General features: G+C 50.3%; 4 protein-coding genes across 8 annotated transcripts; 1 reads left to right on the forward strand and 3 right to left on the reverse strand.

Annotated features, from left to right (window-relative positions):
- Positions 1-12,363: 12,363 nt before the first annotated feature.
- Positions 12,364-150,958, forward strand: POU2F1 (POU class 2 homeobox 1). 5 transcript variants are annotated; one of them, XM_059673981.1, is made up of 18 exons: positions 12,364-12,466; positions 57,626-57,797; positions 58,609-58,766; positions 84,000-84,065; positions 108,978-109,078; positions 109,967-110,020; positions 113,647-113,766; positions 117,114-117,302; positions 118,745-118,871; positions 120,035-120,129; positions 125,245-125,418; positions 130,958-131,099; positions 132,500-132,645; positions 133,526-133,705; positions 134,856-134,961; positions 137,299-137,644; positions 138,303-138,391; positions 140,567-150,958. In XM_059673981.1, the coding sequence occupies exons 4-18, from the start codon at positions 84,008-84,010 to the stop codon at positions 140,875-140,877; spliced, it is 2,238 nt and encodes a 745-aa protein (XP_059529964.1). In that variant the 5' UTR covers positions 12,364-12,466; positions 57,626-57,797; positions 58,609-58,766; positions 84,000-84,007; the 3' UTR covers positions 140,878-150,958. The 5 variants fall into 5 exon arrangements, with proteins under 5 accessions (XP_059529964.1, XP_059529962.1, XP_059529963.1 ...); XM_059673979.1 differs by lacking the exons at positions 57,626-57,797; positions 58,609-58,766; XM_059673980.1 differs by lacking the exons at positions 12,364-12,466; positions 57,626-57,797; positions 58,609-58,766 and adding an exon at positions 55,958-55,988.
- A 2,330-nt stretch (positions 150,959-153,288) lies between these two features.
- Positions 153,289-223,704, reverse strand: CD247 (CD247 molecule). The gene is made up of 8 exons (XM_059673996.1): positions 223,486-223,704; positions 161,664-161,767; positions 160,654-160,710; positions 160,109-160,189; positions 156,244-156,276; positions 155,670-155,726; positions 154,992-155,033; positions 153,289-154,241 (listed from the first exon to the last, which is right to left on the reverse strand). The coding sequence occupies exons 1-8, from the start codon at positions 223,541-223,543 to the stop codon at positions 154,176-154,178; spliced, it is 498 nt and encodes a 165-aa protein (XP_059529979.1). The 5' UTR covers positions 223,544-223,704; the 3' UTR covers positions 153,289-154,175.
- A 3,984-nt stretch (positions 223,705-227,688) lies between these two features.
- LOC132221066 (uncharacterized) lies at positions 227,689-229,314 on the reverse strand. Its single transcript, XM_059674995.1, has one exon. It carries the CDS (start codon positions 229,312-229,314, stop codon positions 227,689-227,691), a length of 1,626 nt encoding a protein of 541 aa, XP_059530978.1.
- Positions 229,315-230,231: 917 nt separating this feature from the next.
- CREG1 (cellular repressor of E1A stimulated genes 1) lies at positions 230,232-239,782 on the reverse strand. Its single transcript, XM_059675177.1, has 4 exons — positions 239,378-239,782; positions 235,828-235,947; positions 233,953-234,141; positions 230,232-230,697 (listed from the first exon to the last, which is right to left on the reverse strand). The coding sequence occupies exons 1-3, from the start codon at positions 239,738-239,740 to the stop codon at positions 233,953-233,955; spliced, it is 672 nt and encodes a 223-aa protein (XP_059531160.1). The 5' UTR covers positions 239,741-239,782; the 3' UTR covers positions 230,232-230,697.
- Positions 239,783-256,433: the final 16,651 nt, after the last annotated feature.

A 256,433-nucleotide genomic window follows, 5' to 3' on the forward strand; every position in this document is an offset into this window, starting at 1 on the left:
TCCCCTTTTTTTTGCAGGACTCTTACACAAGAAGTGGGTGTCCCGGACCAAGAAGCTGTCAGTACAACAATGTTAATTTTGTGCCTCTCAAGTGTGCGAGGCACTGAGGACACGGGAATTGCCAGCTACAATCTGTCTCTGCACGTCATAGACTCTCAAAGGGTGGACTTGTGTGTAAGACCAACAACGTCGGAGAAACCAGCAGATGCTGAATGGAATACAGACTGAGTTAAGGCTGGATGGTCTGGCTGGGGTCATGGAGGATGGCAAGCTGGACAAAGAGGGGGTTTCAGGAAGGGTTAGCAGCGGTTCTCAACCTGTGGGTTGCGACCCCTTTGGCGGTCGAATGACCCTTTCACAGGGGTCACCTAAGACCATCCTGCATATCAGATATTTACATTACGATTCATAACAGTAGCAACATTATAGTTATGAAGTAGCAACGGAAATAATTTTATGGTTGGGTCACAACATGAGGAACTGTATTTAAAGGGCCAGAAGGTGGAGAACCACTGGGTTAAGGGGTGGCACAGGCACGGATGAGTGGAGAGGAGGGAATGAGAGTGCAGAGAGCAATGGTCAGACCAGTTCTGCTCTGGCCAACGGTGGCCTGAGGCCTGGTTCTGGGCTACAGAATATGAATTATTTGGACCGAATGTAGTTTGCTTATTGAAAAACTGGTAGAATTCACATAAAATCTAGATTCCCGATAGTCTCTTTAAAACATTGGAAAGGCTGGCAGCAATGGGCCTGCGTTCCTGCAGTGACCCCTCAGTGCTGAACTGCTACTGCCGCCAGGCCCTTCTGTCTGCCCAGGTCCTCTGGCCCGTGCCCACCTGTACTGAACCAGCCAGCTTTTGCTGGGGGAGGGGGTGCTGTGGTAACAACCACGCCCCAAGTCTCAGCGCTTACATACACCAAATCTTATTTCCCGCTCTTATTACACACCAGCGGTGACATGGCACACGGTGCTTCCCCTGGGAGCACATTTGGCCACAAGCAAGTCAAATGCCAGTGGTTTGGGGAAATACAGTCCTTCCTCAGGGAGGCCAAGTAACTAATAGGGAACATATAATGCAAATTTCAACAGCATTTGAATGTAGCCCTCTCCTGATGAGAAAACGTTTGGTGTAGAGTGAGAATCAGGGAGGCTTGAATGCCGACTCCTAGGCCATACGACTGACAGCAAAGTTCCATGTGCACCAAACACACAAACACCCCTCCTCTCCTCCCCCGCCCAAAGACAGCCTGCCTCCGGGAAACAGGGCTCTAGACCCACGTTCACACCAAGTGTGCAGCTGCACGGACAGAAGCTAATAGAGGAGGAGGAAAGGGTCCACCCTGTGCTCCTGCCTTTACAGCACAAGACAGAACACTCTGTCACCTTGGAAACAGCCCACAAAGCAGCGTGCAAAGCCGTAAGAAATCCCTGTCTGCTCTCTGAGAGGTGGCTGGGGCTAAGTGGTGGGGTGGGGTCCCCTGCTTCTGACCACCTGGGGTTGGGGAGTGTGTACTAGTAATGGGGCAGGCTGCTCTGGCTGGAAGAAAGCTGTGTGTTTTAGCAATGACTCTCACGGCTTATCAATCTCCTAAAATAGAAGGTGAGTCAAAAGTCAATTAGGAAATTATGATGGTCACAGCTGCCCACATAATATGTACCTCCTTGTCCTTTGTATTCAGAGATAACACTGTGGACAGAGGATGAGCCCAGTGTCCGAGCCTGTGACCCACACTGGGGACAGTCCCGCTGCCCTGTGTCCCTTTACAAGTCCCAGGGCAATTGGCGGTTGTATAGCCGGGGCCACTTTCCCTCTGAAGAAGCCACCACCACCTGGTAGGTTTTGCCATCGGTCCCAAAGGTCATCTCTGTGTCATGCTTGCATATGTGTAGTCACTAATTTTCTCTTTCCTTTTCATGCTAAGTTGTGTGAACACTGCACTAATAAAATTCCTCTTCTGTCCTAGGCCGAGGGACACTCGAAATTAACTCAGACACTGGTCACACTTATTGCCGTGTTAGCCTGGAGACCTGATATGGTGTCTAATGTTCTGTTGATGCTACCCCTGCATGTCCGAAACGTTCTTGACCTTTAAAATGGGGTTTTGAGCTTCTTGGACTTTCCAGATATTGTCAGGGAGACGGCGCACAGCTAAAGGTAGCCCAGCGCTATCTGTATTCACTGAGCACCTGAGGCCATCACTACGTGACTAGTCCTAAGTTGTAGCAAACTTTATTTGCATTTTGCTGGAGAAAGCATCTAATTCTGTTCTAGATTACACATCATTGAGCTCAAAACTTCATAATAAACCCCAGTCGGTTGGGTATTAAACTCCAGGGTATTTAGCTGTCTTTGCATACAACCTGGTCTAAGAGCAATGGTAGCAGATTGAAGGGAACCCAAGCTTTGGTTTCAGCTTAGCTACTTATTATGTGATCGGAGACAAGTTGTTCATTCATTTGTACAGAGCGGACCAGAACAGATAACAGACAGCAAGCAGCACTAATGACGCTGCTCCCAACTCCTTTGCCCGGGCAGACATGACTAATCAATCGCAGCCTGGTTATTACTGACCTAGAATGGTCCTCAGGATCCTTTTCAGTACAGCATTCCAGGCAGCTGCCACCGGTCATCGGAATTGACACTCAGGTTGGAATCTGTGTAAAAATTTAGGTCTAGATACTCTATAACATATGGAGATAATGTGAAAGTGCTCTGCAAAGTCTCCATGTTGTACAAGTGTAAGGTGCTACTATTGTAGTTGTTACTATCACATTCACTTGTTAAAGAGGTTTGCATGGGTTGTTCATTCTATACGGGGTGCCGATGGTGGTTTGTATCTAGTCAACACCACCTTCGTGTATTATCTTCATAACAAACTCTAAATGCTCCTGGCATGTTTACAGCAAGCACTCTACATGAAAGTAGTCCCCAGATACAGAGCAAGGCCCTGCTGACTGCCAGGGAGGCTGCCAGGGAAATGGACTTACACTTGGACCCTGGCTTCACCTTTTCATGTGCGGGTGCAGGGCTGACACCCTCTCTGGCCTCAGTTTCCTCCTCTATGAAGTGGGCTCTAGAACTTCCTCTTAGGGCTGTTGAACAATGTAAATGAGTCAACACGTAGAAAATAAACTGCAAAAGACAGGATTAAGAAGCTGTGCTCTCGAAGTGCCAGTTCCTGAGGCTGAGGTTTAAGAGCACTCTGGGACTTTTGACTCAGCTTCTATTTTAGCAGAAGATTGATAAACCGTGAGAGTCAGAAAAGACTTTCAGTCAGAAATAGTATTTTTTTAGTGCAAGACATAAGCACCTGGTGTGCCCAGGAGTTAGGACTGTGGCAGCCCCGGGGAGCCGCCTTCTCCTGGCGGCAGGGATGGCAGAGGGGTTCCATACAAAGGGAGCCCCGAGGGACAACACGGCTGGGGTGTGTGATATCCTGCAGGGATGGCCACTGGCACGGGGAAGAGGAACGCTGGGGTTACTGATGATAATTAGCTCTCATTTGTACCCACAGGTAGCAGGTCTTGAGACATCTAACCTGATATAGCAAGAAGTCGAATTTCTAAATGAATAAAACAGCCCTTTAAAATGTGTAACATTTTCATCTCTGTGATACAAAGTTCGCTGAAACACACATACACTTCGCTGCTTTCTTAGAGAAAACAGATGACATTGACCCATCCTCGGTGTCTCCAAGCCTCCGGAGCACTGACTACATTTGTACCTGCACCGTGAGGCCCCAGGGTCTGAGATAAGCTGCGCTCCGACGGCCATGCTTTCTGAATGCTCACACCCACATCTGGTAGGTTTTTCTCTCCCACTGTTACTGGGCTGTCGATAGACACTTCTTGCTTCTCTCAGGAAGACAGTTTCTAGGACTCTCCCCATCTTCCTTTTCACTTGATACGGAACCTGCTCTGGGTCTAGAAGTCACGGCTCTTGCGAAAATTCTGCCTAAAAGAAAAAAATTGGTTTCTAACTTCTGACAGAGAGAAGGTTTGCCTGAGAATGAAGCGCAAGCCTTTAAGAGGATTATTTGGTCCATTTGGAGGGATTTTAAATTAACTTCATCTTCGCTGTGTTCCCTTAAATTGGAGTTTCTGGATGAGGGGCTCTAGAGGACGAGACGTTAGTGTATAAACAACTGAGATGCTGGGGAGAGGGGACAAAGTGATCCCTCTCACCCCATCAACGTTATCCTATTCGCTTCATGGAAATTGTAGCTAATATTTTGAATTAATCAGATTGCACAATCACAGGCAAAAGCATAATGCAAAAAACTTGTTATGGAAATTAAAAATTTTGGGGCCTAGATCAGTGGTTCTCAACCTTCTGGCCCTTTAAATACAGTTCCTCATGTTGTGACCCAACCATAAAATTATTTTCGTTGCTACTTCATAACTGTAATGTTGCTACTGTTATGAATCATAATGTAAATATCTGATATGCAGGATGGTCTTAGGCGACCCCTGTGAAAGGGTCGTTCGACTGCCAAAGGGGTCGCGACCCACAGGTTGAGAACCGCTGGCCTAGATGAAATTCAAAGATGAATTTTGTATGAAGAAATAAAATAGTTTTGTTAGAGTAATTTGCTTTATTATAAGGAAGACCACCTACAATATCATTTAAATACTGTCCCATTCATCACAGGCAACGCTTCCCAGAAAACAAATTTAAGACAGACTCTAGGCTTGATAAATATCGAAAGGGTGCATCGCTGGCCTGCCTCTGCCTGTTTTCCTTTTGACGATCAGCAGGCTTAGTAACAAGACATTTCCTAACATAAGCATTATCATCCACAGAGAAGACTGGAAATCGTGAGTGATGCGAGCAATGTCCCTTGGTTATGACAGGAAGGCTGCATATGTAATCTTTGAAGCGAATAAACATCTTCAATTTCTAGTATTATATCATCCAATTCCAGGAAAACATTATCATAATATGAAATAGATGAGAAAGTAAATCGCAGTCAGAACTATCCGGCAATGAGAAAGGCTAGGTTTTTCTCTCTTCTGAGTTGGGCCACCCCCTTAGTGGGAGCAGCTGGTAGAAGGTGGTTCTGGGTTCAGATCTCAGTGTCTGTGTGACTTAGGGCAAGTTACTAAATGTATTTCGCTGAACCTCTGTCCTTCTGACGTCAAGGAGTGGAAGCGATCCTTCCTTTCCAAGGATGGCATAATATGCAAATGAGACAACGTACATTTACGTACCACCCTATATTTCCTCTATGGAGAAACTGCAGGGCTACCCCCACAGTGTGCTGTTCTCACGGCCAACCCCAGCTCCCCTTTTTATGTCTTACTGCGTACGGGCCCCCAGCCACCCAACCTGGAAGCCAGCGGCTGTCTACACCTTCTTCATCTCCTTCCTCCCACTGGCTCTGACTCTCCCCTCCCCCAATTCATGTCTGACTTGGGAGATCATCTAATCTATACCTATTTCAGAGTGTGTGCCTCACCCACAGTGGTGAAGGCTCAATAACCTAACATTTTGTCGAAGTAAGGAATTGTAGTTTTTATCTCTGGATACCTATGGAACTGGAGTGAAGTAACAGAGAAACAGCTCAATAAATCCCAGTTTGCTCTCTCCCTGTCCCTGCTTGGCTCAAATTGCTGACATGTGTGACTCTGGTGTCACTGGCTCTTGCTCTGACAACGCCTGCAGGACTGGGTCCTGCGGGTATTTCTGGTGGGTCCTTCTGGGTATGTCCCATGATCGACCACCACTGCAGTAACAGGGAGCCCCTAGGGAACACTGTGGTCCCCTTTTACAGGGGAGGGCCCTCAAGCTCTTGCTGGAGGTTAAACAACAGTGAGTGAACAGGATCCATCTCAGATTCAGCTGATGCCAGAACTCATCTAGCACCATCCTGTTCCCTCCTTAGTCTGAGGGTCACCCTGGCACCCCACACTTAATACTGAAATGAGATCATGCATTCCGTTCTGAACACTGCTGGTGTTCTGGGCTGGTGCTGTTGGTCCCTTTCCCAGAGTTGGTCAGAGTTCTCTCTCTCTCTCTCTCCCCTTTGTGCACTAAACTCTATCAGAGGTGCAGCAAAGCTCCTATGTCTCAATGTCCTGTACAAAGTTTCATGAAATGGTCTTTACAGACAGGGCTTAAGTCCATCAGGTTTGGTTCTGGTAATGGTTGGTTGTCTGTTCTGTTTGATGAATGCCTGTATTGCTTTGGGTGTTAAATACTTTGAATAGCACCTCTGCTCTCAGAGCTACGTCTCCACAGGAATCCACACATGCATGCTGATGGGAATCTGGGCCTGAAGTTTAACCTGAGTGATGGACACCATGCTCCAATCACAAATGCCTGTCCCCTTCAAAGACCAAGATGGGTTTGGATGAATGGTCAGTATCAGAGTGATTCAGGGTAGTTTTTCTCCCAGAAGCTGTAGACCAAGCATGTCAAACTCAAAGGCTAACACGGGCCAAATAAACAAGGTTTAAGTTTATGTGGGCCGCAAAAAAACAAAAGCTTCAATTTTCATGGAAACGTAGGTTTATTTTGATAGAGACATGCTGAATACAAAGAGCTGAAATAAGTAACAACATAAAATAATAGAACATTTTAACAAAAATTAATATTTTTTTTAAAAAATATATTTTATTGATTTTTTTACAGAGAGGAAGGGAGAGGGATAGAGCGTTAGAAACATTGATGAGAGAGAAACATCGATCAGCTGCCTCCTGCACATCTCCTCCTGGGGATGTGCCCGCAACCCAGGTACATGCCCTTGACTGGAATCAAACCTGGGACCTTTCGGTCCGCAGGCTGACGCTCTATCCACTGAGCCAAACCAGTCAGGGCAATATTTTTTTGAACATTAACTTACCAGACACTGAGTAACTGCACAAATTAATAAGCATGACGCAAATAAACCTATTTTTCTTCTTCTCTGAAAGCGAAATATTTCCTATTGCGCACAGCAAACAAGTCAAGTCAGTACAAGACTAACAACGGGGCAATCGGCTGCTAAAATATTCGCTGCTGGTATTAGTGGAGAGAAATGGTGTGCCTGCGCGTAAGGCGTGCAAGGGAAATGAATGCAACATGATTATAGTAATCAGTCATTAGCAAATGTTGTAGTTTGTTATTAATAATTATGTATAACAGGATATTGTAAAAATTAAGTTACAAAATTTTTATTAAAACATTTCTTACATATCATTATATTGGCTGGGCCGCGTGTGGCTCGTGGGCCGCAAGTTTGACATGCTTGTTGTAGACCTTCAAGCAGACAGACATTTGCTGATCTATGTCACTCTGCTAGGTATGGCCAGACACAGCTGAACATGAATGGGACAACATTACTTAACCTCTGCCCATCAGAGATATTAAGAATGAATCCTCAGAAAGAAAGCAGACACCCCCAAATACTCTCACAATAAATATGATACATTTCTCAGAGTTTTTTCCTCCTTTTGATTTTAATGTAGGCTGATGACATAAGTCCAAGACATAATTCTAGGAAAGAATCGTACAAGGGGACAAAATAATGTATTTCAAGTGCATGGCTTTCTGACAGTATGGCTTTTAAGAGTATGGGAATTACAAATGGATTTCATCTCGCATGCCAATGCTGATGAGATGCCAACACAACCTGAAGCGCTGGTGGGGAAGAATCAGGTTTGAGCAAGAAAGAGTCTAGGCTCAGCCTAAGGAGCTGTCCAGGGCTTGGATGGGACAGTAGGAAGCGTAGTCTCATGAATTTGCTGACCCGGAACCTGAGGGAAAAATGGACTATGTATCCATCAGATAGTTTTCTGATAATATTGAGCTTTTTGATAAGTAATGACTTGTAAAGATTTCAGTGTACATTCTCTGAGAAGTACAAATATTCTACATTGCACATTCAGGGTAAGCACATAAACCGCAGCAGCCAGCTACAGTCAGTAGGGATGGCATACTTTTATGAATGTTAAGAGATGTTAATTTAATGGAAGCCCTCTCCACCTGCTCAAGGAAGAAGACCATGGAAATATCTGAGGCAGGATCAGAAGCGTCCTTGGGAAAACTTCCGAGTGCACTAGAAGACATGGAGACAACTTGTTCCTCATCTGGGTGTCCGTCCAACCCATTCACCAAGTGACACGAGAAGCTGTTAGTGTTGCATGAGGCCCAGAACAAGAGAAGGCTGTGAAATAGGTCCAGAGTGCTGTGCAAACTGCTCCGCCCTCAGCCATCTGATCCAGCAGATCCCATGGTGCTTGAAGTGTCTGTGGCTGAAGGTGATGCTGCTAGGAGCCGGTGGCAGCCCTTGCAGGTGAATGGCGGCTCAAACCCTTAGGATTTAGAGCAAAGTCCTGCCATCCTTGAGGAATAACTACTGCTCATTCAAGAAAGCTCTTGGCCTGCTACTGACTGAATACTTAACCATGGGCCACTGAGTTACCATGAGACCTGAGCTGCCTAGCAGGACTCATGAGGAGGTAGACTACACTCAAAAAGAACTATTTGCGGTTTCTAACTTACACAGACAGGAATCTAGGGAATGTGTGTGGGAAGGCTCACGAAGGGTGTGGGATAATGGTGGAGGGAACATAAAGTTGGACCTGGCTTTTGGATTCTGACTGGAACTTAAACCACTCACTCTCCTTCTCAGGCCTTCAGACTGCAGATTCTGGGATTTCTCAGGCTCCATAATTATGTGAACCAATTCCTTATAACAAATCCTATCCTATATAATAAAAGCATAATATGCAAATCAACCAAACCAGGGGTCCTCAAACTTTTTAAACAGGGGGCCAGTTCACTGTCCCTCAGACCGTTGGGAGGGCCGCACTATAGTTTAAAAAAAAACTATGAACAAATTCCTATGCACACTACACATATCTTATTTTGAAGTAAAAAAACAGAATGGGAACAAATACAATATTTGTATTTGCATGTGGCCCGCGGGCTGTAGTTTGAGGACCCCTGAACCAAACGGCCAATTGCTATGATGCACACTGACCATCAGGGGGTAGACGCTCAATGCAGGAGCTGCCCTCAGCCTGCAGGCCCCAGGCCAGTCATGGCGGGTGCCAGCTGGGGCCCCCCCATTGCCCCACAGAGGGAGGTGACCAGCGGCGGTGGCGGGGGATGGGGCCGGCGAGTAGGCCGCGCTAGGCTGGCCAACATGGGTGCCAGCAGGGGACCCCCCCGCCCCGCAGATCGCCCCGCTGGTTGCCCCACAGATCAGCCCTGATCACCGGCCAGGCCTGGGGACCCTACCCATGCATGAATTTCATGCATTGGGCCTCTAGTTCACATATAAATAAATATAATGAAAATCATATATATCTCTATCTCCCATTGGTTTTTTTCCTTGGGAGAACCCTAATTCAGCCAAGTTTTGTAACATCTCTATGTCTTAAGTTCCCCATCTTAGAAAATTAGAATTAATGGATTTCCAACCCTGAGTTGTGAGGATTAAAAAAAGTTGATTCATATGAGTTAGCTGAGGTCAAATCAGCACCTTACACATTTTCATATCCTTAGCACCTAGTCAGGCTTCTGGCAGAAAGCAGATAGTCATAAATATCTGTTAAATGACCATCACTTTTTCAAAATACTCCTAATGCATATAACTGTATTATTATTTATTATTCAACAAATATTTATGGGTAACTACTATGCCTATGCATTGTGCTAGGCGGCCTGGAAACACATATAGAAAAATAAATATTTTCATTAAAAGGAAAATGAATCGACACAGATTATGTCAAACTATTTTTTTCCTCAGAGAGCTATTCTTAAACAATAATTCATTCCATGAAAACTTCCTTTTACTGAAATTAATAAAGAATATTAATTTACTTAAAAATTATCTTTATTGCTGAAAGTATTACAGATGTCCCCTTTTGAGCCAAAGAGCAAAACAAATATTAAACAGAAGATAGGAATTTAAATAAGGGTACTTGAGCTCTATTCCATAGTGGAGATGTTTCCAGATTCAGAGCAAAGGCATATACTTAACTTGGTTTCAGATAGGTTGATGATTCTGGCTTCCCCTATAGTAAGGCTAGTGAACATAATTTAGAGCCATTTCCTGAGTAATTGCAACATGATTAGATTTTGCATTTCCTCATATGTGTGTTGGCTGGCGTGGTTTGAAATAATTAGATTACAGGGTGGTCCAATTACTTGGTGTAAACAGTCATGCACACACCCTAATGCTTCATTACTGTGAGTAAATCAATCCCACCCCAAATTCACCGGCTGAAACTAACAATAGTTTTCTTTAACTATACTTTTGCAGTGTAAGGAACTCAAGGTGCTGGCTAAGACCCACGATTAAAACTTCAGCAGTTAAAACAAGAATCTGCAATTCTAACCTGATTTAAGCTTTACAGTCATTTCTCTCTCGGACAATCTTGGACAATTGTTGGGGTCCAGCCTCAGCAGGTCAAGGGGTTCCCAAAGGTGTAGATGGAGTCGGCGAAGAAGGATTGACACGGAGACAGCGTTCAGTTGATCAGCATAGCCAGGTTCTCTCTTTATTGTCCTGTTACATCTGTATTTATACCAGTTGATTTTAATCCTATCCACTCTATTCCAAAGGTTAGGGCATTTCTTATCTCCATTCCAAGGTTACTCTATTGTTCTACCAAGCTACAAGGAAGTAACTGAAGGAGATTATCCTAAGTAAAGATTATGTTGCTTAAGTGTGATTGTTCGTAGTTAAAGTGATTAACTACCGGCCTGGCACTTAGTTAAGGGGTTTTACGGATTTATTCCCTTCCTTAGTCCTGTTTAATCCCTAATTCCAGGGAAAAAATCCCCACCTGGAGAAACAACCTTTCTCTGGGAAGTGGTCCTGTTTAAAACACATAGCACTAAGAGGGGGAGCAAACATATGGCATATATACTAGGTCCCTTGAAACATAAGCTGTGCAGATGTTTCTTCCCTGGAGTGACTGTGTCAAGCAGCAAGGGTGGACTGGCTTCCGGCAAATTCCCCCATTTTTATTTTTTAAATGACAGTGCGTGTAAATCAGCGGTCACCTCTTGGATTGGGTTGTTTAAGACTCAGAAGACTTGTTTGTGACTCTGCCAACAGGTCAGTCCTAGGCTTAACCCTATATCAGCTCCCCACAGAAATTTTTAAAAATGTAACACTTTCAACAATAAAGAATTTAAATTAAAAAAATAATACTCAGAATAGAAAACAAAAAACCCTTTTCTTTGCTGATCATAAAATACTATGCTGAAGCTAATACAAAATAATATTGAATGTAAACTAATTGACAAATAAAATTTAAAAAACTGGAAAAAATCTTAGCTCTTTAGTAAGAAATTACACCTGGGTTTTGTCCAGGGAAATTTACCATTCAAGTTAAAGAAGTGTTAGGACATTATGGCTAGTTACAAAGAAATACTATCTGCAATGGAAAACGCCTATCCTATTTACGCTGAGATAGCAGCCAAGTAAAATCCATGAAGCTATTGCTGATTTCGCCGTTATTACTTATAGGCCATCAGTTCCACTTTCTTGCTGGGTTTTAACAGAAGTTCCTAGGCCAGGGAAGGGGAGGAAGCCTGTCCTCCCACGGCCAGGGGCCGCCGCTCCGTGCGATCCGCCCGAGGGCAGAGGCTGGGTCGGCGGGAAAAGCGAGGCTGCAGAGCGGAAGGGACGGGGGCTAATTAAGTTAACCCGGGGCGCGCCCCCGCTGGGCCCGCGGACGGCGGCTCCGGCAGAGCCAAGGGCGGGGACTCCTCCGATTCAAATTTCGAGCGGGCCGCCCGCGCGAGGCTCAGCAGGTGCCTCGGCCCGGCGGCGGCATTTCCGCCTTACCTGCCCGCAGGGCCGGAAGTCACCTAGCGGAGGCGCGGCCCCGCCCGGTGGCCGGCGTTTCAACCGCGCGGAAAGCCTCAAAGTGTGCGCCCACGTGTAGTCACGAGTCTCCACGCTCCGGGCCGCGGGCGCCCTGCCCTGCCTTTAGAATGCCCTGAGCCCGGGGAAACCGGGGCAAAGCTGGGGGGGAGCGAGGAGGAGGAGGGGGAGGGCTGTGCGAAGCCCGGGCGCTCCACGTACCCCCACTGCACTGGTTACGCGCTGGAGGGAGCCCCAGGAGGTCGCGCATGCGCCGACTGTCCTTCAGGCGCGTGGAAGAGATTTGATTCGCGCATGCGCAAAGCCCAGACAGGAAAGTGGAGCAAAGGGGTGACTGGCAGGTTGAGGGCGCTTCAGCGACTAAGGAGCCGCGGCGGCCAGGAGGCGCGTGCGCAGAGCGCCCGAAGGGGCGGGGCTCCTCCACGCGGGCGGCCTTGTGCGCCCCCTGTCGCGCGCCCGGGGACGGAAGGCGCGGAGGGGCGGGGAGGAGGGGGCGGTGTGGAGGGCGGGCGGGGGGAGGGGAGCCGGAGCGAGGGAGGGCTTATCGACCCGGCGATTTTGGTTAAAATATTCAAAATGGCGGACGGAGGAGCAGCGAGTCAAGATGAGAGTTCAGCCGCGGCGGCAGCAGCAGCAGGTAATCATTACGGCATTTTACATATTCATATTCATACTCGAGCCCGGCTCCCGCGGCCCCCCCGCGACTTAGCATAATTTATTAGTACTCAGGATTATTATAATTAACGGCGGGGCGCTGGGGGGCCGGGGAGCGCCGAGCCCCCGCCGGGCGCCGAGCAGAGGGGGAGAGGCTCTCAGCGGCCGGGCGGAGGGGGACCCGGGGCACCGGGGGCTGCGGCCCGGCCCGGCGGCTGCCCGACCCGGCCCGGCCTCCGCCTCCTCGCCACCCCGAGCCCGAGCGGGTCCGCGGCGGGGCCGGGGCCGAGCAGGACAATGAAGACGCTTTACATATTCATAGCGGCGGGCGGCCCGGCGGGCGGGCGGGCGGGGGGGCGTGGAGGCCGGGCGGCGGCGGCACAATGCCGGGAGGCGGCGTGCCCGGGCGGACCCGGCGGCCGGACCCGAGCACGCGTGCCCCCGGGAGTGGCGCGGCGGGGCGGGGCGGCGGGGGGCGTCCGCGGGGAGCTCCCGCCGCCGCTCGGGACCCGGGTCTGGCCGGGGTCACGGCCCCGCACCTCGCTGCGCCCGCTCGTTCCCCGGGGGGCGGCCCGACCCGAGCAGGCCCGCGCCCGGGGTGCGCAGGGCGACAGTGGGCTCCGCCTCGCGCCCTCGGGCGACCCTCGGGCAGCCCCCCTTGGAGGGCATGTCCTCGGGCCGGCGGTCAGCAGCTCCGTGGGTCCCCGTCGGGCGCAGTCCCCGAGGAGCCGGGTGGAAGCGCCGGCGTGCTGTGGCCCCCGCGCCCCTCCCTGACCCTCCGGGAGTCGGGGCACGCACCCCGGAGCGCCCCCGGGTCCCCGGAACGCGGCGGTGAGGCCGGCCGGCGCCGGGACCCCCGGCCTAACAAGTTCAGAACATCCCGGTCTCCCTCCCGTGGGAGGGGGGAGGCGGGGATCCCCGTCGGTCCGCGGCCGCGTCTGCCCGCCGGGGGCTGGGTCCTCCCTGCTCGCCGCTGCGCGGATCCTCTCTCATTTGAATAATGTCTAATTCGGGGAGGTTTATATTATTGAAATGGCCGCCTGGCTTTCCCCGCCTCTCATGTTTAGTAATTCAGACCTTTAATAACAGCCACTCACAGCCCAACGCCGTGTTTATATTTTACATTCGCCCCATGTGCTTTTGTGGTTCGATATGATTCTTTTTTTTTTTTCCTTGGCAATCCACAGGGCTCTGAGATCAAACCCAGGCTGTGCCGGGAAGAGAAGGGGGAGCGAGGCCTGGCTCCTCCTGCAGTTGCCTAGGCCTCATGTTCTCTGCCGCCTGATTTATTTACTAATAACCAAAATGCCTCCCCTCACCCAGTCCTCACGCACCCCCTCCTCCGCGGGCACAGCTGACCCTCCGAGGCCTCAGCAGCCTTCCCACAGCCCCGAGCTGAGCATTAACTCTGCCTTGTTCTGTTTTCTCTCAGAAGACTTTCCTACAGTGTGCAGTAATATGGGCCTAAGGGGGGCGGGGGGGGGGGGGAATGTCCTATTTTCAGAGGCTGAATGAAGCCTTTTTGGGTTTCACTTTGTTTTGGTGGAGCCCCTTGCCCTCTGCTTCCAACCCCCAAATTAAACACTTGCTAGCTTTGTAAAGGTGGGTCTGCAGGATTTTTGAAACCAATCTTTTTTTTTTTTTTTTTTAGTTGGGGAATAGCCAAGTATTTTATAAATCCTAATTTACAGCACTTTCAGAACTTCTCAGGGCTGCGCTCCCTTTTCAACCTCTTTATTGGAATTTAAAATGGGGCTGATACTAATTCTGTGCTGTCACTGTCACAGATTTGCTTATTTTCATTGGAGCACTCCCGAAAGCAGAAATGGGGTTCTGTTTTCTTTGAGTGTTTGTGTCATGATTAAATGAGTAAAATGGAGGAATAAACACTGTCATTTGTGTCCACCCTGATCTCTGAACTTACCACCCTCCCAGCACACCCGCCCCCTCTTCTTAAAATTGTCAGAATTGATTTTGTTCTATGTAGGTTTAGGACAGTTGGTCGGCGAAACGCAGATTAATTTCAACTATGTAGAAGAAACAGTAATTTTGAATTTTGGTCTTTGCCTTGATGAAGTTTTTCCTCCATTTTATTGTGTATAGTCGTAGTGTGTTTTTAAAATCATGGTGTTGCTTCTCATAGGGTTTTTTCCCAGGCTGGGAGAGGAAAGTATCAGAATTGTTGTTAAACACTGATGTGTTAAACCTCTGAAATTATGTTAAGGCCCTTTAGGGTCAGTTGCTAGCTACAGATTTGGTGAGACTTTGATTTTCAGTTTAATTTGTAACAAATATCTAGATTTAATGGGTTAAAGCCATTTTCAAATAACTAGTTCTTACCGTTTTTCATAACCTCCAGTAGGCAGGCCCTGAAATGCAGCAGGGGGAAAAAAATCTGCGGCTTCCACCAGACTGTTCAGGTGAATGACTGTTTCAGAGATCTGAAGCTTGAGGTCAGGTGGACAAAAAGCAGGAATATGATTTCCTGCCTTAAGTAGCATATGTTTTTGCACCAGATTCCCAAGATGTGGTCAAACTGATGATGTCATTGGACAGAGGACAAGGTGCAGTTAATTTGATTTATTGTCCTGAGGTGAAGTGTAGCAGCAAAACCTTCTCATAGGGAAACCATTTATCTCGGGACAATTTCCTTTATAGCTGCAATTTAACCACCACCGAGGCTGTAGGTATTTTATCCAAGAGGAGAAAATGGACATTGCATTTTACAAACAAAATTTCACTGGTACAATTTCTGTAATACAGAAAAGGATGAATATTATGAACTGGCCTTTTATATTCTGATTGGCTTTCCATGCTATTGTAAAAATTCATTTCCTCAAATTCTCAAATGGAGACTATAGGCCTTAAATAAGTGTCATCTTGGAAGTGGTCCAGGTGCATGCTCATTTTAGATGGCTTCTTCCTGACCCCCCACACTCTCGGAAGCTGTTTCTTGACTTAATCAGAGCACAGCCCAGGCTAAAGGAGAGACTATGTGTGTTCCTTGTATCTATTTCCACGAATAAAGTGAAGTTAAAGAGAATGAGGGCTAGCTGTTCTTTTAGGTTGAGATTATAGTGTTTAAAATGAAGTAGAATACTTAACAGGAAAGCTTGTGCTTTGCAAACAGTTTTTAAAAATATAATTCATAATTCTTTTTGGGTTCGTTTTAGTCTGGACAAGTTTGTGCATTTTATTTTGATTGATTAGTGATTTTTAAAATTGAGGTAGTGATTTCACTTATGATTTTTGACATCTGAGTAGATTTTCCTGTTAGACATTTTTTATCCAATTAGTTTATCTTAGTGAGGATTAAAATGCCTGGGAATGTGGTAGTATTGCTTTATTCCTAACTTTGACTTGTGAGCCAAGCTTGTTGGATGGAGTATTTTATGTTACTTTTGAGCCTCCAGAAGTTGTCCCGTGCCTGTCTGCTTTTGCATATGTCAGGTGGCTTCCACAAATTTTCAGAAAACCCATTGTCATTTCCTCCTTACCTTGCCCCACCGGTGCTTTTGAATTTATGTCCTGAAAATTCTTATCACTGCTGACCAAATGCTTTTAATTTTTAAAAGGACCAGTATGGCTGTAACTGGTTTGGCTCAGTAGGTAGAGTGTCAGCCTTCGGACTGAAAGGTCCCAGGTTCAATTCTGGTCAAGGGCGTGTGTACCTTGGTTGTGGGCACATCCCCAGTAGGAGGTGTGCAGGAGGCAGCTGATAGATGTTTCTAACTCTCTCTCTCTCTCCCTTCTTCTCTGTAAAAAAATCAATAAAATATATATTTTTTTAAAAAAAGAAGAAAAAAAAGAAAGGACCAGTCTGCTTGTAAGCTATTTTTGTACAAGTAATTTTTAACCTCTTTCCCAAACTAATTTCTAATTTCTTTCATTTTGTCATCAAAAATCCCAGTAGTCAGGGGAAATACAAACAACTACTGCTATTCAGGTTTAAATGGTGTGGCATTGTGCCGTATTTTTAATTTACCGATTTCTGAACCGATAGGCAGTATAAAGCAGCAGAAATGAAATGTCTCACTGCTGTCTGGGTTGAAGTCATTGTTAAGCTGTTATCCACCTGGTCAGTGGATTCTGAAATAAGTTAAATTGCTCTTATCAAGCCACCAAATGTGTTTAAAGGAGCCTTTAATATCTTAAGCAGATGATTCTATAATCCCAGAACTGAACATTTAAATGCTATCTTTCATAAGTGTTTTCCATTCAAAATGAAATATTTAAAGTTTCTTAAATCTGTATTACTGGATCTTGAATTTAGTTGTGTTTTTTCAATTGGTCACTCATCTTCATGAATATCTATTTCCTTTGTTGCAGAAAGACACTAATATTATGTAGTGATGACTGCCTTGTTACCAGTTATTTTTGTTTTGTATTTAATATTGAAAACCCACAGCCCCAGTCTTTACATGGCCACTATTAAAATTAATTTTCTTTTAAAACTCTGGTGTGTGACTGTCATTAATTTGCTTTTATGCAACAGTATTGGTTCAGTTACACAGTTTTTGTAATTCATAAAGACTGTGAAACCTCACTTTCAGCAGGGATGTGTTTTCCTAATGGAAGTGATTGCATTTAGAACTATTCAAATAATTACTGTTTACAGAACAGAACAAGTCACAGACAAAACATACCCCTTTTCGGTCACCCCTGTTCTTGTTGCTCTTGCCTCCTTTAATGTTAAATGCCTGAGCAAACATGCTTATTATGTATTTCTCCGGGGAAATCTAATATTGGGTGGTAGGTAGCGTGTGGATCAGCTAGTTCCACATCTGCCTTCTTCGGGTTTCTGCATCCCTCCTGGATGGAGTCTTTCCTCCTCTTCCTTTTAAGGACATTCTTTGGGCCAGAATTCTCCCTTATTATCTTTTTGTGTTGCTTAAATAAGATAAATATCTTTCAGAGTGGAATCAAGGTTGAACGAGGTAATAATTATGGTTCACAGAATAGCAGTTTCCTTCTCCATCTTCTTTTACTGGATGTTTTTGCACATTATTGACATTTTGTGAATAAGGATAATTGGGTAATTTTGTAGATTTATATTTCTTCTTTGGAACAAATCGGTTTTGTGTTGTACTGACATCTTTCTGACCGTGTCTATGCTGGCAATGAGCCCTTATAAACTCTTTCAGCAGTAATAGCACTGGGACCAAAAATAGCACGAGTGGAGCCAGGGCCTGACTTACTGGTCCATTTACGGGATATTTCAAGTTGGAAATGAGAATTGTCTTGAGCTTCAGAACCTCTGATGGAAGACGCTCTTTATGTACCGTGTGTAGTTTATAGAGCTGTGTGTTTTAACTACAGGAAGTTAACTTATTGAGTATTGATATGGTATCTTGTTTGTACTCAGTGACTGATATCACTTCTTTGTTTTTTCTTTTTAATTTATTTTTTCCAGTTAAACACTCAGGTTTTCACTGTTGCCTAGATTCTGCTGACAGGACTAGTAAAGAGCAAAAGAAGAATCAGCAACCTCTCGATGTATCAGATTATTTTTTAAGTACCGTCCAGGGCCCTGGGTATTCATCCAGAAAAGGAGCCATATTATTAATTTTTTCAAAAAGACAATGTGAAAAGCACAAAACTAAGCTCAATATGAGTATTGGTTGTAGTAGCTTTATGCAGCCTGCAATATTAAGTACAGTTTGTCACGTGATTTATTTCCTCATCCGCTGCGTCACTTTATCGGTTTTTATGTTGGAACTATAGCAATAATGTGTATGTAAAATTAGAAAATAATAAAAATTTTAGGTTGGTCTTATTTTTATTTTGCTGGTGGGCATTCACTTAGCAATCAAAGATAATAAACATTATGTTGTGTATGTTAACTCAGTTGTGTTTGGCAGGTGGTCACCTTAAATAATGGGGTTATACTGACTGGCTTTATAACCTACTAAGTGAATATACTTCTTAGAGAAAAGTGACTTAGCTGTTTTCTTGTCTTAGTCACTTATTTTAATGGTCTGTTTAATGGGGGAGGGGGAAAGCCCCCCGTTTTTGCTGATTCATACTACAGCAAGCAAGTATAGTATAATCAATCTTTTAAAAAATAGTTACTTAAACAGTTCTTTGCTTATGCAAAGTGTCTGTTATATGCCTGCTCTTGTGCTGGTTATCTTTGGGGACAGCAAGGGACTATAAGGCTCTGCTGTGGGACAGTTGATATGTTTACTTAGAGAAGATTGAAAGACAGTGCTTGTAATTACATATTAAAATATGTAACAGATAATAAGGATCAGAGTAGAGATGAGGGTGTGTCTGCGTTTGTAGGAGCCCACCCATCCTAGAACCCTATAGCTGGAAGGTAGTGTAGATAGATGCACTGGTCGTAAGCCATAACTGCTAGTAGATGCTGAGAGGGTCTCACAGTGGGTCAGCGGCTTGCCCACAGTCTCTGAACAGATGAGTAACGGATCAGAACACAAGACTTCTGACTCTCCAGTCTCCTCCTCTCCAGTCTCCCTACACCACGTTGCTGCCAGTCAGACTTTCAGTAGGAGGTGAAATTTTTAAGCTGAGCTCAAAAGGGCAAAAACATTAGAGGAGGGAGAAGATGGGAGGTCATGGTCTAGATTGTGCTGTGAAGGTGAAGAAGGAGGTATTTGTTCCGTGCGCAGAGAGGCTGGGGAGGTTTTTATAAAGTAAGGAATCTTGTGGTAAAAGTGATGTTTTAGGTTTGATATGGTAGTGTGCAAGAGAGTTGGAAATAGGAAGGGAGAGATTGGACCCATGGAAACCAGTATATAAAAATCGAGTTGTGTTGGCTGACTGGCGTAGCTCAGTGGTTGAGCATCCACCTATGAACCAGGAGGTCACAGTTCCTGGTCAGAGCACATTCCTGGGTTGTGGGGTCGATCCCCAGTGTGGGGTGTGCAGGAGACAGCTGGTCACTGATTCTCTCTCATCATTGATGTTTCTATCTCTCCCACTCCCTCTCTAAAATCAATAAAAAATTTCAAAAAAATTGAGGTGTGTTGTTTGTAGACTAATTGCTTTAAGTGCTGTTAGAGATACAGACGTAATAAGACAATTACCTGACCTCAAGAGGCTTTCGATCTGATATGACGTAATGAAATAGATCATCCAGGATGAAGACGACGAGCATGCTGTCCATTTACATCGCAGAATAAGAACCTGTAGGAGAAATTTTTGCCTGGTCTTATAGTAGGAACTAGTTTATTTCTGACTAGTGGTTTTGTTTTCAGTTTTTTGGACACTGTATGCTTGACTTAGTTTTCTTTCCAAGTCAAACTACAGTGTTCAGGCCAAATCATTAACCTGGAAGATTACATAGGCAATTGTGGTATGCATTTTTCTTAGCGGCATTCCGCATCCCATTTTGTTTGGTATTTTTTTTATTGCTTCTACTTTAAACTCCTGTTATTTTTGTTTTATGTGAGCTACTTTCTATCCTTTCTGGAGCAAGGCAGGTATAAAATTATCATAACTGTGACATAATGATAATGTCGGTGTTTTTATAGTACCTTAAAATTTATAGCAGCACTCTCATTCTTATTACTTCAGTTAGTCCTTTCAGGCAAGTATTATTATACCCATTTTATAGTTGAGTAAAATAAAGCCGAGATTAAGTGACTTTCCCAAGGTCACATGCTTAGTAAGCACTGAGTGTGCTTGGGGAATAGCCAACACTTGCAGGTTAGTGATAACCTGGGCTTGTTCTGGAGACTGGGGGAAACCAGGCTGTGACTGTTAGCAGGGCTCCCATGCTGTGGTGCTGGTGAAGGAGTTTGGATTTCATTTGCTGGGCAGTAGAGAGTCATTGAATTTTTTTGTTCTTTGAGCTATGATCAAAGCCCTTAATTTAAGTGTTTAGCAGCTAATTAGAGTCAAAGGGGAAACAAGGTTTTGAGTTTAGATGAACAGAAGTAGGGAAGTGGAAGATGGAGGCATTTGGGGAATAGGCAGTGAACTCAGTGATAGACATGTCATTTCAGACATGATTGGGTGGGTCCTATTAGATTATACATTCACTGTGTGATCAACATAGAAATGTGAGGATTGAGGTTTGTGCTCAAGCCACTGTGTGTGTGGACTGAGCATTGAGTCTGAACACTAAATTCTAGACATCTCAGTTGGCCTTGGCACTGACTTCTGTGGTTGTCTCTTTCAGCAGTGTGATGGTGATAATACCAGTGTCAGAGGATGCTGTGGGATTAACAGACGCAGAGCAAAAGCATTTCACAGTCCTGTAGTAGTTTTTCTTACATGGGCACAAGAGTTAGATGTGCTGCTGGAGAGGAGGAGCTTTGGCTCTCCAGTGATTTGGGGCATCTGACGGCAGGGTGTCCATTTCCAGGTGTGGCCAACACCTTGGGAGAGGGAGCAACTCCCCTATGGTCCTCTGAAATTATACAGCGGAGCTGCTGCATTGTGGCAAATGTAAACTGGCCCTGGATCTCAGGCCCTTCTGCTGAATGCCCCACTCCCACGTCTGCCTCTGCATTCTTACCTTTTACTACTTCCTTGAAGAGCATGACCGAACGATTCCACCAGGAAGTCCCCTTACAGGCCCATCACAAACATGGCGTTTCTTTGATCAGGTTTTAATTTTTAAAAAAATCTCCCTAAAATTGTGTTTAAGACCTGCCTTGCGAGGGTTGTGTTTTATTCTGCTGCTTGCTCAGTCTCCTCTCACTTCTCCTCCCCCTCCACAGTCCCATCCAGGTTTGAGACACAGGACCTGAAACAGACCATGGGTTCTGGTCAGGCTGGTGTTTCGGGTGCTCTGAGAAGCTCACATGGTCCCTCTCTTGGGATGTCGTGGTGGGTGCAGTGTGTGTGCCGAGGGTTGAGAGCTGAGGACCTGGGTTCTAGACCAGCGGTCGCCAACGGATGGTTGTCCGTGAGGTCCGAAAGGTTGGTGACCGCTGTTCTAGACCATTGGTTAGTTTTGTGACTTTGGGATAAGTTACTTCACCACTGATTTTTTTCTTTTTGCATTTGTAAATAAGAGAGTTTTCAAACTCTTAAAAGCCATCAGAATTCTTTTTTAAATGAATTTGAGGCTGAAGCTTCCTGCATGAAAGGTAAGCATGCAGCTATTGCGATTGAAGTGGGTGCAGGGCCAGGGTGGGAAAGTGCACTCTGCTTCTTTGTTCCTGGATCCTTAGGACTCAACGCTGCACTACATGAAAACTTCGCCTGTTTATCATTCGGGACCTATCTGTCCATTATTCTTGCTCCACAAATAGCTCATCCAAGCCTGTGCTCTTGTGCTACTTTCTCTGAATTTAGCAAATTCAGCACTTCATTATACTCAGTCTTATTTTTTCTCTTATTTAGTTTATATAAGTAATTCTTGTCTCAGAAACACTTTGCTGGGGAGAGAGTAGATATTTAGCAAGCGATGCTGATTGATTAAACTATGGGTTCTTGACCTTTGCTGGGATAAGAATCACCCGTGGCACTTTTTAAAAAAATTGTTTTTTGGAGAAAGGAATGGAGGTAGGAAGGGAGAGAGAGAGGTCAATTTGTTCCACTTATTTATGCATTCATTGGTAGATTCTTATATGTGCCCTGACTGGGGATCAAACCCCAAACCTTGGCATATCGGGACAACTCTAAACCAACTGAGCTACCCAGCCAGGGCACCCATACAACTTTTTCAACATGCAAAGGGCCAAGCCTTCCCTCTTGAGCTTCTTCTACCGTAGAGGACACCCATAGTTTAAAAAGCTTTGCAAGTTGTTCCGTAGCATTGAATGAGTACTTGTTGCATTTTAAGATTATTGCTTATATTCTCTTGAATGGTTCTCAGTGCTCAAAAATGGCTCTATAGTGGAAGGAAACAGAACCGGAACCTTGGCTCCTTATTGCATTTATAACTCTGTCTAGCTTTCTGTGCTGAACAAAATCATTTCACTTTTCTGCCCCGAGGTTCTTATCGATAAGTTGGGGATTATTTTCATCCTTTTTGCTTTTTAAGCTGTGGAATTCTTCAAAAACATCTCTTGGGTGAAAACCAGTAAACAGCAGATCCCTTGAATAGGTTGGCTTTCATCTGATACCGTTTTAACAGACATATCCTATCTAATAAAAGAGAAAAATGGTAATTGGCGTACGACGATACCCTTTTCATTGGCTAATCAGGGCTATATGCAAATTAACTGCCAACTAAGATTGGCAGTTAACTGCCAACAAGATGGCGGCTAATTTGCATATGTAGGCACAATGCAGGGAGGCGAAAGGGAAAGCAGGAAGAAGCCCCCTGCCACTGACAGTGATCGGAAACCCAGGGGGGAGCTAAGAGCTGGGGGACAGGGCAAAGGCGGCCCTGGGGCCGCCTTTGCCCTGCCCCCCAGCCATGATTGGAGAATCAGGTGCCTTTGCTGCCCTGGCCAGAGATAGCAAGAAGTAGGGGTGGAGCCAGCGATGGGAGCTGGGCGCGGTCGAAGCTGGCAGTCCCGGGAGCTAGGGGTCCCTTGCCTGGGCCTAAAGCGAAGCCCACGATCGCGGGGCTGCTGCAGCTGTGGGTCCCCGCTGCCCAGGCCGGACGCCTAGGCCAGAGGTGTTAGGCCTGGGCAGGGGCGGAGCTTGCAACCACGGGGAGCTGGGGGTCCCCTGCCCAGGCCTGACACCTCTGCCAGAGGCCTCAGGCCTGGTCAAGGGGCCGATCCGGTGATTGGTGATCGGAGGGTGATGAGGGTCAACTCCTCTGGCCGAGGCATCAGGCCTGGGTGGGGGGCGGAGCCTGGGGTTGGGAGGATATGATGGTCCCCTTGCCCAGGCCTGAAGCCTGGGTCAGAGGCGTCAGGCTTGGGCGGGGGGTGGAGCAAGCGATCAGAGGGAGATGGGGGTCCCCTGCCCAGGCATGATTCCTGGGCCAGAGGCCTCAGGCCTGGGCGGGGGCCAGAGCCAGTGATCGGCGGGAGATGGGGGTCCCCTGTCCAAGCCTGACACCTCTGGCGGAGGCGTCAGGCCTGGGCAAGGGGCCGATCAGGCGATCGGAGGGTGATGGGGGTCTACGCCTCTGGCCGAGGCATCAGGCCTGGGCTGGGGGCAGAACCAGTGATGGGGGGAAATGAGGGTCCCCTGCCCAGGCCTGACGCCTCTGTTAGAGGCGTCAGGCCTGGGCAAGGGGCTGATCCTGCGATTGGAGGGTGATGGGGGTCAACGCCTGAGGGCTCCCAGTATGTGAGAGGGGGCAGGCTGGGCTGAAGGACACTCCCCCCCCCACACACACACCCAGTGCACGAATTTCGTGCACCGGGCCCCTAGTTAAGAATATAAAGCACAATAGGCTTGATCCTATCTTAGCAACAGAGCTGACTTTCTGGAAAGGTGGTATTTAGATTTTAAACTGGAAACATCTTATTAGAATGTGAATGAACAAGGACAGTAAGCTTATCAGAAACTAGTCGTTCTCAATGGGAACATGAACTGGATTGCAATTAACCATCCAGACTGGTCCTTCCGAATTCACAGGAGGGTTTGGGAAGGGCTCCGGAGGAAGTGGTGTGTACAGAGATGTGAAGGATGCTGCAAGTCAGTTGCCCGTGCTAGGAGTAGGGAGTGGGGCTGAAAGTGTTCTTGGCAAGGTACGATACATACATAATTCTGGAAACCAGTGAAAACAGCACTTTCAAGGAACTGAAGCTTGGCTTGCTGGTCCTGGAAGAGCCGGATTCAGCTGAAGAGTTGAAGATGATTTTCAAGACCTTGTCCTTCTCAGTGGCCAGATACACAGGCAAATTTTGGAGGAGATTCCACACCTTGCCACCAATGTATTTCTAATGCGAATAAGCAGCATTTACTAAGTCTTTATCGAGTTAATGTACTAAACACGTTACAGCATTTTCATGCTAATCCTCACAGTGACCTCATGAGGTGTGTACAGTTGTCACCCTCACCTTTCAGGTGAGAACACTGCCCTGTAAAGAGGCTGAGTGCAGACCCAAGTCTCCTACCTGTTTTGGTCATGGAGCCACTAACTGCTACTTCAAGTCAGTTGAATGATCAAGTATTTAGCAACAGTTGTTTCTGAGTTTGTCCTTAGTGCTCTACATGGTTTCCAGGTCCAGACCATGTGGTCCAGAGGAGTTCCGCACTCCTTTCTGTCTGCAGTGTGGAGAGATGGACACTGGCTTACAGATCTAACGCTTAGCCTTGCTTTCAGCCATCTCCAGGCATTGATTACGAACATATTTTGAAGCTGTTAGTATGAAGATTGTACAGTTGGTATGCTGATCCTGGTACCCTTAAATCCTGAGCCTTTTGCATTTCTCTGAAGAATTGTATTTTAAACTGAAGCTATTTGCAGATGTTAACATCCAGATCATTTTCATTTGGGACATCTTATTTTTTCGTGACCCAGTTAGCTAGATAGAAAATTAGGCCTTACTGTGGTTACATATTATTTTGATTAACGTGTTTAAAATATTTTAATGTTTCTCAAATGAGTTGTGACTTAAAATTAGTGTACAGACAGATACCATGGCTTTGTTTACATGCCTTCCCCTTACCAAGCTGTTACTAAATGGGGGTGTAGCTTTCAGTTGAGGCCACATGACAGTTGATTCAGTTCTGATGAGAAGTCAGTCATTCATGGTACTGGTGCTCCCAGCCCTAACAGCCTGTTTAATCATGCCCCAAATCATCTTAAGTTGCTAGGTGATCTGTGCCTAAAATGGTTTTCTTTACACTACCTTGCTGAACACCCTCCACCCCCATCCTTCCTTAAGCAGTCAGCAAGAATGCTGTTCTGGTGGACTGTAATGTAGGTACACTCGCGTGCCAATCACTGTTAGTTAGGAAGAACTGGTGAAAAGTCTGATAATGGGGGAGGTATGGTAAACTTTAGCTGAGAAGATGAACGAACCATTTCGAGTATTGCTGGAAGAAACGGTGTGATTTCAGGGGATTAGACTAGTGTCGAAGCCATTCCAGCCCCTGCTGCTGCAGCCACATCTTCATCATGTAACTGCACAGTGCTGTGAGGAGCAGTGTGCTGCTGGCTGTTTCCCAGCCCTTTCCTGGAACGCGCTCCTGCATGTGCAGACACACACCTGCGTGCACCGCACACATGTCCAGGTCACACGCCTCTGAATGTGCACACCATTTAGAGGGATTCCTAGTATACAGCCTGTTCTATAACTCGCCCCTACCCCCCTTTGTGTGTGTTTGCATGGCTCCTCATTCTTTAGAATTTACCCAAGTGATTAAACAATCCTTTTATTTGCTGGGTATAATCTCTGGGTAATTTTAAGGCTGGCTTTCTGAAAGATCTCGGATCTTTATTTAGTTGAATAACAACTGGCATAAATAACAAACGGTAAAGTACTTGTGGGATTATTAGGGTGGCCATAGCTGATCAGCGGCGATTCTCAGGTTAATCAGAGCGGCCAGTGAAGGCAGCAGAGGGGCACTGCCACCTTGTCTTGTCCTGTAAGATTGGAATATATCGACGTGTCTGCAGTTTCAGTTCTTCAAAAATTAGCCTAACCTGCCTTTTTACCAGTTTTTCCCAACCTTCCACACCTTACCTCACCCTTTATAATGGTTGCACAGTATTTTATTGTATCGATGGGCCAACCTAATTACTTAATTTCTTTTGATGTATGTTGGATTTTTCCCCCATAGTTATAAGTATCCATCAACATTTGAATTTTGTGTATATGGCCAGATTGCCCTTGAGAGAGGTACCATCCTATATTTTTATCTACGGTACAGATTTTATCTGTGATATTTAATAGTGTTGGTTTAAATTTTTGCCATGTTGATAGATAAGAAATATCTCATTGTTTTCATTTTCATATTTGCACTGTAAGTTGGGCATCTTATGAATTTTTTATTTCTTTTTCGGTATATATTTCCAGTGTAATATGATTACTTTCTCTTGTTCTTTCACTAGTTCTGGCCCTTTCAGAATACTGTGGTTTTTTTGAAAATTTATAACTTATTAAACACTATTCTCTTTCCATGAGTAACTTCCCCTCAGCTCCCCCATATTATTAATTCCTGTATCGTTTTCAAGAAGTAGCTCAGGGATGAGAGTAGCGCCTGGGTCACTCCCTGGGAATTCTTCAACATTCCCCACAGGCCCCTCTGTTTCTATGGACCCTCTGCAGGCATCTGTCTTAGCACTCTTAATTATTGGTTAACTTGTTTCTCTTTTTTAGAATAGCTTAAGGTCTTTGAGGTCAGGGACTACATTGTATTGCTGGCACTTAACACATGCCTGCTAGCGGTGCTCAACAAGTATTTATGGAGCCACGTTTTGAGTCTCAGATTTTCTTCTATCCATGGACCTGTAGGAGGAGAGTGCACTGTGTCCTTAAGAGTCTGGGGCTGTTGCAGACTGCAAAAGATGATGGCCCAGGTAATTGAAAATGGCTATGAAGTCTGTATTCTCTTTCATAATAGATTGGTATTTGTTACCAAATATTTAAAAATTGGTAACCAAGTTTTTATAACACATATTTAAAATTATCCAACTTTGAGTAAAATTGACTTTCCAGGGAGATGGAGCATGTTTTTCTTGTGATTTGGGGTCCTCTACGTGAGACCTCAGCGAACCTCTCTCCCGATGAGAAGGGGAAGAGCACCGACGCCGGAGCCAGGCAGGCCTGGCCTTGCCACCTCCTGGCAGGGGGCTTGTTCTTTAGCTCTTTTTAGTCCTTTACAGAATAATCTATTTCAGTTAGTACGTTTATTCATAGCAAATACTTATTGATTGCTTGCAGTTTGCAGGGCCCTGCTATGGTGTGTTCTGATTGTGTGATTGGAGCGGGCACAGTGCTTGTCTTTACGGCGTGACCCAGGTGCCAAGGTTCTCTGTCCTGGGACTGTACACATTTGCCCTCCTTTCCCGGGATCTGAACCTTCCTTCCCGTTCACTTAGCAGAACCTCAACCACAGCCAAGTCTTGCTTATCTTTAACCAACTGGTATGCAGACTAACCACAGTCTAAAAGAAATGGTACGCTTTGAAGGAATAAAATATGATCAGAAAAACATCACTTATTCTGAATGGCCTCTCGTTGACCCTGCATGGTAACCATAGTTGCGACATGTACCTACTTCTTTGGGAGTTAGATACTTTACTTATAGCCATCTGTTGGCTGCTCATTCATAGTGAGGGGATTGCAGAGTTGAGGTGGGAACAGGTGAGCTGTGGCACTGTGGTCCTGGAGAGTGGAACCAAACCTCATCCTTGCACAAAAATGTTGCTTTTAGCAGAGGAGAACTAAGTGCACTTAATTTTTTACTCTGCTTGCTCTTAAGACATTTTACTTTTATTTTTTTTGTGTGTGTTAATCTTCACCTGAGGATGTTTTTCCATTGATTTTTAGAGAGAGTGGAAGGGGAGGGGGAGAGACAGACAGAGAGAAACATTGATGTGAGAGAGACACATCGATTGTTTGCCTCCCACACATGCCCTGAGCAGGACCAGGGATTGAGCCTGCAACCTAGGGACATGCTCTTGACCAGAATGGAACCTGGGTCTGTTTAGTTCCACAGGCTGACGTTCTGTCTACTGAGCCAAACTGGCTATGGCAAGACATTTTAATTTTTTAATTCAATATGTGGGAGGAAAGGGATGGGAAGGTGTGTTGGGTGATCTGGAGTGTATTTCTTTCTTCTTTTTTTTTTTAAATCCTCACCTGAGGATTTTTTTCCATTGATTATAGAGTGGAAGAGAGAGGGAAAGACAGAAACATCGATGTGAGAGAAACATGTGAGAGAGACACAGCGATTGGTTGCTTCCTGCACACACCCTGACCAGAGCCCAGGCCAGGGAGGAGCCTGCAACCAAGGTATGTGCCCTCGACTGGAATTGAACCCAGGGACCCTTCGGTCCATAGGCTGGCACTCTATCCACTGAGTCAAACGGCTAGGGCTGGAGTATATTTTCCACCTATAGACTTGGAATTGACAGGACTCAACCCAAATCTCCTCAGTGCTGCCTGGAACTGGGTCTAAGCTCCCAGCAAGCTTGGGGCTCTCTGGGGCACGGGGAGCAAGACATTTGGAAGCTGATAATTCTGAGTGGAGGTGGCTCAACCGTGTGAACCAGAGTGGACATACAACAGTGACATCACTGCAAGTCCTTGGTGTCTAGGAAAGATGACAACGACTTTGAAGGTGAGAGGCTGTCTAGCAAGAACACGATTTGGCTGTGCTGGTTGTGGGATTGAAACACCACCTAGACCACGCTGGTCATCCAGAAAGCTAGAGGGCAGTGGACTCATGCTGCCATGTGTAGGGTTTTCCTTAATATGGGGGCTGGGGGAGCTCAGATAAGAAACAGGTTAATAACAACCTGTTTGTTTTTCCATTTTTATGAAGTAATTTTTGTTTTCTTGATTAACTGTGACTTATTTTTATCATTTTGAGTGGAATCATAAATATTTCTAAATATTTTATATGACTTAAACCAGCGGTTGCCAACCTTTTGGATCTTGTCCGCGGACCACCGGTTGGCGACCACTGACTTAAACCATATAATAAGTTTGTTTACCCAAAGTCATTTTTCTGCTACCATTTGTCTAATTTCTGTAAATAAATACAGATTGCTTGGGAAATTCCCTGCTCTTGCCTCTTCATTTCCCTTCCGTTTCCCCAGTCCATTGAGAGTTGAGTTTTTATATTTTAAATCCATACATCATATTCTTGAAATCCTTTCTCTCCCTTGACTTCTCACTCTGACTTTTTTTCTGACTCCTTAAATTTAAAAAGAAAATTTTTCTTATGATGCATTAAGGCAAACTTTACTCATTTGTTTCATTTTCTCCCAAATTTAATGTGGTTTATAGAGATTCATATACTATAGCAAGAAATGCAAAACAAATATGTAAAACAAAATAAAAGCCTGATACAGATCTCTAATATTTGTTCTCAGTGGGGCACAAATATGTCTCTAAGCTTCATAGTAGATGTTGCAAAAGAGAAGCCTCGTCAATTTATGGCATAACATTTGAAAACAAGCAAACTTTTATTTGAAGATTGGAGGCCTGGGAAATGGCCCCATGTGAGGGAATGAACAGTGGCTGCCTCACAGCAGTGATGCTGTGGACGCATCAGCCAACACCACAGTGCCCCTCCTAGGCCAACACGTGCCCAGCTCCCTTCCTAACGGCCGGGCCTCACGGGGTGAGGAGGTGAGCGTCATTCGAAACAGTCTGCCTTCAAAGGGGAAGAGATTTTGGAGACGTTTGAAGGATGGAGATAGTGCATATCCTTTAAGTGTGCTTCCATAAACATTCTTTCTCAACTTTTTATGAATTGTAAGCTCCACGAGGACAGGAAGTACATCTGCTGTGTCCACACTAGTGGACAGGGCTTGCTGGCTCAGTGTAGGCTATTAAGTTTTTTCATAATAATAAAATTGGGCTGCACTGGCTTTGAAATTATGTTTGTTGGTTGTTGTCATTGAAGGTAGAGAAGATGGTTTTGTTGTTCAGAGAGATTGGTGGCGACTCAGGTGGCACCTGAAAAGTACCATTACCTTGGCACCTCAGGGCAGGCTTGGTTCTCAGAAACTTGATTTCGTTGCCATCCGTACTAAGAACAGGACATAGAAACAATGCCTGCTTGCATTAACCCGTATACCTGCTATGGAAAATATAAGTGCAAAGTGGGTAGAGTTCTTGCCATTCGGCAGTACTTACCTTGCTTTAGGGAAAGCCAAACTAGAATTAGAGTTGTTGCTTCAGATCCTCCTTGGTCAAGGCCAAGGAAATTAATTAGTTATGCTAATGGCCAGACATACCTCCTCTGCCGCTAGGGTGTTTTTTGCCCTGAGCAGTCCTGGGCACATCTTGAACATTTTCTTCTCTGGACTTCCCTTTCCTATCCTCAGCCCAGGTGCTGTCCTCTAAAAGCGTTGTTTGCCACTGACAGAAGGACAACACAGGATAAATAGCCCACTTAAATGGCGTTTTAAGTAAGGGGCAAGGTTGAAATTTATCCTTTGGACTGTTGGTGACTCTCAGCTCCCATCGCCACGTTTGAGTCTGCCATGTTGTTAGGCAGTGTCAGCTCCCAACGTAAACATGAATGGTTTTCCAGAGCTTTGCCGTAGTCAAGCACACACTGGACAGTGCTGTCCCTCGGCAGCAGCTCAGGCGGTCATCGCAGCACATACCTCAGGCGTACGGGTGTGTGTACACACAGCAAGCTGCTCGGTGGCCACCGGTTGTATTTTGGCATTGTAGTCAAATTTGATACTCTCACCCTCCCCTCCCCATTATTGTCATTCTAGCAGGTGTTGAGGGAGATTGGTGGCTACTCAGGTGGCACCTGAAAGCAGAATACTAGAAGCAGAATACTGAGCCCTTGAACAACAATGTGCTTTGAAAAGTGATCACTTTAATGCAGACATGAAAGTTCCCTGTCAGCATTAAGCAGTTTAGGAGCCTACAGTGGTTTAAGTTGCTTTAGGTAGAGGGTACAGGTGGTGGTAGGAAGTTGGCTGTTCATTTGGGGGGGAAAATGTGTGTCTGGGTTAGACTTTATACAATATACAGAAATGAATTCCAGATAGATTAAAGATTTGAATGTTTAAAGAAACACTCAGAAGAGTACTTGGACACAAGGGGAATAATTTTTATTTAGTTTTAGGGATGGAAAGGCTTTGACACAATACACAACTCCATAAAAGGAAAAGATGGGTACATTTAACTATGTAAAATATTTAAGGTTCTACCTACCAAAGATGCTACGAATAAAGTTATATAATATATGGGAGAAAATATATGAATAATAGAGTTAAGTTTATTCTTAATATATCAAAAATCCTTAAACATCAATAATAAATGACAAATGCCCCAATAGAAAGATGGTCAAAGTGGATGAAGAGGCAATTCACTTTGGGAATATAAAGATGAACCCTGGTAAAAGCCTCACCTGTAAAGACAGAAACCTCTTCAAGTCTGAAAGGTTAACAAACACACAAAAGGATGAAGAAATTGGGAAATGTGTGCTTTTGGTGGGATAGTGGGGCAGTTAGCATGTTAAGGACCTTGGCTGAGACCTTGGCATAGAGACCGTCAGTGCATCTGGAAGCCTGTTTTTAATCAACACAGTAGATCAAACCAACTCTAAAAAATGGTTTTTAACAATCTCATAAACAGAAGACATCTGAGGACCCGGAATATATTACACAAGTCAGTCTTCTGGTGTCCTGGGCATTATTTTAAAAATATATTTTAATAACACCCTTTTTCTTTATTGTGAATTATTTTATTTCTTCAAATTTTGTTACCTTTCCTAATTAGGTTCAGTTTAGGCTAGATTAAAACTGAATATGCTTGCCTAGCTAGTGTTACTCAGTGGTTAAACGTCGACCTATGCACCAAGGTGCTGCTGGTTTGATTTCCTGGTCAGGCCACATGCCTGGGTTGTGGGCTCCATACCCGATAAGTGGTGTGCAGGAGGCAGCCAAGCGATCTTCTCTCTCATTGGTGTTTCTATCCCTTACTTTCCCTTCCTCTCTCTTAAAAAAAATCAATAAAAATCTGTTTTTAAAAAATAATACGTTTATACAGACTTCAGTTTATTTGGCTAGGGTTCTAAAAGCAAATTCATATGTTATATTAGTCATTTCAAAATGTGTTTCTCAAGAGATTGGTCAAGATTTAACAACAGTTTCAGCTAGGAATAGTGAGATTGTGAGTGTGAGTGTGAATGTGTGTGTGTGTGTGTGTGTGTGTGTGTGTGAGAGAGAGAGAGAGAGAGAGAGAGAGAGAGAGAGAGATATGAGAAGAAAACCCCGAGAGAGAGAGAGAGAGAGAGAGAGAGAGAGAGAGAGAGAGAGAGAGAGATATGAGAAGAAAACCCCATGATTGGATGATGAGGCTTTTAGCTTAAGGACTAATCTTGGATTCACTTGTACTTTAGTAAATTCAGTTCAGTATTTATCAATATTTATCAATATTTTGCTGAGTGTAGAGAGAAATAGTTAGGGGGATAGTTTCAGTATATTAGTGGGAAAGTTTTTATTTGATTTTCTTTTATGTCTCCTTGTATTGGGTACTAGGAAAATATATTTTTCCATTAAAAAGGTTATACTTCTTGGAAATTCTCCTGGTTTGACAGCCTGAGGTTGTTGGTCTAATTAAGGGTATGTTTCTTGCTTGACATAGTAGGTTTTGCAAAGTAGGTGGAAGCACCATATTATTTTTGTCATTACTGAGTATACGGTGCTACGGGCTTGACAGTGCATAATGTAAGATAATTAAATTAACCTGTATTCTGTTAAGAAGAGAAAACAGATATGGTATAAGATAATATTTTTCCTGTTTTTACTTTATATATCAATTATTTAAATTAGATATATTTCTTTTCTAAGTGTGGGCGGTTTTCCCCATGTTTTTAAATATGTTTTCTTATTGTTTATCTTGTAACAGGCTTCTTTAGAAGCTTCTTGCAAATGAAGGCCATCCTGTTTGGTGTTAGGGCTCTCTGACCAGACTCTGGCGAGTATATTTAGCACCAGCAGTCCAGGTTTCGTGTGTTCTGTCTTTGCAAATGAGGAGAAGCACAGATGTTTTTTTTTTCTAGAATGTGCCTACCAAACAGCCGTCCCCGCTGCCTCCTCCCGGAGACTTGCAGTGTGCTTTTCCAAAGTGCTATCCAAACTTATTCCTGCAGTTTTCCATGTGGAAGAAGCCCCTGCGGGAAGCACTAATACGAACTTTTGAGTGGGTCTAAGATCCCCAGATCTGTTGTCAGTGATCATTTTTTCTCACTGAAGAGGAACCAGCACCATAATAAACTCCATTGTTGATTATTTAAAAGCACAAATCAGATTGTTGTCTATATACTGTAAAATTGTGTAGTTAAGTTACAGCTTTTATTAGATCTGGTTTTCTACTTTTTTGCAAACTCCAAACCAAAGAATGTTCATAGCTGAGCACAAATGCAAAATGAACCAAGAGTGTTTCTGGCCAATAGAAAAGCTTAACACACTATTTCAGAAGGTAGCTGAGTTGATAGTTTCTTGCTCACAGAAGAGTCCCCTTTCCAGGGATGATTTGTTCACACTTTCAGTCTGATGTGGGGGGCCTGTGCCTTTCGCATGGCATTCTCCTGTTCTCTGCCTAAGACAGTGCCGGCAGGCATGCTAACAGGAGCTTTGGGTATTGACTGATTTCTGTATACACTTAATTCACATAATCTAATTGGGCCTTTGGGTTTTTAAGAAATGGCCAGGCTTTATTGCATTATAGCGCATGTGTCCCAAAGAGCATGTTCGGATGAATTTGCTCATGAAATACTAATGAAACTTAGATATGTGTGACTATCAAGGCACAAGTTCACTTATGAGGCTAAAAGAGTTTCACTTCAGAGAAAGGCCTGCAGTATTTACTTTTAATGCTTTGAATTATGTTTGTATCTCTCATTAGCCCAAGAGTTTGTACTTGAGGGTCAGAAACAGACTTTCGCCTCTGACTTGCATATTGACTTACTGACTCTCTTGAACAAGAAGGTGTCATTCTTTTCTACTGTCATGTTCCATCCTGTATTTTTCTAGGTTGTGGGTTTTTTCCAGAGTAAAACTTGGAGCTGTGTTTAGTTAAGGATTTTTTAATTAAAAACAAACAAACAATAAAGTTCCTCTTAGCTTTTTTTTTCTTTTTAACTTGGTGCTAGGTTTGCCTGTCTCAATGAGGAAAAGAATAGAAAAGTTGGCTGGGTGTCTTTGCTGCATTATTTTCCCTCTTTGCTCCTTGCTTTTATGCTGCAACTGGAAGAACAGGTGCCTCAGTGACACAGACTCCAGCTGCATCTCGGAAGTTTTGTCAGTTTGATTTCTGACTAGAATGTAGAATGGATTCTCTTCTGCCTTCGTTACGTCCTTGGGCAAAATATTTCAGACACCTGTGTAATAGGTGAGTGGCACTGGGTTTTTTAAACCTGTTCACACATTATTTAGTTTTTGAAGAAAAAAACTTTCTATAATGTTGCTTCAAACCAGGAATTGCCTTAGTATTCTTTTTAAAAAATATATATATTTTTATTGATTTCAGAGAGGAAGGGAGAGGGAGAGAGAGAAACATCAGTGATGAGAGAGAATCATTGATCGGCTGCCTCCTGCACGCCCCCTACTGGAGGTCAAGCTCACAACCTGGGCATGTGCCCTGACCAGGAATCAAACCCTGCATCCTTCAGTACACAGGTCAACACTCTATCCACTGAGCCAAACCAGCTAGAGCTTTAGTATTCTTTTAAAACTGTTTAATAAGCTTATTAACCTGACTTAGAGGTTCTGGTGGAATACAGGTAAAAACATTGGGCAGCTTCAGTTGTTTTTTTGTTTTTGTGTGTGTGTGTTTTTTTTTACAGAGAGGAAGGGAGAGGGATAGAGAGTTTAGAAACATCGATCAACTGCCTTCTGAACACCCCTGACTGGGATTGTGCCCGCAACCGAGGTACATGCCCTTGACTGGAATTGAACCCGGGACCCTTCGGTCTGCAGGCCGACGCTCTATCCACTGAGCCAAACTGGTCAGGCGGCAGCTTCAGTTTTATTGACTGTAAATTCAAGCAACATTACTAATGTGCTTTTGCTGCAGTGAGTGTGTTTCTCAGCCCCATGAGGGCAGCCACTGTGCCTCTCGCCACCTTCCTCCTACACAGAGCTGGTGTCTGGCCCTGAAGGTAGCAGAGAGTATTTACTAAATTAGATTTGATGTAGCGGTAATTCCGTTTCTTTGTGCACTGCCCAAGCTTCAGCCATACCAGAGCTGCTCCACAGGTGGCTCGGGTCTGCCACACAGAAGCCTACACAGATGGTGGTGTGAGTTTCACTCCACTGTTCAAAGCAGCAAGTGCTATGTAGAGTCTGACTAATAACCATAGAGAACCTTGTAGCTGAAATCAGAAACATTTATCCTTGGTTTCAGCGATGGAACATATAGGATGATGCTTTATTCTCAATTATCAGAGAAAATGGTGGCTCAGGCCATTTCTTTATCTATCTCCCCCCCCCCCCCCACCCCCCTGACAAGTATAAGAATTTTAAATTGGAATGCACAGAGATGGTCTTATGGTTCACTTTCTTCCATTGGGTGATTTTTGGTAAAAGTCACAGTAATTTGTAAGACTTACTTACATTCCATAACATTTATTGTTTCCCTACTGGCCAGGAACAATTTGAAGAACTGGAGATATTTAATAGGAATTTCTTTCCCTAAATAGGTCTGTTGGTGGTTTTTGCCTACAGATGGGGCAGGTGATCTAACTGCCTGGGAGCTTTTTTGAGGTATATGTGCCTGGGCCCTGGTCTGGTTGGTATGTTTAGTGTGGTTAGGTTCAGGCCTCTGCATTTTGACACAGCTCTTTAATGATGCTCAAGTGTGTTTGCTCTTGAGAACCATTGCTCTTGAAGGTGAGAGATACCGGGTGGGCTCTAGTGGGGCACAGAGAAGTCCCAGTGGCACTCAGGAAGGTTTCATAGAAGTAGGGACACCTCAGCTGGCTCTTGTCCTCACAGGTGTTGGGAGTAGAGGGCACAGGTGAATAGAACGATAGGTGAAGACAGCTTACTGAATTTTGGAAATTGCATGTAGTTGGCATGATTAAACTCAAGGTGAACATGGTCAGAAATGAGATAGTTTTTATGCTACAGGAAACAAAGAGACATTAAAAAGTATTAAGAAAGGAGGAGAAGACTAGACTTGAACTTTAGGTCAGAGGTGGGTGGTGTGAGACGAGGCAGGGCGGTCAGCTGGAGTCACAGTAACCGGGTAAGGGCGACGAGGAGGCCTGAGCTGAGAGTTGGTGACTGTTTGGATTGAGACGATGAGGAGCCAGTGATTTCTCACTTGTCCAGAGAGTGTGTATGGATGATGTACCCGGCGTCAAGTGAAGATGTGAGGGGGTGATTAGGTTTTGGAAGAAGATAAGTGGCGGGGATAGAGCTGATGAGGGAGAGGGCCTCCGTGGAGGGAATGGCTTTGAGTAGGGGAAGGTGTAAAGGACATCCTGGATTTGCTTGGAGGCACTGCTCCTCCCCACTCTCAGTCCATGCCTGATGGGTGGTGCGCTCTCCCCTGGCACCTTCAGGAACCTGTTCCCAGTCGGTGGTGGGCTCAGGTGGTGGGCGTTTTCTCAGGGGAAGCCATCACAGCTTTTGCTTCTGTTTGAGCTATGGGGGCAGGCATCCTTGCTGGAAGGGAGAGTGGTTGCAGTTATCTGGCTTCCTGTGAAGCCTGAGAATAAAGTCAGAATAAAAGAGGGAGGATGGAGGTGGAGGGAGGGGAGAGAGAAAGACAGGGGAAGAGGGGAGAGAGGTAAGGGGAGAGGAAATACCAGGTCCTGAAGATACTGCTTGAGTGTCTGTAATGAGCTCTGCTTCTGGCTATTCCAGTTACTTGAGCCAATAAATCCCCTCCCTTTGTTTAAAAACTTAACTCAATTTGTGTTAAGGTTTTTTCTCCTTTGAAATGGATAGGGTTCTCACCGAGAAAGAAATGATCATGATTTTTATTGTTGTTGAGGCAGGAGATACATGGTGAAGAGAACCTGGGTTTTAGGTGAAGAATTGATGAGGATGTTCACTCTGAGTCCCTAAGTAAAGTGAATATATCTGAGGCTAAGTGACTTGCTGAAGGTCCAGTGTCTGATAAGTGATGGCTGAGACTAGACTTCAGATGTTGGACTTCCAGCTCAGTGATGTTTATACCTTATTGCCTCACGTAGGCTTCCAGAAAAGTAAAAAAATAATGGTCTGTGGATGAGCTGCCTGTGGATGAAAGGAAAGATGATTTGGTTGTTGTTGTATTTGAAAAACTCTTTGGATCTAGCAGTACAGCGACTGCTGCTCAGAAGAGCCTCAGTGCAGGTTTTTGATGCACGAGGAATGGGTACACTGGTTAGAGCTGCCCAGGCCTTGACTTGGAGGCAGGCTTTTTGAGTGGCTTCAGGGAGAGAGCTCCTTAGAAGGCGGTGCAGCCCTGTGTGAATGTGGCGTCCCTTTCCACTGTCTGATGTGCTTGTGGAAATGTCTCCCGAGGACCTTTATTTTGTTCCTGAATTTATAACGGAGCGGCTTCTTGAGGCCGTCTGTTGCTCAGGATGCTCTTGGTGATAAGATTGTTATTAAGTTGGGAAGGTGAGCGGAAGACTGCCCTGCGGGGAACCATTTGCTGCTCTGTACAAGAGAGGCAGTGCGGCAAATCAGCTCACATCAGGAGCATCAGACGGTCTCTCACATTACAATCTGACATTGGCACTGCTTTTTCTTTGATTTAAACAGAAAAGCCAGCCAATGCTCATATGAGCATGAGAAAGATAACTTAAAAACAACTTCTTGAGGCATGGGCTCTATTTTATTTGTTCTGTGGAGACTAACAGGGAAGAGCCCTGTAGTAGCATTATATACCTGTGTCCAGTCCAGATGATGAGAAGTGGATAGCATTTTGGCCTAATGTCAGTTACTATAATACTTTTCCTGAGAAAAATACCTTTCTTTTGAGTCCACTATTGATTTTCAGTTGAAAATGTTAGAAATATATGGGGCTAAGAATATACAGTAGCTTCAAATCTAAAGAAATTTGCTGAGGAGTAAAATAAAAGCTTTGTTAAACACAATTTGAGGCAGAGAGTATTGGAGACAATGGAAAGCATAGACTATGAATGATTGGCTTTGTAGGAAACATTAAGGGACCTACTTAGACAAGACTTAGCAACTAGTGGTGATTATAATGACCCCACTTAGGGAGTCCAATGACATGCCTGTGGCCACACCATGGTTAGCTGTTACCTCATTTAGTATTCAGGGTCTTAGGAGGCAGACAGTGTTTTTAACCCCCATTTTACAGAAGAGGAATGTTGAGATAAGTTAAATAACTTGCCCAGGTTTTCAAGCTGTGCTGTGAGTGCCAGAGCTGAGGTATTTCTCATAGTTTGGGTGCCTCTTCATCTTTTTTGTGAGATGACTTAAGGGTCAGGAATCAGCAACTCCCCTTTATATTTCCTTCATATTTCTTCTTTTTCTGAATGTGCCACACTGTGATTGTTGGACATTTTTTGACACCCTGGTTATTACCTATCTCAATCCTTTTTTCTATAGCTCTTAGGAGAAATTGCAAAGATTGTATAATTATATTAATTTTTGTTTATATTTTGTTTTCTTCCACTAATAATAATATCTAGTATTTGTTGAACTCTTCCTATTGGCCAGCTGTGTTCTCTGTATATTACTTCTCTTTCTAACCACAACTCTTTCAGGTAGATATAGATGAGGAAACAGACACAGAGTTTAACGATTTACCTAAATTTACACAAGATTTAACTTCGAGAGCTGTTTGTTTAAAAAACATTTTTATTTATCAATTTGAGAGAGAGAGAGAGAGAGAGAGAGAAACATCATATGTTGTTCCATCTATTGATGCACTCATTGGTTGATTCTTTAAAAAAAAAAATATATATATATATATAAATTTATATATATATATGTTTGTTTATTTCAGAGAGGAAGGGAGAGGGAGAGAGAGATAGAAACATCAATGATAGAAATTCATTGATTCACTGCCTCCAGCACACCCCACACCAGGGATCCAGCCTGCAACCTGGAAGTATGCCCTAGCCGGGAATCGAACTATGACCTCCTGGTTCAGAGGTTGACACTCAACCACTGAGCTACACTAGCTGGGCCATTGGTTGATTCTTGTATGTGCCCTGACCAGGGATTGAACCCACAATCTTGGCATAATGGGATGACACTCTAATCACTGAGCCACTTGACTAGGGCTAGAACTGTTGTTCTGTTTTTTTTTTTTTAAATCCTCACCCAAGGATATTTTTTGCATTAATCTTTAGAGGGAATGGAGGGGAGGGAGGAGGGGGAGAGAGAGAGAGAGAGAGAGAGAGAGAGAGAGAGAGAGAGAGATATCAACATGAGAGAGACACATTGATTGGTTGCTTCCCACACATGCCCAGACTGGGCCTGGACCAAACTTGCAACCAAGGTACGTATGTGCCCTTGACTGGGAATCGAACCTGTGACCCTTTGATCCGAGAGCAGACTTAGAGCTGTTGTTCTTAATTAGAGGCTGGTAGACCTTTCCAGTAAAGGGCCAGGTGGTAAATATTTTAGGCTTTGTAGACAAGAGGTAAAAATCAAAGATATGATGTAGATACTTATATAACAAGAGAGAAAATAAATTTGATGATTTTCAAAATCTATATATATAAAAGCCTAAGCAACCGAATGACCGGTTGACCAGTCACTATGGTGTGCACTGACCACCAGAGGGCAGACGCTCAACGTAGGAGCTGCCCCCTGGTGGTCAGTGTGCTCTGAGAGCCAACCCTCCCCCCGCTCCCTTCCCCCAGCTGGCCAGCCCAAATCGGCCCTGATCAGAACTGGGCGAGACAGCCCTGATCAGCCCTGATCTCTGGCCAGGCTGAGGGAGCCCAACCATGCACGAATTTGTGCACCGGGCATCTAGTGTTATAATAATTAAGTAAATATTTTTGTAATCAGGTCTACTAATGAGAAGAATAGAATTTTTTTTTGGGGGGGGGGTAGCTTAATTGGGGTTCAAAGTTAGTGTTCCGTATCATCAAATTAATTGTGCTTCTGTGTATAAATAATGTCTGGCTTGTGGACATACAGCAGCAGGCAGCAGGCCAGATGTTGCCTGTGGCCTGCAGTTTGCCAGTTGCCGCCTTAACTGCTACCACGCCACTTATTCCCTTAGGGCCGTGACTCTCAGTCCAGGGTGCGCCTGAGTTTCCTGGCGAGCTTTAATGAGAATTTATGCCAGTGGTCATTCTAGGAGCTGGGGAAGCAGTGACAAACATAGTACAAATCCTGCTTTTGTAGAATCAGCCCAGGTGAAATGTTAAAGCAGGGAAGGAGTTACAGGCAGGATTAGGTAGGGGGCTGTGGGAGGTTGCACTGGACAGCTCCAGGCCCTGGACACCTCTTGTGATGGCACCTCCTCCCTCTGACCCTGGAGAGAGCCACCCTGCATACATATGCAGGGTGCTTTTTTGTCCTTTTAAAGCGTATATATAGTATGGTAATGTTTATGTTTTGTGTAGCTTACTTTTTACACGTCATTTGTCAAATTTATTCATATTAATATGGGTAGCTTTAATCCATTCCCATATCAGTAATCTGTTGCTTTGTGACGACCCCCAAAACTTACTGACTTAAATAACAACATTTATTATTGCTCCTCAGACTGTGGGTCAGCTTGATGGCTCTGCTGACCCTGGCCAGGCTCGCTCATGTCTCTTTGACCAGCTCTGGGTTGGCTGAGGTAGAGGATGGTTGAGATGCTGTGGTAGAGACAGCTTGTTCCCACTCCCGCATTTCAGCCTGTGGGAGGTGAGTGCATCTTGTTCCCCAGGCCGCTGGGCAGGGGTATAAGAGAGCAAGAGGAAACTGCAAGGCAGAGGCTTCAGCTCAGCTTGGAGGAGGCCAACATGACCCTGCTGCACCCTGTTCACAGCCGTCCCGATGGGAGGGATGCAGCTCTGGATGGAGGAGCAGCAGAGACCAGGTGCAGTGTCCCGCAGGCAGGGAAGGGAATTGTGGCCAGTTCAGCACACGCTCTAGACCAGTGATGGCGAACCTATGACACGCGTGTCAGGGGTGACACGCGAACTCATTGTTTTGGTTGATTTTTCTTTGTTAAATGGCATTTAAATATATAAAATAAATATCAAAATTATACATCTTTGTTTTACTATGGTTGCAAATATCAAAAAATTTCTATATGTGACACGGCACCAGAGTTAAGTTAGGATTTTTCAAAATGCTGACACGCCGAGCTCAAAAGGTTCGCCATCACTGCTCTATACAGTTCATTATCACTGCTGTAGAGTGTTTTGCTGTATGCACATGCTGATGCGTTCCTTCCTCCACTGTCACCAGTTCTTGGCACTGTACCCAGTGCTGCTATGGGTGATCTCATTTGTACGTCCTTGTGCAGGTGTGCTGCAGTTCCGTGAAGGTGTGAGTGAGGGAGACAGTGCATGAGCAAGATGTGCGTGCACGTCCATGAACTAGAAGTGGTGTCGCATCAGAGGCTGTACTAGGAATGGCCAGAGTGGCTGCATCAATCTACGTGCTCACTGGGAGTGTGGTTCTCACTATGCCACATCCTTGCCAGTCTCACGGGTGCTATATCCTAGAGCAGCGGTCGCCAACCTTTCAGACCTTCACGGACCACCGGTTGGCAACTGCTGCTCCGAAGGTTTCCTTAAACCAGCGGTTGCCAACCTTTCAAACCTCACGGACCACCGGTTGGCGACCGCTGCCCTAGAGGTTTTAATTTGTATTTTCTTTATTAGTAGTGAGATAAACACCTTTTCATATGCTTATTGGCCATGTATTTCTTCTATGAATTGCCAGTTAATAGATCTTGCCCATTTTTTATTGGATTATTTTTCTTTCAGTGATTTGTAGGACTTCTTTGGATTCTAATTCTTTGTTATATATGTTCTAATATCATTTCCTAGTCTGTGGTTTGTCATTGCATTTTTAAATGGACTCTTGATGAACAAACATTTTTAATTTTAATATTGTTAGATTTATCAGCCTTTTAAAAATGTTTTGTACTTCTTATTAAATAAATTTTCTCTTCTCCATGTTCAAATTCTCTTATATTTTCTTCAAGTTTTAAAGTTTTTGTTTTTTCACATTTTGATCATTAATCTTTTGGAATTGATTTTTGTGCATGGTGTGAGGTCAGGACCTCTTTTTGTGTGTGTATGGATTTCCATAAACAGTTTTTGAAATTCTTTCTTCTTTTTTCTGCTTTCAGGCAAGGCCAGCTCTGTCCCATGTTTAATTTCCATGTGTACATAGGTTTTACTTAATATTAGTTTCATATATAGAAATGGTGTCCAGTTTTCACTTTGCAGCTGACACCTTTTGTTTACTGTTGTATTATTGCTGAATTAGTGCCCTGAATTTTCTGGATGATGATAGTAAATAGCAGGTCTTTGGTTGCTTACTCTGTGCTAGGTTACTATACCTAGGGCTTTAATGCATTGATTCATTTGGTTCTCATAACAGTATATGAGTTAGCTGTTTTTGTTTTCAGTTTAGAGATGAGTAAACTGAGGCACAGAGGAAGCCCACTGAGGGTTGGGATTACGAACCCTGTCCAGGTGGCTTCAGGGTCTAAATTTAAAGCCATTATGCTTTCATTTGCATGAGTTCCTAAATAACTTCTCTAACTTGAAACATTTGAACGGGAATGAGACTGGCTTCTAGTCAACTGTTACCTGTTGAAAATTTGTCCAGTTACTTATGCTTAAGGACACAGTTGTTAGAATGAGTCAGGCAGGACAGTATGGATTTTTGGTTTGTTTTTAGAATTGGATTTGGCTTCTGAACCAGTCATCTTTGCACCCGCCTTCCCCGTCACACTGCACGTGAGGAAATAGAGAAAATGACTGTTTACGGATTTCTGGATTAATGTATGGGAACTAGTAGAGACTGCTGTGTGCAGGAGTGAGCACAGACATGTAGGGCAGAGATGGGTGCTCTGCAGGGGTTCTTCTTTTTAAAACCAGGATGTGTGGGTTTTACTAAGGGCAGATAAGGCTGTTGGAGCAACCTGGGAGCACGCTGCTTTGGGTAATCTTGCCTCTTCTTGCCCTCTAGCCACCCTCAGAAAAGCACCCTTCATCCAGGCCAGCCACTTGGGTCTCGGCGCTCTGGACCTCCCATGGCATGTGTTAGCTGTCCCAGCTCTGCTAACATTCATTTAGAGTTTGATTGTGTTTGATAGCACTTTGATTACTTTTTGATTGCCTTTAAAATATGTCTTCTGTTCCTAACAGTATTGTAAGCTTCTTAGGATAGGGATGGTATTTTATAGTTACTTTTATCATCCCCTCTGTCTCTCAGCATAGTAGCTAACTGCAGTTCAGGTGCCTGAAGATTTCTTTCTTTTAATGTAGCTCAATGAGTAAGACCTGAGCAAGGGCAAATTTTATATTCAACTTAAATTTTTGGCTGTTTTATTCAACACGGTTGTTTACGTGTTTTGTTCAAAGAATTGCAGGAACAAACTATCAGAAACAGTTCCTGCCCTCAAAAGAAATAGGCTCTTAAATCAATTTACAAATTATAAATACAGTGTTTGTTTTCACTGCATCTTAGTTTCATAAAAGGAGGGGGGCTAAAGTTGTTTATAATTGATTTTAATTGGGGAGATCCATGATATTATTATAATTATATCATTAGGAAAAAGTCACTCAAGGTAAACTGTAGTGAGGTTGAGAGCTGGAGTGGGCAGCTGCAGGAGAGGGAGCAGGCATTGTGTCCATGTGGAGCGGCTGGACAAAGACGAGAGCAGAAGGAATCGGGGAGCTGGTTCTGAATGTGGAAGGTAGGATTTTGACAGGTGGATTAGGAGTGGAGGGATTGCATTCCAGGAAGACGGGAACGATGTGTACCCGGCCTGGTAGAGGCAGAAAAATCTGGCTGGGTTTGAAGCAAAAGTAGTTGAATTTGGCTAGGATATAGGGGAGTAAAGTAGGTAAGTTGGGGCCAGTTTGTGTAGGGTCTTAAATATCAGGCTAAGGTGTTTGGACTTGGTTCAGTAGACAGTGGGGAGCCACTAAAGTTTTTTGAGTAATATGATCTGAGCCATGCTTTTGGAAGATTAACCTGGTTGAATTGTGAGTAATGAATGAATGGGAAAATGGAAGTATTTTCCATTGTTGGATCACATTTTTGTTTTCTGTATAAACATAACTAAAACAAATAAAGGCTTAATTTAGTTATTAAATAATGCTAAGAATCATCATTAATTAATATGTAATAAAAATATGTATGTGTATATTTCTCATATCCAACTACCTTTTAAAACTAGTCGAGGCCCTGTTCACCTGTTAGATTCTAATTAAATTTTTGCATTCAGATTCTTTAATTAGTTATACTTTACAGATAGATTAATCTTTCAGGTACATGGTTCTGATGATGGCGTTGTACCACTCAAAAAGCCTTCAGCACTGCTCTGTGGCTGCTGAATAAAGTCCGAATTTCACAGCCCAGCAATCAAGGCCTTCTCTCATGTCTCTCTCCACCACTTCCGACTGCCTCAGAGAAACGGCCCTGAGACTCCTGGCGATGTCCTCTTTCCTTGTCTCCTTTACTCTGGTTTCTGTACCCTTTCTCAGAGTCAGGAGATTCAAAGTATGTTGCCGTCCTGAGAACTTCAGTGACCCGCTCGTATCTGGCAGAGCTGGGAGGAAAACTCTCATTCGACCAAAAAGTATTTTTTGTACTTGGTTGGGACTTGTATTGTGCCATCCCCTGCGGATGTGATGGTGAGTAAAACAGAAGTGGTCCCTATGCTTTATAGCCTATAGTCTTGAGAGATAGACATTGCTCACTCAGTAGAATTAAGTTACAATTACGAACTGGGGTGGGTCCTATCAAGGAAAAGTACTTTGGGGTACTTGAGAGAATTAATGGGGGAAGGAAGTGAGGTCAAGTCAGAGTGGCATGTCAGCAAGGTCTCTTTAAGGAAGTGAATTTCAAGCTGAGAACTGAGATGTGCCAGCCGGGGTGGATAGGCAAGGTGACCAGTGAGAAGGCCCTACCAGACAGAGACCAGTGTGCTGAAGCCCGAGGGGAAAAGTGTTTGGTAGTAGCCTGGCTGGTATGGCTCAGCGGTTGAGCATCAACCTATGAACCATGAGGTCATGGTTCGATTCCTGGTCAGGGTACATGCCCAAGTTGTGGGCTTGATCCCCAGTAGGGGGTATACAGGAGGCAACTGATTGATGATTCTTGCTAACTGTTGATGTTTCTATCTCTTTCTCCCTCTCCCTGAAATCAATCCTATATAATAAAAGCATAATATGCAAATTGACCAAACTGCAGAACGACCAGTCGCTATGACATGCACAGGAGCTGCCCTCTGGTGGTCAGTGGGGGAGCGCCGCTCAGCCAGAAGCCGGGCTTACTGCTGGCAAGTCCAGCGGCAGTGGCGGGAGCCTCTCCCACCTCTGCTGCAGGCGGGTGGTAAGGAGCAAGGAGTCCCAAACTGCTAGAGGGCTCAGGCCAGGCTGAGGGATCCCCCCCACCCACTAGTGCATGAATCTCGTGCACCGGGCCTCTTGTAAAGACATATTTAAGAAGAGAATATATCCCAAATCCAAGCACTCTTATCCCCACTACCCACTCTGGTCTAAATCTCACTTGAATGAACTGGTCTCTGCTTCCAACCTTGCAGCCCTGCAGTCTGTTCTTAACATAGTGTCCAGTGATTTCTGTTTCACAGAGGAAAAGGCAGAGGCATGCTCCCACCTCAGGGCCTTATGCTAAATACTGCAATGCATAGGTCAGCCCTCCTACCCAGCAAAGTGCTCCAGTCCAGAATGCCAGTGGGCAGAATATGAGAAACCCTGCCTCAGGATCAAAACTCAGACTCAGTTATGCTGTTAACATCCACGGACCTTTACAACTTCTTGTCTATACAGGTGATTAGAATGATTGCACGTACTTCTAAACAAATATACTGTAACTGACATACACATGCATGCTCATGTTCCTACATCTAACTGAGCATTCTGTGTTCAAAATAGTTCCTTTGAAAAGGTTATTCATTTGTTTATGTGACCTGCTGTTTTTACAGTTGCTTTTGAGACCTGCAGCAAATTCTTTAAATCTCCTTATTGGTATCACATGTTATTCTAAGGGTAGATTTGGAGATATTCCGTGCTTTTGAATACATTGTGATGAGTAATGAGGCTGGGTAGTAATTCTTTTGTAAGATGAAATGAAATATGACTATAATTGGTTGTAAAGCCAGTTTAAAAATATACTGCTTCTATAAAATATTTTCATCAGTAAATATTGGGAATAAATGTTTTATATTCTCAATTTGAAGGAGAGTATTTATGAGGGAAAGTTCTAAAAAGCAGTGTTCATCTGAGTCACATGTTGAAATGTTATCTAGGATTAGGGACACAGGCACTCATGTAGTATTGGGAACGTAACTTGGCACACTTTGGGAGAGCAATTTGATAATATTATTAGATTGAAAAATGTTTGTACCCTATCATTTAGGAATCTGACCTGCAGCTATTAATTTTTTTCCCTTATTTATTTATTTATTTATTTATTTATTTATTTATTTATTTTTTATTGCTTAAAGTATTACAAAGGGTATTACATATGTGTCCATTTTTCCCCCCGCCCTAGACAGTCCCCTAGCCTCCCCTATCCCCCAGTGTCTTATGTCCATTGGTTATGCTTATATGCATGCATACAAGTCCTTTGGTTGATCTCGTACCCCCCTACCTCCTGCACCCACCCTCCCCGGCCTTCCCGCTGCAGTTTGACAATCTGTTTGAGGCAGCTCTGCCTCTGTATCTATTATTGTTCAAAAGTTTATAATGGTCTCTATTATCCATGAATGAGTGAGAACATGTGGTATTTTTCCTTCATTGACTGGCTTAGCTATTCGGGGTCTTTTTTTATTCCAGATGAATTTTTGGAGAGTTCGTTCTAGATCTCTGAAGTATGCTGTTGGTATTTTAATGGGAAGTGCGTTGAATTTATAGATTGCTTTGGGTAGTATGGACATTTTAATGATGTTGATTCTACCAATCCATGAACACGGTATGTTCTTCCATCTGTTTATGTCTTCCTCTATATCTTTTTTCAACATCCTGTAGTTTTCTGAGTAGAGGTCTTTTACCTCTTTAGTTAAGTTTATTCCTAGGTAGCTTAATTTTTTTGGTGCGATGGTAAACAGGATTGTTTTTATAATCTCTCTTTCTGAAAGTTCACTATTGGTGTATAGAAATGCCTCAGATTTCTTGGGGTTAATTTTGTATCCTGCTACATTGCCAAATTCATGTATTAAGTCTAGTAGCTTTTTGATGGAGTCTCTAGGGTTTTGTATGTATAATATCATGTCATCTGCAAATAAGGACAGTTTTACTTCCTCTTTTCCAATTTGGATGCCTTTTATTTCTTCTTCTTGCCGAATTGCAATGGCTAACACTTCCAGTACTATGTTGAACAGGAGTGGTGAGAGTGGGCATCCCTGTCTTGTTCCTGTTCTTAGGGGAAATGGTGTTAGTTTTTGTCCGTTGAGTATGATGCTGGCTGTGGGCCTGTCATATATGGCTTTTATTATGTTGAGGTATGATCCTTCTACTCCCACCTTACTGAGAGTTTTTATCAAAAATGGGTGTTGAATTTTGTCAAATGCTTTCTCTGCATCAATTGATATGACCATGTGGTTTTTTTCTTTCAATTTGTTTATGTGATGTATCACGTTTATTGATTTGCGGATATTGTACCATCCTTGCATCCCTGGGATAAATCCTACTTGGTCATGGTGTATGATCTTTCTGATGTACTGCTGGATCCGGTTTGCTAAGATTTTGTTGAGGATTTTGGCATCTATGTTCATGAGGGATATTGGCCTGTAATTCTCTTTCGTTGTGTTGTCTTTACCTGGTTTTGGTATTAGGGTGATGCTGGCTTCATAGAATGAGCTTGGAAGCGTTCCTTCCTCTTGAATTTTTTGTAGTAGTCTGAGGAGGATAGGTTTTAGTTCTTCCTTGAATGTTTGGTAAAACTCCCCTGTGAAGCCATCTGGTCCTGGGCTTTTGTTTGATGGAAGCTTTTTGATGACTGCTTCAATTTCTTCCATAGTTATTGGCCTGTCCCATGAACAGGATTCGGTGAGAACAAACAAACAAATGCCGGCCGCGGAAACGGGGAAGGCTTAGGTTCTGTAAGCTCCTCTCTTACTGGCACTGCATGGTCAGGTCAGCTCTTCAGGCTGCCCCCTTTAGGCTCAGTCATCCGTGGTCACAGAACCCAGTTCTCAAATCCCCTGGCAGCGCCAGGAATCCCGCAGATCTCCTTTCCCCCGTCAGGGTCTGTGCCTGTCCCAGGGGACGCAGCTGTCTGGGCTCAGAGGTCTGGCAAACTTTCCTGCCCAAATCCCTGTGTTTTTTTTTACCTTTCCAGGGGAGTTCTGCCCTTCCGGGCTGCATACGGTCTCACCAGCTGAGCAATTTCACCAATTCGGGGTGGGTGTTACTAGTTTCAGCTGCTCACTCCATTTGCTCCGGGACACAACCTGGGACGCATCTGCCTATATCGCCGCCATCTTCTTTTTCCAATTTTCAGAAACATTTATGCCAGTAAGCAGAGATGCATATACATAGAGCTATTTCTTAAAGCGTTGTTTATAAAGTGGAAAAAGAAACAATCCAAATGCCTATCAACAGCATATTGGTCACCAATCATTAGTACATCCTTCCAGTAGAATACTATACACTACCAACAATATATGTGGACTGGCATGAAAGGAGGTAGAAAATATATTAAATTAGGGGAGGTGGGTGTTAAAAAACACTCACCAAAAACTAGTATGTATGGTATCCAGCACAAAATTATATATGTCAGATATGCGTAGAAGAAAGACCTAGAAAAATACTAAGCTAACCATGGGAGTAGGGTACATTCCTACATTTCAGACATGTTTGATTGTTTTAAATGAATCTATGTTTTACATCAGAAAAAGAGAAATTATTTTGAAGCCATGGGACAGTCATCTTGCTTTATAGCCAGATCTTTCATTGTTTTGAGGTAGCCTTTTTTGTATTAATAGGTAACATAGCAAAAGATCTTCCAGAAGTTCTGTATTTGTAGTCAGGAATATCTGACATTGTCCACAGGGCTTTGTTCTTCACTGCCTTAAAAGTTTGTAATTCTTCACTTTAGAGTGAGAATGCCAAAGGTTAGTTGTGACTGTTTCTTTTTTAAAGTCTTGGGCTTGCAATATGTTGTGGCGTGCTCATCTGCGTTGCTCCTGCAGGTGGTGCTGGTGGGTTTGCAGTGTTCTTGGTGTTTATTAAGTCAAGTTCCCCTGAACTGGGAAATCATTTCATTACTGGCCCTTCCTGGTATATTGCTGTTTTCATGTAATTGTGGAGAATCAGCTGTTATTCAAGAAATACAGTGTAGCAGAAAAATATGTACCAAGTTCTTATTTATCTGCTTTGTTACTTGTTGCAGTCTTTGGGAAACTTGAATTTATGTCAACACAGAATGATCCTCTCTAACTCCTTTAAAGTTCCAAAACTTCATCAAAACTGTCAGGAGAACTAATTTTTTTGAAATGAATTTTCTTTGAAGTCCTCCCTTCCCTTTCTCTTTGTGTGTCCAACTCCCCCTCTCCTCTCTCTTTCTTTCTCCCAGTCTGTCAAGTTCAAGAGCAGCTCAGATGCCATGAATTAAGTGAAACACAAAAGGGGAAAGGAGACCCTTTGGAAGAACAAAGGCCTCCCATTAGGCTGCCATGTTCTCTTTTGAGCAAATGCGCACCCTGCCCAGTTTCTCTTGCCGTCCCCATGCCCTGCACAGAAGGTAAATAGGCAGATCCTCATTACCCGGCGTTTCCCCCTCTCCTCCAGGCCACACACAGGCTGCAGGGCTTTGATGTCTTCAGGCGTTCTCTGAGAGTTGCTTTACTCCTTTTAAAGAGCAACAGGGGAGAGATGGAAGTGAGAGCCATGCACACTGAGTAAAACTCCACAAGGAGAGAAAATGAGCTGCCAGGGGGCCGCAGCCCGAGAATCCGGGGCAGGTGGGAGGAACCCAGCGTTGCTGCCATTCTTCTGCTCCATGCCTTTTAAAGCCTGTATTTTAAAAATAATAACTTCGATTTACATTCGCTATAGGTTGGTGAGTTAGTTTCTCCTTTCTGACAAAATAGGCAAATGGGAGTAAGTTTAATTGCTGAGCACAATTCTTATAATACTGAGAAATTTGCTGATCTTCCTGCATTCCATTGGATGTTGGCTCTGTGGTATCATGTGGATGGCTTAGCATAGGTTTGTGGTCTTTTTTTTTTTTAAAATATATTTTTTTGATTTTTTACAGAGAGGAAGGGAGAGAGATAGAGAGTTAGAAACATCGATGAGAGAGAAACATCGATCAGCTGCCTCCTGCACACCCCCTACTGGGGATGTGCCTGCAATCCAGGTACATGCCCTTGACCGGAATCGAACCTGGGACCTTTCAGTCCGCAGACCGACGCTGTATCCACTGAGCCAAACCGGTTTTGGCTAGGTTTGTGGTCTTACGTGTCTTTTCGTTGGGCTGGAACTGAGAAATGACAGGAGAAAAAGCTTTGAATGGCAAATAAGAAAAGGGATAACCTATGTGGAACCAAACTTAAAATTTGGGAGATAAACTATTGAAGTTCATATTCTGCACACTTGCAATGAGCCTGCTTATGGTAATGTTTTAATGTTGCTGACAAACAGCAGTTGCATTTGCAAAGGAATGTATGATTCGAGCTGTTTGCTTCAGTTAATCACTTAAACATTATCAGGGTAGCAAGTTTGTGGAAATAGTCAGAAACCTTAATTCATTGCAGAGTGGAACTATCTGATAATTGGAGGTTTGGACTATATGTATTTATTTTTATTCCTTCAAAGAAATTGGATAGTCAGTAAGTGGTTCACATTGAAACCTGGCTTATACACTTGAAGTAAAAACCAAACAAACAAATAATAATAAATATGTTGACTTCATGAGGAAATGTTTTGACTTGAATGGACTCTGGATGTTGCTTTTCAGGAACCACGCCCTTGGTTTCTGGTTTTCTGGGTGTAGTAGTTTGCAAGAAATCCTTTGATTTATATACTTGGCAGCCAAATAAAAGGCAAAGGGCTCCTTGCTTTGTACTGTGTAGGGAATCACATTTTCTGTTGTCTGGGCAGGAGGTTCCTAAAGGTGCAGCCGGAGCCTCAGGAGAGAGTGGGGTTCTCATTTGATCTCGCTGTGCCTCTCTGGTCATAGGTGGGATTGTTTGTCAGCTTCTGTTCTTTGAGGAGGCATCAAATCTTCAGGAGAAATTGCTTCACAGTCCAACACACACTGCTCAACTGTGGCATCCTTGCTGCTACAGCTATGCTGATGTCATGGGGAGCAGTGATTGACAGTTTGATGGGGGGAGAGGAGAGTGAATGCAGGACTTACTGAATGCACATCTCCTGCCATCACCTTTCTGAACACAGCTCTGACCCCATTTAATGGCTTTGCACCAGCCTCAGTATTTCTCTGCTAATCTGAGAGGCCCTGCACCAGAGACCAGGCAGTTACAGTACCACATATGGACACACTTTCCTGAAGGAAATGACTTCTTGACACTTCCCAGGTTTCTGATCGCACCTTCTAAGTCAATACTGATTTGAACAGTTTTCAAATACTATACTCGGATGAGATGAAGACTTACACAGTTTTAATTATTTAAATAATTTAACATTTTAGGACCCCGTGGCTTTAAATTTAGAGATCTATTTTTTTAATTTTGAAACATTATGTTAATAATATTGTTATAAGAATAATAATACTAATTAGGAAAATAATAAAGTAAGTAGTAAGTTTTAAAGATAAGAATAAAGAAATTCATTACTGGGAAAGTGATGAGAGAGGCCTTGAGAGTAATAGCCCAGCTCTTTTTCTGAGTTTCCTGTGAAGCCATTTGAACAGTTACTGGAAAGATTTTAAACATGAAATGTATTTGTGACTAAAACCGGCCTTTGCAATAGGCAGCCTCACTGCTGCGCCCTCACGGACCTCACTGTAGAATTAGACTCAAATGACAGCTGCGAGGGAACAGCGCAGTGCGATGGCCAGACCTGAGTTTACTGAAAGATTGAGCGTGCACACATTTAGAGCTTCACACCAGTTCGGGGAAGTAGGATTTGTAAAAAAATGCCAATGGGCAGCTTTTTTTTCCTGGCACGGGTAGATTTTGATTAAAAATCATCCAGGGGACTGCAAGCTGTACTCTGGGGAGGGGGATGGGTAAGGAGGGGAGGGGTCTGATAAGCCAGACTTCAGAAAGTGCCTGTGGAAGGCTTGGAACTGGGGATGGAGAAGAGAAATGAATGAAACATCAAGATATTTGAAACAAACTTTAATAGATTGTTGCGGCTTGTTTCTATAGACATTGTTGGGAATAATGCAGGGAGGATAGTGCATGGTGGTCCTCCAGCCAACTCCGCGTGCTTTCTGGTTTCGTATGGCCCAGGAGTCAAGACTGAGTTTTACATTTTTAATGGGAAGAAATAAAAAGAAGTATAGTATTTCATGACACATGAAAATGGTATGAAATACAACTTTCTGTGTCTATCAGTAAAATTTTATTGGGATACACCTACACCCACTTGTTTCTGCGTTCTCTAAGTATGTTTCTGTGCTGCCCTGGTATGTTTCCATGTGATCTAGGTACTGGCTGTAGCTGCTCTTGTGCTGCTGGGCAGAGTGGAGCAGTTGTGATGAGATTCATGAAGACTAACGTGGTTATTTCTGCCCTCTACAGCAGCGGTCGCCAACCGGTGGTCCGCGGACCGCTGGTGGTCCGTGAGGTCTGAAAGGTTGGTGACCGCTGCTCTACAGAACAAGTTTGCTGTCGTAGAGGATTGCCTGCAGTACATTAGAGTGAGCAGTATAGCTTTTCCTAAGACTAGGAATGTTTGCCATTAACAAGTTTGTTTTCTGTGCTCTTGTGTTTGTTCATCAGGAATCAGTGCTTTTTCTAGTCAATGGTGTCATTAATTCTGCTCTCAACAGAACATTGTACAGTCGGTTGTTCTGTGCCTGTGTCTGCCAGAGATAGAATTTCTTAGGGGCCTTGAAAAGATAGTTGACATTGGGCTTTTACATGACCCTTAGTGTTTTTTAAGGTGAGGGTCAGGGTGTGTTACAAATCACTTTTGCTTTGCTTTGTTTGAACTTATTTTAATGTAGGCTTTTATGAACGCTTGATCTTCATGTGTCATTGGGATGGTTTCCTTTGTGTATTCTTTCCATAGCCTCAATCTTTAAGTTCTAACTTAGCCTAAAGGGGAAGGTCATTCTTCTTTCTGACCCTTCCCTGAAATTAATTGTGCTAAATCGTCAGTCTCCTAGGTTTTAAGCTGTCCTCCTGCAGAGGACTCTTGTTATAAAATGTCCATGTGCACTGGCTCCTGTGCACAGTGTCGTAGCAATAGAGCAGGGACACTTGGGACTCAGCGCTATTAAGTGCTTCTAAAGTGCCAGGTAACATTAATGCAATCATCTGATCCACAGCATTCATGTAGTGTCCCCCATCCCCATCCACCAAGCTAAGTGCTGTAAATGTGTTAAGATCACATCCCTGTAGGACAAGCATGTCAAACACAAAGGCTAACATGGGCCAAATAAACAAGGTTTAAGTTTATATGGGCTGCAAAAAAACAAAAGCTTCAATTTTCATAGAAATGTAGGTTTAATTTCAATAGAGACATGCTGAATACAAAGGGCTGAAATAAATGAGTAATTAACAAAATAATAGAACATTTTAATAAAAATTAATTTTTTTCTTAAACATTAACTTACCAGACACTGAATAACTGCACAAATAATAAGCGTAACACAAATAAACCTATTTTTCTTGTTCTCCGAAAGCGAAATATTTCCTGTTGCGCACACCAAACAAGTCGGTACAACACTAATGATGTGGCAGTCGGCTGCTAAAATATTCGATGCTAGTATTAGTGGAGAGAAATGGTACACCTGCACGTAAGGCGCATAAGGGAAATGAATGCAATACGATTATAGTAATTAGTCATTAGCGAACGTTGTAGCTTGTTATTAATCACTAGACGCCCAGTGCATGGGGCCCCTCAGCCTGGCCTGTTCCCTCTCGCAATCCAGGACCCAGAGAGCCGGTTTCGGCCTGATCCCTGCAGGCCAGGCCAAGGGACCCCACTGGTGCACATGCACTGGGCCTCTAGTATGCATAAGATCTTGGGTTAACCTCTTCCTTCCATCTCCCCCCCTTCCCTCTGATATTCATTAGTCTGTTTCATGTTTCCATGCCTGTGGTTCCGCTCCTGCATTGAGTGTCTGTAACCTGGTGGTCAGTGCACATCATAGCTACTGGCCGGTCGGCTGGTTGCTTAGGCTTTTATATATATAGATTATGCATTACAGGATATTGTAAAAATTAAGTTATGAAATATGTATTAAAGCGTTTCTTACATACTGTTATATTGGCTGGGCCACAAAAATATTTGTTGTGGGCCACATGCAGCCTGTGGGCTACGAGTTTGGCATGTTTGCTGTAGGAGGAGGGTGGAGTTGTCAGTCTGCATTGGGGTTTGGTCTAGATGAAGAAACATCCTATATAATAAAGAGGTAATATGCAAGTTGACCATCACTCCAACAGAAGATGGCCACTCCTATGTGGTCAAAGATGGCCACCACAAGATGGCAGGCAGGGGAGGGCAGTTAGGGGTGACCAGGCCTGCAGGGGAGGGCAGTTGGGGGCAACCAGGCCGGCAAGGAAGGGCAGTTAAGGGCAATTGGGTTGGCAGGGGAACAGCTTGGCATCGATCAGGCTGTCAGGGGAGTGGTTAGCAGGCAGTCAGGCAGGCAGGCAGGTGAGTGGTTGGGAGCCAGCAGTCCTGGATTGTGAGAGGGATGTCCGACTGTCCGTGGACATGAAGAGCAGATAGTCGGATATCCCTTGAGGGGTCCCAGATTGGAGAGGGTGCAGGCTGGGCTGAGGGACACAATCTCATCCCCCCATGCACAAATTTCATGCACAGGGGCTCTAGTAAGTGATATATAGTTCTCCAGAGGTCCATTTCTAGACCTGTCTTACTTAGAATTTATATAAAGCATTGGGGAGTGCTGCCCTAGTAGCATAGCATCTGTGACTGCAATTGTCTGAATAAGGAGAAATGGACAAAGCTATAATGTACAAGTTTAAAATAATGGGCTTGGGGAAAATATTCCAGTCTACACTTGTAGGATTATGGTTTTCAAGCAATTAGTAGGGAAGAGAATTTAAAAGTTGTTTATTATTTGAAAAGGACAGATTGGTATACTGTGGCCAAAAGACTAGTTCTGGATTTTAAATGAAAGTTTATTGGAAACATCAAAAGAAAGTTCCCACTCTTGTACATAATGATCTCTATTTTCTTGAAAATATGTTTTTATTGGTTTTAGAGAGAGAGGAAGGGAGAAGGATAGAGAGATAGAAACAACGATTGGCTGCCTCCTGCACACTCCTACTGGGGATCAGCCCACAACCTGAGCATGTGCCTTGACCAGGAATTGAACTGGAGACCTCCTGGTTCCATGCTCAACCACTGGGCCACACATCTGTCTTGTTTTTAGTCTGTTGATTTGGACACAGTGCTTCAGTAAAGGATGGTCCAGAAGAGGGATGGCCAAGGATTGGAAAACAAAGGAACGGAAACACTTCCGTCTGCATCATTACAAAAATTCAGCTGTGTTAGGCATTCATTAACCTAGTTACTTGTTGAGAAACTATGTTGTAGGCCCTGTGTTGGCCTCACAAAATGTCCTCTGTCACCTCTGCCAGACAGGAAACTGCTGGTCCGTGCAAAATGTACGTCTCACTAGTTTGTTTTTGGTATGCTCTTATAGGAAAAACAAAAGGACAAGAAATACAAAACAGATAAAGCTTTGCAATTGCCTATGATCCCAGGTGATGGAATCCCGAGTAGGTGGCGGAGCTGCAGTTATTTATCAGCATTTGGGAGGCAGGTAGTCTGGGGGTTGAGAGTGAGTTCTAGAGCCAGACGCCTGTGTTTCATTCCTGGGCTCCCTGCCACTCTGCATCTTGGTTGCCTCATCTGTGAATTGGCTGTTTTGAGGATAATGCATGCAAAGTGCTGAGGACAGTGATTGGACCACAGTAAGGAAGGGCCCACGAAATGCTAGCTGTGAAGTGGGAGAATGCTAGGACTCGGAAAGACTTAGAGAACCAGACCCTGGACTCGAAGAGCAGAGAGCCCCTGCAGTGCACCCAGTGAGAACACCTCCGAGCAGCATGGGAACATCCATGCGTCACGAATCCTGGGACAGGACTATGGTGCAGAGATCTATAGAACAGGGGTAAGAGTTGCTTGGATAATAGAGGATGGGTCCGCCGAGTGTCAAAGAGCCTTCCAGGAGCCAGGATTAGTTGAAGAGGAGAGTTCAGAGCTGGAAAGGGAAGCTCAGAAAAGAGGGTGTTAGAGAAGCGTCCTCAAATAACACAACTTGTCCCTCAGGAGATATTTGATGGCTGGAGACATTTTTGATCATCATGATTGGGGGGAGATGAGTGCTACTGACATCTGGTTGTCAGAGGTTCGGGTCACTGCTAGACATCTGACAGTGCACAGGACAGTCCCCATAACAAACCCTGAACGTCAGCAGCGCAGAGGTTCAGAAACAGTGGCCTAGCACCAGGGGAAACAAAGGCCCCTGGGAAATAGAAGCCTGCATTTATAATGTCATCTCCACCCACCGCCCGGTGAACACGTGTGTGCACACTTAGCTCAAGTGAGTCTAGCTCCAGCATCTCCTCTCACTGTGCAGTCCGGAACCCCAGATGGCACTGGCCTGCTGCATGCTTTGTGTCTCCCTCCCAGCCTAGAGGCAGCAAGGAGAAATGGACGTTTGCTTGGATTAGAACAGTGGTTCTCAACCTTCTGGCCTTTAAATACAGTTCCGCATGTTGTGACCCAACCATAAAATTATTTTTGTTGCTACTTCATAACTGTAATGTTGCTGCTGTTATGAATCGTAATGTAAATATCTGATATGCAGGAATGGTCTTAGGCGACCCCTGTGAAAGGGTCATTCGACCGCCAAAAGGGTCGCGACCCACAGGTTGAGAACCGCTGGATTAGATGTTGCAATAAAACTGTTTGCAAGGCTCTTCTTTTCTAGGTATCTTGCATCTTTTTTCACTGTATTTCTCTCTTATAGGCACTCTTTTGCACACTAGGCAAGGTGATTGATTAATAAAAAAGTGAGTAAGGAAGATTTAGTTCATGACTTGAATAAAGAAAAGTCCAAGTTTGAAGACATAGAGATCCTTGGCATTTTGTCTGTAGGACAGTTTTTGAAGTCACTATGGTTTGGGTGGGGAGAGAGGTGACAGTCTATGCGTGAAGTGGAGGGTGGCCTGGTGTGTGGGATCATTTTGGAGTGAGGCAGTGTGTGCTGGGATACTTTGATCAGGGAGAAGTATCCCAGACCTGTAAATTCGGCTATTTGCAGAACTCTCCCATAGGCACATTGACTTCAACGCATCCAGACTTATCCTTGTCCCTTCACCTCACATTTTCCCTTCTTGTACTTTCCTCTGTAGCCCCACAACTTACTCAGTGGCTCAGGCTGAAGTTCGCGGTCATTCTGGTCATCTACTTCATTTAGTGATAGATAAATAAATAAAAGCCATCCTGGGCCAGAAGTGCTCTGGTGGGGCCAAGGCAGACGTGTGACCCGCCTGAAGGAATGTACCTGCAACCCAGGCTCCTCAGGTTAGTTTTCCAAATATGAGTTGAATCCCAAATTATAGAACCTAGGAGGGAACCAGCCAGCATCAGACTTGCAGCAAAACAACCAACAATAGAAGTAGACCCTCTCTCCCGGCAAGGACTTCAGAGTATTCGAATCAATCAGGTTTAGTATTAAAGTTATAAAGACTTTAATAATAAAAGAGGGTGTTGAAATGAAAACATGGGCAAAGAACAAAGCATAACAATGAGGAGGCAGATTTGTCAAAGAAGCAATTTGTAGAAAGGAAGGAAATAGTCACTGAATTATAGAAACTCAGTGAACAAGTGAAGTAGTAGGTTGGACTCTTTTTGAAGAATGGATTGATGAGAAGGCTCAGAAAATGAACTAGATGTAGCAGCAGTTATAAATTAGTTATAGGTTATAGATGAAAGACAAAATGTGTAAGAAAAGTTGGGAGATATCAAGGATAGAATGAGAAGGTTTAAAATGAATCTAATTGGATTTCCAGTGAGAATACAGTTCTTAGCTATTATCAATTCAAATACATACTGGCTGAGAATTTTCTAGAATTGACAAAAGGCTGGAGTTCTCAGCTTCAGGAAACACAATGAAACCCCACGCTGGATAGATAAAAATTCTACCCCTAGATGTATTATATGACACTTCAGAAAATAAAATATGAAGGATGTCTTAATAAGGAAACAGAAGGAATAGACAATTGCTCATAATGAGGCCCCATTTCCCTGTACTCAGTAACAATGGAAGCCTACAGATAGCAAGCTTATTAAATGCTGAGAAATAATAATGATCAGCTTAAACATTTTTTCCCAGATAAACTTTTATTCAAGAATAAAGATGAAGTGCATTTTTTCCACAAATAAAAAACGGAATTGGCTCCCAACATACCTAAGCTAAAGAAAATTTTAGAGGCTGTCCTTATGAAAGGATCTTGAACTCAAGAGGAAAGACTGAGGATGGAAGAGAGAATGGTGAGCAAAGGGATTGGTAACGTGGGTAAATCTAAGTAAACTCTACACGCCCGTTTTAACACCTTGGCACATAGTAAACGCTTGACTAACACATAGATGATTCATCAGTTTCCTGAAATAATGTGCTTTCTTGTTCAACCACGGCAAATAGAGGAATTGACTTCCTACTCAGGATTTTTCAAAGAGAAGCTGGAATCTCAGAAGGACTCTCAGCAGGATTCGTCTTACTTCGCAGAGTTCAGAGGCACAGTCAGTACCTGGGATGTGATTTGGAATGGCTGAGTTTCTTAAAAGATTTGTGTCTATTTATAGGCTGCTGAGCAAGTTTTAACTTAGTTATTAACTGAGTTTACCGCCATTTACCAAGATCCTAAATATCAGTCTGGATTTATAGTGGGAATCTGGAATTTCTGCTCATAATGTTCTCAGATTTCACATCAATTAACTAGATGACAGTTCTAAATTTATCATTTCTGAGAACCCATGCTAATCTAGGAGAAACATAAAGAGAATGAATAAAATGGAGATTAGTATTAATTAAATGGCCAAGAACACCACAAATCAGAAGCAACTCTTTCTCTCTTATGTCCCTGACTTTATAAAAGAAGTATCTACACTAATAAAAGAGAAAAATGGTAATTGGCGTACGACGATACCCTTTTCATTGGCTAATCGGGGCTATATGCAAATTAACTGCCAACTAAGATTGGCAGTTAACTGCCAACAAGATGGCGGTTAATTTGCATATGTAGGCACAATGCAGGGAGGCGAAAGGGAAAGCAGGAAGAAGCCCCCTGCCACTGACAGTGATCAGAAACCCAGGGGGGAGCTAAGAGCTGGTGGGGCAGGGCAAAGGCGGCCCTGGGGCCGCCTTTGCCCTGCCCCCCAGCCATGATCGGAGAATCAGGCGCCTTTTCCACGCTGGCCAGTGATAGCAGGAAGTAGGGGTGGAGCCAGCGATGGGAGCTGGGCACGGTCGAAGCTGGCAGTCCCGGGAGCTAGGGGTCCCTTGCCTGGGCCTAAAGCGAAGCCCAGGATCGCGGGGCCGGACGCCTAGGCCAGAGGCGTTAGGCCTGGGCAGGGGCGGAGCCTGCAACCGTGGGGAGCTGGGGGTCCCCTGCCCAGGCCTGACACCTCTGCCGGAGGCCTCAGGCCTGGTCAAGGGGCCGATCCAGTGATTGGTGATCGGAGGGTGATGAGGGTCAACTCCTCTGGCCGAGGCATCACGCCTGGGCGGGGGGCAGAGCCGGGGATTAGGCGGATATGATGGTCCCCTTGCCCAGGCCTGAAGCCTGGGTCAAAGGCGTCAGGCTTGGGCCGGGGGTGGAGCAAGTGATCAAAGGGAGATGGGGGTCCCCTGCCCAGGCATGATTCCTGGGCCAGAGGCCTCAGGCCTGGGCAGGGGCCAGAGCCAGTAATCGGGGGGAGATAGGGGCCCCCTGTCCAAGCCTGACACCTCTGGCAGAGGCGTCAGGCCTGGGCAAGGGGCCGATCAGGCGATCGGAGGGTGATGGGGGTCTACGCCTCTGGCCGAGGCATCAGGCCTGGGCAAGGGGCCGATCCTGCAATCGGAGGGGTCTGGGGGTCCCCTGCCCAGGCCTGATGCCTGGGCCAGAGGCATCAGTCCTGGGCTGGGGGCAGAACCAGTGATGGGGGAAAATGAGGGTCCCCTGCCCAGGCCTGACGCCAAAAAAGGGAGGCGTCTGTCAGAGGCGTCAGGCCTGGGCAAGGGGCCGATCCTGCGATTGGAGGGTGATGGGGGTCAACGCCTAAGGGCTCCCAGTATGTGAGAGGGGGGAGGCTGGGCTGAGGGACACTCTCCCCCCCCCCCCCCACACACACCCAGTGCACGAATTTCGTGCACCGGGCCCCTAGTTTGCTAATAAAAAAACATATTTTAACTGCTGAAATTTAAATATGCTATCAGAAGTATAGTAGGATTTTGTTAGGGGGGCTGCCTTTATTCAAAATCAATAGATGTGCGCTCTCAGTACATATTTCTCTTTTGGAAATAGTTTCTTTCGACGAGTTTTATTGTAGCCTTAACACCGATGTCCCTGATCTAATATTTATTGACTCTTTAGCCATCATTCATTCATTCAACACATAGTTTTGAGCACTTGTCAGGTTCTGCAAGTACTAAGGTTGCCGTAATGAGTAGGACTGATAGGTGGGGCAAGTAAACACGTTTTAAAATGAGAAGAATGCCGAGACCGGTTTGGCTCAGTGGATAGAGCGTCGGCCTGCGGACTGAGAGGTCCCGGGTTCGATTCCGGTCAAGGGCATGTACCTGGGTTGCGGGCATATCCCCAGTGGGAGGTGTGCAGGAGGCAGCTGGTCGATGATTCTCTCTCATCGATGTTTCTAACTCTCTATCTCTCTCCCTTCCTCTCTGTAAAAAATCAATAAAAATATATATTTAAAAAAAAAAAAAAAAAAAAATAAAATGAGAAGAACAGAGAGAACCAAGTAGGGTGACATGATCATAACTTGAGAAGGGAGATGCTTTTTAGACCAATAGTTGGGGAAGGTCTTGCTGAGGAGATGACATTCAGACAGAGACTTAAACAGCCAGAAGAAGCCACCTGGGCAGAAGCATCTTGGGTTGAAGGAGCAGAAACTGCCAAGACTGAAAGGCCCATAGGAGCATGATGGGGGTTCCCATGGTGTGTTTGGTGCCAAGGGTGTATTAACGCTGTGGCTTAGCTGGCCTGACATCTTGTGGAATCATTTTGGTTTTATGATGGTGTAGAAAATTATAAGAGCTAAATAGATGTGCAGAAAGAATAGAATTGAGACTGAAATCCGTAACTTAACACCATCATGTACAAATCAAAAGACCACATTTTGTCCAAGATGTGCACATATAATAGGAGTTTTGCAAAGTTGCCAAACATTATGTGGCAGCCACACTTTTTAGCAGAAAACAAATCCTTAGTGTAGTCTGAAAATTCTAATTTTACTTTACACATCAAATTAGTAACTCTTAGTAATTTGCATATTTGTTATTGGTGGGTTGCTTTCAGCTTCAGGTAGTAGAAACTGAGACTGGCTGAAACACAAGGGAATCAACGTGGCTTACGTGATTGAGAGGCCGGAGCGTCAGAGACAGGACTGAGCTCCATATGTTGCTTTGCCCTCAGATTCTTTTCCTCATGGTTGGAAAACAGCTGCCAGCAACCAGGGAAATATGCTTCCTGTTCATGTCCAGAGAAAGGAGAGTAACCACTCACCGTTCTTTATGCAACGTGAGAACAACTACCCAGAAAAGCCCAGGAGCTCTGTCCTTAGTGTTAGTGGCAGAATTGAGTAAAACTGCTGAATTCAGAACATTGAGTCTTTCCCCTGAGCTGAGGTCATTGGCTAAATGGCATTGCCCTTCTCCAAGTGGGAAGAGTGGGAACGGCAGCCAGCATGCACTGTGAGTTTGTAGTGCAGTCAAGCATGAGGGTCAAGAATTAGCATTTTGGATCAGCCAGGCCCAGGAGTGACACAAAGACAGTGCTCTGAAATCAGTGTTACAGTGAGAAGTGGATTGAGGATGGTCCCGAAGGGCCACCAACATTTAACAGAAAGAGAGGAGCCTGTGAGTCAGAATTTCCGACTTCAGTTTATCCAGCATTGCTGCTCTGATGTAGAATGAGACAGGAGTGATGACTGTGGGATTTGTTTCTCAAGTATTTCTTTTTCCAGAAGAATAATTACTGGAAATATATTAAGCTTAGAAATTGAGATTTGAATTTACTCTAAGCAAAAACATCCCTTAACATTTAAGTAAAAACATCTCTAAATTTCACACATCTATAATAATAAAAGTGTAATATGCAAATCAACTGAACAACTGAACAGCAGAACGACCGTCCCAATGACCACACTATGACACACACACTGGCTCCAGGCCAGCCAAGGCGGGTGTCATGTGGGTTTGGGGGGGGAGGTGTCCTCCATCACCCCATGATCACCCCGCAGAGGGAGGCCCAGGCTACCCAGCCAGTGGTGCTGCAGCAGGTGGGTGGAGCCTCCCTCTGCAGGGCGGTCGATCTGGGGACCCTGCGATTGATTGTCCCACAGAGGGAGGCCCAGGCCACTGGCCAGCGACTCTGTGGTGGGTGTGCGGGGCCGGCCAGCGATCACCCCACAGAGGGAGGCCCAGGCCAGCCAAGCGATTGCACCCCATGCCTCTCACCCACAGAAAGAGGCCACTGGTGGTGGGGGAAGGGTGGCAGCTCCACACAGATGGCAAGCAGTGGCAGCAGCAGGGGCAGGGCCAGCTGCCAGCAGCCAGGGGAAGGAAAGCCCCGATAGGCCCTGATCCCTGGCCAGGCCTAGGGACCCTACCCAAGGGGTCCCGGATTGCAAGAGGGTGCAGGCCGGGTCTCTAGTATTTTAAGAAAAGAAAATGACAAGCAGAAGAAAATTCAAATGTATGTTATTTTCTGTATTCTGCCTTGTATATAAGGTCAAGAATCTGGCCTTTGAGTAAAGTTTTATCATGTATCCTATCTAATAAAAGGGTAATATGCAAATTAACAGTCACTCCATCACAAATGTGGTGCCCATAGCCACAAGATGGCGTCACCCAGTTCTCTCAGCTCCGCTGGAGTCCCCCAGTCCTGGGGGAGCAGCCGCTGAGAGCGGGCAGCGTGAGCATTCCACCCCAGCCATGGAGGGCCTCTAGGCAGCAGAGGGAAATGCTTGCGTCGTTGCCCCGGCGATGAGGCAAGTGTCATTGCAGGCCAGGCTGAGGGGACGCCCCCTTCTTCCCCCCGCACAAATTTTGCACACTGGGCCTCTAGTTTTGTTGTTTTGTTTTTTTAATATAGTTTATTGATTTTTTAGAGAGAAAGGGAGAGGGATAGAGTTAGAAACATCGATGAGAAAGAAACATCGATCAGCTGCCTCCTGCACACTCCCCACAGGGGATGTGCCCGCAACCAAGGTACATGCCCTTGACCGGAATCGAACCTGGGACCCTTGAGTCCGCAGGCAGATGCTCTATCCTCTGAGCCAAACCGGTTAGGGCCCTCTAGTTTTACCATAAAACAGATTTTGAAATATTCCTGGGAATAAGTAAACAAACACTTCCTTTGAATTTAATGGATTTTTTAAAAAAATTGTGACGTCTTTGATTAACTTACAATATAGTTTTAAAAGTACATTTTGCAAGTGTAATACTCAAGGTATTTAGCAATTCATTTTTTAATTTTGAGCTGCAGAAAACTACTCAGTGGCCTTGAATTCATGAATTGTAATAGCATATAGTATATTTGATTTACCCAGTGTTTTTTTCCCATTAGATCTCTGCTTGTCTCTGGTCACTTAAATGTCACTAGTTTAGCTATTCTTTGAATTGCTACCCATGTCTTAAAGGAAATAGGGAAGCAATTGTGACAGGGTGTACTGAAGTTACAGGGAAATGAAAAGTGTGTCTTGTAATATGAAGGCAGCATTGAAGGGTTGGATACTGAGGAAGAACTGAATACTTGTAGTTTTTTTAGTTCTTATTAGTAGTTCTTAGTAAGGAATGTTAAAATTTATGACTCACACTACAGATTATCCCTCATATACCTAGTACATCTTGGAAAATTATTATTTTCTCATTATAAAGGAATAGATGGTTCGGTTTGCTGCCTCCTGTCTGAAGGCCTCGGTGATTGGAAGTGGGTTATGAGTGGTAGTGGATTGAGTGTCTTATGTGCAGGGACTCTGCTCTCCTTAAGTTGTCATGAAGGGACAGGGATGCTCTCTGTGCTTGTTGTGTGTGGGAAAGACATGACGAATTGCTGACCTCTGGTGTCTTGTAGACCATGAGATACTGGCCAGCAGACTCCATTCGGAGACCATTGAGTTCTTTACACGTTGTTTTGTTCCTATGCCTCACATAGTTCCGAGGAGTGAGAGAAAGCATTGCGTTTTCTCTTTCACATTTCAGACACTGTAAATCTTGGTTCAGCATGTGACAGCATCTTCTGCAGGGTTGGTGCAAACACAGATTTTGGGGCCTCCCATGCAGTTTCTGATCCCGTTGGTCTGGGGTGGAGCCTGAGAATGTGATAAATTCCCAGGTGATGTTGCTGATGCGGATTCAGGTACTGCCCCTTGAGAATCACTGCTGCAAAAAAATTAACTTTCAGTAACACCAACCAGCGGTCCTATTCAGTTTATATAAGGAAAAGATGCACCATATTAACTACTATTTAAATTAGATTTTATATTGCTTCCATCTCTCTTTCTCTGGACGGTGGTTATAACATTAAAGGACTGACAGGGAGTACACTCTGAAAGTATTATATTGCTTTAGTAAAATAATGGTTATTGTTTGGTAATTGGTATCTTGTAACTTTCCACAGACACATTATTACTGTCACTCAACAAAGGCATGTGTGGGTAGGGGAAAATACTTTGCATTATTTTGCTTGATGATTCCAGTAAAGATGGGATTTTTTTTTATTTGTTCTTTATAAGAATAATTATTATTTCACTCAATGAGTACTGAAGCTATTTCAGTCACTCTGAGGCCGGCACAACCTCTTTGCTGTTGCTGGCCAAGCGCGTTTTTGTGCATAATCAGTAGGTCTAGCAGGATTACTGTTATAAGGACCACACTTGGCTTATTTAAATTGGGGAGATTTCAAAAGAATGAAAGGCCTGTAGATGAGCCAATGGATAGCCAGGAAGGGTTTGTCAGTTTGTAACCATCATGTTGTTGTAAAGGGGAAAGAAAGGGAGGGCGGGTTTTCCTTGTTACAGTTTCTGCTCTGGAGAGTTTGGGGTGGGGAGTGCTGAAGTTTCTATTTGTTTTGTGTATTTATTTGTCTCAGGGTGTTTTTCATTTTGTTTTAGGGAAATCCTCTTAAAATTTAATGCTTAAAAAAAATTCCTTAAAGAACTTAAAGTGCGTACAAATCAGACTTTTTTTTTTTCCAAGAGAAAGAATTCTGTTTCTTTGTTTTCAGTAGTATACTGCAGTAAAGTGTCTTAGTAAGTTTTGGACCATTGTTGGAGAATTGTGGCAGAATTTTATGTTAAACTTTACTTTCATTATAAGCTAGTATGAGCCCCTTCTCTCACAAAAATAACTCTTTTTTTAAGAAGGCAGTTTGAGGTATTTACATTTTTTATTTTTGTTTGCACTATTGAATCTAAGCTCTTGATTCAGAGTTTTATGAAATAGAAACATCACAAATATATAAGGAAAAATTATATGGGCTAGTTACACGAGCACTGAAGACAGTAATATAAAACATAGGTGGTTTTCATTAATTAGTTACACCACTCAGTCTGTTCATTAATTTATACCAGTTACACCAACTGTTACAGAAATTCAAACATAGCTGTGAAGTACCAGTATAGAGCAGGCCAGAGTCAGTGCAGGTACCAACTCCTCCTTGGTTAAGGCTGCTGAACTCTCTACTGGAGAACTCTCTACAGAATGTGGAGGCCTTGTGATAAAGAGGATGGTGGTCAACCAGTGATGGTGAACGAATTTCCACACCTGGGTGCCAAGTGTTGATCTTCCTCATTTTCTAAGACAAAAATGTGATCTTGTATCTTTTCTCAGAACACTTTACAATGATAGCAACCTATATTCATCTGTCTGTATCTATTATCTTTGTATGTACTCAAAGCTATTTACAAGTAGATACTTGTAAATTGGAGAGAAGTTCATGTTGGACGTGTGTGTGTGTGTGTGTGTGTGTGTGTGTGTGTGTGTGTGTGTTAGTTAAATGTACCCTTTAAAGAAAATAGTAAGTAGGCTGTTTTATCCAGCTTCATGAAAAAGTAACACCTTATGATGCATGTTCCAGGAACTTTCTAATTGGCCTGTGTGTTCCCACAGTGAGGACAGCTGCTGGTCCCTGTGTAGTAGACGAGGAAGTGGGCACAAGAGAGGGGCCTGCCCAGGGCAGCAAACCATACCTTGGTGGGCAGTCAGTCCGTGTTCCCCATGTGTGTGATCGTTCCCCGGAAAGTGCTATGTTTCTCATACAGCTTACTCAGTCTTGCCTTTTTCTTTTTTTGTATTCATAGATTGGGAAAGTAAGAACTCTCCTGCCTTCTTAGTTACTAAACTACTCTGTTTTTAATGAATCAGTTCAGAGAAAGAGTATAGTCTTTCTACACCTGGTAAATATTTTCTGCTAATTTCGTAGCCTCTGATAAATCCGGGTGTTATGTTGATTGCCTTTAATTCTGTGGGATGACTATAAAATGACTTTCCAAATATTTATCTATTTCATTTGTAACTCTGAAATTTGTTTGATTTTTTTTAAATTAAGTCTTTATTGTTCAGATTATTACAGTTGTTCCTCTTTTTTCCCCCATAGCTTCCCTCCACCCGGTTCCCACCCCACGCTCTGCCCTTCCCCCTGCCACCCACTGTTCTCATCCATAGGTGTACAATTTTTGTCCAGTTTTTTCCCACACCCCCCTCACCCCTGTCCCCCCCGAGAATAGTCCACTCCCTTTTTATGCCCCTGATTCTATTATATTCACCGGTTTATTCTGTTCATCAGAATATTTATTCACTTGATTTTTAGATTCACTTGTTGATAGATGTGTATTTGTTGTTCATAATTTGTATCTTTACCTTTTTCTTCTTCTTCCTCTTCTTAAAGGATACCTTTCAGCATTTCATATAATACTGGTTTGGTGGTGATGAACTCCTTTAGCTTTTTCTTAATCTGTGAAGCTCTTTATCTGACCTTCAATTCTGAATGATAGCTTTGCTGTGTAAAATAATCTAGGTTGTAGGTTCTTGCTATTCATCACTTTGAATATTTCTTGCCACTCCCTTCTGCTGCATAGTTTCTGTTGAGAAATCAGCTGACAGTCGTATGGGTATTCCCTTGTAGGTAACTGAGTTTCTTTCTCTTGCTGCTTTTAAGATTCTCTCTTTGTCTTTTGCTCTTGGCATTTTAATTATGATGTGTCTTGGTGTGGTCCTCTTTGGATTCCTTTTGTTTGGGGTTCTCTGCGCCTCCTGGACTTGTAAGTCTATTTCTTTCACCAGGTAGGGGAAGTTTTCTGTCATTATTTCTTCAAATGGGTTTTCAATATCTTGCTCTCTCTCTTCTTCTGGCACCCCCATAATTCAGATGTTGGTACGCTTGAAGTTGCCTCAGAGGCTCCTTACACTATCTTTGTTTTTTCGGATTCTTTTTTCATTTTGCTTTTCTGGTTGGGTGTTTTTTGCTTCTTTGTACTTCAAATCTTTGACTTGATTCTTGCGATCCTCTAGTCTGCTGTTTGAACTCTGCATAATATCCTTTATTTCAGTCAGTGTATGCTTAATTTCTAGTTGGTCCTTTTTCATAACCTCGAGGGTCTCACTAGATTTCTTGAGGGTCTCACTAAATTTATCGGCGCTCTCACTAGATTTCTTGAGGGTCTCACTAAATTTATCGGCGGTTTCTAGAAAATTCTTGAAAAACCTTAAAAGTGTGGTTTTGAACTCTATATCCAGTAGTTTGCTTTCCTCCATTTCTGTCATTTGTGACTTATTTCTTTGTCTCCACATTTTTTATGCTTCCCTGTGTTGGTAGAGTGGCTTTCTGTGCTAGGTGTCCTACAGGGCCCAGTGGCTCAGCTTCCCCAATTACCTGAGGTGGGCACTCTTGGTGCACCCCTTTGTGGGCTTTGTGCACAGTCTTGTAGTTAAGTCTTGATTGTTGTAGGTATCACTGGGAGGAATTGACCTCCAGGCCAATTGGCTGTGAGAATCAGCTGTGTCTGCAATGGAAGAACTTCTGAGCTGGAGACACTCTTCTGGGTAAGACTTGCTTCAATGGGGCTTTGGTGCTCACTGAGTCTGCCCCCTGAGTGTGTCACTTATGGATCTAAGGAGTTATAATTGGATGGTCCCACTCTCACCCCTGGGTACACTGGCTCTTGGATCTCTAAGGAGGTGCTAATTTAGCCTCTGCCTGAGGCTACCGAGAAGGAGCTATGGAGAGATTCCTCTTCTTTGTTTGGGGTTTGGAGGTGCCCAGATGAGGCCCATCTGTGAAGCAATGCAAGCTGCTGTGGGGCCTTGGACCTTCTTTTGGAAGTTCTGGGTCTCTCTGATTCAGCTGCAGTTTGTTAGGTAATTTTCAGGTTGCAAAGGGCCAGGCCTGTCATATGCAAAAGCCTCTGTGCACAGCTTCGGTGGGGCGGGGTCTCAGGGGACCAACAGGGTGGAGCAAGCAGCTATGGCTGCTCCCCAGTCCTACCCTAAGAGGCCCCATGTCTCAGTGTCCCAGTAATCGCTGCAGGCACCTCTGAGAGAAAGCCGCCCTCGAGTTTTGCCCAATGCCAGACAGTCCAGTTTCTCCCCGTATGAGTCTGGATCCCGAGAGACTCACCTGCAACTGGAGTTCAGAGCAGTCGGGAGCTTGAGACCACCTCCCGATTGAAAAAGACAACCTCGTCCTCAGCTGCCAGCCCTTTCGGTGTGAGCCTCCGTACCTCTGCACTTTACTTCCGCAGTTCCTCTGAGTCTCAGTGCTTTTCTCTTTCCTTCTAGTTGTAGAATTTCCACTCAGCCAGCCTTCCTGTGGTTCTGGATGATGTCGTTTTGTCATTTAGTTGTATTTTTGAAGTGGTTGTGCGAGTCAGCAATTTCCGGTGTTTACCTATACCGCCATCTTGGTTTCCTTGAAAATTGTTTGATTTGATATGAATTGCTGTGATGGTGTCATGCTTCAAATGCCTGTGCCCTAGCCAGCAATGGAGAACAGTTCGGATTGGCCCTTGTACTTAGATTAGGCTCTAACTTCTTTAGAACAAGTTGTGAAATTAATGCTAATAGGGTTTGTTCTGTGACAATATAACTTTAGCAATAATCTCTATATGGTAGTTAATTGAAGTGCTTTGTAAATAATAGTCTTATAAGATTAATCTAGTCATCATAATACAAATTAACCTAGGTGAAGATCAGAGAGGTCAAGTAACTTGCTTATGGAGGTTCAGCTAGCCAGAAATGAGATCAGCATCTAGATCAGAATCTACATATTTTGACTCCTAGAGTGCCTTTTAAAAATTCTTCTTTTAAAGTAACGCAACATGCCTAAGAGAATAAAACAGACCAAAGGATAGTTCATATGGATTTTCCTTTTGCTTAACTTAAAATATTAATGTGGGAACAGAGAAGACAAAGGTTTTATTTATTTTACATTCAGTATTTTTTCTATTAATATAGCAACCATGAATGAACTACTAAGTGCCATGGAAGTTTTCAGATACATTTTATTTAGGCCTGCGGAGAACCCTCAGGGGTATTATGGTACTTGATTTACAGAGAAGGAGACAGGCTTAGGGGCAGAATCCTAGAGTTTAGGATGTGAGAACCGGAGTTTAAACCTAGTTCCCTCTGGTTTCAAAGCCCATTACTAAATGAAACTGGATTATTTTTGGAATTAAAATTTAATTGTAAATTCAGCCCATTCCGTGCTAACCAATGAACTGATCCTGATGGTGGAATCATTTCCTCCCTGAGTTCACCCATCCAAGATGCTGTGAGCACGAGAGGCACACTGAGGAAGTGCAGCGAGACCGCATCTTCCTCTGGAATGATTTCACTGTGGGAATCCTGTTCACCATCTTTATAATGTAGTTTAAAGGTGTAGGTCATATCCCCTTTAAGAAGGTGTTTATAAAGTATTTGTAGCTTATAAACATGTTTAAACTATAGTAAACTATTTTGAGCAAGTTCAAAGGTATATTTCGTCTAACTGAACATTTGTCTCCATGTTTTTACTTTTATAGTTGACCAAGCAGTGATTAATTTCCCAAAATATTTTTAAAATAAACCTTTCAAAATTAGTTAAAACACCTTTAATGAAAAAAGATGTTACAGCAAAGAGTATTATTAAAAATTAATATAACATTTCACGTGTCTGATTGATTGGCTTGGGGAAAATAAAAGCTCATTATCTTAAATGAAATTGTAATGTTGAGAGTATAAAGGAAATTCCTTCTTCTTTTGTTAAATACCCAGAATTGCTCAAACCAGGAGATTCTTTGCCTTAAAACCTGACTCACCCACTGAAATTCATCTTTACCCAGGAATCTTGCATTAAATTAACACCTGGCTGGCCAAGAGCGGGCGATGCACAGAATATGAGCATGAGATATTAAAAATACATTTAGAGTAGCTCACATCCTATGTTTTGTTCCCAGCAGCATGGAGATCTAGCACAGAATTGTAATGTGTGTGCGTTTTAATCGATACTATTCAAAATGAGGAGTAATGTACATTAGAATGCCTGGCATCTTTCTGCTTGGGGGAGTCATGTTAGGGCTTCTAAAAGGCGAGCTATATTGATGGATTTTATTGTTTTTCCAGTTAAATTCTTTCTGACCAACTGGAGCTTGCAAGGATGAGATGAAACTTATCGATGCTGTTGACATTATGGAGAGATCACAAAGTTGCTTGACTACGCCCAGCATCCCTTGCAGTTGCTCATCATCTTCACTTAGCAGGGCTGGGGGGCTCATGGTTATTGAATTCCTCCCCTGTTGGGCACATGCTAGACTAGACACATCCTCGTACGGGCTGGCACTTTTAATACTCATGGAAGTCCAGGCAGTAGAGCATAGAGAGGAAAACATTCTGTCCAAAACTATGCCTTGCTTTTTGTTCAGTCAGCTTGTCAACCCTCCCTATTGTTTGTCCTGTGCTGTGGGCAGTGCCAGTGCTGCAGACTGTCCCAGCGCCTGTATCCAGCTGGGGTTGCGTCCAGTGCTCATGTGGCCAGAGGGGCAGCCAGTTTTGGAGTTTTTTTGGTGGGGTCAAATTTTAGGTTTTCAGAAGACTATAGTTAACAATACTGTATTATATACCCCAAAATTTGTAAAGAAAGTAGATTTTATGTTAAAGTACTCTTACCACTCACAAAAGTATTTTATTTAATGTGTTGATTTTTGAGAGAAGGAGAGAGAGAGATCTGCAACCTTGGCTTATCTGCGTGATGCTCTCACCAACTGAGCTACCCGGCCAAGGCTGCAGAAGGTTCAGCCATGGCCTGATGGCTCAATTGGAGCATCGTCCTGAATACCAAAAGGTCTGATTTCCAATCAGGGCACTTAACCCAGATTGTGGGTTTGATCCCCAGTTGAGGCAGGGCATTGCGGGAAGCAAACTAATTGATGTTTCTTTGTTTCACTGATATGTGTGTCTCTCTTTCTCCCCTTCTTCTCTCTAATATCAATGAAAAAAATTAAAAATTAAAAAAAGACCAAAAAAACCCCCCAAAACAAACAAAAAAAAACAACCCAAAAATATTTTTTAATTCAAAAGGGAGGTTGACAAAAGGAGACTTGCAGGTGATGGATAATTTTATGCCTTAATTGTGGTCTCATGGGATGCACTCATCTCCAAACTTGTCAGGTTGTATGTATTAAATATATACAGCTTTTCATATGTCAGGCATAACTCGACACAGTGTTCTTTTTTAAAAGTTTTCAAAAGAATTTTTAAATTTCTTAAGAAATGTAATTTGAGGACTAAAATATTAATACTCTTCTTACCATTACAGTAAAGATGATTTTCTGGCCTATGAATTAAAAGTTAGTTAAAAAACATGGAAATATTTAAGATCATTACTTAAACATTTTTTATTATAACAGAAGAAAAATCTTATATTTGTTAAATATTTATCAAGCGATTATAATAACATCATTTTTATAATTCCTGATTATTATAAAAATAGCTTATAATCTCATCTTAATTTTAAAAACAACCTTAATTTTTAAAACAAATAATTTGTCAGTGAGGAACTTCGGGTTCAGGTGTTGTGTTAGCTTCCTAGGGCTGCTGTAACAAGTGCCACAAACTGGGCAGCTCAAAGAACAGAAATATATTGTCAGAGCTCAGGAGGCCAGAAATCCGAGATCACGGGGTCAGCAGGGTTGGGTCCGGCTCCAGGTGGTGTTGGGAAACTGTTTCCTGCCACCCCACTTCCCTCTGTATGTGTCTGTGTCCAAATTTCCCCTTCTTATAAGGACAGCAATAGCACTGGCCGGGGCCCATCCTCATGACCTCATTTCAACTTATTCATCTGAAAGACCATATTTCCAGTAAGATCACATGTGCAGATGCTGCAGGGTTTGCCTGTAACATTTTTGGGGAGATTCAGTTCATAACAGATGTTGAGTGCTTTGCTTGGGGTTTCTTAAGTAGTGCCATGAAAGTGGTATTTGTTGTTTTTTTAAAAAATATTTTTTATTGATTTTTTAAAGAGGAAGGGAGAAGGATAGCGAGAGAGACACATTTATCGGCTGCCTCCTGCATGCCCCCCATGGGGGATCGAAAACGGGGTATATGCCCTGATGGGGAATCGAACCGGGACCTCTTGGTTCATGGGTTGACACTCAACCACTAAGCCACATTAGCTGGGCCAAAAGTGGTAGTTTTAACAGAACATGACAACATACCTATAATACCACACTTAAAGTTCATTTTCTACGATTGTCTTATGTTGGGTAAATTTTACTTAAAATTAACTGAGTTTCCAACCTTAAGGAAAAATCTGGAAAAGAGTGAAAGAAATGACACCTTGCCTATGGGGAAAACAATTTCAGAGATAGATTTGTTATCAGAAACCATGGAGGCATTGCCCTGACATTTTTCAAGTGCAGAAAGAGCTCAAAATCCCCAATTCTATTTCCAGCAAAAATGTCCTTCAGGAATGAAGAGGAAATTAAGACATTCTGAGATGAAACAAAGAATTTTGTCACCAGCTGACCTACCCATAAAAAATGGCTGAAGAAATGAACTTAGTTTTAAATCCAACAAAACATGTTCAGGACTTGTATACTGAAAACGACAAAATGCTGATGGAAGAAATCAAGGAATACTGTATATAGAGAAGTGGAGAGACATACTGTATCTATGGATTAAAACACTCAACATAGGAAGTATCAATTCTCCCCAAATAGATATGCAGGTGTAAGGCAAATCCTATCAAAATCCCCATGAGCTTTTTAATAGATAAGGTTCTAAAATTTATATAGGAATTCAAAGGAACTAGAATAGCTAACACATTTTCGAAAAAGAATAAAATGGGAGGAATCTGTCTAATTTCAAAACTTAGAAATAGCTGCAGGAATCAAGCCTGGGAGTTTGGTGGTGTGATTGGCACTATGATCAGTAGAACCAAATAGAAGACCTAGAAATAGACCCAAACAAGTACAGCCCGCTGATTTGTGACAAAGGAATAAAAGACATTCAGCGGAGGAAGGGTAGTCTTTCCGACAGAAGATTTAAAAATAAAACCCTAACCTAGACCCCGCACATTAGGGAAAAGACAGAGAAGACATCTTCAGGATGTGAGGCTTGGTGAACGGATTTTAAACACGACAGTGAAACTGGGTTTATAAAATTGAAAATTGAGTAATTAGACTTTATCAAAATTCTGTGAAGTGAATCAAAACACAAGCTCACACTGGCAGAAATTATTCGCAAGGCACATACCTGATAAAGGACGTTTATCTACACAATATATAAAGAACTCTGAAAACTCAGCCCTAACAAGAAAACAAACAGCCCATTAGAAAATAGAGATTTTTAGAAAAATCCAAAAGGAAGAAATAGACACCCCACTGAAGAAGATTTATGGATGGCAAGTAGGTATATAAAAAACTGTTCAGTATTCCTAGCCACTGCTAAAACTTGAGTAGAGCTATGCGATAGTCATACTTTCCCCACTGAGAGGGTTGGATTCTGTAATGATGATGTGTTTACTGGATGCCAGTGTCAGATGGAGCAGTCAGTGAGCTGTGCACAGGCTGCAGAGATACAAGGTAGCACAGTCCACAGAAGGGATCCGAAGCACATGCCACTTAATACTAGCTGCCTCTTAGTGGGGTGGCTTTCCCTACAAACCTCCATTTAAATGACAGAGTAGAGCCACTGACTTTGCTCTGTGTTTGCCCCACAGCATGCTGAGTGCTCCTCTTTAGTGGTCTGTGCAGATCTGCCTCCACTAGTGGGTGGTATGGTGACGAAGAGTTGTTGACTTGTGCCCCAAGTCTGTTGTACTACTTACTTTAATTATACAATTTAAATAATTATTATATAAACCAAGGAAAAGAAAAATGATGCTTTTGTGAAAACTTTAACTTGAATGCATTGAAAAGATGTGATAAAGGGTCATTACTAAAAATGCTGTTGAATTAGACTTGAATAGGAGAGCTGTATGATATTAGGGATTGATTATTCTAAAAGAAAAGAATGGAAAATATTCTGCATTCAGAAAGCTTCACATGTCTTAAGTTCCTGTCTTATTTTTAAAGCAGTTTTTTAGTATGTGGGTCATGGGGTCAATTAAGTAGGTTGAAAACAGCAGTTAAAGAAAATAAATGTATCAGTACATTACATCCAAGAAGTAGCATTGTTTCCTGAGACTTTCCTTGAGTTCTTTATATTTATTCTATACATATTATGTACAGTGTAAAATGTGAGGATGGAAAAGCCTGAAAAACAAAGCTAAATAAATTGAAACTGGAAAGATTAGGGTATGTATTAGTGATATAATTGTCATCCAAGGAAGAAGAGGAAACTCAACTGAAAGCAAAGGTTTTGGTCTGACATAAAAAATTGGTGAATGAATGTATATTTATGAACTTTGCATTAAAAGTAAATAGTTATGATGTGCATAGTGTTTTTATGGCACTTATTTTAAGTTGACCTAAGAGGCATTATTTAGGCCTCAATTTACTTTTTATAAAATCTATAGTAATAAAAGCATAATATGCTAATTAGACTGGAAATCCTGTCCTTCCGGATGACCTTCCACATGAAGCCAGGGCTGCGAGGGAAGCCCCGGTCCCAGGTGCCTACCAGCGGCCTGAGGGAAGCCAGATCCCGGGTGCCAGAGGGAAGCTGGTGCCAACAGCTGGGGGAAGGAAGGCCTATTCTTGCACGAATTTCGTGCATCAGGCCTCTCGTAAGGTTATAAGAGTAGTTATTGCCCTCTTTCCCAATGGAAACAACTATCACATCACATATGGACTCCTAAACTAGATATAAAGTGAAAGCAATTGAGTTGGATTAATTCAGGCTAAAATGTGAAAGACTGACAATCCCACAAACCTCCCGGAAATCTGGAATTTTTTTTTAAGGTTGTCTTTTTTGGGTTACATTTTACTGTATTTCAGACAGAAGACCAAATGTAGTGGACATTTGAGTCTATGAGTAAAGCTCTCTGTTCCCTTGCTTTAGGTCTGACTGTGCCATGGTTGGGGGAGTGGAGGGGAGAGATGGTAGCCATCCTCCCTCAATCCATCTAGAGAGACCTGGACAGTCTTGTGGAATTGAAATCTGCCCTCTAGAATGTGCAGGTACCTAGATCAAGGGTGACAGAAAGGGAGTTTTATTCCCCTTCCCATTAAAACGGTGAGTCTTCTTGTCACCCTGGATAGCTGCATCTCAGGGCTGCCTCTTTCTCTTGCCCACTCCCTCTTCCTGGAGTGAAGATGGGAAGTTTTGCAGTAGAGGGGATGGGGTCCCTCTCTGAATACTGACCTTCAGTGAGCAGTAGGCCCCCTGCTGTGCAGAGACGGCCCCCTGCTGTGCAGAGACCCTCTCTCCTCCCCCCTTGTGGGACCCTAGGCTCATTACCCTACTGAGGTCCTGCCCTGCATGGTACCTTTCAGCAAACACTCCTTGGTTGGCAGTGATTGTATGGCTGTAGCTCCAAGACATGAGACGAGTAGTTTAGGAGTGTTACTACATATGGCCCAGAGAGGTAGGAGGTGAGTTGCAGAGTTATTTCGTAAGTACAGACAATAAATTTAAAATTTTATGAAAGTAGAAGAGGAGGGAAGGAAACATTTATGACATTTGCTATATTCTAGTCACATTCATCATTGCGACTCATCTTTAACTGCCAAGCAGAACTTATATAGTCCAATACATTCTGCCTTAAAACTCATTTGAATTTTATATTCTGTTTCATACTATAGTCTTGCTTATTTACTACAGTGTTATGAATTGTGATTGAATAAAATTTATGATCTTGAAAGCTGTCCCATATCTGCCTCATGCCTTGATGTCTCCCTGGCACAGCTGCCCTGACAGGCGTGAGCACACTTATCCTGACAGCCACCTCATGAGAGAAATGGCGTCATTTTACAGTTGGGAAAATTAAGGTTCAAAGAGGGAAGGCACTTAGGTCTCGCAGGTACTAAAGGGCAGTGTTCGATTTTTCCCCATACCCTCTCCTCATATGCACTTCGTGATTCTATAAAACAGAAAAACTAGCAATATAAATGGAGTGCTGATCTGAAAGTTGAGAGAGATTCTTGGTTTTGTTTCTAGCTATTACTGATTTGCAAGGAAATCTTTTTAAGATTTTTTTAATAAAAATCTTGTCTTTCATTTTCTCATATTCATGTTGAGTTCAATTTCACCCTTAGCATTGGTAAAAGTGAACTATTTTTAAAAGGCAGACACTTGGCGTGCTCCAAGACTGGTTCTAAATCAAAGCAGTTAGTAGCGGGATAATGCCCCCGGGAACTCTCCTCACCCAGTGCATGTGCCTGTGTGTCTGCGCACACTTGACTTTTAAACACAAATCCTTGCCACCAATTGTTGGTCTCCTGACCACACTGAAACATGCTGTTTTAGCCTGGCCTTACTTGAGCCTTCCCCCACGTCTGCCACATCCCTGAATATAGAGCTTGTCCATCATGGGTAAGAGCCAGGAGCTCAGATTTCATGTCAGGAAATCTGGTTAAATCCTGACTCCACGTTGCTAGTGTGATGTTGGGTAGAGTGCTCCAGCCCTCTGTGGCTCGGGGTCCTTGCTTTTAAAGGGGAAATAATGTCTGCTTCATGCGATTTTTTAAATAAATCTTCTGAACCATCTAGAATGATTCCAACACAATGTTGTCATTATAATACCTAGAAAGTTTGGATTGATGTTTTACCTTGTAAATTCATTTTAAATTTTATAGATGTATTATTTAGTAGGATTTTATACACACACACTCACACACACACAATCACACACACATATATATACACTGAGTGGCCAGATTATTATGACCACCTGACGTTTTAGGCATATTAGCCGTACACTGCATCGTATGGGATATGGAAGCCGAAGGCCTGTTCAAACACCTTTGCTGTCTGCAGTTACCAAGATAAAACGTCTCCAACTCACACAGGAACACAAGGATTGGACAGTCGAGCATTGGAGAAAATTCATGTGGTCCGATGAATCATGTTTCCAGTTGCATCATGCAGATGGCAGAGTGAGAATTTGGCGGAAACAGCATGAAAGCATGCACCCCACATGCATGAGTACAACCCTTCAAGCTGGTGGGGGCAGTGTTATGGTTTGGGGCATGTTTTCCTGGCATGATTTGGGCCCTTTAATTCATGTGGAACAACGTCTGAATAGCACAACATACCTAAGTACCGTTGCTGATCAAGTTCATCCTATCATGTTGATGGCGTATCCCAATGGAGAAGGCTTCTTCCAACAAGACAATGCGCCATGCCACGATGCTCGTATTGTGCAGGAGTGGTTTCAAGAACATGAGGGAGACTTTACCTTGCTTAGGTGGCCCCCACCATCACCAGATCTCAATCCAGTTGAGCATTTGTGGAACTAAGTTAAAAGAGCCATCAGGCAGCTGGTTCCACAGCCATCAAATCTCACAGAACTGGACAGTGCTATTCATCAGGCATGGTGTCAGATTCCTCGCATCACCTTTCAACATCTCGTGGAGTCAATGCCAAGAAGAATCGCCATAGTATTGAAGGCAAAAGGGGGCCCAACGAAATACTGATGGGGGTGGTCATAATAATCTGGCCACTCATTGCGTGTGTGTGTGTGTGTATGTATGTGTGTGTGTGTGCATATACATATATTTGTGTGTGTGTGTGTATATATATATGTGTGTGTGTGTGTGTGTATATGTGTGTATATATATATCCCACATTCAAAGGCTGTTAAATCACATTGTTTACCCATATCTTCAGGAAAAAAAATCACTTCTGTTGTGGTAAACAACCTGCTTCCCTTATTTATAATGGTCTGGCCCTCTAGCAACTTCAGCATGAAATTATAGCTAATTTGCCTACAAACATCAGGTGATCATAATAATCTGACCACTCAGTGTATATATATCCTATATAATAAGAGAGGGATATGCTAATTAGCCCAGATATGCTAGTCACGACTGGGTATGCTAATTAGTCATTACCAGTATGCAAATTGACCATCGCTCCAACAAATAATAAGAGAAGGATATGCTAATTAGCCCTGATATGCTAATTAGTCACAAGTATGCAAAATGACCATCACTCCAACACACAAGATGGCCTGCAGGGGAGAGCAGTTGGGGGGGGACTGGGCCAGCAGGGGAGGGCTATTGGGGGAGACCGGGCCTGCAGGGGAGGGCTATTGTGGGGGACCGGGCTTGCAGGGGAGGGCAGTTGGGGGCTATCGGGCTGGCAGGGGAGTGGTTAGGGGGTGACCAGGCTGGCAGGCAGAAGCAGTTAAGGGCAATCAGATAGGCAGGCAGGCAAGTGGTTGGGAGCCAGCAGTCCTGGATTGTGAGAGGGATGTCTGACTGCCCGTTTAGGCCCACAGGAATAGGGCCTAAACAGGCAGTCGGACATTCCTAGAGGGGTCCCAGATTAGAGAGGGTGCAGGCTTGGCTGAGGGACATACTCCTCCCCCCCTCCCCTGCAGTGCACAAATTTCATGCACCAGGCCTCTAGTGTGTATATATATAATTGATTTCAGAGAGGAAGGGAGAGGGAGAGAGGATAGAAACTTCAATGATGAGAGAGAACCATTGGTCAACTGCCTCCTGCACACCCCACACTGGGGAGTGAGTCGGCAACCAGGCCTGTGCCCTAACTGGGAATCAAACTGGTTGTTTGGTTCATGGGTTGAAGCTCAACCACTGAGCCATGCCAGCTGGGCTGTCTTCCACTTTTGATTGAGGTTGATGGGGAAGGCTACACATCATGTGGTGATCCACTAATCTAGCCTTTTAGCTCATAGTAGAAAAAGAATTGTGCATCAGGACTTCCAACTCTTAAGGTGGTTTTACCATCCTGCCCTGCTTCTGGGTTTTTACTGCTGCCTTTTATGAGCAGTACTTTCCCCTGAGGACGCATGTTAATAATCTGGAACCTTCCCTATCAGTGGGCTAGCACCATCTTGATGGTCCTGTGTTCTGCTTCTACCTTGCTAATTGTTTCCTTGGGATTATTTGGATTGTGTAGAAAGGTTTTTGCAAATCCTCTTATTACTGAAGTCATTGTTGCCAGCAGGAATAAGATTAAAGGTGCTTAAGTCTGTGGAGTTGTTTCTAATTTGTACGTGTCATTTCAGTGGCATTTTAACAGAACTCTGTCTCCTGTCCCTCCCTTCTCCCCTGGCACTATCTCAAGTTAGGTCCGAGAAGCCAGGCCATTGGAAGAAATCTCATTTTATCCTTCTAATTATTATGCTGGCACTCAGGAGATAATTTTTCCCTTCACGCACTGCCAATTAATATGCAAATGAACTGATAAATATTTATGCAATGATTTAAATTATGCAGGGAGGGCTCTCAGTGTATTCTGTAAATGAATTGTTCATGGACTTCAAAGTGCTGGCTGCTGTGCTAACGAGGAGAGATTTGCATAAGGCCCTAATCACCCGCATACTGATTAAGCTTCATTATGGAAACTGCCAGCTGCAATCTTTGTTTCTATTTTATTACAAAAAGGGGAACTTTTCATGCTTCAGTTGCCTTGACAATGTCAGTCCTAGCTGATAGGAGAGACTAAAACTCCTCTGAGCAACTGAAGTTTCCTTATTCAGTTGAAGATGGCTATGGTGTAACTGAAGTTGTAGTCTGCTTCTCCCCCAGCCCACTTTCCACCTCCCACTCTCGTTCCCTTAGTTTTGTCAGAAATAGTAATACCTTCTGACCCCCCCAATCCGTTACCTGTTTCTTTGCTGTGGACTGTGAACCTAGAAGATTTCACAGCAATGCTGGACTGCAGTGACTTTGTTCTAGGTGGGTACCAGCACGGCTCTTTCTTACAGCTTTACATGGAAATAGTGGGAGTGGGGTTGGCTATGCAGAAATGCTTCATCACTTATACAGCCGGCTGGGGGAGAGGAGAGACCAGGGGAACAGGGAAGGGGGGAAGCATTTGCAAAGCACCAGTACTTGAATTTGCTGTAGGTCCCTCCCTACTTCTAGCTCTTCTGGTTCAGAGACTTTCAGTAAATATTGTGGATTTAGAGTTCAACTTGAATGGAGGACATTTTTGCTTTTTAAAAAAATTTTCTATTGAGAGCATGTCATGTAGTTCTAAAAACACTCTGAATCAGAAACAAGGTCTGAAGTGTACCTAAATAATATGTATGTTAATAAAAATATTTTGCATACTTAGTTGAAATGTCTTGTAAAAAACAAAAGTACTTAGTGCAAACCAGGTGGAGCCACAGTGCAGAGTTGCTCCCAAGAGGACAGATTGGGTGACTGCCCTGGTTACTGCAGTTGGGCTGTGGGTTAATTTCCAGATTTTAGAAACTGAACTTTCCAAATTTTGACAATATTAGCCTTTTTATTTTAAAAAATTTAGCTTCTCTTCTTCACAAAACAGTCTTAAATACTGGAAAGCCTATTTTTAGAGGGTTTTTTTGTGTGTTTTTTTTTTAGATTTTTAGAGTTATCCCTATAGAGCTACAAGCCTTTGGAGAGGGGCTTTCTGGCTTGAATATATAAATTATGTCTTTGCTGACTGTGATTTATAAGAGATGGAGTCTCTTTGGTTTTTAGACATACAGTGGATGCTCATGGTGGCCATGCTTTGTGTTGAGCTTTGCCTGCTTGTGTGCAAAATTGTGGAAACCTCTTTGGGTTATTCTGGTCACCTGGAGAGTTCGATGACGGCAACTCCAGGACTCATATATCTTACAAATCTTTGCAAATGATTGCTTTTTCCTGTTTGCCATTTTTCCCATTTGAAAAAGCCATGCTGTCCCCATCACCTTCACAGTTGCCAGGGTTAGAATAAAATGATAATTCTGAAAAATGTTTGAACTCGTAGGTAGACAGAAGGCTTGGCCTAAACCCAGGGTAGTAGTGATGTCTGCACAGACCGTAAAAGCCACTGTTAACCATGTGAATGGCTGAACCAGCAAACCGATGTCAAGAATTCATCAAGAGCAACTTGCAGAGCGTGTATTAGACTCATTATACAGTCAGCTCAGGGTGCCCAGGGGGGAGCACTCCAAATATCAAAAAGGAAATTACTTATTTCAGTTTATATTTACTAAGTTGGGAACTCAAGAAAGGAAAGGAAAATATCTTTTTGAAATATTTTTAGCATTATATTTTAGAATAAGAAATTATATCTATTTTTAGTTAATAAATATTTAAACAGTCTTTCCATAGTTGTACCGTTAATCAGAATTTTTATTATTATTCTGTGCATGAAGTAATTTGTTAAATGTCCTTGAAGTTCCTGACAATTCAATAGAAAATCCTTAGAAAATTCACATAGAGTACCTGTGACATAAACTTTAATTTATGGATGGGAAAATTAGGATATGACTTGTATAAGGTTGAGCTCATGACTTGTTAAGAGTTATGCCTTCTTTGTTGTTATGATAGTTAGAAAATTATCTTTTTAAAATGAATGTTAACTGCTTCATTATTTTCCCCACTTTCTTTTAAAATATGGTCTAAAGGAAGCATTCAGCAGTGTGTATGCTTAATGGCATATTCTATTACATTTGTTGTGATCTTTGTTGGCTTTCATAAGATTTTTGTTAAGTCATTCAGAAAGTTGGTATTCACTGAGTTGTACACCTGTTTCTTTCAAACCTTAGCATGCTTTCGGATGACATTTACATTTTTCTGGGCAGTGGGGGAAAGGAAATTGTAGAACAACCCTTATTTATGACCAAAGACATAAGAATCTGAGCCCTTTGAACTTTGAAAAACAAACCAAAGACATGAAAGACCTGCATAAGCACATAAGACAGGCATGCGTTTTAAACACTGTGTTAGAATGGCTGGTGCCCAGCTTCTGGGTTGGAAGTGAAATGTATGAAGCTCTCTCATCCCTTGTGCATGTACATAATACCACTGTGGCAACGTGGTTGGGACTCTAGTGATCTGTTTGATTTCCTATTTAAATATTTAAGCATATGACAAAATGGACTCTCTGGTAAAAAAAAAAAATCAAATATAATATAGTTAAATTGTTTATTCTCTACTAACCAGTAGTTAATTGTCCTTAACCTGGTGGGGAAAAGGCAAAGCTTGCTTGATAGTAAACTTGTTGGATTTATAAATACCCTAAGTTTGAGTTTGTAGAAGTATAATAAGGTCTGTATTTAATTTAATGTATATTTAGTTTTCACACTTCTGAAGAAGTCGAAGAAAAGCAGACTTGGTCTTGTCCCATCTGTTGCATGTCTTCTGGGAAACCTAACATTGCTCGATGAAAACTTTTCACTGTGACATCTTCATTAAAAAGATAACCTGAAGACCTGAGGCACAGAAGTGGGTTCATTTGGGGGTATCAAGGCAGCATAATTCGTAAGTGGGTGTGGTTGTGTATGGTGGTGAGTCAGTCTTGACATTATTAGATGTATCTGTTTTGCCTGTGGTAACTCCTTGTACTGGTTTATGATTGAGGTGTGAACTCAGATATCACGTTGACATATGCTTAGTTTCTTGGGGGAGGGAGTAAATTTGGAGATATTTTTTAGATATGCCGTAGCCGTATACCATTCTTTTGAGTTACTGTCCAGTCTGTTGTCAAGATTATCAGTGGCTTGTTTGGTCATAATTAACAAATATCTCTGCTCATGGGAAAAGAAACTTTATTGGCCACTAACATGTTTTACTTGGTGAGGTGCTTCCCCAGCTTTGTTTCTTTAACATTTTATGCTTCATATTACAAAGCATTTACACCTTTTACATATCAGATCTATTGTTACTTTTTAGGTTAGATTTCTGCTCTCTTTCTTAGAAGAATCTTAAAGTTTATTAGAAAGACTCCTTATTTGTGGATCACTTCAAGGTTGATGGAATCTTGAATTTTTTCAGTTAAACTTTTATTGCAATTTCCAACATTTTAGCATTGACTCAGTCTCTTTGAACTACAGGGCTGTGACGTTAGTCAATATTCTTAACCTTTCCCTCTGCCACAATTTTGTCCCCCTAACTGCATCCCCAATTTTTTAAACTTCATTCACCTCTGATTTATTGCAGACTCGAGAATGAACAACCCGCCAGAAAACGGTAAATCGTCCGTGGAGAGTGGAGACAGCAGTACAGGTAAGAAACCCTCTGGGACTGAGCTTTTTCATTCAACTTAGTAGAGATAAAAGAGGAGGTTTTCCATTTAACTGGGACTCATCTGGGCAAATGAAGACGGATTTGAGTGTTGAGCCATCACATGTAATTTAGTACCTGCAGAAACAGGGGTGTGTTTGCTTCAGGTACCCGACTTCTCCTGCACTTGGCTTGTCTTTTTGCTGTCGTTTGTCTGCGAAGCTTCAGAGCAGCTCAGAGCGTTGTCCTTTGGGCCCTGTAGTTCTGGGTATGAATTATGGATGTGCCACTTACTAGCTTTGTGATGTGAGGCAGTTTCCCTCATCGTTTTGAGACCCAACCAAAAAGAGGGATAATATATTTCAGAGATCATTGTGAGCACTAAAGAGGAAGTGTTAAGACAGTGCAAGCCACACACTCAGTACAAAGTTGCTCTTGTTACAGGTGTTAACAACATAATAAATCTTACCCACCCACATTCAATAGAAACTATGTTAAAGTTATGATAGTGTCTGAACATAGTTAAAAACACACACCTGTTCTTAGTACATCCTTTTATTTGGTGATTTAAAAAAAAATTACACTTGGTTAAACCTGTCAGGAGAAAATCTACATATATATATAAAAGTCAAGTGATAGGAATGACTGGTCACTATGATGCACACTGCAGCTGGCCAACCTCCTGCAGGCCCCCCTCCCCCCCACCCCGATTGGCCCCGATCGGGCAGGCCTGCCGGACCCCACCCGTGCCCGAATTCATGCACCGGGCCTCTAGTGACTTTATAAATGAGAATACTGAGGCCCCAGAGAGGAAAGCTATCCATCCAGGGCAGATGGTCTCCACAGCCCACATTTAACTCTGCGTGGCTCAGAAGACATCAGACTGTGTCTATCTGCTGGTGATTGCCCCAGTTTTTGGTCAAGGCACAAATTCCACATAGGGAATTACAGGCTGGGAAGTACAGAAAGTGCCAGTTTCTGAGTGAGCCAGGTTTTTCACTAGCAAGGACTTGCCTCTGTGACCTGCTGTTTAAAAGTGCCTCGCTGCCCTAGCCGGTTTGGCTCAGTGGATAGAGCCTTGGCCTGTGGACTGAAGGGTTCTGGGTTTGATTCTGGTCAAGGGCACATGCCCAGGTTGCAGGCTCGATCCCCACTGGGGGCATGCAGGAGGCAGCCGGTCAATGATTCTTTCTCATAATTCTTTCTCATAATTGATCTTTCTATCTCTCTCTCCCTCTCACTTCCTCTCTGAAGTAAATAAAAATATTAAAAAATAATAAAATAAAAGTGCCTCGCTCTGGGAGACAGTAAGAATGTGAGTCACTCTTGGGAACTGTTTCCCACCCCCACTGACCACACAGCCTTTTCACTTGAAGCTGATGAGTTGAACCAATAAGGCAATGTCCTCCCTACACAGCTTTCATTTTAAACTGTCCTGAATCTGAGGGTCCTTGTTAATCTTCCAGTCTCTGAAGTATACCTGCCCCTCCAGGTGACACTGAGCTGTGGGCTCCCTGATGTGTTAACATATCTCTCCAGTGACTCCCTGAGGCCAGCTGTGCAGACTGCTGTGCACTCCTGAGAGTGGAAGGGCTGCATTCGACTGTCTGAACTGTTGGCAGTGGCCTCCTCTCTATCGTTTATCTGTCCCAGTTGGGCCCCATCTTTCATTATCTTGTAGCACTGGTATCTAGCAGTGCAGGTGGGTTGGCACCCAGCCTAGGTGTGGAGCTTGGTTACAGAGAAACAGGGCAGTGGGTCCCATTCAGATACTCGGGAAGAGAGCAGGGCACAGTGCCTGCAGAATATCTGCGCAAAGGAGGCATGTTCCAAGGGAAGGGAAACTCGCAGAATGACAAGAGCACTGGAGGCAGGCACTGCGCCCTGCACTGCGCCAGATCTGGGGGGACCCCAGCATGGTCAGGACCTACTGTGCCCTGAACACCTTTAACACACATAGGACTCCTGCTCCGGGGCACTGTGTGCATTATCTGACTGCAGTTTGAATTCTTTTTGTTTTGTTAATCCTCATCCAAGGATATTTTTCCATTGTGTTTTTAAGATAGTGGAAGGGAGGGAGAGAGACATAGAAACATCAATGTAAGAGAGAGACATCGATTGGTTGTCTCCCACATGTTCCACACCAGGGCCAGGGATCGAGCCTGCAACTGAGGTACGTGCCCTTGACCAGAATTGAACCTGGGGCCCTTTAGTCCACAGGCCGAGGCTCTATCCACTGAGCCAGACCAGCTAGGACCAGTTTGAGTTAATGCCAGCCCTGCAAGCTAGGTATTATTATTGTTTCAAGAAATCGGAAATTCAGGCACAAAGCCAGCCAGGAAATAAAGGCAGGATTACACCTGCTATGGTTTCTCTGCAATAAAATAAAACTGCAAATTCTAGTTGGAGCACCTACTGAAACTGGCTCATGAATCCCTCTCTCTGTTTTCACATGAAATGTGTGGCAGAGTCACTCCCCCATAAGAAATTTATCTTATGGAAAACATGTTTATGAAAATGAACTAGAAGATTCCTAAGAAGTATGCATGAGTTCAGTGTAGGGAGAAGTGGTTTCTAGCTGGGAGGTTTAGGGAAGGCTCTGGAGGTAGTGGAGGGTAAACTGACCCTTGGCAGCTGGATGCGATTTTAACTCAGTGGGGGGTAATGTATGTTCAGCATGAAGAAATAAGTCAGTGAAAGCTCAGGTGGGAGGAAGAAACCCACCCTGATGGTCTCCAGGTCCTCCAGGTTTCCCACCAGGTCCTGTGACGTCCTCTCCGGTGTCATTCACTCACCCTCAGAATGAGACCATCCCAGTCCTCCTCAGGGTGGCCATTACACTACCATCGACTTACTAGTGTTATTTTTGAAAACTTACCATTGGCTTATTATTATTACTAGAGGCCCGATGCACGAAATTCATGTACTGGTGGAGGTTGGGGGAGAGGGGAGAATCCCTCAGCCCGGCCTGTGCCCTCTCACAGTCCAGCAGCCCTCAGGGGATGTCTGACTGCCTGCAGGCCTAAGCAGGCAGTAGGACATCCTTAGTGCTGCTGCGGAGGCAGGAGAGGCTCCCGCCACTACCGCTGCTCTCTCCAGCCGTGAGCCGGCTTCTGGCTGAGTGGCGCTCCCCCATTGGGAGTGCACTGGCCATCAGGGGGCATCTTCTGTGTTGAGCGTCTGCCCCCTAGTGGTCAGTGTGCATCATAGTGACCAGTCCTTCTACCGTTTGGTCAATTTGCATGTTAGCCTTTTATTACATAGGATTATTATTATTAATGAAGGTAAAAATGACATTACATTTTAAATATAAAATGTTACTTTTCCTGATATTTAATTGTTTTGAAATATTAAAACTTATCCTATCTAATAAAAGACAAATAGGGTAATTAACCGTACCTCCGATACGCTTCCCATTGGCTAATCAGGGTGATATGCAAATTAACTGCCAACCAAGATGGCGGCCGGCAGCCACGCAGCTGAAGCAAACAGGAGGCTTGCTTGCTTCAGTGATGGAGGAAGCCAAGGTTCCCTGCCTGCTGCGGCCCGGCTCTGAGCTCCGAAAGCAACAACTCCGAAAGCAACTATGTTTCAATTATAGAAGCTAAACAAACCCCAGATAACTGCTTTCAGCTAGCCGAGGTTTCAGAGCTGGAGCTGCAACAGTGTTTCAATTATAGAAGCCAAACAAACCCCAGATACCTGCTTTCAGCAGCGGAAGCCTCAAGCTGGAGCCGGGCCTCAGAGCTGGAGCCGGCTCTCACCTCCAGTGACAGCCATCGAAGGTAAATAAATCCCAGAATAAAAAAAAAAGAAAGAAAAAAAGGAGAGGTTGGGAGCTTCAGTTGCCCACCAGCCTGAAAACGGCCCTCAGCCCCTCACCCAGACTGGCCAGGCACCCCAGTGGGGACCCCCACCCTGAATGGGGTGCAACCAGATGCAAACAGCCATCAGCCCCTCATCCAGGCTGGCCAGGCACCCAAGCGGGACCCCCACCCTGATCCAGCACACCCTTCAGGGCAAACTAGCCGGTCCCCACCCATGCACCAGGCCTCTATCCTATATAGTAAAAGGGTAATATGCAAACTGACCCTAATGCAGAAAAAATGGGAATGACTGGTCACTATGACACACACTGACCACCAGGGGGCAGACGCTCAATGCAGGAGCTGCCCTCTGGTGGTCAGGGCGCTCTCACATGGGGAGCTCTGCTCAGCCACAAGCCAGGCTGCCGGCTGCCATTATAGCGGTGGTGGTGGGAGGCTCTCCTGCCTCCTCAGTAGCGCTAAGGATGTCTTACTGCAGTTTAGGTCTGCTCCCCGCTGGCAAGTGGACATCCCCTGAGGGCTGCCGGACTGCCAGAGGGCTGTCTGATTGCCATCTTAGGCCCAATCTCCTGGGGAGCAGGCCTAAGCCAGCAAGTAGTCATCCCCCAAGGGGTCCCAGACTGCGAGAGGGCACAGGCTGGGCTGAGGGACCCCCCCCCCCCTGAGTGCACAAATTTTTAGGCACCGGGCCTCTAGTCCTATATAATAAAAGGCTAATATGCAAATCGACCAAACAGTGGAATGACTGGTAGCTATGATGCACGCTGACCACCAGGGGGCAGATGCTCAACGCAGGAGCTGCCCCCTGGGTGTCAGTGCACTCCCACAGGGGGAGCACCACTCAGCCAGAAGCCAGGCTCACAGATGGCGAGCACAGTAGTGGTGGCGGGAGCCTCTCTCGCCTCTGCAGCAGTGCTAAGGATGTCCAAATGCCATTAGTCAGACATCCCCCAAGGGCTCCCAGACTGCAAGAGGGCGCAGGCCAGACTGAGGGAATCCCCTGAGTGCATGAATTTCCTGCACCAGGCCTCTAGTTTTAAAGTAACTGACTCACCTTTTGATTCATTAAGTTTGTGGTGAATGAAATGTAAGCCTTTGTCCACCTGAATCATGATGGATAGAGTGAGGCTCTCCTATCCCATCCCTGGGCACTTTTCATTCAGATGATTTTCCCCCAGGATAACATTAGGATCTTTCTGGCAACTGAAATGACCAAAGAAATTTATTAAGTCAACCTAATATATATTTATGTCATACATTCCAAAATTATTATTGCCAGAAGTTCCTAGCAGCCAGTGATGTGCTGTCTGTGGAATTTATTAGTTCTGGTGTCAGACATCGTTTTCTCCAGGTGAGAGAAGGATCATGAAAGCCCAGGGCGCCTGTGAGCACTTCTGCTTTTCTTCCTGGGAACCAAGGACCTGAGGTCTCCACCGAGCCCTCCTTGTAGGACATTTCCACGTTTTCAGGAGATGCCTCAGAAATTCGCTGAGGAACTTCGCTGAAGCTCTCATCACAGCAGTGGAGCAGTTGAGATTTCAGGCTCAGAAGGACTGTTTACCCTCTGAACTTGTGTCTATCCAAGCACTATTTCTAATGTTCTCTTGCTTTTATTATGATCCTGATTTCTATGTTTATTGCACACTACTGTGTGGACTACATTCTGTGCTGGCCAAAGTGCTCTGATAAGCCTGAGGGGTGAAATACCAACACAGAGATTCCTTGGAGTTCCTCTGAGTGAAGTTAAACAGTGGGTGGTTCCAGAGCTCATGGAGCACTTGTGGGGAGAGCCCTGGGAGCATAGGGGACCACAGGTTACTCTGTTCCTGGTGGGCTGGCAGATGTCAGCACGGGGTGTGGCCTCTCTGAGATTCTCAGCACTGCCTGCCTGCCCATTGGTGTATGTGGGATTTTTTTTAGGTGTTTGGGGGCAGAAGCTATAATTATTAAATATACGAGAATACTGAGTGGCATTTGCATTGATATACTTTTGATAAATGAATGAGTGAGCATTTGATCCTTTCACCAAGAGATAACCCGAGCACACATTTAGAATTTTTAAGATAGTACCCACTTCATTTTTAAAGGCTGCCTTACACACAGAGTGAGATTGTCTGTACTCCCCCCGCTCCCCCGCCCCACCCCCTTAGGATGGCAGATTTGGCAGCTTTTTCTGTGATATTTTTCTGAAAAGTATAAAAGAATTTTCCAGCCATGTTCTGCTTTACCTCTTGCTTGACATACAAATACTGGACTTCATTAATCTCTCAGGTCCACTGTATAGATCCTGGCTTAGAACCGTGGCAGTGGATGCTAGAGGACATGTTTAAAGAGCATGGAGGGGTGATTGAGGGGGAGGGGGAGGAAAGAAAGAGGAAAGGGAGTGATGTAAAATGAATCCCTGCCTTTTCCTCTGGACCAAGCAGGAGGTAGCGCCTGCAGTCTGTTCTCTGAGTAGGGATTGCCTGAGTGGGAGGAGATTCGCCAAGGAAGTGGTGCTTGCAGGTGAAGAAATGATCAATTGGAGGTACAGGTGTTCCCGAGGAAAGACGTCTGGGCTGTGTCGGAGGTTGTGGTCGTCTTCTGTGGAGGTAGGCTGCTGGGAAGAGCAGAGTAAGCACCAAGGACAGAGCTCTTCTGCAAGGTTGCAGGGCCCAGCACAGGAGCCCTGCAGTGCCTGCAATGACCAGTAGGAGGCCACAAAATTCAGTCATGCTCACCAAACTGCTAGTGCTCAGTAGCCACCTGTGGTTAGTGGCTTCCATATTGGTTAGCACATCCATAAAACATTCCATCATCACAGAAATTTCCATTGGACAGTGCTGAGGTAGACCAAGAAAGGGTACCACAGAGATCAGGGTGAAGCCAGCAGTGAGTTCATGGCCTTAGTATTCAGGGTATTCAGGGCTGCAGAGAAGTCAGGGCACAGAAGCTTAAAATGTGACTGGTGGGTTTGGGAGTTAGTAGTTATGGGGACCTTTGAAAGGGTTAGGTAAGTGGTAGGGAAAGAAATTGCTGTGGATAGAGAAGTAAGTGGTGGAGGGAGGGGCATGACAAGCTCAGGTGACTCTTATAAGGGAGGCTGCATAGCATAGTGGCTGAGAACTGTTTTATATAGTTCTAGAATTTTTCACACACCAGACCACTTAAGTTCTGAGCCTGGTTCTTTCACTTGGCGGCTGTGTACTTTGGGCAGATTATTTCTTCCTGTGCCACAGTTTTCATAGTTGTAAGAGAGAAATAAATAATAATGATCCATTGCATAGAATTGATGTGTTCATGTAAACGAGTAGGTGCTCAGTCAATGCTCAGTCATAGCACTTATTAGTATTAGCATTAGGAAGTGGAGGATAAAATCCTATATAATAAAAGGCTAATATGCAAGTAGACCGAACAGCGGAACAACCGAACAACCAGTCCCTGTGACGTGCCCTGACCACCAGGGGACGCGCGTGGATCATGGTGGGTGTCAGCCATGGTGGGATGGTGGAGCAGGTGAGTGGGGATGCCAGACCAAGGCGGGGTGCCGGTCACTGTCATTGGGGTGAGCCTCTGATGGTTACTGAAAATTCTTTACTCCCATGTGCCACAGTCCCGCCCAGTGCTCACACCTGCTGCCGGCATCAGCCCTGCTTGCACCTGCTGTTGGCGCTGGAGCCACCGCTCGCACCTGCTACCGGTGCCCGGTGCCCAACACCGGCCCTGATCGCTTGGCACCGTCAGCAGGTCTGAGTGGCAGTTGCCAGCCCCAATTGTCCTTCAGGGGTTCTCCACCTCCCCCTGCTCCTGAGGGGCAATTGGGGCCAGCAGCTGCCGCATGCACCCTCTGCTGGCGCCAGCCCCAATTGCTCGACGCTGTCAGCGGGTGCAAGTGGGGCCAGCGCTGTCAGCACATGGGAGTGGCAGTGGTGGGAGCAGATATGCTGCCAGACGGGACCGGGGGCCACGGCGGGAGGGGCCAGGCGGGGGCACAGAGGATGGGTCAAGACCCGACCCTGTGCCCACTCAGCCTTGCGGCCCACAGTTCCTTTCAAGGTGCATGGATTTGTGCACTGGGTCCCTAGTATTAAATAAAGGGAAGGTGAGAGTGGGAGAGGAGTGGTAAAGGAAGGACTGATGATTCAGGAATCAGTTCCCAAGGAGAAAGGGGTGTTGCATTTCAGAGCACTGGTAGGTGAAAGGCAGAGGAATGGGAGAGTGAAGGGGCTAAAGATAGAGATAATGGATACAGATAAGTCAGCTTCCAGGTAGAAGAATGTACTCTAAGCAGGGTTAGGGACAAAGGCAATTAGGGGTGACCCTGTGGTGTTAGGAAAATGAAATCAGGAAATGCAGTGGGGACATCTGGGAGTAGAGAGTTCATCCAACCAATAAACATTACAAGCAGGATTGGTAGCAAAGGGTCATAGAGCAAGCTAGGAACCCTGACACCAGGGAAAATCAGAGGATTAGGAGTTTTACTGCAGCTTTTCAGGAACTTGTTTGTGTTTCTGAAGAAGGCAGGAAACGGCCACCATTTAACTGGCTCATATCCTAAAGGTAAACATGAGGAAGGAGCATTGGACTAGTTGAGAGGGGGGCAGAAGAAAGACCCAGCAGAGTAAATGTTTGGTAAAAAAATTTTTACCAAGAAAAATGTTCATATGAAAAAAAAAGAAAAAATGTTCATATGATGTTAGAAATTTTAGAATAAGGACTTTCTCTGCTTTTCTTGGTCCTCGAAATACTCCCTGTATGGGGCATGTTTAAGTGATTTGAAAAAGACTTGGTCACAATATTCATTTTTTCTACAGTTGAGAATCCTATCTAATAAAAGACAAACATGGTAATTAGCATACGACCACTACCCTTCCCATTGGCTAATCAGGGCAATATGCAAATTAACTGCCAGCCAAGATGGCGGCCGGCAGCCAGGCAGCTTGAAACTAACATGAGGCTTGCTTGCTTCAGTGACGGAGGACTCCAACGTTCCCTGCCTGCCTGCCACTGCAGGCCCCTGAGCTGCAACTTTAAGCAACTATGTAACAAATATAGAAGCTAAACAAAACCCCAGAAACCTGCTTTAGTCCGCCGGGCTTCAGCCAGCAGGATCGCAACATTGTAAGCAAAGGCCAGAAACCTACTTTCAGCAGCAGAGGCCTAAGAGCTGGAGCCAAGCCTCAAAGCTAAAGCTGGCCCAGAATAAAAGAAAAAAAAGAAAAAAAAGGAGCGGTTGGGAGCTTCAGTCACCCCCAGCCTGAAAACAGCCCTCAGCCCCTCCCCCAGACTGGCTAGGCACCCCAGTGGGGACCCCCACCCTGAAGGGTGTGTGATCAGCTGCAAACAGCCATCATCCCCTCACCCAGGCTGGCCAGGCACCCCAGTGGGGACCCACACCCTGATCCAGGACACCCTTCAGGACAAACCAGCCGGCACCCACCCATGCACCAGGCCTCTACCATATATAGTAAAAGGGTAATATGCCTCCCAGCACCAGGATCAGCGGAGCCGCGAGGCCTCCCGGCACTGGGATCAGCGTGACAGGGGGCAGCGACCAAACCCCCTGATCGCCCTGCGGCTCTGTGTGTGACAGGGGGCAGAGCCACAACCTCCCTATCCACCCTGCTCTGTGTGTGACAGGGGAATGCGCCCCAACCCCCTGATCAGCCCTGCTCTGTGCCTGATAGGGGGGAGCTCCCCAACCCCCTGATCGCCCTGCGGCTCTGTGTGTGAAAGGGTGCGGCGTCCCAACCCCCTGATTGACCCTGCTCTGTGCGTGACAGGGTACGGAGCCCCAACCCCCCTGATGGGCCCTGCTCTGTGCGTGACAGGGGGTGGCGCCGCAACCTCCCCATCGACCCTGCCTTGAGTGTGACAGGGGGCGGTGCCCCAACCCCCCAATCGGCCCTACCCTGAGCGTGACTGAGGGTGGCATTGCAACCTCCCAATCCGCCCTGCTCTGTGCATGACAGGGGCGGCGCCCCAACTCCCCAATCGGCCCTGCTCTGAGCCCAACCAGGGGCTGCACCTAGGGATTGGGCCTGCCCTCTGCCACCCGGGAGCAGGCCTAAGCCAGCAGGTCGTTATCTCCCGAGGGGTCCCAGACTGCGAGAGGGCACAGGCCGGGCTGAGGGATCCCCCCCTTCCCCCCCGAGTGCACAAATTTTTGTGCACTGGGCCTCTAGTCTACACTAATAAAAGAGAAAAATGGTAATTGGCGTACGACGATACCCTTTTCATTGGTTAATCAGGGCTATATGCAAATTAACTGCCAACTATGATTGGCAGTTAACTGCCAACTAAGATTGGCAGTTAACTGCCAACAAGATGGTGGTTAATTTGCATATGTAGGCACAATGCAGGGAGGCGAAAGGGAAAGCAGGAAGAAGCCCCCTGCCACTGACAGTGATCGGAAACCCACGTGGGGGGGGGCTAAGAGCTGGGGGGCAGGGCAAAGGCGGCCCTGGGGCCGCCTTTGCCCTGCCCCCCAGCCATGATCGGAGAATCAGGCGCCTTTGCCGCCCTGGCCAGTGATAGCAGGAAGTAGGGGTGGAGCCAGCAATGGGAGCTGGGCACGGTCAAAGCTGCCAGTCCCAGGAGCTAGGGGTCCCTTGCCTGGGCCTAAAGCGGAGCCCACGATCGCGGGGCCGCTGCAGCTGCGGGTCCCCGCTGCCGGGGCCGGACGCCTAGGCCAGAGGTGTTAGGCCTGGGCAGGGGCGGAGCCTGCAACCGCTGGGAGCTGGGGGTCCCCTGCTCAGGCCTGACACCTCTGCCGGAGGCCTCATGCCTGGTCAAGGGGCCGATCCGGTGATTGGTGATCGGAGGGTGATGAGGGTCAACTCCTCTGGCCGAGGCATCAGGCCTGGGTGGGGGGCTGAGCCGGGGATTGGGAGGATATGATGGTCCCCTTGCCCAGGCCTGAAGCCTGGGTCAGAGGCGTCAGGCTTGGGCGGGGGGTGGAGCAAGCGATCAGAGGGAGATGGGGGTCCCCTGCCCAGGCATGATTCCTGGGCCAGAGGCCTCAGGCCTGGGCGGGGGCCAGAGCCAGTGATCAGGGGGAGATGGGGGTCCCCTGTCCAAGCCTGACACCTCTGGCGGAGGCGTCAGGCCTGGGCAAGGGGCCGATCAGGCGATCAGAGGGTGATGGGGGTCTACGCCTCTGGCTGAGGCATCAGGCCTGGGCAAGGGGCCGATCCTGCGATTGGAGGGTGATGGGGGTCAATGCCTGAGGGCTCCCAGGATGTGAGAGGGGGCAGGCTGGGCTGAGGGACACTCTCCCCACACACACACCCAGTGCACGAATTTTGTGCACCGGGCCCCTAGTCTCTCTATAAAAGGCTAATATGCAAAGTGTTCCCACAGGAGTTCGACCGGGAGACCAAGAGTTCTGTTGCTTGCTATGATGTGCGCTGACCACCAGGGGGTGGCACAGAATGAAGGAAGGCCCCGGCCGGCAGCTGGGGAAGGGGGGCCCTGATTGCCGGCCAGGCCTAGGGACCCTACCTGTGCACAAATTTTGTGCACCGGGCCTCTAGTAAAGTTAATAAAAATCTGTTTTAATAGTAGCTCACATCCAGCTAGACTTAAATAATTCAGCAAGCATTAACCGCTCATAGGACATGTCATGCTCACTGATGGGGCAGTTGCCTACAGGTAGCTTACACCAACAGAAGCATCCCGTTACTGAGGAGTGAGGAGTGTGCAGTAGAACAGTGGTGGAAAGTGTTAGCAGATAGTAATAGTCATCCATCTTGCAGACGATCCATAGCATCACTTTGGTTACACTTCCTGCTTTTGTAGGAACATGGAACTTTTAAAGTGATTCTCCTTCTGGATCTCCATTATCCTAGACTTCTATTTTATGATGACTCGCTTACCGCACATGTGCATACATATGCACACACACACAAAATGAACAGAGGCCAAGTTTTCCTTAAACATATTTTTAGCTGTTATTTATTTTAGTTATGCTCCATGGTTGCTTGACTTTTTGTGAACTTCATGTAGAATTTGTGCTTGCTTATCAAGGTGACATAGTGACAGGCACAGGGATATTGTCATTATTTCCTTTACAGCATCTGAAATTTAGTCTGTTGGTGCCGGACACCAATTCCAGCATGACAGCAGGGCTGAATCTGGGAATGGCTGATGGCATTTCCCCAAACCTGAATAGGATACATTAAATTGATTGTTTGTTGCCAGACAGCTCAGGGCATCTTAATCTACATGTTATTGCCTCCTACTGGCCAAACACCTGAACAGCCGTAGGCTAATTCTCCCCAATCTGACAATGGACTCTGTATAGGAAACCCTGACCCTTTAAAGTGTATATCTCTGCCTCGCCTCAGGACAATTTGTGTTAATAAAAAACAGGGGGTCCTGAGATGAGGAGATCTTAGTTTCCTTTAAACTAGGCTCCTCTGACCCCCAAATGCCTTTCAAAATTATATTTTGTCTCTGGACTATTTAATCTACACACAGCCCCTTCTCCAGATTTCCTCAACCCTTCTTAATGCTGGAACAAGAACCCCAGCATATTGGTAAATTTTACTTTGACTGACTTAAATTTACTGACAAATAGGAATCTGTAAAAAAAAAAAATAGTGTATGTACTTTTCTTTATTAGGTTTAATTGAATTAGGAGTATATGATTTCTATTACTGACGAAAATGTAGTAAAGTATTATTCAAAATATACCTTCTGAATGATGAAAATTACCTTTCACAAACAACATGTTCAAGATTCTCTAGGGCTCTCATTCAGGAAGTGTGATTTTTATTTTCACACATGGTTCCCCCAGGGGTCATCGTGTGTGACTTGGCTAATAGCAGGGGATAAGTGGCCAGAGAGACTGGCAGGGCTGGCTGCTGCGGGCAAGAAAGTTATGCTGGCAGATTCGTCCTGGGCCTGCAGGTTCCTTGTATTTTTTTTTTTATGCACATAACATAAAATTAACCATTTAAAGTAAACATTTCAGTGGCATTTGGTACATTCATGGTGTTGTGAAATGTTTTATATAGTTCTAAAATTTTTCATCACCCCAAAGGAAACCTTGTAGCCAGTAGTCAGTTGCTGTCCATGTTCCCTTCCCAGCCCCTGGCAACCACCATCTGTGTTGTTCCCATGGATTTACCTGTGCTGGATATTTCAGAGCAGTGAAGCCATACATATGTGACATTTTGTGCCTGGCTTCCTTCACTTTAGTACCATGTTTTGGGTTTGTCCATGTTGTAGCATGTGTCAGTACTTTATTACTTTTTATGGCTGAATACTATTTCATAGTATGTATATACCACAATTTATTTACCCAGTCATCTGTCAATGGACATTTGGGTTGTTTCCACTTTTGGATTATTGTGACTATGAATAGAGCTGCTATGAACATTCATGGTCAAGGATTTGAGTACCTGCTTTCAGCTCTTTGGAGTGTATTCCTAGCAATGGGATTGATGGGTCTTGTAATAACTTGGAAGAGCCACCAAACTCCTTTTCACAGCAGCGGAACCATTTTTGTTTACAAACCCGTGCACGAGGGTTCCAGTTTCTCCATGCCTTTTCAGCACTTGTTATTTCCCTTGTTTTCTGGTGGCATCCTAATGGGTTGAATAATATCTACCTTTAAAGTAGCAACCCTGTCCTCATTTTCCCTCAGGAAGTAAGATCAGAACGGACCCTCCCTCTTCTCCAGCAGTGCTGTGGTGCTGCCCCCAGTCGTGATCGTGATCGGAATGCCTTGTAGTGAGATGAGCAGTGGGTGGTAAGAGCGTCCATCTGAACCATTAGGCTTCCATTTCCCTCGCCTGAGTGGCTCAGGCCTCCCTCTGCAACCCCTGCCACCTTTGTACTCTGTCTCCCTCCTCCTGGCCCTGTGGGCACTCTCAACACACTGCCCACCTTCCTCCTAGGACATGAATTTGGCCTTGCTGTGCTTGAGGTTGGTGATGGTGCCTTCCTTGTTCTTGTCTGTTCCACTTCCTCTGTCTTCCTAGATGAATTTTTCATAGACTTAATAAATCCATGTTATAGTGATTTATTTCTTGTCTGTCGTTCACACATAACTGAGTAGCTTGTGGTATGGGAACATGACTTGTTTATCTTTGTAACCCTAGGACCTGATATTACAGGTAGTTTGGAATCTGGTACAGATGCTTGACCCTCCCTCCCCCCATCTCTAGTTAATTCCATCTCATCCTCGTTAGATTCAAGTGAGAGGTCACCTTCAGGAAGTTTCCCCTGGTATTGCCTTCTCTTCCCCATAACGTCCCCTTTCTGTGTTGTGGTCATGCCCTACATGGGTCTGTTGTCCCACTTTCCATGTTGTGTGTATCTTTATAAGACCGTAACCAGCCATTGCTTGCATACCCCACCAGACTCCCTGTCCCCTTTCCTCATTGTCCATACATTTCTTTCCATCTAATGTTCAGTGTTTTCCATTTATTGGCTATTTCCCCTCACTAGGATGTAAGCTCTGTGGTTTCTGCCTCCTCTTCTCTGTCATGTCTCTTGCATGTAGAACAGAGCCTGCCACATAGTAGATGCTCAGTGAGTATTTCCTTAATGCGTGAATGGCCAGGTCCAGGTCGGAGGACACCTGAGAGCAAGGCCTGTGGGGCCCTACTCTTCACAGCCGTGGCACCACACGCCAGAGCTGCGCACACGTGTGAGTGTAATGCTTATTCCCACAGCAGAACCTTTTCCTACATTATATATGCTGATTCTCTTTTTGTTGTTTATACCCAAATAATTATATAAAAATAGAAAATGCACATAAGCAAAAAGAATTGTCTAACTGCAAATAATACATGCTTCAGTCATAAGTTTTGTGTCTAGGGAATAATGGGTTTATCAAAAGCTATTTCCTGTAAAGGTAAAAGCATCCATTTGAAAGGAGAAATTTCTTTTGAATTGTAAAGATGGCCAATCCTATTAAGAAGTTAATGAGCCTGGCTGGTATAGTTTAGTGGTTGAGCGTCAACCCATGAAGCAGGAGGTCACGGTTCGATTCCCAGTCAGGGCATCAGGGCACATGCCCAGGTTTCAGGCTCATTTCCCGGTAGGGGGCATGCAGGAGGCAGCCAATCAATGATTCTCATCATTGATGTTTCTATCTCTCTCTCCCTCTCCCTTCCTCTCTGAAATCAATAAAATATATATGTACTTTTTAAGTTAATGATTTAGGAAAGAGTTGAATAATCCTACAGCCATATATCGAATTTGTCATTGTTGGGGTAGATTGAAAATTACAAAGGTAGTATAGAGTTTCAGGTGTGCTGGATTCTTACAGAGGTTGGAGGTCACATGCTGCAAGTTCCCAGTTTAATTAGCAGGTGTTACTCAATGTCATTGAAAGCAAGATAGCCTCCGAAGCACCTTGCCCTTCTATATATTCAGGGTATAGGTCTCCATTCAGAATAAATCATCTTTGATCCTCTATTAAAACAGAATATTTACAGATATTTTTCGTTAAACCCAGTTCTCTGCAACCAGCTTCTTTGCTCTGAAATAACTCTGTTTGGTGGTGTGGGTGATTCTGATACTCAGTGTGAGACCCACTGTAACAAACAAGTTCATTTCCCTGCTTTTAGCAAGAGTCTGAGGCCACTTAGAAAATGATTGTTTTCCTTTTTTTTTTAAGATATAGCTAGATCCTAAAGAGATTACTAAAATATAATATCACTTTAAGTTTTCATTTCTGGCCTTTAATCTTCCTCAAATTTTCTATTTTTCTGATATGATATGAATTGATCTCATTTCACTTTCCCTCCAAATGAATGCCTTGTTTTCCATTGCTTCGCACGAGTCTGACCTGCAGGGCCTCCTCACCATGTTTTCCGTGTCCTGATGTGTGTGGCTGTGTCTGACTCTATCTGATCCATTTGTTTACCCTGTACTAGTCCCACATGGCCCTAACTGGCACTGCTCAGTGACCTGTCTTCCTGTCTTGATACACACCTCTCACCCTGAGAAAGAGAAGAAAAAACGAGAAAGAAAATAACTTGTTGAAATGAAATTGCTTTTGAGATGAAATAACTTGTTTGACATGAAATTGCTTTAAATCCATTGATAAATTTGGGAAGAACTTATATCTTTACCCTGTTGAGTCTTATAATAAACTAGGGGCCTGGTGCACGAAATTCGTGCACTGGGTGTGTGTGGGGAGGGGAGTGTCCCTCAGCCCAGCCTGCCCCCTCTCACATACTGGGAGCCCTCAGGCATTGACCCCCATCACCCTCCAATCGCAGGATCGGCCCCTTGCCCAGGCCTCATGCCTCGGCCAGAGGCGTAGACCCCCATCACCCTCCGATGATCGCCTGATCGGCCCCTTGCCCAGGCCTGACGCCTCCACCAGAGGTGTCAGGCTTGGACAGGGGACCCCCATCTCCCCCTGATCACTGGCTCTGGCCCCCGCTCAGGCCTGAGGCCTCTGGCCCAGGAATCATGCCTGGGCAGGGGACCCCCATCTCCCTCTGATCGCTTGCTCCACCCCCCGCCCAAGCCTGATGCCTCTGACCCAGGCTTCAGGCCTGGGCAAGGGGACCATCATATCCCTCCAATCCCTGGCTCAGCCCCCCTGCCCAGGCCTGATGCCTCGGCCAGAGGAGTTGACCCTCATCACCCTCCGATCACCAATCACTGGATCGGCCCCTTGACCAGGCCTGAGGCCTCCGGCAAAGGTGTCAGGCCTGGGCAGGGGACCCCCAACTCCCCGTGGTTGCAGGCTCCGCCCCTGCCCAGGCCTAACGCCTCTGGCCTAAGTGTCCGGCTCGGGCAGCGGGGACCCGCAGCTGCAGCGGCCCCGCGATCGTGGGCTTCGCTTTAGGCCCAGGCAAGGGACCCCTAGCTCCCGGGACTGCCAGCTTCGACCGTGTCCAGCTTCCATCGCTGGCTCCACCCCTACTTCCTGCTATCACTGGCCAGGGTGGAAAAGGCACCTGATTCTCTGATCATGGTTGGGGGGCAGGGCAAAGGCAGCCCCAAGGCCGCCTTGGCCCTGCCCCCCAGCTCTTAGCTCCCCCCTGGGTTTCCGATCACTGTCAGTGGCAGGGGGCTTCTTCCTGCTTTCCCTTTCACCTCCCCGCATTGTGCCTACATATGCAAATTAACCGCCATCTTGTTGGCAGTTAACTGCCAATCTTAGTTGGCAGTTAACTGCCAATCATAGTTGGCAGTTAACTGCCAATCATAGTTGGCAGTTAATTTGCATATAGCCCTGATTAGCCAATGAAAAGGGTATCGTCGTACGCCAATTACCATTTTTCTCTTTTATTAGATAGGACTAGAGGCCCAGTGCACGAATTCATGCACCAGTGGGGTCCCTCCGCCTACCCTGCGGGATCGGGCCGAAACCAGCTCTTTGACATCCCCCAAGGGGTCCTGGATTGCAAGAGGGCACAGGCCAGGCTGAGGGACTCCACTGGTGCAGGATCGAGGCTGGGGAGGGACACGGGAGAACTCTAGGGCATGTCTGGCCCATCTCGCTCAGTCCTGATCGGCCAGACCCCAGCAGCAAGCTAACCTGCCGGTCAGAGTGTCTGCTCCCTCGTGGTTAGTGCACATTATAGTGAGCAGTTGAGTGGCCTTAGCATATTACTCTTTGATTGGTTGAATGGATGACTGGACAACCAGACACTTAGCATATTAGACTTTTTAAAAAAATATATTTTATTGATCTTTTTACAGAGAGGAAGGGAGAGGGAGAGGGGGATAGCGAGTTAGAAACATCGATGAGAGAGAAACATTGATTTAGCTGCCTCTTGCATGCCCCCTACTGGGGATGTGCCCGCAACCCAGGCACATGCCCTTGACCGGAATTGAACCTGGGACCCCTGAGTCCACAGGCCGACGCTCCATCCGCTGAGTCAAACCAGCCAGGGCTAGACTTTTATTATGTAGGACTAGAGGCCTGGTACACCGGTGGAGTCTCTCAGCCTGGCCTGCGGGGATCAGTGGACCTCTGTGCTGCTGCAACGCGGCCTTAACTACCAGCTCATTGGGCTCCAGCCTGCTGTCTGCATCGATCCCGCACAGCATGAAGTAGTGTGTGAAGCGGCAGGCGGCCAGGGAGGAGCCTGAGCCCAGGCTGGGCACTGGTCCACTCCCGCTCATCCTGGCCCCGCTGTGCCTGCCGCCACTGCTCGGGCTTGCGCTGCTGCAGCTGTACTCTCCAGCGGTGAGTCCAGCATCTGGTGCCCATCTGTCAGCTGAGCGGTGCTCCTGCTGTGGGGGCGCACTGACCACTAGGGGGCAGCTCCTGCATTGAGTGTCTGCCCCCTGGTGGTCAGTGCGCATTATAGCTACTGGCCGATTGTCTAGTTGTCCGGTCACTTAGGCTTTTATATATATAGACTAGTAAGTCCTGTGCACGAATCCATGTGCCTGTAGGTTGCTGCCACCCTCCTGTAGCTCTCTGCCCACTGCCCCACCCTCCTGTAGCTCCCCCCACTCCCCTTCCCCCCCTCATAGTTTGCTGCCCTGCCCCCTCCTGTAGCTCTCCGCAGCCCACTTGTACCTCGCTGGCCCACCCTCCTGCTGATCCGTGATCTGGCTGTGATGCGCTTGGTCGTTACGCTTCAGGGCATAATGGCTAATTAGCATATTCCTCTCTTATTATATAGGATGAGCATTTATTTATGTCTTCTTATTTTTAAGTAAAATTTTACAATTTTTTGCTCATAGGACTTGCTATAGTTTGATTTTAAATAAATTTTGTGTGCTGTAACCTGTTAAACTCTCTTATTCTAATAATAGATCATTAGATTCCTTAGTATATTTATATACAAACATAATCAAATCATCTGAGAAGAGAGCTTTGTTTCTTTTTTCCAGCTTCTGTGTTTTCATGCCTTGCTTTACTGGCTAAGCTTTCCAGGAGTGGGTGCCCTTCTCTTAAAGGGAGTGCTTATTGCTCCTTATCCAATTAAGGGAGTTTCTTTCTATTCCTATGCCTAGAAGTTTTATCATAAGTGGGTATTGAATTTTATCTGAGGGTTTTCCTTTAAGATAATGGTAAATCATATTAATTGATTTTTTTTTTTAACTCCAAACCAATCGTACATTCCTGGAATAAGTCCATCTTAGTTATAATATTTTATCTTGCTAGATTATTTTTGCGATTGTTATTTAGGCTATTTCCATATATATTTATGAGTAAATCTGGCTTGTGTTTTTTGTTTTTTTTTTCATACTGTCTTTGTCAAATTTTGGTATCAAGATTTTCCTGTCCATATAAAATGAATTAGGAAGTGTTCCTCTACCCTCAACTCTGGAAAAGCTGTACAGATTGGAATTATTTTGCCTTAGATTTTTGGAAGCAAACAGAGGAAAAGTGTCTAGGCTTTTCATTTGGGGTGGGGGTTGGGGGATTTTACTTATTAATATAATTTCTTCAAAAATGTGGCCTCTATGGATTTTCTATTTGTGTTTTAGTCAGTCTTGATATGTTCTCTTTTCTAGAGTTATCTGTTTCTATATTTTTATGTTATTGGCATGGATTTTATTGGTTCATCTTGTTAGTATCTGTGGCATTTTTCAGTGATGCCCTTTGTGTTAGCCTTAAAATACTTGCTCCGCCTCTTACTTCCTTGTTCCATTGTAAGAGAAGTTTGTAAGTTATGTGATTTTTTTTGAAAGAACCGAGTTGGTGTTTCTATAGCAGGGTGGGCAAAAATAGGTTTAAGTTGTGTGTACATGAAACAGTTTATTCTTGTATTATTATTTATTGACTAGAGGCCTGGTGCACGAAATTCATGAATGGGTATGGTCTCTAGGCCTGGCCAGTGATCAGGGCCGATTGGAGCATTCTGGCTGCCAGCCGGAGCCTTCCTTCCCCCGGCTGCCAGCTGCCGGCCGGGGCCTTCCTTCGTCCTGTGCCGCTCCCGGTGGTCAGCGCATGTCATAGCGAGTAGTCGAACTCCTGTTCCATCGAACTCCCGAGGGGACAGTTTGCATGTTAGCCTTTTATTATATAGGACTAGGAGCCCAGTGCACGAAATTCCTGCACTGGGTGTGTGTTGGGGGTGGGGAGTGTCCCTCAGCCCAGCCTGCCCCCTCTCACATACTGGGAGCCCTCAGGCGTTGACCCCCATCACCCTCCAATCGCAGGATCGGCCCCTTGCCCAGGCCTGACGCCTCTGACAGAGGCGTCAGGCCTGGGCAGGGGACCCTCATTTCCCCCCATCACTGGTTCTGCCCCCAGCCCAGGCCTGATGCCTCTGGCCCAGGCGTCAGGCCTGGGCAGGGGACCCCCAGACCCCTCCAACTGCTGGCTCTGCCCCTTGCCCAGGCCTGATGCCTCGGCCAGAGGTGTCAGGCTTGGACAGGGGACCCCCATCTCCCCCCGATCACTGGCTCTGACCCCTGCCCAGGCCTGAGGCCTCTGGCCCAGGAATCATGCCTGGGCAGGGGACCCCCATCTCCCTCTGATCGCTTGCTCCACCCCCCGCCCAAGCCTGATGCCTCTGACCCAGGCTTCAGGCCTGGGCAAGGGGACCATCATATCCCTCCAATCCCTGGCTCCGCCCCAAGGCCACCTTTGCCCTGCCCCCCACCTCTTAGCTCCCCCCTGGGTTTCCGATCACTATCAGTGGCAGGGTGCTTCTTCCTGCTTTCCCTTTCGCCTCCCTGCATTGTGCCTACATATGCAAATTAGCCGCCATCTTTGTTGGCAGTTAACTGCCATCTTAGTTGGCAGTTAATTTGCATATAGCCCTGATTAGCCAATGAAAAGGGTAGCGCCGTACGCCAATTATCATTTTTCTCTTTTATTAGTGTAGATTGCTGTATTTTTTATTACAACCATAAACCTCCTTTTTTGTACCCCTGGATGTGTTTTTGTTGCTGTTTCACTGGTTTTTGGTTTTAACTTTATTATTGCTTCTCCTCTGTTCTCTTTGGATTAATTTCTCTCTTAGCACTTCCTTCTCTTTGCTGCACATCGGACAGTATTAAACTACCCCGTCCCGTAGCTCTCCCTTCACTGGCTTCTGAAGCACACTAGCCTTGAGGGGTCTTTCTACTTTCTTAGCTTCCCCCTTTCTGGCTCTCTTTGACTTTTCATCTCCTCTTGTTGGTACCCTCCTCTCTTCAACCCTCTTTTCTCTATATTCATTCTTCTCTGATAGACATTTTTACTCTCCTGATTTTAGCTATCACTTCTCTGTAAGTGATTAACAGAATCAGGGAACACATTCCATGTTCTGGCTCTTCCACACACTAGCGATGACGTGTTGAGCAATCCACTGAATATTTCTTATGCTGTTTCTTCACCAATAAGACAAAGAGGTTGGACACAAGATCTCTGCAGTTCACCTCGTAATGCCATTCCAGGAACAGCCTTACAGAAGTGTGAGCTCGCCTGTCATCTGAAACTGCCTTCTGGATCACTTTTCTTCCCTGTTTGGTCAGGATTTCTGAGTTCTCTCTCTCTGAGGTTAACCTTCCTTTCTGCAAATTCACCTTCTCCTCTGTCCATTCCCCTGGTTTTTTACTTGGATGTTCTCAGTTTTCCAGGCACATGTTTGGTGCTGGCTCCCAATACTCTGTCTCCCCATATTGTCCTCATACTCAAGACTGATTGTGTGTGTGTGTGTGTGTGTGTGTGTGTGCTGTGTTCCCTCTCCTCTCCTTTTAGCCGAGTTTAAGTCTCTATGTTTTATACGAATGATTTCTACATTATGTCTACTTTCTTCTGTCGCTCATCACCTTATTGAAAAGCATCTGCCTTTGCATCTTACATCTCAGTTTATTGGAATTGTGGAATGTTCTTTTTACCTTACTAGCTTTGGGTATCCTACCTTTATGCCATGTCCCAGTGGCAGAGCCAGAGCACCTAAATAGTATTAACCGTAGGTCCTTGTAGGAGGATCTATACCAGGGATACCAGAAATCAATCAGTCTTGTGTTAGTGCTGTCTGACTTATAAGGGGCTTGTTACCATTTTTGTGGGACCTTGGAAGTGGAACCAGTGTTCAGATCTCTTGTGGTCCCATGAGAGTGGAGCACTTGGTTCTGGCAGACTTCCAAAACTGGTGATGTGTCCATTCCTAGTTCTTGTCTCTGCTTGTCAAAATCTTACCTTCCTTCAGCCTTCTTGATTTATTCCTAGCATGTTTTCTGTAATTCTGTACACTCTTAAATTTTTTAAAATATGTTTTTATTAATTTTAGAGACAGAGGAAGATGGAGAGAAACATTGATGAGAAACATCAACATTAATCTGCTGCCTCCTGCACACTCCCTGCTGGGGATTGAGCCAGCAACTTGGCATATGCCCTGACCAGGAATTGAATGACCTCTTAGTGAATGGGTCAATCAATGCTCAACCACTGAGTCACACCGGACAGGCCTCTCTGAAAATCTTAACCTAGTAATGATTTTGTGCATAGAGATAGAAACAGCAGCGTTTCAACTTTAAGAGAGTGAAAATTCTATAGTGTGTGGCTTCCAGAAGTGACCCCAATCACTTTACATTTTACTTCATACTAGTCCATCATTATTTGACACAAGCAGGTATCTTGTATTCATTAACTTCATAGATCTAGATAGTTCTATAGTATCCTATGTATGGGAAAAAAACATAAAAGAACAATCACTGAGATTTTAAGGAAGTGCAATGTATATACACATCTATCTATCTATCTATAAAAGCCTAAGTGACCGTTACGATGGAACGACCAGAACAACCAGAATGACCGGTTGACCAGTTGCTATGATGTGCACTGACCACCAGGGGGGCAGAAGAAAAATGCAGGAGCTGCCACCTGGTTGTCAGTGCACTTCCACAGGGGGAGTGCCGCTCAGCCAGAAGCCGGGCTCACGGCTGGCAAGCACAGCTGCAGCAGTGGGAGCCTCTCCCAACTCTGCGGCAGCACTACCAAGCGGCAGCAACAGGTGCAATGGGCCAGGATGAGCGCAAGCGGCGCCCCACCCTGGTTCTGGCTCCTCCCTGGTTCTGGCTCTTCCTATATGGCACACTGCTATATCCCCAAGGGGTCCCAGATTGCATGAGGGCGCAGGCCAGGCTGAGGGACACACCCCCTTCCAGTGCACAAATTTCGTGCACTGGGCCTCTAGTTTCTTTTATAATTATCTCACGGAAAAGTGATACATTTCTTAGGAATTAGAACACATAATGGCAGAAATTGCACCTTTTAGAAATACTGCTTTACTCTCCTAACTGCTGTGCTCTATGTACACAGAGAGGTGAGGGCAAGGAGACGGATACTCCAGTGGTGGGAAGTGGAAGGGCAATACTCGATCATGTGTCTGTATGATTCTCACAGGTTCCTGCAGTCTGTTTTATTTTATTCAGTGTAAAGTATTCTGATGTTTTCTAACAGTTGGATATGGTAACTTGAAAATAATGTCTTAGATACCGTAGATGTATTTCTGGTTATTAGGGTGGTATGTCTTTCCACAAGTTAGTCCTATTCTAACATTTGTAAAATTATAATAATCACAGAGCCCTTGCTAATCTATCTAATAATAGGATAATATGCAAATTGGTTGGACGCTGTCACAAAATACCAATCAGCAGGCTTCATCCCCGCCACCTGTGCCAGCCCAGAGACATGAGGCTCGCGTCCCTGCCCCCTGCGCTGGCCGGGAGACATGAGACTCACGTCCCCGCCCCCAGCAACGGGCCCTGGGATGTGAGGCTTGTGTCCCTGCCCCGGGCAACGGGCCTGTGATGTGAGGCTTGCATCCCCAGCAACAGGCCTGTGACGTGAGGCTCACGTTCCTGGCCTCCCGGCCCGGCACAGGGGCAGGGTCGTGGTGGGGCCTCTGCCACCACATGGTGGGATCTGTAGGCCTCCCCTGGCTCTGGCCTACCTCTTTGGGGCAATCTATCGAGGAGCCCTGGATGGGTGGGTGGGGCCTACCTCCTTGGAGTGATTTATCGCGGGTCTCCCACACTGTAACAGGGCACAGGCCATGCTGGAAAAAGCACCTCCCCTCTCCCCCTCCCCCCCACGCCCGAGTGCACAAATTTCATGCACCAGACCACTAGTTACTTATAGGACTCAAGCAAAACTTTGGGATTGAATACAGTATTAAAACTATTTTGATTATCATGTAAATGGCTGTTTTAGCCATCAGGTTGTTATTTATTAACTAATGGCTCAGTGCATGGATTTGTCCACATTGAAAGGGAAATAATTAGAAGAAATATTTTAATATTGCTATTTGCCCTTTCTCCCTCAGTACCTGGGAGACAACGACCTCTTAGTGCATGGGTCAATGCTCAACCACTGAGTCACACCGGACAGGCCCCCTTGCCCCCACCGCCACTGCTGGTTGCCATTTGTGGGGCAATCAGCAAGGCGATCCCCTGCTGCCACCACTGGTCACCGTCTGCAGGGTGATTGGGCCCCTGCTCACACCCGCCTTGGTCTGGTGATGCCCACTCACTGGCTCCACCATCCCACCATGGTCCCGCTCTCATCGGAGCCCACTGGGGCCAGCAGTGTCTCCACTGCTGCCTGCTGCCAGTGCCGCATCGCCAATGCCTGCCATGTTCTGCGCTGCCGCCTGTTGGTCAATGCATGTCATAGTGAGCAGTCGAACTCCCAGTTGAGGGGACAATTTGCATATTGGGTTTTTATTGTATAGGATGTGTTTAAGTTAAGAATAAGTTTGTCTTGCTCTTGGGAAAGTCACCAGTGAATTTATTCTGTCGAAGCCAAATGCTGAGAAGGATGAGACCAGGGGAGAACCTTGGTACCTCCTTGCACCTCCGTCTCCACCATCTTAACAGCAGTGAGATGACAGTAATCTCTTCCTAAGTACCTCTCATTCATGCTTTTGTTGGGCCTGTTTCCCAGTCACCACATCCACTCCTGATTTCTCCAACACTGTCTTAGATTGTAATGATAATTTGTAGTTTTGTTCCTGTTTCCTATGCTCTCTCTGTGCTTTGGTACTTGTCCTGCCGTCCTGGCTTTAGAAATTATTGTAGTGCACTTTCTTTTGCATTTCTCCGCCTCCTTGGAGATACTTTGGAAAGTGCTTATACAAATAGATGCCTGGTAAATGTTGGTAACTGAAGTCTAGTGCTTAATTTCAGTTGAGTTTGTGTTTGTTATAATTATGTTCTTTTGCTTGCTTTCTAGGCACACAAACGAATGGTCTGGACTTTCAGAAGCAGCCTGTGCCTGTTGGAGGAGCAATCTCAACAGCCCAGGCCCAAGCTTTCTTCGGACATCTCCACCAGGTAGAATGTTCTGCTTGACTGTGAGCAAGGGAAGGATGGAGGCCTGGATGCTGGGGCCTGGGCAGGTCTTTCAGGATGTGGGACTTCTTAAGTTGATCGAGCCTGGTGCTAATCACATCTAATCGTGCCATTCTGAATGGCTAGTCCACATCTTATAGTTAGTTGACTATAGCTATTGACCTCACAGCTGATAATGTGTCAATATTATGTTAGTCCTCCATCGATTATGTTTGCCTGAGGCATTTATTATTATCATGGTCCCAGTGGTGATCCTTATTTTAATGTAACCGTGGTTTGAATTTCTGAACATATGACATGTGAGTATGAAATAGTATGACAGCATTCTGTGTGTTTTGTAGGACAGAATCCTTTCAGCTAGAGCTTGTCGTTAGGGCTATCATGTCTTAAAGACTTGACTATGTGGTGAGCACATATGTAAGATTTTTATTCTGCTGTGTACATGGAGATTTTGAAATTAGAGTGAGCAGATAATTCTGATAGATTATAATAACAATAATGCACGTAAGTCGCTTGTTCACATGTGTTCTTTCACACAATGTGGAAGATGAATTAAGTTTTTAGATCTAAGTGTCTATGAATACCAGCAGAATGTGATGTAAGGAAGGTCTGACTGACACAGAGTGGCATCCCAGTGATGCTGAGTGTGGGCAACACCCTCCAGAAAGCAGTGGGAGCAGCACTTTCTCCTGAGCGGTGGAGGGACCGCGAACTTGTCTGCACAGTTTTAACCCCAGCAGGCTAACTTCTTTCAGCCTCAGTTCTAGCTCAATGACACACTTGGTAGAGGCGCTTGAAGTCCTTGTTGAGGACAGCTCTAATGATGGTGTCAGCAAGTAGACCCTGATGCCCCTGGTTGCTTACCTGCAGGTCCAGCTCGCAGGAACAAGTTTACAGGCCGCTGCTCAGACTTTAAATGTACAGGTAAGCTGGCACATGGGCTTGTGGGCAATTTTTCCATTTTCCCCTAGTTTTCCAATTTCATGGAATGAGCAGGCAATCCTATCTAATAAAAGAGAAAGATGGTAATTAGCGTACGCCCGCTACCCTTCCCATTGGCTAATCAGGGAGATATGCAAATTAACTGCCAGCCAAGATGGTAGCCGGCAGCCAGGCAGCTGATGTGAACATGGAGGCTTGCTTGCTTAAGTGACGGAGGACTCCAACATTCCCCGCCTGACTTGCCGGCCTCTCAGCTGCAACTCTAAGCAACTATGTTGCAAATATAGAAGCTAAAAAAACCCAGAAACCTGCTTTACTCAGCCAGGCTTCAGCCAGCCGGACCGCAACATTGTATCAAATACAGATGGTAAACAAAGGCCAGAAAACAGGCGTGACAGGGGGAGCTCCTCAACCCCCTGATTGGCCCTGCTCTGTGAGTGACAGGGTACAGAGCCCCAACCCCCCTGATGGGCCCTGCTCTGTGAGTGACAGGGGGCAGTGCCCCTGTTTTCAGCAGCCGAGGCCTCAGAGCTAAAGCTGGCCCAGAATTAAAAAAAGAAAAGAAAAAAAGGAGCGGTTGGGAGTTCAGTCACCTGTCAGCCTGAAAACGGCCCTCAGCCCCTCAGCCAGACTGGCCAGGCACCCCAGTGGAGACCCCCACCCTGATCCAGGACACCCTTCAGGGCAAACCAGCCAGCCCCCACCCGTGCACCAGGCCTCTATTCTATATAGTAAAAGGGTAATATGCCTCCCGGCACCAGGATCATCGTGACGGGGCAGCACCCAAACCCTCTGATCGCCCTGCGGCTCTGTGTGTGACCAGGTGCAGCACCCTAACCCCCTGATCAGCCCTGCTCTGTGTGTGACAGGGTGCAGCGCCCCAACCCCCTGATCAGCGCTGCTCTGTGGGTGATAGAGGGCGGCGCCCCAACCACCCCCCACCCCCCACCCCCGGGCCCTGCTCTGTGTGTGACGGGGTAGAGCCATAACCTCCCCATTGGCCCTGTCCTGAGTGTGACAGTGGTGGCGCCCCAACCCCCTGATCGGCCCTGCTCTGTGGGTGATAGAGGGCAGCGCCCCAACCCCCTGATGGGCCCTGCTCTGTGAGTGACAGTGGGGAGCTCCTCAACCCCCTGATCAGCCCTGCTCTGTGTGTGACAGGGTACGGAGCCCCAACCCCCCTGATCCGCCCTGCTCTGTGTGTGACAGGGGGTGGTGCCCCAACTCCCCTATTGGCCCTACTCTGTGCGTGACAGGGGGGAGCTCCTCAACCCCCTGATCGGCCCTGCTCTGTGCGTGACAGGGGGAGCTCCTCAACCCCCTGATTGGCCCTGCTCTGTGCGTGACAGGGTACAGAGCCCCAACCCCCCTGATGGGCCCTGCTCTGTGAGTGACAGGGGGCAGTGCCCCAACCCCCTGATTGGCCCTGCTCTGTGCGTGACGGGGTGGCGCCGCAACCTCCCCATCGACCCTGCCTTGAGTGTGACAGGGGGCGGTGCCCCAACCCCCCAATCGGCCCTACCCTGAGCTTGACTGAGGGTGGCATTGCAACTTCCCAATCTGCCCTGCTCTGTGCATGACAGGGGCGGCACCCCAACTCCCCAATCGGCCCTGCTCTGAGCCCGACCAGGGGCTGCACCTAGGGATTGGGCCTGCCCTCTGCCACCCGGGAGCAGGCCTAAGCCAGCAGGTCGTTATCTCCCGAGGGGTCCCAGACTGCTAGAGGGCATAGGCCGGGCTGAGGGACCCCCTTCCCCCCCGAGTGCACAAATTTTTGTGCACCTGGCCTCTAGTAATTTTATAATATGAAATACTTTGGAGCAGTACCCTTTTTGTATTACTGATTCTCATGAAGATCCAAATAGACCAGGGGTCCTCAAACTTTTTAAACAGGGGGCCAGTTCACTGTCCCTCAGACCGTTGGAGGGCCGGACTATAGTTTAAAAAAAAACTATGAACACATTCCTATGCACACTGCACATATCTTATTTTGAAGTAAAAAAACAAAATGGGAACAAATACAATATTTGTATTTGCATGTGGCCCACGGGAACCCCTGAAATAGAGGTAATCATTGCCACTAATGAAGATGGATTTTACACGATGCTGCTACTGTGAATGACCAAAAGCGATCAAGAAAAGTCAGTTTTCAAAAGTTTTCTGTGTAAGTCCAGGAAAAACGTTTCCAAGTTATGCAGCTGTAGTGCATCCCTAAACACCAACCAAATAACGTCATAAATGTCCTTCTGTTTCCAACTGTCTTTCTGTTGCTCATCGTCATATCTTAGAGAAACACTCTAGTGCAGAGGAACTGTCCAGGACTGAGAGCCGTCTTGAGTCTCATTCTGTTCCTGCTAGCTGTGTGACCTTTAGCAAGTCACTTAACCTCTGGGGTTCATGTATTTTGATCTGCCGTTAAGTGGATAACTGAGAGGATTGCCAGGGTTCCTCTGTGCTCAGAAATGTTATGATTCTGAGGATTGTAAGGGAACCTGTTTATAGATATTGATGTGCTTCAGTCAGTCACAAGTTTAAAACAAAACTTAAATCTGGCTACATTGCTGCTGTGAATCATATGGCAAAGGCATGCCAAGTTCAAGTATTAGGCATGACGCCTTAATATTTCAATCAACCTGCTGTTTCTTTTCATTACCGTGTTTTGGTAACTAAGAGCCAAGAGGGGACACAGTTTCTGGAAGATTGGTTTCAGTGTTGCTAATGACTCAAGACCTCGGGTTGAGCATTCCATGCGACCCAGTGGAATATGGGCCTACATGGAAACAAGGAGGGAAAAGAGAGGGAGATAGTGCAACCTCCCTTTGTGAGGGAGAGGAGGTGGAAAATCGCCTGGGTTGCCATGGTAAACTTTCATCCCTTAGAGAGATGTTGGCAAACAGGCTGTGTCTCCAGTGCCATGTGTTTACAGTCCTGCACTGTAATTACCTCACTGACTGGCAGAATTAATCAGAGCCTCTATGTTAATTAGCCTTGCTGTAGTCCCCAAAACAGGTGGTGGGAAATATGCAAATCTATGCAACATTTCAATGCTCTATATAACCAGTGTTAATTTAACATAAAATATTTTCTCAGTGCCTCTCCAGGACTGAGTTCTCTCCCTCCTGAGGGCAGTGTTTCCGTCTAAGCTGCGGTGTGACTTGATGGGCGATGCTAGGTTAAAGTTCTCTAGATATTAAAGGAAGTTCTGTGGGCCAGGCAGTCACGCTCTGCGTGGGAGTAAGGCCAGACTGCCCAGCAAAGGCCCTTCGGAATGTGGGGCGGGAAGCCCTCCCATAGAGGGTGCAGAGTGCGCTCCCCATCCCTTCCCAGAGGGGAGGGTTACGGTGAATTTCGCCGGTTTGTGTTGGACCAAATTATTTTTTCTTCTTAAAAATTATAATACAACTTTGCTGGCAATGGAACAAAAAAAATCTATAAACTTAATATGCAAAATCAGGAAAATACACAGATTTATAAGAAAGGAAAAGAATGAAACCAGAAAACTCATGACTGAATAAGTTCATGTTTTAAATAATTCTTGAAATATGGAGTTATAAGTGCATTTCTTTTAATGAACAATTTGAAATCTCTTTACCCCCTCCCACCTTCAGTCTAAATCTAATGAAGAATCGGGGGATTCCCAGCAGCCAAGCCAGCCTTCCCAGCAGCCTTCCGTGCAGGCAGCCATCCCGCAGACCCAGCTCATGCTGGCTGGAGGGCAGATAACCGGGGTAAGTTTTCTGGGAGCATCGTAATAGACGCTCTGTGCCAGACTGCCATTGGCCAGCTGTTGATTAGGACTCTGCTGTAGCAGGCAGTAACGGGGCTGGGCCTAGCACCATTATGTATATTTTCTACAATTGCAGATGCTTGGGATAAACTGACAGCGTTTCTAAACCCATGTTTCCACTGTTGCTTCGTCATGCGGTGGAATCATTGTCCAGTGGGTGAGACCCTTGCATTGATGAATAGTAGTGACCATTTGCATTATGACATCATTGCAGAGCAGAAGTTAAAGAAGGGAATCCTATCTAATAAAGAGGGCATATGCATATTGACTGTCACACAGTAACAGTCAAAATGGCTGGGCCCACAGTGGAGGCAGGGATTCCATAACACAAGATTGCTGCACCCACAGTGGAGGCTGAGTTCCCTTAATGAACAATTAGCAGGAACCTGAGGCTGCGCCCCCACCTGGTGGGGCTTGACAGGGGACCTCAGGCCGCACCCCCCACCCCCCCCACCTGGTGGGGCTTGATGGGGGTGGGGCCAGCCGGGTCTGGGTCTCCCGCAATTTCGAGGCACGCATGGGTGGGTGAGGACTTGACTCTGGTTCCCATGGCATGCCCCAGACTCTGACAAGAGGAAGATTTTCATATACATTTTACTAATTTTCTTTCATCTCTGATACTTCTATTATAGAGAAAGGGCAAATAGCAATATTAAAATATTTCCTCTAATTGATTCCCTTTTAATGTGCACAAATTTTGTGCACCGGGTCACTAGTAATGCCTATAAAAGAACATTTAAGTTACAGTGTGATGTTCTAAAATTAAGCCTCTGGTCTCAAATTCTGGCTCTCAGTTTACTGTCTGGGCTAATTATGCCATCTCCCCGTGGCTCAGTGTTCCTTTGCTTAAATGCAGATGTTGATAATGCCCATGCCACAGTATTGCGATAAAGACTAAGGGTAATACTGTATGTAAAACTCATAGAACAGTGCTGGGCATGTAGTATTCAATAAATGTCATTTATTTTTATTGGCAACTAGAGGCCTGGTGCATGAAATTCATGCACAGGTAGGGTCCCTAGGCCTGGCCAGAGATCAGGGCCGATCTGTAGGGTGACTGGCGAGATGATCAGGGGCCCCCGCTGGCATCTGCCTTGGCTGGCTTGGGGCCTGCAGGTTTGGGGCAACTCCTTTATTGAGTGTCTGCCCCCTGGTCGTCAGTGCACGTCATAGCGACCAGTCATTCCGCTGGTTGTTCTGCCGTTCAGTCAATTTGCATTATAGGCTTTTGTTATATAGGATAAGTTGGCCTATGTGAATATATTGAGCTTTTAACTTTTCAGCTGTCTTTGCTCTAAGACACCATTTAAAATACAGTGGGGCCTTGACTTATGAGTTTAATTCGTTCTGTGACGGAGCTCGTAACTCAGATTACTCGTATGTCAAATCAAAAAGTGAACGAGTGAAACACGTGATGCTGGGCTGATGTTGTGGTGTTCACTGTGACGTTCGCTGCGCCATCTAGCGGTGGGGTATCTGAAGCTGGCTCGTAACCCGAATTTTAGCTCGCAACTCAAAGCAAAAAATCGGCCGAGAGAGGGCTCATATCTCAAAAAACTCGTTAGTCGGGACACTCGTAAGTCAAGGCCCCACTGTATTTTTCCAGCCTGGCAGGCATGGCTCAGTGATCAGCCTATGAACCAGGAGGTTACGGCTCAATTCTGGTCAGGGCACATGTCCGGGTTGCAGGTTCAATTACCATTTGGGGGTGTGCAGGAGGCAGCCGATCAATGATTCTCTCTCATCATTAATGTTTCTCTCTCTCCCTCTCCCTTTCTCTCTGAAATCAATAAAAATATTTAAAAATATTTTTCTAATGCTGAAAATTTCTCGTATTGTTTTTGGGGGAGGAGGTGGGGTATTAAGGAGTAGTAAGGAAGAGTTATTTATTAATTAATGTCACATCAACCCACAAAATTTTGTATGTCCTTCATTTCCTTTAAGTATGTTTTGGCAGTAGAAAGCTCTTTTAAGAATTATTGCAAAATTGTTTACAAAATCCCATTAGTAGAGATGAGTACATATTCATATATTATATGAAACCTCTATAAACATATCTGGAAGGGAATCTGACTTTTGAATCGTTTGATTCGGATTCTGTCTCTAAGGCACAGACAGGTTGTATCGGACCCTTTAGGACAGTGATGGCGAACTTATGACATGCGTGTCAGAGGTGACACGCGAACTCATTTTTTTGGTTGATTTTTCTTTGTTAAATGGCATTTAAATATATAAAATAAATATAAAAAATATAAGTCTTTGTTTTACTATGGTTGCAAATAGCAAAAAATTTCTATATGTGACATGGCACCAGAGTTAAGTTAGGGTTTTTCAAAATGCTAGCACGCCGAGCTCAAAAGGTTCGCCATCACTGCTTTAGGAGGAGGTGTGCGCCAAGTGGCAGTCCTTGCTCTTCAGAATATGATAGTATTCCTTTTCCTTTGATCAGCGCGTGGCATCAAAAGGAAGGAGGAGCTCACTGCTTTAATGCAGCCTGAAATAAGTTGCATTGTGAAAGCAAGTTTAAATCTGCTCTGAATATATTTCCTCTGCTACTGGTTGAGTTTTTGCTTTGGGTGAGGAGTTTCTATAATAGTGAGGGACATTTGGGATTCCAGGTTTATATGGCTGGAGCCTCTGTTAAACCTGCATCTGAAATTATTTGCATGTAGAGAGAGGGGCTGTCACCACCTGTTTCACAGAGATAACGTGTGGGAAAGGGGATGGAAAGTTGCAGACCCATTGCTTTCAATAACAGAAGAGACTGTTGGAGGGAGGGGGCTGCAGGGAGACTCAGAAAAGAAACAAATGGAGCTCATAATTCTTTAGTCATATCTTCAGCCATAATGGAAATGACAGACTAGGGCAGGATTCATGCTAGTGGGGAGCAGCTGGGCCTTATCAGCCCGTCCTATGTCAGATGCAGCTTACGTGGTCCTCATTCATCTGACTGCCCACTTGCTGCTCTGTTGGGTATACATTTCTTTTCATAGCCTGTGTTGATTCTTTTTCTTCTTGCTTACTAGTTTACTACTATTTTGCTTGAAACCTAGGGCCCTGGACAAGCTTGAATGATTTAAGTCCAGAGTGAGGTCCACCATTTTCATTTAAATGTTCTGCTGGTAATGGTAGCTTGATCACTGATGAACATTTTAGTCTCATGCTAACCACGTGAAGTTGGTAGCTAAGGTCTAATACCACTTGAGTTACCTCCTTCAGAGCAGTTGACTTGAATTAGGGGCCCTTCTTCTTTAATTCTTTCCAATTGTTTGTCCTAATTTTGTTTAGCTCACTTTGACGCCAGCCCAGCAGCAGTTGCTCCTGCAGCAGGCGCAGGCACAGGCACAGCTGCTGGCTGCTGCGGTACAGCAGCACTCCGCCAGCCAACAGCACAGTGCTGCCGGGGCCACCATCTCTGCCTCCGCCGCCACTCCCATGACGCAGATCCCGCTGTCTCAGCCCATACAGATCGCACAGGTGAGTGAGTAGCTCTCAGAGCCGGGGCAGGGAGAGGAACAATCTCACAGCCGGAGCAGGGAGAGGAGCAGTCTCAGAGCCGGGGCAGGAAGTGAGGGACAGTCTCGGAGCCGGGGCAGGGCATGAGGATCAGAAGGGCAGTTTTTCTTTAATCAGGAATTCACTTTCTGATTGTTAGTGGGGCTCTTGCAGGCTCAGGAGCTCTCAATCAGTGAGGTAAGTGGTAGCCTTCCTTACCACTACAAGTGATAATACATTTGTTTGCTTGAGTTGATATTATAAACACATAAGTGATTGTTTGAATAACAGACTGTATTAAGTGACAGGTCTTGAGTAGTTAGCTGGCATGTTTTTGAAGCAAGGGGTTGGTCACTGTGTCTCATTAGCCACTGGCTGCAGCCTGGTTCTGTCTGGTGCTGCAGTGGATGCTGCCCATGTGCGAGCCAGTGAGGCGCCTGCTGTAGTCAAGGAGCTTGGGCAGAACTGTGGTAGGACATTGTTTGGTTTCATTTTTCACATTTTGGAGCCAAGTATCAGAGATAATAAAAATGCATTTAAGAGGCATAGACAGTACCACCAAGGAGGGAAGGTGAATGAAATCCTTCATCTCAAGGAGAAGAAGAGAGAAGGGGTAGGCAGGGCAGTGAGGTCTATGAAGATTGTTATGAGCCTGGTCCTGGACAGCTGTGTTCATCCCCCAGAGAGGCCTTGGAAATGCACTGAAAGGGAGCGGGGGTGTGACTAGACAGCACAAAGAAACAACTACAAGAGTAGGGAATAGATGTCAGACTAACTTTTTTGGCTTTTATATACAATCTTTATCAAGATGACATTTTTATTTTGACCACTTCCTTGATCAACAAAAACATGTTGTTAGTGCCTGAGCTGTGACACCCTGTGTTGACATTATTTTAATAAGATAAGATATTATCGATCAGATTTTTGTATGGATAACGTAATGTTTCACAGTGATTTCTCAGTTGAGTTCAATGAGCTGGTGCCAAATTTCATAAATCCCTATAGATTTTTAAATTTGTTTATGCAAATTCAGATAGCACTCTCAATTTTTACTTCAGAGAAAAAATCAGTTAACTATTTAAAAACTCAAATTCTTTTCTCATTTGATTTTTAAAATCCACTTGATTTTTAAAACCCATGTTGGTCTCTACATGTTAAAGCACACCTTTAACCATTTATTGTGGGAATTGGAAATAACCATTGAAAATTAGGCTCATTGTAAGTCATAACACAACATCTGCCAACAAATATAGTCCTTGTAGGAGCTCCGTTTCTTCCGCATTGTGGACGCACTGGAGCATGCGTCATGCATGAGTGAGAAGTGTTGCCTGATTGGGTTGGGATAGAACGCCTCATCTGAGAATGTTACGAATAAGCAAACTTTTATCTCCCTCTCCAACCGTGTTTTCATTCGAATGCTTTAGGATCTGCAACAACTACAGCAACTTCAGCAGCAGAATCTCAACCTGCAGCAGTTTGTGCTGGTGCATCCAACCACCAACCTGCAGCCAGCACAGTTCATCATCTCACAGACGCCCCAGGGCCAGCAGGGTGAGCCCATCACAGCCGTCCACTTGCAGGGAAAGCAGCCCTGAAACTGCCCATTAGAACAGGGGTCCTCAAACTACGGCCCGCGGGCCACATGCGGCCCACCGAAAACATTTATCCAGCCCGCCGGGTGTTTTTGCCGCCGCTGCCTGTTGCTTAGCAGCCGACTAGTTTTTTTTTAAACTATAGTCCGGCCCTCCAACAGTCTGAGGGACAGTGAACTGGCCCCCTGTTTAAAAAGTTTGAGGATCCCTGCATTAGAACAATGTTCTCCTTAAATTTTATTGGCCTTTGAACTCAGTGTTCATGTTAAGAAGAATATTTTTTTCACGCGTACCACAATATTGAAGGTCATCCTTCCCTGCCATCATTTCTGTAATCACCAAGGAGGAACCAAGAGTTGGGCCAAAAGTCTAAATGAAATCTCTCAACGCTGAACATAAATTGGATAAATTGCTTCTGGTGTTTTGGTAGTTTTTCCTGGAAGTGTAGTCAAAGAATGTAGGCCAAGCATTCAAGTATATGCTTCTAACAATCATTTGGTTTCTTTTAAGGTTTGAGAAGGAGAGGGTGTTATATTAGAAGGTGTACACAATTTGTAAACGATAAAAACTGTCTTCACCGCTGCTTAGTGGTGAATATTGTATCAACAATCAAGTTCATCGTGTTTGTAAAGCTGGTTAATGGCATCAGTGCAGAGGGTGTCTGGGTGGGTGGTTCCTCATCATTGCTGTTGCTTAGCCTTTTTTCTTGACCATTCACTCCAAAAACTTTTGTTACGTAAATGCCTGTTACATTTAAAGGGTAGTCTGCTCCCTTCATGAACTAGACAATTCTCTGGTTGTTGGTGAAGGGTTCTGGGTGAGAGATTGAGCTCTTGGGAATGTCAGTCTGCTTCCATTTAGACTACTTCACTTTCATCCATTCCACCCGAAAGTAAAGAACTGGCCAATTAGAGGGTTATTCAGGTTACACTAAAGACAGGCCATCTTAGTCTGATGTTTCATATCTCCTTGCCCAAGTCACATTAGCAAGATTGAACTTTAGTAAGACCAGTAAGACTATCAGGAGATCAGTTGGAAATATCCATCTCACGGTCATATTCTTTTTGCTATGAGTTCTAAGTAGTCCTGATGTTCCTGGCATAATGTGTTGTGTTTTAACAGGTCTCCTGCAAGCGCAAAATCTTTTAACGCAACTACCTCAGCAAAGCCAAGCCAACCTCCTACAGTCGCAGCCAAGCATCACCCTCACCTCCCAGGTCAGCCTTCTCCCATGGGGGTTGCTTTTTCTTGTCCTGTTGTTTTAAGGGACTTTTGGACTTTGTTGAATTAAACACACACACACACACACACATCCTAATTTTAAAAATCCTAGTATTCAAAAACTGACCAAAAATTCAAAGCTGGGCTTATCAGCTCGATAAAGCACCACTACCAAATTGATGTAGTCTTTGAAAATCTTCAAGGAGTCCCTTTTTTCACGTATGTTCATAAAGAATGACAGTCTTAGTGGCAAGTGAGTAATGAGTTCTGGCTATTTGACCACCCTCCCCCAGCACTGCAGTAGAGCTTGCCTTGAACTAGAGGCCTGGTGCCTCACAAAGGCCTGAGCGCCCTCGGTTGGCCCTTTCGCGGGAGCTGCATAGAGGCCCTAACCCCTGTGTCTTCTCTCCTCTCAACTTTCAGGTGTTGCTTCAGCTCATTCCTACCAGAGTGTAGCTCTAAAACGCACCAGTCTAGACACTGAGAGGCGAGAGCATTAGACCAGGTCAGCTGTGACTGAGCGTGTCATTGGCGCATCTGTAAATTAAGTGATGCTCTGAACTGCTGCCCTGGGGCCCATTCTCCCTCTGACTCTGTACTCATGGAAGTTTTCACACATTACCAGATTTGACAAAATTCAACATCTGTTTATGATAAAAACTCTTGCAAATAAGGAATAGAGGGTAACTTTCTTAACCTGCAAAAAGTAGCCACCAAAAACGCAGCATCATAAAGACGAATACTTCCTGCTCAGCATTGAACTGAAGGCGCTAGCAGTACAAAACGACAAGAAAAAGAAATAAAGGACACAGATTAGAAAGAAGAAAGAAGACTGCCTTGATTGGTAGACGAATGGTTGCCTGTGCAGAAAATTCCAAGGGAGCCACAAAAATGCTGAAATTAATAGGTGATTTTAGCAAGTGTGTAGGATACAAAGTTGATACACAAAAAATGTGTACTCCCAATCACAATGATCATTTGGAAGTTGAAATTAAGAAAAAAAAGTATTTATAGTGCCTACAGATAAATTTAACAAACATTTGCAAGACCTTTACATTGAAAACTATAAAATATTGCTGAGTGAATTTAAAGCAGACCTAAATTGATGGTGAGACCTAACATGTTCATGAAGCAGAAGGCTTGGTTTGTTCAAATGTGAGTTCCCTCCAGATTGATCTATGGCTCCCACATGATGCCACCAGTACCCAGATGGCTTTCTTAGAAATTTACATGCCATTTCTAACTGACATATATGGAATTGTGGGGGACATAGAATAGCCAGGCAATTTTGAAAAGTAAGAAAGTTGAAAGGCTGCCTGATGTCAAGAATTACTGTAAGCTACAGTAATGACGACGGTATAAGACTGACACATGGATAGGAATGGGAAGAGCGAAGGTCCAGTGGGGCCACACATCTGTGGGCAGCTGACTGCCCACGAAGGTGCCAGAGGCTTCCAGGGAAAGAAAAGTCTCTCAACAAGTGGCACTGTCCAGTGGGCCGTGCTCAGTGAAGACAGAACCTTGGTCCTGTTCTCCCGCTGTGTGGAGGTGAATTTGAAGTGGGTTGTAGACATGAACTTCTAGAAGTAAACTCAGGGATAGTCTTTGTGTCCTTGGGCACAGTAATGATTCCTTAAATGGTATTAAAGAGTCCTAACCATCAAAGAAAAAAGTTGATGGATTTTGTAAAAAGTAAAAGCTTCTGGTAAAAGAATAAAACGAAAAGCCACAGGCTGGAAGAAAACATTATTAAAACTTATCCTATATTATAAAGATATTATATGCAAAATGTTGTTATATAACAACCAACAGCGTAATGACCGGATCACTGATCAACAGGAGGGTGGGACAGCGAGCTACAAGTGGGCTGCGAGCTACAAGTGGGCTGCGGAGAGCTACATACAGGAAGGGGCAGGGCAGCAAGCTATGGGGGGCAGGGGGAGCTACAGGAGGGCGGGGCAGCAGGTGGAGAGCTACAGGAGGGCGGCAGCGAGCTACTGGCGCATGGATTCATGCACAGGGCTACTAATATCTGATAAAAGACTTGTTCCCAGGATATATAAAGAGCTCATACATCTCAATCATGAGACAACCTGATGTTCCAAAAAGGGATTGCATGCAAAATATTTGAAGATCCTTCACTGAAGAAGGTATGTGAATGCCCAGGAAGCATATGAAGAGGTGCCCCAAATCATGAGTCCTGAGGGAATGCTGATATCACCACATACCCGCCAGAACGGGCAGGATGCAAAAGACTGACAGTAACGAGGGTGGCGAGAAGGTGAAGCAACTAGAGCTTGCATACAGCTAGTAGGGTTGCAAAACAGTACAGATGCTTTCGGAAACAGCTTGGTAATTTCTTATCAAGTTAACTGTCCATATGCCTTCTGACCTAGCAGTTCTTCCAAACGCTATATATGAATGTTCGAAGCACTTTTATTCATAGTCACTCTAAACTGGAAACAACCGAGATGCCCATCAGCTGGTGAATAGATAGGGTATCATTTGGCAGAGCCACGCGGCAGATGCTGCTCAGCAGTGGCAAGAGGTGTGCTGTGCTGCAGTGAAGCCCGTGTGTGAATTTCAAAAGCACTGCTCAGGTGCCAGAAGCCAGGCATGAAGGACGCCTGCTGAGCCATCCCATTTGTATAAGTCCTATCCGTGATCGCCAGGGCGGGGGCCCTGGGTGGGGTTGGACAGCACAGGGTGCACGGGAACTTTGAGGGTGATGAAAATATCCTGAATCACTTGTAGCAGTTATGTGATTGTCAAAACACTTCAAACTGCACACTAAACGGCACATTTTATTGTGAATATGCGGAATAGAAAAGTAAGGGTGGAGTTTTGAGAAGACCTTACCTAAGTGACTCCTTCCTGGCCCACCTGCTCTGCACATGGTGGCGTTGTGTTATCCTGCCCCTGCTCACTGGATTCCACTCTGTCCTTGAAGTCTGGGCTAGCCCGGCCTCAGGCTGCTGGGGCTGGAGCAACGCCTCTATAACCACTCCACCTAAGGTGACCCAAGTGATGCTTAGTTCTTCATTATTTGAGAGCAATGCTACTTCGAGCCTGGAGGTGAAGTAATAGTCTGACAGTTGAGACTGGGAAGTGTACAGCCGTGTAGGTGTCTGGTGTGGTTGGTGCTGTTTTGGGCACCTCCCCAATGGCCAGGTTAAAAATTACTAGTGTCACCATGTCAGAAATGGGTGTTGTCTTCACTGCACAGGACAGAGGTGCTTACCTAGCTGCAGGCCTGCGGAGTCCTATTGTCTAGTTTTCTGGGCTAGTGAGTTCAGTTGGAGAGAGTATATTACTAATGAGGTCTAAGTAAGGGTATATGACCCATTTCAACTACAAGAGCAAAACTCACAGCCACAAACGTGGTGTGTGATCTTGGCCTGCGATCTCTCAACCCAGGCACCATTCACAGGAAGGGTCAGCTGAGCGATGGAGGGGCACTCACGGCAGCACCTGTCTGTCACTAGTGATACTCAGAAGGGCGTCTCCTAGCGCTTGTGTTTTCATAATAAGGACATTTGTGTTTCTTCTACAAAAAGGAAAGATTATACCCTCATGTCCCCAAGTAAGCTTTAGATGGATTTTAGTAATTAAATATTTTAAAATACATAGAAGAAGCAGGTAGAATATTTAAAAAATTTATCGAAGTTAGAAATAAATGAAAGCTTTTTCAGGTTTGAAGCAACACAAGATATTAGAAAAGAAAAAAGTTTCCCCTCCTTTTTTTTTCTTTTGATAATTTAAAAGTTAGGTACGTTGAAAAATAAAAGGAAAAGCAGATAGGAAAAATTTGCATTAATGCAACACAATCTATAACATTTGATGAGTTCTTTAAGGATAAGAATGAGAAGATCATTAATACTTTATACAAATGGGTTCAGATATAAAACTAATTCACATCAAAGGAGATACAGATAATAGTTCACACATGGGGAAATTTTGACTTCATGTAATAAGAGAAATACGAATTAGGGCAACAGTGAATTAGCAAACATTTTGAAAACTGCTGACAGATTTTGGGGAGAAATCGGATGGTGAGAACCGACATGCTGCTGTGGATCAGAAGCGATGCCGTTGTCTCTGGCTGCCCTTTATCTGGTTACAGAAGTGCTTCATGAATTTATCTCCGAGAACTAATTCCAGAGGTGGGAAAAGAACTACATGCAGAACCATTTGTTGTGGTGTCACCTGTGCTAGTGAAAACAAAGAATTGTCCAGCAATGAAGAAATTGTTAAATAAATTATGATCGTATTGCTTCCGTCAGCCTTTGAAAACGATAATTAGGAAAACTGAAAAACCATAGGAATAAAAAAACATAATTGCCCTCACCACTGAGCAGTGATTGGAGCGTCTGTAGGCATTGGAGGGTTATGGGTTTGATTCCCGGACAAGGGCTCATACCTGGGTTGTGGGTTTGATCCCTGGTCCCGGAAGGGGCGCATGGGCAGGCATGAGGGGGCAACCAATCGATGTGTCTCTCTCATCAATGTTTCTCCCACTCACCCCCCCTTCCACTCTCTAAAAATCAATGGGGAAAAAACAGGATAATAAAGAAAAGAAATGTAGATCTGTGGAAATTGGAGGAAATACACACAAATGAAGCTATTAAGTTATTTAAACTGTAGGTGGTTTGCTTTTCTTAAAATACTTTTAATAATCTTATAGTAATATTTTTATAATTTGTGTCACAAGTTGAAGATATACAAGATAGTGATAAACAAGATAGAGTAGGCCCTGCTGTTTTAAGAGTTATAGTTTAAGTGGTATGTTTATTAAGTAGAGTCTAAAAAATGAGGACTAATCTATGAAAAGGCATAAAATACATGTATTCAGACTATTTGAAAACCCGAATATACTGGGTTTCATTTTTAGGTAGACAAGTTCTTTACTCGTGCTTACATTTTAACCGTATCTGTGACGCTGGGGTACATGATTTCACATCCTGCTTTTTCCCCAAAACTACCTGTTGCAGGGTCTCCATAATCCTCCCCCAATACAGCTGTTTCCTTAGGTTGTTTACTTGCTGCACAGTCCAGTTGCAGCCTAAACACCTTTTTGTATGTCTGTTCTTCTCCTTCTCCTTCTCTAACAGCCAGCAACCCCAACACGCACAATAGCTGCAACCCCAATTCAGACACTTCCACAGAGCCAGGCAACACCAAAGCGAATCGACACTCCCAGCTTGGAGGAGCCCAGTGACCTTGAGGAGCTTGAGCAGTTTGCCAAGACCTTCAAACAAAGACGAATCAAACTTGGATTCACTCAGGTAGATGAGCCCGCCCTGAACTTGGATTTCCCTACTCATCCTGCTTTACGTGTCCATTAGTTTTCCTGCATCTATAAGATTAGACTCTTGTATATATTTGGTTATAAACTTATGATTTAATGCTAGGTTAAAACCTGTAAGACTCTCTCAGAACACAGGCCTCTGAAATTATAATTATACTAATAGTGCTGAGAAATTAAGAGATTGTGTTAGGGGATAGTATGACTATACTGAGGGTTTTGTTATTTGAAGAACATCTGGTTCTAGACCTTAGTGCTATATATGTGAGGTAGAGAGAGTCAAGATTCCAAGTCTCTCAGAGTAGCTGACAGGGGAACTTTTGAAAGGCTTGTTTGAAATAGTTTTTTGTAGGGGGTGGAGACATGCACTTGCATGCACACACACATGAGTGTGCACACACGTACAAAATAAGCCCAAACTGAAACAAATTAAGTAAGAATCTGTCAAAGATGAAAAATCCAAATTAAGTTTTTTTAATGCCAGGTAGCAGAGCATTTAGAGTAGAATATGTCCAGTGGTTTGGCAGGAGGCTTGGCCTATAGGCACTGCTTTAATTCCTCTCATTCACTGCGTAAGTGACACTGTAGTGGAAGGAAATTGAATGGCATTTATGTAAAACTAGAGGCTCGGTGCACAGATTCGTGAACAATGAAAGGAAATTAATTAGAAGGTGGCTGGTGAGGCGGGACTGAACAAGATTGGCCGGATACACCCTGGAACCAGTCTCCCATGGTTCCTCCCCAGCAGGCCCCACCTGGGACGGTGCCGGGGTTCAAAGGGCATCTGCGGAGTGAGTGGGGTCCCTCCAGCAGGTGGGGTCCCTTGGCCTGGCCTGCAGGGATCAGGCTGAAACAGATAGTCCGACATCCTCTGAGGAGTCCCAGAGTGCGAGCGGGCACTCTGCAAAGTTGCTGTTGCTCAGCAGCTCCTGCTTTGAGCATCTGCCCCCTAGTGGTCAGTGTGCATCATAGCCTGGTCGGAGCATCTGTCCCCTGGTGGTCATTGCGTGTCATAGCTACCGGTCAAACGGTCACTTAGGCTTTTATAACCTCCTATATAATAAAAGCTTAATATGCTTAAGTGTCCAGTTGTCCATTCAACTGATCAAAGTGTAATATGCTAATGATATGTGAAGACTGCTCAACCACTCACAATGACATGCACTGACCACCAGGGGGTAGAAGCTCCAACCGGTAGGTTAGCTTGCTGCTGGGATCCTGCCAATTGGGACTGAGCGAGACTGGCTGAACATGCCCTGCCCTCCCATGGTCCTTACCTGGCTGGCCAACCTCGTGCGTCCCTTCCCAGCCCTGATTGTGCACCAGTGGGGTCCCTCGGCCTGGCCTGCGCCCTCTCACAATCTGGGACTGTTTGGGGGATGTTGGAGACCCAGTTTCTGCCCAATCCTGCAGGCCAGGCCTAGGGACCCCACTGGTGCACGAATTCGTGCACTGGGCTTCTAGTCCTGTATAATAAAAGCTAACTGTCCAGTCGTCGGGTTGACCATTCAACCAATCAAAGCATAATATGCTAAAGCATAAGGCTGCTCAACCACTCACTATGACGTGCACCGACCACCAGGGGGCAGTCGACCAGTCACTATGAGGTGCACTGACCACGAGGGGGCAGATGCTCCGACCAGTAGGTTAGCTTGCTGCTGGTGTCTGGCCAATTGTGACTGAGCGAGACGGGCTGGACACACCCTGGAGCCCTCCTGCGTCCCTCCCCGGCCCCAATCATGCACTGGTGGGATCCCTTGGCCTGGCCTGCACCCTCTCGCTGAGGGAGCCCCACCCCCCCAGTGCATGCATTTTGTGCAATGGGCCTCTAGTGTATAATAAAAGGCTAATATGCAAATTGTCCCTACGGGCAGGAGTTTGACTGACAGGGAGTTACACGTGCCCTGACGACCAGGGGGCGGTGCAGAACATGGTGAGATTTGGCGATGGGGCAGGCAGCTGGGGGAAGGGAGACCCTGGCCGGCTGCCGGCAACTGCTAGGGACCCTACCCATGCATGAATTTTGTGCACTGAGCCTCTAGTATATAGATAATAGAAGATCATTAGATAAAAAAAAATTACTGAAGTATAGATTGGATTGGGTGTTTTTATGGAATCAGGAAAAACCTAATGTTTTCTTTCCAGAGAATATAATTGCTATTTGAAATCTGAGCCACCATTTACGTACTGTCCCATTTCCTTTGTGTCGGAAGAACAGTAATGTACCACCTGCTCAGGCAGGTCGGACACCAGGGTTACGTCCCTGCATGTGTCCTGGTGTTTTATGAACAGACTTGTATCCTAATATCTTTGGTAGTTTATTTTTGCTCAAAGAAACTAATTATATATTAGGAACATAAAATGATTTTTTCAATAGCTATAATGTTAGAGATAATGCAGTTATGTATTTGTGAGGAGTTTCAATTGTGAAGAAACAAATTGCAATTAGGAAAGGTTGAAACATTGAATGATCTGGCTTATTCTTAAAAAGAAAGCAAAAGATACAGCTAGATTGAGCAGAGTACGTTACTATGCTTAAATATGTGTCCGTTTGGACTAGTCCTCAGAGTTTCAGCTTTAAGCTATTAGCACAGCATACTCTTAGGTTCCCTAGGAAACAGTTGCCGAAGCAATATGCCAAGGATGCTAAGGCTTTTTAAAATCTTTAACTTTTACCCAGATAGATAGTGGTTTGCCTTTCTGGGGCACTTGACCCAACATATTGCCAGTGTTGTGTGGGTGTGTGCCTCTCTCTCTCACATATCCAAGAGTTTACCTGTGGTCTGGTGTTCTGCTTATGGTTTTATCCTATTATTTGGCACAACTGTGCCTTATTTTTCAAAATGACTCTGATATAGCAGTGCCTATATTTCACAGACCTTGGCTGTTTAGATTAAAGCACATGTTACTGGTGCAGGATGGGGAAATCAGCCTTTGTGTTTAAGGCATGTACCTCAGTTGTAGTTATTCAAAGGTTGCTTTGTACCCAGTTTATTTATACACACACAGATTTCAAATAATTAGTTAAGACAAAAAAAAATCCCTCTTCTTTGAGAAATCTCCATGTTATTAGCTGTTTCTGACTACATCATTGGTTATGAAAGGGTTACTGTAGATGTCATTTCATTATTAGGAGGCCATGATGTCACACTTTTCTCACATGTGGCACATTCATTATTTCCTAATCCCAATCTTTGTTCCTTTTCCCTTTTGCTTTTTAAAAAATATCAAAGGGATATAATATAGATTATGTATGAGTCAGCTGCTTCAAACATTTACTTCTGTGCGGGATAACCCCAATGGTTTTGAGTTACAAAAGCAGCAAGCCACATTACCTCAAATTAATGAACATTAGTATATTAACTAAGGGAGAACCTATTGCTTTTATCCAATTAAATAATTTAAATGTGAAGTACGACTGTATCATACATCTCAATTAAGTCAATTTGTAATTTATTGCCATAGTTTTACTTAGTTGATGGCATAGCCACCAACTTAAGGCATTTATTCTTATTATGATGTCATTTTTGAATAGGTACTTTAGTTTTTGTTTACTTGTCAATATTGTTACTTTTCATAGATATTATAGAAGTTTGTGAAAAAACTTCTAGTGAGCTGTGAGTTACAATGTCAGAAACAGTTATTGCCATCTTAACTACTAGAGCAGGCCCCATATGCAAAGAATTGTAAGGTTGGGTTGGTCCAGCTCTCTAGCAGGCTGTAATTTAAACAAGTAAAGTGACCAAGACACACAGCCTAGTTTACTATCAGACATCTAGTAGGCACTTAGTGAATGTTTGTGATGGACTAATGTACAGAGATATCGATCCAGATAGACATCTGTCTAAGATAGATTTAGCATTTATGCCACTCGCACTATCCTGGTTCTCTGTTTGTTGTGACTGGACGGAAACCACTAAGCAGTCACTTCTGTCCTGGAGACAGATGTCCAGAGCAGTCGGTGGCACTGTCCGTGTAGGACAGCCACTATGCCTGTGTGGCTACTGCTGAGCAGCAGGCTGGCTGGGGGAGCTGAGGAACTGGAGTTTTAATTTACTTGTTTTGAATAATTTCCATTTAAATAGCCACCTGGGGCTGGAGGTTCTCCTGGGGAAGGCCAAGTGACAGCCCAGGGAAGGTCTGGCTCTCAGTGCCTCATGTTACCTTCCATTCCAGCTTTATCCTCTGTTACACGTTGTATCACAAGTTGCTTACCAGTGAGGAAATCGAGCTTAAAAAATATCCTTCCCCCAAAGACAGAGAAACAGCGATTAGACTATCACTCCCCAGAGAGAAAATAAGGGGAAGAGATCAATCAAAGGACTTGTATGCATGTATATAAGCCAAACCAATGGACATGGACAACAGGGGGATGAGAAAATGGGGGGTATAAGGACACATTTGTAATACCTTAACTAATAAAGAATTTAAATAAATAAATAAATAAATAAATAAATAAATAGGAAAAAAATATCCTTCCCTCTCCCTGACCATCACCTAGCACAGGTGCAAATAAACAGTGTAGTGTCCAAGGATGGAATGTAGGGGAATCAAAAAACTGGACTAATCCCCATTCACAGTCCCTGCTGGCGGTGGCTGGGCCTGAGCTATCCCTTGTGTCCCACGATGGATTGAGGTCTACAGCACTTCCCAGAAGGGTCTTTCTGCCCTGTTACTAAACTAATGGAACGAGAGGGCGAATCATTTAAACTCTAGGATCCTCTGTTACCTGAATAAAAACTGAAGATGTGGCTTTTTCCAGCTTTAAAGGCAATTCATTTGGCTGGAAGGAAAGCACTGTGCACATTCAGGGGTGATAGGCTTAGGAGAAAGACATCTGTGTAATATATTCAGGGGTCATTGTTCCATTGCTGTAAGAGGACCAAGTCTCAGTGCCCATGAAGGTTTGACTAAATGGGTCATACCTCTCCACTGTGAATTTCTTTCTCTCTAACAGTTATAAAAGTAGTCCTTTAGAATACCTGTTTTTTATAACCAACTTTGAAATCCAAACTAAGGGTGGAAAAGAGATTTTTTTCAATGCTTCCAGAAATAATTTACAGGGGGGAGAAGAAGTAAGGGAGCATTTCTAGATTTTAAAGTTATTTATGGAAACGGTTAGTTCATAAATCCTGAGGTTATCGAGGCAGTTACTTGTGTTAACTCTGTAGGATTACTGAAACCACTTTGGTTACATGAACTAAGGGGCTGGTTTAGAATATTAGCACCATCTTTTGAGACTTAGTAGAAATATTTGATAATCTTAACTATTATATAAGGTGGCAAGAAGAGATTCAAAATGGAGAGAATGTGGGACAGTTTTGATTGTTGTAAGATTGGGGCCTAACTCCTCACTGGAGCGCTGGTCCCAGCTTAGGGGTGGGTGTTTTGTGGCACTCTACGAAGGGGCTCATTGTTGAGCCTTCATCTACGGGGGCCTGTGGAGGGAAGGCTGTCACTGTTGGTGAGATGACTCTCTTCTTGCTCGTCCTCCCGCTCCTTTCTGTGTTTCTGCACAGGGCGATGTTGGGCTTGCAATGGGTAAACTGTATGGAAATGACTTCAGCCAAACTACCATCTCTCGCTTTGAAGCCTTGAACCTCAGCTTTAAGAACATGTGCAAGTTAAAGCCACTTTTGGAGAAGTGGCTCAATGATGCAGGTGGGTGAGAAATGGCCTCATTGCCTGTGGGGATCTTACAAGGGCTGTCGTATAGAAAGGGATTCAGATTTCTTACCGCATTATTGGCGCTACTGAGCCTTGAGGTGCGCCAGTCTTGGGAGGATCCAAGGGATACGTTATGGTTCCATAAATCAGAGATTCGTTTAAGTAGTAATTGCAATGCACACAGTCAGCAATCGTTTTTAGTTTTGGAACATTTCCAAAGGGTTAGGGGCAGTTGCAGGAAGAGGAAAAAAGGAAGTTGAAAAACCAAGTTTATTGGTTCTTCCTTGATGAATTATAGTAAATTTGTTCTTGATGATATTTCTGCTTTTGTTACTAAAAACGACTACATAGTTCATTCATGAGAAGTTGAGTGGCCAGTGTTAACTTGTGTGTTTTGTACTGAGGTTTCCTTTTGGGAAATTTGAATTTTGAGTCACAGAACCACAGACTGTGGGCTGCAAGGAAAGTGCAGATCCCCTATATGGCAGTTCCTGTTTAGATGGGAGCAAAACCAGGTCTTTGGAAAAGGTAGACTGTGACCCCCTCCCTCAGACAGTCTGATTCCATGGCCCTGTACCCTTTCTGAGCTCCACAGGTGCGAACCGCCTCTCTGCCCTCCCCTCCGTATGCATGGAGTGGAAAGAGTCCCAGAGCCGGTTCTGAGATGCCCGGGGTCATTCAACTACTAATGACAGAACCTTGCTTGTTTCAACTACCAAGAATTTAGAACTATTTCAGTCTTGTTTAGTTTGGGGGGAGGTGTTGCCCTAGATTATACTAGTAAAATGAGAGGTCATTTGCGAGATAAATATTAAATGTTCAATAATTTCCAACAAGCTTTCTTTTATCCCTAGAGCTAATCTATATATATAAAAGCCTAATATGCAAATTTTCCCCTTGGGAGTTCAACCGGGAGACTGGGAGTTCTATTGCACACTATGACATGTGCTGACCACCAGGGGATGGTGCAGAATGAAGGAAGGCCCTGGCTGGCAGCCGAGGAAGGGGGCTGGCCTTCATCGTTGGCCAGGCCTAGGGACTCTACTTGTGCACATATTTCGTGCACCGGGCCTCTAGTAAATAAATAAATAAGCAAGCAAAACCAAAACATAAGGACAGAACTCAGAAGAGGCAGAGCTGAGTCTCGGGGCAGAAAGAGTAACCCTGTGCTTTCTCAGAGACAAGTCAGAAGGCAGCGGGGACAGACAGCCGACTGTTCTCAGACCGCAGCTAAAGTAGTGAGGAGCGCTGTATGTCCATGTGGGTTATGGAAACCTTTTCATGCGCTTGCAGCATAAACTGTCTTGGTTGCCTTTGTTATGTTGTTAATACGCGTGCTACGTGTGTGAAGTATGTGCAATTCCTTCGACCTCCTGTTTTCTCCTTTCTTACAGAGAACCTCTCGTCAGATTCAGCTCTCTCCAGCCCAAGTGCCCTGAATTCTCCAGGGCAGGGAATCGAGGGCTTGAACCGTAGGAGGAAGAAACGCACCAGCATAGAGACCAACATCCGTGTGGCCTTAGAGAAGAGTTTCCTGGAGGTTAGTGGGGATTGTGGGGATTTTACTTTTCGTGGGCGTGGGATTGTTGGCATGGTGCTAACATTAGGTCTGTCAGCCACAGCCCTTATGGATGCTTATCCCATCGTGGAGAAAATAAGACAACCTAGACAGAGTGTGCGTGCCTGGGGCTCAGGCAGTAGGCTCACACCCACGGAGTCCTTCGTGTGACAGGCAGCAGCTGTCAAGGGGCACAGGGACCCCAGGCAGGGAGGCGCAGGGAAGAGAGCAAAGGCATCCAGGGAAACCAGGGGGTCAGCGCAGACACCGGTGGTTCGGTTTGGCTGAGTCCTAGTGTCTGCCTAGACCAGCAGTTTGGGACCAGGACACAGAGGGCCTTGAATGTCAGCCTATCGAGTTCAAGTTAATTCAACAGATACTTGGCTTTTGGGTGTGTGTTTTTGATTTTTGTTTTTATTTTTTTAACCAGAAAATATCTCAATCAAAGCTTCCAACAAAATTCTGACTCTGATTCAGAGAGGCTTGAGCACTATGAAAGGAGCACTGAGTCAGGAGTCCAGCGTCTGCCACTTTAGGACCCGAATCCTTGATCAGTCACTGAGTTCCTTTATCTGGGAGGTCCCTTTATCTGGGAAGCATTTCCTATCCTGCCCCACAAGCTTACAACAACAACCAAAGTAAACATTCAAGAATAACTTATTCTAAGTTACCAGGAATAAATGTAATAGACTTATGTTCACTGGAATGTTTGTCTGTAGACATTTTGTTAAGGTGGGCCTGTTGGTCATTGACATCCCAACTTTACTCCCTGGTCTGTCCCTCCATGTTTGTTGGTTTATATAAAGGCAGGGTTGTGCCAGTAGTTCTAAAGGTTATTCCACAAGATGATTTTCCCCTTCAGAATCAAAAGCCTACCTCGGAAGAGATCACCATGATTGCAGAGCAGCTCAACATGGAGAAGGAGGTGATTCGAGTTTGGTTTTGTAACCGCCGCCAGAAGGAGAAAAGGATCAACCCTCCCAGCAGTGGTGGGACCAGCAGCTCGCCTATCAAAGCAATTTTCCCCAGCCCGACCTCCCTGGTAAGGCAGGAACGGGAGCTCGGGCTCATTTCACAGTTTACAAGGGACCCGCTCATTGTGTTTCATAAGAGTTTACTGTGAGAGCACCCAGTGGTTTAGGGGAAGGCTGAAGGGAGGTGTAGGGGGGTCCAGTCCCCTGTGAGAGGCAGTCAGGGGATCTTTGTCCTGTGCCGCTGACTGTTTACTTGTGTTTGGATTTATTTGAACGAGAAAGAAGACAGTATTTTTTTTTTTTTTTACAAAACTGTAGACATATTTTGTGTTTTCAAAAAATTTGTTTTACATTCTTTGCATGACATAATTTCATTAAGAAAAAATTCAAGACACCCTTGCCCCCACAGAGTCAAAAATAAAACAAGCTGCGATTCACGGGTCCTCCGGAATAGTTTCCTTATTTAGGCTGAGGGAACAATTAGCATAATACTTCCCACTGACTTAGATTACATCTGACCCACCATTACTGAGATTGAGAAGTTTTTAAATTATTTCTGTGTGAAACCTGGGCAAAGCCATGCGTCAGGCCAGTGAAGAGCCGAGCCACCTTTGATGGCAGCCTTTCAGCAGGCGCACATTTCTCAGTTCCAGGGGAACCGGGGGTCAGCGCAGACCCAGGAGGAATGAAAAAACCTTCTCCTCTCAGGCCCGTTTACTTTATTCTATTTTTATTCTATAATATTTAAATTCTATCCTGGCATTGAAAATTTTTATAGGCAGAATAAGTCTATAAATGGAATTTTACGTTATTATTTTAAACTAGAGGCCCGGTGTACAAATTCGTGCACAGGTGGGGTCCCTCGGCCTGGCCGGTGATCAAGGCCTATCAGGGCTGGCCAGCTGGGGGGAGGGACCCCAAGAGGTTGGCCAGCCAGCCCCCTGATTGGGGCCGATGGGGGGGACCAGTGGGGGCGGGGAGAGGGGCCACAGGAGTTTGGTGGTGGGGGGTGTGGGGAAAGGAGGGGCTGCAGGAGGTTGGCTGTGGGAGCACACTGACCACCAGGGGGCAGCTTCTGCATTGAGTGTCTGCCCTCTGGTGGTCAGTGCACGTCATAATGACTGGTCGACCGGTCGCTCTGGTCATTCAGTCATAACGGTCGCTTAGGCTTTTATATATTTTTAAATGTTTTTGCATATTTTCATTTCTGACCTCTAGGTGGCAACCACGCCAAGCCTTGTGACCAGCAGTGCAGCAACTACCCTCACAGTCAACCCCGTCCTCCCTCTGACCAGCGCTGCAGTAACCAGCCTCTCTGTTACAGGTAACCACCTCTCTAGTACAGGTAACCACTTCTCTGGTACAGGTACCCACCTCTCTGATACAGGTAACCACTTCTCTGGTACAGGTACCCACCTCTCTGATACAAGTAACCACTTCTCTGGTACAGGTACCCACCTCTCTGATACAGGTAACCACTTCTCTGGTACAGGTACCCACCTCTCTAGTACAGGTAACCACTTGTCTGGTACAGGTACCCACCTCTCTGATACAGGTAACCACTTCTCTGGTACAGGTAACCACCTCTCTGTTAAAGGTAACTACTTCTCTGGCACAGGTACCCACCTCTCTGATACAGGTAATCACTTCCCTGGCACAGGTAACCACACCTCTCTAGTACAGGTAACCACTTCTCTGGTGCAGATTACTACCTCTCTAGTACAGGTAATCACCTCTCTGGTATAGGTAACCACCTCTCTGCTATAGGTATGTGGCAGCCAGACTGTGCAGCTGTGAGGCAGCTGGTAGCCATGAGAGGTTCCTGTGAAAATCTGCCATTAAGCTGTGAATTACACTCTAGGGAGGTATTGCTTTTTTAAAAGTTATATGTGAAAACCTGAACTCCAAGAAAAATCAGGCACAATTAATTTTGTCAGAAATAATACTTTCACACAAAGATTTCATCTTTTTTGTTCTTTTTCACCTTACTCTTTCTTCTCCATTACTCCCAGGATTATCTCTCAAAACACACACTTTTTTTTTCAAGTAGCTCTTCTTAAAAACCTTGACTATACAGCTTTTTGCATCAAGACATCAGATCAGATGCCCCTTCGCTTTGTAGAAGGCACTTTCCAGTGTGACCCTTGTCTCCACTGGTCGCCATCCCCTGTCCTTGGCCCACAGAGGCTGGCGGGCCTGTGAGCAGGTGCAGCCTCAGGTGTCGGCCACCTGCCTGCACGCTTTGATGGTGGCAGGGCTGCTCTGGGTCAGGTGTCCATTCCGCCTGGAAGTAGTGTTGAGCTCCCCTGCAGAACTTTCTGTCCCCTGCCTGTGTCACCAATGATTATAGTTTTATAATTTATTCTCTCTTTGCCAATAGCCTTTGTACTTCCCAAAAGGCCTGGATTTTTTTTTTTTTAATCTCTGCCTCGTTTAGTGCCTGACACATTCACTATAAAATGAATGACTAAATTTTTCCCTGTGCCACCTTTTGAGTAGTAGATTTCTCAAATACATTTAAAATGAACTCAGTGCTGTCATCAGCAGTTCTTAATGGCACGATGTATGAGGCATTCTGCGATTATTCGCCGGGTTGATGATGGGTATGAAGCTCTGGGCGGGCGGATTTCTGATGGTTCAGGGTGCAGTTTGGATTTAACCTCCAGGTGGGGAAATTGATTTTTCTGCACTCGTATTTAACTTCATCGTACCTCTTTGGCTCTGTGACCTAACCATGGCATGTAAAGTGAATAAATGTTTTTATTCACATTTATTAAATTAAGGATGAACTTTGCCTTTTCCCTCTTTATCTGTCTGTATCGGTATGAATTCAGACATTCTTTTGTATCCAAAAGGTTAGAATTGTACCCCTATTTCAGGGTTAAATTGTCCCAGATCGGCCAGTGGGAGTCCCTTCAGCTGGCTCCCCTGTCCTTCTTTAAGTGATTCCTTCCTTTTTGGCACAAGATGTTCAGGCTCATCTTCACGTTTCTCTGCCCAGGCCTGGAAGCAGCCATTTCTCCAAGGTTTCCGAGTTCCAGTTAGTGAGGAAAGGACTTTGGAACCAAGGTGGAGGCATTAGATACACTCACTGATATGCATTGTTGCTTCTAGGGCATCTCAACTGAAACAAGTGTGCACACACACGGGAATGTGTGTAAGATACACACGTGTGTGTACATTCACTCATCTGCACCATCCATCTTCACTAGCTGTCCCGTGTATTAAACCCATGCATCCATACTTAGTCTCCAATTCCAGCCCAACACCCTCTAGTTTAGCGGTTCTCAACCTGTGGGTCGCGACCATCAGAAAACACATATAGCATATCAGATATTTACATGACGATTCATAACAGTAGCAAAATTACAATTATGAAGTAGCAATGAAAATAATTTTATGGTTGGGGGTCACCACAACATGAGGAACTGTATTAAAGGGTCGCGGCATTAGGAAGGTTAGTTCATTATTTTCTAAGCTTAGGTTCTAAAGGGTTTGTTTTTGTGGTTCATGTGTATAGATGCACTAACGAGGTTAGTGAAAAGTACCCATTTTGAGGTGCTGGCTGGTAGAGTCATTGGTCAGTTGTTCCTGGAGTTGGCTGAACAGAGACCCGCCTCCAGGCTCCCACCGCTCCTTCCTAACACAGCCCTCTTTTCAGGCACTACAGACACCACCGCCAACAACACTGCGACCGTGATTTCCACCGCGCCTCCGGCCTCCTCCGCAGTCACTTCCCCCTCGCTGAGCCCCTCCCCTACTGCCTCAGCCTCCACCTCTGAGGCCTCGAGTGCTAGTGAGACCAGCACAACACAGACCACCTCCACTCCTCTGCCCTCTCCTCTCGGGACCAGCCAGGTGATGGTGACGGCGTCAGGGCTGCAAACAGCAGCCGCGGCCGCCCTCCAAGGAGCTGCGCAGTTGCCGGCGAACGCGAGTCTCGCTGCCATGGCTGCCGCTGCAGGACTGAGCCCAGGCCTGATGGCACCGTCTCAGTTCGCAGCTGGGTAAGGGCTTTCTCGTCTGTTCCCACCTGCGAGTCCACAAGGAGGTCATCCCGGGGCTTACTCTATGGGAGACTTTCCATCTTCATCTTCAACGCAAAATCCAAAATAAAACTCTTTAAGCCTTAATGTCTTTGAAATGGGTTGCTCTGTAGCAGCTCAAGGACCTTGCTGATTTCGGACTTAAGTGTCTGGACACCCTGGAAGGGCAGCAGTCAGACCTTCATTTCTAGGTGAGACCCGAGCAGCAGGCGCTGGCCGTGCCTCGGGGTTGGGCCGGGGGAGCCCACAGCTTCCGGCTCTCAATCTCACTCATTCCCTGCTGGCCTCTCAGCTGACCTCTTTCTGACTCTCAAACGTGCGGAGGGGCTGCAGCAGTAAGAATTACTCTATAGATATATTTATTCCTCTGGCATTTGCTTTTGTTTTGAGAAAAGAGAAGGAGATAATGCAGAGCAAGTTTGAATGACTATGAGTTGGACACTGTGTGTCATCGTCTTGTTTGGTTTGCACAGTGAGCTTCAGGGAAAGCAGAGACTCAGGCTGTCGACTGCAGAGAGGACAGGAGCTGCAGCTGCCTCCCTCCCTCCCCTCCGCGAGGCCTGCTTCCTCTCGGGCGTGACGTCACGCTGACTGCTGTGTCTGCTCTTTTCACTTGCAGAGGTGCCTTACTCAGTCTCAACCCAGGGACCCTGGGCGGTGCTCTCAGTCCAGCTCTGATGAGCAACAGTACACTGGCAACTATTCAAGGTCGGTACAGCTGCTTTCCTTACCTCTTTTTTTCTTTTTCTTTTTAATGGAGGAAATCTACTTTGCCAGAGGTCAGGGTGATGGGGAGACAGTTGAATTGATAATGTTGACTAACTTGAGGACCAAGAAAATGTCTCGTAAAAAAGCTTTGTGAAGAAGTGTAGGTGTGGTTTGGGCATTAGAACGGGAAGCCTACTAGTTTAGTGTAAGAAATCAGGACTTTTATGCTGATACTGACCTTGTTATGTGTATAGACTTGGGGACAGACTTTCTCCCTAACAAGTTTATTGACTTAGTCATCCAAGACCTATGCCTAGGCACCCTGACCAAGTAAACCCCCGTCCTCATCTCCACCCCAGGAGAGCACGGCTGAGCAGTCCCCTCGGAGCACATCGGGGACTCCGGGAGCACTTTGCATCCTTGCCGGGCCTGCCCTTTGTTCCTTTGGTGTCCCGTCCTTGCCTTTCCCAAGGCCAGTGGGTCCCTTTGACCTTCATGTGCTACCAGTCTGAAGTGCATCTGAATCCCAAAGGGTTTACTGAAGGGTGTGTCTTATGTGCCTCGGCTTGTGTCTGAGGATGCTTGAGAGACATCCCTGTATAATCAAAGAATGTGAATTGTTTTCTTACAATTAGAGTAGTGTGTGCTTAAGTGAGAGTTCTTGGGGCCAAAAATAAGCTGTTAGCCACTTGCGTAAAGGTGCTGTCAGGTGGGTGATATTCCTCCAGTGTACGTACCACAGAAAACACTGGTCACCGACAAGTCCCAGACATGGGCTGGACTGCCTGGCTTCACACTGACCTCCGTGCTGTGTAGAATCGGTGGTTAGCTCTGTGAAGCTTTTGTTAGCCAAGGACTCCTTTTTGGAATAAGACTGTGAGAAGCCACTTTTTTGGCAGTAGGTGTCTTTGGGTGGTAGTGATGCTCCAGACACTGCAGGCGGGAAAGACCTCTCTGGGGAGATCTAGAACTGGGCTATGGCCCTAAGCCTGGAATCTCAGAAAACTTAAAGCCACACCAAGTCTCCCCGTGTGTGCTCATTGTGTGATGCTGTCCAAGTCAGGGACGACCCCTCAGTCCCTCCAGCTGTCTTTACATGTTACATAAGAAATCAACCAAAGTCTTAAAGCCTAGAGAAACCTTCTAATCTGCATGTGGTTTTATGGGTCAGGGAGATACTGGGGGGTTGTCAGATAACGGAAATGTAGTAAAAGGGAATGCCCGCTTATTTTTTAAAATTGATTTCAGAGAGGGAGAGAGAGAGAAACATCAATGATGAGAGAGAATTACTGATCGGCTGCCTCCTGCATGCCCCACACTGGGGATCGAGCTGTAACCCAGGCATGTGCCCTGACCTCCTGGTTCATAGGTCGATGCTCAACCACTGAGCCATACCAGCCGGACGCCCACTTATTTTAAAGAAAATCTTGCTGATGCCTTCATCACAGAAAGTTCTCAGGTGCTAGAGCCAGTCCCAACCCACTATGGTCCACGTGGGCATCCCCACATCTCTGCTCCCTCCTGTAACGCCTACCATGCTCTGCACAAGTTAGAAGGGGCAAACTTGATCACACCTTACACTTTACTTGCTAACTTAATTTATTTTAGAACAAAAGCCTTTGGAAAGATGGCTTTTCATCTTGTGTATAAAGCCATAAAGTGCTCAGATTTTTCATAGTGCCAGTGGATTGATAAAAGCTGACTATATTTTAGTGCTATGATTGCTGGAGCTAGTTTGTCATTTGAAAGGAGTTTAACATTGGCAATCTTTATTAAAAACAGTCGCTGGATTTACCTAATGCTGTCGGTGGGCACTGAAGTCAGGGAAGCTCCAGTGCAGATGCAGCTTTAGCGGGTCAGACAGGCCTTACCTCCCCACCGCCCCCGCTCACGCTCACTAGATTGATCAGTCCTTTAGGCCAGCAGTCGCCAACCGGTGGTCCGCAGACCACCAGTGGCCTGTACAGGTCTGAAAGGTTGGTGACCGCTGCTTTAGGTCCTGCAAAATCATAACAAAACTTCAGGTGGGACAAGATGGCTCTCTGATTAAGAAAAACAGCGAAGGGCCGGGCTTTATAGCTGGTTGTGGGAGATTGAAGTCATTTGGTGGCCCTTGGCTTCTCCGGGATGGTATTAACGGTCTCCTTCCCACCTGTTTTGGGGGTTTGTTCATAGCTCTTGCTTCTGGTGGCTCTCTTCCAATAACATCATTGGACGCAACTGGGAACCTGGTCTTTGCCAATGCGGGAGGAGCCCCCAACATCGTGACCGCCCCTCTGTTCCTGAACCCCCAGAACCTCTCTCTGCTCACCAGCAACCCGGTTAGCCTGGTCTCTGCCGCCGCAGCCTCCGCGGGGAACTCGGGGCCTGTCGCCAGCCTTCACGCCGCCTCCACCTCCGCTGAGTCCATCCAGAACACGCTCTTCACAGTGGCCTCTGCCAGTGGGGCTGCCTCCACCACCACCACCGCCTCCAAGGCGCAGTGAGTGCTGCCCGCCTCTTCCAGCGCAGTGCCATCGAGCAGCCAGCTGGCGACCGCAGGTGCCCTGGCTCCCTCTTGCCACGGTGTGAGGGCGAGGGAGAGGAGAGCAGGAAAGACACGTGCCGGAAAGAAAGGATGAGGACCGGACTTCATTTGCCTAATTTTGTAATAAAACACTGTCTTTTCAGGATTGCTTCATGGATTGGAGAACTTTCTAACCAAAAATTAAAAAAAAAAAAAAAAAAAGCAGAAACAAAAAATCAAAAACAAACAAAAAATAAGTGAAAGGACTACTTATCATTTCCAGCGGTCACGGTGGCAGTCAAGGTGGGTTACCAATTCTAATATGGGTAGGAAGGAGATTTCTTGTTTGTCTAAAGTCCTTTTTTTCTTAAAAAAATCATTTTTATGGGTCTGTTGTACAGGCCACTAAGTCATAACAAGGTGTTTATAATCGTATCAATTGTGTTGGGGGTTCCTTTCTTAACTGGTACAATTTAGGCAGGCCCGCGTTACTGTATCTGTTATTGTTGTTGTCATGTTTTATATATATTTGGTTTGGACGTGTCTCGCTCCTGGATCCTGCTTCAGTGAGCTCCCACTGTGGGGAGGGGTCGGGAACTCGAGTCCTTCACTGCGAATGTCCTTGCTGGTTTCCTCACCCTGGACGCTCACAGAGGCCCTAGGAAATGTTTTCTGTTGCCACTTATGCAAGAGGCTCGGTGCAGAAGCTGAGGGCAGCGTGCACAGACGCTCCCACTCCACGCCCCCATCAGGTGGTGCCTTTGGAGCACTTTTGTGTAGGAAGGAATTCCTGCTGGACTGTAGCTCTCACTCCGACCTTGAATGACCCGAGGCCAGGTCCCGGGGTGCACCAGCGCCGCTCCTTGCCTCTCATGGGGCCGCACGTGTTGCAGGCGGGACTTGGCTCCAAGAGCAAAGACTACTGCAGACACCTGCCTGGGTGGTTCTCGTGACTCTGATCTCCTGAAAAATGCTCCTATTGTTGCTGTGTGTGTGTGTTTGTTCCATTGTGTGGAAGGTTTTCAACCGAACTTCCTTCAACTTAGCAAAGAACAAATGTACTTGTTGGGAGTGGGGTGTTTCCCTCCTGTTCTCTAAAGGAGCCCTGCTAGCCTGCTCCCATCGGTGATTGACCTCCAACAGGGGGATGAGAAGAGTCTGAGGTTACACCTTCTCTAGCCACAGACTTCCTTTTCCCCAGGTGGCTCTCACCCGCCACCCCAAGACCGTCCTTGTCCCCTAGTGGAGAAGGCACGCACTAGCTTCGTGGGTCTGGAGAGCCTGAGGACTGAGCAGGACCTGTGTGCCCCTCACTCGGGTGTCTCCTGGGCTGGTTAGTGATGCTCCTGTGAGGCGGGTCACGTGGCAGTGGTAGCTGTTCTGGGGAAGGGAGGAGCTTCTGGCACGGGTGCGGTGTTTCTGGACTGTGTAAATGAGCCCAAGAGAAGGGGGAGTTCATGAAGTAGATGAGGAGCGAGGTGACTGGGAAACGGGAACCCCTTTTCTTTATGGTAGCATCTATACCAAAACCCCTGGACTGATCCCTGCAAGGCGCTCCTGCGCCCGCCCGCCCGCCCGCCCGTCTGACTGAGGGCGAGGGCCGGCTGCTGTCCCGGGTGCTTGCTGACCTTGCCTGTCCCAGCTGCACTTTCCCCTTCTGAGCTTTGGCTGAGGGCTTACCTGTCATTTTCGTTGCTTGGCTTGTGCTGGAGGGAGCTTGGTTCTGTGCACTTAGGTCTCCACGGCCTTGGGAAAGGTCGTGCTTTTCTGTTTGTGATCGTCCAAGTGGGAGACAGGCACATTAATGTTAAAGGCCAGAAACATTTTCATCCCCTTGTTGATTTTTCTTTTGTTCCATCTGTCTTCCTGTTTTATTTCACAAAGTATTTAATTCCCATCCTCGGTGTCCTCTCCTCACCCTTCCCTTTCCCTAAAATCCCTCCAAAATCAGTGAACTGCAAGCAGGGATACTAACAAATGTCCACCCACCTTTTTTATGTGTGGTGTGTTGTTTTTTTTATGTTTTTGTGTTTTTTTTTTAACTAAGCTTGAACCAAAGTCGATTTTTAGCAAGCTGCTGTACTAAAGGACTAGTTTTTATCGTGCGGTTCAGACACATTGAGGAGTTAGATGCTACTGACAATTTCTTTTTCATTGTCTTTAATAATTTTATATAAAAGTTGCTGCTTCTTTTAATCTTTTATGTTGGTAAATTGTACTATCCTCTGGGCAGACATGAACTTGATTTTTAACTAGTTTATTTAGTTTGGTGTGTAAATAGAATGGCAGTGTCGGTGAACTAACTTTTCTCTCTCTGCCCCTCAAGTTCTCTGATGTAGTTAAATTTAGTCTTGTATCCTGACTTGATATCTCTAACTTTAGTCTGTGCTAATGGTTGTAGGACTATCAATAATACTGCAGCTGCCACGGGAATGGGTTGCGCCCTTGGGAGTGGCAGGTTCCAGGCAAGATTCAGGGAGGGGAATGCTGATACCCACCATACTGGGTGAGAGGCTATAGCATTAATTCCCAAAATGACTACCAAAGGAAATGTCAAGGCCCAAGGAACTCCAGCCCAGTGGCTAACAGCAAGGGCCAGGACTGACTGGGTTTGTTTCCTATGTGGCTCCAAAGATGCTCCCTCTCCCAGGTAAGACTCACCAATGGACTTTAATATGTAAAAGGATACTAAACATTCAAGTCAGTGTGATGGTCTTCATTCCCAGCCCTGTCTGTATTCTCTGGTCAGTTTAGGATAAGGGAATTGTGTCTGGGGATCACTTTATGATATTAAACCAGCATAAAAACCTGTATTTAAAAGAAATAAATCTTTAGACAAGTAAAAACAAGTTGCAAAATGAACGTACATTTATACATGTACGAGAAACACTAAAACAGCTTGTTGCTGGTTGGATAGCTTAAATAGATCTCCAGCCCCACCCCTAGGAACCTCACTGACCATATTGCTTCATGACACAACCTGCAGTCCTTTGTCACTGTGTCATCTTTATCATCTCCACAAATGCTTTTTGTGTTGAGTGAATCTCTGAAGCTGGATACTCAGACGTAGCTGTTAGACACCTTATGTGGGAGTCTGGAAATTAAGAGGGGCAACTGATCAAAAAGAGGTGTTGGGTTGAGTTCCTGCATTTCTAAGAGGAAGGGCCAGACAGGCCATCCCAACTCATTGTGACAGTCTTCTTTTTTCCCCTTAATGTTTATGCAAGTTTTATTTCATCCCTGAATTTGCTTAACACATTAAACCAAAGACTAATCTAATGCATTTGTAGTGATACTATATTTGCCCATGGCGATGGGCCTTCCCGAGGGAGTGCTGAATGTAACTGTTTGAACCCTACTCATTGCAAGCAGTGCAGTTTGGTCGTGCACTTGATGTGTGCCCTGTGTAAATCTGAGGGACAAGGCAGAAAGACCTAGAAAAGGGCTTCTCACAGGAACCCTGTTACTGTCCCCGATTTAAGAAATAGGTTGAGTACTGTATTAGTTTAAATGTTTCTGAAGTTATGGAGGCAGCTCTTTAGAATTATGTAAATGGTGCAGTCCGTTATGTGATGTCACATACTTCCTGTATTTATTTGATAAGAAAGATCAATACAGCCCCATTTACTCAGCTTCTTGTCAGAGATGGAACCGCAGGAGCCCGGCTGTTGTTCTGTGTAGGACCACACCTGTTTGTACTTCATGGTAGATTATTAGAAAGAATTTTTTTAGAAAGAAAATAAGATTAGTTAAAAGGCTTCTAGTGAGATTTTTTTTTTTTACCATTTGTTCCACATAATTCTTTCATTGTTGGGGGGAAAAGCACAATTATACCTCTTTTTTTATTTTTAATGTTATTTTGTCCTATTATCCTTCATTTATTTGCAAAAGTAGGGGGAACCTTATCTACATTATCCAGAAGCACAGATATTTGCTTGATACAATATTTAAATTCAGCCCAATCTTTAACATTAAATTTTCTATTTAAATTGCTACATTTGCAAGTATGGGAAATTAATGTCGACTTTTAACATTATAAATCCTAATAGTAAACATTGCAATTAGTGTGTACTAGACATGTGGCTTACAGAAGACACTGATTGTAGTTCATAGTCTAAAGTTGTTCCCAAGCCACGTCCTCCTCACAAAACTTTCTTACGGAGAAAAAAGTAAAATCGGTGAGATGGGAAGAAAAGGGAGCAGTGTTGACAGGGAGAGGCAGGGCCGGGGCTCCTGGCTGGGGCGAGCAGCGGGGGCCTGGCACCCCCAGTGCCACTTCCAAGCCTTCAGTTACAGAAGAGCCGAGCAGCTCATTGTGAGAGCTTGGTCAAATGCTTTCTCAGAAATCAGCATCAAAAATTGATCAATTTAAAATTCTGTTTTTCAAACCATGTTTATTAGAGCTGAAAACTTTAAAAGACCAAAGGTCTGGAATTTAAACTAATGCCAGTGGGAGTGAGTTGACGGGTTAATTTGATCACGAGCATTAGGAGGATACTTTTGTGCCCGTGTGTAACGAGCGTTCCGTGTGCGGCCTCTTCGAGTAATGCTGGCCCCGGCCATTCTGGGGTCATTTTCAATCTTAGACATTTTGAGGACAACACTTGATAAAGTGGTAAACCTTCCTGAGCAGCCCCTGCCTTTGGAGAAGAAGGAAACCCTCCTTGGACCAGGACTCGCTAAGGCAGCTGACGGAGGCGTGCACTGCGTGTGCCTGCGATCCTGGGCGAGGCTAAGGCGGGTCCCGTTCTGCCTCCTTGTTTCTCAATCCAGAGAGAGTACACGGGACGCCGAGACTCCTAGTGAGATGTTGGAAGGGTCTCAGAGGGCAGGGTGTTCTCTGAGTTGTTCAGATGTCCACGTGGTTCGTGAGCTGCTTCTGCTCCGACCACCCTCATTGATGAGCAGTGCCGTCCTGGCTCTGCCTCTCGGCTTTGGCCCCACGCAGGAGCCGTGGGTGCAGCTGTGTTGGTCTGGAACCTGGATCTCCTTTTCTCCCTTCCTTCTCCCTTTGAATGGCGACACCTTAATCCGTGAGGATAGTGCTGGAGGGTAGCGGTGGCTACTGGCCCCTTCATGAAATACCTCAGTGTAGTTTAGCATTGTTGCAGAACTGGTTTTAAACTAAAAACCAAATAAACAAAAAGAAAAAAACTTTATAAATAGTGGAAATAATTCTAGCTGTAGCATTTAGTTAACTGATGTTTATTAAGATGGATAAACATGATTGATGCTGTATGTATTGGGATCCTGTTTATAGGTTACAGTTTATGGGGTTCGAGGGGGGTGGGGTGGGGGACGAGGAGAAGGTGACTGTTAGAAGGAATCGTTGCTCGTTGCTCGTGTTGTTTGTTGTTCCTTCTCTCTCTCTTACCAAAGGAAACTTGACTGTCCCTGTGACTGGGCTTGGGGTTTGTTGGCCTCTCTGTGGTCTGACCTGCTGGGCAGTGTGTGGGGCATGCAGGTGGCACAGGGGTTCAGGGTCCCTTGGGCGTTGACATCCTTGCTAAGGCGGCCTGTGCCCCCAGATCAGCCCTGCCAGCCTCTCCCAACGGCTCTTACCTCTGTATGTGGCAGGCACGTGGGCAAAGGATGACGGTGCGATGCCGGTGCGATGCCGGGTGGAGAGGTGGCAGTAGTGCCCTGTCCGTGTGGACAGCAGAGCAGAATGAGTGCATGGGCCTTGTCGCCTGGGAAGATGAGCGTGGACGGCTCTTGTCGCCTGGGTCATGTTGGACGTGCTGGTAGCACACACTCTTGGGCCCAGCTGACTTCCGTCCAGACCAAAAATGCAAAAGAAGGAAAACCAAACCTAGAAGTTGACAGCCGTCCTGCTTGCCCCCCACCTCGGTGACGTGTGACCTCTGGGGATTGGTTGGCTGGTGAGATTGAGGAGGGTGTGTTCTGGGGGCACGTTCGGGTGGGCGGAAAAGGACGCGCCTTTCTGCCCGCACTGTGGGACAGGCTTTCTCGGCCCCCCTGAGTCCAGACTAGGCACTTCTCCAGAAAGCCTGTTTGTAAATGAAGGCCCGTCTCATGGAACTTCAGTGGGATCCGGTTTGGATACCAGAGACACCGCTCGGCCCTTGCTTATCCTGTTTCAACGGCAGAAGGAATAGGAACAAAAAGCTGGAACTGGGGAAGCTTCCCCGCTGTCCTCTCCCTCCGCTGCCTGAGGAGGGCCTGGCGGTCACCCTGGCTTTGGAAGAGACTCCTTTAGGTTCACTCGCTGGTCTGAGGCCGGATGGGCCGCTCAGTGTCGCCGGGACGTTCTTGGCATCGCTGGGGGCTTGGGGGTGGGAGGAAAGGGGTAGGGTTCTTTCTTTCCCTTCATCTAACACGTGTAGAGCAGAGCCAGTGCAGCTAAGTTCAGGTGAGCGAGATGTGCTGTCAGTGTAAAAGAGAAGCATTTTCAAGAGCAGGTGACGTGGAAACCGAGCCCTTCCTTGAAGCTCTGCCCATGGCGCCGTGTTGTTCCAAGCTGTTCGTGCACGAGAGCTCCCCGGCATTGAGGAGCTCATTGTTCCGGGCACTATTGATGACCCAGAAAGGGAGGGAGGGCCAGAAATGTATTGCTCTCTCAAGTTTTCATCAAAAACTGCCAGGGTGCTGGGCGTATGGCAGCTGTGCTAACAGTCTTGCTGACAGGGTGTGACAGTGTCAGCCCTGGCTTCACAGGACGCTAGATGGCAGGGCCTGGGCGCTGAAGGGAGAAGCACTCGAAGCAGAGGCTGTGGGATCAAGGGTTATGGATACCACTTTGAGGGCAGAATGGGACTCCCTGGGGTGGGCAGGGTCCCTGGGTCTGCCCACTCTGCCAGGGCTCCGCCACCGTCAGATAGGTCAGACCCCAAAACGAGTTTCCTGTAGAAACATCGTGGTCTGCTGCAGAGTCCCCTGGATTTTCTTAGTTCCTTGCTCATTGCTGTGCTCGCAGCCACACAGCAGCCGAGGCCTCCTTCAGACCCTGCTGTTTAATGAGGCTTCCAGATGCTTCTGTACAGCCGGGCCCCCTTGGAGGGAAGGACAGAACCAGGCAGACACATGCCCCGTGCTCCCACCTGTCTCAGTGGGAGCCTCGGGCAGGAAATCAGTGCACTTTGAGAAGCTCCGGGACAGCGCCGTCAGGAAGGCTGGACTCGCGCCAGCCAGGTCGGTGCCCTGCCTGGGTGTGCCCTGCCTTGGTTCTGACCTGCACAGGCCCAGTGGGGCGCCTCGCACCCGCCTGTTGTGTGAGCATGAGGCCTGCGGCCGTATTGGAACGGGCCTTTTTGCAATATAAACCTCCTGTCCCGAGGCCAGGTCAGGGAGACAGACGGGCTTCCAGCTTCTGACCGGCTCCAGCGGCCTGTGCGCACCGCTGGCGGAGGAGGAGGCCCGCTCTCTGCGGAGACGCCTCCTCCCACGGAAGGTCAGGTCGTCCGCCTGTCCCTTCCTCTGGTGGCAACAGAGGCGAGGCGAGTAAGCACGGGCCTCCCACCGCAGCCGGGCGTCGTATACCTCATTCTAACTCGTGACTGAGTAACTTGCTTCAACTTCCTCTAAACCTTATGGAGTTGCCAAGTCTGCCCTCCCTCCCGTGAGTCATGCCGAGCTCTGGCCTATAGCATCGAGGGATCTGGGGCCTGGGGTGGGCCCACCTAGCGCCTCTGAATGTCGCTGCTTGAAAGCTACTGCAAGTGAGGGCAAATTGCAATCTTCTGGTTCTTTTGTTGCAAGAGGTCTTCACAGGTCAGGGGCCCACTCCCCCACCTGCCTGTAGGGGCTGGCCGGCTGTCAGCTCCCACCCCACCTTTCCGACTGCTGGCCACACGCCAACTCCTGTCTTTGCCTTTCCCTGGCGGCAGGAGGCCGCCCCTTCCCTCCAAGCCTCTGGTTCTGCTGGCTTTCGGGACTGTGGGTGGAAGGGAAAACACCAAAGAGGCCCCTTTGCGCTGACTGCTGCACACACATTTCACTTTTGTTCCTTTGACATGACCAAAAAATCCAAATATTTAAGTTATTATTATTATTAGTTGACAATCTTATGTCCCGTGGGCTCTCTGAAGCCTCCCCCGGCCCGTTTCCTTTTCTTTGAATGTAGTTCCAGCCTCAGTCCCCACTCCGCCCGGAAGCTCCGCCAGGTCTTCCTCTGTGATTCGCCAGGGAGGGTGGTTTCTTTGTTTGGTTTTGTTTTGCTTTTTAAATTTCCAGCCAAAACCAAAGATTTCTTAATGATTGTATAAACTCAAAACAAACAAAAAAACCAAAGATAAAGGCAGTCTTCGGCGTCGATCCAGTCTGTGGCGTCCTGGCCGGCGCCAAGCAAGGCCGGCAGGTGGGGCTCTGGCCGCGGGGGGGCAGGTGTGCGCGCCCTCGGCCTGGAGCTCTGGCCCTGCCGACTGTGAACATGCCGTGGAGCACAGTGGCGTTTCAGACACTTCAGAACAGCAGACAAAACCCATCGCCACGATAACCCGCCCATAACGCCACGGTCACGGCCAGGCAGGGCTGAGCCCAGGACGAGGAGGGTGGGCGCTGCTGGCCCAGGACTCCACAGAGTGGGGGGGCCGAAGACCCTGGCGCAGGACTGGCTGCTCTGCTGGGTGCTAACCTCTGGGCTGGCGCCGAGCACGCCCAGGGCCCTTCGGAGCCTTCGTTCTCTTTCCTTTCCTGTCCCCGCGGGAGCGTGCAGAGCGCGTGTGGACCGTTCATTCCCCACTGTGGCTGTCTCCTTCCTGCGGCGCGCTGCGCAACTATGCATCGTGTTTCTCACCTGTGCTAGGTAGATGCCTGTGACTTTTTAACTGGGGGGCGGGGGTTGCAAATGAAGGAACTTTTTACACGGATCTTTTTAATCTCAGCTTATGGGGGGGTGGGTTCTAGGGTCATACAAGCTCTATCCCAAAGCAAAACCCAAATGTTAGTAATCTTAGGCTGACGCAGATACCAAAGAGAATCCCACCCTGCACCGCAGACTGCGGAGTGCGCGCACCGCACCTGCACTCGTCTAACCTCAGCAGTTCCAAAGCGTAGATGTATATTTTGGTATATTTCTGGGATATTAAAAAAATGTTGTTTAACTTCTCGTTTGTTTCCGTGTAAAGTCATAGCATGAAAATAACTGAACTGTCCTATTCTTAGTAGTTTGAGATAATAGTATTTTTGTATGTTTGGGTGTGTCTATGTATGTATTAACATAACAGTTTTCACTGCCTCGGAGTTCCTAATAAAAAGAAATGAAACGCTCTGCGTGTCCGTGCTGTCCAGTCGTAAGCGCCCACCCCTTTCGTTTGGAGTGCTCATCGCTGATGACCTGCCCACTGGGGCATTGTTTTCTTTTAAAGAGACAGCGATCGTGTTTTTCTAAAGATGTTTTCTTTCTGTCTTCAGATAACTCCCTCACCTTTTTTTCTTTTTCTTTTTTTTTAAATATTGATTCAGGGGTGTTTTTCCACTGTTGTCAAGGGAGGGACACGAGGGGGAATTGGCCCCTTGGCCTCCCATACATTTTTGTTTTATGTGCCTAACTTTAAAATGTGAGTTCGAGTTCTCTTTTGTGGAAACTTAAGATGTGGTGTATGATTCTTTCCAACATGGTCCAGCAGCTCCAGCGAGGCAGTGACCACTCCTGGGGAGTTGACGGGACCCCTGCCCTGTTTCTCCTGGTGGTTTCGCGATCTGGGTGGCTATTGTGTAGCCCCACTGCCCCAGACGCCTGGGTAGCCAGTGCCCGCCCCCGACGCCCCTCCCCACCCAGGAATGTTTCATAAGAGTCAGCTGATAACATGGCATGGGGACTTTGCATTGGGAGGGATTCACTGATGCCTCCCAAGGCCTGAGGAGTCAGGGGACATAAGTGGTGCTGTCTCCTTAAAAGTGCCCTTCCTGTGACCCCTCCTGGGCCGCCCACAGGCTGTGGGCTGGGGAGAGGCTGTGTGGGTGGCTGAATCAGAAGGAAATGCTAGGTTTTGTGTAGATGCATTTGTCTGCTGTAACTTTTTATATATATATTAAACTTAACTGTAACTGTACAGTTCATTTCTGTTGTAAAACATCATTAAACCATTTTTCCAAGTGTTTTCGCATTGTCTGAGTTTCTCTGATGGGGTCGTGTTGGTGTCTGGGTGCTTCACACACATCCCCACCCAGATGGCTCACAGCCCTGCCCGTCACCCCTGGGCACAGGGTCCGCCCGCCTCCCAGCCAGGCCCTGGGGGTGAGCAGGCAGGCGTCGGCCGCAGTGGACTCCAGACCGCGGGGCTTGCTGCCATCAAACACGCAGGCTCCTCAAAGACTCCCATTTCACTGTGGACTTGACTGCAGAGCTGACACTGAACTTGACTTTTCCAGATTTATCGTCTAAACTGCCCTGCACACATGTCCCCTGTGGCCTCGGGAGGAAGCCAATCCTGACTCGGGCCCTGGCCTCCTGTCAGAGGCGCCCCTTCTCCCCTGAAAGGGAACCTTGAACCTGAACGCGACTTCTTGCGGGGAAACCAGCTCACTGAGGAGCTCTGGGAGGGCTGCTGCCTCCGCGAGTGCCACAGCTGGCGTGGCCTGTGCTGCCCTGCGTGGGGGTGGAGGGAGCTGCTGTCCTGTGAGGCCCAGTGGGGAGGGGTGGCCTCGGCCTGCTCAGCCTTCTCCCCCGTCTTGCATTTAAGTTGGTGAAGTAATTTCCTTAAAACAATTCCACGTTTTCAGCAGGAATCCCGTTTGGCAGAGACAGTGGTGAGCTCACCAGCATGAGAGAGATCTTAGAAGGCAAAGCCACTGCTCAGCCCCAGAGGGCGAGGAAGGAGTGCCCTTTCCACTGTTTCCCTGTCCTCTGTCAGCGGGTCTGCCCCTGGCCAGGTCCCAGTGGTTAGAATTTAGATCCTTGGCTGGTGCACCGAAGGGGCATGGGTTCAACTCCTTGTCAAGGGCACACACCTGGGCTGCAGGTTCGATCTCTAGCCCTGGTCAGGGTGCATGCAGGAGGCGACCAATCAATGTCTCCCTCTCTCCCTCCCTTCCACTCTCTCTAAAAAATCAATGGAAAAAATACCCTCAGGTGAGGATTAACAACAAAAATAAATCAACAGAAGGTGGGCATGTTCTAACTCACTTCGTGTGGCATGAGGAGCTCACCAGTGAGAGCTGAATTCTCTGTTGCCACCTTTTCTCTCCAAAGACGAGGGCGGCTCTCACTGGGGCGCGGTCTGTCAGCAGCTCAGTCCTCCCAGCCCGCGCTGTGTGGTCATAGCACGCTCGCGCTTACACACACACACACACACACCTGCCCCGGAAGTCAGCCCCAGAGCTCACTGCCAGCTTCCTCCTTGCCTCCACTCAAATTCTTGACGCAATGGGTCAAACCCTTGTGTCAAGCCAGCCATGGGTCACATAACTCGGCCCACCTTGACCCTAGGTGTGGGTGTGTCCACTCGCTTTGGTAGATGACCAGCGTCTGCCTCGGAAAGGCAGGTGAGCGGAAGTTGCAGCCGTGGCCGAGCTTGACTGGCAGCAAAGGCAGCGAAGCGACGCTGGGGTCTTCCCGGCCCCAGCCAGGTGCCACGGCAGGCGGACAGTCTGGCCCTCGGGGAGTTCCTTCCACATCCTTCCAGGCTCCTCCGTCCTCGCTGGCTGGCCCACACCTGCTCGTGCCCAGGCCCTGACCCTGCAGAGCACTACGTCCTTTCAGATGATGTGGCTGAAACCGAGGGCCAAATGTGACGTCCCCAACTGTGATGACTCCATGCTCTTCTCCCTGGCATCTGCCACCCGCTGGGCATGGAGTGGCTACTGCCGACATGTTGGCCGTAGGGAGCTGGGTTCCCGGCGTCCAGGTCAGGGGCAGAGCGCCTTCGCCGTGTGCGGTGCTGAGCAGCGTGTCCTGGCAGAGGTGCCTGGCACTCCTGTCCAAGTCCCTGACCTCCGGCTTTAACAGCTGTGGCCCGGACTTTTCTTTTGAACAAGTGAAGGTATTGATTCCAGAGCCTTTACCCAATAGAAATTGGTGGATATTTCCAGTCACCTTTTGTGAGGGAGACTGACCTTGAAGCCTCTGTCGTCCTCCATCCTCCCCAAACCCCATGTCATCTGTACAAACCAGTCCCAGACTCGCTCTGCTGCTCGAGCTGCGGTCCGGTGCCTGAGGGCCCGGGGCCTCTCCTGCTGTCTCCCACACCATGGCCAGAGCCACGCTGAGCCCTGCCCGCCAGGCCCTTTCCTTCACCTCTGTCCCCACGCCGCCCGCCCCTCTGCATGTCACCTCACACTGCACCCACGCTCAGGCCCCGCCCGCCGCAGCCTCCTGGCCCTGGGGCACTGATGCTCCGTGCTGGCTTGGAGAGCAGCAGGCTGGTTCCCGAGACTAAATGCTCATCAAGGACCTGGATGTTGAAATAAAGCTCCGCCTAAAGCAGTGTTTTCACTGAAGCGTTTATTATGCAAAGAGCAAGGCTTTAGCAAACCAGCATAGATAAAACCCAGCGGGAGAGGCTCCTTCCAGGCCCCTGTCCTCCGGGCTCTGCAGGCCCCGTGGTGTGGGGTCTTCCTGGGAGGCCTTCATGTAGCGGGTCAGTGTGACGTGAACAAGTGCCAGGGAGCCACGGCCTTGCCCCGCTCGGGAGCCCGCCTCGGTTCACTGCTTTATACCGGTTTGCTCATCACACGCCTCCTTGTAAGGATGTGAGCTCAAAGGCACAGGCGTGTCCATCTCTCAGGCCCAGGGCCTGGCACCCGGACCCCATGGGAAGGGATGCCGGCGGAGGGAGGCCTGTGCTCCGGGCTCTGGAGCCTTCACGCGGCTCCAACCCAGCCCCCCACTGCGCCTCTGTCCGCAGGGCTCTGCCCGGACCTTCCTCGGCCCAGTGCCGAGCTACCCGGCAGTGAGGGGATGGTGGACAACAGAAGCCAAATCTACAGCAGGGGCCAAGCCACTCAGGTGCCGACAGCACAGACTGCTGGGCGGTGCTGGCGTCCGGGGCTCCATTGGGGCTTTACAAAACAGACTGAACAGCTTGGTGTGAGGAGTGTCCTGACCCAGGTGCGAGCCACGGTCCGGCCCTGGCCCCAGGCAGGCAGAAGCCGAGGGCTGGGCGGGCTCCAGGACGGGCCGGGACGCACTCCCTCACGTGCAGGGTGACGCTGAATGGAGGTTGGGGACGGGAGGGGACCAGACGTGACCACATGAAGCACCTGTTCTGACAGAGGACTTGGAGGGGAGACAGGAGCGAACTGGGCTGTGCATGTTTTTCCTGGGTCTTTACAATCTGGGTGTCTGCGGGTCTCCCTGTGGGTGCTGGTCCCCAGCTGCTAGCGAGGGGGCAGCGCCTGCATGTGGAGGGCATCATAGGTGTCTTTGGTGGCCGTACTGAGCCCCTGGTGAAGGGAGAAGGAAAAGACTGGGTCAGGAGCCGCACCTGCCCACCAGGGCCCAAGAGGTGTCACAGCATGGCCTGTGCCTGCCCACCCGCCTCCAGAGGCCCGGGAACTGCCCTCATGCCCGCGGGGGTGGGTTCTGTCCCTGCTGGGTGTGGCCTGGGGCTCCTTTCCTGACAACGGTTGCTGCCCCCAGGCGCTGGGCCCTGCAGTGCTGTGTCCTGTGTTCCCACCACGCCACTGCGGCTCCACCCTCCCTGGGGCTCCAGCAGACGGCCCTGGGGGCATCACCTGAACTCGCCTGGCAGGTGGAGTGAGGGGAGGGAGGAGCCTGGCCAGGCAGCTGGCCAGGAAGCCCCGGGCTTGGCATACTTCTCCCCAGGATTCCATAAGCCAGGCTGCTGACAGCCACATTTCCTTTTCAAACTTGTGACTTCCCTTGGTAGTTCCCCTTCAGTCTTCCCACCCCTCCTGCCGTCTCACTAGGTGTGCGGAGCGAGGCAGCCGAGGCAGCTGCCGGGCCCAGACACGGAGGAGCGGCCCACGGCTCTGGGTCCTGCGCGGGCACCAATGCCCGGGACGCCCTTGTCCTGGGTGGGAACCCAGTCATGCGCCTGGTAATAACGCAGCCCGCAGGGGGGCTGGCCGGCCAGCAGGCGCCCTGGGCTCGCCCTGCCCAGGCATTGGCGAGAGCACAGAGCTGACCCCGCAGGTGAGGCACAGCGGGGAGGGAGGCAGTATGGCACTCACCTGGTAAAGGCCGTCGTGCCCCTTGCCTCTCCGACGCTGGTTCTGTGGGGAGACAGGACAGGCGGGTCAGGCAGGCCTCAGTGGCCCTGGCCGCAGGCCATGGGCAGACCTTGGCCTCTGACGGGGAGGCGAGGCCTGGCTCCGGCCCGGGTTTGCTCTGACCACGCAGATCCACACCGATGCCGGGCCGCCCCACGGAGCTGCCGCAGGGCCCGCGGCTGGAGGAACAGCCCGCAGCCCTTGCAACTCCGGCTGCTCCTGGAGGCTGCGGGCACGGCAGTTCCACTCCCGGTTCTTGGTTGTCTGTGACCAGGGGCCCGCGGTCCCTGTACCGACACTCGTCGGAGCGCACAGCACTTGTCACTGTTGCTAACGGCAACAGGCCTGAGCTGCTCTGGCAGAGCTCAGGCTGCCCAGGGACCCGATCCGGCTGGTTTTAATCCCCAAAGAGCATCGGCCCTTCGTCCGTATCTTCTGGGCAGCCGGATGGGTCGGAGCTGGAGTGCCTTCACCTCTGCGGCCACCACATGGCTTTTGCTGGTGATACGAATAGGTGGGATGGAGGCCCCCCAGCAGGCGCCTGGGGAAGACTGTGAGGACCTTCTTGGGAGTGCCCCCTCCCGCCCCCACCCCCACCCGACCCCCCTGTCTTGGGAATTAAGGAGGAGCAGCACTCACATCGCCTTTCGTCCCGATCTCGCTGTAGGCCTCTGCCATCTTCTCCCTCTGCAGCGCCTGGAGGGGCAGTGGGCACGGCTCAGTGACTGAGGCAGAAACACGAGCTCCAGCCCTCCCTCCCGCAGCCCTTGGGACTCGCCCTGGGTGCCAGCCCTCGGCCCTGAGCTGGGAAGGTCGCTGAGGCTCAGGAAGGTGAGGGGCGACGTTCTAGCCAAAGGCCACCCACGCAGGACGCCGCAGGCTCACCAGGGGCCCCGGAATCGTGGTTGAGCAGGTCGTCACCCCTGCAAGGGTCCCCTCGCGGCAGACCCACACCAACGCCAGACCCCACCCGCGATGGTGAGGCTGGCAAGGCTGGCCAGTCCGTGAGGTGCCCCCCAGCGGGGCTGGCCCAGCCTGACCGGAGGCCCCGGCCCACCTGGGCCCTGCAGCAGCCGGCTTCCTGCCGCAGGCACCGCAGGCCCAGGAGTGAGGTCCCGCAGGCGGAGACGTGGGGCCTGGGGAAGCCTGGAGGACCCCCCCCCCCAGCCCCTCCTCCTGCCCACTTTCCAAGGCACAGGCCCCCTCTACTCACGTTGTACAGGCCCTCCTGGGGGTTCTTCCTCCTCTGCTGGGAGAGAGGGGGAGTCAGAGGTGGAGCAGCAGCCCCCGTGGCACCCCCATCACCCCATCACCCCACCACCCTCTGCGGGCTCCGCCCTGGCCTGGCCGCTGGACGGGGGGACATGTCCTCCTCCAGGCGCCGGCACGGTCCCCTCTCACAGGCCGGCCTTGCCCGGCAGGCCCGGGTGTCTCTGAAGGCCCGTCTGTCCCTGGCAGGTACACCGCCCGGGCCACAAGCCTACACGTGGGGTTTTGCTGAAGCTGAAAGGTCGTTGGGAGCATGGCAGCTGCTGCTCACAGGTCCCACTGGCCCATCCCCGCCCGCCCGCCCTGCTCTCCCGGGGAAGGAGGGGGAAGGGCTGAGGGGGTCTCCCCCACCCGCTATTCATTCTAACAGCCCTACATGGAGCTCAGAGGGTGTGGGGGGCTGCACGGACAGCTGTGACTGGACAGGTCAAGGGCCACAGGCGGTGTCAGGCAGCGTTTCCCTGGCCTCACCCAGCCGCTCCCCTGGCACAGGTGACAGCCGCCTGGCGGCCATGCTCACAGGGCACCTGGGCCCCAGAGACCCGCGTCCAGCGGCCTGGCCCTTCCTGTGGGCCTCCCAACTCTATGCTCCTGGGCAGGTGGCGCTGCTGTGACGCATCAGGGTGGCCTGGACCCAGGCCCAGGGGGCGGAGGGGCCGCAGGAAACTGGCCTCCATCTGTCCTCCCGCCAGGCCCCTCATGAGGCAGGGAGGGGGCAGCGGGGGAATGTGGGGTGCGGCTCTGAAGGGCCTCTCCTCCACCCTGGCCCCCCCACTCACACTCAGCTCACACTCACTCACACACTGACCCACACACACTGACACACTCACACACTGACACACACACTGACCCACACACTCTGACACACACACACACACACTGACACATACACTCTGACACATTCTCACACATACACACTGACACACACACTCTGACACATTCTCACACATACACACTGACACACACATACACACACTAACATACTCACACACTGAAACACACTAACACATTCTCATACACACACTCTTACACACACACACTGACACATTAACATCCTCACACACTCATACTCACACACTAACACACACATACTGACACACTAACATCCTCACACACTCATACTCACACACTAACACACACATACTGACACACTAACATCCTCACACACTCATACTCACACACTAACACACACACACACTGACACACTAACATCCTCACACACTCATACTCACACACTAACACACACACTGACACACTAACATCCTCACACACTCATACTCACACACTAACACACACACTGACACACTAACATCCTCACACACTCATACTCACACACTAACACACACACACTGACACACTAACATCCTCACACACTCATACTCACACACTAACACACACTGACACACTAACATCCTCACACACTCATACTCACACACTAACACACACACACACTGACACACTAACATCCTCACACACTCATACTCACACACTAACACACACACACTGACACACTAACATCCTCACACACTCATACTCACACACTAACACACACACACTGACACACTAACATCCTCACACACTCATACTCACACACTAACATACATACACTGACACACTAACATCCTCACACACTCATACTCACACACTAACACACACACACACTGACACACTAACATCCTCACACACTCATACTCACACACTAACACACACACACACTGACACACTAACATCCTCACACACTCATACTCACACACTAACACACACACACTGACACACTAACATCCTCACACACTCATACTCACACACTAACACACATACACTGACACACTAACATCCTCACACACTCATACTCACACACTAACACACACACACACTGACACACTAACATCCTCACACACTCATACTCACACACTAACACACACACACTGACACACTAACATCCTCACACACTCATACTCACACACTAACACACACACACTGACACACTAACATCCTCACACACTCATACTCACACACTAACACACATACACTGACACACTAACATCCTCACACACTCATACTCACACACTAACACACACATACTGACACACTAACATCCTCACACACTCATACTCACACACTAACACACACACACACTGACACACTAACATCCTCACACACTCATACTCACACACTAACACACACATACTGACACACTAACATCCTCACACACTCATACTCACACACTAACACACACACACACTGACACACTAACATCCTCACACACTCATACTCACACACTAACACACACATACACTGACACACTAACATCCTCACACACTCATACTCACACACTAACACACACACACACTGACACACTAACATCCTCACACACTCATACTCACACACTAACACACACACACACTGACACACTAACATCCTCACACACTCATACTCACACACTAACACACACACACTGACACACTAACATCCTCACACACTCATACTCACACACTAACACACATACACTGACACACTAACATCCTCACACACTCATACTCACACACTAACACACACACACACTGACACACTAACATCCTCACACACTCATACTCACACACTAACACACACACACTGACACACTAACATCCTCACACACTCATACTCACACACTAACACACACACACTGACACACTAACATCCTCACACACTCATACTCACACACTAACACACATACACTGACACACTAACATCCTCACACACTCATACTCACACACTAACACACACATACACTGACACACTAACATCCTCACACACTCATACTCATACACTAACACACACACACACTGACACACTAACATCCTCACACACTCATACTCACACACTAACACACACATACTGACACACTAACATCCTCACACACTCATACTCACACACTAACACACACACACACTGACACACTAACATCCTCACACACTCATACTCACACACTAACACACACATACACTGACACACTAACATCCTCACACACTCATACTCACACACTAACACACACACACACTGACACACTAACATCCTCACACACTCATACTCACACACTAACACACACACACACTGACACACTAACATCCTCACACACTCATACTCACACACTAACACACACACACTGACACACTAACATCCTCACACACTCATACTCACACACTAACACACATACACTGACACACTAACATCCTCACACACTCATACTCACACACTAACACACACACACACTGACACACTAACATCCTCACACACTCATACTCACACACTAACACACACACACTGACACACTAACATCCTCACACACTCATACTCACACACTAACACACACACACTGACACACTAACATCCTCACACACTCATACTCACACACTAACACACATACACTGACACACTAACATCCTCACACACTCATACTCACACACTAACACACACATACTGACACACTAACATCCTCACACACTCATACTCACACACTAACACACATACACTGACACACTAACATCCTCACACACTCATACTCACACACTAACACACACACACTGACACACTAACATCCTCACACACTCATACTCACACACTAACACACATACACTGACACACTAACATCCTCACACACTCATACTCACACACTAACACACACACTCTGACACACTAACATCCTCACACACTCATACTCACACACTAACACACACATACACTGACACACTAACATCCTCACACACTCATACTCACACACTAACACACACATACACTGACACACACAGGCAGAAAGAGGAATGTCCGACCTGTTTTCCGCCCATCTCAGGGTCTCGGCCCCGTCTCTTATCCAGAAGGTCATACTCCTCTCTCCTCCCCAGGTTGAGCTCCTGAAACACACGGGAAGGTGAGATGGGCGACCCTCCGGAGGACAGTGCCTGGGTGGCTCTCAGGGGAAGGAGCAGGGACCGGGGTGGCGGTGGTAACTGGCCCATTGGTGCCAGCACCTCAGAGCACATCTCGGGGCGTTACCACGGGCTGGGGGACAGTGGTCAATCTGACTGAAGCCGGATGCACAGGGAGTCCCACCCCAGTGAGGATCCTCCCATTCCCACCCCCATCCCACCCCCACCTCCAACCCCACCCCCATCCCCACTCCCACCCCCACCCCCACCCCAGCCTGTATCTGTGCACCAGCCAGTGCGCTAAGCGGGCGCTTTCCAGGCACCCAATCCTGAGAGCCTGTGGGCTCCCAGCGCCCCACGATGGTACAATGACCGTGTTTCCCCGGGTAGAACCCTGAGCCGGGGGCCTGGCCGGTTCCGACCCCCGGGGCTGCATAGGGCTGACTCACGTTGTAGACCTGGTTGGGGCCCTGCAGGTGTTCCGGGGCGTCCGCACTCCCGCTGAACTGGAGGAGGGAAGAGCAGAGTGAGTGCCCAGCGGCCACCGCTGCCCGCAGTCGCCCTGCCCCAGAGCCACCCTGTCAGCTGGACTGTTCCCTGCCTCCCGTGGGGACACGGGCCGGGCTGGCCAGGTGACCTCAGGGCAGTGCCTCCCCAGCTCGGGGCCCAGGCGAACATTCTCAGGCCCGTCCCCCAGGACTCGGAGCACAACCCTCAGTGGGTGGCTGCACAAGGTCCCACCCTCTGGTGCATCTGGGGCAGGTGCCGCCTGGCACAGGCTTGGTGTCTGGAGGCCCTGCCAGGCGCACAGCCCACTTTCTGTCGCCTCAGCCAGAGGGCCCGCCAGGCCTCGGGGTCAGAGACTGGCACCACTGAGCCCAGGCGCTGTTCAGACTGGAAGGCAGTCAGCACGCCCTGAGGCTCAAGTGGAGTTTCCCGCAGCCCTAGCTCCACTCAGCGCTGCAGAGAACAGGGCTGCAGCCTCCCGCTCCTCACCCCCAGGGCCACCCCGCCCCGCTCCCCTCCAAGAAAGCCAGGCCCTGCGAGGCCCCAGCAGAAACCCTGCTCGGGGTCACCCTCCCACTTCCTGCCGGACCTGCGCCAGCAGCTGGACAGCGGATCTGGGGAGACCTCAGGTCCCCGCCTCCCCGCTCCCAACTGCCTGAAGCATAGGCCATTTCCTGCCAGCGGCACCTGACCCCACCCCACACCTGGGTGTCGCAGGTCAGAGCTCCTGACTCAGGAGCTCTGCACCAGGATCTCCGGCCACTCTGTGGCTCAGCTTGCCCCCCGCCTGCCCTGCCCCTGCCCCCCCACCTGCCCTGCCCCTACCCCCCAAAATGCACACTGGGCTGGTCCCTGCTTTGCCCCTGGACACCAAGCCGTAGGTACCACACATGCTTGAGACTTTCCAAGACCAAGGCCCCTCTGAACACCCACTGCGTGGGGTGCTACCCACCTTCGCCCTCAGGAACAGGGCGGTGATGATGATGCCATAGATGAACAGGATCCCATCCAGCAGGTAGCAGAGCTTGGGGTCCAGCAGGCCGAAGCTCTGTGCCTCTGTGCCAAGAGATGGGGATGGTCAGCCAGGCCCTGGGTGACAGACACGACCCTCCGGGTGGCCCCACGAACGGACAAGGACATCATGACAAGGGGGCTGGATCTACTCCCTATCCTCCATCTGTCCCCAACCTCCCTCCCACCCCCTTGAACCAGCTCCTGGGGAAACCCAATAGTGGGCATGACAGCCGGGAGGGAGACAGAGATGGGGCCTGCGGAGCTGTCTGTCCACTGCGCTCAGGACAGCGGCCTGGGGCCACAGGGACCCAGCTGTGCACACACCCCGTGTGGGCCACGCACTCTGGAAGCCTCTACATGCCCATGTCTGGGTGGATGGCACCATCGGAATTCCGATGTGGCTCCGAGGCCTCGCCACGGGGACAGAACAGGACAGGTGGTCGAAGGAGGGCATTCCAGCCTCTAACTTAATTAGAACTGCGACACAGTGGGTCCGGTGCTGGCTTCCCTCCCCTGGGCCCGAGGGCCTCATGAGCAGCAGACCCAGGAACCGCTGGTGACCCCCCGGCCCACCCGAACCTGGCAGCCTCCTGCTCACAGTCCTGGTTCATGGCCCCCCTCCTCCTGCGCCCCCCTCCGCCTCCTCCGCCTCCTCCTACCCCCGGCATGTACCATTCCCAGGGCACACCTTGCTCTCCCACACTGTTTGCCTCTGTGCCTTTGCACATGCTGTTCCCTCTATGCATTCTCTCTTTTTCTGTCCCTGCAACCCAGCCGCCATCTGTGACCACCAAAGGCCCCGCTGCTCAAGCCTCTCCCACCACAAGTTTCCAGGGCCTCCCTCTCGCGCTAACTTTGCGACTGGAGGATGCACAGTTAGTTGACACTGCCATTGGAGTCCTGGGGGCTGGGGAAAGAGATACAGTGAATATTCTGGTTAAATAAAAGTTGGATTTTATTTGAAAGCTCATTGAACTGTGAGTAGGAGGCAAGGGCTGTGGCCTAGACTGTCCTTCCTACTAGGAATGTGTGTGGCAGCTCACCCTGCACCACGAGGTGCAGCGTCTGTCTGTCTCCTGCCACCCTGCGGGGTGTTTCAGGAGGCCCGAGGACAGATGCCTCCAGGCAGTCGCTCCCAAGGCCAAGCGCCCTCTGGTGGCCACCGAGGGAGTGGCTAGTGTGGCAAGTTTTTCACCCTTGTTCAGCTGCCTCTTTTTTTTTTTTTTTTTTTTTTGAATATATTTGTATTGATTTCAGAGAGAGGAAGGGAGAGGGAGAGATAGAAACACCAATGATGAGAGAGAATCATTGTTCAGCTGCCTCCTGCACGCTCTCCACTGGGGATGGAGCCCACAACCTGGGTATGTGCTCTTGACCGGAATTGGACCTGGGACCCTTCAGTCCACAGGCCAACCCTCTATCCACTGAGCCGCACCGGCCAGGGCTCAGCTGCCTCTTTCGTTAAACGGGGTGGAAAGGTAATGTTTCCGTGTTTTCTCTGTGCCAGACCTGCTGTAGTGTAGTGGCTGCTCAGCTCCTCACAGCATCACCCCTGGACACTGAGCACGGAGAACTTCAGGGCCAGCGGAGCTCACAGCAAGTGGGGGGGCGGCCCGGGAGCCCCCATAGTGCATCCCCCTCGCCCTCCCTCCGCCACGGAGCCCAGCCCTGCCCACCCTTGGCAGGAGCGACGCTTTGGCTTCTCCCAGGAGCCCTGGGAGCAGGAGGTTCCAGGCCCCTAGAGCCCCACCCCACCCCCAGTCACTCTGTCCTCCAACCTTTGACTCCTCCCTAAGGCGGCCTCTCCAGGGCCCAGGCAGCTGGCAGCCTTGAAAATTCCCCAGGTCCCTGCTCAGACACCCTGGCGGCCATTGCCGTGGGCCAAGCCCCGAATCCTCGCCACGGACACACCACGGCCTCCGGGACACACCTGACCTTTCCTCCCACCTGCCACTGCCGGCCCACCCGGCGCCCAGCATCTGCCTGACCCCGTGAACATTCAGTGCCAGGGCCTGGCCCCCACAAAGTGCCCCACAGACATCACGCATGGGGTTGGGAGGTCCCCGCCCTCAGCTGTAAGTGCTGCGACCAATGGCTGCATCTCCTGCATTTGCCTTGGCCTCAGCCCCAACCTCAGAGCCAGGGCACCGCCCAAGCCTTCACCGGTGTGGTGGCATTTTCAGGGGAGAAGCCGCCCTGCCCAAGGTCAGGCTGCCCTCTGGCCCAGGCAGGGCCGTAAGCCCCCCGCTGGCCGAAGGTGGGGGTCTGAAGGGCTGCAGGAGAGGAGCCCCCCCCCCCCCCCCCCGCCAAGGACACCAAAGCTGGGTTGAGTTTTCCCTTTAGGACAGGAGGGGAGGTGTCAGCCGTGATGGATGGCAGTGGTGGGGACAGTCATTGGTTGCCTGCCACATAGAACGCGAACAGAGAGCCCACTGGACGGTAAATTTAGAGCCGATAAGAAGAAATGCTGCTTTGTGTTGTGCAGAGCCGCCCAGTGGGGACGGGGAGCTGGGGCCTCCGCGGAGACACGTAACAGGGGCAGCTTCTCTTTTTTCTTTTCAAAGAGCAGCTTGAGTTTATGACCAACGACTAGTGTGCAGCGTGTGGTTTGGTCCAGGCCTGGGGGGTGGGAAGTGGGCTCCCTCTGCCGGGCCAGCTGGGCCTGTGCTGGGAGGAATGGGCTGAGGAAGGCAGGGCTGGCCCAGAAAGTTCCACGAAGGGCCCAGGGCCAAGTTCAATTATGTAATTAATTGAATATGTATTGAGCATCTGCTCAGTGACGGGGGGAGGGGGTGCTGAATTCGAAAGGGGCCTGGATTGGGTGCCAGGTGGGTTCTCTCCCTTCCCCGCCCACTAAGTAGCTGTGTGGTTGGGCAATCAGCTCACAGCTCTGGGCCTCAGTTTCTCCATCTGTAAAATGGAGGGTAATCCTATCACCCTAAGGGTTGTGGGAGAACCAATGAGATGAGGCTTGATGTGGGAGAGCCCTGCTCCCAGCTGAGCTGCGGAAGGAGACCCGACCCAGCAGCCTTTGCCCATCTGCCCGGGGCCTCCACCGCCGTCTGTGGGCCCTGCACAAGGCAGACTCAGCCAACCAGGGAATGAGAGCATTTGGCCCGATTTCCCCCCCCACCCGCCTTACCCAGGTGTAATGGGTGACCCATCCCTTGGGCACAGCCCCTCCCTCAGGGGAACCCCCACATCTGGGCAGACACCCGGCAGATGTGGACACTGAAGCCTGCCCGGCGTCTCAGTGTTGCTGGGCAGGTGTCTTCTCGCAGGTGCCCAGGTCCAGGCCTCAGGCACCGGGAGGACACCAGGCCGACACAGCGTGTCTCTGCAGGTGACTCAGCTGAGTCCCGGGCAAAGCACGGCCCTCTGACACGGCCGCAAAGCAGGCTGCAGCCGCCAAGGAGCTGGACCTGCACACTCAGGCCCCTCACAGTGGAGCGGGGTTTGCACACTCACACCCCTCACAGTGGAGCGGGGTTTGCATACTCAGGCCCCTCACAGTGGAGCGGGGTCTGCACACTCAGGCCCCTCACAGTGGAGTGGGGTTTGCACACTCAGGCCCCTCACAGTGGAGCGGGGTCTGCACACTCAGGCCCCTCACAGTGGAGCGGGGTTTGCATACTCAGGCCCCTCACAGTGGAGCAGGGTTTGCACACTCACGCCCCTCACAGTGGAGTGGGGTTTGCACACTCACGCCCCCCGTGGTGGAGCGGGGTTTGCACACTCACGCCCCTCACAGTGGAGCAGGGTTTGCACACTCACGCCCCTCACAGTGGAGCAGGGTTTGCACACTCAGGCCCCTCACAGTGGAGCGGGGTTTGCACACTCAGGCCCCTCACAGTGGAGCGGGGTTTGCACACTCACGCCCCCCGTGGTGGAGCGGGGTTTGCACACTCACGCCCCTCACAGTGGAGCAGGGTTTGCACACTCACGCCCCTCACAGTGGAGCAGGGTTTGCACACTCACGCCCCTCACAGTGGAGCGGGGTTTGCACACTCACGCCCCTCACAGTGGAGCGGGGTTTGCACACTCACGCCCCCCGCGGTGGAGCGGGGTTTGCACACTCACGCCCCTCACAGTGGAGCGGGGTTTGCACACTCACGCCCCCCGCGGTGGAGCGGGGTTTGCACACTCACGCCCCTCACAGTGGAGCGGGGTTTGCACACTCACGGCCCTCACAGTGGAGCGGGGTTTGCACACTCAGGCCCCTCACAGTGGAGCAGGGTTTGCACACTCACGCCCCCCGCGGTGGAGCGGGGTTTGCACACTCACGCCCCTCACAGTGGAGCGGGGTTTGCACACTCACGCCCCTCACAGTGGAGCGGGGTTTGCACACTCAGGCCCCTCACAGTGGAGCGGGGTTTGCACACTCAGGCCCCTCACAGTGGAGCGGGGTTTGCACACTCAGGCCCCTCACAGTGGAGCGGGGTTTGCACACTCAGGCCCCTCACAGTGGAGCGGGGTTTGCACACTCACACCCCTCACAGTGGAGCGGGGTTTGCACACTCAGGCCCCTCACAGTGGAGCGGGGTCTGCACACTCAGGCCCCTCACAGTGGAGTGGGGTTTGCACACTCAGGCCCCTCACAGTGGAGCGGGGTTTGCACACTCACGCCCCCCGCGGTGGAGCGGGGTTTGCACCCTGGGGGGAAGGGGCCCCGCCTGCACCCACAGTGGTTCACAGCCATGAGTCCACCAGCCAGCATGTTGGCTGCGGTGCCCCTCACAAATCTGGGGGAGCTCCGATGGCCGTGGCTGAACTGGGAACCTGGGTTCTGGTCGTTTACCAGCCCCCGGAGGGTCACTCCCGCTGCCACCCAGCAGGTAAGCAGTGACGACCCGCAGGCCACAGCCCCCTGTCTCCCAGGTGCGGGAGTGAGCCCACAGACACCCAGCAGCACCCCTCTTTGAAATCCTCCCCGTGGGGCGCAGCAGGGGGCTGTGCTGGCCTCCTGAGCTGACAGCCATGCAGTGGGGCCAGCACGCGGGACGCTGCTGCGGCGTGGTCTGCGGGGTCTCCCTCCCCAGCTCTCCTGAGTCCCCACGTCACGCTGTGGAAACCGTTCTGCCTGGCACAGCCCGGGAGCCAGCCCAGACCCACCCTTCCTGCCCCAGCTCAGCCTCCTGCCTTGAGCCCAGGCCATAACCTTCAGGGGCAAAGTCCCCGCTTTCTCCCTGGTTTTTACTTTCGGCCTCAGAACCAGGGAGGTGCCGGGAGGAGACTCGCGGGGAGCAGAGAGGACCAGTGTCTCTCCATCTGGTTCATCGCGTCTACAATGTGCGTCTTGTTAGAGAGAGAGCCGAGCTGTGCCACACCCGCCCCGTCAGCTCCCAGAGGTTCCGGCCCTGGCGCCCCGCAAGCCCTGGGCCCCTGGCGGCCTGGAGAGGCCTGTCCCCCCGAGCCGGGCTCCCGCGGGAGGTGCTGTCAGTTGTGTTATGTGTCTGTCTCCAGCCAGACTGGGAGCTTCCAGAACAGGGAGCACAGGTCTTGGTCAGCCTGGTGCTGCCATAGCCTGGAGCTACAGACAACTGGGTGCCCGTCGCCTCCAGCCTGGACTCCCTCACACCCATCTGTTAAGGGTGCCTCTGATTTGAACCCCAATTTGCACTTTATCCCAGTGCGTTGGGGTTGCTCTCACCGAGAGAGTGCCCCACCTTTTGTAAGAGTTTCTTCATTTAGAAATGCCTCCCTGTGCCAGATGAGTTTGCGTCCTGTATGCGCCCGGGAGGTGGGCAGGGACGACTAGTGGGCTGTGGGTTTCTTTGTTGGAGGATAAATGGAGGCCGGAGTGATGGCGCTCCCCTAGGCCACCCGCCCGAGAGCGGCGAAGCTGGATGGACCTACAGGGTCCCCTGACTCCGGGGTCCCTTCCTCGTTGCCTCAGGCGCCCTCACCTTTAAGGACAGGACACAGAGCTCCCCCATTTCCCAAGTTCACAGCCAGCTGTGGTCACTTAGTCACAGCACTTGAGAAGTTTTCACTGGAGTGCCCTCCCCCACAACCTCCAAAGCACGGTCGATGGGTTTTGGTTTCATTTGCTTCTTTCCCGCCTCGCCTGCCACCTCCCCAGGCCCCTGGGAAGAGGAAAGAACGGGGAGCCCGAGAGCCAGGGAGACTGAGATGCAAATTCTGACTCTGATCTTCCTGGCTTTGTGTCTTGACAACTTTCTTAACCTCTCTGAGCCTCTTCCCCCTGCAGAAGGACTGTGCTCACATTGACACGAGGGGCTGGGGGCAGTGACCTGCCCAGGGGCACCTGCTGGGCCCCCAGGTCTCAGCCTCTTTGCCACCAGAGGGCTCTGTGGGTACCAGCAGCAGCAGAGCGGGGCGGTGGGGGGGGGGGGGCGGGGGGAGGGGAGGTCAGGGTCCATCTCTGCACTTTATCCCAGTGCTTTGGGGTTGGCCCCACCTTTTGTAAGAATTTTCTTTCTGGCACCTCCAGCTTCTGCTTGAATCCTTCGGTGACGGGGAGCTCACCACCCATCACTCCCTGGTAGAGAACTCTCATTTTTAGTTTGTAAAAAACAGCGTTGGTTGTAATTCTGCCTCCAGAAGCACAAAGAGCATAATTCCTCCATTTCTGTGGGCAGCCTTCCGCCCCCCCGCCCCCTTGCTAGGAAGCACTTTAGGATCAAAGCAAGAACAAACCCTTTGAGGGAGAGCGGTCGAGTCCCGCCCGGGCCCTGCTGCTTAACGAGCGTGTGACCGTGGGACAGCCTCCTCCCGGCGGGACACTGGCACGGGGTGGGCTTGCTGCCTGGTCCGCCCTCAGCCCGCAGGCCTCCTGGCACCAATCTGGGTCCTGAAGCCCACAGTTGAGGTAGGACGCCAGCGTCCAGGCCCCCACCAGCTCTGCGCCCCCGACCGTGAGGTAGGGTCCCGCTCTGCCCAGCCCCACCCTCGGGCTCAGACACCACAGCGAGGACCTGCCGCCAGGAGAGAAAACAGGAAGTCACGTGTTCCCCCGAGGCAGCGGGGCCTGTGCGGTGAGATGCCGCCGCTGACCACGCGGGGAGGCCCGGGCCCCCCTCGGGGTGCGATCCTTCCCCCGAGCAGCCCCGTCTGCAGCGGGAAAGGCAGCGGCGAGGCCCGGCCAGTGGCCCTCGCTGGACATCCCCTCACCAGGAAGCACGCGGAGTCTCTCCGCTAGTCCTTCCAGCACCTGCGACCTCACGCCGGGGAAACTGAGTCTCAGGGGCAATAACGGGCCGAGGTCCAGGGACTGAGCCCAGGCCTGTCTGGGTCCGCAGGGCTGTGGGGCAGGGGGGTTCCTCACCAGCCCCAGGAGTCCTTCCTTCTGCAGGGAACGAGCCACCATGGACAGTGTCCTGACCGCACTGGGCCTCCCCTCTCGGGGCTGGGCTGTGTGACCGCTGCTGCCCAGGCGAGGCCAGTGCCCGCGAGCGGCCCACCCGAGCCCGCACATCCACAGAGAATGGCCCACATTCGCACGCCTCGGTGGTGGATTTCAAATACTCAGGCTCCATTCAGGCTGCTCGTCAGTCACCTCCACCTACACATTCCCGCAGACAGGTATCCCGGCACGAAGGCGCATAGTCTGATTTCTTAGGCCAGTGGCCGGCAAACCCATTAGTCCACAGAGCCAAATATCAACAGTACAACGATTGAAATTTCTTTTGAGAGCCAAATTTTTTAAACTTAAACTATATAGGTAGGTACATTGTTATTAACTTAATTAGGGCCCTCCTAAGGCTTAGGAAGAGCCACACTCAAGGGGCCAAAGAGCCGCATGTGGCTCGTGAGCCGCAGTTTGCCGACCACGGTCTTAGGGGAACAGAATTATGGGCAAACATTTCCCTTCTTGTATTTTTATTTCTGTTAAACTTGTATGGTTTGTGCAGTCATTTTTAAAACTTTTCTCTGGTCACCTTTTATTTTCAAGTAAATCAACTCGTTATAAAAGTGCAAGAAAGTAGAAAAAAATCAAAACCACGCATCAGCCGCAGCCACTGTCACCAAGATGGCGGGTTCCTTGCGAGGCGTTGATTTGCAAATTGCAATCATGCTACGTCAAAATTTCCCCTAAAAAAATCAAATTTTACTTAATATATTATAATTTGATAATCTATTTTCAGAGTTTTACTGACAATCCCTCTTAATGCTTGTGTAATAATCTTTCCACTATGTAACCATTGACGATCATTTGTTTCCAACTTCTCACCGTTGTAAATAATTTTGTGATGAAAAGCTTCATTCTTTTTCTTATTGTTAATCCTCCCCTGAGGATATTTTCCCATTGTTGTTTTTGTTGGTGTTTTGTTTTTGTTTTTTGAGAGAGACGGTGGGAGGGAAGGGAAGAGGCAGAGAGAGAAACATCAATGTGAGAGAGACATATCGATGGGTTGCCTCCCCCCTGCAACTTGACCCTGAGCCTGCAACCAAGTTATGTGCCCTTGATTGGAATTGAACCTGGGACCCTTCAGTCCGAGGGCTGACACTACATGCACCGAGCCAAACCGGCGAGGGCGAAAAGCTTCATTCTTAAAGCTTTTTACAGGTTAAGAGTCCGTCAGTAATACTGTGAAAAATGAAAGCTGAGACAACTAGTCCAAGAGAAAAAAACAGCAAAAGATATACACAGGCCATTCTCTGAGGAGGGCGGATACACTGCTTCCAAACATGTAAGACAGTCGCCCTGGCGGTCAGGGCAGTGAAGCACAAAATGACAAGGAGATGGGCGCCCTCTCCAGAGGGAGTCAGAGCCTCCACTGAGGATGAGTGGGGCAGGGCAGAGGCCCAGCAGGTGCAAAGGGCCTGTGGTGGAGCAGGCCTCTGTCTGCACACGAGGGGGCGTGGCCAGGCTGCAGAGTGAGGGCTGGTGCTAGAACTCGCTGGGAGAGGGTGCCCAGGGGGCGGGCATTCGTTAGATCCTCTGAACCGGACGGGAAGCAGTTGCAAGGATTTCTCTTTTTACAACAAATACTCGTGAGTTTTGTAGTTTAAAAAATATGCATACAATTTAAAAGCAAACACCGATGCCAGCTGGAACACGTTTGGTTCGTGGTTGCCCTGGGCCCCTGGGTTGGCTGGAGATGCCCAGGGAGCTGCCGGCGCCCCGCGGCAACCAGAGGCCCCCCCAGGTGTCTGCATTCACGCGGATGTAGCAGCCTTTGTCCCTTCCTGCCTCGCCCCTACACCAGGCTTGGTTTCCACACAGAAAGTGGTTTTACTTCTACCGAAGGGGCGCAAACCCATTCATTCTTTTTCTTTTTTTAATATATTTTATTGATTTCATTCAGAGAGGAAGAGAGAGGGAGAGAGAAAGAAACATTAATGATGAGAGAGAATCATTGATTGGCCGCCTCCTGCACGCCCCACACTGGGGATTGAGCCCGCAACCCGGGCACGTGCCCCTGACCGGGAATCGAACCGTGACCTCCTGGTGCATAGGTGAGCCACGCCGGCCAGGCCCAATTCATTCTTTTGCGCTTTCATTAGCATATTGCTCACCACGCCTTTGTTTCTGAATTGTGACCCACTCCCAAATTCCTAGGTTGAAATTCTAACCCCCAGGACCTCAAAATGTGACTTGGAGATGGGGTCTTTGGAGAGGCGATTCAGCTGAAATGCGGTTGTCAGGGCAGCGCTGACCCCGGATGATTGCTGTCCCACAAGAAGAGGGGATCGGAGACACAGTGACAGCCGTGTGAGGACGCGGAGGAGTCGGGCCTACAAGTCTCAGGAGGAATCTCTCTGCCGGCCCCTGGCTCTCAGGCTGCCAGCCTCAGACTGAGAAACAAACGCGTTGTTTCCGCCGCTGCCTGTGGCTCTTGTCATGGCAGCCCAGCACCTGGCGTAGCTTCCTTCTCCTACGGCAGCCACCACCATCCCTGCCCTGGGGCTTGGGAGGAAGCGGCATGGTTCACCTGAGCAGGGGCCTGGCACAGTGCCTGGCCCACAGCACATGCCTAAAGGTGCCAGGCACTGTGCTGGGCAGAGAGGAGCAAGGGAAAGACACAGCTCGGGCCTCCCCGTTGAGCGGGGCGGGGGTGGGGGGGCATGTCAGCAGTCACCCCACCCGGTGAGAGAGCAGGAGGAAGACACCGCCTGAGGCCACGGTTGGGAGTGAACCATGACGGGGAGTGGCCTCCTTTGGGGGCAGAGCTCGTGTCTGAGTCCCTTGCCCTCACCCACCTCCCGCAGCCCCTTGAGGCCAGGGACCAGTCTCTCATAATGGCGATGGCTCGGACACGTGGCTTTCGAGGGTGACCCCGCGTTTGACCTGCTCATTCCAAACCTGGTTCCACACTCTCAGTTTACAGAGCCCCTCTCTCTTCCTGATGCCACCGGATCCCCGCACCAGGGAGTGTGGGACCTGGGCACATCACGTCCGCTGTGTGCTGCATGTGTGTGTGTTACACATGGAGAGAAAGGCGTCTGGGTGCTGTGTGTGTGTGTGTGTGTGTGTGTGTGTGTGACACATGCAGAGAAAGGCGTCTGGGTGCTGTGTGTGTGTGTGTGTCACACATGAAGAGAAAGGTGTCTGGGTGCTGTGTATGTGTGTGTGTGTGTGTCACACATGCAGAGAAAGGCGTCTGGGTGCTGTGTGTGTGTGTGTCACACATGCAGAGAAAGGCGTCTGGGTGCTGTGTGTGTGTGTGTGTGTCACACATGAAGAGAAAGGCGTCTGGGTGCTGTGTGTGTGTGTGTGTGTGTGTGTGTGTATGTGTGTCACACATGCAGAGAAAGGCGTCTGGGTGGAGCTTCTGTTCGGGATGATGAGAAAGTTCTGGAAACGCATGGAGGTGATGGTTGCACAACATTGTGAATGTACTTCTAATTGCACACTAAAAATGGTGAGAGTGGTAAACTCTTTAATATGTGTGTTTTCATCACCAAAACGCATATATGTGTGTATCTGCACCTGATGGCTGCAGACACACTCACCCACTCTGGGGAGGAGCCGGGAGGGAGGCTGGGAATTTCACTCACTTCCCACTGGCACCTTCTTGTGTCTCTGAAACGCCAGGTAGGACACGGCTCTATAATCCTGAACAAGCCAGGCTGAGACGAAGGCGTGAATCCTTCCATCAAACAGGTGTGAGACAGTTCCAGGCGTGGCGGACAGTGGGGGGTGGACCCGGCCGTCCAGCCGCGCACCCCTAACTGGCTGTGCCCAGTGCGTTTCTGGGACGACAGGCGGGGGTTTGGGAGGCTCTCGAATGTGCAGAACATCTCGCTCAAATGGACCCAGAACCATGGCTCTGGGGGGCAGCTGGTCCATCAGAAATGATGCCTTCTCGGCGAGCCCTTCTTCCTGCCTTCAGTCCCGTCCCCACTCCTGTCCCCGGAGCCCTCACCCGGCCTCGGGGAACCTTCTGCCGCCCCAGGCTATTGAGGGTCCCTCCTGGGGGCTCCCCAGCACAAACCTGCATGTCTGTCTGCTGGCCTGATGCCCTCTGGTGGGACTCCCCAGCCGGGACCATGCCTCCCACCCCCGTGGGCCCGTGCAGGGCCTGTCACCCCACAGACACCCAGACACGGGGACAAGGCAGGCTGAGGCCTTCCCAGGGGGTTGCGGGGAGAAAGTGCCATTTGGGTGTTAAATCAGACACAGATACCTCACCGATTTTAAAGGGGCCCCCGGCTCCCCCCAGTGGAGAAGGGAGAAGGAGAGGGAGGCTCAGCTTCTCCAGTGGGAGCAGGGCTCACGGCAGCCCCGGGCTCCGGCCCCCACTGCCTCGGCCGGCCGCCTGGGCCCCCACCTGGACCCCCCACCTGCCACGGCCCCCCAGGTGCACTCCGGGCTGCCCGCTGCTCTCCAGCCCCACCTAGGGCCCCCAGGTCACCCGGCAGATTCGGAAAGGACAGCCCCCCGGAGGGAGCGGTGGGCCAGGAAGGGACTTCGAGGTCTTCCTTCCATGCAGCCAGGGTGGCCCCAGGCTCTCACGGCCGCCCACCCCCACAGGGTGCGGTTACAGGGAGCACAGCCCCTCCCTCCGGCCCACAGCTGTCTCCTCGCCCGAGGTTTCCTGTCACACTGCCATCCAGGCTGGGTTATCTGTCCCCCGAGATCTCCCATCTGCACGGCTCACACACACACGCAGGCACCCGCCCCCACTTGCGGTCCCTTCCCCGAACCCCACGCCCGGCCCTGCGCTCAGGGGCGGCATGGATCCTCGGCCCCGGTGGGGGCTGGGGCCAAAGGGGCTTTTCCCCAAGGGCCCCCCTGAGAGCGGGGGCCGCCTGGGGAGGGGCAGTGGCCAGGAGACCGGCTTGGGCCGCGGGGCACACGTACAAGTGGCCGCAGCTGGACAGCCGGGGCTCTGCCTCAGTCGGAAGGCCCAGGAAACAGGAACCTGACGGCGAGGTCACCACCTCCGCCCTCCTCCCGCAGAGCAGGGAGGGAGCACGGTGGCCTCTGCTCTCACAGGGGGACCCCAAGTGTCGTCAAGGCTGCGGCTTTCACTTCAAGCCCCGGGGGGGGGGGGGGGGAGGGGGCGGGGCCGGGGGCACGGCTCAGGCTCTCCTGGCGCACAGGCCTGGGCCTCCGATGGGCACATCTGTGTGGGGTCAGGCCCTGGGGACGGCCGGGTCCAGGCGGGGTCTCCCGCCAGCCCAGGAGCCAGGGCACCAGGGCCGCAGTGCCGGGAGCAGGGCCCGCGGCTCTCCCTGGTGCTCTGACCGCCCGCCCAGGACCGGGCACCGGTGCAAACACGGGCAAACATGGAAGCAACGGCCGGTGAGCCGTTCCTGGTGGAGGGGTCCCTGGGCAGCTCCTGGCCGCCCGCAGGGCCACTTCCTTGGAAGGGCCCCTGGTTTGGCCGGGCTGCGTGTCATCAGCAGAGCAGCGACAAGGCGCTGCCGTCGCCCAGCCCTGTGCCCGGCGCTGGCTCAGGGACACTCCCTCCGGCCGGCTGGGTCCTGGGAGGAGGGCAGCCCCATAGCTGCTTCACACCCACCATCCACACCCCCCGTCACAGAAACCCCGTGGGAGCCCACCCCACGCTCATGGCCCCGTGTCGGCCTGGCCTGTCATCTCGCGTGGACACCGCGCTGTGCCTAACGAGGCCACGGGGCCGACTCCGTGGAAAACACGCGAACGAGCACAGTCTGGAGCTTCTTCCCTCCTCTCGCCTCACCCTCTTCCCATCCCGCCCCGGCTGGGACCGCGGGCTGGGGCACGGACCGGCTGGGACCGCGGGCTGGGGCACGGACCGCACGGACCGCACCCGCCTGCGTCGGGAGATTCTGGGCAGCGGGTGTGAGGTGCCAGCAGGGACCGGAGCTGGGTGGGTGCTGGGCCCTCGGCGCCAGGCACGCAGTCACGGCGGCTCCGGGCAGTGCAGGGACTCGGGGCGTGGTCAGGGCCGAGTGGGAGCGCAGGGGCCCGGCCCTCGGAAGAGATCAAGCCCAGCTTCCAAACAGCCCGAATGCAGCCCTAATGGCAGCGCCGGAGAGCAGATGCACGGCCGCCCCGGGTGTTCTGGCGGAGCAGGAGCAGAAAACCTGCCCAGCCCGACGTGAGGGCCCGAGCCCCGCAGTGACCTGGGCGTGGGAGCGGCGCGTGCTTGCTGTACACAGCGTCCCCGGGTTTCCCACCCGCTCCCCACACCCTGCCTCTCCCCGGCCCTCTCCCCGGCCCTCGCTCTCACTCCCTAAGCCTCCTGCCCAGGCCCCAGCGCTCCAGCTGCCACCGACTTAGTCCTTCCCAGTGCAGAGCCCTGGTCCTCAGTGCGGCTCCCTCCTGCCCGCCCGGCTGCCGGTGTCAGGGAAGACCTGCTGCCGGTCCCTCTTGCTACCACCGTCGCCGCCCAGGGTGGCCCAGTGGCTCATAGCCACGGAATCGCTGGGATGGTGACAGGCTGACGGTGACTGTTCGTCGCGCGTTAATGCCGATGTGCATGGACGGACGGGCCCCTTTCTTATCAGAGAGCCGCAGAGGCCCCGGTTTAGGGAGCGCTCGCCTACCTACCCCTGCCGCCTGCTCAGGGGCAAGACTTCACCCCGGCTTCTTCGCTGCCCTAACGCGGCGACGATAAGGCGACGATAAGGCAACCACGGCCAGCAGTGCTGTCCGTGATGTGAGTTCAAGCTCGTCCTCAGGAAGGAATGGCTGACATTTCGTAGTGGGCACGGTCACCACATGTAGTGGGCACGGTCACCACACACAGGGCTCCAAAGTGTGCCCTCTGCCTTCCCTGCTGTCCCACATGCGTGGCCCCGGCACGGGCATGAGTGAGGGCCGGGGGACGGTGCCACCCTGAGGCTGTGCGGGAGGCGGGGGGCCTTTCCCCACACGGTGGGGCCCAGGCTCTATGCAGGCCCCGTCCTGTGTGTGACTCGGGCCCGGGCCAGGTAGCATGGCGGCCACCCAGCTCGCAGCCTCGTGCGGCCCCAGGCAGCCGCCTCCCGGAGGCCCACCCGCCGCTCCACTGAGACTCTCTCTCTTCACGGCTCAGCACAATGCCACCTCCTCTGCCAGCGTCCGAGTGCCTGGGCCAGCTTGCCGCCCTGCCCGGGCACCAGGTCTACCTGCAGGGCCCCGGCTGTCAGACCCACGCAGCAAATCATCCCACGAATGCAGGACCCGTTGTCAAGTGACAGGTCCCATGTGCCCTTCAACCTGCAGACGCCTGTTCGGGGGCGGGTCCTCTCGGTCCGAGAAATGGGTTCAGTTGTTAACCTTGTAAACAAAGGCCCGGCAATACAGCACTTTCTGTTTCCAGGCCCGTGGGACACTGCACTGCACTTCTTGTACCTTTTTCACATTTAAACAACCGGACTCATTGCTTTAACTTTAGAAGGACTTTCTGATAAGGTGTCTGAGGTTGGAGAAAGCCCTAGCGAGCATATTGTTAGAAAATGTAGGTGGCATTCTGTTTAAAAATAAGTTTGCAGCACTATTTCAGACTTTACCGGCACTACCGTTCTTGATGCTCTTCTCACTATTTGATGGCAGGTCTGCGCCTGCTGCACTGTAAGCCCCGCGAGGCCCGGGGCACAGCTCGCTCTTGGCACTGCAGCCCCGCCCGGCCCCGGGCGCAGGTGGGGTGAGCGCGGGAATGGCATCCCGTGGCTTCACCGCTCTGCGGGGCCTGGCGTGGCCTCTCCCTCACCCCGTGTTCTCCACCCTCTCCCTAACCCCCCGAACGTTTGACAAGAAGAAATAATATTAGAAAACATCAGTGAGCATCAGCAGTAACTGCCCGCGGCACGGAAGGTTCCGGAGAAAGCCCAGCTCCCCAGCAGCCCCTCCGGCCCTGCGCGGGGCGGTGCGGGCTCCCGAGGTCCCTGCAGGCCTGGGGCCGGCTCACGGCTTCCCTGGAGATGTGTTTGTCAGTTTGGCAACCCTCCGCGTGCCCAGCCCACGCCCGAGAGCCCTCGCCTGTGACGCACTTGCTTCTCGTGGATCAAAGGCCCCGCGCCCGCCACCCCTGCAGCTGTGGCGCTGGGGACGCGGGGACGCGCGGGGGCGTGGGCGCTGGTGGCTGAGAGCCGCCGCAGGGCTGCCACCTCCCCTCGCGCTGGCTCCCCTGAAAGGAGGTCGCCCCGCTGCTTCCAAAGGCAGCCTGGCCCCTGCTCAGGAGGCCCCGGGAGAGCCTGGAGGTCCCCACCCCTCAGCTGCCCCATAACTGGGGACCTCGGGGCACCCGCCAGGGACCCGGGAGGCCGGCCAGCCTCACAGCCTTCCTGTCGCTCCAGCCCAGCCTCCGCGGAGCCAGCAGACACCCCTGCTGCTCAGAGAAGGTGCCGGAAGGACACGCTGCAGAGTTTACAGCCCTTCACCTCCGCTGCGTGAAATATGGGCGATTTCAGTCCTTTCGCCTTCCCTAGTTTCCAGGTTCTGCGATGTATTACATGAAAACAGCATTTTGATTTAAGAGAAATTAGTAAAAGGTCGTTTTGCCCCCTCCCCCCCCATTCTAAGCCGAGTGCATTCTTCCCAGAGGCCGCAGGAGGAGGCAGCGGGCAGGGTGCGGGGTCCAGGCGGCTTCTGCCCAGTCACCGCCTGGCAGACCCGAGCAGGGCGGCTGCCTCTCATGGCCGTGAGGCCAGTCACCGCAGAGTCGCGTGGAGCCAGGCCTCTCTTCCCGCCCAGGAGGCAGATGGGAGCGTCTCCTTGTCCGAAACCGGCCCTCCCCACCCAGCACTGCCCGTCCCTCCCCCAGCACTGCCCGTCCCTCCCCACCCAGCACTGCCCGCCCCTCCCCCACCCAGCACTGCCCGTCCCTTCCCCAGCACTGCCCGCCCCTCACCACCCAGCACTGCCCGTCCCTCCCCCAGCACTGCCCGTCCCTCCCCCAGCACTGCCCGCCCCTCCCCACCCAGCACTGCCCGTCCCTCCCCCACCCAGCACTGCCCGTCCCTTCCCCAGCACTGCCCGCCCCTCACCACCCAGCACTGCCCGTCCCTCCCCCAGCACTGCCCGTCCCTCCCCCAGCACTGCCCACCCCTCCCCCAGCACTGCCCGTCCCTTCCCCAGCACTGCCCGCCCCTCACCACCCAGCACTGCCCGTCCCTCCCCCAGCACTGCCCGTCCCTCCCCCAGCACTGCCCGTCCCTCCCCCAGCACTGCCCGTCCCTCCCCACCCAGCACTGCCTATCCCTCCCCCAGCACTGCCCGTCCCTCCCCACCCAGCACTGCCCGTCCCTCCCCCAGCACTGCCTGTCCCTCCTGACCCAGCACTGCCCGTCCCTCCCCACCCAGCACTGCCCGCCCCTCCCCCAGCACTGCCCGTCCCTCCCCCACGTCTGCCGGTGGCTTTTCTGAGTGCCCCGCTTATGTGAGCTGCTCTGGGCGGCCTAGCACGGGGTCACACTGTCCACTCAGGCACAGGAGTCACCCAGGGAATTGCAGTGTGACTCTGACCTGTGACCCGGGCCCGGGGCCTCTCGCCCTGCGGCCAGGTGCAGCGTGCAGGCTCCAAGCAGAGCTCCATTGGCTCTCCTTCCGTTCACACACCAGCCCGCAGGCCCCTCCTGCCGCCCTCCCGACTCCAAACCCCGCAGCCTGTGCCCCTCCTGCCTCCCTCCCAACTCCAAACCCCGCAGCCTGCGCCGGGACGGGAGGTCCTGAAGGAACGTCACCGTTGCTGTTTTGAAAGGAGAAGGCAGAGGCAGGGTAGCACACGCGCTTATTCACAGACATAAAAGCCTCTTCACGGCGTTGGCCCTGGGTGTTTAGAATCTCGGTTTGTAACGCTCCTCTCTTTTCTCTCGATCCTGCCTGTCAGTCTCCAATTTAGGGGGAATTTGAACTAAATTGTGCTTATTTATTAGTTGAATGTCACATCCAAAGGGTCATTTTTTGAAACAAAATCAAACTTTTAAACTTAAAAAAAGAAATAGACCCCATTGAAATGAGTGGCTGGAATTTGATCTGAATCTGCATACATTTATTTCCTAAAATTATTAAACTAAGGAGCATGTCAACCTCTGCTATGACTTAAAACCAGCGGTTCCTTTTCGCTAAAGAAGTTTCTTTTTCTGAGAATGCGACGTCCTACAAACTTAAAAGGAGGAGGAGGGCAGGGCAACGGTGAAGGAGGGAAGCTGGTCTGTTTTCAAAAGATGCCCTGAGCAGCCAGGCGGCTGGAGGCGCCTCCTCATCCTATGAGACAACCGACACCCCAGAAACTGGCCAAAGAGACGCACGCCTTTACTCAGGGCAGCAGTTCTCCACCTGTGGGTCGCGACCCCTTTGGGGGTCGAAAGACCCTTGCACAGGGGTCGCCTAAGACCATCGGAAAACACATATATAATCACATATTGTTTTTGTGATTAATCACTATGCTTTAATTATGTTCAATGGGTAACAATGAAAATACATCCTGCATGTCAGACATTTACATGACGATTCATAACAGTAGCAACATTACAACTGTTTGTTTGGTTTGCACAGTTAGGAAGTTGCAACGAAAATAATTTTATGGTTGGGGGTCACCACACCATGAGGAACTGTATTAAAGGGTCGCGGCATCAGGAAGGGTGAGAACCACTGAGTTAGGGCCTCAGAAAGAAGCCCTGCGGCTGCCTGTGCCGTGTGTGTGTGTGTGTGTGTGTGTGTGTGTGTGTGTGTGTGTGTGTGTTGGGGGGGGGGGGGGTTGTATGTCGTTTTCTCTCCAGAATGTGCAACTGTGGCCGGCAGCAAGCATCTGTTCATTGGGCAATAAAAACCGTTTTTAAGTTCCCTTCCTCAGAGAAGCTTTATTCATAAACGGAAGTAACAGGCTTATAACTTCCCACCGGACAGCTCTTCTCTGCCCCCAGCCTGGCTTTTTACAGCCACTCAGCTGCCTCTGGCCGGCTGTGAGGCCAGTGCTGGCTCACCAGGCTCTCTCCAGGGCCAGAGGAATTCAGTTCTGCCCCGGCCCCTCCCGGGTGGCTTCCTGCACAGCTGGCCGGTCCCCTTGGCCCGCCGGGAGCAGCCCCTCTCGCACTCAGGGCTCGCGGCCTCTGGCCTGGGGCTGGGCGCTGCTCCTGGGCACCTAGGGGTCCAGCCCCTGGCACCCCCTAAAAGAAAGCCCTTGCTCAGTGCCTCAGCGTCCCCCCTGGATGCAGGAGCTGGGGAGTGGGACCCGGACAGGGAAGGGGCACAGGGACAAAGGGAACAATGCTGCCTGGTAGTTGTCCTAGCCCTGAGCTCCCTGGAGGCAAAGGCTGACCCCGCTAACTGGAAACATCATCGTCTCTGTTTTAAGGCAAAGCATTTAAAGTTATAAGAAGCAAAGGGAAGAATAATGGAAGTGCTGTTTCAAAAGCCTTGAAAGGCTCCACGATTGTAATATTCACCCTCAGCAGGTGCCCTGGAAAACGGCGGAGTCCTCTCCCGGCTCCGCTCTCCCTCCTCTTCCTTCCACGCCCCTTTAGCAGGGGTCCTCAGACTGCGGCCCGCGGGCCACATGCAAATACAAATGTTGTATTTGTTCCCGTTTTGTTTTTCTACTTCAAAATAAGATCTGTGCAGTGTGCATAGGAATTTGTTCATAGTTTTTTTTTAAACTATAGTCCGGCCCTCCAACGGTCTGAGGGACAGTGAACGGGCCCCCTGTTTAAAAAGTTTGAGGACCCCTGCTTTATGGATTTCGCTGTCTCTTGCCTTTGTCTTGTCTCCATCTTCAATTTCCCTCTCCAAGTGTCTCCTCCCTCCGTCCCTCCAAAGGCCTGTCCACCGCACACGGAGAACCAGGCGTTTATTAGCCTCATCAGAGTTCCTGGGAGAACCCCAGCGCCCACCCTCGGGGACCTGACCTGGCTGTCCCCTCCTGCCGCTTGTAAGGCCGGTTTCCCTGAGATCTTTGTGATTTATTTCTCTCACAGCAGGAATTCGCTCTCGGGCTGAGGCTGCCAGGTGATTCCAGGCCGCCCATGAGTGTGTGTGTGTGTGTGTGTGGGGGGGGGGGGGTCATTGATGATGGAGCAGTGGGGGGAGGATGGTGATGGTAACTCTATTCTCCACCTTCACGGCGCTGCAGGGAACGTCACTGTCTGGGGACTCCAGCTGCAGCTGGGAGAGGAACTCAGTGATGTTTGCTGCCTGGGATTCCTTGCTGGAGCTCGGCGCCGGCCCAGCGAGCTGCCCACACGTGAGATTCACTCCGGTCAGGGGTCCGCGGCTACAGCTCAGTGACCCTCCGCGGAGCCTGGGGAGCAGCTTGGGGTCTGAGCGCAGCACGGGTCCCAACACGTGACCCAGGACCATCCCCACCACGGCGCTCAGGGGTCCCTCCAGCTCAGGGGTCCACACGCAGGCAGCCCTCTGCCCCCCATGCTTTTCTGACCACTTGCCAGGTTAACTCTGATCCCCTTTAGGGAAAAGCGTTTGGGGTTGGACTGACCCAGGTGCCAGGCAGTGTTGTGCACGACAGCGCAGTCCATGTTTGCGTTTGGACTTCTTTAGATTTTTCTTTAAATGTTAGAATTTGGAACTAATGACTTTGGGGACATTTTCATGTAGAGACAACCTTATTCCCTGCCTGGCTTTTTTTATTATTATTATTAATCCTCACCTGAGGATATGTTGATTTTTTTAGAGAGGGAAGGGAGAAAGAGAGAGAGAAACATTGATGTGAGAGAGAAACATCAATAAGCTGCCTCCTGTACATGCCCCGACTGGGGATCGACCTCACCAGCTAGGTATATGCCCTGCCCAGGAATCGAACCCACAACTCTTCAGTGCAAAGGACGATGCTCCAACCAACTGAGCCACCCAGCCATGGCCCTTACTTACCTTTTTAACCTCAACTTCCCCCTCAGAATCACCCAACTACTGAAAATTAAGTTTAATTTAGTTTATTTATTAGGGAAAATGTGTGTATGGATACGTACATGCACATAGCTGCATGTGGATATGTATACACATACATATACACACATGTACCCATATGTGTAATGTATGCTGCCCAGGAATTTCCATTCTCAAGTGTGGGACCAAGTCGAGTAAGAACTAACCAGGCGGCCGGGGCTCAGCGGGGGCACCTGGATCAGCTAGTTAAGGGGCACAGACACCAGCCCGGCTCTTGTTCTGGAGGAGCCCTGTCCTTTTCAGCTTCCTGGCCAGACCCAGAGCAACTGCACACTCACTGTGGGTGCTCCCCGTGGCCACCTTAACATTCACTGTGGGTGCTCCCCGTGGCCACCTGCACACTCCCTGTGGGTGCTCCCTGTGGCCACCTTAACATTCACTGTGGGTGCTCCCTGTAGCCACCTGCACACTCCCTGTGGGTGCTCCCTGTGACCACCTGCACACTCACTGTGGGTGCTCCCCGTGGCCACCTGCACACTCACTGTGGGTGCTCCCCGTGGCCACTTCAACACTCACTGTGGGTGCTCCCCATGGCCACCTGCACACTCACTGTGGGTGCTCCCTGTGGCCACCTGCACACTCACTGTGGGTGCTCCCTGTGGCCACCTGCACACTCACTGTGGGTGCTCCCCGTGGCCACCTGCACACTCACTTTGGATGCTCCCCATGGCCACCTGCACACTCACTGTGGGTGCTCCCCATGGTCACCTGCACACTCCCTGTGGGGGCTCCCCATGGCCACCTGCACACTCACTGTGGGTGCTCCCCCTGGCCACCTGCACACTCGCTGTGGGTGCTCCCCGTGGCTACCTGCACACTCGCTGTGGAAGCCTCGCCCCCGGCTCCTGGCTGGACCTGATCTGACTGATCTGACTTCACGTGCGTGAAACATTCCTGGTGCCCAGCAGAGGCCACCTGGGCTGTCCTTGCCATCCCTACCTGCCTGCACCGCCTGAACACTCCCTTCTCCCGTTGGAACAGTCAGGGGACAGGTGTTCAGTTGGGGAATTTCAGTTCAACAAATACCCTGTGACATCGGGTTATTACCACCGCCAGCCTGCCCCTCTGCCTGGGCCATTCAGAAGCCAGAGAAATGGGACGGGCCGTCGCTGTTTGCACCCCCTCGGGGACCTGGGGTGGCTGAGCTCGCTCTAATGATTGCCGGTGCAGAGTAGGACAAGTGCATGACAGCCTGTTTGGGGCCCTGTGTGGTGTTCAGTGAGGGTCTGGGGCCTGCTCTATTCTCAGAGGCATGTGTCTGCCGGCCCACCCCGCCCACTCCCAGCCCACCAGGGCAAACCCGCAGGGCCAGGGCCTCTGTCTGGCCGGGGTAATACCTGCTAGGTCGGCCTGCAGGCTGTTTCCCAGCAGGGCACTTCCTCATTCCAGACATTTGGTAACAGACAGAAATCTCTGGGGCCATATTACATGCCACAGCTCTCCAATCCCTTAGCCGACTCATAATTGACTTTTAAATCATTTAGGTGCAAAAGCAAATAATAACGGGCCCATTGTTTGGTAGCTAATAAATTCTAGCCCGTGAAAACCAAGGGACAGGCTTCGGCCATAAAAATTAAATATTTATCTAGATGCCTCACCCACAGAGACGTAAATGCGCACCCACAAGCGGTTCAGGAGTCACTGTTCATTTTTAATTTCTTATGTGTTGTCCACGAAGAAAACATATCCAGTGGGAAAAAATAAAGGGAAAATATATTGCCTCCAAATTAATACCACCCCTGAGAACAGGTCTCCTCTCCCAGCACAAGAAAGAAAAGGCCACACAAGCATTGATTGACACCATTACCTTTCCTCTCATGAGAAAGGCAGGTTAATGTCCGTGACGAACTAAGAGCTCCCTTCATTGAAGGAGGCTCCATAAATATGCAGCATTATTATAATTTACTAGAGGCCCAGTGCATGAAATTCGTGCATGGGCGTGGGGGCAGTCCTCAGCCTAGCCTGCACCCTCTCCAATCCGGGACCCCTCGGGGGATGTCCCACTGGGATCAGGCCTAAACCGGCAGTCAGACATCTCTCTTACAATCCTGGACTGCTGGCTCCTAATCACTCACCTGCCTGCTTGCCTGGTCGCCCCTAACTGTCCCCCCTGCCGGCCTGATCACACCCCACTGCCTCTGCGTGCTGGCCAGATCACCCCTAACTTCCCCCCCGCCCCCCGCCGGCCTGGTAGCCCCACACAGCCTGCTGTTCAGTTGTTTGGTCGCCCCTCACTAACCCCCCTGCCAGTCTGGTCGTAGCCAGCCATCTTGTGAGGGCATGAGGGTCAATTTGCATATTACCTCTTTATTATATAGGATTGTTGAACAGAGTCCGTTTTTTCATGCGGACCATTTTCAAACCTCTTATAGCAGTGGCCTGTCTGTTGGGAGCTCAGACACAGAGCCAAAACCTCTCCAGACACAGAGAGGCCGTCAGTCAGGTGAATGCCAGGTGACACCTGGACGGTGGCCCTGGTGACCCAGCAGGGCCAACTCACAGCTGCTTTCCTTCCCTCACGTCCAGGGATGTACCCGGGGATCCCACACTGAGCTGCCCTGGGCAAGGCCTGGAGTTCCCGCCCTCGCTGCCTTGCTCCACCAAAGGGGAAACCGAGGCTGGGAACTCTCACTTTTGTCTGCCCAGCCCTGCCTTCCGCTAATTGTAACCAACAATTCTGTAGCACCTAACACCTCCATTTCCCCGCCCAGCGCTCTCCGCCTCGCTGCTCCTTGTGGTGCAAGAAGGTGTCACAGAGTGAACTACCCTCCTTCCCCCCGGGAGGGTGCCGCCCGGCCCAGGGAAGAGGCCGACTGCACGCAAAAGCAGGGCGCCTAACGCTGAAAAGCTGGGCTCTGTGAAACCACTCTTTTTAAAAAGAGCCAGCAAGCAAGATCTGTACATTTCAATAGCCCAAATGTGCGGATCCAAGCAAGGGTCCTCAGGACGGGCCATCGAATCGGAGGGTGAGACCCACCAATTTCAGCTGTAAGATCCGGGGTTCACGGGAGGAGGGGTCCTGGCTGGCCTGTCCTCCCGGCTGTGTGGCCTCCCGCTCGCCTCGGTGGGCACTGTTGCTGCTGATGGGCAGGCTTAGGAAGATGGCCACGAACAGTGAGTCAGCGTTTTCTAATCTGACACTTTTGCTACCCAAACATGACTTCATTCTCAAGAATAATGCGTGTCCCCACTTTTTTTTTTTTTTTAATGAAAAGAGAGCCCTAGCTGGTTTGGCTCAGTGGACAGAGCATCAGCCTGCAGACTGAAGGGGCCTGGGTTTGATTCCAGTCAAGGGCGCATGTCTGGGTTGCAGCCTTGATCCTCAGTGGGGGGTGTTCAGGAGGCAGCCGATCAATGATTCTCATCATTGATGTTCTATCTCTCTCTCCTTCTCCCTTCCTCTCTGAAATCAATTATATATATACACACACGAGGGGCCCGATGCACGAAAATTTGTGCAAGAGTAGGCCTTCCTTTCCCCGGCTGCTGGCACCGGCTTCTCTCTGGCACCCAGGGCCCAGGCTTCCCTCCTCTGGCTGCCGGCAGGCACCCAGGACCCGAGCGGCTTCGCTTCAGCCCCGGCTTCGGAAGGACGTCCCGTCTAATTAGCGCATTACCCTTTTATTATTATAGATCTAGATGAGGGAGAGATCAGGAAAGTGAGCGAATGTCCTTGGGTTTCAGAATAAACCAATCCTGAGATCATTTGTTTGTAGTCCTTGCACCCTGTTTACTAAGTACCTGCTGTGGGCCCCCTGGTAGTCATCAAGTCACCCTGATGGTCACTGGGACACTGTGGTGGCCACCGGGACACCAGCTCCTTTCCTTTGCTCTTGGAGAGACTCAAGGTTCAGGCCTTGGAATTCTTTTCTAATCTTAACCTCATCCTTTTGTGATCTTTCCATTCATTCACAGGGGTTTACAATACCGTCCATCTGCCATACCTACAGCCCCAGGTGCCCTGGCACCCAGACTGGAGCATGCACTCGGGTGTCCAATGGACCACTCAGTTCTAACGTGTCCCAAGCAGGACTCCTGACTTCTCCCCACCAACTCGCTCTTCCTGGGGCCAATGGGTGAGTTAGGGTGGATCTGGCTTTTTCAGGTCAAAACAGGGGGAAGAACTTTTATGTTCTGCATAACTCGTCATTTCAGGAGTAAAAATGTTATTAATAGAGAAATTGGAAAATATAGGAAAGCATGAAAATAAGTTACAACCCCAGCACTCAAACATCATCACTGTGGACATTTTGCTGTATTTTCTTTCAATGTTTATTCTGATGCATTCTTTTTCAAAATTGGGCCTGCATCCTCAATGTTTTTGTTTATTTGTTTTTTACTTAGGGCTACCTATTTTTTTTTTTTAAATTACTCTTCTTAGGTATTGCTTTATATAAGTAGCCACTCCCCTTGCTAGAAACAGGTTATTGTTGATATTTGAGCATTATAGTGTTGTAAGAAACATCCTTGGACATAGATATTTTTCACCCTCTACTTCTTTCATAAGAAATACATTAAGACACATGGACATTTGCACCCAAAGGAAACCTTTAAGCTTAGGGCTGAATCACTTGTCTTTCTGACGGCGGCACTTTACACGCGGCTGCACGGAGAAACTCTGAATACTTTCTCACCACACTGGGTGCAATCCTTCAACAAACGATCAAAACCCACCAACAGCCCACTCGGTGAGCGAAACACAGATGTCATTTTAAAGTTCGTGTTTCTTTGGTCGTCAGTGACGTGGAACCTGGCTCATGTGCACTCCTTACCACGTGTCTCTTGCTCTATGAATTGGGTGGTGACGACTTTTTTTAACATTGAAAAGACAAAACATTTCTTAGAGTCTCTCATCTTGAAAATACTACGCACAACTTTACTCGTCATTTGCAAACACTTCAATTTTCTCAAATCGCCCGCCTTCAGATGGTGAGGAAGGATTCACTTGGTTTGTTTGTTTGCATGGGTGTTCTTTCCTAAGAAGTGACGTCTGGGCGCAGGTTCCAGGCTGGGATAGCCGCCCTCCCCCTCGTATATTCTGTGACTATTTTCCAACTTCGTCATCGCCCTGTCGTTTGGTGTCTTTGACACTTAGAAATTGAAATTTAAGTAGTCAGTTTGATTTTTACTCCTACGCTTAGAAAATATTTCCTCATTTAGAGATCCAATGTATATTCACTTATATTTTCTGGGAGGAACTATTTTCAATGATGAACCGAGAAACATTCACAATGAAAACTTACGCGTGGTTTCAGGCAGCAGCCCGGGTTGGCGGGATTACACCGGTTGCTAAATGTGTGCCAGAACTCCCACACCGCGTCCCAGTGGAGTGAGTCTGGTCAGACTGACTTCATCTACTGAATTGCAGCAAAATAGCGAAGGCAAAATTGTGGGTTTTTTAAGGGGCTGTGACAACACAGCCGTGATCACTGCTTTTGTTTTGTTTTTTAATTCTAAATATTTTATTTTTCTAAATAATTTTTATTTTTCAATTATGGTGACGTGCTGTTTCATAGCCATCTTGGGGATGACAGCATTACCCTTCTCTTAGGATTTGCTGCCTTTGAAGTCCCACAGCTCGTGTGTTAACTTCTCACAGTTTCTGTAAAGAAATGAATGCCCAGGGCAGAGGCACGTGCAGGAGCCTCTTTGGAGGCGTGTGCACCATGGGGGCTAGCGCCCACCTCCCGGAGGCCATGCCCCTGAGGGCCTGAGGGCCTGTCTGCCTGCGGCCTCTGTGCCTGGCCTGTGCCCTCCGCAGCCGGGCACGCAGGGTCCGAGACACACGAGGGTGCTGGGCCAGCCCTGGCCTGGCCTCCCTGTGGGTCCCTCTGGCCTGACCCTTCACCCCTTCGCCCTCCAGCCCCACAAACAGTCTGCGCTCAACCCTGGAAGGAGGCCGGGTGTTGATGCCTCAAGGGTCTGTCATATCAGTTTGGTGTGAACTTTACACACACGCCTTAGAGAGAACCCATTCTGAGACCTTCCCTTGAAGAGCCCTAGTCCCATAGTCTGACACAGGATCGGGCACTTTCAGCCCCCGCCCCCATCTCCCGAGCTGTCACCCCACTTCCGCCCCAGGGCAGCTCCACCTGGAGCTTGTTTTGGAAGCAAGTGTGGAGCCCCGGGATCACAGGAACGGTGACAGGACCGCGGCCGCACTCACACCCAGTGAGCCCAGGCCGCCGGTGCCCTGCTCCTCCAGCCCCCGCAGCTGGCGGGCGCAGCGCGCCTCTGGTCCCCGTGGTAAACAGGGGGCAGGACTGACCATGAGCCAGTCTTTCTCCAGTGCCCACAGGCCCGGGTCCCCCTGTGAGCGTGGGCCCCACCGTCAGACTGGAACCCCCTGCCCCAGCTGCATCTCCCGGGCTGTGTGGAACCCCCCTGTGAAGGGGGCCCTGGTCACGTGGCAGCCCCTCACTACCTCACGGGGTGGTCTTGTGGCACCAGCCCCCTTGTCACATGCACCGAGTCCAGCTCTGCCCTCGGGAGTGAAGGACAGGCTCTGTCTCCCTCTGTCGCCTGGCAGGGCTGAGGGCTGTCCTCGCTGGCTCCCTGCACCCTCCACTCCCCCAAGGGCTCTGCCTGCTCCGTGAGGCCCCGCCCCTCCCACTCCCCACAGATTAGATAAAGCCGTGAGAACGAGGTACCCCGCTGCCTCCTCAATGCTTCTCTCTGATTTCGTCTGCCAGATAAACCTGCCCAGGTATAGGCGGCTAGAGATGCTGAGTGCTCCCACCGCCCTCCTCCCTCCTCCCTGCTCCTTCCTTCCTCCTCCACGGCTGGGCTGGGAGGGGGCAGCCTCAGCGAGTGCCTGTGGGAGCCTCTAAACTCAGATGTTAATCTCCTTCCCCTCCACCCACCACCAGCTTCTCAACGGTGGAGACACCTGTTCCTGGGGGTGGGGGTGGGGGGTAGACGGGCAGAGGCAGAGTCTAGCTGGAGCCTCAGGGCCTGGTGGGCAGCAGTGATTGGGCACAAAAGAGACCCCTAGCTCGCGACAGCAGCCCCACCCTGGGAAAGGCCCAGGTCTGGGCAGGAACCAGGACGCAAATAGGACCCTTGTCACTGAAAGCAGGACACCACCAAAGCCACGGGCTTGGTCAGGAAGAACTCAGGTGCCAACCCCAGAGGCACTGCTGGCCGCAACGGAGCCACGAAAGCATCATCAAGAAAAGACCACAGCGATGGAAACAGCGAAACACCACATCCCTGCCCATCACCAGCCAGAACCAGCAGCGCCTCACTGTCTGCTGAGATGTCAGGGAACGCATCAGAACTTAATATTTTTATTGGAAAAAAACCCTGCTTTTTGTTATAAAACATGTCAAACACACACAAAAGTGGATGGACTCCGCACACCTGTCCCTGGACCTCAGCAATGACCAGCTCGCAGTTCTTGCTTAGGCCACCCTCCCCCAGGATTTGTTCAGTCAGGCACATAGCCATCACTTTATCCTATATAGTAAAAGGCTAATATGCAAATCGACTGAACACAGCATGACCGGTCGCTATGACGCGCACTGACCACCAGGGGGCTGATGCTCAAATGCAGGAGCTGCCCCCGGTGGTCATTGCACTCCCACAGGGCGAGCGCCGCTCAGTCACAAGCTGGGCTCGTGGCTGGTGAGCCCAGCACTGGTGGCGGGAGCCCCTCCTGCCTCCACGGCAGCGCTAAGGATGTCCAACTGCCCGCTTAGGCCCGCTCCCCAGTGGGGAGCTTCCGGACGGCGAGAGGGCGCAGGCCAGGCTGAGGGACCCCCGCCCGGAGTGCACAAATTTTGTGCACCGGGCCTCTAGTCTAAAAATAACAAGTCGCTGTAAGTCAGGGGAAGACACCCCGCATCAGGCCTGGTGCTTATCAGGGTAACCGAATAATTGATGAGGCAGGTTCTCTTTATAGAAATAGTCCAGCGAATAAATGGGAAAAGAGCTCATTCCTAGTTTCACGGAGGCTCTGGGCCATGATCACCACGGTGTCCATGTCACGGGAGGAAGCCCCCGGGACCGCTCAGCTCCTGACCGACACGCGGAACCCCAGAAGTGTCCTCCGGCCACCTCAAACCCACCCGCGGAGCCTCCAGGTCCAACCGCACTTCATGGAGAGACAGGCGCAGAGGAGCTCGACACAGACCACCGCATGCGACGGGCGAAGCCCCAGCCGGGGCCACACAGCCTGGCCTCCTCCACGGCAGGTTCAAGGAAGTAAAGAGGTGGCGGGGAGGGTGGGGGGGGGCGGGGGGGCCGGAGAGGAAACTTCAGCTGCAGGAGACTGACAAGCACGTGAGCCCGCGGCTCCCACAGACAAACACACTGTCAGTTTAACAAGAGAGACTTAGAGAAATATGCACACTGACAGGCATTGGCTGGCATTCAGGGATTATTGTGCGTGGTGTAGGTGGTACTGTGGTCATGTTGAAGAAAGCGCTCCGACTGTTTAGAGATACGTCCTAAAACATATATGTGTGTGTGCTTCTGCTATAAAATCCATTCTGTAATAAGTTTATATTCATTATCTCATTTCATTATATGATTTTTTTCTCTTCTCTGATATGTTTGCAGCAGAAAGACCTTCGGCCTCCCTTGGAACGACCGAGAGACGGTTAGAATTCAGACTCGCGGTCACGGTAGCCCCAGGGGCTGAGACAGCACAGGCCGCAGGCCCTCCAAGGGCGAGCGAGCTCCTGGCGTGGTGGGAAGGCTTCTCTGTGGGCTGCGCACTGTGGTTCACGGCACACATGCAGGAGCGCGCGGGCTCCTGACGGAGTTCTACGAGCTCTATGGGCATCATCTCAGGAATTACCAGCAAACCCTCTGGGGCCCGCGCCGCCCTACCCGGGAGGCTGAGGCACAGAGAGGGAAGGCCGGGGCCGGCTGGTCGTGTTTGTCCTTCCTGCTCACAGGTGGCGAGGCCACCGGCCACGCCGTTGCGTCTGGGGGACAGCAGAGCGTGCCCTCTGTGGAGATACCTGTGCACGGAGGCCTGTGGGTCCCGAAGAGGCCTTGGTCGTGTGGACTCACCCAGACGGGGCAGCACTGAGCTCCCGCACACCCCGGCCTGAGCGTGCACTTCGTTTTCAGAGTCCTGTGCCTCCTCCTTCGGGACCCCGAGAGGAGGAAGAGGGATTGGTCAGGCCAGGAGACACCCAAAGGGAAGAAGGAATTAAGGACAAAGTCCATGACCTTGGCCACTTTACCTGGAGCTGGCCTGGACCCCAACCTCAAGTGGTCAGTGGAAGGAGCGGTCCTCCCAGAGGGCCCAGGGACCCTCCTCCCCGCCCCTCCGCCCCTCGGGCCCTTGCAGACCCGCTGCTGTGACTGCCGATGCCTCGGCGGTCACCTGTGGGTGCTGGGCAGCTGCCAGCCCTGCTGCTGGGTCTGATCTCCCTCCTGCCCCTCCCCCCACCCCCGATGAGGGCAGGGCAGGTGCTGTCATTTGGGTCGCCCCACACTAAGGCCCTGGAGAGGAGTAAGTCCCTTCTGTGGGCTTGCTCTGCAGGACCGGGCAGTCACAAGGCTGGACGAGCCAGGCCGTGAGCTGTGAGGGGCAAGCAAATTGGGAAAAGCTCTCTGTTCACTGCAACTGAGCGGTTACACATAGAGCCGGCCTGCCTCCGGCTGTGCTGCCGGCGTCTGCTACCGACGCACACGGTGCAGAGGCTGCCCACGTCCTGGGCGAGCTCCCCGTGGCCGTGCTCGCTTCTCGCTCTCAGCTACAAAGCGAGGCCTGCTGAGTGACGGCCAGCACGCCAGGCCTTCGAGCCTCGAATGACTGAGATGGGGTGTTAAGCCTGGAAAAGCAAGGCTTGGGGACCTCAGGGATGCTCTCAATACCAGAAGGGCCATCTCATGGAGAAGAGCGTGGACGTATGTGTGTGTGTGTGTATGTGTGTGTGTGTGTGTGTGTGTGTGTGTGTGTACTTGAGACCAGCAGAAGCGTCTCTAAGGCCCAGCTGGAGGACAGTGTGGTGGACAGGAGTTCAGATTCTGGAGTCAGAACATCTACCTTCAAACCCCACTTTCTGTGCCTCAGTTTTCTCACCTGTGAAGTGGGAATAAAAAGTGGTGCTCATGTCCAAGGGCTGCTGTGAAGAGAAAATGAGTTAATATATGTGAAATGCTTTGAATGGCTGGTTCGTGCCAAGTGCTTAATAAATGTTAATATGTTCACAGCCGTCAGAAAATGGGAGCTGGGAGATGCTAACTCAAGACGGCAAGCTCCAGAGACCACCTTGTCCCTCTGAGGTCCCCAAGTTGTATGGTGTGATTGTAACTTCGTTGTTTAAAATGTACAGTGTTTGGGAAGAATACTAGAAGAAATTTTTAAAATACCAATGATAGATTAGGTGATTTCTGGACAGTAGGATTTCGAATGTTTTTAATTTTTACATTTTAAAATATTGCACTTTTTCTTGGTAAGTGTATTATTTCATAAATGGAAAAACACTTTTATTTGTTTTGTCTATGTATTTTTTAAAAAACGTTTGTAATGCTATCTATTTTTTAAAAGCATAATTTGCTTTAAAATGTAGTGAGGGTGGGGCTGGAACTGGTGGAGGGGCGATGGGGGGACATACTTTCGACAACTATATATAAATGAACAAATGTGGTGAGATCCTGGTCACCACAAGGATTTCAGCCGCCCTGTCACTAAGGATATTCACCCGCAGGCGCATGGACAGCACAGCATCCACGTGACGAGCCAGCGTGTGGCCATGCAGAGTGGAGGGCAGGGCGCTGGCAGGAGGCTGCTCTGCACAGACAGGGGGAAAGAGTGCTGGCTGGTTTCTTTGTTCCTCTCTGCACTTTTTAAATTTTTCTAAATTAAATATGCATTACTTTGAAAGCGGAGGGCACAGGGTTAACTGGAATGCAAACTGAACTAGAAAATCAAAGGAAAGGAGGTCGGTCTAGATTAGCTCGAAGGCCCCAGAGACCTGCCGACTTGGTTTCCGTGACCATGATTCCGTGACCAAAGGATGGTGGCCATTGCCTGATGCACACACCCGCCGAGCACCACACCGCAGCCCGTGGCGGCCCTGCATCCGCCCGAGGGCCACACTGCAGCCCATGGCGGCTGTGCCTCCTCCGTCCCCACCGGCACAGACAGCTCAGGAGCTGCAGCGTCTGCATCGCATTGCTGGCCCCTCCACCACGAGGCTTCAGGTCTCATATTCTGATCACTCAGCTTCCCACCTGGACCCCCGTCCCTGTCCCTCCCACCCGCCAGGCGCACCTCCATGCGGCCTCCCCACACCTCCCCTCCCTGTGCTTGGATGGCCACCCACCCCTCACCTGGCGCCACCTCCCTCCTGTCAATCCACATCTGCCAAGGTGCTCTGCGCAGTCCCTGCAAACACCATTCCTTTTCCCGCACAATTTACCCCCTCGCCTCTCCCCACGGCTCTGGACCCGAGCCGAGCCTCTCCCACGTGGGTGTGAGCGTCCTGACTGTGGAGCCTCTTTAGCACCTTCTCTGTCGTCTCCCGTGCCCCAGACCGGCTCTGTCCCGGCTGATGGGCCCTCGGGAAGCAAAACTCGCCCATGGGACCCTGCTGCCCCATGGCCGCTGCCTGGTCTGACCCCAGGCCCAGCAGAGGCCAAGACGTCAAGGGGTCTGAAAAGACAGGAGGCCTGCTGGTAGAAGGGGGTGCGTCGGGGAGCCCGGCCAGGAAGACACGGCTCCGCAGAGCGTGAGAGAAACTCGGTGTTGTCGCTCCCTCTGGACACACAGCGTTTGGTTCGAGCTGCTCGGACTGCAGCGGCTGGAGAGGAGCCGGCGGTCTCTGCGGGCGTGACCATGGGAAACAGCTTTGCAAGCGGAATAAGAAGTGAAGGAAAAGAGTTGCCAGGAGCCCACACTAGTTTTTTATCGACAAATGAAGACGGTGGCAGCCACGTCACCTTTCAGAGACCACTCTGTCCCCAACACCCTCAGACGGCTCTTCCCGCTCAGCCGGCCGCTGAGTCAATGTGAGATCTCCCCAAGTTCAGTCCAGAACCCCCGAGACCTCCGGCTGTAGGCCTCGGAGCACATCAGCAAGGGTAACGTGGAAAGGCCTGCTCAGATGATTTTCAGGAAGATAGAGATGTTTTAGAGCAGCGGTTCTCAACCTTCCTAATGCCGCGACCCTTTCATACAGTTCCTCATGTTGTGGTGACCCCCAACCATAACATCATTTTCGTTGCTACTTCAGAACTGTAATTTTGCTACTGTTATGAATCGTAATGTGAATATCTGATATGCAGGATGTATTTAGGCGACCCCTGTGCAAGGGTCGTTCGATCCCCAATGGGGTCGCGACCCACAGGTTGAGAACCGCTGTTTTAGAGGATGGTGTAAGCAGGAGCTTTATAAACCTTTTAGCTCTTCAACCTGCCCTGCTTTCCAGCAAACACAAAGAGGCACACACAGCACAGCATGCGTGGCTGAGCATCAGCATATGAACCAGGAGGTCGCGGTTCAATTCCTGGTCAGGGCACATGCCTGGGTTGCAGGCTCTCGATCCCTAGTAGGGGTCATGCAGGAGGCAGCTGATCAATGATTCTCTCATAATTGATGTTTCTCTCTCTCTCTCCCTCTCCCTTCCTCTCTGAAATAAAAAATATATATATGTATATATATATATATGTATATATATATATATAATTTTTTTAAATGCACACACATTCCACATCATATTGTTATTATACACTATTATTTTAAATAACAATATATTCATTGTTATTTTATATGAACATATTATTTAAAATAACAACAAACATATTGTTATTTTGCTATAAAAGATACAAAGTATCTTCATCATTTCACTTCTGAGATTATTTAGTTATGAATAATTCATTTAATTTGAGGTGGGCTGTGATTCCCCGGCCTTCGTCAGGCATTCCTGGGAATTTTTGTAATGCGAGCAACATCTGACCTCCAGCGTGCTGCGCAGTTTATGGAAAAGCTGACCATCGGGCTGGCAGGAGCAGGCGGTGGTGTTGCCCGAGTTCCCGGCCCTGGTCTTTTAGGAGGCACGAGAAAAGTGTTCTTCTAATAGCCGCCAAGAACCCGGGAATAAATAACTCACTTCTACCAGCATTTAAAGTGGAGTCAAAGCCACACTCGTCTTAGCATCACTTCCGCTCATTTGCTTCCCAAAAGCTTTCCTGATGGGGAGAAAGCGGGTGTGGCTGTAGAGCAGGGCCTGGGACCAGACAGCAGAGCACCAGCTCCAAGGCCGCGGCAGCCCGGGAGGCCAGCCTGGCCCCAGCATCGGGCGGCAGCCATGACCCGGAGGAGTCCACGGGACCCGTGTTCTGGGCGAGAGCCGTGAGCTGCCCCACCCTGGGAAGCAGCACCCAAGGGTGCTGAAGAGCTACACAGGGGACAGAGAGCCCTGCTCAGCTCCTGGCGTTGACCCTTCCGAGCTGCCCGATCTGACCCATTGGCCCTGCGCTGTCCCTGCAAGCAGCTCACGAATGACAGGGGAGAAAATCAAGCCCCTCCCGGCTTTGGTGCTGACCCTAACCTAGTGCCCTCCCCTCCTGCTCAGCGTCACATCCAGCGTGCATGTCCTCACGCCCTGTGCTGGCTCCTCCCACCAAGGAGCTGGGGTTTGCTAGCATTTGCTACTATCCCCAACGCTGCTGGCACTGGTTAGAAATGTCCATCTCATTTAACCCTCAGAGCCCACTCAGGAGCGGGCCCATCTTCTCCCACCTCACAGACGGGGGAAGAGGCTCAGAGAGGTTAAGTTGCTTGCGCAAAGTCACACAGCGAGCAGGCAGGGGAGCTGTTCTGTGAGGCAGCAAGGCCCATGCCACCCGCAGTGTGGCACCTGGCTCTGGCGGCCACCGCGGGCACATGTGCAGTCATGACAACGGCCGTATTTCACCCTCGCACAGCCCTCGGCAGCCACGCTCCTGGGCTCTGAAATGGGGGCGTGAGCTGAGCTGAGTCCCCCCCCCCCGCCCCACCGGCTCAGTCACCTCAGCACCTTTTGAGGGACGCGAGGCATCGCATTGCTTGCCCACTGGGCTGGCCACAGTGACAGCGGCTTGCGCCTGACACCGCCGGCCCGTGAGCGTGGGGCGGGGACAGCAGCACCTGCCGTCCTAGCTCTGCCTGAGCGTGGGGCATGAGGCAGAGTTTAGGACGTGGCATCGGCGGTCAGCACGCAGGCCACAGCCGCTTTGTCCCAAGCGTCCGCCCTCGTGCCGGGCACGGAGGCAGCGACCCCTCCTGCTCTCTGCGCGTTTCCTGGAAGTGACGGGGTATCAGGGCCGGATTCCTTACCTCCCATCAGCGGACGGTGCCTCCCGCCCACCCTCCGTCCCGTCCCCTTCCCCACGGACTCGTGCTCCTGGAGGACCTGAAGCTCCACCTCCGACGCAGGGTCCTCTCCCGCCCCCCGGCCCCTTCCTTGGCTCAGGAGTCAGGGTGGACGTCCTGGAGGAGGAGGCGCCGTCGGGGCCTGTGGCCAGAGCATCCCGACAGCACGTGCTGCCTTCGTCCCCACCTTTGCCGCTTCACGGAAGCAGAGGCAACAAGGGCCCGGGTGCTGATGGGAGGGCCCTGCCCGAGTTCCTGTGTGGTGAGGGGTCAGGGGCCCAGTGCTGACGGTGAGGGGGGTCAGGGCTAGTGCTGACGGTGAGGGGGGTCAGGGCCCGGTGCTGACGGTGAGGGGGGTCAGGGGCCCGGTGCTGACGGTGAGGGGTCAGGGGCCAGTGCTGACGGTGAGGGGTCAGGGGCCCGGTGCTGACGGTGAGGGGTCAGGGGCCAGTGCTGACGGTGAGGGGTGTCAGGGGCCCGGTGCTGACGGTGAGGGGGGTCAGGGGCCAGTGCTGACGGTGAGGGGGGTCAGGGGCCAGTGCTGACGGTGAGGGGGGTCAGGGGCCAGTGCTGACGGTGAGGGGGGTCAGGGCCCGGTGCTGACGGTGAAGGGGGTCAGGGCCCGGTGCTGACGGTGAGGGGGGGTCAGGGGCCTGGTGCTGCTGCTGGCCCTACCCCTTCCCACCTGCGCCCCCACCTCCTCACTCAGCAGGAGGGACTCAGCCCCAGGCGAGGAGTGCTGGGGACTCGGGGGCACGCGCCAGTTATACACCTGCCTCCCTGAGCCCCATGCGCTCCCTGCGTCAGGCACCGGCTCACCCTGGGCGCGGGCCAGGCCCATGGGGAGGACCCTCAGAGGGTGGGGCGCGAGGAGCAGAGGCCCCACTCGGTCCTTCTGCAGCCCCAGGTCCCCACAGGCCCCGGCTGGTGGCTCCTCCCCGTGCTTCCCACCGGGAGCCATGGGCGTGCTGCTCTGCCTTCCTCCCCGGCTGAGCCCAGAGGAGACCAGTGAGGCCGAGGGTGGGCGGGGGTGTGGGGGCAGCAGCCAGGTGCTGGCCGGAGCTGAGCAACCAGGTCACTAACCAAAAAAGACCGGACAGGAGGCCTGGGCAGGAGCAGGACAGGGTGGTCGGGCCTCCTCCCCTCTGCCCCCCACCCCCCACCCGAGGACCCCCAGGACCCTGTGCTCCTGGGGCAGCGGCCCAGCTCTGGGTTCAGCGAGGAAGAGGCACCGCAGGCTGCGGAAACGAGCAGCGGAAAGTCAGTGGAAAGAAAGCGCGTTGCACCACAGCCAGGGCCAGACCGGTGTGTTCTCGCACCGGCCCCTCGTGAGAAAGCAGATCCGGGGCCACCCGCCACGCAGCTGCTGAGCACTGAGCGGAGTGGGGAGCCCAGGGCCCTGCAGCGTGCGGACCCACAGGAGGGCCGTGGGAACACGTCGACTGAGAACCAAATGAAACGGAAGGACCGGTGGCAGAACTGAGACTAGAGCCCAGGCCCGAGGCCCGGGCCCGGCCAGCACCCGCCAGGCTGCGGACAGGGCGTCCGAGGGGACAGGCACACCCATGGCACAAGCTGTTCCCACGCGATGGGGCCGGGCTCCGCGACCACTTCCTTTCTCTCTGGGCTGTGGCCCAGGCCCTGCGAGCTGCTCGGAGGCCCTTCCCCCATGGGTGCCCTGGGCTCCACTGCCAGGGGCCCGGGCGGCTCGGCCTGGCGCCTCTGCCCGGTGCCCAGCCTGGTCCCTGCATCTGGCGGTGCTGACCACATGGTCACTAATCTCATTTAACACGCTGCTCCGTGTCCTTTCCTGACGGGCAGCATGGCCAAACGGAGGGACGCCGGCCTGGAAGCTAGGAGCCGTGGTCCTGGTCCCACAGTGCTACTTCCTGGCCGTGGCCCCTCGCGGCACTCACTCAGCCCTTCAGTGTCCCGTCTGTCCAGTGGAACGGCCGTCACTTCCTCAGGGTTCGGACGCTCGAGAGCGAGTGAACACTGTGAGCACGTTCTGGGAAGGGCCCCCTGGGACCCGGCTATGGGTGGCATTCTCAGATAGTCTAACAGAATTTAAAGAAGGATTTTATCGCCCGGCCAGTGTGGCTCAGGGGTTGAACATCAACCTATGAACCCGGAGGCCATGGCTCAGTTCCCAGTGAGGGCACAGGCCCAGGTTGCGGGCTCAATCCCCAGTGTGAGGCGTGCAGGAGGCAGCCGATCAATGAATCTCTCTCATCATTGATGTTTCTATCCCTCTCGCTCTCTCTCCCTTCCTTTCTGAAATCAATCAATAAGTAAAAATCTTTTTAAAAAAATGATTTGATCACTAAGGAGACCTAATGGCAAAGTCTTTTAAATGCATAGAAAAGAGACCCTTTCTGATGGAACAAGACAAATATTTCCGTTCTGCATGTACCACGTATGGAAGCTCCGAATAAAAACCCAGGGAGACGAGGCGGCCCCGGAGGCCAGGTTGCGGGGGGGGGGGGGGGGGGGGGGGCGCGGCAGCGGCTGGAGCCCTGGCCGGAGCACAGCTCCCTCAGCCTGCGGGTCAGCCCTGGGACGCACACACGGATGTGTGAGGTTTAATGCCCGACAGCTACAAGCCTCGTCAGAATCCAGGGCCGGGTTTTCCCAAGAGGCACGCGTCACTGTGTCATAAAAGCGAAGAGATGAAGGGCAGTTTCTGGGAGGATTCCCCGCCCCCATTCTCTGCGGGGACAGTTTGAAACATACGGGGTGTCCGACCAGCACTCCAGCAACAAAGATAACAGTGCTCCCGCATCACCCTCTTTGAACATGTGTATCCAAAGGGGTGGGATGTTCCCGGGGCTTTGTGCCTGGACCCGGGTTAGCTGGAGACGTCCTGCCGGCTTTGGGACCTGGGGCATTCGCAGGAGAAGGCGCATCGCCCCGTCTCCTCACGGGGCTCTGTTCCTTTCCTTTCTACTCACAGGTTTGGTGGGGACTCCACGGGCCTCTGGCCCCCAGGAGGGAAGCGAAGGGCCGCTGTCCCCTCCCAGCTGAGTTTGCCCAGAAAGCGGTGCCTCGGAGACGTGGGCACCACACCCGAGGGGCACAAGACAGGCGCTCGGCCTCCCTCCCCGGAGCCGTAAAACCTGCCTGACCGGCCGAGGAAGGGGCTGGGAGGGGGGTCTCCAGGGCCGGAGCCCAGGGGCTGAGGGCCGGGCTTTGCTGGACCGAGGCCCAGGCAGCCCCCCTGGGCTCCCCTTTCCCAGGAAGGTCTCCCTGAAAAGAAGGACTGAGGTGCATTTTCCTCTTCACAAGCGGCTTTGAAATGCACGGAACAGCACTGAAGGCCCCTGCCCTGCCTCGGACCTGCCAGGCCCAGCGGGAAGGTGGCCCCTCCGCCCGTTCAGCTGCCAAATGCCCTGGTCTCCACCCCTTTCCGCCTTCTGGCCCAAGGAAGGAGCGTGGCTTTCTCACCTATGAGTCCCCAGCACAGGACGAATGGTAGAGCGGTCACTGTCCCTTAAGCAAATAGTAGTATATACCCAGGACCTGCAGCGGGAGGGGCGGCCTCGGGCCAGCGGCCGCTTCTTCCAAACAATTGCTCCCGGGTGCCCTCTAAGCTCCCCCACGGTTCCCCCCATCTTCCCCTTTTCACTTAAATTTCCTTCTCCCATTCTTTCTCTCGTCCCCTCTCCTCTCTCGTGCTCCTGACATCTCTGAAGGAGCTTAGACAAGCAGTTATATTCTTACGGTGTGTGAAAATCATTCATTCAATTAAATTTGCACATTTAAAATTATATGTTTTATTCTACATTTATAAATTCTGAAATCCTAGTTTTGTCATTTCTTCCCTTTAAAAAATGTAAATGACGCTATGAAAATGGCTGTTATTTAAAAGAGAGAGAGAGAGAGAGAGAGAGAGAGAGAGAGAGAGAGAGAAGAGAAGCATTGGTGAGGACGTGGCGACGCTGGAACCCGCACCGTGGGGGTGTGAAATGGGCAGCCGCCCAGGAAACACTGCGCAGCTCCTCACCCACGGCAGTCACCCTCCGACCCAGCACTGCTGCTCCGGGAACCGACCCACAGAGCCGCAAGCAGGGGCTCGGGGACATGTGTCCTCCCGGTCACAGCGCATGTTCACAACAGCCAGAACGTGTCCCCACAGGTGACGGTGAGCCCGCCGTGACAGACACCGCGATGGGTGTGCTTCTGCCTGAGGGAGAAGGGCAGCGGACATTGCTGCCGGGGCGAAGCGCGAGGACAGTGTGCTGAGTGCAATAAGCTCCTGCAAAAAGGCAGACTGTCTGCTCCACCCCTGAGGTCCCCAGAGGAGTCAAGTTCACAGTCAGAAACACCGTGGGTCAGAAACACCATGGGTGCCGGAGCCTGGGGCGGCGGGGAGCTCGTGTTTAAGGTTTCAGTGTCAGGTTTGCAAGATGAAGAACCTGGAGACACATGGTGGTGGTGGTAACTCAGGCACGTGGAGGTGCTTGTACCACTAACGCTCCCTTAAGAACGGTTAAGACGGGTCCATTTTATGTGTATTTCACCACAGGAAAAACTGGGGGCATGTAGAAGTGCACACTTTAAAAGTGTCTTGTCTACAGGCGCACAGTCTCCATTTGTGGGGCAGGACGCGGGCTGCGCGGCGAGGGGCTGGGAGAGGCGTCGGCCACGGAAAGCCTCACCTCTGAGCGGGGAAGGAGGAACTGGCCTCCATTTTTTATCCTATTATTCTTCAGTCGGCCTTTGCCTGTTTTTGTGAGTCCCACGTTGCTTCACTGGTTCAGAGACAAAGGCAGGCAGCAGCTTGTGAAATTTAGAAGCTGATGTGCACAAAGAAAGAAGCAAAACAAAACAAGGAAGCAAGAGGCTGGTGGGCGGCTGTGCAGCCTCCATCAGGAGGAGGGAACTTTCCTCCTCAGCTTTGAACCATAAACACCTCCCGGGCCAGGGAGCCGCAGGGGGTGGGCACCCCGCTCCCCAAACCTCCCCCTTGAACTGACAGTGCGTCCCCAGTGGGAGGTGGGAAACCACTCAGATCTGACTCTGAGGCACCCCTCCAGGCCGAGCTGGGGGCCTCGTCCAAGGACACCCAGATTGGCGCCAGCCTGGAGGAGCCGCTCCGCCACCCCTCACCCCCACCCACCCTGATCTATAAGCTTCATTCCCAGGCACCTGGGTCTGTGGGGCAGAGAGGGAGGCCAGGGGGAGGAGTGGGCATTTGTTGGAGTCCATACAAGCCATTCCACTTCTGGGCAGGTGAGAAGGATTCCACTGCCACCCTCCAACCCTGCCCGCCTCGCCCCCCACTTCTTCATTTGTCTCCCCTTTTCTTTCCCGCTCCGCTTTCCTTCTCTCTCGCTCTCCCCTCTGCGCCTCGTGGAGGAAGATCAGCACGTGAGAAACAGCTGCCGGGCCGCTTCTCAGGGCCACCCGTGGGAGCCTCACAACAGCCTCATGAGCTACATGTCATTGCACCCATTTTACAGATGGGGATGCCGAGGCTGAGAGAGGTCAAGTCACTGTCCAAGGGCCCACAGCCAGACGACGGCAGAGCAGGATTTGAACCTTGAGCCCAGACCCGAGACTGCGGTGGTGTGCTTTTTGCGGGTTATCCCCCTCCTCTCCTTCCTCCTCACAGCTCCCTCCTTCCCCTCCTTCCCCTCCTTCCCCTCCTTCCCCTCCTTTCCCTCCTTCCCTAAGGCAGGGCTCTGAGGACCACGTGTCACAGGGAACAGGCGCAAAGTTGACTGACCGTGGGAAGAAGGCCGAGGACCCTGGCTCTGGCCACAACATGAATGCGGGGGGTCCCAGCGTGTCTGAGTTCCGGCGTGAGAGGGAGCCTGGCTGATCATTTCTGTCCAAACCTCACGTCTCCTCGAGAAGAAAACAGGACCAGAGACCTCAAGAGCTGTGCTTGACTGGGGGCTGGTTCGTCCTCCGAAAGGGTTGTGGGGAATGGCCAGGTGTTTGGACTATCCTAGAGGCCGACCTTGAGTGGCTGGAGGATTTAGTTCCATAGTATAGCGCTGCCCTTCACGCAGTGAGCAGGACCCTGGGAGCACTCGCCCGTCTAGGACTTGGAGGTGAGCGCCTCACCCCCGGGGCTGCAGTGAGGGTCGGACGAGGGGCTGCGTGGGGCAGGGGTGCCCAGTGGAAACCACTGTTCACGGGCAGTGGTCTGGGGCCTCGTCCTGTTTTACTGTGTGCCGTGGCTTTACCCCGCCCGTGTCGCTGGCTGGCTTGAGGGTCAGATAAGATCAGGAGTGAATCCTGTGTTCCTTGGATAGAAGCAACACCTGCCTTCAGAGAAACAGTTACTAAAACAATGAGTGCTGAGTGTCAAGGTCTCGTCAAAAACCCAGCGTGAGGGGCAAGGCCGTGACCACACGGATCACATGCTCATGGCTCCCAGAGCGAGGAGGAACGGCGGTTCGATGCCCATTCCCAGGCCTTGTGCTACAGCAGAGCTCAGCGTCCAGAGGCTCGAACGGCTTCCCCAGGGGCTGGGAGTCAGGTCCTCCCGCTTGGGTCCCTGCATCCTCAGCGCGGCGTGTGACCTGCCCTCAGGACAGACCCGAGGAGAGGACCGGACCCGTGGCCACCTGGCGGACTTCAGCCGCCTCCTCTGCGCGGAGACTCCTCTGCGCGGAGCTGTCCAGTCCCGAGTAAGCGTTTCCCACCAGCGCGGCGGCCAGGGCTGGGGGCTTGGCCTGAGACAACCCTGATTTCTATCCAGCTCGGCTACTTACTAGCCGGGCGGGTCTTGGAGCCTCGGTTTCTTCATCTGTAAATGGGGCGTCGTGGTGGTGACCTCACATACGGGTCTTTGAGAGGAATAATGGCAGTCATGGGCGGGGTTGGAGGATGGAGGTGGCAGAGTTGTCACACTGGCATATAGTAGATACTCAGTGAAAATTTGTTGAAGAAATAAGTTAATGAATAGCAATGGAGGCCTGTTTGGTTTGATTTGTTGTTGCTTTTGAACGTGGCGAGAATTGTGAACTAAAGCAGAAAGCAGGTAGTGAGTTGTTCATCACAGAAGCGTTCCCAGCGGCCTGGGTTCCCTCCCATCCAAGACGCTGGTGAGTGAGAGCCGCCAGGATGCCCTTGACGCCACCTCCAGCTCTGCTTCCCGCTCCGGGACTGGGCCTGCGTGTGCTGTGGCGGGACCACCGGGGCCCTGTGCACCCCTTCCCCCATCCATCCACCCTCCCCAGTCAGTGCGTGGGCCCGTCTGGCTCAGAAGCAATCGTTTGCCCCCAAGTCCCACGGCAAGGAGGTCTTACGCCTCGGCCCTCCCCGGCAAGCTCCATGCAGAGCAGGGCAGGGGAGGAAGCAGCTCGGAGGCTGGGCTAAGAGAGACGTTAGCAAGGCCCGTGGGCAAGCAGGCTGTCCCGTGGGGTTGGGAGGTGGACAAGGGGTGGGAAGAGGAAGCAGGACAAGCAGAGACACCACAGGTGGGACCAGAGTCTAAACGAGGCTGTGCCACAAGGAGGCTGGCATCTGGGGGACTGTTCCGAAGCGGCTCTGTGCACCTCCTGAGAGGAGAACAGTGTCCACTGTCCTGTCACCATCATAACCTCTGGAAGGATCTGAGCACCCTGCTCGGCCTTGACCACCGTGGCTCCTGACCGATGGTCCTCAGCTCTGTCCTCGGACAGCAGACAGGGCCCCGTCCGAGGAGCTGGGCCTGGGTTTAGGAAGCGCCGCAGGGAGGAGGATGTGCCAAGCTTGGGCCACGCAGGCCCCAGAGCTCGGACCCAGGAGCGGGGCAGGGCAGGGAGGGGAGACCCAGCCATTCTCCTGGTGGACATACGCCCAGAGATGCCCACAGCAGCCCTACACACGCATGACGTGTCAACGCGTGAAGCCACCCAAGTGCCCGACGGCAGGCAGCGGGGGACTGACCCATGGCGCCCCACAGGCACGAAGACCGGCGCAGGGAAGTGTTCCACCCGGGGCAGGTGGCCACTCCGCACCCCGAGTGGGAACGCAGCCTGAGCTAAAGCGCACACTCAAGCCCAGGAGAGAGGCGCCAACACAGCCCTGCGTCTCGGTGGCAACATTTTTAAAAGTAATGTTTGTCTTCTCTCTGCAATTTTTTATATTCCGAGTTTTCCAAAAGATGTGTGCTTTGACCTTGTAATCATTAAACTGTGAAAAATAGTGTCCTTTTAAGTGTGTGTGTGTGTTTTCCGTGGAAACACAGAAAACAAACCCGCCCACTGCGGAACAGATGCCACAGGCTGGCTGACTGCAGGCCATCCTTGCTTACTTCCCACTTGCTTTAGTGTTCGCCGGCAGGGGAGCCGTTCTTGGTGGTAAATTACGAATTTTAGGGCAGCATTAAATAAACAAAGACCCCTGAGTTGTGAAGGTTGCCGGCATTTGATTGGGAAGCAGCCCGGGTCTCTGAATGCCTGTTACCCCAGGACTCGGAACTAAAATAAGACGACAGATGAGGGCACTGGCTGGCCCAGCAGAGAGCCCGGGCTGAGAGTCAGTCCTGGGGTGCAGACTGGACTCACCAGCTCCCCACCGAGCCCGCCCACGGCCCGAATGCCACCGACAGCATCTCTGGCTCAGCCCCGAGCTCAGGGCTCTGCCACCTCCTTCTCAGAACCAGTGTAATAAAGGCACTAGGTCCTTTGCCAAGCACAGACCTGTGATGCCGGGAACACCTCCAGCATCATCCTGGCCCAATAGTCGGCTGAGGGTCTGGCCCTTTCTTCTTGGTGCTGGTATAGACCCTGCTACAGGTGGCGATGGGTGCCAATACAGGTGGGCAATGGTGCCAATACAGGTGGGCAATGGGTGCCAATTCAGACAGGCAATGGGTGCCAGTATAGACAGGTGATGGGTGCCAGTAGAGACAGGTGATGGGTGCCAATACAAACGGGCGATGGGTGCCCAGAACTTAGCCTTGGTTGTCTTGGGCCGTGGCAGCTCTCTGCCACCCCTCCTGTCCTTCAGCCACCCCAGCCCTCGCCCAGGTAGGGTTTCCGTGCCACTCAGCTCAAGTGCTGCCTTCCCATCTCGGGCTGGCTCATGTTTCCTCACTCTGTGGCTCAGTGACGTGGGTTGTTTTTCACTCCCCAGATCAGATCCGCTGCTAAAAGCAACAGCGCTTTGGCTTTTTCCTACACAAATCTGTGTCCTTCCAACCTTCTGTTCTGGAAGGCTCAGCCCCTCGAGAGTCAGAGGAGCGGGGACACGGGGGCGAGGTCAGGTGGAGAGGCCTCGAGGGAGCTGAGATGAGCATCAGAGGTCCCTGGAGACCAGCCGCAGGGGGACTGGCCATGCCATTCCCCTTACTAGTAGCCACAGAACACGTTACTCAGTGCCATGTGCTCAGCCCCATCGGCTCTTCGTGCACATGATCATTCATTCTCCAGCTCTTTGAGGCAGGCAGGGTTACCTTCATTTTATAAGGAGAGGGGAGTTTCAGGGCGGTCGCGTCACCTGCCCAAGGTGGCATAGCTGGGTAGTGATGAAGCCAGGATTTCACTTTAGGGCTGGTCGCCCATAAGTCTACGCTCTTTCGGTCTCCTGCTGAGACTGACCTGCTTCAAGCCACCATCTAGACAGGAATGCAGATGGAAGACAGAAGGAGCCACGTGGCATGACCGTGGACACTCGGTGTCGGTGGCTGCCTCCGTGGTTCAGGGCTGCTCCCCTGGGCGAGAGCCATTCCAAACGCCGGGCTCACAGGGCAGCCCTGAGGCCGTCATTTCAAATGATGTTGGGGAACGTGGTTAGCCATGGGTCAACTGTGTGCTGGTCAACTCAATGACCACCGAGACCTTGGACTGGATGGTCCAGCATGGCCTCATCCATTACTCAGTGACGGACCAACAAAACTCCTGACTTCAATCCCCTGGCTCTCAACCAGGGCTGCATTTCTCCCCGGGGATGTTGGGTGGCCACAACTTAGAGATGCTCTGAGCACCTAATGGGTGGAGGTCAAGGGAGCTGAGAAACTTCCTACGAAGCGCAGGACAGCCCCAAGCAAAGGACCACCCAAGCCCATGTCACAGTGCAGAGGCCAAAGACCCTGCTGCCAGCACTCAGCCGAGAGGGATGTGACATGACTGGAGACTCACCAGATCCCAGAAAGGCAGCCATTATTCCTGGGAAGCTGCCACTGGGGTGGGGCCGGACAAGAGTTGACTGTGACCCCAGCTGCCCACATCCTGTCGGGCTCGCCCCTGGGTGCTGTGTTTTCCAGTTTGCCTTATTTGAGAGTGGCCCATGGAGTTTAGCCTTTTCTTTGGGTTAAAATCAGGAATGGAAACTTTAACCTCGAAGTGGAAACCAAACAGAAAATGAAAAAGTATGTGTAATAATGGAAGCGTGTGCAAATTTTAGTTGAGTTGTTCGTTCTTTTCTGTAAGGCTACCCCCGCACCCCCGCTGCACGGCACCCCTCCAGGCCATGGGAAGGCATGCAGCTGCCCACTTGAGACAGTAGGACAAGTGCTTGGATTGGGATCCAGAAGCAGGAATAAGCTCCCAGCTCTGCCTTAACTGCCTGGAGAGGAGCACTGACACCTTCTCCCCAGTGCCAGGGGCTGTGATTCTCAAGAAGCGACTGACATAAAAACGCTTGGCAAGACTACAGAGTGGGGTCTAACCGCTCCCCGACGGCGGTCACACGCACACAGGGCTTCTCCCCGTGGAGCCCGGGGTCCCGTCTTAGACGGTCCCACATGCCCTCGGCCTCTACGCTGTCTCCCAGCTGCACGGGAGAATACTCCGTCTCGGGAAGTGGAATGTGGATCCACCTGACGTCACTCATGGCCCAAAGGGCGTGACTGCGTCTGGGACGGTGCCTCCCGTTATGATGATTAAGCAGACGATGTTGGTGACACAGCTTTCCTTTAACAGGGGGTAAGGTCGCGACGCCACCCAAGCTTTCTTGCCACGGAGCCCAACTCGTGGCTCTTTAGTGCTCATCTGGTTTTGTCTTTCTTTAACTAACAGGATGCTGGATTTTACTTTCAAATCAACACAATTTCAAGGGTGATAAAAAAAAAAAAAAAAAAAAAAAGCTTAAAAAAGAAAAGGCCCGGTCTCAGGCCACCTGAGTGCTGTGTGACTGCGGGGCCTGTCCACCTCTGTGTGCCGTTAACTCACTTCTCTCTGCTGGTCTGGAAGCCCTGGCAGCCACTCTGACACGCGGGTTCTCATAACCGCCCCCTCTTGCCTGTAAAGCCTTGTTATGGCAGCAGCTACTGAGAGGACACATGAGCCATGTGTTGATGTGCCGTGAGTCCCTGAGAATAGAAACTTCTATGACTAAACTCCCCACGAACAGAGCAGAGCAGAGGGCAATCACGATGCTCCTGTGCTCGGCAGCCAGCTCACCCTGGGCTTTCCACTTCCCCGTCGTGAAGGGTGATACCCTGGGAGGTGCTCCCCGCAAGCCCGTCGTGTTTGTTTCAGGCTCAGCACCCTGCTCTCTGCCCCTGGGGCCAAGCGCCGCCTGAGGAGGGCACGCCGGTGTCCCCAGGGCTGTGGCGGGAACAGGCAGAGGTGGGCAGGCCCGTGCATGGGAACCAGGCATGAGAGGACCCGAGCGTCTGACCCTACTGCTCTTACCCAGGGTTGGCGAAGGGTGGCCGGGGACCCCATCTGGGCAGCCTGCTTTGTCAGTAAAGTTTTATTGGAACTTCGCATGCTCACTGGTTTAGTATTTCATAGCAGTTTTTGAGCTGAGTCTGCAGAGATGGGGAGCTGCCAATGAGATCTTGTGGCCGGTAAAGACCAAGCTGTTTACGATCGGGCCTTCGGAGAAAAGGTCAGCTGACAGCTGTTACCCCTGGAGTCAGGGGAGGAGCCCAGCAGTGAGTCCCAAGGCGCAGAGAGAGCGCCAGAAACAGGGCCGGCGTCCTTGCCTCGAGCCTTCCCATGGGAAAGCGGATGTGACCACCTGGGCAGCGAGTTAATAGTACAAGAGATGGGCCCAGCCAGCGTGGCTCAGTGGTTGAGCACTCACCTATGAACCAGGAGGTCACAGTTCAATTCCTGGTCAGGGCACATGCCCTGGTTATGCTCTCGCTCCCCAGTGGGGGGGCGTGCAGAAGGCAGCTGATCAATGATTCTCTTTCATCATTGGTGTTAGTATCTCTCCCTCTCCCTTCCTCTCTGAAATCAATAAAACATATTTAAATAATAATAATACAGGAGGTGGGTGGTGAGGGGAGTCAGGGGTCAGTGGCGCACACAGGGATCCCAGGAGCTGTGCGGACCAGGCACTGACCGCGAGGCCCCAGCCCATCCCTCCTCGTGCATCTCAGGTGGCGGTGGTCACCCAGGAGACAGGTAAGGCGCCCAGAGAGCTCCGTCTGCCCTGGGGCACCGCTAACATTCTGCTGGCGGCGTCTGAGCCCAGGGCACGGGACTCCAGAGCCCGCGCTCTCACCGTCAGCTGAGAGGGGCAGGTGGTGACCGGCTCAGGGCTCACTGAGGGGGGCGTTGCAGGCTGGGGTGGCCGCCCAGGCAGCGAAGCAGAGGTGGGCTGAGCAATGCCAAGGGTGAGGGAGAGCCTGGGAAACAATCCACCCGATGCATCCTGAGCCTCTGGCCCTGGGAGGGGACAGGTCTTGCTGGGACTAGCCGCTCCCAGAGCCGCTCAGAGCGTCCCCAGGAACCACGCACCAGCAGGGCCAGCAGGAGAGCCGGCTGCCGGTGCAGTGATCCTGGGGTCCTGGGGGGCCTGAGGCAGGTCTGTGTGAGGCCGGCTGTCTGACCTGCCACCCACCACAGAGACCCCATCCGGCCCCTCTCCCTGCAGCCGTCTGATTGGCGGGCTCAGCACAGCGAGGCCCCGGGAAGGACCGGCACCAGGGACCCTGGGTCAAACCCAGGCAGCACCAGGGACTTGTGACAGGTCCCGAGGCAAATCTCCTATTGCTCAGAGCTTAGGTTTTTCCACCCAAAACTGGAGTCCTGATGCCGACCTCACTGGGTTGGCATAAGACTGAACGAGCTGAGATGGGACTGTGTGTGGAAATACCGGGTGGTCTTCTCCCAAAAAGAACTATTTTCTAGCAGCAGGACAAACGCAGTGTTCCCTGTGGTCAACACAACCTCCCTCTCCCACTGCACGAGCTCACCTGCATGAGCAAAGGGATCCCGGGAATTATATCCTTTTCAGGGATAGCCCTTCCCTGCCTCCTGGTTCTATCTATCTATCTATCTATCTATCTATCTATCTATCTATCTATCTATCTATCTATCTCTATCTACCTATCTCTAACACACACACACACACACACACACACACACACACACACACTTGCACTAGCAAAGAACATCAAAGTCACCCCCAGTCCCGGCTTGTACACCTGTTTTGTAAACAAGCAGGTCCCACTGGAATTAAACTTATTCTGAACTCAAACGCACTCACACGGTCTTTCTCTGCAAGACCAGGCTGGACCCACAGGGTCTCAGAGGCTCACTGGCTGCAGAAAACTCCGGGGAGAGGCCAGTGCCTCGTGCTCAGAGCATTCAGCCCAGAGCCGGCCTGGGGGCACCCTCCGCACAGCTGGGCCCCAGCAGCTGTGACCTGGAAACACGACCTTGTTCTTCGTCACCAGCCCGGGAGACGGCAGAAGGAGGAGGGGCCAGCAGCTGCCACTTCCCTCCCCCATGGGGCCCCTCTGCCCCACAGAGCTGCTGCCCTGCCTTCCGCAGGTCTCCTGGGCCGGTAGGAGCAGGGGCGGGGGGCGGGGGGTGTGGAGCTGGCAGGGGAACAGTCTAAACCCAGAACCAGCCCTGCTGCGCGCATCAGCGCTCAGATTCATTTCGAGATCGCAGAATGTGCTGGCGGCGTTTTTCTAAAGGGCAACCCTGGTGTTCCCGAGCTGGGAGGCCCCTCCCTCTCATATACTTATTCCATCTTCCGCAGCAGGAGGGGACAGGGCAGCCAGGCCGGGCGCCAGGGCAGGGAGGGGACAGGGCACTCAGGCTGGGCACCAGGGCAGGGAGGGGACAGGACACCCAGGCTGAGCACCAGGGCAGGGAGGGGACAGGGCACCCAGGCTGAGCACCAGGGCAGGGAGGGGACAGGGCGTCCAGGCCCGGCACCAGGGCAGGGAGGGGACAGGACACCCAGGCTGAGCACCAGGGCAGGGAGGGGACAGGGCGTCCAGGCCCGGCACCAGGGCAGGGAGGGGACAGGGCACTCAGGCCGGGCACCAGGGCAGGGAGGGGACAGGGCGCCCAGGCTGAGCACCAGGGCAGGGAGGGGACAGGGCGTCCAGGCCCGGCAACAGGGCAGGGAGGGGACAGGGCGCCCAGGCTGGGCACCAGGGCAGGGAGGGGACAGGGCACCCAGGCCGGGCACCAGGGCAGGGAGGGGACAGGGCACCCAGGCTGGGCACCAGGGCAGGGAGGGGACAGGGCTCCCAGGCCGGGCACCAGGGCAGGGAGGGGACAGGGCACCCAGGCCTGGCACCAGGGCAGGGAGGGGACAGGGTGCCCAGCCCGGGCGCTGTGCCAGCTTGGCTCTGGGTAACAATGCCCCTTTGCTGGCAGTGTCCTCCTTCTATGAGGCCGAGCGCATTTATTTATGTTGACACGTCTCTTCCCTTTTGTCTCCGAGCCATGTCCTGGGGACTGCACTGTGCAAACCAAACAAACAGCCGCCGTAGAAGCCACTTGGCCAGATGGTGTCAGGAAAAGTGGAGGAGTGTGATCTTAGGTAATTAAAATGTTGACTCAGATCACGATTTCTGCGAGAAACCTTTCTAGGGCACAGGACGCCTGCACCTGGGCCTGTGCACCGCGACCGCGGGACTGGCTGTGAGCGTGAGGTGGGGCTCCTTCAGACGCGGACCCTGCGGCAAGGGGCAGTTACCCGGGAGCTGGCCTGGGAAGCACCGGGAGGTGTTAGGGGTGGCAGGGTGTCCCATAAAAATGGGGAGCCCTGAGCCCAGGACCTGCGAGGGCGCCTGCCCTGGAACAGGGTTTGCAGGTGATCCCACAAGATGGGTCCTCAGGGTGGGCCCCCCCAATATGCCCGTGTCCTGTGTGAGGGGCCAGTTTAGACACAGACAGATACACACGGGGGAGGCCGTGTGAGGATGAGGTGCAGATTGGGGTGATGCTTCTACCAGTCAAGGGGTGCCAGAAACTGCCCGCTGCCCCCAGCAGCCCCCAGCACTCCCAGCTACCCTCAGTATCCCCAGCAGCCCCCAGCACTCCCAGTATCCCCAGCTGCCCCCAGCACTCCCAGTATCCCCAGCTGCCCCCAGCACTCCCAGTATCCCCAGCTGCTCCCAGCACTCCCAGCTACCCTCAGTATCCCCAGCAGCCCCCAGCACTCCCAGTATCCCCAGCTGCCCCCAGCACTCCCAGCAGCCCCCAGCAGCCCCCAGCACTCCCAGCAGCCCCCAGCACTCCCAGCTGCCCCCAGCTGCCCCCAGCACTCCCAGCTGCCCCCAGCTGCCCCCAGCACTCCCAGTATCCCCAGCTGCCCCCAGCACTCCCAGCTGCCCCCAGCTGCCCCCAGCACTCCCAGCTGCCCCCAGCTGCCCCCAGCACTCCCAGCTGCCCCCAGCTGCCCCCAGCACTCCCAGCTGCCCCCAGCTGCCCCCAGCACTCCCAGGAGCCCCCAGCAGCCCCCAGCACTCCCAGCAGCCCCCAGCACTCCCAGCAGCCCCCCAGCACTCCCAGTATCCCCAGCAGCCCCCAGCACTCCCAGCTGCCCCCAGCAGCCCCCCAGCACTCCCAGCAGCCCCCAGCTGCCCCCAGCTGCCCCCAGCACTCCCAGTATCCCCAGCTGCCCCCAGCACTCCCAGTATCCCCAGCTGCCCCCAGCACTCCCAGTATCCCCAGCTGCCCCCAGCAGCCCCCAGCACTCCCAGCTGCCCCCAGCACTCCCAGTATCCCCAGCAGCCCCCAGCTGCCCCCAGCACTCCCAGCTGCCCCCAGCTGCCCCCAGCACTCCCAGCTGCCCCCAGCAGCCCCCAGCAGCCAGGGAGAGGCCTGGCGCGCACTGTCCCGCAGAAGGAACAAACCTGCTGACTTCCAGCCTCCAGAGCCATAGGGAATAATGAGCTGCTTGCGAGCCCCGGGCAGTGGCACTTGGTCACAGCTGCCCCAGGAAACCAGTGACAGTGGGTGTGAGGGATGCAGGGAAGGAGGGAACCAATCAAGGACCTCAGCAGCCACGTCCCCAGCGCTGCCTCGTGCCGGCAAACCCCAGGAAACAGTGGGCCAGGGTCTGCAGCTCCACCCCAAGGGGCAGCCGCCAGGAGGCACAGAGCTGCTCCGGGTTCTGCCCCGGCGTCCACCCTGGCGTCCAGCCTTCAGGCGCCCAGGGCAGAGCCGGCCACGGGGATGGAGGGCCTGAGGCCTGGGCTGGAGAGAGCTAACCCGCCCCCCCTCCAGGCTGCAGGGAGGTTTGGTTCCGAGTTTAACACATGGGCTATTTGAAAAGGATACATATCATTGACCTCTCTGTTTTGGGGGACACTCCTGCCCATCGTGCCCCTAAAGCAGCGGTTCTCAACCTTCTGGTCCTTTAAATACAGTTCCTCATGTTGTGGTGACCCCCAACCATAAAATTATTTTCGTTGCTCCTTCATAACTGTAATGTTGCTACTGTTATGAATCGTAACGTAAATATCTGATATGCAGGATGGTCTTAGGCGACCCCTGTGAAAGGGTCGTTCAACTGCCAAAGCGGTCGTGACCCACAGGTTGAGAACTGCTGCCCTAAAGGAACCTCCAATCCCATGCCCGTCCTGATTGCGTGGGGACGTGAAGAGAACAGGAGCCCAGCTCAAAAGGCACACAGCCTGAGGTCCCTCCCAGACCAGCTGGCGTCGCCGGGCCTGTGGCACGCGGCTGCCATGCTCTGCGCACAGAGTCTCTCCGCCCAGGGTCCCCACTTTGCATTAACTCCCACTCGTCCTCACCTTTTCCCATGATGCACCGTCACCCTCCAGCCCGCCTTCTTAGGACCCCTCCCTCTCTTAGAGCTTCTTGGTTTGACCCACTCGGTATAGTTCTCCACCGAGCCTCTTTCTCAAACTCTACTCTGCAGGCCATTTAGTTGGTGTTTTCGGGGCGCGGGGGGAGCCACACAACACAAATGCCTAGTGGGTGGACTCAGATTGCAATAGAGAGAAGGTCTGACACGTCCGGCAGCGAAACAACAAACACCTCCCTGAGTCAGTGTTTCCAAAATGTCCGTCCCCTCTTTCCGTGGTGCCACCATCCCGTCTCGCAGAGCAGTGTGGGCCCCGTGCCTTTGTCAGCAGGCCCTGTGGGAGCCGGCCTCTTTCCCTGCGAAGGGAGGTCCTGTGAGCGGCTGGCCCAGGGGGCAGGGCAGGGCCAGGCCTGGAGGAGAAGAGGCTCCATGTTGGGTACCGAGGCCATGGGCGGGAGGTGCCCTGGGCTCTCCGTCCAGAACCCCCTCCCCTGAGGCTGGGGAGTGAGACTCCAGGGATGGGTGGGGCTCCCAGGAGCCCCGGTTTCCCGGGGTGAGACATCCTGTTTCCTCCACCAGGTCTGCCCTTTGCGACCCCCTCTGCACATGGCAAACAAGCCTCACCCCTCCCCCAGGTTTATGGCCAGTGCCAGGCTCTGACCCCGCCCAGCAGTGTGGTGCGTGGGGCCCGGCTCGGGGTCAAAACCCAGCTCTGGCTCCTGCCGGCGGGTACCGCTGGGCCTCAGTCCCCGCCTGCAAAGTGACACCCATCAAAGTGCCACCGGATGAGTTGGCCGAATACAGGGAAACCTCACTGCAGCTGAGTCACCTGCCCAGACCGGACACGTCGGCATCCCTCCACGTGTGGCTTCTCCCAGCTCGGCGCCTGGGCCTGGCCCCAGCACAGCGCCTGCCATGTCAGAGCTGGCTCAGAACACACGACGAGGGCGCGGCCACGCTCCGAATTGCACTCCCATCTCTGCTAACGTTTCTGACAATGATGTGTTGTCAAAACACACCCTCTTCACCAATGGAAAAACCCTGATTTTCTCTCACTGGTTTTAGTCTCCCCTCCCCAACTAAGTTACAGGTGTCCTGTCATTGTTGGAAGCGAGTCCGGACCAGCGCGTCCCTGTCCTGCCGTCACCACGGTCCCAGACAATCTCACCAGACACGTCCGAGATGCCCTGAGTTATCTGCCCCTCCCAATCACGGACAAGATGCCAGGGGAGCCGGGACCCCAGGCAGAACTGCATCACAAAAGAAAACCCTTCTTAGCCCTCGGGGTGCCTCCTGCCCACCCTGGGGAGGTCCCTGCCAGTGACACCGACAGGACCCCCCGGGCATGTCTCTCTTCCAGACATTAAGCCTCCTGTTCGTTCTATGAAAATTCTGTAACTGGGAATTCACACTCAGGGAAGTCGCTCAATGAGGATGCTTGCGGAGCCTGGAAAGTGTTAAGAGCCCCCCTTCGATCAGAGAAAATTCCCTAGCAGGGGTCCTCAAACTACGCCCACAGGCCACATGCAAATACAAATATTCTATTTGTTCCTGTTTTGTTTTTTTACTTCAAAATAAGATATGTGCAGTGTGCATAGGAATTTGTTCATAGTTTTTTTTTAAACTATAGTCCGGCCCTCCAACGGTCTGAGGGACAGTGAACTGGCCCCCTGTTTAAAAAGTTTGAGGACCCCTGGCAGTGGTTCTCAACCTTCCTAATGCCTCGACCCTTTAATACAGTTCCTCATGGTGTGGGGACCCCCAACCATAAAATTATTTTCGTTGCTACTTCCTAACTGTGCAAACCAAACAAACAGTTGTAATTTTGCTACTGTTATGAATCATAATGTAAATATCTGATATGCAGGATGTATTTTCATTGTGACAAATTGAACATATTTAAAGCATAGTGATTAATCACAAAAACAATATGTAATTATATATGTGTTTTCCGATGGTCTTAGGCGACCCCTGTGCAAGGGTCGTTTGACCCCCAAAAGGGTCGCGACCCACAGGTTGAGAACCGCTGCCTTAGAGGCTCCATCTGTTATTCTTGTCACTGGAGGTGAAATTCACGGGCAGCGTCCCAGCCCCCCCCCAACCTAATCAGGAGGTGACCACAGCCACCTGTGATGGCAAACGTCACATGACCTCTCACAGGGGCAAGAATGAGATGAACGCCAGCGGATTTTAGACGGCGCACAGAAATCGAGCCCATGCTAACTTTGTGTATTGCATTATTTTGAATTTGCATAACTGGACGATTCATTCCCTGGGACTTGTACGCTCCCTCTGAGAGGAGTTTAAACCTCAGAGCAGGAAAGGCGGTGACGGGAGAGAGGCCATGACACAGGGTCAGCCTTGACGGAGAAAGACCTTGAGCTGAAGGACCTGCTCCAGGAGTGACCACACAGCTCTGAGCATCAGACGCCCCTCCCGTCCCCCTCCCGTCCCCCCGGAGCGCTGCTCCTGATGAGGGCGCTGCCCACGTGAGAGCTGCCCTGTGGAGCCGGGACATGGCTGCCAGGCCCTCTCTGTGTCCTGGGTGCCCCCCCCCAACCCCCGCCCAATGGGCATCCTTCTGCCCCATGGTCTCTCTCCACCAACTCAATCTAATCTCCCAATTGGCAATCATCTCAAAATCAGGGGAGGTTAGATTTCTTTTCTTTCTCTTTCTTCTTTTGCTTTTTTTTTTTTTTTTAAACTGAAATCATTTCAGGCTTCAAAGCTGCTAGAAAATGCTCAGCCCCCGATTTAAAGACGCCTGAACAGCCAAATCCTCTCCCCTTCAGCCCAGAGGGGCCTTTCTATGCTCGTCAAAAGGGCTGGTGGGAATTTTCTGTCCTGAAACTAAACCAGGGGTCAGATCAGCTTCAGTCCGAGGCCCTGTGTTTACAGCCATAGCTAGAAACCAGCAGATGTGTGCGTGTGTTTTCCAAACCAACCAAATCAAGACATTCCGTAAAATTCAAACACTGCGCTCCAAACCGGAACTGTGGATGGGATGGTCACCAACGCTTTCTGTGCGGGGGCGGGGGGAGCGGCGCGTTTCTAACGGGGATGCCGCAGGCCGGTCGGCTGAGACGGAGGGGTGAGCGGCGGTGGGTACAATTATTTGACTATCGAGCTGTTCTTTTGAAGCCTCTACACTTAATAGAAAGAGAAAGAATAATCCTCTTTGCCAGCCTTTTGTAGCTCCATCTCTATTGTTCCCGCTGAAATCCAAAGAGACGGACAAGATTCATTTTGTCCAGACAGCATTTGTGTATTTCATATAGGTCCGGGCTTTGAAGCGTGGATGGTTACGTGGGAGAAAAGGCAAAAAATGTACCTCTAATCTAAGGAAATAAATGAAAGGGCCATCTCTGAAGCTCTCGAGCCTCACGCAGACCGTCCTGGGTGGTGTCTCTGACCGGCACTCCTTTGTGCCTAAGCTCAGCGTGGAAATCAGCACCGGCTCAGAAGTGATGAAAACCAGACCAGACCATAAAGAGGCCAGGCGCTCGGCCAATGGAGACTTTTCCAGAAAACCCAGGAACATGGCCCACCAGGCCAGGGAGGCTGTCCTGGACGATGGGCTCTCGGTCACGTGCCGTCCACGGCCTGGTCCACGGCTGGCGGCCAACCTTGGGGGAACCATGTGCTTGATGGGCACACACAGGGGCCTGGCTTACTCACCGGTAAGGCGAGTGGCTGACCAGATGCTGTGATTGATCAGATATTAAAGATAATTCCAGGTCCGGCAAGGCCAGCTCTCAATGGCCAGAGCTGGTCACCAGGAGCCACGCTGCTGGATTGCTACTGTGTTAGTCAAACCCCTAAGATGGCCGCTGTCGGGGGACCTGGTGAGGGTGGGGGAGGCGGTAACATTTTGTGCTGAATCAGGCGTGTGCTGGGCCTCCTCCCTGAGAAGGGCTGGCCATAGGGAACTATTGGCAGTGGGTTTTAGCCCTGAACTCTGAGAACAATAACTTTCCATCTCCTTTTGTCGCCTTAACTCTGGTGTCAAGGTCAGCGGTGGGTCTGGGAGACCCCCGTGCATCAGGCTGGAGTGTGAGGCGGGGGGCAGGTCTCCACAGGTGGGCGTGGGTACAGAGTCGGAACCTGAGAAGAGGGATCTGGGAGGAAGGAAGACCCAAGGAGGGAAGGACAAGGATGGGGCTCACCTGGGGTGTGGGGGAGCTCCGAGGGGCCAGGACCCCCACCTGAGACGTCTGCGTCTATGGCCTCCCAGCCTCTTGGGACCCTGGAGACTTGAGTTTGGAGAGAGGCTGTCTCGTCTCCCTTCTGCACAGAATCCCGGGATGTGCCGGGGACATCTCGGCCCCTGTGCACCTGCCCCTCTGCCGGCTCTGAGCAGTAGCCGCGTTTCCCCTTCCTCCCGCCAGCTGCTGCCTCCTGTGGCACAGCCACTCGCCGGTGCACACGAAGCAGGATGGATTGCAAGCTGAGGCCATCCTCCCCGGAGAAAGCTCCCAAACAGACATCGTTATTAAGCGCAAAATGGGAAATGTGGGTTTTACCAGATTTAGGGGAAATGTGAGATCAGAGCTCTAATAAAATGCGAGAAAAAGCAACTCCGTATGAACCACCAAATGTTTCCTGCTCCGCAGAAAATGTATAGTAAATGAGCCTATCCGGCATCAAAATAATCTCTTCCCTCCCGAACGGAGAGGAGGGTGGTACTAAGTGCTCACTGAGGGAGTGCCTCCAGGCGTCTGCTCAGAGCTCAGGCATCGGCGGGTGGCACTGCCAGTCGGCACGGCCGGCTGGGCCAGCAGCGAAGAAGGCTCCAGAGCATGGACCCTGAACGGGGGCCCTGAACCGCACTCTGCCCTCAGGCACATCGAGAAGCCCCAAAGCCTCATCTCTTCCTTTATAAGAAGAGAAGCCCTGACTTTTCTGCTATTGGCCATAGGACGGCGACGAGGACCGAGTCTACGGAGGTGTCGGTGGCACTTGCCAAACAGAAGGGTGACGGCACCAAGAGAGGGCCGGCTGGCCTGGGCAGGGACGCTGCCTGTCTTTGTTCAAATGCTTTCCATTTCTTTTTTCCTCCTTGAGCCTGAGAATTAGCTGCTGAGTAGCACCGAGCACAGCAGGCTAGGGAAGTGGATGGTGGGGGTGGGGGGGTCGGGGTGCAGTTTTGCTGCTTCAGACCACAGTTTGCTTTCTGTCCAAGTCAGATCTCCCCAACAGAGTCCCCGCGGCCTCAATAAACTGCAGCCGGTGCACAAGCGTAAGGAAGAAGCCAGAAAGGTGGAACCTTGTCCTTGTGTTTCTCTCACAGAGGCCCGCGCTAGAGAGTAGGAACCATGGGGTGCGGTAGACACCCAGGTAACGCATTGGGCACTGCAGAGGGGAGTGAGGCTGAGGTTCCATGTGCCGTGCACCTATGCCGTGGGGTGGGCGCTGGGGGCTAAATGTCCTTTAAAAGTTTGCAATTTCCAGACCATGTGCCATCCATTTGGTAGCGGAAAGGGATGTCCACCCTCTCAGACGAGGAAGCTAAAGCTCAGAGGGAGGTTTCTGCCCACATTCACATTGCAATTTAGTGACCCAGGAAGAAAAAGGGAGCCGGTGGGGACCAGGGTTGCCACGGCATTGCGTGGGGAAAGCGACAGCCTTGCTCTTTCGCAGATTGGGAAACTGAGGCACACGTGGCAATGGCTGCTGGGCTTTGAGCACTGTGTGCAGGCACATCCAAGAACGCCTGCAGCCCACAGCACTCCCCTGAGCTGCACGGAGGGGCCGCCTGACGGAGGAAGCCTGAGGCTCTGGGGGTGGGAGGCTTGGGGGGGGGGGGACTGCTCACGGCAGTGACGGGCTGGGGACAAACCAGGACTCAGACCCAGATCTTCTGGCTCCTGGGCCTCCTCTCTCCCCCCACCAGTCTCCTGCTCCAGAGGAGGCAGACACCCATGAAATGGGCTGAGAGACTTAGAAACAAACTCTTTCCTCAACCGGATTGTGGCGCACAGAAGTCTAAAGCGCACAGTGAAATGCCCTTTGAGTCCAGCCTCGTCGTCGTCAGTCCTGGAGAAATTAGCCCCAGGAAACACTTCAAAAGGAATTGCCAAAGCTTCCTACCTAAGATTTTTCCGGCAGGGTTAGCTACGTATAGTAACAAAAATTAGAAACAGCCCAAATGTCCAACAAGAAGAAATAGCGCAGAACCGCGAGGCTGAATTGTGGAAGTTTACAAAGCAGTGAAAAGCCACCGTGAAGGCTGCGGGGGGGGAAAAGCCATCATAGAAAGAAAAAAGCACATGAGACCGTTTTTACACCAGCAACTCCACAAAGATATGGGCACACTTGTTACAAACGATGGAATGGAACATGAAGAAGTGAAAGTGGAAAGTTATTGGGCTAGCTTGGCAAGATTATGGATCTTAAAAGTTTATAATTTCCTCTAATAAATTCTATGGTCTTTTTGTTAAAATTCCTCAAATTAAGACAGGGAAAAAGCCCATAGCTGCATGGAACGTTTATTTCGTAACACAGACCAAACGGAATGGGATGCTCGGCTAGCGCATTGCTGTTTTTCTTTCCATATTTTGAGGCAATTCAGCAATTGGATAAAATTGAATAATGTGATTTATACTATAATCCACAAGCTCTTATTTTCTCCTTGGATCCTCTCATTAGCTTGTTAGTTCATTAGTTAACAACCTCGACGGCGGTGGTCTCTGTACTTGCAGCTTTGCCCTCGTGTTAAAGCCAAGTCAGAAAAATGAATGTCTTTCTTCATTTGTTTGTTTATTTTTGAGATATATTAGTTGAATCATATGAAATTATGATTTTTATAGGTCCAAAGTAAATAAATATCGGAAATTTCATCTGATCAAATGAGACCATTAAGGTAGGATTTTACCTTAAACCATCCTTACAACTATTGCGAATCGTTCTATTTATTCAAAGTGCTGACTCCTCCACCAGTTTAATTTCTCTTTAAAAACCACAGACTTTGATACTACATTCTCTAGAGGTAAGATCCCAACAGCGCCACTCCAGTACCCCCCGAATAGACCATTAAGTTAATCTAATCACACAGAACCCCCAGATTTCCTTCCTCCTCCAACTTTAACCCACCCCACAGACATCTAGGCTCTGACTCTGCTCGGGCGCCGAGCTACGGGCTGGGACACATGGAGGAGGGGGGGAGGTGTTGCTTCCCTCGGGAACACAACCTGGAGCTTAAGGCAGAAGAGATGGCCGTGGCCGCGGCCGTGGCCGTGGCCGTGGCCATGCAGGGACTTGGTGACCATTTTGTTTCAACTAACAAGTCAGATGGCCAGCTCGGTCCTTTCTTCACCAAACTGACTGACGGGTTGCTCAGACAGACTCTTCTGCCCTGTAGTGTTGGTAAGAACCAGCCGGGGCCCACGCCGAGAAGTGCGTTATGAACTCTCCCTGCTGGTCGTCCAGCCCAGCGCTGGCCCACAGTGTGCGTCTGGACAAGCTCCGCAAGCCAGCTCCCGAGTGCCTGAGCCTTCCCGAGAAACGGAGGCGCAACGCCTGGGGGCTCTTAAAGTAAAAATGAACATCCGATAAAAATTAAATCTACTTTTTAAAGACAGAGATGAAAAGGATGTTAAAATAAATACACCACTCAACGGGCGCTTCCCAGGACTGCTTCTGGGGGGCAGAGGGGGGGTCGAGGCTGCAGAGGAGGTCTGCGGGCCAGCAAGCCTGAGAATTAGGCCAACGCAGGAAATGAAGCTGCTCACGGGGTGAGCAGAGCCAGGCGATGGAGGCTGAATAAACCACTGGCGAAAATGCTGTGGGTGAAAAACTTGTCCGGACATCGCTTACAAGCGCCCCTCAAGTCCAGCTCCAAGCAACTAAGGCAGAGATCTGCTCCACAAGACGCTGCACCTCAACACCAGGCCTTTACCCGCACCCGCACCCTCACGTGCACCGGCTACCGCTGCAAAGTCTGGGTCCCGCCCTGACCAACGGTGTCCAGGGGGCCTTGTCGCGCACACCCTTCCCTAACTACGCAGAGTGTGTCTTTTCTGGGCTTGTTTTCACTTTGGGGGAATATCCCTACAGAATAAGCATCTTAAGAAATTAAAGTGGGAAGTCATCCTGAGACCCGCCAAAGCTTTGCCCGGGTTCCGCGTTGGGCCGGGCTGGGCCGCACGCCCTGTGCTGGCGTGAGCGCGCTCAGAAACCCAAGGGAGATGGACAAATGACCGGGGCTGCTTCACAACACAGCCGAGAGCACACCAAATCCTGACCGTGAGCTTCCGTTTCCTGTTCCTGGTACCCAGAACAAGAAAACAGCAAGCGGTGGTAATAGTGATAATTAGTACAACTTCCACGTACTGGCTGTCTACTATGTCTCAGGCACACTAGTCACTTCTCATGTCACAGCTCTGCAATGAAGGTTCTACTCACTCTACAGGGGAGAAAATTGAGGCCCAGAGAGGCTAACTAACTTGCTTAAGGTTGCACAGCCACTGTGATTGGCCTGACCCTGCACCACATCCAGCTGCTTCCCTGCAAGCTGAGCCGACCAGGAGCCTGGGAGCCTGTTTCCTGAGGCTTGTGCCATAGCCGCACGGCCTCACCAGACAGAGGACAGAGCCGCACAGACCCTGCGTGCGCCTGGGCAGTCAGAGCCGAGGGCCCTGTGGGCCAACGTGCGCGCCTGGCATCAGGCAGGTGACCTCAGGCTCCGCCAGCCTCAGACCCCGGTGGTGGGGCGGCCGTGGGGACTTCACCAGGGAGACCTCATGGACAGACGGGTCATTTCTGCTTTGATCCAGATGATCTGGGTCCCGCGGAAATACAAATGGAAAGGTCCTGGTGAAAGTGGGTGTCTTAAGGGGGTCAGGGGAGGAACTTCACTGAGCAGAAGAGAGACCTGAGGTCGGTTTCCGCCAGGGGCCTGCCCTCGGCCGTCGCAGGGGCTGTGAAAGCCTGGAGTCCCCGTCCCTCCTGCAGGGGCCTCGGGCTCCGTGACGCACTTTGTCAGGAGCCCCCTCTGTGCGGAGCTGAAGTCCCCGTCCCCCGTCCCCCGTCGAGTGCGCGGAGAGAAGGGGGGAAGGTGCCTGGGCCCCCGCTCGGCGGGTGTGGAGGGGGCCGTGGCCCCATCTTGTCTGCCGGGTGGGGCTTTGTTTTCTGCTCGTGGCGCCACCAGCACCCCAGCTGTTCTTGTCCCTTCTACACCCCCTTTGCCCCGACCTCCCCGTGGCCTGAGAGGACAGCCCAGCGGTGACGAACCCCCCAGCAGCGCTGGGTTCCGGGCTGCTGGCACCTGGGCCCGCGGTCCACGGCCGCTCCGGGCGCCCCGGGGTGCCCTCCCCCGCAGCTCCACGTGACTCATGCCCACCCAGGCCTTTCTGAGAAGGGCTGTGATCTCCCAGAAAACCTGCCATGCTCAGCCCTTGAAACCCCGGGTAGGGCCGGAAGTGCCAGGGCCTCCCTGCCTCCACCCTGTGCCGCCCAGGCTGCAGCGAGGAGGGGCGTTTGGGACAACCTTCCCTGTCCCCTCGGTGTAAACACAGCTGGTCCCGTTCCTGGTAGGAATGCATAGAGCCCGGGGACACGGGGACACGGGGACACGGGGACACGGGGAGGTGGAGGGCCTAGAAAGGCCTTGTTGCATGAATGGGGGGGGGCGGCAAGGGTGTTTGTCACTCATGGTGGCTGAGCATGTCACCTCCTCCCTGTCCCCACGGCCGGCAGCAGCCGGGCCTTCCGGGCACAGATGCAGAGCGGCCTGCGCAGGGTGAGCCCTGAGCCTCGGGTGGGTGTGTCACGGGGCACGCGGCCGCGGGGTGCAGAGCTGAGCCCCACGGAAGGCCAGTCCCTCCTCCGTGGGCCCCAGTTAGTCCCCGGACCATCAAGGTGTCTCACGTGAGCCAGCCCACAGCGTCCCTGCCTCTGGCGACGGACATGCTCTCTGTCTGGCGAAGGAAGCAGGACAGGGACAGGGACCGAACCAGCAAGGGGTCAACGAAGACGCAGGAACTAGAACCATGTCGCAGCGCGAAACCTGGCCTGGCCAGTGCCTCCCAATCCCACCAGCTTCTGTTTGACGCTGGGCCTGCGCCCGGGCTCCCTGCTTCCTTCCGCCGGTCCATCCCCACCCCCCCACCCCCCGACACACACACCCCTCCGCTCCACTGCCCATTGCTTTCGGAAAGACAGGGTTTGGAGGAGACGCCGGTCCTTGCCAGCCCCTGTGGTCCCCCACACACAGTCACAAAGACTTTCTCGATGTGTCGGCCTTACCTGTCGCTGGGAACTGGGCCTGCAGGACGGCCGCGATGACAAGCGCCTCCCACTTCATGCTGTCCGTCCGTCAGTCCGGGAAGAGCTGGGACGCAGGGGCCTGGCAGCCGTGCGGGACGAGTGACAAAGGGAGTGTGTGCTGGCGGCTGGGGCGGCCTCCTCAGGAAGTGGAGGACTAGGCCCCTGAGAGGCAGGCACCTGCCAGCAGCAAGGCTCACACCCCCTCGGGTCACAGGCAGGAAGCTCTGGAGGTTTGAGGGTTTGGGGTGTGTGAGTGCCTGCCTGCCTGAGTTTTGCTCTTTCTCTCACTTAACCACTGTTTCATTTTCCTTCCCCTGCCCCCTAACTTTGGTCTCATTTTTATCTAATTCCTACCTTAATTGGTGACATCGGTCGGATGCATGCAGGAGCACGCCGATTCCCTAGACTTGATGTTATGGTGGTGGGTGAGACGAGGGCTGTGCTGCAGTCAGGCTGAATGGAGAGACAGACTACTTGTGCGTTCACAGCGTCCCTGTTACCTGCTTGCTGTTGAGTAAGTCACTCAACATCTCTGGGCTTCGGTGCCCTTATCTATAAAGGAAACTGATGGAGTTGGTCTGAGCTTGCAGTTCTGAACTTGGCCTGAATTTGGAGCTTTCATAGATGATGGTGGGAGTGTAAAATGGCACAGCCATCTGGGAGAACAGTTTGGCGGGTTCTTAAAAAGTTAAACATACATTCTCCGTATGATCCAGCCACCCACTCCTCAGTATCTATCCAAGACAAAAAGAAATATATGCCCATAGGAAGACTTTACATAAATAGTCACAGCAGCCATAGCCGGTTTGGCTCAGTGGATAGAGTGTCGGCCTGTGGACTGAAGGGTCCTGGGCTCGATTCTGGTCAAGGGCACATGCCCGGGTGCAGGCTTGATCCCCAGTAGGGGGCATGCAGGAGGCAGCTGATCAAAGATTCTCTCTCATCATTGATGTTTCTATCTCTCTTTCCCTCTCCCTCCCTCTCGGAAATCAATCTATCCTCCTATCTAATAAAAGAGAAAAATGGTAATTGGCGTACGACGATACCCTTTTCATTGGCTAATCAGGGCTATATGCAAATTAACTGCCAACTATGATTGGCAGTTAACTGCCAACAAGATGGCGGTTAATTTGCATATGTAGGCACAATGCAGGGAGGCTAAAGGGAAAGCAGGAAGAAGCCCCCTGCCACTGACAGTGATCGGAAACCCAGGGGGGAGCTAAGAGCTGGGGGGCAGGGCACAGGCGGCCCTGGGGCCACCTTTTCCCTGACCCCCAGCCATGATCGGAGAATCAGGCGCCTTTGCCGCCCTGGCCAGTGATAGCAGGAAGTAGGGGTGGAGCCAGCGATGGGAGCTGGACACGGTCGAAGCTGGAAGTCCCAGGAGCTAGGGGTCCCTTGCCTGGGCCTAAAGCGAAGCCCATGATCACGGGGCCGCTGCAGCTGCGGGTCCCCGCTGCCCGGGCCGGACGCTTCAGCCAGAGGCGTTAGGCCTGGGCAGGGGCGGAGCCTGCAACGGCGGGGAGCTGGGGGTCCCCTGCCCAGGCCTGACACCTCTGCCGGAGGCCTCAGGCCTGGTCAAGGGGCCGATCCGGTGATTGGTGATCGGAGGGTGATGAGGGTCAACTCCTCTGGCCGAGGCATCAGGCCTGGGTGGGGGGCGGAGCCGGGGATTGGGGGGATATGATGGTCCCCTTGCCCAGGCCTGAAGCCTGGGTCAGAGGCGTCAGGCTTGGGCGGGGGGTGGAGCAAGCGATCAGAGGGAGATGGGGGTCCCCTGCCCAGGCATGATTCCTGGGCCAGAGGCCTCAGGCCTGGGCGGGGGCCAGAGCCAGTGATCGGGGGGAGATAGGGGTCCCCTGTCCAAGCCTGACACCTCTGGCGGAGGCGTCAGGCCTGGGCAAGGGGCCGATCAGGTGATCAGAGGGTGACGGGGGTCTACACCTCTGGCTGAGGCATCAGGCCTGGGCAAGGGGCCGATCCTGCGATTGGAGGGTGATGGGGGTCAACGCCTGAGGGCTCCCAGTATGTGAGAGGGGGCAGGCTGGGCTGAGGGACACTCCCCCCCACACACACACACACCCAGTGCACGAATTTCGTGCACCGGGCCCCTAGTATATATATAAAAGCCTAAGCAACCATTCGACTGGTAGCAATGATGAGTACTGACCACCAGGGGGCAGATGTTCAACACACAGGCATGGAAACATGGAACAGACTGATGAATCTCAGAGGGAAGGGGGAAGGGGGGGGGCAAGAAGAGATTAACCAAAGACCTTATATGCATACTAGAGGCCCGGTGCACGGATTCATGCACCGGTGGGGTCACTCAGCCTGGCCTGCGGGGATCAGGCCGAATCCGTGCGCTGGTCTTCTAGTAAAAATATATATTTTAAAAAGAGTCACAGCAGTTCTATTTGTAAAAGCCCCAGACTGGAAACCACCAAAATATTTGTCAGCATATGGATGGATAAACAGGCTATGGTGTTTACATTTTTGAGAAAATTCAACCCATAGGTTACCAATTGCTAGTTGAAGCAAAGGAAAGTAAATCAACTAGTATTCATTGGGTTTTTATTGTTATCTATTTTTAAAATAGTTTTAAAATTGATTTTTAGAGAGAGAGGAAGGGAGAGGGAGAGAGAAACATTGATGTGAGAAGGAAACATTGATCGGCTGCCTCCAGGCCTGTGCCCCGACTGGGAATTGAACCAGCAATCCCTTTGGTGCATGGGATGACGCCCAACCAACTGAGCCACACCAGCCAGGGCTTTATGGGTTTTTAGAGTCCAAAGTTACCAGTAAACTAAAGTCAATGACACTCTTACCTGTTGGATCTGGGCACTTTCACACCTGCTTGTAGGACTAAGCAGTAGAAATTCTCAGGAGCAGTTTACGTGTACCAACTGCTTTTCCCATGGCTGGGAATCTCTCTAGGAAATAAACATGGATGTAGAATACCATCCTATCTAATAAAGAGGTGATATGCAAATTGACCCTCACACCCTCGCACAGGATGGCCACCCACATGTTGTCAAAAGATGGCCACCACAAGATGGTCAGCAGGGGAGGGCAGTTGGGGGCGACCAGGCCAGCAGGGGAAGGCAGTTGGGGGCGACCAGGCCTAAACCAACAGTCGGACATCCCCTGAGGGGTCCCAAATTGGAGATGATGCAGGCTGGGCTGAGGGACACCCCTCCCCAGTGCACAAATTTCGTGCACCTGGCCTCTAATTGATGTATAAATTGGTCTGTCTCTCCAACAGGGAAAAATCGGAAGTGACTTAAATGTTCCCACACCGGGGAATGGTGACAGCACTGAGCTCAGGCTGGCCATATCCCTCCCATTGACGGAGCTTCTCTGATTCCCCCAGTCCCTGTGGTTCTGACAGGGACTGAGCTGAACCCCAAGCTGGGGAAGGACCCAGGACCCGGGCTGCGCCAGTGAGGGCACCCCACTCCCAGCCACAGTGACCACTCAGGAATGGCTCCCTCCCAGGCTGGGAAGATGCCGCCTCTTCGCTCTACGATTGCTGACTGCAAGTGAAACCAACTCAGCGGGAAGAGGGCCAGGGCAGGAAGGCGAGCTTTGAAGGGATATGTAAGGTCAGCGAATTAAAGGGCTCTGACTAGGGCTTCTGTCACTAGCAACAGGGGCTAATACAGGCCATTGTTGATCTGATGAATATTCTGCAGCCACCAAGCCATCCTTACGGACTCTAGTAACATAAGCTTATGACTAAGTGAAAGAAGTGAGATACACGATCAATGATCTTATTATTCAATGTTATAGTTAGGCATTTATTGGAAGCAAAGATTGGAAGAAAACACGTAAAAATGTTAGCAGCTGTGCTGGCTGGTGAGGCGGTCATGTTTTAAACTTTTTAAATTTTCCATATTTTTCACACATCTTACAATAAATACTAAGGGAAAACTAAGAAAAAGATGAAGCTTTACTGGTTGATTTGTTCGTCCCTCCATTCTGCCTTCTCAGATAAAAATGTACAGAGCCCCTGGCTATGAAGTGATGGTTTGGAATTTCCCTAAGAAATACTGACACCAGCTTGAGATAGAGCACAGTGGTTTCTGTTCTCAGTGCAAAGCTGAAAGCCAGCCCGTCACAGGGCAGCGTCCCCTCCTCTGTCACTGGGTGCTCCGTCACTGGGTCCTCCGTCACTGGGTGCTACGTCGCTGGGTCCTCCGTCGCTAGGTGCTCCATCGCTGGGTGCTCAGTCGCTGGATCCTCCGTCGCTGGATCCTCCGTCGCTGGGTCCTCCATCGCTGGGTGCTCCATCGCTGGGTGCTCCGTCACTGGGTCCTCCGTCGCTGGGTGCTCCGTCACTGAGTCCTCCGTCGCTGGGTCCTCCGTCGCTGGGTGCTCCGTCACTGGGTCCTCTGTCGCTGGATCCTCCGTCGCTGGGTGCTCCGTCGCTGAGTCCTCCGTCGCTGGGTGCTCCGTCGCTGGGTCCTCCGTTGCTGGATCCTCCGTCGCTGGGTGCTCCATCGCTGGGTCCTCCGTCGCTGGGTGCTCCGTCGCTGGGTGCTCCGTCGCTGGGTCCTCTGTCGCTGGATCCTCCGTCGCTGGGTCCTCCGTTGCTGGATCCTCCGTCGCTGGGTCCTCTGTCGCCGGATCCTCCGTCACCGGGTCCTCCGTCGCCGGGTCCTCCATCGCCGGGCGCTCCGTCGCCGGGTCCTCCATCGCCGGGTCCTCCATCACTGGGTCCTCCGTCGCCGGGCGCTCCGTCGCCGGGTCCTCCATCGCCGGGTCCTCCGTCACTGGGTCCTCCGTCGCTGGGTGCTCCGTCGCTGGGTCCTCCGTTGCTGGATCCTCCGTCGCTGGGTCCTCCGTCGCTGGGTGCTCCGTCGCTGGGTGCTCCGTCGCTGGGTCCTCTGTCGCTGGATCCTCCGTCACTGGGTCCTCCGTTGCTGGATCCTCCGTCGCTGGGTCCTCTGTCGCTGGATCCTCCGTCACCGGGTCCTCCGTCGCCGGGTCCTCCATCGCCGGGCGCTCCGTCGCCGGGTCCTCCATCGCCGGGTCCTCCATCACTGGGTCCTCCGTCACTGGGTGCTCCGTCACTGGGTGCTCCATCGCCGGGTCCTCCGTCACTGGGTCCTCCGTCACTGGGTGCTCCGTCAGTGAGTCCTCCGTCACTGGGTGCTCCGTCGCTGGGTCCTCCGTCGCTGGGTGCTCCGTCACTGAGTGCTCCGTCGCTGGGTGCTCTGTCGCTGGGTCCTCTATCGCTGGATCCTCCGTCGCTGGGTGCTCCGTCACTGGGTCCTCCGTCACTGGGTGCTCCGTCACTGAGTCCTCCGTCACTGGGTCCTCCGTCACTGGGTCCTCCATCACTGGATGCTCCGTCACTGGGTGCTCCGTCACTGAGTCCTCCGTCGCCGGGTCCTCCGTCACCGGGTGCTCCATCGCCGGGTGCTCCATCACCGGGTCCTCCGTCACCGAGTCCTCCATCACCGGGTCCTCCGTCACCGGGTCCTCCATCACTGGGTGCTCCGTCACTGGGTGCTCCGTCACTGAGTCCTCCATCGCTGGGTGCTCCGTCGCTGGGTGGTCCGTCGCTGCGTCCTCCATCGCTGGGTCCTCCGTCACTGGGTGCTCCGTCACTGGGTCCTCCGTCGCTGGGTCCTCCGTCACTGGGTGCTCCGTCGCTGGGTCCTCCGTCACTGGGTGCTCCGTCGCTGGGTCCTCCGTCACTGGGTGCTCCGTCGCTGGGTCCTCCGTCACTGGGTGCTCCATCGCTGGGTGCTCCGTCACTGGGTGCTCCGTCGCTGGGTCCTCCGTCGCCGGGTGCTCCATCGCTGGGTGCTCCGTCGCCGGGTGCTCCATCCATCACGGGGTCCTCTGTCTGGGTGTCACTGAGGGAAGCGCGACAGGAACGAGGTGGTCAGGATGTTTGTGCTTTGCCTGCGCTGGGCCCCCCCCCTTTCACAGGGAGTTTCTCGTCTTCATTGGCCGTTAGCAGGATCCACGGCGCTTCGCTCCTCGGTCACTCCCTCTTTCTACTTTTCGTTTTCTCTTTTCTTGATCAGAACCGGCCTTGCCCTCTGGGCCAGTGGCTGCCCCTGTCCCAGGCACTCATGCCCTTGCAGGTTGAGGCCAGGACGCTGTCCCTCCTCTGCAGGACGTGGGGTGCAGGGGAGCCCGAGTGCGTGGCATGGAGGGAGGGAGCATGAGACCAGGTGTCGCCTCCTGTCCCTTCAGAGCTGCCCTGCCCCAGTCATCACCACCCACGGTACCACTCAGCTCAGTGGTGAGAAGCAACTGACGCCTACACACAAAGTGGTCTGCAGTGCCCCCTGGTGGTCAATAACAGGAACATATTCTGCCCATTCAACCTGTGCCCCCTGCTGTGGCCCAGTGGCTGTCTTTCCTGTGATAACAGGTATGTTTTTACATGGCACCAAGTGGTGAAGACAAAACTCCCAGGACATAGGTAGAGGGGAAAAAACAGACAGGTGCCCTCAAACTAATTCCACCACAAGCACGTCAGCTCCGAGGCCCTGGGGGCAGACCTTGACCAAGGCTGCATTCTGGCCTCGCCCCCAATTCTGGGTCACCGTGAGCTGTGTATCAGAGCGAAAGGGCCGAAGGATTCCCTTGAAGCGCTGAAGCAGGGTTTGCCTCGACAGCGCGCTGACATAAAGACACGAAGGGTCGCCAGTGGCCAGTGAGAGTAAGGAATATGAGCATCTTAAGAAAATGAATCCAACTCATGTCATTAAAATAATGCTTTTAATTACTGATGCTTTGAATAAGGAACCCGTTGTACCGAGGTTAATGTAAGTCATTTCTCTTTTTCTGTTTTTAATTATTTTTCTTCACCAGCGGCTGCTGGCTGGGTTCCGGGTGAGTTCATTCGTTGTCTTCAAACAGAGTGACGCACATCCGCTCCTTTCTCTGAGCCACTGAGGCTCCGCGGGGACGCCTCTATGGAGATGGGCCCGCCTCGATGGGGGATCTCATCTCGTCTTCTGAAACCATGCATATAAGTAAAAATACAAATTTAAATGTCTAAAATTTAGCAACCTCGTTTCCAAGAAATTCAGTAGCAGTTCTACTTGATGCTGTAACCAGGCTGATCTCCGGGACCTTTCCCACAGGGGACCCCGAAGCCCTCGGGTCTGTATGAAACATCCTAAGAACTTCACCGGTGGTTAAATCCGCCAAATGCTGCTTCACCTAAACAGAAGGAGAGAGGACGAAGGATTATTTCATTAAATGAGCTGACATCTTACAAGGTAGTTCATTCTAGGGAAAGACTAGAGACACTTCTAACAGTTTAAGATTCTGAGCTAATTTCCGCCACTCCGGTGTGGTGGGCAGCGCCGGAGACTGGAGTTCTGTATCCAGGTGCCCAGGAGGCTTCACGCCAGCCAGCACCCTCTTGTGCAAGGCTGCTGCGGCCACCTGTGCGGACATAGCGCCGTTCAGGCCGTGTGGTTCTCTACTCAGAACACCTGAAGGTTTAAAAGACAGACACAGTTGAGGACAAAAGGGTCCTGGAACATTAGGGCAGAGGAGCGTTAACCGGCCGGTGCCGGATGGTGTTGAGTCCAGCTGGGACCCTTTTCCTGTTGCGGCCGGGACCACGGCTATCAGGAGCTCCATCTCCCGGCAGGGGAGGCCGGGCAAGTTAGTAACCCGTGACCTCTCCTTACCTGTCCTTACTAGGGCCAGGTGGGCACAGCCGAGGAGATGGCACGAGGCGTGGTGCTCGGACTGAACCATGAGCGGAGGAAACTGAGGAAACTGTTTATCGAGGGCGTCAGCCAGCACCTCTGTAAACATTAAACCTTCATTCCATGTGCAGATGTGCCCATGGCTTCTGCCCCAGCAGCACAATGAGGCAGACCGACATCCGTGAGCCCCTCACTGCCCAACCCGGGGCGTCTGTGCTGAGCCATCTCAAAAGACGCCTCTGAGAGCAGCGGAGTCTAGGGTGCAGGCGGCTTCACGGCGTTTGGAGAAGTCACATCCTCCAAGTCTGATCTGGGCGGACACCACGGGGCAGGAGCTCCCACAGCCCCTGGGAGGGGTCCCTAAGAACGTGCAGCCCCTACGGGTATCACTGTCTGCTCCCCGGACCAGTGGACGGTGCTGGTGGCAACCCGAGTGGGCGGCATGGACTCTGCGCCTGCCTCAGAAGGGCCACGCCCTGGCACGTCTTTGGTCTCCCCGTCAGAGGACACGGAGGACGTATGCCTGCTTATCTCTCAGCTGCAGAAAGGCCACTCGCCTGTGAAGCGAGAACCTCGGGTGTGTCTCACTCACTCAGCATGGAGAGTTAGAGAAAACATCTGTATTTTGTTATTAAAGTGAGCATCGCCCCTGGGCGTGTTACTTATACAAAGACTACAGGCCGGTGCACCGATCCGTGTACCAGTGGGGTCCCTCGGCCTGGCCTGCAGGGATCGGTCCGAAACTGGCTCTCTGACATCCGCCAAGGGGTCCCAGATTGCGAGAGGGCGGTTCTTGGATGACACACCCCGGAATCGGGCTCCCTCCTCTCTGGTTCTGGGTGCGTCACCCAAGAACCACAGCTGCCAAGTCAGCTCCCGCGTTGAGCGTCTGCCCCCTGGTAGTCAGTGAGCGTCAGAGCCGGTCAGCCAGTCACTTAGGCTTTTATACATGTAGATAACTGTACTTCAGAGATGCTTATGTCCTGTGAACGTCCCCTTCAACCTTGAAGAGTGGGCCTGCCATTTACTGACTGTCCTGGGTGATGTGTTGCCCGCCAGCACACTGTAATGGCGCCTCTGTGTCCCGATAAAGCGAGGTGGCGTTTCCAGCCCCAAACCTGCCTGTGCCCCTTCTCCTGCAGGTGCGTGGGCTCTTTTCAAACAAGCAGCTGAGAATCTGTGTCTCAGATGATCAGGCTGGCAAGTCGCCAGCATTTATGAGACGCCTGCTCTGTGCCATGCATTGTCCTAGGCTGTGTTTAAGATTCAAAAATAAAAGCTGAGCCCTAACTGGTTGGACTCAGTGGATAGAGCGTCAGCCTGCGGACTCAAGGGTCCCAGGTTCGATTCCGGTCAAGGGCATGTACCGTGGTTGCGGGCACATCCCCAGTGGGAGGTGTGCAGGAGCCAGCTGATCGATGTTTCTCTCTCACTGATGTTTCTAACTCTCTATCCCTTTCCCTTCCTCTCTGTAAAAAAAAAAAAATCAGTAAAATATATCAAAAAAAGTAAAATAAATAAAAGCTGAGCTTTGCTGTCAAGAAATGCACAGTTGTGGTGGGATGTCAACAGTCCAACGTGGACCTGGCCTATGTGGAGTAAGACAGGACACACAGTGCCGGGAGCAGAAGCCCGAACGTGAGCTACACCTTCGTATCCCCACCTCACTTCCGCCAACCACGGTCCCTCATCCCTAGGAGACCCTGCATCGAGTGACACCAGAGCAGGAGCCGGCCGGCCACCAGGGGGCGACCCGAGGGGCAGCAGAGCGTCATGGTAGGAAGCCGGTGCTGCTCCCCATCTCACAGAGGAGGGACCACGTTACCTAATTCATAGGTTGCGGTGAGAGCAACGAGTTGATACAGATAAGCAACCCACACTGCACCCAGCCGGCAAGAGCAGCTCAGCAAACACTGGTGCTGTTGTTGCTGTTGTGGCTGTGGTTGCATCACCGCCCATGAGGCCGTGCGGATGGCAGGGATGCCAGGGTTACCGTGTACCTGGGAGATCGGTCCCTTGTCTTCCTTCATTTGACCCCTGACTTCATTGCAAAGCACCTGACCACACCTCCTCAGGTCCTGCTCTCCTCCCTCATTCTCTCCCGTGGCTCTCAGCCTCCTCCCCTCTGGTGCCCACTGGCTGGCAGGGGACCCACTCAGCCCCATGGGCACCCCCAGGCCTGGGGGCTGCTGGGCATGGGGCCATGTGCTCAGACTCGGGTGGGGTCACTCAGTCCAGAGGCACCCAAGTCTGAGTCTCATGAGAAAAGGCCATCCCGGGTCAGAGCCAGCTCTTGCAGAGCCCACAGCACAGCCTCAAACGGGTCTGGCCTGTAGGCAGAGCTCAGGGAGTCCGGGAACCGGGGTGGAAGGAAAAGCTTTCCTTCCCATTAAGCTCTGACTGAGGTTTATCATCTCCTTCAGTGAGGAATGTAGGCAGCAAACCACCTGGTGACAGTGTACCTGGGCCCGTCACCAACAGAAACACAGACGCTTTCATGTCACATTAGAGCTGCTGCAGGTGCCTTAATGTGTTACTGAATGTGCTCATTAAAGAGCCAACATATCACGATACCACAATTACAAGACATATTTTATGAATGTACTTCAGTACAGTCGTTTGCTTTGTAATCCTATGTATTTTAGGCATTAAAAAAATACTATTGTGAGTGTGGCCACAGGCCTTACCAGACTGCCAAAGGAGCCATGCCCTGGCGAGGGCTCCGAAATAAGATGCACGATGGATAAACACACACCTACTGAAATGTGGCGTTATAGTATTCCTCGGGCGTCACGATCTTGGGCCCACCGAAGTAGTCCAGGAGCCAGATGTTGGTTATGTTCAGCTTGGCAAAGAACCAGTTGTGGCTGGAAGGCCAGTCTTTCATCTCAGGGTGGCGAATGAACAGCGACTGCTTTGCAACGTCAACCTCGGTCTCATTCACCTGAAAGACAGCGAAGTGACCAGGCTCACAGTGGGGACAGTCTTCTCATCTGTTAACAATGTGATTCTAGCATTCCACACATCCTAAGCGTTTAGTTACAGATCCTGATTTTTTTTACTGTTTTTTCTCAATTAAGATATAATCCTATATAATAAAAGCCTAATATGCTAAGTGTCTGGTCAGCCGTTCAACCAATCAAAGCATAATATGCTAATGATATGTTAAGGTTGCTCAACTGCTTGCTATATGATGTGCACTGACCACCAGGGGGCAGACGTGCTGACCGGTAGGATAGCTTGCTGCTGAGGTCCGGCTGATCAGGACTGGGCAAGATGGGCCGGACATGCCCTGGAGCCCTCCCGTGGACCATCCCCAGCCCCAGTGATGCACTGGTGTGGTCCCTCAGCCTGGCCTGTGCCTTCTCACAATCCGGAACCCCTTGGGGATGGCACAGGGCCGGTTTCAGCCCAATTCCCCAGGCCAGGCCGAGGGACCCCACCAGTGCATCAATCCATGCACCGGGCCTCTAATTCAGAATAAGACGGGAATAAACTCTGTGTTTCGAGTACTCACAACTGTAAAGTGACTTCTGCTGCCCCTGTATAGATTGTGAAATGATCACCACAGTGAATTTGGTTAACATCCATCGCCACACATACTAATACTACAAAAATGCTTTCCTCTTCTCTTTTTCTTTCTTTCTTTTTTTTTTTTTTTTGTGATGAGACCTTTTAAGGCCTACTATACATCCTGATCATAAACATAAGGAAACAAGAAAGTGTGAAGGAAGCTTGAGTAATGCAGACAGCAATGAAGAGCTCACATGGAGATGAGAACGGGTGTGGACATGAGAGACCAGTGCAAGCCCGTTTTCATTGCTAAACGGTAATCTTGAGCTGGTAGAGGACTGGCAGGAGGCGCTAGCACGAATGTGCCTGGTGCCAATGACATATCCCATTAGCTCATTCATCCCAGGACAAATGTGTGGGAAGCACGGGCTGCAGGTACACAAGGTGAGTCTTTAGAAGACACAGGGAGTCAGGAGCACTTGCTGCCCTGCCCATGAAGGGCACGCAGACACAGAGATGCCTCCACATAGAACTTCGAGACCATAAACAGAACTGGCCCGCGAAACCGGGGTCAACAGGTCAGGAAGCGAGTCTGCTGGCTGGGCCATCAGTCAGTGCTCATGACACCTTGCCCTCTGTACTCCCCACGGTTTTACTGAACCTCCTCCCTCCAGCACTCACCCCAAACCGTCCGCATGCACACCCGGGACTTAGTAATGGATTCTCCCCTCCTAACCTACTCAGGACGCTCTCTGCTCTAAGCCACGGTCAGTGTGGAGACAGGAAGGGCGCATGCCGTCCAGTGGACAACACGGCAGGAGAGTGCGCTTGGGCTGAGATGCCCCTTATTTAGGGGTTTCCCAGCTATTTGATCTGTTTGACCTCAAGAAACAGTCCCTTTTGCTCCCGAGTGTCTGACTGAACACCTCTATGAACGAAACTGATGAAATCTTTGGCTGCTTGTGAAATTACTTCATACACGAGGACATGCTCTAACTCTGCATCTCAATCACAAACCAGCTTTATTTTATTCTCCATCTGCCTCTCCTTCATTGTTAACAAGATGGCGGTTAACTGGCTCTTCTAAAGCCGGCCTGTTCCTGCAGTAACTGCCTACCTTGGTTACAGTCCCCGACAGGATGATGTGAGCGCAGAGGGGGCTCTGGGGGTCAAATCCATGTTTCCTGCAGAAGTTAGTCTGCGCCAAAGACATGGTCAGCGTAGCAGATGGGTTCTCCTGGAGAGAGAAGATGAAGACCCTCTCGTGAAACGCTGAGTCTGGAGAGCAATCAGCTCCACGTCGTGCGCACACCCCATGCCCGGAGCTCGGCCAGTTCTTCCAGAAAACAATGCACTGTGGAACACCATCTTTCACTCCAGACAACGTCTATTTGGTAGAGAATAATCTTGACCCTCTCTCCAAAAGGGGGAGGGGCACTCACATTTTAAATTGAACTGACTCAGAGCCCTAGCCGGTTTGGCTCAGTGGATAGAGCGTCAGCCTGCAGACTGAAGGGTCCCGGGTTCAATTCCGGTCGAGGGCACGTACCTGGGTTGCAGGCTGCTCCCTGGCCCCGGCCTTGGTTGGAGCAAGTGCAAGAGGCAACCAACCAATGTGTCTCTCTCACATCAGTATTTCTCTCTGTCTTTCCCTCTCTCTTCCTCTCTCTCTAAAAATCAATGGAAAAATATCCTCGGGTGAGGATTTAAAAACACTGACTCAGAATTATTTCAACACTTTTTAAACGCTTAACTTGCCCCATATTCCCCAGAGAAATTATTATTACAGTACCACCCAAGCACAAGGCTGCTCTGTACCTTCAACAGATCTCAAAGGGTTGACGCTAACGTGGAACTAGTGCATAAAAACACCAACTGCTCAGCTAGCCACTTCCTCAGCTTCAGTGAGAAAGTGGCTGAGTCATGCTTCTTGGTGATCTTGTGCTGGCAGACACGGTCACGGGATTTCAAAACAGGAGAAGTTCATTCTTGCTCTGACAGCAAGAGAACGCTTGGACTCAGAACTGAGGCAAGCAACATTCCTAGCTCTTTCTTATAGAAGCCAGCTTCACCAAAGGCATTGCCGGCAGACTGCAGCCAAGTTCACATGTTGCATTTTAGACTGCTGAGCTCTTTAAAGGCAAAGGGTCTTGTGCGGCGAATTCTGCCATGTCATGGTGACCCATTAAAGCAGTCAGAAGAAATCTCCTTGAAACCATTTAGCCAAATATTTGCGTCTATACATTCTTAGGCAAGGCACCCAGGAAAGGCAGAAAAAGAGAGGGCGGGGGACTGGGACACGGTCTCCTCCTCTGTGAGTTTATAGTCTGGTTGAAAAGTCAGACATAAACAAAACTTAAATACTGCAAAACAAAGATACGGAAGACATCATAAGGCAGCACATAACTAATTGCCAAGTGACTGGTACAGTTAAGCGGTTTTCAAGTTCAGTGTGAAGAGCGTCAGTAGGGCCTGGGGTGACACAGGAGCTGTAGGGAGCTTTGTGAGGTATTCAAAACCAGGGACCTGTGTCTGCAAAAAGACAGAGCTGGGAAAGTGTAAGAGGTGACTGAGAGAAGGGAGAAACCCAACTTGCTTGAAGGAGTGGCTTTCTGAGGGGAGTGGGTCGGGGAAGGGTGGTTCCAGGCCAAGCTCAGGAGTTGAGGTGATCTTTTGTAGGCTGGCATTGGCTGGGGATTTTTAAAATGCTGATTGTTGGGCTCCCTTCCCAACCTGGGTTCATGCATTTCATTTCATAGTGGTTCTTTTTTTTTTTAAAAAATCCTCACCTGAGGATATTTATTGATTTTAGAAAGGAAGAGATGGAGAGAGAAACATCTTGTATGAGCCCCAACTGTGGACCAAACAAGAAACCTAGGTATGCGCCCTGATGGGAAATGGTGTACAGGATGATGCTCCAACCAACTGAGCCACACTGGCCAGAGCAGGTACATGCACTTTAAACAAACACCCAGGTGGGTCTTAAGCTTCAGATGTAAAGGTTTCCGAACAGAAGGCAATTCCAAGTGGTTCATGTCAACCTGGTGGGCAGGGTAGACAGGAGCAGACAGAGGTCAGAGGAGGAGGACAAGTAGAAACTGTAAACCAACCCTGACTGCTTAATGATGGAGTCAGACTATCTCTGATGTGGCCTTGCCTTTTCGCTCCACCGTGGAAACCTGCGATCCTGGGCAGGGTCTGTCTCTTCCCAGACCTGTCAGACCTGGGCTGAGTCCCTGCCCCTCTGAGCCTGTCTTCGTCACAAGTTTAAACATGTCTGCACGGCAGTGGTTCTCAACACTTCCCCCATCAGAAGCATCGGGGTGGGAGGGGGCTGTTTTACAGTGAAATGTATTTTAATAAAATGCCTTGTAGAGTGTTGGCTCGTAGACTGAAGGGGCCCAGGCCTGATTCTGACCAAGGGCTCTGATCAAGGGCACGTGTCTGGGTTGCAGGCTCGATCTCCAGCCCCCATCCAGATGTGTGTGGCAGGCAACCCATCCATGTGTCTCTCTCACATCAATGTTTCTCTCTCCCTCTCCCACTCTCTCTACAAATCAATGGAAAAGTACCCTCAGGTGAGGATTGTAAAAAACGCCTTGGCACCGTGTTTAAAAGTCCTCCCAGGTGACTGTATTTGCAGCCGAGGTTGAGTCCCACTGACAGAGTGGAATGAGCCTGCTTTGAGCACACGTTCCAGGAGCAGAGTGGGCTGGGTGAAGCGGGGGGGGGGGGGGGGGGTGCTTGGGCTAAGGAGGCAGCTGCTTCTGTTTTTGCTCAAACCGTGGGACCCCCACTGTCACCTGATCTTCCAATTTTTCAAGAAGTTACAAGTTTAGGTTTTTAACTGAAATCTCAATTTTTAAACGATGGAACTAACTCAATTTTATTTTAAAAACAAAACAGAACCCTGTGTGGGCCAAGGAAAACTGGTTGGTGGACATACTCAGTTCATGAGCCTGTGGGCTGTGTTGTAAAGGGGATGGACCTGTTTGGCCACTGGCTTTGGGAAAGTTACTTAACCGCCTAAGCCTCACAGTAAGGACAGCAACACCTCCTCAAAGCGCTATCAAGAGACAAGGACCAGAAAGTGATGGTCCCCCTGGCGCATAGTGGGTGCTTAATCAAATATCACTTGCTTTCATCTTATCTTTACCAGCTTCGTTGTCTTTTCCCAGTTGACCTCAAATCTGGGATCTTTGTCAAAAGCCCCTCCACCAAATCGAGCTTCAATCGGAAACTCTGTGTGGCTCTAGCATCCCAGCTGCCTGTCTGACGCCTCTCTTGGGAGGGCAGGGGTCCCCGTAGTTGTAAACCTGGCCTTGCCCCTAAAAGGTGGGCAAAGGGTGAGGGGGATGGACTTCCCATCAGTTCTGCCTCCCGCCGAGGTAGCAATGTGCACAGGAGGCCCACAGGCTGCTATAACCATTGTTACTGTCCATGATGTTGGATGCCAGCTTCTTGGTGCAGAAGGGAAGGTTCTCAATTCGGAAGGCGGGGTAGGCAAGAGAAACCCTTAGTAAGTGCTTAACTCCCCAACAACCTCAGCGCCCTGTATAGCTTTCCCTGGTGGAGCCCAGAATCAGGGGAGGTTGCCCGGGTCCCTCCCGGGTGGGTGCAGGTGACAGTGGAAAGCATGGCCCTCCGGCCCGGGTGCCCACGCTCACCTGCAGGTTGCCCACCAGCTGCTGCATGGGGCTCAGGTAGAAGTAGGGCACGCCGCTGCCCGCGCCCGGGGGCCCGTCGCTGAGCGACAGGACGTCGGCGAAGGCCCAGCCGCGCACCGCCTCCTGCGTGGAGATGGTGGCCAGCGCGCCCCAGTCGCAGACGTGCGTCACGAAGCGGGCCACGCGCGCCGCGTCCTCACGGGGCGGCAGCGGCGGCAACAGCCCGGCGGTGTCCCAGTCCCCGTGGTCCCGGCCGCCTCGGCCCCGCGCCGGTGCCACCAGCAGCGCCACCAGGGCCACCAGCGCCGGCGCGAGCAGGGCGGCGAGCAGCGCGCGCGCGGAACCGTGGACAGGCCCGGCCATGGCGGCGACTCCGGCGACAGTCCGGCCCGCGCCCTCCAGCGGCCCCTGTATTAACCCTGTCGGGGCCACGCCCACCGCTGGGAGACCACGCCCCTTCCGAGAGGAGCCAATCGGAGCCGGGGGAGAAGGGGCGTGCCCCTGGTCGCCCAGCAACCTGCGGGCTTGGTCTGTCAGTCTTCCCGAAGCTCCGCCCGCCTGTCTGGAAGGATTGGGAAATGCCCCAGTGGGAGGTTGTTTGTTTGACACGCGAGAAACCCGGGCCCCAAAAAAGTAAGCAACTTGCCTAAGTCGTCCTCTGGGAAAGGAGCGACCCCGCGCGCTCACGCACGCACACGCGCGCAGCCCCGGGCGCCTTCCCGGAGTACCTTTGGATCTGGGTCTCGGGCCTCCGAGAGGAAATGCTGCCTTTTCTGCAGCTTCCCTTTTCTGTTTGCTTCACTGTCCGCACCAGAGCGCAGCAAGGTGCCAGGGATAAGGAACAGGGCCCAAAGTTTAGGACACTAGCCCCAGCCTCTCTCGGACGGTATTCCGTGCCCGAATTTGAACTCATCCAAACCATTTGGGGACCTTTAAGTCACCAGGCTTGGGGGCCAATGCTTTCATAAATGTGTTGTCCTTACTGACTCTCCTCACCCCATGTAAGTACCATGTCCTTCTCTCCTCCCAGCAAGGTCCTTTCCATTCAGGGTTGCCTCCTCCTCCTTATGTTCCTGGGTGGGCATACCACCTGACCTACATCCTTTATAATTGTGAGTTTTGTCATATGTCCTCAGAGTGAGTCCTAATCTTTTGGCCTCAAGATCCCACCTTAGTTGGCATGAATGCTGCCCCTGTGCCATGCAGGAGTTTGTCAGCTGGTGATTCTGGCTCTGGCCCTGGAGGCTGTTGTTCTACAAGGTGAAGTCATTTCACCCAGCAGCTGGGGTCAGTCATGTGAGCAAGGGTGGGCCACAGGTGTGTGAGCCAAAGTCTCCACTTCCTGTCTCAAACTCAGCTAAGAAGCCAAGGTTCCCAGGTTCCTTGGTCAGAACTTGGGTATGAGAACAAGCTATTTACTCCGGGGGCCCGGATGTCATACCCACGGCTTTCACATCCAGGTCAAGGGGTTGTGAGCAACCCTTACACCAGGTTGGTTTCTTTTTTAACCTCCGAGTTTGGAAAAGTGTTAAGCTAGATGGAATGCTACGTGGGAGAAATTTCAGAGGAGAAAAATCAGATTATTATTTTCAAAACAAAGACTCCATCCAAATAGTATGAGTGCTGCCAGTGACGAATAGTTCCTCCTAAACCTGTGAAGGGAAAGACATGTCCGTGATTTCAAAGTTGGAGTCCCAACGCCGCTCTGCCACTGTCGAGCCATGTGGCCATGAGGCTTTCGCCTCACCTTTTGGGGCCTCAGTTTTTTCATCTAAAAGGAGGAGTTGGGTTAGACAATCTGACTCCTCTTCTGGCTTTAGATTCTATTTTTCTAATGTCCCCTTTGTAAGTTTCATAGTTTGAATAATTTGTTTGCAAGAACATAAAAAAAATTTTATTTATTGCTGTACCACTTAGTGCTGGTGGATAAAATCACAACAGCCCTCCTATAGCTGCATCACAAAACAGTGCCTGGGCTTGGTCTCCAGCATTGGACGGAGCAGGAGAAGTCGCTCTTTGGGGGCAGAAATAGAATATTGGGGCCTAGCTATAATTATAAAAAATATTAACATGCTCTATTATCCAGGATTGTTTTGTTCTGATTAAAGAAAGCACATTCTAACCTGGCTGGGAGTTTTACACCCACCAGGACCTGGGAGTCAACCTTGGACCTGAGAGTCTACCTTGGACCTGGGAGTCAGCCTTGGACCTGGGAGTCTACCAAACTGCCTATTATCATGGAAAGACTAACAACATTGTTGCCCAAACAATGGAGTCCCCCGCCCCCGCCCCCAATCCATTGCCTATTTCCTCACTGTAATACCTATTTTGCATATCCATTCTCACTCCTTTTGCCTACTTCCCCAAGTAATCTTTATCCTGCCCAATATAAGCAGCTGACTTATGGGGGGAGGGGGTGTGCAGACCCGATTTTTGTGGGTGACCTGCTGCTCTCCCACGCTGCCAGCAGGATTGGAATAAACGCTCATATATGATTCAACCCTGTCTCTGCTGTTTGGCTCAAGTAGTGGCAGGCAGCTGGGATCCCCTGGTTGTCTGGTTTCAGGTCTGCAACCCCCCAGTTTGAAGCACCTCCCCTCAGGGTCTGTCTTTGCACTGCCTGTTCCCCACGCCCAAAATGCTGTTCCCTCAGTATGGAGGTGGCCACCTCATGCCCATCCAGATCTCCACTCAGATGTCACTCTTGGAGGTGCCTCCTTGACCATTCTTTCTAAGAGGCCTTCCTCTCCGTGGACAGCCCTGCCTGTTTCTGTCACAGCAATCACTGCACAGGGAGCTCACCCCATGCATTCATGTAGCAACTTGTTCATGGTGCCCCGGCTGGAAGGTGAGCTCCAGGAGAGCAGGAATGTTGCCTCCGTGTCCACCTCTGTTCTAGAGCCCAAGGCACAGAGTAGGCACTCCGTAAATATTTATCGAATGACTGCCTGCTTCATAAATAACTGATGAAATTCTTATCAAATCGGCAGTGGGAAGAGATGATGGAATGGAGCCACTCAAGAATAACCACGGGGTGCTCGGGCTCTTACTTAGCAAGCCCTCCTCATCGGAGAACTGGGGGAAGGCCCCAGTCAGGAGTGTCCGCATCCGGCGTCCAGACCCGGCTGCTTCTCATCTGGACTTCCTGGCTGTGTCTGACCAGCCTGACCTGAGCCCCTACCCTCCGCCCCAGCAGGAACAGGACCTTGTCCTCACACCTGGGTTGGTCCTGGTCCAGAGCCCGACCTGCCTGTGTGCCTTTCACAGTGGACCCGACCAGCCCTGGTTTCATCGAGGGCAGGAGCTGTGTATTTGTCATGTCCGTATCCCGGGTGTCTAGCAGGCACACAGGACAGTCATGCCATCGCCGGTGGTCCGCGGGCTGTCTGCTGTGGCTCGGGAACTGCTCTGCGGCAGGCACGCACACCTCACACAGCAGGTAGCCAGCGAGGGTGAGTCAGCCACGTGGGCGTGACCTTGAGAGGATGAGTTCCTCGTCATTAAAAAGGGGAAAATAATAGCTCCTACCGCATTGGATTTTTTATGGGATTACCTGAGAAAATGCAACTGAAATGCCCAGCCTAGGGCCTGGAACGCAGTCAATGCTCAGTGAATGCTAGCTGTGATGTTGGGACTGCTAACATCTATCTGACTCTTTGTTAGCCACTGAAATTGAGTCACTTAATCTTTTTTTGAGAATGAATGCTTTCTGTGACCTCCGTAAAGACAAATCAAAACAAAAACAAATAAAACCTCCTGAAAAATGTTAATGTAAAAAAACCATTGAAACCTGTAAAGAATTTTTGTGAGTTTATTTGAGACAAACTGTCGACATGTGCCGGGAAGAGGAACCTCAACGGATTGAGATAATGCTCCGGAGGTTGGCCAGTTACATCTGTATTTATACATTGCAGTCAAAGGAAAGGGACGTAGGTGGGTTACATGAAATCCATTGGCGATAGACTAGAGAGGCGGGGAGAAAGCAAAGTGGGGAAACCTCTGGGATTGGATAAAAAGTAAAATGATAGACACATGCTTAGGTGGGTGCAGGAACAATTAACATGACAATGAAGGAATTAGATTGTGCCCTAAGGGCTCCAGAAAAAGGGAAGTTACAAGTTCAAGGGCATGTTATTGGAGTGTGGCAGCAGTCATCTCAGGGAGAAACTGCAGCTCAACTCTAACCCTGCTGTTTGGCTTCTGTACTTATTTGCTTTGTTTAACAACAGGAAAGTTCCTTTGATTTTCTGAACTTATGTGTGCTATCCCACTGTTTGTTATCTCACTGGTTTTAGAAAGCACATTCTTCTGTACCTGGGAACCAGGACGGCACAATTACCCTAAATAGCCTCAGTGGCCACAGATAATGCGTTCTGGTTGACTCCGTGGCCCCAAGACCAGGACAGCACAATTACTCTAAATTGCCGCGATGGCTCCAGATAACGTGTCTCTGTTGATTCAGTGATCCGGAGACCCACAACTATAATTTAACTAATTTGCTCAATTCAGCTTCTGTAACTGCTTTGTGCAAACTAAGTTCCTCATTCCTAACCCTGAGATGTAACTGATACCTTTGTGAATTTTGCCTATGTAAATCTGGTATTGCAGCCATATAAGCACTATGAGATTTGAGAGATCAAAATGCCCCCTCGTAGTCCCGGATTTGAAATAAATGTGACTCCCTAATTCGACTTCTTGAGGCGTCCTTGTGTGATTCGAGGGGTACATTACAACAGTAGCAGAAGTGTTATGAGCAGAAGAAAGTTTTCCTTTAGCCATTGATGGCGGGGAGTGGATGGGAGGCAGGGTGTGTGGGAGGGGCCGGCGGGGGGGAGAGGGAGGTGGAGCAGAGCGGTGGGGGCGGGGCACATGGACTGACCTGGGTAACTGCCACACCCCATTGATCACTGTTCTCCCCTCTCCTCCCAGAGCCCTCTGCCAGGACCTCCCCTGACACCACTGCCCTTGCAAGGGCACCTCGGCTTCTGCTGGCCCTGCAGGCGCATCTGTGGGGGCCACAGTGGCGGGCTCTGATTCCTGGTTGGGGTCTCTGGCCATCTTCGGTGACACTAGGGCCCCTTTTTTTAGAGGTCTGTGAGGACACTGGACAGAGGGTCAGCAATCTCACACTCAGATGTGTGTTGTGCTCCGGACACACGAGGGCGCTGTGCCCCCAGTTTACAGTATTCAGGGTGCAACCAGGTCTGTGGAACTCTGGGCTGGGAGCACCGAAGGCTTTGCTACGTGTTCTCGGCTGGTCGGGTTTTCTGGAACAGACGGGACACTTTCTAATGTACCAAAGGAACAATGACAAGGGTGTGGGAGCCTGCGAGCTGGCCTCCTGGCCACAGGGCTGCCGCGCGGAACCTCGCTGAGAGCAGAACGGCTGCATCTTGCCTGTCTCGGGAGGACAGTTAGCACATGCGAACACCAGCTTTGGAGTCTGACCTCGAATCAGCGATACGACCTGGAGCCAGGTGCTTACACTCAGTTAAAACAGGACTGTGGGAGGAGCAAGTGGGGTGCTTCTGTCTGGAACAACCAACGCAGCCTGTGGCACGTAGTAGGGGCTCAATAAATAGCCACCAACGCTATTTGTGACTTAGCAGTGCCGACATGGGGTGGTGCCCAACACCTGTGTAAGCCAATGAGCGGGAGAATGAATGGGGTGGTGGAACAGACAAGCTTATACTGGACTGAGGAGGACTAATATTTCAGAGCCTTCGGTGTGGAGTCAGCTGACTGACTCGCCTGGGGACAAAGTGTCCAGTGGGTCTGCAGGGAGCACTCTAGGTCTGTCCATCTGTCTCCTCTCCATGTGACCGGGAGGAAGGGAGGTCAGAGAAAAGCGCTGTGCCCAGGACTCAAGTCCATGAGTCCGCGAGCCCCTCGGCCTCAGGCAGCTGGGCCCTGGCACCCGCCTGAGGAGCTGGAGCTGAAGGGGGAAGCCTGGGGGCCTTAGAGGAATGACCCTAGAACACAATGGGCTCTGGGCCTGGTTTGGGGGTGCTTGTGAGGGGCACCCTTACCCAGCAATGACCCACGCGGGTGTGGAAAAAGCCAGAACCGCAAAGCCTGTTGGCCGGCTCCGGGGCCACCGGGGGTTGGCCTGGAAGCTGAGCGGATCTGCAGGGAGGTCTCACTTCCCCAAACATGCCTCTTCCGGTGTCGCAAGGAGCCTTGGGTCACCTCCTCCCTGTGTGCAACCAGAGCAAAGCGCAGTTTCTGCCTCTGCTCCCCCTTTCCTGTCCCACTCGGTTGTCTTTTCCTGACCGATTCCCAGGACGCAGCCCTGAGGCCCGGCTGGCTGGCCCCTGTGTCAGCGGCTCCCCGGCTTCCCGCCTGGGCCCCGACCCCAGGACCCTGCCTTCCCGCGGTGGCACAGGCTGCCCTGGCCCGGCAGCCCCGCTCTGCTGAACGGCCCGCGGGGAGCAATAAAAGGCCCGGTCCACGTGCTGCTGGCACCGTAGTTTCCAAACCCAAGAGCAGGGCTCATCACCCAGCCGGGCACGTGCCTGTCTGAGGACTTTCAGACAAAAGGCGTGAGGCCAGACCACGCCGGGATGGTGGCATCCAGGCGCGCACCTCCCGGGAAGTTCTCTCCTCTGGGGATGTCTGCCAAGGTGCCACCTGCATCTGCCAGGCTCACTGCTGTGGTCGAGGCTCCTACGCCAGCCACGGGTCACCGGGCAGCCCTGCCCAGGTCTGCAGGGGGCCAGCCGCAAACAGGAAGCCTGCTTCGGTTCTGCTCGCTGTGTTACCTCCACGGAGACCCTGCGGAGGCTTTGCAGGTGCTCTGACTCCATCTCCCGTGGGTTCTTAAAAACTCGAGCCTTTCAAAAACATCGCCACAACCACTGAAGTATCTGCAGTAAATGCAGCAATGACCAGTTTCACAGGGCAGGGCCGCGCTGTGCTCCGCCAGAGATAAATGATGAAACGTCCCCCCCCCCCGCCCCCCCCCCCCGCCCCGCGCTCACACCTGAGTCTCTCTTGTGGGCATGAAGTTATGAAGTGCTGGCGGAGGTCTGGGGTGGTGCAGCCCCCACTCCTCCGCGTTCAATAGGAAGTAGTAACACCTGCCTCCAGGCTGGGGGAGGGGTAAATGCTGGCTGGTTGTCTGTGTGACTTAATAGATGCTGATTCCCTCCCTCCCTCCCTCCCTCCCTCCCTCCCTCCCTCCCTGAAGGAGCTTGGAGGCTGGCAGATAAGAGCGGGCTCTTCTATAACTAACACACGCTGCAGATCGCCATACGGGCTCAGCCAGGGGTGAGGTACACCTGTGGTTTGTGGCGTAGGGTGGGGCGGAACTCTTCGACTGGCATCACCGGGGGCTGCTGGCCAGCTTCCTTCCTGGGCTCCACCCAACCCACTTTGCCAGGAGTCAGTTTCAGGGCCTTCATCAGCCCTCAGTGATAGGACTCAGAGGGTCCAGGGGTCTGGTCGCCAGTGACCTCCCGCACACCCCCAGGAGGCTGGGCACAGGTGATTGGTCACAGCAGGCCCTGGCCAGGGAGAGGTAGGACTCACTGAAGTTCTCCCTGGGAGTGGAAATACAATGCAGAGGAATTCCAGGAATGCAGTTTCACCCTAACCCCAGCTGGCTCAAGTTTTAAATAAAAATTCAAACAACAAAACGCACCTTTACCTGCCGCCTCCCCTAGGCTCTCACAGACAAAGTCTGGGCTCCCGGCATCCCAGCGAGGTCAGCAGACTAATGATCGGCATCCCAGCGAGGTCAGCAGACTAATGATCATTACTTAATTGTGCAGGTGACGGGGAGGGGGGGGGGGATGGGACTGGACGGAGGTTCAGGGAAGGCACACAACTTGCCAAAATCACAGCCAGGGGGCAGGCTGTGGCGAGAAGCCAGGTGATCTGACTCTTAAAGGAAACACCGGTGGCCTTCCAACTCGTGCAGAGCTTCCCAGAGCTCCTGCGGTGGTGCCCTGCTCTTCGTAGCGATCCTCCTTTTCTATCGCAACAGAAGTTTTACTGCACATGTGGCAACGCAGCTAAAAACTAGATTTCCCAACTTCCCTTGCAGCTAGAGTTGTTCGTGCAGGTACGTGTGGGCCCACGTGAGAGGAGTAGAAGTGCTATGCGCCCTTTTCCAGGTCAGTTACAGTGAAGGCCTGTGCTCTCCCCTTCATGGCACCAGGGGTACAGGTGTGGTGGTAGGAGCTCAGGAAGCCATTCCGGGGTGTGCCAACTGCTCACGTGGAATTTATGGGAGAGAGAAATGAACGTACGTTTAAGCTATCGTATTTCGGGTCTCTTTGTCACAGCAGCCTCTGTATCTGGTAACGGTCATGATAAGAAAAGATAACACAGAACAAGGGGAACGTAAAGTAGAGCATTCTTAGGCCTGTTACGGCGGTTTTGTCTGATGCTGGAGGACCACACCCTGAGGCACACAGAAGGCCCCAAGTTCTCTTGCCTTGAAGGGAGACAGTGCTTGGCCTTACCCTCAAAGGATTCCAAGTGGCACAACTTGAAAAGGCCTGAGGTCTGACTCTAGCTCTGTTTTTTCCGCCTTAAAGTGAGTTACTTAATCTCTCTGAGTCTAAATTTCCTCTTCTGTAAAATAAAGAGGATGAGGCCAGCCTCCGGGATCCCTGTGAGGCGTGGCTTAGCACAAGCTTGGTACATAGGAGACATTCACTACCGCCTCCTGCCCTGACCCCCCCTCTATTACCCCCCCCCCGCCTTGTGACCCTTGAGCATGCCCCACCCCTACTGTCTGTCTGGCCGGCTCTCCAAAGAAGAGTACACAGGAGCCCAGCAGCCCGTCCCACGGGGCCTGGCATTTGATGGGCACAGAGAGAGAGAGAGCGCGCGTGCAGCGTAACGCTGGCATAGTCAGGGGGCTTTCTACAAGCAGAGTGCCCCCGTGAACCCTGCAGGGAAACGCCAGGTGTGGCCAGGATGTGGCTGAAGTGCTGAATCAGGACCACAGCCTCCGGGCTCTCAGCATGACCTTTGGGGCCAGAGGTGCCCGGGCAAGAATAGCTGGGTGGTTTGAGCTCAGGGCACCCCCATCGTGGGGGCTCCAGGGAGAGCCCTGGGGACAGCCCAGGGCTGACACTGACCTGGACAGGCGTGGCCAAGTGTCAGGAGAAGCTTTCTTAACAATCAGGAGCAATGAGACCCTCGGGCAGGGAGAGAGCAGTCCTGTGCAAACCCCTCAACTAGGAATTCATGTCCTTGGGTATCAGCTCACAGCCCCTGGGGACAGGTGCTGTTCCACTGAGACCAAAACACCTCAACCCACCCTCCAGCCAAGTGCTTGCCCCCCACCTACCCTCCTGCAGCGCATCTTGGTTGGTGAGGCCCCGGCACCCCCAGCCTCTGCTCCTCGGCCCTGCTGGACTCTGGAGGCCCTCCCGCCGATGCCACAGTGAGGACAACAATCATTCTGATGGCCGTCGCCCTCGACTTAGTTGTGTCTGTTCTAAATGTCAGGGCACGGGTCTGGCTTCCGCGTGGCATTCTGGCTTTGAAGTTCATCCATGCCGTTGGGCGTGTGGCTGAGTGACATCTTTTTGTACAAATAAGCCATGCTTTGTCCGTTCGTTGGCATTTGGGGTCTTTCTAGCTCTGCACTCTGACGAATAAAGCTGATGCGGACATTCGTGCACACGTCTTTTCATGGATCATATCCCCGTGGCGCGGGGCTGCGGGGCCCCGGCACCGACAGTCGGAGTTTTAAAGAAATGAGTGAAGTAAGCCTCCCACCCCCTGGAGAAGAGGGCGGCCGTGCAGCAGCCTCCAAGCAGATAGAGATGCACTTGTTCCTCTCCAGGCTTTTGGTGCCCTCGGCACCCTCACCCCGAGTCTCTCGGTGTCCCCGTTATTACGGAAATGCCTGAGACCACGCAGAGGCCAGTGCTGCGAACTCCCACCCGCCCTCCCCCCCCCCCCCCGCCCCCTGAGCTTCAGCGACCATCAATACCAGTACACGCCCGTTCGTGCCGAATCTATCCCTCTAGCCAATTTGTCTTCCTGGAATATTTTAAAGAAAACCCCAGAGGTCACATAACTTTAGCCACAAATGCTTCAGTGTGTATCTCTGACAGATAAGAGCGTTCCTGCTTAGCATAAGCACAACAGCACTGCCCTGCGTCAGAAAGGGAGCACGGGTTTCTTTCTCAGCATCCTCTGCCTCACATTTTCCCAAAACATCGGTGCTTGCACCGGGGCCCAACCCTGGATTTTGTTAATACGTCTCTTACGTCTCTTTACGCTTCCTTCTTTCTCCTTCTTTATTTTCTTTAATGTCATTTTTGTTGAGGAAACTGGCTGGTTTGATCTATAGAAATGTTTCGCATTCCAGGCTCTACTGATTAAACCCTCCAGGGTCGCACAGGGAATGCGCGCTGTGCTTCCTGTGAACTGAGACCTGGACCTGGAAGCTGATTAGACTCGGCTTTAATGTACCTACTTTTTGACTTTTGCAAAGAGCACAGCCTGCGTGCGCCTCATTGCCTCCTGTGGGGAGGCGCAGGATCTGAAAGACGCTGAGATTGACAGTCTGCCTCCCCTCCTCCCCACCCCGTCCTCCCCCAGGGCTCTGCCAGCTTCCTGCTCTATTCCCGCCCTCCCTCCACCCTGAGTGCTGCGCACCCCACCCCACCCAGCCCACCAGACACATCGAAGAAGCTCTACACCCCTATCCACTCAAACCGGCCTTCAGTCTGTGGCGTCGACAGTTCACCGAGTGGCCCAGTCGCAGTGAGATGAAGGGTCCCTGCCCCTGCTGTCGCCGCTCCTCAGCCCAATTTTGTGGTTTAATCTGAGAACCTCCACGTTGGAAGTTACTGTGAAAGCCTAGCAGTTCAACTTGAGGAGAACGGAGGCTTCCGTCCCGCCCCGAGCCTGCCCGATGCCGGCTGTGCTCTCCTCTGCACACCCATCCTGCCGGCGGCTCTCTCCTAATAGGTGTTCCCTTTGTTGGTGCCAAATGGGCTCCCCTAGAACTTGTCAGTTGCCAGGGGCGTGGCCTCTGAAGGAAGCCAGAGGGCGGTGCCCAGAGGTCGCTGATGGTCTGGCTTATTCAGTGTTTATACTTTTCCTTTTTGCTTCCTTTCTAGTGTTAATTGCGGGGAAACACACACGCCCTGTAAAATTCCCCTTTTTACCATTTTTTAAGAGTCCGTCCAGCTCAGTGTTCCCTGTGTCCATCCGGCCGTGTCACAGATCTGAACCTCTCTGTCCTGCAAAGCCAAGTCCAGACCCCTGGATGCAGCTCTCCGCTCCCCTTCCCTGCAGCCCGCAGCCAGCTCTGCTTCCTGTGTCTACGAAGAGGACCCCTCTGCACCTCTCCTGTCCGCAGGAGCACGCAGTGTCTGTCCTTTCGGGACCGGCTCATCTTGCTCAGATGTGTAGCACGTGACAGGGCCTCCTTCTCGTTTGGGGCTGAATAACATTCCACGGTAAACATGCTACAGGCATGACCCACACTTTCTTCATCTGTTCATTTGTCAATGGGCCTGTGAGCTTCTTTATTCTGGGGCGTTTATAGTTTTAAGTCTTATGCTTAGGTCTTCAGTCCATTTGGGGTTACTTTTTGATTGGTGTAAGGTCACGGTCAAACTTCGACCTTTGGCACATGCTATCCGGCTTCCCAACCCTGCTGAGGGGGATGCCCCTTCCCCGGTGTGTGGCCGGGGACGCTGTCGCAGACCCTGTGGCCACGGTCACGAAGGTTATGCTGGGCTCTCTGCTCTGCCGCACTGGTCTGTCCATGTGTCTGTCTTCATGCCAGACCTCGCTGCTTTGATTACCGTCGTGTTGGAATATGTTCTGAATCCAGGAAGCGTGAGGCCTCCCATTTTGTTCTTCTTTTTTAAGATTTCTTTTTTCTGGCAATTTGGGGTTCTATTAGATTTCATATGAATTTTAGAGCTTTTAGTTTTTCATTGTTGAGTATGATGCTCACTGTGGCTTTATATAGCTTGCCTTTTAAAAAATAGGATTCTTGGACTAATTTTGAAATATAACCTGGGCAGACACTAGCCGGCATCTGAAACGGGAGCCCAGGGTGACTCGTGTGCAGATTTTTCTGGCTGTGGCTTCCTGGAGACCTAACCACACCTGCCCTGAGGGCTACACGAGCTCGGACTCCGTTTCGAACGCGGTGCCTGCGAGCACATCCCACCTGCCTGACGCTCAGTCGCTGCCTCAGGGGCTCCTTTAAAGCCAGCCCTGCAGCTCACGCGTGTGATTTCCGAGAGCCGGCCGCTGTCACAAATGGGGGACGTGCATCTGCCGAGGGAACTGGAGGGAGTACGACCACCGCTTTCCTTCTAGCCAGCGGGGGGCTCGGGCCTCAGCGTCTCTGCGTTTGGCGGTCTTCTCCTTCTAGACTTGAACGAGAGGCCGTGGAAGAAAAAGCAACGGAGACCGGCCCATGTGCTGTGCTGTGCTGAGTGAGAGCTGACCTCTGGGCCCTCCGGGCCGTGCACGTGGGCAGCTGCAGGGACTAAGGCACACGGGAGGCCTGTCGGCTTTTTAAGTGACAGTGACTTGGGGTAAAAGGAAGGAGAGAAACCGCCTTCGTTCACTTACCTGCCGCTTCCCCAGCAAGAAGGTGTGAGGATAAGGCCCCTGGTGAGCAGGCACCGTGGGTACCTCAGGAGGAGGGCCCACGCGTCCCTGAGAGAGGAGGCTGAGAGAGGCACCCGGGGGGGTGAGGAGGGGTGGCAGTGGGCGAGGCACAGGCTTCATGACTCAGGACTCGTCCTGGGCATCTCCTCCGTGACCATCCCTGGGCCAGCGGTCACCCTCCTTCAGGGGTCCTCAAGCTTTTTAAACAGGGGGCCAGCTCACTGTCCCTCAGACCGTTGGAGGGCCGGACTATATTTTAAAAAAAAACTATGAACGAATTCCTGTGCACACTGCACATATCTTATTTTGAAGTAAAAAAACAGAACGGGAACAAATACAATATTTGTATGTGCCTGTGGCCCGCGGGCCGTAGTCTGAGGACCCCTGCCCTCCCTAGTCAACAACAGCTGCCCCGCAGCCCGAGCGCTTCCTTACTACCCACTTCCTTCTCACCAGCCAGGGCCTCCTCCGGTCCCCTGGCCTCACGGGGACCACGGCCTGTACATGGGTGTGAGAGGCCAGGCAGACAGACAGACCCAAGACACACAGACACAGCTCATGGGGCCGAAACACAGCTGCAGAATGAAAACAAGAATGTCAGGGAACAGAGCGTTCCAGCTAACAGCTTCCTGTTGATAAGTCTCTGGGGCAGGGGGAGGGAGGGGTGGCGGCGGGGGTGGGGGTAGGTCTGGAGTCCTGGGGCTGGGGTGGCGGGGGGCCTGGGCCCGGCACCTCTGGGGAGTAGGGGTCCATTTGCGAAGCTGTTGACACTTTTGAGCTGGCCGTGGTCAGGGGCGCTTTCTGTCCTGTAAGGGTGCCCCTTACAGAAAAACAGGATGTTAGCTCTCAGGCTGGTTCGGCCATGAGATGCAAATCCCTTCCCCACCGCCCCCACGCTCCCCTACCCCCCTGCCCCCCCCGCGGCACCCACACATCCCCTTCCCCCGCTGAGCTGCACCGTCTCCCCGCCTGACCTCTGCCAGGGCCTGGTGGCGTCGGTGCCTTTGGCTTCACCGCCAACTGGGCTGTGTGAGGTCAGATTTAGTGCTTAACCCCTTTCAGGATGGTTTAGATTTATGCTCATTCTGATTGAGAGCTCCTTACCGCAGCCCTGGCGACGAGAGAAGGAGCCTCAAGAGGAAGTGGAGTGGACGTGACTCTGCCTGGGAAGCGCACATGGCCCTGGGGTCCCCGGGGGGGTCCCCGGGCTCAGGGGCCCCTTCCGCAGGGCGCCTGCTCCTTCCACCGCAGCTCCCTCTCCCGCTGCTGCTTCACAGCCCCCCCCCCCCCATCTGCACGAGGGAAACAGAAACGGAAAGTACAGGGCAGAGCAGCTCCGCTCAAGGCCAGGCATCTTCAAAACGCAAATACCGTCTATTTCACCGAGGCCAGGACCCAGCATGAACATTCCAGAACAGCACTCAAGGGGTGAGGAGGCCGGGTGGGTTCCGAACTTCATGCCCTCGCACAGGCTAGTGTGTGCCCTGCTGGAGGGGGCACAGGCCGGGGGCAAACCCCGGGGCCCGGCTCCACTCCACCCACGGACTCCTGGAGCCCCACCATCCCGTCTCCACCGAGCATGCCCGGGTCGCTTCCTCTTCCCCTGGCCCCAGCCCTGCCCTGAACCCTCCACCTGCGTCAGGACCCAGCAGCACTCAGTCGTACACACTCGGGACAAGTAGCATTTAGCTCGAGTTATGATTCACACGGTCAAGGGTCTGTCATTGCTCTATCGCCTTCTCAGATAAATGACACCTTATAAGGTAGCGACCCATTTCTTTGTGGGTCTAGGAACAGTCCCCAAGAAGAGGAACATCTAAAAAAGTCTCCGATGCAATCCTAGGTCAGAAAGCAGAAGAGGGGAATGAAGACACACGTGTGGGAATTAATAACAACTCCAAGACCATACAACCGTGGCTAGACCTGGGCACCAGGAGGTGTGAGGGCGTACACCGGCTGAGGGCTGGGAACCTGCTGCTAGTGGTGACATTTAGGAAGGGGGCCAAACCCTTGCCGATGCCGGGAAAGCCCCATGGTGTCTACATGAAATCTACGCATTATTTAAATCAGAGCAACTTAAAACTGGTTTCCAAGATTTAAAAAACACACCACTCAAGAAAGTGAAATTTATTCAGAATTGAGACGTGAAAGCCCGCCCCCTCTTTTCTTGGTGGCATGTGTGAGAAAAAACGCAGAACCGAATGTGGACTCGGAGAGCTCAGAACTGTGGGCAACGTAGGGAATGAGGAAACGAGGTAAGTTTTTGCTCCAAGGCCAGGCTGCAGCCAACTGAGAAACGTATACAAAGTAGGTGGGATTCACAGCGGCCGGCCCAGAAGTGAGATGAACATGGGACCGAATTGTCTGCTACCTAGACCTGCCCCTTTTATAATCGTGGAATGTAATGGCCTGGCATTTATCACACTTACTGCTCGTTAGCACTCTCATAAGCATTTCACGCGTATTAATTCATTTAATCCTTAAACGCTATGAGGCAAATTCTTATCCCTATTTCACAGATGTAGAAACTGAGGAGCAAAGTGGTTAAGATCATGTCGGACCCAGGAAGTCGGTTTCAGGGTCGATCGCTAAGTCTCTGCCACCCTCTAGGCTCCGAGCCTGTGTGTACTGCGTTCACGCCTTTCGAGAACTGGATCGCTATGGGGACTCTCCATGTGTTTTGCCTGGAGCCAGGGTCTGGCCGTTCATCCACGTATTTACCGAGCTTGAACCAGGAGCATAGAACGTTGACCAAGACAGAAAGGAATGTGCCCTCATTAAGTTTAATGTTTGGAGGGAGGATAAGGAGTAAGGGACATTAGAACGCACCCTTCGCAATGACGAACATCACAGGCACCGGTGCACGTGGGATGCGCGTCTCTCCCGGGCACCTCGGGCAGGACAACACGGTGTGTCTACAGGGCACGTCTTCCTGTGTGTCTCCTCATCAGAGGGGAACAGTTTCCTCTCTGGTCCCACAGGCCAGAATCCCCTCCCTGACGTACCCCTCCCTGCGCCCGTTTTTGGCAAAGGGAGTAGCACCCACAGTCGGCTTGGCCTATCCTGGACGTGTCACTTCACGGAGGCTAAAAAGACCACTGACAGCAGGTCTGCGGGTCACTGCCCATTGGCCTGGGCGGGGCCAGGCATCGATCCCCGTGTTCCTCTACTTCTTAGCAGGATGGAGACAGGCCCAGTGCTCTGCACAATGCGCTTGTTGGGGTGGAAAGGTTTGCATGTCCTTGGAGCTGTTTCTAAATTTACTCCTAAACCTGGGACAGGCCTCAGAAGGAGAAGGATGTCTCTGGGCATCCCCTTTGGTTTTTGCATCAACAGTATCCCTTGTCCTCGGTGACTGGCCAGTGTTCTCCATCAGCAGGTCCTCCCCTCCCCGCCCCCTCTCACCTGCAGAGGCAGCTCCTTCCACAGGGTGCCTGGCTCAGTGCATGCGGGCTCCTGTTCTCTCTCTCTCTCTCTCTCTCTCTCTCTCTCTCTCTCTCTCTCTCTCTAAATTAAAACTCTCCTCCAAAATTATGAAAATACATGTGTTTATTGCAACCCCTGAAACAACACAAAGATATTTGTACAAAGAAAGATTCGAATAATCTTTTCTTTCTGTCTCCATTCTCTGTGGTCCCAAGAGACTGGGCCCTCTCCCTGCCTGCTGTCCCCATGGTCACCAGCATCGTCAGGCCTTGCCCATCCTGTGGGTTTCTGGGGGTGGGGGGGGGGGTGGCAGGAACAGGTGATAAAGGGACTGGGGAAGGGAGGGGCCAATCTGGAATCAAAGGAAATCAATTCTTACCCACACCTTTTTTCTTAACTTTTTAGTTTGATGTCATTTTAAACTTTGAGAAAAGTTGTAAGATGCCATGTACCCTTCACCCAGGATTCCTTACAGTTTTGCCAATTGCCCTAATAATCTCTCTTTTTTCCAGGCTTATGGAGGTACAGCTGACAAATAAACTTGTAATATACAGTGTACACCGTGATGATTTGAAATATGCATATATAATAATCCCCTTATAGAGTCAGAGAGCCATACCAGACCGCACGAGGAACCCAGTTACCACGTGGCTCTGGTCTCTGGCCTGTGACCCCTCCCAGCCTATCTGTGACCTTTCAGCATTGATGCTCTTGAAGATCGCAGACTGGCGACTGGGAGGAACGTCTTCCCACGTGGCTTGCCCAGCGCTTCCTCACCATCAGGGCCAGGCCGTGCACTTTTGCACAGAAGTGCCTTTCGTTCCCATTCAACACAAAACCCCAGACCTGGGTGCTTCCATTTCCGCGTATCTGACTCCGCTCCTCAAGGCAAGTTGACTTGCAACACGAGTTGCTTTTTGCCACCTTCTCAGGTTTTGGGGCTAAAGTACTCCATATATTTGAAAGTTCGTACTTGTCGTCCTGAAAGAATATTTGCTTCTTGCTCTGAGTTTTAACACCG

The sequence above is a fragment of the Myotis daubentonii genome, chromosome 18 (assembly GCF_963259705.1).
Source record: "Myotis daubentonii chromosome 18, mMyoDau2.1, whole genome shotgun sequence".
Classification (NCBI taxonomy): Eukaryota; Metazoa; Chordata; class Mammalia; order Chiroptera; family Vespertilionidae; genus Myotis; species Myotis daubentonii.

What these genes read in the sequence shown, in the direction of transcription:
- POU2F1 (XM_059673979.1), top strand. Translation starts at nt 12,406, where the DNA reads ATGGCGGACGGAGGAGCAGCGAGTCAAGATGAGAGTTCAGCCGCGGCG. An exon ending in AGCCCATACAGATCGCACAG is followed by an intron (nt 117,303 to 118,744) that starts GTGAGTGAGTAG and finishes CGAATGCTTTAG; the next exon opens with GATCTGCAACAACTACAGCA. An exon ending in GCATCACCCTCACCTCCCAG is followed by an intron (nt 120,130 to 125,244) that starts GTCAGCCTTCTC and finishes CTTCTCTAACAG; the next exon opens with CCAGCAACCCCAACACGCAC.
- CD247 (XM_059673996.1), bottom strand. Translation starts at nt 223,543, where the DNA reads ATGAAGTGGGAGGCGCTTGTCATCGCGGCCGTCCTGCAGGCCCAGTTC. An exon ending in CTGAGATGGGCGGAAAACAG is followed by an intron (nt 156,277 to 160,108) that starts GTCGGACATTCC and finishes CTCTCCCAGCAG; the next exon opens with AGGAGGAAGAACCCCCAGGA. An exon ending in CCCAGGAGGGCCTGTACAAC is followed by an intron (nt 155,727 to 156,243) that starts GTGAGTAGAGGG and finishes CTGCCCCTCCAG; the next exon opens with GCGCTGCAGAGGGAGAAGAT.
- LOC132221066 (XM_059674995.1), bottom strand. Translation starts at nt 229,314, where the DNA reads ATGGAGCACCCGGCGACGGAGGACCCAGCGACGGAGCACCCAGTGACG.
- CREG1 (XM_059675177.1), bottom strand. Translation starts at nt 239,740, where the DNA reads ATGGCCGGGCCTGTCCACGGTTCCGCGCGCGCGCTGCTCGCCGCCCTG. An exon ending in AGCTGGTGGGCAACCTGCAG is followed by an intron (nt 235,948 to 239,377) that starts GTGAGCGTGGGC and finishes TTCTCTCTCCAG; the next exon opens with GAGAACCCATCTGCTACGCT. An exon ending in TGTCGGGGACTGTAACCAAG is followed by an intron (nt 234,142 to 235,827) that starts GTAGGCAGTTAC and finishes GCTGTCTTTCAG; the next exon opens with GTGAATGAGACCGAGGTTGA.